Source organism: Populus trichocarpa, chromosome 17 (assembly GCF_000002775.5).
Source record: "Populus trichocarpa isolate Nisqually-1 chromosome 17, P.trichocarpa_v4.1, whole genome shotgun sequence".
NCBI classification, from domain to species: Eukaryota; Viridiplantae; Streptophyta; class Magnoliopsida; order Malpighiales; family Salicaceae; genus Populus; species Populus trichocarpa.
The window spans coordinates 12,585,986-12,830,904 of NC_037301.2; the positions used below are offsets into that span (position 1 = coordinate 12,585,986).

The following is a 244,919-nucleotide window of genomic DNA, read 5'->3' on the forward strand; positions in this document are numbered from 1 at the left end:
CTTAGATAAAGAGGGTAAAATTTAGAAGAAAAACAAAAGGTGAGGGTTGATCTGATCAGACGGTGGTGGCTATTATTTGAGCCACACCAATTTAGAGAAATTTTATGTAGTTTATTGGACCAATACATTTTTAAGTGGTTGACGTGGCGGATTCTACTTAAAAAAAATGATTTTTAATGATTTTGTTTTTAAATTTTGATTATGGATAGTTTGCTTTTAACTATATTAGAAATAATAACTTTAGATTTGATGCATGAAATCTAAATAATTGATCAGGAAAAACATAAGAATCTTTACAAATTGGACGTGGAATGCTTTGAATAAAGGCCAATATTAATAAAATACATATAAACATTTTAATAGAAAAATAAATATAAGCTTTGAACACAAGGTAGTGTGACATTAAGGATGGCTAATTTGCCTCGGTATCATTACACCACTAATAAAATTACTTCAAAAAAATTCACGGTGCTTCATAATGAAGTAACTATTTTTTTTTTCAAACTTTTTTTTTTTTTTTAAACTATCCCTTTTAAATTCTTTTCTTCCAACTTCTTCTATTCAACCTTTTATTAATTTTAAATTAATCATCATAATTTATTTTAATTTATTTTTTATAAAGTTATCATAATCTTAAACAAACATCTCGATATTTAATTAGTGTTAAATTTTTATAAACATCTATTTTTTATCATATTATTAAATAAAAAATAGTATAAAATAACAAAGTTTTTAAATCCAGTAAAGCTCATGATTCAAGTCGTAAAGCCCGAATTAATAAAATATGTTGTCATTTTATTAGCCAATCACTTGAAGATTTTTGTTTTTTTAAGTTTGAACGATGAAATTTTTAAAAAAATTCAAAAACCAAACTAAATTTTGATTTAGTTGATAGGTATGGATAATGTTGTTTGTTTCTAAATTTAAAATACATTTGGTTTGGAAAAATAATAAATTAATAGTGTTTTTCAATGTTTTATAAATACAAATATAAAAAATAAAAAATTTTGAAAAAATTTATATTAATACATTTTCAAGCTAACAATACTTTCAAAAGAATATCTTATACCATAATATTAAATATTATCTAACTTATTAAATCAACTAAATATAACCAAGTCAATTATTATCTAGTTGAATATAAAACCCGATCTAAACTAATTCCATGTTACGAGATTATCAAGTTAACTTGTTGGTGCTGGCAGGTTTTAATAATTGCTCTTACCTCGACAAAGGGGTAAGGAATTTATATATATATATATAAAGCCTTCACCAACTTACCAAAGTAACTCTAGTCGTGATCATGTCACTTAAAAGTTATTTAACCATTTAACATTTTGAATTTAGTCCACGCGTTAATTATTTCCGTTGTTTTTATTTTAAAAGTAGAACGCAAACAAATTAAAATTAAAATAATCGATTGGCTCCCGTGATATATTTTATATTACTAGGATGTAATTAGCTTAACTTTAATGTTTCAAAGTGAAATTCACCTAGTTTTAGAAAGGTTTTAAGCTGGGTTTGTGTTCATGACAAGTCTAATACATGAAACTTAAACTTGTTTAAATTAATTAGACTCGAGCAGGTCTACAATGAGCTGCGTCAAAGTGAGCTTACATGTGTTTTCTATCATTATAATTAATATATTTAATTATATTATAATTATTTGTGACGTATTATGAACATGTTCCAATTAAAATACTAAATAAATAGCAATACAATAACATATATTATGCAAGCACTTCAATTAATGCCTTATCAGATCTCAACTCCTTGCTTCTTCTTCAACTCCTATAGAAACTTCTACTTATTTTTCTAGTTCTAAAATCCCATAAAAAAATATCATATAAAATAAAATTTATAACACACCGTGTATCTCGGAGCTTATAACTCACACATGCATATAATTGCTAAATCTGTTATTAAATTTGATTTTATAAAATTAATATATTTAATTATTATGATGTTTCAAAATCCAATAAACTTAAGAATGAAGTTCTTGAGTGTTTGAACAATGGATAAACACATGTTTACGTCAATATTGTCTTTTCTAAATCTCACAAAGTAGATGGTTGGTGGTAAAAGGCCTAACACTTGCAAAACAATCTTTTTTTGTGGGATTTAGAGACCCTCATATTATAAAGTCAGTGATTTTTAGTAAAAGATTGCAATGAATAAGAGAATGACCTTTAAATTCCAAGAACAAAAATTGTTGTTCTTATTTTTGTATAATTAAATAAACATAGTCTTGCGGCCCAACATGGGGTCTATAACGATCGTCATGCCCATACCTATATATATTTGAGCTTAATACGTAGATGAACTCAAGGATGTTGAGTCTGGTAGCTCGTCAGACTCATATATGTTTGGACTCAGCGCATAGTTGAACTCAAGAACGTGAGATTTGTCAACTTGCCAAAATCATATGTACTTAGGTTTAGTGCGTAGCTGAACCCAAAGATGTTGGGTCTGACAGCTCGTCATGCCTAGATCAACTTGGGCTCAGCGCGTAGCTGAATACAAGGATGTTAGGTTTGACAATTTAATAGACCTATGTTTGTTTGGGTTCAACGCATAGCTAAACCCAAAGATGTTAGGTTTAACAGTTTAACAGACCTATGTTTATTTGGACTTAACACATAACTAAACTCAACGATGTTGGTTATAACAGCTCACTCGATCTATATATACATAGGTACACGACACGCAACTGAACTCAAAGATATTGGGTCTGGAAGCAAGCTAGATCTATATTAATTGGGTCTAACATTCTGCCAATATTGGGTTATTACCCTACCTTTGGCCCTTTTAAATATGAATAGACTAAAAATTAAATTTTAAAAATACATTGATCCATCAAATTATATATTAGATTATTTTAGTTAATGAAATCTTATATAATCTTTTTTTCTTTTTATATAATTACAAGCTCACAGAAGAGCTAACTCACAAATTTACAAATACAAACTTACTAATTAGCCTAATTGACCATACCAATATTATTAAAATTATGAGTTGATTTATAAAATTATATGATTTTATAAGTTAACATATAATGCAAAATCCCTTTAGACATTCAAAAATTGATAAAATCATTTCATATTAAAATGGAATAAAATCATGTAAACTTGGGATTTTACAACCGTTTTTTCGTTTTCATGTAAAATATAAATCTATTTCAATTTGTTACGTGGATACGATGAATCGTGAGTTGAGGAGTGAATTTTTTTTCCCAAAAATCATTATTTTCTTCTTCTTCATTTATTTTCCTAGGACATATAAGACACTAGGAGATAAGGGAAAGCAACAGGTTTGACTATTTTTATCTCCAGCTTTCGAAAAGGCATGTTGTCGAAGCAAGAACTGTTTGTTTATTGAAAACAAATCCTAAAGCATGCTTTAATTTTATTGAATTTAAGGGGATCAAGAAAAAAAAAAATATTGCGCTTTCCGTGGACGGTTAACTATAATCTCTGTGCCGTTAATACCAGGTTGACCCTACGATGTTGGTGATGAGAATGACTCTGATTCCAACTGTCTCCCTTAAATAGATTGGAAACAGAAGTGAAAATTATGTCGGTGAAATCTAGAGTAACAGCGCAGGAATTTCTTATTCATGAAAAATTAAGAAAGTAGTAATTTTACAAATAATTAATTGACTTTTGAGCTACCTCCTTTCTAAAAACAACTGAACTTCGTTTTTTTTTTTTTTAGTTTTAAAAGTATTTTTAAAAAAATTTAAAAATTAATTTTTTATTTTTTTCTTTACTTAGAAATTGTAGAGGCCCTTAGACTTAATTGCCATATTAATTAATATCTCTCGCACTCGCTATCGATCTTGATTCAAAATCTTCATATGGTTAGAAGTTAGAACTCGGATTCAAGAGGGAAAAATAAACGCTATTGAAGCTATAAGTTTGGTCGGTTATATTGTCGGCCTTCAACAAAAGTCAAAACAAACCATATACCTTCAATATGAGGCCAAATGACTGTCGCAAACTTAACTTTATAGTTTTTTTTTTGTTTTAAAAGTTTTTTTTTTAAATAAATTTTTTAAAAAAATTAATGTTTTTTAATGTTTTTAGATATTATTCATATGCTAATAATATCAAAATTAATTTTTTTAAAATAAAAAAAATATTATTTTAATATATTTCTAAACAAAAAATACTATAAAATATAACCATTAATATATTTTCAAACACTCCATTTACCTTAAATGTGCTAACCTACTTTCGTTGACCTCACTATGGCATAAATAACACTGTTTCTTTGCTCGTCAGACGTAATTGACAAACCATTTGCACCGCCATCGAAATATTCCAAGCTCCCCCCTTATATAAATAATACTCTTTCCCCACCGATCCAAAGCATAAAGTAGATCAAAGGTCCCTTCCATCAAGAAAAAAAAGAGAGAGAATCCACAACTTCCCTCTCTTTCTCTCAAAAACTAAAAATGGAACTGGCTCCTCGCTCCTTCTATGGTTCTTGGAAGAGATGCTGGAGAAGAAAGCGATACCAGCGATTCGACGGTGCGATCACAGCCCGGAAGAACATTAAGGTGACGAGATTCGGAGGTAGCCCACGAAGGGTATGGAAGATCAAAGCAGTGCCCAAGCTAAGAATTTTGAAGAGCATTGCTTCACCATTGAAGCTAATGAGCAAGCTCAAGAACGCTTATATTAACATGATGCTTGGTATGGCTGGAAACGTGGACGGAACAAATGTTTTTGGAAACAGAAGGGTTCCAAGAGGCAGGCAAGTTAAAGCTCCTAATTACCCGAGTGAAGCGTTTGAGAAGAGGTTGGTTTATGAGATTTATAAGAACCTGCTAGCAACTCGAGAATTATCCACCGTGAAGATCAGTAATTAATCATAAGTGGATATATACATTTCCTCAAGGTATTTGTATTTCCTAGCTTAATCCCAAGGAAATTAATCGTAAAATTGGGATGTTTATTTGAGATTCTTCTTTGTTTTAATTTTATTTAATCTCAATTAGGATGTGTACATTGAGAAATTAAAGGTTTTATTAATGTCATATCTTTAGTAGACGTGTACAAGCATTATAATTAGCATTTACCAAGAAATTAACCTTGGGATATATGGAGATGTCTCCCATGCCATCCTAATAATTAAGAGACTATAATCAAGTTAATTAAACCCATTATATTTTTTTTCTTTCTTTTATAATCCTGAGCGTCCACGCCCATATTTTACTGTTTATTAAGTTATTAATTTGTTAGAACCAACTTTAAAATTTAAATGGAGATTTCCTCCATTTAATCTAAGCAATTAGAAGAAGAGAGCGTACAAATATTATTCGTATTTCATACTATTTTATTTATTAAACAGTTCATAAATCTTAATATTTTAATATTTATTGGTAGGGATTGCTTTTTAAAATATTTTTTGTTTAAAAATATATTAAAATAATATTTTTTTTTTATTTTTTAACATTAATTACTATATCAAAACAATTTAAAAACAAAAAAATAATTAGAAAACAAATTCAACTAGGAGCCTGTTGGGACAAAAAAACAAACTGCACCTAAATCTTATGTTTTTTAAAGTTGATTTATATATATATATATATATAATTAATTAATTTGCCAACTTGCTTGAGTAGTTTGGTTTATGTACTTTTTAACTCAATTATGCTTATCTGAAAGGTCAGAATTAATGTAAAGAAGCTTCATTGTTTCAACCAGACTTAAAAATTCATATAAAAGTTTTATGCAAAACAAACATTCTCTTTCCGTCCAAATTCCTAACAAGGATAAGACAAACACAACTTAAACAAATAAAAAATTAAAAGGTGATTAGACAACAAATTATTTTAATAAACTAGTAGGTTATCTTGGAAAAAAGAATCTTGCGGCCGGCCCCAATGTCTCTCTCGAAAGCAACCGTGTGCCAAATTCATGGAACCTCGATGAAATATGATCCCGTGAAGACTGAGATGCCCGCAAGGGATTAATTTCTTCTTTGTTGTATTTTTTTTTTTTCCAGTTTTGACGTTAATTGAGATATGTTTGATCAATGCACGAAAAGATAATTAATTTTAAGTGATTAGATATTTTTAATTAAATATGTGAAAAAGACCTTAATTATTATCAAATAATAGGGTACTTAATGAATTGACCTCATAAGAGTCCTCATGAGATACGGTAATGGTATCAATTATCACCACTCAATTATTTTTTTAATATATATATTCTCTTACATCAAATAACAAATAATATTTGGATGATTGATATCTACGCAACAACAATAATAAATAAAATATAAATTTTTAAATTTTTTACTTGATATATAGAGAAATATACATGGCTGTTAACTTCAGGCTTGTAGGATTAGTTGAGGTGTGCACAAACTGGCTGAGACACCTACATTAATAAAAAAATATTTAGGAATTCAAAATAATATTTTTGAATTTTTTTATTAACGTGGATATCCGGATCAGCTTACGTGCACCTCGACTAATTTCATGAGTCCTAAAATTAACGACTATATAAATCTCTAATAGTCCTGAGATTTATAAGACTCGGACTAGACACTCTTTAAAAAACAAACCTAAAATTTTACTAATTAAACTATATCCATAAATTAATATCTCAAATTTCCTGGACATCAATGATCTAGCTATGAGCAGTCCATTTCAAGGCGTACGGGAGATCACTGGTTAGTGTACCAAAAAGTAGAATTCTAAACCAATTTTTCATGTAAGAAAAGAAGGTACTGACGTAATAAATTTTCTGGTATTATAATTTTTTTTATTGAGAAATATTAAAATAACATCTATATTTAAAAAATTAAATTAAAAAATAAATGAACTTATCAATCAAAAAATAGTCGTTGATACTAATTAGAAACTAAAGTGAGGTGCTCATCTTACTTGTAAGAGCAAAAGATATATATATATAAACACACACAAAAAATTTTACTTTGGTTATCCTTTTTAATTTATATAATTTATTTATTTTAGAGGTTAATTTTGATAGCTATTTAAAATATTTTTTATTTATATAAATGCATATACAAATTAAACTTATCTATCTAAAATTTAAGAGGAAAAAAATTAAAGCTAAATTATAATATTTTTTTAAAGTAATGAAATTATAGAAATAATTCAATAGATAAATTGAAAAAGAAAATAGACTAAATGGTTTAAAAGATGAGAGAGGGGGTATTAATTAAATTTTCAATTAAAAATTAATTAATGAAAATTTAAGAAAAAAAAGTTAGGTCCACACACCTATTTATTTTTTTAAAGAGTGGATGATACGTTGTTCACTCTATTTTTTAATAAATAATGTGTCATTTGCTAGGGTATTTTTCAGTAACTTTATTTGGGTCCAAGTGCTGGGATTTAATACAAAAATATCATAGAAATCTCAATAAAGATATTTTCAAGCCTAAAACTACTTTTAATTAGTTTAAAAATCAAAAATTAAACCAAATCAAAACAAAATTAATGGTTGGTCAAACACTTTTTCTCTCTTCTTTTTTTCCGACAATCTTTTCTCCCTTCCCTCAACATTCAAGGACTAAAAATATAAAGTTTTTAGACTGAAATGTAAAAATCTTTAAGAAGTTGTATAATTTGAAATTTAAGAGAGTATATTGAAGTTTTTTTTAAGAAACAACTCTATTTTTTTTTTTATTAATTCTGGAACTTTATTTTTCAATTCTTTGTTTAACAATAACTTAAGATTCCTTTTCATCAAATTAAACTTTAATTCAATGCTAACATATTCTTTGACACATCAAATATGGAAGGACATGTAAATAGAAACAAATCCCAACACATAAAACCATGTCAACAGAACTTGAAAGGAGAAAATTGAAAAGAAATTAAGTTTAGTGATTAAAATGAAAAAAGAAAACATTTAGGAACCTATAAGAAAAAGTGAGGTGGACAAGTTAGTGTGAAAGGACAAACATATATAATAAAACTCCACCTCTCTTTTAGTTTATAGTTAATTAATAATTAATAATAGCGATGGTCTAACCAAACATTGTGAATTGGGCTTCGGTCAGGCCTTAAACGTCCTTTTCTTTTCTTTATAATACATTTTCGTGCCCAGGTTAAAATATTTTCAAGCAGTCGGTTCAAGCATGCTGAAGCTATAATTTACGCATACATGGAAATTAATACAAACTACACCCATATGCACGGTCCACGTTACTAAGGGGAACAATAACTAGCAAAAGTTCACTTTAGTCTTTAAAGTTTTCATTTTTTCTCAATTAAATCCATAAAGTCTTATGATTTTATTTTTCAATCCTCCAACTTTATTTTTATTATGTTTCTGTCCTTGAGTTATGAGAAATGAGAAAAAAGGTTACTAGAAAGTAAAGAGGATAGAGAGAATTTGCCGGCTATATTTCAGCCATAAAAAAAAATTAATTTTGATGTCAATGAATTTGTCCTCAAAGGAGAGTTCAATGATTGTGATTTTACCCATCAACCATGCTAAAAAAAAAACGTCAAATGATGAAAGCTAAAAAGAAAATAAGTAAAAAAAAAGATGTTAACCCATGTAACTTTTCAAATATGTGATCCGAGTCATCAGACCGGAAGCATCATATCTGGAAAAATTATTAAGTTTAATTCATAACTAATCAAATATTAAATGATAAAATTAAAAAAATAGAATTATAAGTGTACAAAAAGAATCTAAAATAAAAAAAATAGTAATTAAAAGAATGAAGATCAAAATAAAAATAAAAAATAAATATGATTTTTTATGGATGGGTGAAAAAAAATAATTGTTATAATTTAACAAAGGGACCTAAAAGAAAAAAAAATAATTAAAATAATGAGGATATATGTTGAAATAAAAAATAAAAACAATTTTTTATTGAAGGGTGAAATTGAAAATTAAGAAAATTCAATTTAACAAAAGAACTCAAAAAAACAATTAAAAGAATGAAAAAAAAATTGGAAAAAAAAAATTAAACATTGCAAATTGAAATTGAAGGATGAATTGAAAACAAATAAACATTTTACAAAGGGTAAGAACAAAAATTAAAAATCAAAAGAATAAGGATCAAAGTTGAAATGTCTATAAATAAAAGGATAACTCTAAAATTTTGATGGCCAACGTGATTTCGAGGCGAGGAAAGAGAAAAGAGAGGGAAAAAACATAAAATATCAACGATAATAAACTGCACAACTACCAACCACATACGCAATCTCAAAAGAAAGAAGATACCGTAACGCTTTTAATGAAATGGTGAAAGCTGATATTTGACCGTTGAAGGCTTCACAGACACTGCTCAAAGGACGGAGGCACCTCCCACATGTTGGAGCATTCATTGCACACACTAGCAACTTTTTATTTTTTTTAATTATATTTTATATTTGTTCAAAGACCAAATTGTCCTTAGCTAATCTAATAATAACATAAAAAACAATGTGAAAAATATGAAATTACCCCTGAATGTTAGTTTTTAAATTGCTCCGAACAATTTTGTAATAACTAATGGGACTTTCGAAAAGAACTTAATGTCTTTAACAGGCAGCTACATTGTATTTCTTTCTGTTTAACTTCCATTGGACAAATTCTCTAAAAGTTTCCATGCCAACCCTTCTAATTTACTGACGGAATACGTCCGTCAGAATAATATTTGTTGGTAATTCAGTATTTTGTCGTTAATTTTGTGGATAAAAAATAAAATTAAAAACCACATCACAGCACCATTCTTACACAAATTTCAGTCCAGCTCGATCTAAAAGAAAATTATTCTTTCATAAAGGTTTTTTACAGCCTCGACAATCTCTATGATAGTTAAAAGTTACCTTTTTATCATTGTTGAACAAAAAAGGTCGTTTTTATGAATCCTCCCATGTGATTCAGCTCAATAATCTAAATGCTTGAACATTAATTTTAAAATCTTAATTAGAATGCAATATTTTATGGACATGTTCATTAAAAGGATATATTTATTCGTTTCTTTTTCATTATTATTTTAAGAAAGAAAGAATAACAATAAGTATCTAATGAAGAAAATACAACTAATCTTCATATTAATTGGAACGACTCTTACAATGAAAATGATAAACTTGCTTTCTTCGTTATCTTTGCAATATTCTTTATAAGTATTAATTCATATGAAATATATTTATTTTTTCTATGTTAAACAAAACTCGTGTTGGTTTTACTCTAAAAAAAATACAGAAACTAACCTTTTTTTTTTCTTTGCAATATTCTTTATAAATAGTAATTCATATGAATATTTATATGACTTTATATGATCTTACAAGTTCTACTTAGACTAGGATTTTTATCATTATCTAACTAAGAGAAAAACTAATCAACTAGTTAATTCCTAACAACAATAAAACTCTAAATCCTAACTCTTAACTAATATTGAACTCTAACACTCCTTTTAATATCAGTTATCATATCATTCTTTCATCTTTTCCTTGTCTTTACAATGTCCTGCCTCAATAATGTTGATGTCGTTTATATTCCATCATTATCTAATATGAATTTCTTCGACAATGATAAAGGTAGTTTAATGATTGTGATTAACATCAATTGTATTTCCAAACCTTCAATTGGATTCATAGCTTTTCCAACTGAGATTTACTTTTGAGCTTGCACGTCTTCAATTTCTTATAGTTTACCTCCAATATTATCAATTAAATCCTTTAGTTCTTCCTCTTCAACATCAATGATACCATAAAGATATGAAATCTTTCTCTTAAAACTTTCACCCTTAATGTTATTAGCCATTAAGTTTTCCTTAAATTTCTCTTGACCTGAAATTTTTTTCTATGCAACAACTTATTCCTTGTTAAGAAATGGAGCATTGGATTCACAAAGTAGAATAAAGTTTCTAATTGCTTAAACTCTTCTTATAGGAGGATAGTTCTGTCGAACAAGATTTTCAACTGGAAACAACATCCATCTTTGTAGATGATTGTTCTAGCTTTGCATTAACCTCTTGTTCTTGTACATTATTTGAACATTTCTCTATAAACATTAAAGAATCAGAATTATCTTTATCTAGATAAGACTTTTTATTACTCTCTTCTATATAACCCGGTCAGACAATTACTTCATTACATACAGATGTCCTAATGATAAATGCTTCAAACACTTCAAGACTATCAAAATCAACAAGCTTTTCTTCATCTTGTTCATCATCTTTTTCTTTGTATGAAATCAAAAGGCCTTTTGAACTTTGAACTTGTAATTGAACCTCCTCTTTCTAATGATCAATAGAATAAATTTTTGATAGTTGATTTGGCTCTTCATTATGATCAAGATTATTGTCATAATCTTGATCATAATCATAATCTTAGCATACTTTAACATCATATGGATCAAATAAGATATAATAGCATGTTGATATTATTGTGCTACAGACACCAAATTTTTCTTCATGTCTGGAACATGATAAACATCTTGAAGATATACCTTATTAAAGTTATAGTGAGATGCGATTGTCGTTTTATCAATATGAGTTGTTATTGGTAATTTCGAGTTATCAATTGTCACCACCACACCATTTTCTTTATACGATGTCTAATGTTATACCTTTTGATTATTATTTTCATAATTAATTTGATTTTTAATTGTCGTTTTCAATGCTAGTTCTTCCTTTTTTATGGCAAATGATATCAACTGCTAAACAACATTCATGTTGGTTTTGCTACGAGAAAAATAAGCAGCTGTTGTTTTCTTTTTATTATTTTCTTATATATAATTCTGCATGTTTTGATGGCTTGTCATATGGCCAAACAAGTCCAACTTAAATTAAGACTTTTATCCTTACATAACTAAGAGGAAAACTAACCAATTAATAACTATAATAAAATTCTAATAGAAATAATCTTATTAATATTGTAGAACTCTTACAAATTCTAAATTCTAACTCATACATAACTCATATTGAATTCTAAGATTCAATGCATCGAAATATGTTTATAAGAATTGTAAAAGCATATGGAAATTTTTATTATTTATTAATTTAAAATATATCAAAGAAGTATTTGATACGTGTTTAGAAGTATTAAGTCAAATATTATATATTAAATGGGAGTGAGATAAAATGGAGAAAGATTGGCCAAAGTTAGAAATAATTCAGTTCCTTAATTTCAATAAAACTAATTAATCGGTTCTTAATTATGTTTCAAAAAAAAAAAATGTTTAATCTTTATCCAATTTATATAAAAATTAAAAAAAAAAAAGTTAAGATGGAAAAACTTGATTAGGAAAGAAGGGATTTTTTTAACAAAAAGGTACTAAATCTTTATAATCCAGTCATTAACACTTTAGTGGTCAATAAGTTATTTTCACACAACTATAAGCACTTTAGAGGTTGAAATAAAATTGTCAGTCATAATATATCTGAACGGCATCGTGTTTACTGATGGATCATTGGTTCATTTACATATCTATATGTTTAAAATAAAAGGAGTTCAATCGTACCAAGTAATTATGAAAGAGCATACCAATTATAGTAAAAAGATGGCGCAACAATCTACACTCAGTTCTCTATAGGCCCTTGCCTCATCTGGAATGGTGAGTCTTTTCTTAGCTATACGTGATTCATTCCTTTTTTTCATATATATATAATTATAGGTATGCGGACCAGTTTATGTGTTTTTTAATTAATTTTTTAAAATTTTAAAGTTAATGATTATATAAATCTTCCGTGATCATGAGATTTGTGGAATTCAAATCTGTAACTTCTAGAAAATAAACTCAAGATATAATTAATTAAGTAATTCATTCTTTCAGAAATTACTTATATATGTTGCTTGCAAATCAATAATATATATATATATAGGTCTATTTTTTTAAAAAATCAAATATCTCTTTTATTATAATAATCAAATAAATGGTTAGAGATTTTATATCCCAAGTTAATTTTAAAATAGTGTTTAATTATTGTTTTAAAATAAAAAAAAAACAAAACAATTAGAACAAATAAAACATGTTTCCTTATTATCTTTTTTATTCTAAAATGATAGAAATTTATTTTAAAAATTTTATAAGGATAAATTTATTTTATATTCTTATCCCAATTTCTTTAATTAAACATCTTTCTATCCTTTTTATATATCTTGTATTCTCTCGGAAATTAACCAAATACAACCAAATATATTTATAAGAAAATTTTTAATTGCAGTTTTTTTTTTATTGGAACTCCAGAACAATAATCTTCTTTCCTGAGTGTATAAATTATTATTTTTTAATAAAAAATACAGTTTTTTTTTTTTTGTTGTTCTGGTAGAATTAGAAAAGCAGGAAGAACTGTTGATAGTCATGAAACGAACAGTACATTCCTTGTCATTCAAAGGAAGAGGAGGGACCATAGGTAGTTAAAGAAGTGATAAAGAAGCAACTATGCTAACAAAAACCCAATTATCAAAAGCTTACTTAAAATAGACACCCAAACCATCCCTTAATCCTCCACCCGTCGATCACCATGATTACACCCAATTAAATCCTAAGCCTTCAAACTTCATTCTTCACCTCCCTCACACCCTTCTTTGCCACTCCACCACTACCCCCAACACCCCCCCTAACAACCCTTCTTTTTCTCCCTCTAACTAATATATATCTCTCGTGTATATATATATATATATAAGAGCGCACACACACACATGCATGCTCTCCCATGTGCATATATCACCTCTACTTCTCTCTCTCTCTCTAAAACCGATTCTCTTTCTGTTGCGGTGTCTCTAACGGTTTTTCAGTTCCCTTGGCGGGAAACTAGATTTTTTTGAAGGATTTAGCTTTTGTGCTCCTTGCACCATTGACTCTCCCTGCTCCCAACCAATCAGGTACATCCACGTGTTTCCAAACAATCAACGAGCTCGCCATTTTGAATCAAACGACCAAGGGTGGTTCTGACGATTCTCATCCATCATGCTCTACTAAGTACCAGACTCACCTAAGTACCAGACTCACTCATCCTGCTGCTATATATATAAATAATATAAGCTACGAAGGAGCTTCGTTTCTCTCCTTTTCTCTTTGTCTCGAGAGAAATGGAGATAACACAACCACCACCGTCCGGTTCAAAACCGGCGACGCAAACAGCTGCACAATCACCACCTTTCGATTACCACCAAGCAAACGATCAAGATCAGTTCGCGTCCAATTTCACCTCTCTCTACCTCTCAATCTTCCCGCCAAAACCCTTGCTGCTCCCGAACTCGCTCTCCTTCACTCCCTCCACCACCGCCTCCCCTACCTCCTCCTCCGCCGCCGATGAGATTGCCACTGAGAACCGCCTCCGCCAAGCTCGACTGATTCTCGAGTACCAGGACCTCTGCGATCACTACAATGTCTCTCTCTCGCGCCTCCAAACCCTAACTAATGAACTTGAGTTGATTCGTCAAGAGAACGCGGATCTCAGAGTCGCAAATAGTGAGCTCCTCAAGCTTATCAATCTCTCTTCTCAGGCCGCGGCGATGCAGCATCAGGGCAGAGCTTTTGGAATCAGCCGTGATGTTGCCATTGAGAGAAGGAACAGTGTTAATAATGTCGAGAGAGAGAGGGTGACGTTGCCGAAGAGCATTTCCGTCAGATCTAGTGGTTACGTGAAGGTGAATCAAGCGGTTTCTGGTAATGTGAGCACCAATGGAGGCGGTCGCGATGGTGCAAGTAGTAACTCGAGTCGGTCTCGTGTGGCGAGTCAGCTCGATCAACTCGTTTCTGGATCGGTGAGTTGAATTTCTTTATGTTTTTTCGAGTTTTGTTAGGCTTTTTTTTTTTTTTTTTGGTGAAAAGTTTTGTTGGCTTTTAAGTTTCCATTGAAATGCAACGTAGCACGCGAACTGTGTGTGTATTGTTTGTGTTAGGTACTGTGTCCAGTTCGTCCGGTTAAGCTGTATAGACGGCTGTTATCAATTTGATGTTAAAATTCCATTCTCTCCAGTTCGTACGGTTCCCTCTCTATTAAAATTACCAATTTATCTGTCTATTTTATTTTCTTAACTACTATATATATATATATATATATATATATATATATATATATATATATATATATATATATATATATGTATTCCGGTAGAGTTATTCCCGTGGTTCTGTATTGGTCCAGATAATATTATTTAATTTTATATAGTTTCTGTGAGGGAAAAAAGAGATTTATTGACAAAAAATAGAGAAAATTACAGGATTTTTTTTACAACAGAATATATAATTAATTAAAAAGGAGGTGAATATATTAATTATTTCACTAGATTATAATGCAGTTGTATTTTATGCAGAATTTGTACGATAGAGTCTATTACCGATATGCAGAAGAATTACAACTAAAATTGGATATATAATTTTTAGATAAACACTGATGATTAAGGGGTCAATCAAAGTCGTCCATTTTATGCTCTTGGACTTTCTATTGGTTAAGGTTGGTTGTGTGCAATATTGTATTCCAATAGTATTAATCTGTTAGGAAAAGAAATTTGAGTATGATCACTCCATTCTTTTAGAATCGAAATTTAATTAAGATCATTGGAAGTGTAGTGCATGGACATTTTTTTCCAATACCACACGCACAATTAATTATATTGGACCATGAAGACAAATTTCTAGCATTTTTTATTTTTTGTAGTGATTAAAAATGGGTTGCATATATATATACTTCAGTGTATGCAGATGCAGCAGAGGGTGTATGTGCCAGGAGGAGGAGGGGGGAAGAGATCAGAGGAGGAAATAGCTGCTGGAATGGAATTGGAGGTGTTTAATCAGGGGATGTGGAAGACAGAGCTGTGCAACAAGTGGCAAGAGACAGGCACGTGTCCTTACGATAACAATTGCCAGTTTGCTCATGGCATTGGCGAGCTACGTCCAGTAATCAGACACCCGAGATATAAGACTCAAGCTTGCCGTATGGTTCTCGCTGGAGGGGTTTGTCCTTATGGACACAGATGCCACTTTCGCCACTCTCTCACTGACCAAGACAGGTTACTACTGGGTCCTCGTTGATCATCTAAAAATGCATGGATTAATTTTGGACTTGATTGATTGATTGATTGAAAAGGGGATGGTGTAAAGCTTAAGCAAATGCCCAGGGTTATGTATATAAACCTAATCAGTAATGTTCATGCATCATATGTCGTAATGATAATAAGGAAAACCAATATAGAATAAAAAAAAGTTGAAAAATATGGCAAATTGTATTTGATAAATTGGGGGCGATCATTGGGTAAGTTGTAAGTAATGAGAAAATTGGATTTTTTTTTTTGGTAGGCAATATTTCAAGTGGGGCTGGGGGGAGAGGGGGGGGGGGGTATGGTTTGTGAACAACCAACCCACCAACCAAAACTAAGACCAAACTCCAAGTTCTGTAATGATGCATTCTTTCAAGTATTCTACGCAACTTCCATTTCAAGTTTGTTAGTTAAATTTTTATTTGCTCTCTCTGTCAAATTAGTTATGTTATATGTACAATAATATATACATGCATCTCGATCGATGCTGATATATATTTAGAGGATAAAATGTCATTGTTCCACGTTTGCCAACTGCCGGACAAACGTTGTTTACTTGGGCCAATCTGGATCCATTGTCATAATCAAGTGAGGTAATTAACTACAGCACCAACCACCATTGTCGGTGGTGTATTGACGTTTGAGTAATAGTCATGACGACTTAATTGGGATGCCTCACTATTGATGATCCATGCTTATATATTAGCCCAAGGTATCATTGATACAAAGGACTGGTTATTTAAGTCCTTGAAAGAGCATTTAATTAGTACTAGTGTGTTGTGACATTGACTACATATATATAGGACGAGGTATACAAGTTTTAACTGAATAAAATAAATATATAGGAGAGGAGAGGAGAGGATCTTGATCAATATTAATGTCTTGTAAGTGAAGAAAAATAAAAACCTAGAGCTAGCTAGCAGACATCACCCTCTCCCTTAGTTTGGTTAATTAATGTGACGTGGGGTACATGGCTGGTTAACGTTCATGAGAGTTGAGACAGAAACTTAAAGAAGACGTGAAAAGCAGTACTAATGCATTAATTTTGCCAACACTATCCGAGTTCATTTTCGTGGTCAAGATTCATTTCAAATACCTATTTTAAAAATCTTCTTATGAATCGGATAGCCCAACAACCCTCATTGCTCTTATGTTTTAGAAATTAATTTAGCTTTTCTATTTATTTTCTCTTCTATTTCAATATATATTAATTTCAGATTTTGTAATATTTTTATTTTATGTTTAGCCCATTTGTTGGTTATTTAAGCTCTTGTTTTCATTTTGAAACAAAGTTATCAATTTTTAAAAATATCCGAACTTGTTAGTTTTATCTATATTTTTTTAAAAAAGTTTTTCTTATTATATGTGTAATAATAAACTTTGTTTTTTCAGTAAACATTGGTTGGATGTTTCAGTCCCCAATCACATTCACATTCCCGCTTCCTTATTTTTTATTGATTTTTATTTCATTCAATTAATAATACTTTTCCAAATTTCTTAGAATAATAAAATTATATCTAATCATCCTTATCCTATTGTTTTTTACATGAATGGAACCTTGCTTCAAAGATGCAAAACATGTTGAGAAAGAACACACGCTCGGTGGGACTCGAACCCACAATCGTCTGATTAGAAGTCAGACGCCTTATCCATTAGGCCACGAGCGCTATTCACAATTTGTCATCTCTGCATTCTAAAACAATTTGTATTCTTCTGTTGTCAGAAAAACTTCGCCATCCTCCTATTCCTAGAGAAGGTTGAGGTCCTTGAGGAGGACACGAATGACGAGGCACGGGAAAGGGAAAGGAGCGCAGTAGCGCACTGATCGCTCAAGAAAACAAAATGGCATGAAAAAGAAACTCCTCAGCTGGAAAAGTTTCTCCTTTTTTTTAATCTTCTTGCACAATCAATACTATTGTTAGGTGATACCCCCCATCACGACCTATAACCCGAGCGGTTGGTTAAATAATTATATCTGGAATTGGCATGAAATTATGACTTTCAAAAGGTGGAAATAAATTATTAGGGATTAACCAGTAATCCCAAAGTTTATTAATATTAAACTAACCAATAAAATTATTCTACATAAACAAAATGTATTTGTAGTCCTAATTTGATAGATTCAAATGGAGAAATCCGAGAAGGGGAACCTTTTTAGGAAGGCATTCACTTTTTTTTTTCTTTCCTTTTTGCAATCAACAACTAAATTAGTTCTTTTTGTGATAATATGAGAGTTTGGCTAATTAATTAAGTTTTATGTGATTGGTACTGTGATCTATATATTTTTGAAAAATTATTTTTTGTTTGAAAATATATTAGTATAATTTTTTTATTTTTTATCTTTTATATTAACATATCATAATCATTAAAAAACATTAAAAATTAATTTATTGTTTTTTCAAGTAAAATATAATTTTAAAATGATCATAATAACATAAAAACAACCACACTTTTAAATTTTTAATTTGATATTTGTTTTTTCTACTGCCGTTAAAGAGATTTCTATGCGGTATTGATTTTTTTTAAAAAAATATTCTTCTAAATTTTACTCATTATATATGACACATAATTTATTTTATAACGTCTTAAAAGTCAGTACTCGAGGACAAACCGTTTTGCCCTACGAAATTAAAAGCTATTTGGCCAACTCTTGGTGGGTTTGGAGCAAAGAATCAGATTCTTTTACGTAAGTCATTATTGACTATCAAACAAATTAAAAAAAAAACATTTAAATTTAGCCAAATGTAATTTTGGAAAGCTTGACTTATTATTAATGGGTTTAAATATTATAAAAGACTACAAATAAATACCTAAAAATGTATTTTGTACACTCCATTAATTTCCCATGATAAGAATGAAATCAATTCACTTTCATATGGAAGAACTTTTCCTTTGATTATTTCATTTGAAATAACTTTAAATTATAAGGTTTTAACTAAAAACATTTATCTGCTATAGAAATTTTTATTCATATATTTGTTTTTAGTTTATATTGTCACATATTATTGAAAAGAAACTAATTTAAAATAAAACAAAAGGTACATAATAATATCATATTAAGTGAAAATGTTGTTTTAATTATTAATTGTAAGAGTTATATATATTTATCCTAACTATTTAAAAATATAATCATGTATGTTTGTTAAACATTCAAATTTATTCATTTATAAATAATTCTAAATAATTTATTAAAAAATTAAAAAATATTATGAATTAGTTAAATAATACAAACGTCATGCACGTGATAAGAAACTACTTCTTATAAATACACGATTCATACTATTAAATAATATTCTAAAAATACATATCAACGACAGCGAAACTTGAACTTTAAGTATAAAATATACTTTTTTATTCTACGACGGTTTCAAAACCAGGGAAAAAGACGTTTCAATATCTATCCTTTTAATTAATAAATTATGAAAAATATACTAAATAAAATATAGTTTATTAATTCCTAAAATTAATGCTCATTGCTCATACCAACTTTAATCTTAATTTTGCTCATTGTCTATCTCACTATTTAAGGGATTGTATCTTCATATATTATCAAGGTGAAGAAGGAAGTGAGGGGAGGGGATACTCATGGATTTGAATCAATCAATAGAACTCGATCTAGCATCAGCGGATCCATCACCACAAGAAATTGAAAATGCCCTGCCCATGAACTCTTCCATGTTGCCTTATCATCAGACAACCAAAGAGCTGGTGAGGGTTTTTTCATGTATTTTTTTTCAATGTTTAGCTTACATTTTTGTGTATATATTTAGATGCTAATCGGTATTCTCTATTTTCCTATCCATTGAAGCAACATAAGCAAAATTTGGATGAATTTTGGAATCAACAATTGTTGGAGATTTACAATACTACTGGTAATTTCTTCGGTGATTCGAGATGCTTATTGTGCATGCATGTTAAATATTTATTTATTTATTTTCGTTTATTAATTTATATATATATGGTGTCTCACCGTTTTCATATTCAGCATCCAAGAGCAATAATATGTTGCCTTTAGCAAGGATCAAAAGAGTAATGAAATCTGACGGAGATGTCAAGGTTTGCATATCTTTTATTTCTTAGTTGATGACTTACCTTCGTTTTTCTTTTGGTTAAAAAAACAATTTGTTGCATGAGTTCTTTTTTATTTTATTTTATTTTTTGATGGCTGGGATCTTATTTCAATCCGAGGAGGGATGATATATATATATATATATATATATATGATCGATTAGAAGGATTTTAAGACAAGAAAATAATTAAGAGATTGCAAGTAGCCTTCAGAATTTATGTAAAATTAACCAAAAGAAGAAACTCACTATTCTTCTAGAAAATAACGAAAAAAGTAAATGTTTTAATTAAAGAGGTTTCAAATTAGAGAGTTTTGAAAACAAATATGTAAAAACATTTTAAAAATCCTTAAAAATGACAAATTTGTATAAAAGTATTGTCGATGATCACTATGTTTCATTATACCATATTTGAAGGTTATTCGATATATATGGTTAAGTTTAGTACAATTATAATCACATCCAATAATTTGTTCAACAAAAATCACCATAATTAAATTAGATTTTCGTACATATTTTCTTAATTTTCTTTGACTTATATATATATATATATATATATATATATATATATATATATATATATATATATATATATATAAGATCTTCACTATCTTGCTTATGTTTTTGCTGTGTCATTACTAGATGATAAGTGCAGAAACTCCTATCTTGTTCTCGAAGGCTTGTGAGCTCTTCATCCTTGAGCTCACTCTTCGTTCATGGCTTCAAACCACTAGTTGTAAGCGTCGAACATTGCAGCGTTGTGACATCTCCAGAGTCATAAGGCAAGAGGACATGCTAAATTTCTTGAATCGTGTCGTTCCTTGTGATCAGAAGAAGGTGACTTTTCTTTTCCCTTGCTCTTGCCAATACACATACATTGATATGAAATTGCACGCGTTCAAAATTAAGTACAAAGGGATTAGGGCAATCATTCTAGCTAACCTTCAAGATGTTGGGTATAAATCAGGAAGATGAAGTGACCAAGTGCACTGAAGAAATGGAATCTCTTCCTAACATGCAAATGCCTGCATTTCCTTTCTTGGACCTTAATGGAGTGAGTGATATAGTTCAATGAATTATTTTTCTATTGTTATTTTGCCCTAAAAGTTATGCAAACAGTACTGTGGTTATGTTCTGCTATATTTGATGCAATTGTGTGTATGGTTTTCTTTGCTAGGAAGTAATGATGGATGAGAACAGCCATGAGGATCCCCAAGAACTCATGATCAAACCACCGATGCCCTCTTCTGATTTCACTTCGGGATCTGCTTCGAAGGTGAATGTTGAACATTTGTCCCATGATTTCATATATATTATCTGTCTTATATTATAAAATAGTAGCAAGCTTTCATACATTATCATGAATAATTGATTAATTTTTTAAATAATTAAAGTACCACTTGGATATTGTTTTCCTTTTAAAGAATAATTAATGCAATCCATTTCAAGATCCTTTTAGTTGTTTAAGATTTTATTTTAATAATATGGAGATTAAATTATGTTTCATCTACACTTTTATTATTTCTTAATTAATTTTTAAAAAATATAAAAATTGAAGCAAGTACTGATATAATTTGTGATACTTATTTTTATTTAAAAGTCAAGTACCTTAAGAGTTTCAAATTAATATATACATTATATAGAGAGGACATCTTATACATACAATTTTTTGAAATATTTTTTCAATTATAATTAATGATGTTGTTTTTTTCATTTAAATTTTATTTGATGAAGAATTTATAAACAGTTAATAAAAATACATTTATTTGAATTGATTAATTGTGATATAAAATGGATTTATTAAAAATAATGAAACAATCCAAACTATTGGGCTTTTAAGTATTATATGAGTGTGAGTGAATGGGTAAGGGAGAGAATTGTTAAATTTATTAGTCAGAAAATACTTCTTGATATCTTATACACACGCTTTTTTTTTTTTTTTTTTTGCAGTGGGCAAATTGATGGAAATCAATGCAGAAATAAAGCTAGCAGCTAGCAGCAGCTTGCAGCAAGTGGCAATCATCTTTATCTATAATTATATGAAATAAATGGATTGGTATCCTTTGTGTGGCTTGTTAAGTACTGTTAAACACCCGACTTTTCTCATCACAACTATGTTTAATGGTCTGCTAGACGCTAGTAGATCTCTTTTATGTTCTTTTATATGCAAGAATTTTGTTCGAAGTTTTCTGGGATTTGCACTCTGCCTCATCCTAGCTATATATCCACTCTGAATCGTGGAAATCACCCACCACAACGAGCCCAATAGTATGCCATAATGTGTATTTATTTTGAGATTTTGAGTTTCTTTCCTTGTGGCTTCAGGTCCCTTAATTATTTGTTTAGGTGAATAATCTGGGATAAATTGTGTAATTAGCACACAAAAAATAATGACAAAGTAACACAAAATAAAAAAGCTCTTGGTGAAATAATACAATTTTAAATATGTTGCGGTTGACATTTGAATAATATGGCGTTTTCAGAGTTGTAACATTTGTCTAAATGTACCAATTGTGAAATGCAATAAAATTATAATAAAATATTGTGATTGATTAAAATATTGTGGTTATCAATCGTGATATTTATTAACAGATAATTTTGAGAAATGGCTAGATATTTTAGAAAAACAGTTGGATAGTAGCTAAAATGGCCCGACCAACACAAAAAAATAGTCTAATCGTTTTGAGAAATGGTCGGATTATTTTAACTATTGTCTAGTTTTGAAAAAAATTTGTGTTTTGAGCCTGAAAAAATTCATAAAATCATAATTTTTATTAATCTGAAATTTAATTTACTTTATGATTTTAGAGAGTTAAAAGTTTTATAATTTTAACAAAGTTTGAACAGAGTTTTTCCTATATATAAACTATACTTAAAATTTTGTCCTGTTTAAAAAGAAGACACGTATAAAACCACAATAATCCTAATTAATAAATTCTAACTAAACCCAACAAATTCTCACATTATATAATTACAAGTAACCCTAGGAATACATAAAAAAAACATATATATTTTTTAAATAAATAAAAAATAATTTATCCTATCTATTGTTCAAGTGATTTCAAAATATAGAAATATAAATTATGTATCTATTAACGTCTACATCGTTTACTACATAATTTGAGCTTATTAATAATACAACTGGATATAATTCTTGCACCTGCTTAAATGATCTTATTTTTTATCACGGCATCATCAAAACTTAACTGCTTTCTAAGTGTGCCAATCATTTAATTGTCGGAACACAATAATGTGAACTTTACATTTACTGTACTAATTTAAAAAAAATAAAAAAAAAACCCAATAATATGTTGCTTGGGCTTGTCTTGCTTCGCATATTTAAGATTACTAGGCACTAGGCTTCTCATATACAATGATCAAGGTACTGAATTAAAAAAAAAACAGGTTATTGAATTGTACAGTCAATTCTGTGTCTATTATTTTTATTTTTTTATTTTTAAATTTTGTGATGTAAACCCAACTAAATTTAGATTAGATTAATTAGATCACGAGTCAACCTAACCAACTTAACATTATTTAATTGAATTAATTCAACTTAAAACCTGATTTGTATCATTTTTTGAAATCATAGATTTTTGGATTAACTCAGCAGATTCAACCAAATACTGTGGTAGGAAGTTAAGGACAATCGAAAGTTTGGGCCCATGGCCCTAAAGCTTATGACCTGTTTAACAAGGTGTGAGTCCAAACTGGATTTACAAGTTTATGAACCTTTGATTTCATCTGAGGCTAAATGTCCTTCAAATCATTGTAATTTATAGCGTCAGCCTCTGTGGAATTTATATACACAGACACGATGGGATGCCTATCAGCGAAGCTCCCTAGACAGAATCCATGTAAGATCAAGGAAATGTGAAAAGCAGCTCGTTCCTTCGGAGATTGTTTGGGCCAGAAGACTGGTCAAGCTTGTTTCCCACGCTATAGACTATTCTTAGAACATTTCAACTCCAGCCCCTCTGCTTCTTTTTCTTTGAGTAAGTTTGTTATTGTGCAGCTTTTATGGTTGAAATTTAAAAAAAAAAAAAATTGAAAAATCACTTTTTATTGTGATCGGTGTGGGTGAAATGCATGTTAGGTTTAAAGTATGGTTCAACTTCATATTCATGAATATAAAAAAGCATATAAAAAATATTTGATTAAAAACTGTGATTCAATTTGATGTTGGTAATAAAATTACCTATCAGAATATAAATAGCTTATATGATTTTAATATCAATTTCTTTTGAATTTCTTATCCTTTATAGTTTATCAGAGTTGAGTGTTAATTATAATTTAGTTTCTATAGCTTAAAAAACTAACTGATTAGTCCTTGTTGTTTTCTAGAAACTATATATTTGGTCCCTTTTTTTAAATCCATTTATAACAGTCTTTTTCTTGTATATCTCATGTTCTTTTCTAATTTATTTTGATTTTTTATTTTAAGAAATAGAAAAGGAAAAGTAGATAGAATGGAAAGATTGGTGGAATTTTCTTTAACAAAATATTACCAAATTAAACACAATTAACTTTGGTAAAAGAGCTATTTAATTATTTTGGATAGCACATAATTAACTGACTAAGTTATAATTAACTCTCAAGATTAATTAATTTACCTTTGTGATTATAAAAATAATAAAACACTCCTTTGCCTAACATTGACCATTCTTAATTTGTATTTTTGTCACCAAAAATGCATTTTCTTTTCTCAACAAATTTTCATGTATTATCTACTCCTCTTCTTCTTGTGATTCTTTTCTCAAAATAAATTGATAAATAATATAAAATTGATAAAAGGACTAAGTTGTAAATAGATTTAAAAACATAGGAATTAAATATATAACTTCAAAAACCACGAACTAATAAAAAAAATTTAAAAGTATAGGGGCTAAGTTATAATTAACTTCCTGTTGTCTTCTCCTTTTTTTTCTTTTGATAACAAGCCCTTGTTTTATGTAAATGGAAGTCAACTGATAAAGTCTTCGTTCATTTATTGCAATACAATACAAAAGAAATAAACATGTTTTCCCATTTAATTTATTTTGTTAAATATGTCTACTTACGAGCCCTTCTATACAAAGTATAGGGTCCAAAAAGCAAATATACAAAGTAAAAAACAGAAAAAAGAATTAAATAATCAAATCAGTGGGACCAATAAGAAAAAAAGTAAGCAAATATACAAAGTATAGGGTCCAAAAAGCAAAACACAAAGTCACAAATGGGCAAATAAATTAGGAGTGGAAAGAGAAGGGTTACTGATAGAAGCAGAAGAGAAGGAACTTGGGAAGAGCCGGAGGGGGAGACTGAGACCTACTGGAAGTTGTGGGCATGAGGTGTTTGGCAAGAAAATGGATCTTTTCCTTATGATGATTTCTTACCAATACCTCTCATGCCAATGATTTCCAGCAGTTCCTCCCTTTCCCTTCTTTCTCCACTTTGTTATCAGATGCCACCTCTTCGCTTTTCATGGAGGTCAATCAAGCTAAGCCTCCTTCTTTCCTTTTATCACCTCTCCATCTATTCTCTAACTTGTGATGATAGCACTTCAGGATTTCCTAGTCTTTTATGATGATACTTTTCTTTCATTTATTTTGTTATCAATGTTATCATTGCTGCTAACTATTGCTTATCTTTGATGCGACTATTAATCTCCAGTGTGAGCCGACTCGAGCTGGCGGGTCAATTCGGTAACCCATTGATTCAGGACTTGATCCGAGCCGATTCGGGACTCGAACTAGCGGGTCCTCCTTCCCCTCTCTTATCCAGCTTCCCCTTCAGCTCTTCATGTTCTCTCCTCTCTTGTTTTGTCGCTTCCTTTTACTCCATGGTTGACGTTTTCCTTGCGACAAGAATGAACAACGTATGAGCATGTCTTACAATCCAGAACAAGTTAGAGATGTAGTTCTTTTCCTACAAATAAAAACTAGATTTTGTTGGCAACCGAGGTGTTCCGTGCTACCATCAAGAAAGGTTGCGTTTCTTGCTTTTGCCAGCCATGAGTAATTGATTGTTGATGCTCAAGACATGACCATTTTGACGATCTCTGATCAAAGAGATAAAAGACTTCCATCAAAACTAAATTTACGAAGATATTGTTTCACGAGAAAGAAAGCAGTATCAAACGAAAACGTAAAATCTGGTCTTGGATTATCATTGAAATCTCTGCCATCCCTCCAGTAAGAACAATCCCATGAAACATGCAATCAAACTATTCTAGCTGTCTCCGATGAGTCCCTTCCCCTCCATGTATAATTCGCCAACCCAGGAGATGGAAGGAAAATGTTTCAAAACAGATGGCTCCAACGCAATTATTTTAAACCAGTCATATGTTTCGGCTAATGACGCTGGCAGTGGGTCTGACTCAAACTTGTAAAATTGAAAACCTTCGGCGAAGGAGCAATAAGGGATAAATTAGCTAGAAGCAGAACAGATGCAGCAAAGTTTATACATGTAAACTGTCAGAACTATTTTTTAGGAAAGATAAATGTTTTTCCTATTATCCCATCATTAATGAACAGCGAGCTTGCGCCTATAAATTTATAAATTATACCAACGGGTATACAAAGGAATCATCTCAAGCAAAACTTGCAAGCCCCCTATGCTTTAGAAGGGATAAATAATAAACATGTATCAAACTCAAATCTACATTGCATCTGCAAAGTAATTATTATCCCTGCTCCATCTCTGGTGAAACCATGCTAACTCGTCCCGACCACCATGGATGAAGAAAATAATATATTAACACAGAAATGTCAAAGATGACATCGATCGCAAATGTGCATGAAGAAATACCACCATCCAACTATAGATCTGCAAAAAAGCTGCTTGTTGCATCATTTGCGTGCTCATTTTTTCTCTTGGCTCCTGCAAAAAATAGGACAATTAATAGCAAATACATCAGATTCTAAAGACACCACACTTGTAAGAGGGATGCATATAGCATACATTTTATCAACAGATTCACTGGTCGCAGTCTAAGAGGGTGTTTAAGAGTGGTGGCGGTTGCTTTTCAAAGTTCTTTTTGCTCGAAAATACATCAAAATAATGTTTTGTTTTTTAAAATTATTTTTGATATCAGCACATCAAAATTATCCAAAAACATAAAAAAAAATATTAACTTCAAGCAAAAAAAAAAATATTGAATTTTTATGAAACGCCGTTTGGAACTGCAATAAAGGCACAAGCAAAGTTGGGATTCAAGGCAAATGAAAACACAGATCATGCAAACAACTTAGTGATATCACCAAAAAAAAGAAGAAGAAGAAAGAAGTTTGAGATAAAATGTCATAACTTAAATCTTCAGGTGTCCATGATTCATGCAACTGTTAAGGATTGAATTCAGTGCTTAAAGGAGGAGGCCTATATTTCACATGTCAACTCTAATTACAGGATAATTAAATAAAGATATATATTGTTCTTAGCACTCTCATAAAGGCCACTAAAATAGGTTCGGTACATTTTTATATCCGCAAAGGAGCAATCAACCAGTAGTCAGGACACTATGTTAACTATCAAAGTTTGCCGATAATAGCACAAATATTAGCTATTCACGTCCAAACCTCTGATGAAAGAAGATATATTCATGATTCTCCTATTAAATCCAGTTTACCTTTTCTAGACTTTGGAGGTTTAGTATCCATATCCATTGCATCACTATCACTGTCTGATACAGGAGCTTGATCATTTTGAGCATTTCCAGAATTTTGCAATAAATCATCCAAATCCCACATCTGAATTAAACAAGTAGTTGAGTCAGGACATTACGATAAAGGCAGCAAGGATGGTACATACAGAAATTGTGCATAGGGGTGCAGATGTGCAATTCCGCATGCATATGTTTAAAGACATGTTTGTTTATATTTGTACGCAGAGAAAGATAGAGAGAGAGAGAGATCCACCTTCAACACTTGATCGTGTGAAATGCTGCCAAGATACTTTCTGTCATGAGAAAAGGCTGCAGATTCCAAACAAAATCATACTCTCAGAAAGCTTGTTTTGGCAATCTAAAAACACAAATCCAGCTCTTTAGACAATTAATACTCAAACTGGAGAAGGTGGCACTAGTGACTCTTAAATGAACCTCAAACTTTAGTGAGACAATATATTCATTAGTTTATCAAGTGAGCCAGACCCCTGACCACCTTAGTTAACCCAAGTGTTGTAAGCAAATCAATTTATGTGGGATCCACTCCTTTTATATTAGAAAATCCTTTATTGAGACCACAAAGCAATAAGCCCTCCACTTTTACACAGTGTGTAACTCTTAAGTCATGAAACAATTCTACCTACGAAGCAAACAGTGTGTGCATAACCAACAATTCACAACAATCACTTTTCTTTGTTTGATCTTAAACAAACTCTCTCAGTACCTTTTCAAAATCCCGGGGTAGTTAAAGGGATTTCAAAACAAAATTCTTGTTGGATTATATGGTACTCTTGAAAGATAAGAATTAGGATTGTTAATTTCACACTTTCAGCAATTTGCTTCATGAGTATAATAATCAACAGCATACGATGTCATTAATGAAAATAAACTTTGATTAGCATGAGAGGCAAAGAGAGGAATTGAAAAAAAGTAGATCTCCATGGATTAGGTTATGTGAAATGGAAGCATAGAAGCTAAGCTGGAAGTTTACTGTTGTATAGCATCAATGCACAGCTTTTTTTAACTCAAAAGAGTGGATCCTATATGTAGTGATTTGTCCATTTAAAAACACTTCAAATAAGGTGCCCACAAGTCAGCCTCACCTAACAAAAACTCTACATTAACATAGAGACCTGTTCACAATTGAACAGCGATGGAGGTGGAACTAGAGCCAGTGTTGAAAAGTCACCATGGCATGTCAATCGAATTTGCAACTTCCATCAATTACAAAGTAAATAAAATGAATATAAAGCTTCTATAGAGGAAGAGATATGAACAGTACCAAGACACTCAATAGGGTACTCTGAATGTTCAGCAAGCGGTTGGATGACTCTGTTGGGTAATATGCCTAGCAGACTGCAAAAAGTAAGGAGGAAAAGAAAAGTTAAAACCAAGAAGTGAGGAATGAAAAAGAAAAGGAATGGTGATCGTGATTCAAAATTTGGATGAGTCCCTTCCTATCTTATACAACTCACCTTATGAGCCCATTCTCAGATCCAGTAATGACTCTGTCTTCATCAAGCTGAAACAAAAGATTTAAATGATCCAATTAAGCAAACTCCTGGATTAAAAAACCATCTGATGCAACAACAATAAAAATAAAAATCCAATCACCTTCAACAAAGTGTCAATCGAGTTTGGGGAAAGAGCAGTAAAGCGGTCACTGAAAATCAAAAGAAATATTCAGGACACTTCACCACACAAGAAATCAATATTGAGTAAAGATAAAATTCAATTGAAACTCTCCATTCATGAAAGGGTACTTGCACTGAATCCTAAAACTTTCAAGTATTCATATGTTTTGAAAAGGATACCTGCAATCCTTGAAAAAACCCCATGAATACAATAGCAGTGTTCCATTCTGTGAACCACATATCACTTTCCGACCATTCTGACAACAAAAAGGTACAAAATAGAACAGGAATTTAGCACAAATATATTGTGAGAAATAGCTTTCAAGTATTTCCTTTTGAAGCTCATTTATTTGTGAAGTCCTGAAAGTTCATTACGCTGCTAAAGAGTAAGATATGGGGTAGGAGATAACAAGAACACAATCTAATTAAGCTTTGTTTCTTAGAATCCCCACCTCCAACAGACAGGTGCTCCATTGGAATAGGGAGGGGTTTAAGCAGTCTATCCCCATTCCAATCTCATGCCGAAAATATGCAATACATCAGCCAAATCAATTTGCTAATATGCTCACAGAAAGACAAGTAGACAACCACAGGCAGCCGCAGCCACAAAAACAATCTAAATACCATGTAATTGTTTACCTTCATAATAACAACAGACAATAGCTCTTCTTCAGAAAATTCAGACTGGGATTGGATCTGACATAAATTTAAAACAAATTAATCAAATTGCATGGTTCTGCAGAATTTCCCCAAGGTACTTTTTTTTTCTCTGAAAGAACCAACTTACTTTATTAGTGCGAAGGTTGCAAACAGAAAGGGTCCCATCTCCACTAAAGAATACATAACACAGAAATAATAAAGCATCAGCAAAGAAAATGCAAACAATGTGAAACTAAAAATTACAAAATCCTGTGAGATGCTCTAGTCTTGTAATAAGAAACCTTATGCCGATGTGAATCAACCAATCTTTTAGATAAAGAACTGGAAGGAAGTGAAAGAGGAACCGGACAATCATAAAGCACAATTTATTTGACTTACAACCCCCAACAACAATACATGGGTCTTGTAAGAGCCTACTCACATCAATATAGTATATATGAAAAGAATCATAAAGCTCCTCACAGCTCCATATGTTATTCATAACAATGCCTCAATCCTCTCAACCTCCTAATGCAAAATAACAATAATGGAGACACATTTACAGTATTCAAAGAGAGATAAAAACAAGTTATAACAGTCTTAAATACCTTGTTGATAGCAGTTTCATGGAATCAGATGCAAAAGTCATATCCGAAACATAGTCATCATGGACATTAAAAGAATTGCAACAAGAGTGTTGCCTGGTATCCCATACCTGCAAAGAAGAACAAGTGACTTGTAAGAATCAAATGAAGGATTTGCAATGTAAGATGTAAAAATGCAGATCATGGAATAAAATGAAGCACATGCTGTGCAAAAGGTTATGCAAAAAATCTGGTCCTATCCAAGCTACATTCTCATCCAGCAAATACTAGAAGGTTCATTGAAGCAAAAGGTAAAAAGCTACAATTATGTTTGGACAAAATCATCAAAATTTAAGAGAATAGAATGAATAGGAAACAGGAAACAGCAAATTGAAAGAGCCGTGTATTGTGTGGGCATGATCCAAATAGCTACAGAGGCCACAATAGGAAAAAAGCCTAAAATGCAAGAGGAAATAAAGCTTTGTACCTAACCTTTACAAATAGACACAAAAAGACATGAAATATAGTCACCTTAACACATCCTTGATCATCCCCAGTTGCTACAGTTGACTCTGTGAGGTTTATCAAACTAAAGATGGCATCCCTGTGCAAGAATATGATTGTCATATGAGAATAGGATCTAAAAAGTTAAAGGTGACTTTTAAGAGAAATGGCCCTAAATCCATTTCATCAACCTTTAGAGGAGGCTGAAAAAATTAAATAGAAACCTACTCATGAGCATTTTCAAGACGAGCAATTGGTGATCCAGTTTCTAAATCTGTTGCCAGAATGGAGCGATCACTAGAACCCGTGATAATTGCTGAACCCGACATAAGACAGTACAGTTAAAAGTACAAAGAAGATAGCAGCAACCAGTACAGTTTGAAAGGCTAGCAAATGAATATTAGCAAATCATAAAGTGAAAATCAAAAAGCAGTACCGTGTCCATCATTGATGAATCTAGCAGCCCTGCAAGACTCGCTATGTGCGTGAATTTCCAACAATCTGATTAGAATTTGAATCACATAAGTTGATTAGAATACAAGGTTACAAAACATTCATAAAAAAAGGAAGACAATTTTTTTCTCTGCGTTGTAGTACCTTTGTGGTGAGGAATCAGCATTGAAACGGTATCTATAACAAGAGAGAATGATTAAACCAAGCATATACAGAAAAAAATTTCTAGAAAGACAAAACTGCTGTGGACAAAACCCAGAGATAAAGAAGAATATACTAACAGGTGGAGGTCGCCAGTGATCAAGCCAGCAGTTACTAGATTATCCGAAGGATGGAAATCCATAGTAAACGGAACTTTCCCCAAGTCTATTTCCATTTCCCCTCTCTTTTTCCAATCCTTTTACAAATACTCAATGCCAGTAACTAAAACCCTCCAAGAACTTCGACAGCAAGCACAGTTATTTTGTACAATCTCTCCACAGTGTAACCTATACACATATTCAACAAGAAAAATAGATAAATTCATGATATTAACAATACATTTTCACATTGTACTACAAAAAGTAAATCGAATTTCAAACAACAGAACCAGCTATACTTATATTTCGTCCAAATTTACCAAGTTCGAGCTCAAAGCTTTCATCTTTTAATGCAAATTACCGAAATAACAAATGGGTTTTCTACTTTTCATGTCAAAATCAAATTGGCACAAGTCCACTTGTACATGCAGCTTATGCAATGAAAATGCGTTGCAAAATGGGGAATATGAAAAACCCATGACCGAAAATAATACTATAAAATGGAAAATTTAAGTACAAGTAATGGTGAGTTAACTGAGACCATAAACTTTTTAAAGACTAGAGAGAACTGAAAAAAGTGCAAACTTTTTTTTAGCAATAAAAAAGATGCAAACTTTAACGGGTAAAGCGCCAAGTAGCAGACCTGCTTTTTAAGGCGGGAGATTGCTTTGATGCAGCGGAGAGCGGGCCGGTGATCGGTGGAGGCTTCGGTGAGAATTAGGAAGCGGGGAAAAGGTGGGGAGAGAGGGGGTTTGCTAGGGTTTATGAGAGGGAGTGGAGGAAGTACGTTCTTTTTTTACGCAATTGTTCCTTTTCTAATGATTTTCCTATATATATATACCATTTCATTAACTCACGATTTACTATGTCGGGTGGATTTTTCTTCCAAAAAAAAAAAATATTTTGATGTTGTTAATAATTTTTTATAAAAAAAAAATGAATCGTTAATTTAATATAATTTAGTTAACTTTATAGGTTCAAAAACAATCATACAACTTATAAAAATATAATTTAACTAAAAAAAATTTTAAGATCACATCTTTTTTTTAATAGATAACAACTTATTGGATTGATTTAGGTCAATTCGGGTTAACATATCAAATCTACGACCTAGATTATAAGATTATGATAACTCAATATAAAGCAAATCAAAATAAATTATGATGCATAATCATCAATCAACTCAATGTTAAAGGAATAAATTAAAAATAAATAATTAAAAAGGGACCTAAAAAAGTTACCCGAGTTAACTTGTCATACTTTTGATCCAGGCCATAAAACTGAGATAACCTCATGAAAAGTAAATTGAAGCAAATTATGAATTTCAACCATCAACCAGCTCAATATTGAAGGATGAGATTAAAAAGAAAATCAATTAAAAAACAACATAAAAATGACTCAATTCAATTCACTAAAGTCATGACCAGAGTCATCAAACTGAGATAATCTCATCGAAAAAAAATAAAAAAAAATGACTTGATTTAACCTGGGTTGACCTGCCAAATCCACGAAATGATCATGAAATTAAGATAACCCTATAAAAAATAAAAAAAAAATTATGAAACTTAATTCTTAATCGCTTTTATCGGATCCAATATTGAACGATGAAACTTGTAAAAGTTTTAATTAAAAAAACAACAAAAAAGATAAGTCAAGTTAATCTACGTTAAGCCATTAAGCACTATTTACAGGTCATGAGGCTGTGATAACATAATAAAAAGCAAACCAAAATAAATTATGAAGCCTAATTCACAACCAAACACAAAATTAAATGATGAAGTTGGGGGAAATGTCAATTAAAAAAAGAAAAAAATTAAGTCAATCGGGTTAACCCATTAAACCTGCGACCTGAGTCATGAGACGGGGACAACCCAATAAAAAGTAAATCAAATGTTAAAGGACTCATGACAGATCATGAGATTGAGGTAACCTTTTATAAAAAAAAATGACCCGATTTAACCAAAGTTAAAACGTCAAAACCCATGACCTTGATCGTGAGATCAAGATATCTTCATAAAAAGCAAATCAAAACAAATTATGAAGCTCAATCCCCAATTGACCCTGAGTTGAATGATGAAATTAGAAAAAAAAATCAATGAAAAAAGGACACAAAAAATGATTCGAGACAACTCGAGTTAATCTGTTAAGCACTATTCTCGGGTCATGAAACTGGAATAACAAAATAGAAAGTAAACAAAACAAATCATGAAGTCTAATTCCTAATGAACCCAATATTTAAACGATGAAATTGAAAAAAAAATTATAAAGAAGAAGAAGAAGAAAAATGAGTCAATCGGGTTAAACTGTCAAATTCGCGACCTGTGTCATGAGAGTGTGATAACTCAATATTCCAATGAATAATGCTTTTGTGAGGAGGGGTTCCGTAAAGCCACAATCAACCCAATATTAAAAGATAAAATTGAAAAAAAAAAGTTAATTGAGAAAAAAAAACTGAGACAGCCGGGTTAACCCGTTAAAACCGTTATCCGTTTCACGAAAGTATAATAACTCAATAAAAAAAATATAATATTAAAGGATAAAAAAAAAAAAAAGTAAAACACTATTCCAATGAATAGTTCTTTGTGGAGAGGGGTACAATAAAACCCCTTCTCTTTTATTTATAATCAATAAAGATAAAATTAAAAAAAAAATTGATTGAAAAAAAATTAAAAAAGAAAAAAAAAAGTAAAGTATTGTTTTAATTAGCAATGTTTTTGTGAGAAAGGGTATAATAAAACCCCCTTCTTTTTTATTTTATAGTTAATAATATACAAACTAGTTTAATGGAGGCGCTACATTATGCTTTGAATAAAACAAAAGTGAACATGCCACGTAAAACTAATTGATATTATTATTAAACCACGATTAATAGGTTAATTTTAAAACATGTTGATCCGGCATTTTTCTAGCTTAGATTTAAAAATACACTATATAAAAATTGTCCCAGCATGACTTAATCAACCTGAGATATTCAAAGATAACTTGAATAATCAATAAAAAATATGTTTTGATTTTAAAAAAAATTCAAGATAACTTTTATTTTTTATATTGAGAATGCAACATATTAGATCGGTCAAGCTTCATGACTTAATTCACTAAATTCGCGACCCAATGATGGATTTTAATGGGTTTAAGAACTTTGTTTTTCTTAAACTATTTTGTACTTAATTATATGATAAAAAAAAATAAACGCTCTTAAAATCGAGTACAAATCATGTACAAATTAAATGTCGAGATGTGTTATTTGAAATTGTGATAACCTCCTAAAAAATAAATCGAAATAATTTATGAAGATAAATTCAAAATTAAGAAAATATTAAATAATAAAATTAAAAAAAATGATGAAAATAAACTTTTAAAAAAGAGGAAATGCAAAAAAAGAAGAAGATAAAAATGAAAAAAAAAAAAAAAAGCAACCTCCTTAACAGAGATGCGCTGCCCCAAGTTTTTTTAGTATGGAAAGTATAATGTAAATCTAATATATATATGATATAAAAACAACAAAAAATTATCTTGACCCTCTAACAGTTTGCATTGGAATTTTAAAAAGTTATACATCTTATCGTTTATACTGTTCATAATATCTTACACACTAATGAGTGAACTTGGTCCAAAAAAAAAATATTACAAGTTTGTTATTATAATTAATTTAATATATATCTAAATTGTTGGAGAAAAAATAATTGATTTACACATCTCTCGCCGTCGATGGCCTCCATTCACCACTGATCACCAATCCCCCTATTCTCTCTCTTACCAACCACACCACCTACGACCTTCCCTTAACTCCTATCAATACCAATAAATGAACAAATTTCAATCATTTTGAAGATGAGCTAGAGAACATATCTAAAAATTGCAGAAATTACTCCAAATTTTTTCTCCTCGTGAACCACAAGGGTAAGGATTTTTATAGCAAATAATAGACCTGTAAATTTTCAAAATCAACAATGGAGCATTGATAGACCCATATATAACCCGCAATTCAATTTCAAAGCTATTCTTGAAAAATCCATGATTGTATAAATGTTCAAAAAATATCATAAAAATTCAATTTTTAATTTCAAAACTATGTAATAATCATTCCAAACTTAGAATTTCCTCATAGCAATCCAGTTGAAGGAGTACATAAAAATAGGGATGTTTATGGGTTGAGTTTTGATCCATAGTTATATCTAACTTAACTTTTGATATTTTATAAAATATAAATTTGATCTTTTTTTTTTATTTTGAATCTGAGTGAGTTGGATGTATCTGGTTGGGATAAAATTTTTATTGATATTACATGTATTCGTAGGTTGGGCATGTTAATTCTTTTATTTTTTGATTATTCTAAGAAAAATGTAGGGTTGCAACTAGATAAAATTCCAAAAATGCATATATTAAGGATAACATAAAAATTATCAAAAATTCAACATAAAAACAAAACAAAACAAAAATTACAGTCAAACATTTTATCAAACATTTAGGGTGTAATATGATACAAAGACATGCTAGTAGAAAGAGACTTTAAAGTGCTTTTGAGTTTGTGATTTAATTAAGAAAATAAAAGTTTAATCTGAATTCTTGAAATTCTCATTTGTTTTCTCATGGTCTCTTCATCATCAAATATAAAATATTGAAATTATAAAATGCATTATCACTTCGTCAAATCAAACTTTAAATAAGAGGTGGTTGCGAGTGTGAAGGCAAGAGGAAAAAAAAGTTAAGAGAGAGATGAAAAATATATTATTTATACCAAGAACTCGAGTTATTTATATTGGGTTATACGGGTAGGGTCAAATTAGTTGAATTTCAAAAATCTAATATTAAATCTTATAATTTAATTAGAAATAATTAATTTGACATCAATGATAATAATTTAATTCCTAATAATTAATTAATGGGCAATATAACACAATTGATACGATTAAAGATACTGTATAAAAAATAAATTTTTGTATAATGCAAATTTGATATATAAAAAATACTTGTAAAACATTGATAATTCTTTTTAACTAATCTTATGTTATTGGCTAAAAGAATCACAAATCTGATAAGCAAAGAGTAGTTAATTTAAGATAAATGGTATATAATGTATTTGTTAAAAAAATCATTTTAATTCAATAGCTTAAGCTGTTAGGTGGAGTCTCAAGATATGATGTATATTATTCTTTAAAACACCTCCTCAAGTCCTCCTCAAGTCAAAACCCTACGAGCTTGAAACTTGTACAGATTCATATTATTTTATGTTTAATTTTTTTTTATCAAATAAATAAAAATAATGAAATTCAAACTCTTAATTATTTAGTCATTAAAATTTTTATACTATATCAAAGAATCAAAGATAATCACAGCCCAGCAGGGTCACCAACATCTTGAGCTATACAGTTGCAAAATGGCTTGGAGGGTTGAAGAAGCACTTGAAGAGGCTTAATGCTCCAAAACATTGGATGCTTGATAAACTTGGTGGTGCTTTTGCCCCCAAGCCCTCATCCGGACCCCACAAGTCTAGGGAATGCTTGCCTCTGATTCTCATTCTGCGAAACAGGCTCAAGTATGCTTTGACATACCGTGAAGTGATTGCTATTTTGATGCAGAGACATGTTCTTGTTGATGGGAAGGTTAGGACAGATAAAACCTACCCATCTGTTTCATGGATGTTGTGTCAATCCCAAAGACAAATGAGAGCTTCCGTCTCCTCTATGACACCAAAGGCCGCTTCCGGCTCCACTCCCTCAGAGATGATGATGATAAATTTAAGTTAGTGGATTGAATTAGTTATTTGATATATTATTAGAATTTTGATAATTAAATGGTGAGTTTTATTGTTTTTATTTATTTGATAAAAATTAAATATAAAAAATATGAGTTTATACAAGTTTCAGTATTAATATTTTTTGTTTTTTCTAATTTTTTTTAAAAAAACAAATAAATAAAGTTTAGGATAATAATTCATTTTCAAATATATGCGAGTTTGACAAACTACTTAAAAATAAACCAAGATAACCTTCACAAGACAGGTTTAATTTTTCTCTATTACGATGATGTATATCTATTTTTAGGATTTTTTTCTAAAAAAATTGATTTTTCTTTCATATGATATTGACTTAATTATTAAAGAGTTTTTAAATTTAAAAAAGAGGATTTTTTTACATATATTGAATATAATTTCATCATGAAAATATTGAATAAATTATTAGAAGATAAATAATCTAATACCACAAGCCTTTACTTAGCCTTCAAGCTCATAAGATAAAATCGAACTTCATCGGTATACAATTTGAAGAGCCCGTTTGGGTGCAGCTGGAAACTTCATCGGCAATTCAAGTCATATTGACAAGTTCAAAAAATCAGCAACAACAGTGGCTTTCAGCTTTTTATCTTGTTTCCGCAATATAGACTATAGAGTAAAGCTGTGAAAGAGATGGGCAATTATTTCAAATGCAATAATTGTGTTGTATTATAAACCATTAATAAGATAATGGCGTAGACTGTAGCTGAGAGCAGCCGATAAGATAATGGCGTAGACTGTAGCTGAGAGCAGCCGGCTACATGGGGTTCAGCTCTTGTTTCCATAATATATAATCTGGAATTGCACTACAGCTATTTAAGCCCCATTCAGCTCTTATGCAACCACCTAGCTCCCCCACCCCAAACCTTTAAGTTAAATATGCATTTGACTGTGGATGGGGAGACTAAATTTCAAAATATTGAAAGCTTTTCTTCAGCTATTTCTTCACAACATATCTTTCCAGTTCTTCTGCCTTCCTGCCATCTCCTAAATAATTAAAGCCCTGTTCTTTACCGTATGATACACAGAACCATTGCCTCAGTATCCAACTCATGACTTTCTTCATCCGGTTTCCTGAAGAAAAAGTAGAAGAACTGCTGCATAACCATCTCCACCCTCTCTCAGCAGGTTTGTCTTCTCCGTTGTGTCTCGCTTTCCTTTTATTTCACTTCTGCATGCTCTGTGTTTCCTCTCCCTTCTCTGTCGACTTGGCCTTAAGAAGAGCTAGCTGAGTGATATTACGTGAAAAAAAGTTAAAAGTTCCTCTCTTATTATGCTGCTTTCTGTGGTTGTTCTCCTCTCTCTCCCCTGTCTTTTTGTGCATTAAATACATATGATTATTGAATATCAATGCATTAAATGCATTATTTAAGGTTCTTCTTCCTTTACATCATTGCATAGACAGAGCATTTTATGCAACCTTGAGGGGTTGGCGTAGCGGATGCCGTCTGGGTTCTGACGGTTTGCTCCCTTCCAGTCTCAAATTCGAGTCTGCTTCCCGCAGCGAGACCATGGACTGCATGCTGTGTACGGTAAAAATTTGTTTTTTAAAATATTTTTAATTTATAATTAAATTAAAATAATAAAATTTTTAGTTTTTAAAATTAATTTTTGATATCTAAAACTAAAAAAAAAAATTGAAGTGAAATTTTTTTTTCAAATTTTAAAAAATATAATTCAACTATAATCTCATATACTTTTTAATTTGTTACATGTAAGTTAGCCCAGAATATCAATAAATGCATAATAAAGAAACCTAATTGAAAAATCCAGAAGAATATGAGACAACTCTCACTAACCAATCAAACAAAACGTAAAAGAACAATTATACAAACCATATAAAACACGTAGCCAAAATACTGTAGAGTTTACTGTGTACACAGAGTCACAGACACAAAAAACTATTCATTATGACAGTAGAATTACGCTTGTCCTTTGAAGAAAATTTCGTTTGCCTTGGTTTTGGGTGGTTTCGTCTTTTCCGATTAGTTATTAAAGATTTGTAAATTGTTATTTTATAATTTTATTTTTTTATAAATAGTAAAAATATATTTATTTACCCCTACAATGAAAAAAAATTTGAATAGCTGGCCAACGGTATTTATGCCTTGATGTTTTTTTACAAAATTACACATTGACTTTTATGCCCTTATAGTTGGGAATAAAGAGAAGCTTATCTTTTCACATATGTTTTTTTTTTGTTTTGAACTTTTTACTCTTAATAATTATTTTTTAATAAAAAAATGCAAGGACGTGGACATCATATGTTAGCGCGTGGGAGGCGCCTGCGCCTTTTAGGGCTCATACAACGCCTCTCGATAGCCAAATCTGTTATTCCGTCGTTTCATTAGAAGCAATGCCTCTTCTTCTTTTTCTTGGTGCAACGCGTGATGATGGTTGGTGAGTAGTTTGTCATCGATAGTGGTTTTGTTTCTTCTTTCTTTTCTCTCTCTTGCAGAAAAAAATCACTCATGTCCTCTTTTCTTTTTATTTTTCAAGTTCGGTCCTTATGTTTCTGATTGCTTATTTTAGTCCTTAGTCTTATGGAAAATTTCTTCATGTTTTCAATTTAGTCCTTAAATTACAATTTGTCATATTTTTTTTTCTAATTCGGTCTTTTTTTTTCTAGTTTGGCTCTTTTTTTAGAGTTTTGTTGTTTTCAATTTCATCATTCAATCAAAGTTTATATTGTATTATTTTTTCAGTTTAGCCCTCATCCTTTTGATTTTTTTTCCTTTTGTTAAAGTTTTTTTCTTTTAAATTTAACCCTCCAATTTAATTTTCTTTATGCCCTCTAATTTTATATTTTCATTTTAACCCTCATTCTTTTAGTTAATTTTTTTTTTGTATGATAGATTTTTTTCTCTAGTTTCATCATTTGGCGTTTAATTTGTTGAGAATTAAGCTTCATAGTTTTTTCTTTTACTGTACTTTTGATCTAATGACACAAGTCATGAGATTTAAGGGTTTATACGATTAGGGATTTTATCATACTGTCTAGCTTACTTTTTTTTTAAATATTGATTTTGTGGTTAATCTTAATTTTTTTTCTATTGATTTATCCCGACCCCATGACCTAAACCATGGGTCTTGCAGCCTTTTTTGGATTGAGTTTTTTTTTTAAATGTTTTGTTTTGTATATATCTTTTGAAGAAATTCTTTTATTTTTGTACAGGTAAGCTTTATTTTATAAAAAATATTTATTTTGAAATAATATTTCTAATATGTTCGGCTTCACGTAGTATTTTTTCCCCTTTTATTTTATTCATTCAGTTTCATATGTATTTCTATTTCTATTATCTTTTATTGATTTTAATAAACAAATTTAGTAGACACTAACGAATCTCAGTCTCATTGTTTAGGTCATGAGTTTCTTAGGCCTTTTTTGAATTGAAGTTTTTTCTTTTAAAATGTTTTGTTTTGTATTTAATTTTTGAAGAAATATTTTTGTTTTTATATAGATACGCTTTATTTTATATAAAATATTTATTATTTTGAAATAATATTTCTAACGTGTCCGACATTGCATAGTATTTGTTTTCATACTCAATTTTTCATGTTTCTCTTTTTGTTATTGTTAACGATTTTTTTTATTAACATTGGTGATTATCAATTTATTTGATTAAATGCATATATAAGATTTTCAATTTATGTAAAGAAAACATATTAAAATAGTCTGTCTACAAGAGTTTGTTTTTAAAAAAATTATGACCCGTGACGGAGTACGAGTCAAATATCTAGTATTATATATTTAAGATGTAGACATGATTATTATTCACAATGCATAATCATCATCTTTTGAACATTATATTAATTATTGTATAATATAAATATAGATTTGTGTAGAAGATTATTAAACATGGTCATTTGAACGATTTTCTTGTTAAAAAATGAATCTTATAATGGGTTTTATCTTTTTGTCACAGATTTGTTCATCACCTAATTGATCAATATAAAATCACAAATTAATTCATATTCACATTATAAAATCAAATTGCTTGAACAATTAACAAAAACTATAAACTCGTGCGAGTTACACTGTAGTAATTAACACAATTTATTGTAGATTGCTACAGTAAAATTACTTTTTTTTTCTTGAGTGAGGAAAAAAAAGGCTTGAGGCTTGGAATTCTTTGGTCTTTTCCATTGGCCCATTGATCATTAAATGATTGTTTGGGGGTGAATGTATTTTTTTCATTTGCTTACATAGTAAAAACACTCTTTTATCCATAGAGTAAAAAAACTTTAGAATTGTAGCTGAAGGATTTTCTTGACTTTTTACAATTATGTTAACAGTTAAAATACTTTTTTTGACCCTAATATCAAAAAATTATTGGGCTACTAGACAAGGGTTTTTAGTTTTTCAATTACCTATGTATAGTAAAAACACGCATTTAACCTTAGAAAAGATATTAAAAAATAAGCTTTGTTTTTGGGGATATTTTTGTACTTTCACACAAATATTTTGTGTAATTAACAAGGTCATGGGGGATACTTTGGTATTTTCACATTTACTTTTGAATTTTTAAATCAGAAAAGCTGCTGACACGTGTTCAACACGCGCTAGTGAGTGGGGTGACGTCCGTGCCATTCAAACGGCGTGGACTTTCTTGACTTTAGAATTGTAGTTGAAGGACTTTCTTAACTTTTTACAATTATGTTAACAGTTAAAATACTTTTTTTGACCCTAATATCAAAAAATTATTGGGCTACTAGACAAGGGTTTTTAGTTTTTCAATTACCTATGTATAGTAAAAACACGCATTTAACCTTATAAAAGATATTAAAAAATAAGCTTTGTCTTTAGGGATATTTTTGTACTTTCACACAAATATTTTGTGTAATTAACAAGGTCATGGGGGATACTTTGGTATTTTCACATTTACTTTTGAATTTTTAAATCAGAAAAGCTGCTGACACGTGTTCAACACGCGCTAGTGAGTGGGGTGACGTCCGTGTCATTCAGGCGGTGTGGGAGATGCCACTAGGTAGCAAAATTCGGCCTTTCATCGTCTCTCTAGATGCACAATCGTGTCATTTTCCATACAAAGTGGCGTGTGAAGACTTATGGTGGTCGGATTGTCACAAATCCTTTGTTATTTTTTCCTTTTTCTCTCTCTCATGACAGATAAAGTATATCATTATCCTCTTTGTTTTTTGTTTGTCAATTTTATTCTTCATTCTTTTAATTTCTTATTTCGTTCTTATTCATTTTATAGAAGATTTTTTTGTTTTTCAATTTAGTCCTTTAATTACAATTGCTCATATTTGTTTTTTTATTTCAGTGCTCGTTCTTTTAATTTCTTATTTTGTTTTTATTCATTTTATATAAGTTTTTTTTGTTTTTCAATTTAGTCCTTTAATTACAATTGCTTTTTTTTTCATTGCTCGTTCTTTCAATTTCTTATTTCATTCTTGTTCCTTTTATAGTTTCAGTCCTTATTCTTTTAATTTCTTATTTCATTCTTATTCCTTTTATAGAATTTTTTTTGTCAATTTAGTCCTTCAATTACAATTTCTCATTTTTTTTAAAATTTCAGTCATCATTCTTTTAATTTTTTATTTCAATCTTATTCCTTTTATACAAGTTTTTTTTTTCAATTTAGTCCTTCAATTACAATTTCTCATATGTTTTTTTTTCATTTTGGTCCTTATTTTTTTTCTTGGCCCTTTTTTTGAAGTTTTTTTGGCTCTCAATTTTATTTTTCAATCAAAGTTTTTTTGGTTTTATTTTTTCCAGTTTAACTCTCATTCTTTTGATTTGTTTTTTCTGTTGTTAAATCTTTTTTTTTTTCAATTCAATTTAAGCCTCCAATTAAAAAATTTAATTTGCTCTCTAATTAATATTTTTTTCACCTGAATTTTTTCTATATCTTTTTGTGTAATTGATTTTTTTTTGTTTCATTTTTCGACATTTGATTTGTCAGGGATTCGATTCTGTGCAATCTTATCGTTCTGCTTTATTTTTTAAAAACAAAATATTAGTTTTGTGATTATCTTCAATTTTTTTTTCTGTGGGTTTATTTAGGTCACGAGTATGGCATGCTAGTTTTTATTATAAGTTTATTTTTAGAATTGTTTTGTTTGTGTTTTATTTTTCAAGATATTATTTTAATTCATATGTATTTTTTTTATACAAATGAACTTTATTTTTTAAAATAAAAAATATTCATTTTTAAATAATATTGTTGATGTGTTGGGCCTTCCATAATATTATTTTTCAGGGCATGAGTTTATTCAATCAATTTCTTTATCTTTTAGGTTATAAGTTTTTTAGGGTGTGAATTTATCTTTAATCGACTTAAATAAACAAGTTTAATAAATAAAATCGGGTGACTGTATAATTTTGTGTGATTGAATATCTTGATTTACATTCATCTTTTATTTTTTTAATTTCTCTTTTGATTATTGTTAATGATTTTTTTTCATTTATTTACATAAATAACTATCTATTTATTTAATTATATACTTACATAGGCTTTTCAATTTATAATTTGAACTTTTTTATATAAAAAAACACATTAAAATAACCTATATACTCTGTATTTTTTTTAAAAAAAATTACAACTCAAGACGGAGCACGAGTTTGGTAGCCAAGTTAATAATAGCTACTTGTTACGTGGAAAAAAATAAAAGTAAATTGATATCTAATAATAAATAAACAAACATGGAGTACTTAAAAATCAAATTATTAAATATAGATGTTGGACTGCTTTAGCAGATCTTGCTCTATTTGTTTTCATGTTTTAAAAGTATTTTTTTAAAAAAATTAATTTTTTCTTATTTCAAATTAATATTTCTTTAGTGTTTTCAAATCATTTTGATGCACTGATGTTAAAAATAATTTTTTATTATTTTAATACATTTCTTAGTGAAAAATATTTTGAAAAGCAACTACAACCACATTTCCAAATATTCATGATAAATAAAAAAAAACATGAAAAATTAGAATGGCACTGGACAGTTGAAGAAACACGTAGATGTTATAGTGTAAAGAAACTTGTGAATTTTTATAATAAGTGTGTGTATATATATATATATATAATTTTTTCAACTATTAAATATGAAATTAACTTATAAAAAACTAGTAAAAAAATACTTTTTTTTTTTAAAAAATTATAATAAGTATATATATGAATTTATCAACTATTAAATATGAAAATAATTTATAAAAAACAAGTAAAAAAATTAAATATATAATTGAAGCACGTGATGAAAAAAAATGCAAATTACATAAAAAAACAAATTAAAAAAATCCAAAAGAAAAAAGGTTGTTGCCCATCATTATCCCAAATTCTTAAACAAGGTCTCGAAAATTTGGTATACTCGAAAACATGAGGATTTCCTCGCTTTGAGCCCACAAGAGAGCTAGGTATTGGTTTTCTAGCCTTATAGCCCATTTTTGAGATAGCCTTCCATTCGGGTATATGAATATCATTTGTTTTTTTTTTTTCAATATTGCAAATTAGTGTTCTTAAGAAAATATATGATCAAATAATGTTTTCTCATCCAGTATTTGAATCCCATTAAATCTTGATATGAGTCACTCAATTGGATGTATTGATTCATACATTAAATTTATAATTTTAGATTTTAAAAATTTATTTTTGCGTTTCAAAAGCGTTTTTGAAAAAAATAATTTGTTTAATTTTTTTTTATTATTTAAAATTAATTTTTTAATGTTTTTTATATCGTTTTAATATGCTGATATAAAAAAAAGTATTATAAAATTAAAAAAAAATTATTTTAATATATTTTCAAATAAAAAATATTTTCAAAATTAAGCTACCAATACAACATAAGCTATAAATCTTATACATTCTAATGGAAACAAATTAATTTTGGGGAAACATGGGCTTCAACGTTTCAAATGAAGCATGTTGATGAGTCCTAAACGCTCAATTTCACCTAAAAAAACTTGTGCTCAGGGTCCCAAATTTATAAGTAGCTAGTTTAATTTTAAAACTAACCTAACAATTTCATAAAAAAAGGGAAATTGGATCAGGTTCAACAATTATTTACTATTATAATGAATTTTTAAATCCTACATTTTAACTCAGCTTGATTGTCACCAACTTAAAAAAAATAAAAAATTAAACCTAATTAATTACTACTAGGAGGGAGTAAAAAAACTAAAAAATCAAGAAAAAAATAACCAAAAAAACCGAAACGTGAAAAAAACATAAAAATCGATTAAAATTTTAAAAAAACCGACCGGTTCGGTTTTATAAATCTAAAACCGAAAAAACCAAACCCAAACAAAAAAAAACAGGAAAAAACCCGAGCAAAATCGGAAAAAAACCGAGCCAAACCGAAAAAACCGAGCCAAACCGGTTTGAACCGTTTTTGTCCTGAAAACCAAACCGAAACCGGTTTCGATTTGAACCAGTTTCAGTTTTGTTTTTTTTAAAAAATTTCGGTTTGATTACTTTTTTTTGATAAAAATCGAAACAAACCGAAAATAACTACCCCTAATTAGTACGTGGAAAAGAGCTCACATTTTTTTTTTTTTCATTTTTAATACTTTTTAATTTAAATATGGATTGGCTCTCATGCATCTTTCTCTTTTCTCGTTAGCTAAACAGCTGAATAAATAGCAAGTCGCACCTTTTTTTCTTCTTCTTTTCCACCCTTCCTTCCATCAAATATATCCTAAACTAACTAATTTGAAATGATTTAATCAATTAATTAAACCTCAGAGTTTGATTTGCTGGTTGTAAATAGGGGCAAATTGAATTCATATTAGAAAATCTTCAGCTAATTCTTTTCTTATTTTTTCATTCAAAGGCCCTTAAAGCTTTATAGACAACCAGAAACAGCGTCCGGTGTCATCTTTGGAGCTCTTATCTACTTAATTTAGTGCTTGCTAGCTTGTAAATAGATATGTAAGGTGTAACTCTCAAATTTAATTTAACTACTTACATACTGTGCGTATCTCTCTAATTAAAATCTTGATTGTAAAATAAAATAAAATAGAACCAGATAATTTTTTTTTCTAAAATTACAATTTTATAACAAACTCTAAAACATGTTGGTAACTCATAGTGGATTTTATGAATCCCCTCACAAAAAACATAGTGAGTTCGAAGTTCACAATGTTTTTTTAATCTCTCATCCCTTTACTTTATTTTTTATTATTATTTTGGTATGATCGAACCAAATTATAGGTCAATTTAAGTTAATTTATTAAAAAAAAATGAAATTAAAAGATAAGGGATTAAAGTAAAAAAAACATTAAAAAATAGGTGGTTTTTTTCCAACTATGAAAGTAATGTTCATTGTAGTCTTTATACTTTCCAACTTATAAATATTGTATCCTTTCAATTTTTAAAATTTCAAAACAAAGTCAATTTTAGATCAAAAATTTATTTTTCTAATTTTAAATCCTTGGCTTTAGCGAGGAGAGAGAGAGAGTTGTCAAATTCTTGTGGTAGAAAGACAACATTGACTTTAATTTTGACTATCAAAATGATTTTTCTTGGTATCAACAAGTTTTATTTGGTAAGAGGAGTTTCGTTTATGTGTTTTTTACCTTTAAATTGTCTAAAAAATCATATCTAAGCTCGAGAAGATTTTTATTTCGGATTAATTTCGAGTTTTTGTGTAGATTTTTAGGTTTTTTAGGCTATTAATGAATTTATTAAGATATCTAAAATATTTTAAATTAAAATAGATTAAAAATTGAATTATAGAATAAAAAATCACCGGACTGAAATTGATGGCTACCATATTAGTCAAAATTTAGAGAAAAACGAACAAAGTGTCATCTGACTATTTTTGTTTCAAAAATATTTGGAGTGAACTATAAAAAAATGCTCATGCCCTCGAGACTACGCGCGGGCCCTCTCGGGATGGAAAAATGGTAACCTAACATCGATACTCGCATGCATTATTTTACATTTTAAAACCACTAACTTTTAGGAGTTTCTAGGGCCTGGCCACAGAATGATGTACAGAGGGATCAGAGAAGGTCCCTCCACTGGAACAGCTTGCCAAGTGCTCATAACATACAAACGTAAAGAAGTCAAAAAAGGAGAGGATGTGCTTATCTTTATTTGTTTGGTCAAAAGAAGCGGAATAAAATAATAAAATCAATACCAAAATAATGCTTTCCGAACTCCCTTGAAAAATTCTCCATTCCTCTTTCGAAGCACACAACCTGCAATAAGGCAATTCTTTAGCTAGAGATGCATGATTTCCTCTAATCCTGCATTTTAATCCCAGTTGTATAAAATCCTTTAGACTTGTTGGTCAAGAATTTGTTTATAACGAAAGGAACATGGCAGATTGTTGCTAATTACTACATATAATTAAAATGGAGATTTATGATTTTATAACGAAATCATGGAGATTTTATGATTTCTGTGACTGACACAAACATATAATTAAAAAGTTCAACTAGTTTTTCCCTTAATGGTCTCTGATGTCAATTAAACAAGTCCTTAATAGAAAATTAAGCCCTTCAAATGATGAGGATGTTGTACTAGATATATCTGCTTCGGCTTTCCTGCCCAAATAGGGAAAACACGTAATCCTGTCTAGACAAGATTAGGGTCCCAAAAAGGATAATTTCAAGAATTTGCTGCCATCTCCACATATTGGAGGAAAATCAAGAGACAACACGTGAGATGATACCAATCATAGCTAGTTGTCTTTATTCTTTCTTTCGATAGAACTGGGCTCCTCTCCCAGTTGATGTTGGAATGGTATTTGGCCTTTTGTAGTCTGTTCTATCCATTAATGCATGCCTTTCAGTTCGTTTGGATCACAGAAAGTTATGCTTAATGTTTTTTTGGCATCGTTGTTTTATCCTCTCATACTATATATATGATTATGAATATCTCGTTTTTTTTTTGGGTGCAAAAAAAGGAAAATAAATAAATTAAAGAGTAGCATTTCTCCATTTTATGCGAGGTAGTTTTAGTTTTTGGATTCAACTATTTTTGTTTTGTTTTGATGGTGAGGATTTATGTGAATCATATATATTTATAAGATCTTAAATAAATCAATTTTTTTTTCTGAGTCTCTTTTCATATTTCTAAATAACAAGTGAAAGAATAAATATTCTGGCGCCTGTGCATGCATGCCAATGCCCCAAAATTAGGATCGAATAACTTCTTTTTCCATGAAAGATAAAATACCTTCAATTATGGGAATTGATGATCAAAACATCTTTGATTGAACTAGTCGATAACAACACGTACGGTGAGGACATTAGAGAGATTTATATGGTGAAGATGAGCTGAAGTCGACTATAGGGAGAAAAGGAAGATGGGGGGGTGACAGGTGGAAAGATTGTAGTCGTCACCGCCCCATGTTCAAGCAGAAAAAGAAAGACCAACGACGACGATGACTGCTGAGGAAAAAGTAGGATAAGATTTTTGTGATGCGGGATTGGCCACCTTTCTGTTTTCTTCTCCATTCCTGTCGTCAACTTGCATGTATGCCCAGTGACTTAATTTTGACTGCAATACTCACATACATGGATCTAACATAGGTACATCAAAGTCAAATGTTGCCAATTTATGCTGATCCTAGCCAGCACCAAGGTTAATCATTCGTACATGCATGGTAGTTTTTTGTTTTGTTTCTGTTGGTAAATTTCAGTTTGCACCCCTCTCTCTTTGGCGGTTTCTTTTGACATTTAAGGTGATTCTATGAATCTATTGACTAATTGTATGTGCGCGGGCGCGCGGTAGTTTCTACATAAATAGCATCACGGCCACTTTTTCAGTGGAGATTTTGATTTGGATATATATATATATATATATATATATATATATCGTGAAATATTTCTTATTATATAGTTTGGAAAACCTTAATTAATATTTACGTTGGCATTCATGCTTATAAGATTAGCCACGATTGATAAAAGTTTGGAATTAAAACTCGAATAAAACTAGGATATATTAAAGGCGCCCAAGTTGCAGCAGAAAAATCAGCAGTCACAAGATGAAAGAGTACACAGCACACACCAGAACAACCGGAAAGAAACTTAGACAGTAACTACATTTCCTTCTATAGCCAAGCAACAAAGTCAGATTCCCTCCCAACCTCTCGCTTAGCTAACACATCAGCAGCAGTGCCATTAGCTTCATGTAAAACATGGACAAACCGAAGATTAATTAGGAAAGAGATTAGAACTAGTGAAAAACTCATCAGCATGTTTTCCATGGCTTAATTTGTAGAAGAACTGTCGAGCCATCCCACAACAATTATTGGAGAATCAGATTCCACAATAAAATTCTGGGCACAAGTTACAGCTTCGTCAGCTGATTTCCGATTGACACCAATTCAGCTTGATTCGAATCCATTTCTCCCAATCCAGCAGAAAATGTTAGAAATGCACATTAACTGGACATGCACAACTCAACTAATTATTCCCTTAACGTCAGACAACATATTCTTTTGACCAAATCAGCTGAGAGTAGTCAGGATAGGGAGAAGAAGAGAACAGAACAACTGTCATGCATCAATGGAGTGAAAATTCATATATATGTCGATCGTGTTAGGTTAGGGATTTCTAGGATGTTAGAGTCACTAAAACGCCCATCAATTGAAGTGGACTGAAGAATAATTAGAAGATGATAGATATGCATATCAAAATCCCACCATGACTTTGTCCTAAAAAGCATTAGCTAGGGTTTTACCATAAAGAGCCAATAACAATTCATGTTATTAATCTAGGATTTCTCCTCTTCGTTGAAAATACACGTAGATTCGTATATCTATGAACAAGATTATCTTTACTGACAAATGACTCCTCAAGCTTACTGAAAAATGAAAATTTTGCTTATAATTAATAAGCTATGAAATTAAAGAGAGGAAAATTAAAAAGTATCATGAATAAGTAACTGTCTTCTAGCATCATTTCTGTTTTCATTTTTTCTTGTTTTAAAAATGTAAAAAACTAACAACCAGTTGTCAAACAGGGAGCTCTCTTGAAAGTTATAATTGTAATTGTTAGTTTATTTTTATAATAAAAAAATCCTAAAAAATATATATTTTTTATTTTCATATCTAAAAAACTGAAAAGCAAAAATAGTAAATATATAGAAACAGTAAACAATACCAAAATGACCTAAATTTCATTGAGGTGAGATTTGTTAGTTCACTAGCTATTTTCGATATCAATTTAGATAGCGATTGTTTATTATGTTGTGATAAAAGCGATAGAGACAATAAAGATAAAAATAATATATCTTCATGTATTTTTTATTTTTAAAGAATAAAAATTAGCTTTAAAATTATCCCAAATTATATATTTTTTTATATCTTTGTTTTTATCTCTTTAATTATATATATATTTTTTTTTTTGGTGTAACATTAATCGAAAGCAACACTAAGTTAGGTTTTCTTTCGTAGAGGTGAGAATCATGTTGTAACTACCCCTCCTTTCCAACATTAATGCACGGTAACTGTAATATTCCTAGACAATGCGAACCGGGATAAATTATCGTAAGTTTCAAGTCGGCACACTTTTCTTTGTAGCTGCACACCAATCTCATGAAAAAGTGTAGGGGTACAGCCAATAGGGCACAGTTTTCTCCTATAAATAGAGGTGTTGGAGATCAATTATGTCATATACAAAAATCCTTGAAGAAAAATAACATACACCAAGGCTCTCTCTCCCCTGTCTCTTCATCCCTTCCACAGTTTTCTCCATAAAAAGATAGGGTTCTCATGAATTCCTTGGAAGCCAAAGCTCTGTTCTCAGGCCCCTAGCTCTATTATGGATACGCATATTTTTTTTTAATGTTTGTGTTTTGAATTATGTGAGGAGGCACTGGTGATGTTGTTGACAGAAGATAGAGAGCACAGATGATGAAATGCATGGAGCTTAATTGCATCTCACTCCTTTGTGCTCTCTAGTCTTCTGTCATCACCTTCAGCCCCTCACTCCGTTTAATTGCTAATAGTCTTACCATATATATATGTTTACTCTTGAGCTTGTTTCTTGAGCATTGAGCAATATTATTACCTTTGCACATGCTCATCTCGAGTTTATGTTTGATTTCTTTACCGAATGCTTGTTGGGAATCTGAATAAAATGTTGTGTTAATTAATTTGATTGTTTCTCCCTCTAATATCTTTTGCAGGTGGCATGGTCCTGATCCTAATGATGCTAGATTTAGTAAAAATTTCCCCTTCCATTCTTCCATGTTGGGAATTAAGGAGCAGTTAATTTTGTAGCTTAAACAGCTAAAGGAGAGGACATTCGTATTAAACACAAATTTGATATCTTCTTCCCTGAGGACACTAAGAATCTCTAGACTGCTTAGTTGTGGTCCTATGGTTCTATGTTTGCTTCTTATAAAAATTATTGCAGGTGAATTTTCTGTGCTGGGAACACCATATGCTGCTCGAGATATAATCAAGTTCCAAGGCACATGACACATGGAGATTTTATAATTCAAGACATGCATCACTAGCATCTTTATCGGTCATTTGCTTAATTTCCAGAAATCAAGAACTAGCATAAGTGGTGGTGTCAATATCGGAAGAGCACGGATTGATAATCTGATACCCCTTTTATCATCTACTCCACCATGATCTGAAGATTTGGATATAGCTTGCAGGTTTCCCTGCAATGCAGATCCGATCTAGAGCTGTAGTAAATTAAAGATGCGGCCGGGTCTACAACACTTCGCTGTTTGATCTCTATAATCTCCATGAGTATTTGACATTTTTTTGTTGTTGTTGTTGATGTTGATCATCATGATCAAGTTGCAAGCTTCTTCATTTGAAACCAGGGTTTGGCTATTTGTCAAGAATAACAGACTCCATTCATGTATTCATGCTCTATGCATACGCAATTCATAGAATGATAGTACTGAGCTGATGATCAATAATCAAGAAAATGTTCATCGAGCTGGTTAATTGTTTTCTAATCGCTTTTGTCCTTTCTCCAGAATGTTGTTCCCAGTGACTTTTCAACCATTCTGGATAATGTTAGCTAGCTACTTCAAATTGGTAGATTTGTCACGTATGCTTGCACTCCTCTATACCTGAAGCTAATAAGAAGTATAATGTTTTAAAATTATTAAATGATTTATAACTTGTAGTGAGTGTTAATTCGTTACCGGCCCAGGGTTGAATTTGTTGAAGTTAAGGAAAGTTAAAGGAAATCTGTAGAAGAAAATATCATTGAAAATGGCTGTCAAAAATAGAATACCATGAACAATTTTGCCTGCAGATATAGCAGGAACTACCTCATGGCAGGAACAATCTAAAACTCTTAGTCTCACAACGGGAGAAAAAAGAAGAGTCTGGATAATCCAGTTTATTATGAAATAGCCCATAAACCGGCTTAAATAACTAGCTAGGGTTAGAAAATTTACCAAAATTGGTAAATACTAATTATTCAATAAGATAAAAATACTATCAAAAACAAAAACAAGTAAGTCGGTAAGATTTAAGCAGAAATCAACATAAAATCGAGTCCCAAAAAGCTACAAATGATTGAAAAAAACACAAAATCAATTAGGGAAATAAAGTTCCAACTGATAGATTTTGCGGCCTGGAGCAACCCTCAACTAGCATAGGCGGTGACCTATGATGGGCGTCATGTAACGAGTTCTTGAAGTTGAGTTGATTCACTCGCAACAAAAAAGTTTATAGCCAAAATATCAAACGGTCTCCAAAATATTCTCAAAATTAGACATGGATTACTATTTTTATGTTATCTTTATGCTAGTTTGCCTTTTCAAAATACTCCAACATCATCAATTACGTTCTCGTATCAATTTTTCACTCTCCATGGTCATCGCCGAACTTCAAGATACCCTTAAATGATCTAACTAGCGTCATACAGCAGCACCAATCATCAGTTTCTGGGAAGGTAAGAAGGCATAACAAGGGGCTAAATTAAGATTTTATATATATATATATATATATAATCTCAAATGTTTCCTTACGAATTCAGTGAAAATTCAGTGTCTTAATTGATCCCATGCTTTTCAAGTTAGGAAAATAATCACAATAGGAGGGGAAGGAATGGGAATAAGAATGGGATGAAAACAAAATCTTACTTGTTAATTTGGACAGAGAATTAGAGCATAGAGAGTAATGGATATTAAATTAATGGCATTATACCCTTTTTATTGAAGAGAGCAGATGGGCTAGCGAATTAGGGTGAAAAAGTTTTAGTTGTTATAATAATAAGATTTAATTTCTAAAAAATATAATAAGATTAAAATATAAGTTCATGTCAAAAAATCAAAAAATTATTCTTCCATGTACCCTTTCCCCAAACAGATCGGTGAAGCAAAGCAATTAAACTACGTACTAATTAATTTAAATAATCATAAAAAAGAGGATGGGGGGCTCTCTCTCTTTTCTTAGACGATTGATGAATTACTTTTTTTTTTTTTAAAAAAAACCTAGAATGACCTTAATATCTAAATTGTAGTATTGAATTTAAATCTCAATAAAATTGTATGATACATATGTATATCGACAAAAATAATCTTAAGGTTAATTATGTGATTTCCCCCCCCCTTGAAAACTCATTTTACATCAAGTTTCATATCTTTTAGATCGTATCATCTTTAGTGATGATTTACTTTCTTCACTGCTTGCTTTTGAATAACAAGAATCTCAAATATATAAAAATAAATTCAAGTAATTTACTCCAATCTCATTTTATTAGTATTTAATTTCAACCCAAATAGTATAGTAATTTATAAATGGCTAAAACAATTAGTTTGATCTTGTTCACACTAGCTAGCTAGTTGTAAAAAAACCATACATGTTTACTAATTATTAAACGCTTCACCAATAATTTAATTAAGAACATTTATATTATCAAAAAAACTATCTCAACATGATTTATATTATTCTTTAACACACCCCCTCAAATGAAAGCTCTTTGGATTTAAAACTTGTACATGTCTATATAATCCTTGTGCTTAATTTTTATCAAATAAACATGAATGGTGAGATTCAAACTCGTGTCCGCTTGATCATTAAGGCTCTGATACCATGTCAAAGAACCATCTCAACCTAATAGTTTAAACTGTTAGGTAATGTCTCAAGATATGACTTATATTATTCTCTAACACATATATATATTAAAAAATTAAAGCGTGCTTAATATTCATGTTAGTTGATTTGGAATACCTTAAAGTGGTTGTATGATCTCCAAAATTATACACACTTAATGAAAGAAGAATCAATTTCCCACCAAATTAATTTAGGTATCTTTGAATGGAATTGAATTTGGCGTCTAATTAAGTGGAGAATTCTGGGGAGTGACCAAATTCATTTGCGAAATGATGATTCCATCCAGAAATATAAGTGGAGATCGAATTCTTGACGTGATGAAGTTCTTCTTGCATCCGAACTCAGATCGATCGATGTATATGTGTAGATATATAATATCCCACTACTTATAGTGACTTCAATTATGTCACTCATGATGGGTATCTCTATTTTCTCCTTCTTATTGGATGTCATGAGTAATTCATTCATTTAGTTATTAAATCATTAATATTCGATTAATTTTGGAAAAAACTACTTATGTTTAATTAAATTCTCGATTCTAGCTTTTAATTTTCCCTTAATTTTATCTTAGCTGGTTTTAAGGCTTCATAACATTTTCTTGTAGTTAATTAGTTTTATGTTTTCTTGTGGGGTTAACAACTAATTAATTAATCTGTCGTTCTATATATAATATTGCAGGATTTTTTAAGAGTTCTCTCATCACCAGCATCAAGAACAATAATAATATTAATAATAATAATAACCAGCCCCATAAATTCTTACATCTTAACTTTAAAAGAGAATAAAAAAAGATTCTCATATCTTATCATATCATCCAATAGGTTTTTTTTTGTCATTTTCTATGTATGATGAAAACGCTTTTTGACAATAAAAATATTAAAATTTTAAAAAATTATCAAATATAAATTCATGCTACGATTCTCAAATAACAAACTATATGAATTACACACACTACCATAAATTATCAAATACAAATAGAATTATCGACAAAAAAAATGTCATCGATAAATAATGGTGACGTTTACTGATAGAACATGACGTTACTATTTTCATTGGTAATTACTGATGAAAGATATTTTATTGGTGAATATAGAGTGAATTACATGTGGAATTCAAGGGATTAAAAAAAAATTATGCAGATATTCCCTCCTTAATCCCATCAACAAATTTGACTTGTCAATATTTCTGATAAAATTACAAATATAAAATTATTGTCGAGGAATCCATCAGTAACATTTAAGTTATAATTTGACACACGACTCCTCTCTCCCTCCCCCATTTCTTCTTCATTTTTTTTTTGTCTTTATGCATGAAACAACACCATTCTCCTCCTTTTATCTTGTTATAAATTAAGCACTTATTATCACAAAATCGACCACTCCAATACTTAGTCTGTCATTATCTCTATTATGGTGCACTTTTTCTCGAAGATTCTCTGCATCAAATAAGCAAATATATCTTTTTTTTTTTTTTGCAATCTATTTTAAAAATAACAATATATATAAATACCAATGAGTATGGGTTATAGTTGAGGTAGGTACGAACCCAACCCATTGCAATTTCTATATACAGTGTCACTGTGTTGGGATTTGCTGGTTTGGATTTTCATGGCATGGGCTTTGGTCGGTCATGTGTAGACAGTTTGATAGGCTTTCTTCACTTGATCCAATGGGTTATTTTCTACCCATTCATATGAAATTGGGCTGAAATTTCCAGTGTGGACTCGAAAGAGTCCATGGACCAAACCAAGGCCCACATCAACTCAAATTATAGTCTTACGTGCCTTAAAAACAATTAATTTTACATTTATATTTGCCTTTACTAGCACACAAAAAAGCGCCAACTTTTTTATTTTTTAATATAAATTTTTCAAGATGCGCAACATTAATGTCACTGCCACAACATTAATTTATTTAAAAGAACTCACTTATAAATTTATATTTAGAGATATTTGTTTTGTGGAAAATACTCTTTAAAAATATTTTTCTTTGTTTTTAGTGTGGAATTAACAAGTTAACAAAAAAATATTTCTTAATCAATTTCTAAATAGTGCCCATTTAGAAAAATAATATTTTAACATATACAAAAAAAAAATTTCCTTCACATCGTAAACTTATGATATTCACCAACATCACCATAGCCACATCACCATCTACCGCCACCTACTCCCATCACAAATGTCATTATATTATTGGATAAACTCTTTCAATCGTTATCCCATCATAACTCTTCACCACCACTATTAATTATCAAAGCCATCATCACAATTATGAACACAAATAATATTATATTTTCTATTTTTTTTATTATAAATTTTAGATGCATTAAAAATTTATTTAATTATTAATTTTAGAATTTAAAAAAATGAGTAGAAATATTTATAAACTGTTATGAATACCCACAATTATTAAAAAAAATATAATATAATTTTTCTTCTCTTACTATTATTAAAAAATCATGAATAAAAAATAATTTATTTTATAGAAAAATATATTTTTTAAATATTTATAAGATGAAAAATAATTCATTTACTAGAAAAAAGAATTTCTTAATTTCTTGCAAAACAAACATCCATTTAGCCTTAACGGATTGGTTTGATAATTAAAGATATTCTAAGTTCATACAAGCTAATAATTATTAGATAATTCTAAAAATATCATGCAAACGTTGAGATAATCTGAAAAGAATATTCTAATAAGAATTGACACATAAACTGATTCTAAAATATCTATTATTGAAGAAGGAAAAGGAAGAAGCAATTGACCTTGTGAGAAGAAGTAATGGATGACGCGTGCATCCTAACACGGACGAGGGAGGTTCAATCTGTGTGTGAGAACTTCGATAAATGGAGGATGCTTCTTGGCTAAGAAAATCTGCACACAGTTTGATTTATCTACCAGTCTTTTTCTAACTACAAGTCCACAGATGAAATCCTTACACCTCCTCCTTCTTGTCTACTCTTATATAAGAAGTTCGGTTCTTCATTTTATGAACACTGCTTGCTTTTGTAACATTACCACAAATAAAATTAAAAACCAGAGTGTTTGCAACTGAAGGTTTAAGAGAAAATGACATTCCGTAGACACCCACCTCCTCCACCACCAGATCCTTTTGCACCTCCTCCACCACCAGATCCTTTTGCACCGCCACCTCCTCCTCCACATCGACCCTTTGACAGCCCACCACGTCATCGTTTTGCACCGCCTCCCCCACCTCGGCCCTTTGACACTCCACCACCAGATCCTTTTGCACCACCACCGCCTCCGCCAAGACCCTTTGGTCATCAACCACCCCATCATCACCACCATCCACCTCCACCTCCTGGACCTCCTGGACCCCCTGGTCCTCCCCCACCACCATTCTTTGATCCCTACAGGCCACCACCTCCTCCTTACTAGCAAGTACTAAAATTCTATACACTTCAGCCTGCATACGTATATTATATAACCTAGTAACCTTCCGTCCTCTTATCTTGCCTATGTGCAAGATAGATGTGTAAAGTATTGGATTTGGATGTGCAAGAGGTTGTCTGCCACACAAGGGAAAAGAACAGAAAGCCATCCATCTGCTATTCATGGATCAAGAAAGAGAGGTGTGTGTATACACACACATATAGAATGGTTTTTCAAGGGTGTACTTGTTAGTATTATTATCTTCTTTTATCACAATGTACTTTTATGATTGATGTGCTTCTATGATCAATAAATCATTTGTATTTTGCTCTATTGACTTTGAAATATATTACAATTTGTTCAATTCTCATGTTCTTAGTCACTAAATTTTATGCTTATAACCATGTTTTAAACAAAAAGGTAATAGAAAAATAAATCTAAACCAAAACCTTATTTTCTTCTACAAATTCGACAATATGTACTTCAATAGAGTTAATCAAAGCTGAACTTAGGATACCCTCACCGCCTTGAGATGTGATGAGTGAAAATGGAATGCTTCAAAGACGTTCTTTTACCAATGTTACTAAGCTCAATCCAGGAAAAAATAATAATTATGAAAACAATTTTGTTACATCCGCAACGATTCCGACATGGTGACACTGGAATTCCCGGCTCTGTTAGAAGCAGAGTACGAACCTTTAAGCTACAAACCCTTCTCGCTCCCGGGAAAATAAATATCGACAGCAGAAAGTTTCTAGCAACATATGTAGTTACTTACCAGGTCAAACTTGTTGCTAAGTAGTCGAATTCGATATGCTATGTAAGCCTTCTATATGTGGCAAGAACGTTATTTTGTGCTTCAATGGAGTTGAATTATCTCCATTTCTGGTATGGAAAGACATGTAGATAATGAATCGGAAAAAAAAGATGATTACAAGAATAGCACTGATTTCTCAAACTCATCATCAAGCACATTGGTTCTGTCATGTTTTTATTTTGATCAAGGCAATTCGTCATTAGTCGAACATGTCCCCTCGAAGATCCTCTTCCTTGCCTCTGATGCCTGCAATGTCCATGTGCAGAAACAAATTTAGTCATAATGCTTGAACAACTCTATTATTTAGTCGCGGTGGGAGCGACCAACTTCCATTTGTTTGCAGCAAAGATAACACAAGCTTCAGAAGACAGCATTATTATACGAAACAGATTTCCAGGATGAGGCAATCGAAGCTGAAATAGGAAGATATGAAGAAGAGGTATTGATGCAAGAACCTGCTTTTTCCAATTGATCAATGCAGTTATGACAACATATGATGTTGCCTGCACAGTAGTCCCAGTTAATATTCCAATCCAAAGGCCTTTCGCTCTGAGATGCGCAACAAAACACAGTAGAACAGCTATTGGAGCTGCAACTAAATCATATGCCCCCAGGTTGACAAAGGCACCTATGTGTTGCCACCCGCATCCTCTAACAATCCCTGCCTCCAACAAGGTACTAGCATTAAGGCTAACCAAAATAGAAGGTAAGGGTATTTTCCTTTTCCTTTCATCTTGAAAACATAACATGTGAATACATATCATTGCGTGGATTGAAACAATGACATGATCTAGTCCAAATTTACTTATGTGATGCTCTCCATATGTAGTAATGGTTAAATTTGAAATGGTGGAAACTGACCAGAAAGTACTATTTGAAAGCTATCCATGATAATTGAGAGACAAATCAGGGGAGCCACTTCAGCAACATAGTCCACAACTCCCTTGTCATTGCTAAAAGCATATCCAAAAATGTGGCGGCAGAAGAAGAGAGCTGTGCTCACTATAACTGCCTCGGTAGTTGAAAGGATCAGTGATACGTAGACAACCCCTCGAGCTATCTCTGGATTTCCTGCTCCTAATTCATTCGAAACCCGAGTGCTGCAGAAAAGATGATGAATTATAGGAATGCCAGTGGATAATACACAGATTTTTTCTTATCTGTGCACATGCCTATGTGCTTAAGAAGATAAGGTATAAATCGAACCTTCCAGCTGCAGAAATTCCATATTGTACATAGTAGTGCAAGGACACGGTTGTCAGGCTGATCATAAAGATTGAAAATCATCAGAAGAATTCCCTGTTGAACATCCTAATCTACCGATATAAAGTTTTGGTCAAGAAGAATACCAAACAGAAAGAACAGATGTTTCCAGCTTGGAATCAGGAAGAAGCCCGGCCAGCAACAAAAGTAGCTCAAACGTCCACCACTCAAGGCTGAGCAAGGGAAAGAACATATATAGCTTGATGAATTAATTAAGAATTCAAAGAAGACAACAGAAACACCAAGTTCTTGTTAATGAGAAATTACCAAATCATTGCAGCAGAAGGGAAGGCAATGTGCAGAAACTCCTTTATGCTTGAGAAAATATCATCCAAGTAAAGACCCCGGGTTTTCTCACAAGACGAAGAGAACGCCATGTAAAGTGCAAGGAAGAACACATTTAACCAATAAGACAAACCAATGGCTAATGCTGCCCCAATGTACCCTAATTCCCATTTATAAACTAGAGCCCAACAAAGAGGGATATGGATACACACAGTTGCACAGTTGCTTAAAAGCATTGGGAGAACCATGCTTTGACACTGGAAGTAGCGAAGCAAAGGAATAAGAATCGCATTGGCAAATAACGCAGGAACTAGACAAATCGCATATTTGCGGGCTACAATTGAGATATCAGAGTCTATTCCTATTGCTATTTGTATCCTGTCCATGAATATCCAAAGAACAGATACGGGAAGACAAATTGGAATGAGTGATATCATTGCGCCATAAGTGTAGCTTCCGAACTTTTTATATTGCCCTGCTCCATAAGCTTGACCACAAAGAGTTTCCAGACCCCCAGCTAATCCAATCTGCTTTTACCGTCAATTAATTGTAATATAGGCAAGTTTGAATAATAATTCAGAAACTTAAGAATAGTGGCCATAATGCAGGGGGATTAGTTCTTTATGGAATGATTAAGGATGATTTAGTGCACATAATGAAAGAGAGACGAGAAGGCTTTACCACGAGGCTGAAGCCAGTGACATTGGTGAAAGAAGTGGCAATCGAGACCCCAGAGAGAGACAGTGCACTAAGGTGCCCTGCCATCATCATTGATACAACCTGCAATAGGTACAGTGTCATCGCCACCAACATCAGCGGAGCTGCCAAGGAGCTCATCTTCTTTAGCTCTTCCACGAAGGCACCCCATGTGAGTAAAGACGCCCTGTCCTCAGTCTTGTGCAGCAGTGCCTGGTCCATCCTCTTCCCTTTATGTTTCCCCAAAGGACCCTGTACGAGTACTAATTGAAATGTCTCTCTACATGGCTTCTACTCCTTATTTAATTATTTCTTCTTTGTTTTTTCTTTCTGATGGATCTCTTCGTCATCTAGCATTGCTTCGGTGTGGAAAGAAGATTAGCTGCGGTTCAACCTCGTCAATAACTTGGTTAATAAACAAATAATGTGGAGTTTTCATAAATTATGGTCAACACCTAGAAACATGGATAACATTTTTTTTTGACACCATGACTTGACCAGGTCCTAAATACCTAATCAAAGCCGATGATCTACTGGATTTAGAATATCTCTGGCAAAATGTTGGTTTTCGTCTTAATAAAACCATGGTCTTATTGACAATAAATCAAAATAGCAGTTTTTTACATGATCAACCCTAAATGTCTCATTGACGTTGCTGAACTACTTGGTCTGAAAATTTCTTTAAATAATGTTTGATTTATTTGAAAACAAATTTGAGTTTTTAATGTGTTTTTTTTTTAAAAAAACTTACATTACATGAGGATGGAGGATTAATTTGATGTGATTTTATCGATTTGGAATATCTAAATATAATCTGGATGACCGATACGAATATAATTTGATTAAAAAAATTAAAATAATAAATTTTTTAAAAATATTAAAACAATAATATATTAAATCAATTTGAATTAACATATTACATCCATTAACTAAATCATTAGACTTTTATAAATCTGTGTCATCTCACCTAAATTTAACTCAAATTTAATCAGGCGAACTTCTAAAAAATATAAAAAGCAAAGGCCTTGGGCCTTGGTAAAACTCTCTATTGGAGTCACATTAAGAACTTGAAATGAAGAGAATTTAGTTTCCAATTGCAACGTTTTTTTCTCTAATTTCGATTAAAATTGTTTGAAAAGTTATTGTGTTACCATGCTTTCAAAACATTATAAAACTGAAATTTCTCACAATTAAAAAATAAAAAATAAAAAGATGCGTAGTGAGCATATTATAAATTTTGATTTTACGTAAATATATTACAGAATTTCTAAATGTATATGTAAATGTCCACTAACTTGGCACTTGATTTTCTCATTCGTCAGAATCTCCACAGAAAACCTTCTCTCCTTGACTGAGTTTCATTTTGTTTTTTTTATTAAAATTTAAATTTTTTTCTTCAAATTAATTTTGTGCTGATATTAAAAATAAATTTAAAAAAATAAAAAAATATATTATTTTAATAATTTTCTAAAAAAAATCACTTTAAAAACTAATTACTACTACACTACCAAACACACTCGTAATTTTTACCTTTTCATTCTAATTTCCTTCATGCGGCTATAATGGAACCTTGTTCTTCAATTTGTTTTATGATCTATGAGCACTAGATAACAAAACTAATTGAGCATGAAAAGGGAAGACAGGATATTTTCCTTTTTGGCAAATTGAAAAGGCAGACAGGATATTAGTTTGGCATCAGGACAATCTTAAAAACTACCATCAAGCTAGAATCTCACAAGTACAAGCAAAAATGGCTATTGAATTGCTTTATCTGGAGAAATGAAAAAAGAGAAAAGAAGTAAATGGTTTTTTCATATTTTATTTTCTGTTGATTGTCTTCGAAATTCAAGCCAGTCCATTATCAGCTAAAAGTGACCTCCCAAGAATCCTCTCCTTCGCCTCGGTTGCCTGCGTTGTTCATATACACGCAGAAGTAGAAATTAGTGACAAACTGACAATGCTTAAAGATCTTCATTTGATACAATGGCCAGTTTCGATTTATTAAAGAGAAATCCAGAACCAGAAATTATTTTTTTTCGAAATCATCAAATACAGGACAACGTAATGCGAACAGAAATTAGAGAATGAAAAAAATCTTATAAGAGGGGAAAGGGCATCATAAGAACCTGTTTTTGCCAATTTGTCAAAGCAGTTATGGAAGCAAAACACAAGGCTTGAACGGTCTTTCCTATTAATAGTCCCATCCAAAGCCCTCTGCTTCCGAGATGCAGCACAAAACAAAGAACAACAGCTAGTGGAGTTGCGACGAGATAATATGCTCCAAGGTTGATAAATGCTCCTATATGCTGCCACCCACATCCCCTGGCAATCCCTGTTTCCAAAATGCGTGCAAAATTGACAAGTATCAACCACAACTATCAGAAACTAAATGTCAGTGGCTCTACTGCTTTCCTTTTTCTTTGTTTTCTTCTATGTTATACGGCGTTAGCACTGAAAAGTGTTGAGTTCAGTCCAAATTACTAGTCTGAACTTCTGTAAGTGAGGAAATAGTTCACTTTGAAATGATGGGAAACTGACCAGAAAGTACGGCCTGTAAGCCTTCCATGATAATTGAGAGACACATCAGCGGAGCAAGTTCAGCTACATAGTCCACAACTCTCTTTTCGCTGCTGAAAGCATATCCAAAAATGTGACGGCAGAAGAAGAGAATCAGGCTCACTGTAACGACCTCCACGAGAGACATGATCAATACTACCTGGACAGCAACTTGTGCTGCCTGAGGATTTCCAGCTCCCAACTCGTTTGAAACCCGAGTGCTGCCAGTGAGATGTATTGTTGTAATGCATGTAGATTATTTACTTACATTTACAAGCCTTAATTAGGAGACAAGTTGAAAATCAAACCTTCCAGCGGCACCAATTCCATATTGTACATAGTAGTGCAATGTCGCGGTTGCGAGGCTGATAACGTAAGATAAAATTTTAATCAGACGCGTTTTTTTTTTAAAAAAATGCTGATAAAATATCAGCAAGAGAACTTACCAAATAGAAAGAACTGAAGTTTGAAGCTTTGGATCCGGGAGAAGCCCAGCAAGTAATATAACTAGCTCATAGGTCCACCATTCAAGACTATGATCGTTGACATGAAATTAACACGTACAAAACTAAATAAGAATTCAGAGCAGAAAAGCCAAAAGCTGATCAGAAATAGAAAGTAGAATTTACCAAATCATTACAGCAGAAGGGAAAGCGAAGCGAAAGAACTTGTTAATGCTTGAGAAAATATCATCCCAGTAGAGTCTCCTAGTTTTCTCACAGGATGAAGAGAACACCATGTAAAGTACAAGCAAGATAACATTTAACCAATAAGACACTCCAATGGCCAATGCTCCTCCAATGTTTCCTAGTTCCCATTTATATACTAGAGCCCAACAGAGAGGGATATGGAAACATAGAGCTGCACAGGTGCTTACAAGTATTGGGTAAATCAAGCTCTGACTCTGGAAGTAGCGAAGTAGTGGTTGAAGAATAGCGAAGGCAAATAATGCAGGAATGAGCCAGATCGCATACTTGCAGGCTACAGTTGAGATTTCAGAGTCTATGCCTACTGCTATTAATAACCTGTCCGTGAATGTCCAAAGAACAGACACAGGGATACTTACTACAATGAGAGATATGATTGCACAGTAAGTATAGCTTCCGAACTTCTTGTATTGCTCTGCTCCATAAGTTTGGCCACAAAGAGTTTCTAATCCTCCGGAGAATCCAGCCTGCTTGGTATTTGAAGGAAAATATTACCAAACAGAACTCTTTGAAATGAAACAAGACATCTTTAGTAAAAGGATTTTTTAGCCTTTTTCGCACCTTATAAATGATATTTTTGTCCATGAGTCTATTTCTGGCCTAGATCATTTTCGATGCAAAACTTCGATATTTATTAACTGATAGAGAGCTCGCAGTTCAAGATTCTCTATGTTTCTGGCCTAGATCAACGTTAACTATATTTCTCTCCCATCAAGAAATGTGAGGTCTCTGGGTTTTACTTAATAAAAAACAACTGGTTCTCTACATACATATCGAAAAGAGAGGCAGGATTCTCTATATATAATATAAATCAGATAAAGAAAAGTTGCAGAATATATAATGAGTAGAAGTAGAGGAGGGATGGCTTGAATTTACCAGGAGACTGAAGCCAGTGACATTGGTGAAAGAGGTAGCCATTGAAACCCCGGACAGCGACAATTCACTCAGGTGCCCTGCCATTATCATTGATACAACCTGGAGTAGGTATAGTGTCACAGACACCACCATCATTGGAGCTGCAAGACAGCTCACCCTTCTTAGCTCTTCCACAAAAGCATCCCATGTTAGTACCCATCTCTTCTCCTCGGTGGTACTCTTGAGAAGAAACGTCTGATCCATCCTTTTTCTCTCTATGCTTCCCTGTGCTGACGCTTGGAAGGAGAACTAATTGAAATGATGGATTCTTTATGAATAAAAGACAAGAAACATAGGAAAGCAGAGATGGGGGAGACGTGAGAACTCAAGATTCTATCTATATTTTTATTTAACAAAGATGAAATAGAATCCAGATTTTCTAATTAGGCTGAGTTCTTTTAATTTTTGGTTGCATTCAACAGTATTATTATTTTTTTGTCTATAAATTATAGTTCAATTGAAATTAGTGTCCATTCTCAAGAAAGGTTTCGATTTCTAACCTTCTTTTTATAACAAATTTTGTTAATTACTAACAGAATTTATCAATTATTAATAATGATATTTTTTAAAGTGATTTTTATTTAAAAATATATTAAAATAATATTTTTTATTTTTTATATCAAATTATCAAAATAATTAAAAAATATATAAAAAATAATTTTAAATTAAAATAACAAACAGGAAATAAATAAATAAAAAACTCGGTAACTCGGTAGTCACCGTTGTTTGGGGGGGGGGCGGCGGGCGTCTGACGTCTTTTTCATATGATCAACGACCACATGTTTGTGATTCCAATGCACATATTTGTCCTTGTGTTCTTAGATCCCATTGCAACGCTCTGACTCTGATCAATGATTAGTTAAATAATTCAAAAAAAAAAATAGTTATTTTTTTAAATATTTTTATTTAGAAAAATATTAAAATAATATTTTAAATAAATAATTTTAAAACATTTAAAAAATATTTTCAAATTTAAACGGAAAACAATTTAAAACTCCCTCAAACACCCCGAAATCATTTGTTACTTGTTGGAAATGAGACTGTGCACTGCACGAGTCATAGTAAACTCTCGGACAATTTATTTGGTACTTGGTAGTGTTTGACGCTGCTGTTAAAAAATATTTTAAAAAAAATTAATTTTTTTTAATTTTTTTTAAATTAATATATTTTTGATATTTTCATATCATTTTGATGTGCTGATATTAAAAATAATTTTAAAAAATAAAAAATACTATTTTAATATATTTTGAAATAAAAAACATTTTAAAAAATAATAATTACTATATTTTCAAACAACTTCTAAAATAACTTGAAAGAACAAGGAGGACATAGTTTTTTAAAGAAGAGCAAATAATTATTTTTTCTTCTAATAGTCTATTATCAAAATAGGGATTATATCCTCTTAAATAGGTTAAATCAACCTTCACAAGATATAAGTTATAGAATTTTAATTCAAATAGAAAAATAACATAAAAAAATCAAGTCAAAATTCTGAAATTAATAATTAATTTTTTTTTTTTGATAAAAACAACATTTTCCGAGACCTTCCCTACCTAGCCTGGTTATTGCTTTTCAATCCACTATACAATTGGACTTTAGAACTCTCATTATATCAAAAGTTATGAGCAAATTTACTGTTCAAATAGTTTAAAACGACAAGATTTTTTTAAAAGATAAAATGTACTCACATGATTCAAATACATATTTATTATACTATTCGCGTGATCCTAATTTAAAAATAAAAAATATATATTTAATTAATAATTATTTTTTAGATAATAATATTATTATTATTATTATCAGTATCACCATTGCCATCATCGTTACACGACAATATTGTATCAACTTTGTCCTAAAGCATCATCATTTTTTTGTCAAACCAGTACCCTCGTCATATGCGTCGTCATCACCTCCACCCTCGGGCTCAACACCATGACCAACCATACTGTCATTATCACCATGACTAACCATACTGTCATGATCACCCTCTCTGTTTCCATATTCATCGACTCCAAGTTCCTTGCAAACAACCTTAGGATTCAGATGAGCAAGCACTTGGTAAATTTTATCACTATGTTCATAATAAATACCAACAATATCACTTACATTAAACATATTTCCTATATGCTCAACACTTCTAGCATCATAAACAATCCTCAGAAAAAATCCCCTCCTCTGTTGAATCACTACAGTAACCTTTCCCAGGGTTTTTTCTACCATAATCTTTGGCAAAACCACTAAATTTTTAAAAAAGACAGACAGTTCATCTGGGCCAGTCATGTGTATTACTACTTCCTACTGGGTTCTTACCCTCACAAGAGACTGTTTGTTAACCCTCTATCCCCCAGCGACCCTTTGCCAACCTCACCGAAATGGAGCCTAAAGTCTCTCTATTTCTCTACAAATTATCTAACTTTTGAGTCTGAGAAACCTAACTTTTTTATAGCTGTGTCACCCATCCTTAACAGAAAGTTAACCCTTTGTCATTTGAAGTTGAAGCTCCTTGTATTCCTTTGGAATTTTAACAGTTATGAATTCTAGATATAATTAAAAGTATAGTTTTTTTCTGAAGGCGCATAAAATTTGGTATTGAGGGAATCTTTAATAATTCCAAAACAAAAGTCCCACATCACAACAAAAATCAGCAACATCATTTACTATTTTTCTCAGATTATTGTTTTCTCAAATTTATTTTTCAATTACAAACCTTCTATGAAGTAGCGTAAAAATTTTCAAATTTACAATGCCATCCAAATTGCAAGAACCTCTACCACATTTTCTTGCATGCACAAGAAGAATGAGGGGGTGCGCATATAAGCATCTAAATGGATCGATCAATTTTCTCCCCAAGCCACTGATACTTCCGTGTAATATTCAAGGTAATCCATTATCAGCCGAAAATGTCCCCTCAAAGATCCTCTCCCTTGCCTTGGTTGCCTGCGATATTGACAGGCATACAAAGTCAAAATTAGCGTTCATGCATGAAGATCTTCATTCCATAAAACAATCAACATATTCTATCCAAAAAAGCAAGTAAGACTAAATCAGTGCTTGCACAATACTCGTATAGTCGTATGTATGAGCAGAACCTGTTTTTCCCAATCTGTAAAACCAGTTATGAGAGCAAGTAATGTTGCTTGCACAATATTCCCAGTTAGTATCCCAATCCAAAGGCCTTTCCCTCCGAGATGGAGAATGAAGCACAGTAGAACAGCTACTGGGATTCCAACAAAATAATATGCTCCAAGGTTAATATAGGCCCCTATGTGCTGCCACCCACATCCTCTAGCAATTCCTGTGCCCAAAACATTTCTAGCTTTAGTACCAGACGTGCCATATGCAAGAAACATCATTCAGTATCATGTCTTGTTTGTAATAATGTTGGTGGATTATGGGGTTGAAACACAAACAATTCAGATATTTCACCATGTACATGCATGATAGGAGAAACTAACCGGAAAGTACTGTTTGCAAGCTATCCGCTACAATTGAGAGACAAAGCAGCGGAGCCAGTTCAGTTACGTAGTCCACAACCACCCTTTCATTGCTAAAAGCATATCCGAAAACATTGCGGTAGCAGAAGAGATTTGTGCTCACAATAACTGCCTCTATGAGGGAAATTTTCAGTACTGCACGAATAACCACTTGAACTGCCTCGTGATTTCCTGCTCCTAAATTATTTGAAACCTGAGCACTGCCAGAACAAGCACAAACAGATTTGTAATTAAGAATTGTTTTTTCATGCACGCAACTTGAAGAGGCAGGATATGAATCTAACCTTCCAGCAGCTGCAATCCCACTTTGTAAATAGAAGTGCAATGATATTGTTGTGAGGCTGAGTACAATGTTAAGAGATAATCAGAAGCGATCCTATCGAAGACCCTAATCAACCATTTTTTAAGTGCAGGAAAAGTAGCATACCAGATAGAAAGAACAGATGTTTCAAGCTGTGAATTTGGCAGAAGCCCAGCCAGCAATATAAGTAGCTCAAAGGTCCACCATTCAAGACTTCAGATGACCATCAGCATGAAAAGAACACGCCGAAGTATTTATTAGACATTCAAAGCACACAATAACAGAAGCTTAAGAAATTACATTCTAGTTAGACTGAACATGATTGAGAAATTACCAAACCATTACAGCAGAAGGGAGCGCAAAGCAAAAGAACTCCTTAATGCTAGAGAAAATATCATTCCAGTTGATGACACGGGTTTTTTTGCAGGATGAAGAAAACCCCATATAAAGTCCAAGGAAGATCACATTCAACCAGTAAGACACATCAATGGCTAAAGCTGCTCCTTTGACTCCTAGTTTCCATTTAAATATTAGAGCCCAGCAAAGGGGTATGTGGAAAAATAACGTCACGCTAGTGCTTAAAAGCATTGGTAGAATCAAGTTCATGGACTGGAAGTAACGAAGTAGTGACTGAAGAATTGCGTCGGCAAATAATGCAGGAATGAGACAAATAGCATATTGGCAGGCTACCGTTGAGATTTCAGGGTCTTGGCCTATTTCTATCAATATCCTGTCCATGAATATCCAAAGGATAGATACAGGAATGCATATTGGAATGAGAGAGATGATTGCACAGTATGTATAGGTTCCAAGCTTTTGGTATTGCTCTGCTCCATATGCTTGCCCGCATAGAGTTTCTAAGCCTCCTGTCAATCCAAACTGCTCGGTATGTAAATTTACTGTCAGTCATCATGTATACAAGCTCAAGCTTGATTCAAGAATTTAATAACAAATTAAGACAAATATATTGATAACTACATCTGCTTAAACTCCAATTAATTTCATTATTCATTTGAATATTGTAAATATTTATACTTCTAATAAATCTTAGCAGATAGAGAAAGCATGAACAAGGAATAAGTTAGAGAAAACAAGACTCACTAGGAGACTAAAGCCAGTGACAGTAGCAAAAGATCCACCGATGGAGACGGCTGACAGAGACAATCCACCAAGGTGACCTACCATCATTAGCGAAACAACCTGCAACAGATATAGTGACACCATCAATACCACCATGGGAGCTGCCATGCAGCTCACCTTCTTCAGCTCTTCCACCACAGTAGTGGAAGCCCATGTCCTCTCTTCAGTCTTTTGCAATCTCTCCCTCTCCCAAGATTGTTCCATCTCTCCCTCTCCAAATGTCTTTCCCTAATCCATTCTTACAATCTTGTCATTTATAGCATTGCAGTGAGAAAAACAAATACGTTGTTTCATTTCGTCAAGAAAACAAATAAATCATGTTACAAAGTTACAAGCACAGAAAGGGGGCACCGTCTTTCAAACTAGAAGTCAATTCTGTCAGAAAAACAAGACTCTTTAAGAAAACAAGCTAGTGTGGTCTTACACGACTGTCAATGTGTTCCGCGGATATTTATCATCAAAATTGAAGAGTTAAGCTTCAGATTTCCATTGGAGGGTGGAACGAGGAGTCTGATATTCACTATCAAATTTCTCATCATGTTGAAAACCGATGTTGTCATTAGATTAAACACTAAACTTAACAGCTATCCTATGTTTTAAGGATTGCCATGTTGACAGATGAATGAACTTATTTGAATTGACATGAAAAGTTTTATGTGGGAGAGGGATCCCTTAATATGTACATCATAATTTCTGTATTTTTTTTTAGTAGGATCAAACGTTAATGAACTGCATGGATAAGATTAAAAAAACTATATAAATATTCATTGCATATATCCGGGGTTAAATTTATGTTTCATGATTTATATAAATGAAAAGATAAATGCTTGGTTCGACTTGTTTTTGTTAAAATAATTCATTTAATATAAAAATAAATATGAACATGCTTGGCTAGAATGCTCCTCAATTGATTTGTATTTAGAATTTTTACTTTAATCTAAATACGAAAAACTTCTATATAGGTTAAGCTAAAAATATTATTTTAGTTTTAATAAATAAACAAGATAAATATATTATTTAACAGTTTTAAACAGTTTAATAAATAAAACAGCTTTAGTAATGTGGAGTTGATGACAATAAGGTGATAGTGGTCGAAATTTAATTTTGAATAATATTATTATTGTAGCATTGTTTATAAAATATTTTTTAATAAATTAAGTAAATTTAATTGTTGGATGTAAAATATTTTATGATAATCAATTTTTATTATGTGAAATGTTTTATAAAACAACCCAAAAAAATAAAAATAAAAAACTTTAAAATATTTTACACAAAACAAACTCTCAAGTAATTAACAGTTATGTTTTCTTTGTGAGCCAAAAAAACATTTCCATGATGATCAGATCTTAAACAGAGCATTCTTAATCTCAACTGCATAACATAAATAAGAGACAAGGGAGAGTTTTTTTATTTTATTTCTTTCGTTTTCTATCTTCTCAACATTGCCTAAATAATAAATAAAAAAACACAGTATACTTTTTTTCTTTCTTTCTTTATATACATTGAATATCTGTTTTATGAGAATAATAAAAATATTTTTATTTTTTAAAAATATATTTTTAATATCACTAAATCAAAACATAAAAAAATAATAAATTAAAACTAAAATAACTTGAAAACTTTCAAAAAACAAAAAAAAGCAGTTGAACCATAACATCAACTACCAGCTCATGTGTCGTAACCTCATTAAGAGAGGAAAAAACGATCACTACAACTTGATAAGTTCTTGCGGCCACATACAAGAAGATGGAACCGTGTAAAGCATTTTAAGAGGATTGAAGCACGTTTTTCATTCATGACTTGTCTACATAATCTTCAACTCTGAAATTATGGCCTTGGATTACAAACACGAGATTCTCAGTTACCGTCCCCCGTTTTTTGCATGCGCGCTGGCCATTTTCCACGTTCCCTATGAGTCTGTCATCACCTCTCTCTACTTCATAGCCTTTGTCTCCTTTCCAGGTGACCTTTCGTCAACAGTTTTGTCCCTGACTGACCTGCAAATCTTGTTTGAGCAAAAACCCTCCAAGCCGACTGTCCTTCTGATAACTAATTTGCCTGATAGTTTAAAGAATGCTCATCACCAACATTCTGAGCTTACATCAAAGTAATCTTCGAGAGCTGTGTTCTTGATTCTGTTGGGTAATTCCAGAACTCAAACACACATCAATTTACGTGGTTCGGCAACTTGCCTGCTCCACGGAGCTACTGGTTTGTATTAATCAAGCTTAGAAACAATACAAACAACAAAACAAGGAGGAGGAGAAAATCTTCTCTACTCAACTCAAGCTCTCTCTCTCACGTTTTTCTCTCTGTGTTTTCACTCTTCTCTGCGTTCTTCACACACAGGCACAACAGCTCTTCACTGAGCATACATATATATTAAGCTAGGAGTGAAGGGCATAAATCATGCCATGATTTATGCCCACCGTTTGCCTCCACTTGTGCTAAGTGGAGATTAGGTATTCCCACTAAGCACATAGTGGAGGTGGGACATTGCTTGTCTCCAAATAGCTAACAATCTCCCACTTGGAGACAAACAATGAAAAAATATCTTTTATCCTTGAAGACCAACTGAAGTTTTGCACAACTTCAGTTTATCAAGTGTAACTCCTTTGGTTAACATGTCAGCTGGATTCTTGCTTCCACAAACCTTTTCTAGCATTAGTTGCTCGTCATCCAGCAGTTGTCGGATGAAGTGATATTTGATCTGAATATGCTTCGTCCTGGAGTGAAATGCTGGATTCTTGGCAAGGAAGATTGCACTCTGACTGTCGCTATACAAAGTACCTTTTCCATTCAACTTGCCCAATTCCTTCAGGAAACTCTGCAACCATACTATCTCTTTTGCAGATTCTGAGACTGCAACATATTCAGCTTCTGTTGTTGAAAGAGCGACAATCTTTTGCAAGGTAGAACTCCAGGAAACAGCAGTACCTCCTAGAGTATACACATATCCTGTAGTGCTCTTTCTGCTATCAACATCTCCTGCTAGATCAGCGTCTACAAAACCTTCAAGTTTCAAACCACCAGCTGTGAAGGTAAGACATGTCTCTGATGAACCTTTTAAGTACCTCATGATCCATTTGACCGCCTCCCAATGCTGCTTTCCAGGATTGCTCATATATCGGCTTACAGCTCCCACTGCATGGGCAATGTCTGGTCTGGTACAGACCATAGCATACATCAAAGAGCCGATAGCTGAGGCGTATGGAATCTTATCCATGTATCCACATTCTTGCTCAGTTTTTGGTGACTGATCTTTGCTGAGCTTGAAATGATTCCCCAGTGGTGTACTTACTGGTTTAGTATTATCCATACTAAACCTGCTGAGAACCTTCTTGACATACTCTGTTTGTGAAAGCTTTAGTACGCCTTTGTCTTTATCTCTGAAGATTCTCATGCCAAGTATTTGTTTAGCAGCTCCCAGGTCCTTCATTTCAAACTGTTTTGACAACTGCTGTTTCAGCTTATCAATCTCCTCAATGCTGGATCCTGCAATCAACATATCATCTACATATAATAGTAGAATGATGTAGGAGTTGTCAAAATGTTTGACATAACAACAATGATCAGCTTGACATCTTGTATATCCCGAACTACACATGAAGTTGTCAAACTTCTTGTACCACTGTCTTGGAGCTTGCTTCAAGCCGTATAAGCTTTTCTTTAGCTTGCAGACTTGTTTCTCCTTTCCTTGTATTTCAAACCCCTCTGGCTGTTGCATGTAAATGTCTTCCTCCAATTCTCCATGAAGAAAGGCTGTTTTTACATCTAATTGTTCAAGATGTAAATTCTCTGCTGCTACTATCCCCAGAACAACTCTGATTGTTGTGAGCTTCACAACTGGAGAAAATATCTCAGAGTAGTCAATCCCTTTCTTTTGTTGAAACCCTTTTACAACAAGTCTTGCCTTGAACCGTTTACTTCCGTCATGCTCAGTCTTCACTCTGTAAACCCACTTGTTTTGTAAAGCCTTCTTTCCTTCAGGCAGTGTGGTTAGCTCCCAAGTCTTGTTCTTCAGCAACGAACTCATCTCATCCTTCATGGCTAACTCCCACTTGCTTGAGTTTCCATCTTGTAAGGATTCTTCATAACTTAGCGGCTCACCACCATCTGTCAGCAAAATATAATTCAGTAGAAGTGTGAACCGTTGTGGGGGCTTTACAGTCCTTGAAGACCTGCGAATATAAACAATTGGTTCACTTGGCTCTGCATCTTCTTGTGTAGTGGTGGGTACAGATGTGCTTGAATCTTCTTGTAAAGACTCTCGAGTTTTGTTCTGCTCGGTAACATCAGGAAGCTCTTCTAATCTGATGAATTCAGATTTTTGTGGACTTGTATCTGAATCAGCCTTATCTGTTTCTGCACTTGATCTGTCTTTGTACAGAACTTTCTCATTGAAGATCACGTTCCTGCTTCTGATAATCTTTCTATTCTGATCATCCCAGAACCGATATCCAAATTCTTCATCTCCATAGCCGATGAAGAAACATTTCTTGGATTTGGCATCCAACTTGTTGCGAGCATCAGAATCTATATGAACATAGGAAACACACCCAAAGACCTTTAAATGAGAGAGTTGTACCTCTTTTCCTCTCCATACTTCCTCGGGCAGTCTGAACTCCAAAGGAACTGATGGTCCACGGTTGATTAAGTAAACTGCGGTATGAACTGCATCAGCCCAGAATGTTTGAGGTAACCCTGAATGCAATCTCATGCTTCTAGCTCGTTCATTGATGGTCCTGTTCATCCGTTCAGCAACGCCATTCTGTTGCGGTGTGCCTGGAACGGTCTTTTCCATTCTGATACCATTGACAGCACAATACTCCTTGAAACCTCCATCAATGTATTCTCCTCCATTATCGGATCTCAAGCATTTCAACTTCAGACCTGATTCAGTCTCAACTATAGCCTTCCATTTCTTGAATGTTTCAAACACATCAGATTTATTTTTCAGAAAGTAGACCCATACCTTTCTGCTGAAATCATCAATGAAAGTCACGTAATACCGAGAACCTCCAAGAGATGCTACTGGAGACGGTCCCCATAAATCTGTGTGTACCAGTTCTAGCTTTCTTGGTCTTAAGGTCCTGCCAACCTTTAAGAAACTGAGCTTCTTCTGTTTTCCAAGAACACAGCTTTCACAAATGTCGAGATCAACATTTTTAAGCTCTGGCAGCTTTCCCTTCGATTGAAGTACCTTCATCCCCTTTTGACTCATATGGCCGAGTCTACAGTGCCATAGATGTGCTTGATTTTCTGCTTCAGTAGAGGCAATAATGTCTGCAAATCTTGTGGTCATATACAGGGTGCCGGTTTTCTTTCCACGAGCCAAAACCATTGCTCCCTTTGAAACCTTCCACATACCTCCAGAAAAAAGGATTGAATGACCACTATCATCAAGTTGTCCGACCGAGATCAGCTTCTTCTTTAGATCAGGAACATGCCTTACATTTTGCAAGTTCCATATAGATCCATTCATTGTCTTGATTTGTACATCTCCTATACCCACAATATCCAATGGTTGTCCATCGGCCAGATAGACTACACCGTGATCTCCAGCAATATAGTTTTGCATCATTTCATGGTGTGGTGTACAGTGAAATGAAGCACCAGAATCAAGAACCCAATCATCAACAGGACTATGCACAGCAAGAATCAAAGCATCTTGTACCTCGTCTGTAGTGGCGTTTGCAGAGTCAACTTCAGGTTTTTTCGGTTTTGTGCAATTCCTCATGAAATGACCAGGTTTGCCACAATTCCAACATTCAACCTGCTTTCTGGGTCCGAACTTGCTTTTACTTCTGTATCTTGATTTGGATCTGCCTCTGGATAAGCCTCTATCCTGTCTCCTCCCTCGAGTGTTAATGTTGAGAGCTGATCCTGAACTTGAACTTTCACCTGAGTCTTTCCTTCGCACTTCTTCAGCTAAAATCAAGTCTCGGATGTCATCATATTTCAGTTTGGATTTTCCAGCTGAATTGCTCACGGCTGTCCTCATACCTTCCCAACTGCTTGGAAGTGAAGCTAGCAAAATGAGTGCACGGATCTCATCATCAAACTCAATCTCAACAGATGACAATTGATTTGTAATGGTATTGAAGTTGTTGAGATGTTGTGTCACAGAGGTGCTTTCTGTCATCTTCAAGTTGAACAACTTCTTCATCAGGTGCACTTTGTTATTTGCTGAGGGCTTCTCATACATCCCAGACAAAGCTTCCATTAGTCTTGCAGTGGATCTTTCTTTTGTAACATTGTGCGCAACTCTTCTCGACAAGGATAGCCGAATAATGCCCAAAACCTGTCTATCAAGAAGTTGTCAATCTTCTTCTGGCATATTTTCTGGTTTGCTCCCCAATAAAGGAAGATGAAGTTTCTTTCCATATAAATAGTCTTCAATTTGCATTTTCCAATATCCAAAATCTGTTCCATCAAATTTTTCAATTCCCGCAGCTTTTATTTCATCTGCCATTTTAATATGTCTCGGATTTAAATCTGTCAAATCTGACCTTACAGATGTGTCCGGAACGGCCAAAACTATTGGAAACGACACTGAGATCACCCCAATCGGACTTCGGATGGCTCAGATCTTAACAGTCAAAGTTTTAGGTCAACAGACGGTGCTGATGAAGCCACGTGTCAGGCGGAAATAGTGTCTGCGAAACACTGAATCAAAACCCACTGTGATGACGTGGATAGATGACGTGTCATCCATGTCAGAAATCCGGGCCCACCTTTGATGACGTGGCAAATGCACGCACTTTTTGGCTGACGTGGCAGGTGATGACGTGGCTGCTGCCTGGTCTGATGACGTGGCGGATGACTGTGCAGAATTGCTGGCGTGGCTGATGACTGGTCGCTTGCGTGGCGGGTCAACCCGGTTCAGTTGCAGACAATCGGGTGAAGACGACGCGTGGAGAGCGTGGCGCGAGTGGTCGCGCGTGGGCAGTGCTGTCGTAGGCGCGTGTTGGAGCGTGCGGTCATGCAGGACGTCGGTTCTTCGCCGGGTTTTCACCAGTGAATGCGTCTCTACTTCCTCTACGCGATGGTAATGTCAAAAACACGTTTTGAGAACTTTGATTTTTGAGTTTGGATCAAACACCCTCTTTTTCAAGAACAAGCTCTGATACCAGTTGTTGGGTAATTCCAGAACTCAAACACACATCAATTTACGTGGTTCGGCAACTTGCCTACTCCACGGAGCTACTGGTTTGTATTAATCAAGCTTAGAAACAATACAAACAACAAAACAAGGAGGAGGAGAAAATCTTCTCTACTCAACTCAAGCTCTCTCTCTCACGTTTTTCTCTCTGTGTTTTCACTCTTCTCTGCGTTCTTCACACACAGGCACAACAGCTCTTCACTGAGCATACATATATATTAAGCTAGGAGTGAAGGGCATAAATCATGCCATGATTTATGCCCACCGTTTGCCTCCACTTGTGCTAAGTGGAGATTAGGTATTCCCACTAAGCACATAGTGGAGGTGGGACATTGCTTGTCTCCAAATAGCTAACAGATTCCTCGTACTAGATCCTCCCTTGTCGTTGCCTTAGCACAGATCCAGAACTGTTTTTGCAAGTTCTCTCCCTTGTGTGTCTTTCTCCACTTGGCAAATTAAGATGTGTCTGCAGGCACATCTTCGATGTTCATAAGTACAATACGGCTTCAGAAATAGGCATTTGTGTTTTATATATATATATATATATATATATATATATATATATATATATATATATATATATAAAAGGAGTCTAGGTTAAAGGCAGATGCGTACGCCTTTTCCTTTTTTTTAAGTTGAGCAATTGACATGTTGTAAACCAAACTTTTTTTTTAATAACTCATCTACATTGATAAATAGTGTATCATCTTCTGCCATTTTATTTGAACCAAAGTTGGATTTTTTAGATCAAAAAACTTTTTTTAATTATTTTTAACTTGAAAACATCTAAAATTATCCTAAAAATCCAAACGAATTTGTTCATGGCCTCAAATTAGCTAAAATCAGTTAAGAAACAAAACATCAAATTAATTTGAAGTAAAGAAATTTAATTTTCTTTTTAAAAAAAACAATGTTTAAATGTAAAAACGAAGGCACTATAATTTATGCGTAATAAAGATAGATTCTTGTAATTGCCCTAGAACGAAAAAGATGGGGAACGCTATAGCTTTGGCTCACATGCACAAATAGAACAAGTCCATGAGCTATGTGTTGGTACCGAAATTTCTAAAATTTATACATTCTTGTGATGTAAAAATATTTTGATTTCGTAATTCAATTTTTCTTATCCTCCATTGAAGCTCTTCTCTTGAATATCCTTTCCCTTGCCTTCGCTGCCTGCAGTTCTAGCACATAAGGTCAAATATTTGTCACTGAACTTGGTGGAAGCCTATGATAGAACAAGAATATACAACTACAAGAGAAAACGTTCATGAAGGAAAGACAGGCAGTAATAATAGAAAGAAGAACTGATTGCACTAAGGAGCTAGCTACAATTCCAATCCAAGAGGCCTTTTCCTCTTAAATGACCTACAAAACCAGGTACAGCAGCTACTGGATATGCTCCAATATGCTGGCATGGTGGCATCCACAACCCTCCGGCAACACCTGATGCAAATAACATAACCTTTTAAATAAGCAATTAATGGGGAGTATTTCACTTTCAATCTCTTAATAATTAAGGTGGCTCCTCCTTGTTAATTTACAGGAAGAAAATTCTCGAAACTTGAGAATTGTGATGAGATATGAAACATTACAAAGCTCAATTCAAATGGGCCTTGACTTTCTTGTGGTTCTGGGAATTTCAATTCGAGAAAAAACTAGCATGTAACTTTCTTATCAATGACTCTGTGGAAATATGAAAAACCCTAGTTGAGATTTGGAAGTTTGAAAGGTCAGATTCCAATCACATTATATCTTGATATGTAACCTTTTAAACTAATATTTTTTTAAAATGTTTTTAATTTTTTTTATCTAAAAAATATTAAATTAATATTTTTTTAGATTTTTTTTATTATTATTATTTTAATCTGTTAATATTAAAAATAAAAAATATTATTTTATTATATTTTTAATAAAAATAAAATATCTCGATTTGTTAAATTGTCTGGTCCAATAACGATATGTTAATCAACTACCGAAACATGCTTCTTCTTCTTCTTTGAGTATTTTGAGCGCCGTAGCGTTGTCAATGTCATGATTTTCCATCTGTGACTACCAAGGTTCATCACCTTGTCACACCACCTACCGTTTTTGTTTTCAGAAAATGGTTTTTCTTTTTCTTTTTTGTCAAAAGGTGGCCAGCTAAATATATATTGCGGTCATGATCTCTAGACAGAATTAATATCATAGTTATAACAGTCAACCAAGAGTTGACTCAGCTCAAATTATGGATTTTTTAAAATATATATAACTAAAATGACACCACTGAGTTAACAAGTTACCTGATAATTTGCCGAGCCAAGCCGGGTCTTGTAACTATTATCATACTGGTGAATGCTGCAGGATCACACAAGGCCAACTTGGGAGCATAATTAACGGACAAACAGAAGAAAAGAGGCACGCGAAGTCTACCTCTGTGTTAATGCTGTAGCTCCCGCCACCTCCATCATCTCAAGGATAACTGTTACAAGATTTCGGCTGGGTTTTCTGCGGAAAAAGATTTGACAAGGACAGAGGTCCATCGGGTCTCGCGATCCCGATGATATTTGCCCACAAAAGCTTCAATCAGAACATTCCACTTGCTATGAAATCATCTTTGCAAAGCCCTGTTATTTCTCCGGGGCTTATCCACTTACCGCCGCATAAACCACCATCATCAAATTTCAGAATAAGAGCACCACATCTGTTAGTATCTCTTTTGTTTTTTCAGCACAATCATATGATGTTTTACAACCGTTATCCATAACATAAGATAGCAACTACAGAGATGGGAAATCTGAAGCAGCATTGCGGAATTGTAAGTTTAAAAGACTAGAGTCTTGAGCTCCAAAGCTTCTATCCTCATAATGTACATGGAATTTAAGAAAACGAGGGAAGTAAAGCTAACAGAATGCAAGATGTTGGGAAGAAGAATGAGGCCCCTCATGCCATCTAATCGAGTTAAGCCTCTCACACCACATGCCACGAGCTCTCCCCCAAACTTGGTAAAAGGGGGGCAGGCATACACACTAAAGAACAACAAATTTGAGGATATGGCGGCAAGAAAGTCTTGAGCCGCCGGTCTGTTTAAATGATAAATTACGCATCATATTGCAGAAACAAAAGGAAATAACCCCCTTTCTTATCTTCGTTTCTGAAGAATACACTAGCCACACCCACTCATGTCAATCGCTCAAGTATCAACAATGCCAAGTTAACACAGCCAAATAGGAAAAAACAAATACATACTGCGTAATAAGTGAAATTGACCATATGCTGTTTTGAAACACCTGGAGCTTAAAAGAAAGAAACCTGTAGTTCCATTTTTTTAATCTGAACTGCGAAGAAAATCAATCATGGATGGGTTACTCAACCATGGATGTGTTGCAACATTTTAAAAGGAAAATCCTTTTGGTACCTTTGCATCTCAACAAAAAAAAATGAGAGCCTTTGAAAGAATCGAGTATTCTTGTCAAACAGAAAGATCCAGTTCATAATGCTTTGCAGGCCAATGCAATCACCAAAATCATTTAGATATAAGATTCGGAGCAACAATAGGTGGATCGGCAAAGCAAGTGCATTGTTTCAAGGAGCTCTGTCAAAGGGCCGTGTATCATTGTAACAGACATCCCATACAGCTTCCATGGCATCCCTTGCAGCTGCTTCTGAGCAATGCGGGTTGGCAATCACTGACTTCATAACTCTCCTTCTCACACATTCCTTCATGTTTACATTGAAAAGTTAATTAATATTGTGACATGTAACAAAAATAACACACAAAAAATAACAAACAAGATGACTAAGAAAGGCATCATAAAAAGTACAAGCTAAACTGAGGGACATAACTAAAGCTCTTGTTTGTTAGACATTTGCCTCCTTAAACTGAGGGATCCAGTGACAAGTTTTAACAGTATATACTAGTCACCAATCATGACCATATAGTAATACATGCCATTGTTGGCATTATGCACTACAAGAGGTCCATGGGAGCATTTGATTGATGCTATGTCATCAAACTTCCATATGAGGAATATTTCAAGCTCCAGGTTTTAATGAATTCTCACTCCCATTATGTCTTGGATGAAACTTAAACTGCATACCTTCAAATCACAAAACATTCATTATTTTTCCTGGCTCCATGGATAAAAGGTCTTTAAAATGGAAACATGCTTATTACAAGCTCAACCAAGTGAATGACATAAGATTTCATTTCTGTTATTTGCATTCAGGAAAGAATGCACTTTGTCATGATTTTTTAAATAAAATAAGCTTGTGATAGTCATCACTCTGATAAAGACATTGATATTGGAAATCGTTAATCAATTCTCCTGCAGCTGATACATATTTGAAGCAAATTTATGATACTAAAATAGCTTGTCTTCTCCTTTAATTTAGGAGAATAGCCCATCCTCATCATTGTTTTCTTTTTTCCGCTAACAATATATTGTTTTCTAGAAAAATAAGTAATATTCAACGATATGGGAACTGAAATATAAACTTGCCTTTTTCTAGGTGGAAACCTAATTCCAAAAACTGCTTGTTTCTTTCCTAAACTGGTGCTAATTTTAGATCTTAATATGAAGGACCTCGCAATAATTAAAGTTATCAACTGCTTAAAAAGGCACTTGAATCGCAAGGATCACAAATTCTCCAAACATAACATTTGGAGTCCTGAAGCACTCAATTCTCACGTGGTACATTTCACTAAGACTCCAACTTCTCTCTGAACAAGGTGATTTCAAAGCCAAAAGAAAACCTCTACTGCATACATGGCATAAACATTTACACTCAATTGACTACCTATGAAAAGATTTGGATTTTCATCTCATACGCTAGCAGATGCATGAATACAGTGGACAGGACCAAATGTTTAAATGTAAAGTTTCAAAATAAATGTAGAACTCACTTGTTCATGACCTCTTAATTTGATATAACCCCGCAGCAACTCCCGTTTATAATGACAATCACCACTTAAATGTCCAGCACGAATCTGAACACACAAACAAGAGAAGAAGAAATTTAGACGTAAGTATCAGGAGGGGAGTAGTATTCCAGTTTGTAAAAAGACTTGGTACATCTTGATATGCTCTCAACTTCCATCTATACATGGTGATTTCAAAGCCTTAAAAAAACCAATACTGAAAACATGCAAAACTCAATTTGTTAGAAAGGCTTGATAGATTTTGCAATGATACAGACCTCACTACAGGCATGATGCGCACAATCAGCCCAGTCCAAGTTTGCAGCCTGACAGTCATCATAAGCATGAATCAACTCATGTGCAATAACTTGGTTTACGTCATCTTGAATGTTCATGTGATTACTACACACCATTATCTGAAAAATAGAATGGAAGTTAGCCAAGACTACTATCTAAACACTTCAGCATGCTAAAGGTGAAAACAAACCCAAAAATGATAAGCTGGCCAGCAAGGAAAACATAATTCACATACCAATAAAAAGAAACAACTCAAAGCATTAATCAAATCGATAGGGGGGGAGGTTGCAAGCAAATTCTTAAGAAGACATTGAAATGCTGTAAATTTAAGCAAACATTCTACCATATTCCCTTCAAATCCCAATGAAAATAAAGATTAAAATCATGAAAAAAAAATCAACAAAAGAATGAGCAAAGCAATGCTACCCCTTTTCCGCGAACATAACCGCCAGCAATACTCTTATCACAATTAACAGCCTTGAAGAAATTTTCACTAACACCACACCCTGCTTTCTCCAAATTCTCCCTAAAAAATCTCACCATTGGAGCTATAAATTACAAAACCAAAACAAAATTAACAGGAAAGTCAGTAGAAAATATTCAAAAGCAGCTGAATTACAGTACCAGAGAAAGTGGCAAATACCCATTCTAAGCTACAAATTGGAAAAACCCTAAACCTGAACCCTGATGAGATTTTTGAAGATGAGGAGAAATTAAAGGGTTTGGAAATTTTACTCCGGAAACTCCGTCGAATCATATCTTCGCATTCCTTCACTGTCCGGCTGCCGGACCCAGGTGCGGTGCCGGGTTCCTCCGCCATTTTCCGTTTGTGGAGATTTTGATGGGACGGGGGTTTTATGGTCCACTTTGGGGTTAATATTCGTTGGCCTCATGCTGGGGCGCGTAATCGGGTACCACTTTCAACAAATTTGGTTCCAAACCCGACCCAAATTAAGCCAGTTTATTTGCTGAAAAATAATTTTATTTTAAAAATTAGTTTTCTTGAAAAGTGAATTATTTTTTTATGTTTGGTAGTGTAATGAAAAATAAATTAAAAAACAATTTCTAGTGTTTGGTTATGTCATTAAAAATATGCTGAAAAATAACTTATTAATATTTTATTTTTTTCAAGTTTATTAAAATAATAAGGAACAAATCTTACAAATTAAAAGGTTGAATTAGAATAAAATTGAAAAAAATATCTAATTTCATAAATTATCTCAAATAAAATAAATAATGATCAAAATAATGAAAATCAAATCTAACAAATACAAAAATTAAAAGATGATGAAATGAAAATAATAATAATTACAATTTCATAAATTATTTCAAATAAAATAAGTAACAATAAAAAAAATAAGGACCAAATTTGATAGATAAAAGTTTTCAATTAAAAAAAATGATAAGAGAAAAGCAAATAATAATCATAAAAATGAGAAACAAAGTTAATATAAAAATCAAATTGAATCAAATTTTAAAGGAAAAAATTAAAAGAAAAAAAAAAGATTCAAACAAAATATATATCAATAAAAAATTTAAGGATCAAATTTGATATAATCAGCAAATAATATGATATTTTTAATTTTTTTCACAACTTTTGGAAAATATTTTCCACCCAAAATAAAAAGAAAACATTTTCCTTGAAATCAAGCCAATTTTTCATTTGATTGGAAAGTGTTTTTTGTTGACTAACTTTTCTAATGACAAACAAACACAAGAAAGTTTGGAAAGTGGTTTCCAGAAAACCACTTTCCTGGCAAACAAACGCCCTCTGAGTTTAGATTTTCATGTTTTTAATTGGCTTTAGGGCCTATTTAGAATTATGGTAGCGGTTGTGGTTCAAATTGTTTTTCGTTTAGAAATATATCAAGATGATTTTTTTATTTTAAAAAAATTATTTTTTATATCAACGCATCAAAACGAGCCAAAAATATTAATTTGAAATAAAAATAATATTTTTTTTGAAAACACTGGTTAGACCGCATTCACAATCATGTTCTTAGAAAAAAAAAAAACCAAATATTTTATTTGGTTTTTGTTAATTTATGAGGCCGTTGAACCGGGCTTATCTATAGTTTGGATGTGAGATCAAAAAGTTTTTGCAGCAAAAAAAAAAAGAAAGGTATTCAGCCAATATGGATCTTGTGCTATAGTGACTTTCTCAAAGTTTTGTTAATTCTATTTTACAGCTCTAATGAAGGTGTAAATGGATCTTGCTGGGACTATTTTGTTGAAATATCACGTCTAATATCAACTTATGAATCAATTACTTAATAATAGTTTTTTTTTTCATTTTATAATTTTATTGAGTGTCGTACTGTTATGATTCTTCATTTGTAATTGTGAATATAAAACCTCATTCATTAATAAAAAAAATATTTTGAATCAGTTTGTAGATTAATTAAAATTAAATTCCTTAAAAAATAAGCATAATCAAGATCTTACTGTTTATAAAGTGAAAAAAAATTGGATTGGATTAGGTTTTTGAAGCGTTGACAGGGTGATTGGGTTGTCACTGGTCTAGTGAAATAATAGAGTCATCTTACCAATTTTTCTTCAAAAACAAGTTTTTTATCAAAAAAAAAAAAACCTTCTAATATTTAAATCAGCTAAACATAGAAGGGAATTAATGTATCAAGAAAGTAAATAATGTGGAAGAATGTATATATGAAGGTTGTGTGTTTTGTTTGACCTCATTGGATTTTTCAAATGGTTGCTTGCGATTTCTAGATATTGTGTGGTTGCTTGCAGTACATGAAGTCATTATACGTAAAGTTTTAAAATCTGGACCGGTTTGATGGGTTAATCTAGAATCCGACTAATTCAGAGCTGGAATCAGGCTGAGTTGAAGAAAAAATAGAAAAAAAAAAACTTGGTGTAACCCGACTAACCCGACAAATTAACCCGGTCAAAAACCCGGTTGTAACCCGTTGACTTTTATATTTGTTTTTACTAAAACGACGTCGTTTTGATTTTTTTATAAAAAAAAAAAAAGAATGACCCGAGCGACCCGGTGACCGGTCAAAACCCAGAACCCGGGCCTTGGACCGGACCGGGTCTAAAAACTGTGATTAGACGATATTTTTTTTAAAAAAAAAAAGAGAAAAAAACTAAATCAATGATTCTTTGATATCCTTCCTTTAAATGGAATGAACAGGGACTAAATTAAACATTTTGTGTCAGTACAGGGACCCATAGGATCGTAAACTCCCGAGTATAAAGGCTTCAGAAATAAGTTAATGAATACTAGTTCCGGGCTACTAATAACAGATTATAAGGTTGAAAAAAGTATATAATCATAAAAAGTATATGATTAAATAAGTATATAATCATATTTTAAGAATTAGATTAATAGAATAAATGATTTAGAAGTCATTAATTAAATAAGAAAAAAAATTCAGAAAAATAAGTAAATATAATCTCAGCTATTGATAAATAGCTCCGTATATATTATCATTCACTCATTTGGATTGGAAAAACGTATCATGTACAGAGCACATACCATGGAAACTAGCTTCTATAAAAATTACAGAAATTGTTCTAACTCTAACTCAAATGTTCCATTTTCCAATTTTCTACTCCATTTACAGCTTTCATTCTAGGCTCTTGAGCCAAGACTTCTTTCTAACAAGAGACATTTTCACAAACATTATTCTCCAATCCGGATCTTTAAACTTTTCAAGAGCTTTGATATAAGAAGTATCAGATACATCATCAAGATTCTCCAGTTCATCCATGCACTCATCGATTGAGTATGGAGCCCTTGTAGCTTGCTCGGGCATTTCTTTATACTTTTTTGCTTTAGCTAAATCTCTTTCAGCTCTAGCACTTAGAGAAGATGCCAGAATTTCCAAACAGAAATCAAAATTTTCAAGCTTGGTTTCCTTGTTAACACAATTGCAGCCAGCTAGATAGTCATCAATTGGACGTTTTCCTCTAGAACTCCCAGCACAAGACTTTTCCCCTTCAATGACATGAACCCCTTGGCTAAAAAATTGTTCCTCATTTTGGTGATTTCCATCAGAATTAAGAGGTAATTGAGTAGATGCATGATGGGTTGAAGAATTATTAAATATTTGACCAAGCATTTCATAATTGCGGCATCCCTTTGACTTAAATGTGATATAGTTCTTATGCTTCTGCAATTTAAATTAGATGCATTGTATGAACAAGTTTGAAATCAAAAAAAGTATTACTATTAAGGTTTTCTACTAAAAAAAATAATCCAGTACCTTCTTGAACATTTTCCAAACTTCTTCTGTGGCATATACTTGATTTGAGCTTGAACTATATGTAACTCCAGTATGACTTATCAAGTCAGAAAATTGCCGATGTTTCAATCTTAGACGGTTGTACTTTCCTTGCAATCTTTCTGCTCCATATTTTTGCCCAATAGCTGAAAATAATTCCTCATCTATCTCATTCCAATCCACTTGCTTAAAACTAGGTGTTCCATTTGGATGCCTTTTGACTCTCTCATATAAATTTGCCAAAAAAGCATCCTCATTTTTTTCAGGCCATCTCATATCTTCTCCGGTAGTAACATTATTATGTCCCCCCATCTAAGCATCAAATAGAAATTTATAACAATGCGAATTATTACATTATCAGTCACACATGTCATCTCTTAAAAAAAAAAAAAAACGCATGCCATGACATGAATATGATCTACGAATGCACACGTCAGTTTAGTCTATAGTTTGCATTTAGAGTGACAAACATGGAGCCAAATATGTTGAATGCTATAATGCTGACATTTTCTCCCTATATAAAATAAGAATTACTCTCGATATTTTGGTTAATTTTCATGTGTGGCCTTTAAGAACCACATTAATTTAGTCATGACTCTCACCTTAGAATTACGTTACAATTTTGTAGGTTTATGGATCCATTAACTTTTGATGAATATCCACGCACAATGAAATCATTTGTTGGCAAACCATTACCCAAATTTTCAAAAGAGTAATCCAAATGTATCCCCGAGCCGAGGTCATTCAAATTTGGACTCACTGTACTGACTACCCTTGCCTCCCTTTCCTTGCACAGATACAGATTGGTAGTTCATAAGAGCAATCTCAACAAAGTTTTCACACAGATGACACTAGAAATCAAGAGTAAGGAGGTACAAGTACTGTATGAGGTTTGACCAAAAGATCCTAAGAGTACTGATGCATATGTGCTCAGGTGTCTACAAAACCCATTTCAATTTGACAAAAACCCAACAGAAAACAAGAGCGAAAGATAGGGATTGTACCTTCAAGAACTTGGACTGATGCAAGTATAGGATGATCCAAATGGTGGAGAATGGTGAAGAACTGAGAAAGCTAGCCAATTTGAAAAGATTCGAGCAGCCAATCCAAGAATCAGATTGAAATTAAGAAAAAAAACACTTTTATTTCTACAAAAAACACGAACAAAGGATGGGAATACCTTCAAGAACGTGGAGTGGTGCAAGATAGGAGGATCCAGACGGTGGAGAATGGAGAAGTGTGTCGGCTAGACATTAAGGAAAGCTGGAGCAGAGAACGGAATACATATGATAGGATATATTTGTCATTAGATAAAATATGTAAGGTCATTTTTGTAAAGCAAAATCATTAGGCTAGAAAAAAGAGTAGAAAAGCGGTAGTGAAAATTTTGGAAAGATGTTTTACATGTTTTTTTATAATGAAATTTAATCATAAAAAACATAATTCATGAAGGTTGATTAGCGGGTTACGAGTTAGTTAAATTAATATAGTTTATTTTAATTTATTAAAATAATTTTTTTTTAATTTTTTTAAAAATTAAAATAATAATATTTACAAAAAATAAAAGTTAAACCATGCTATAAAATTATTAAGTTAATTCTTAAAGTCAGGTCTTAGATCGAATGAGTTTACTTCATCTGTATAACCATGTTAACTTCACCTGTATAACTATGTTAGGTTTAATAATAATATAAAAAGTATAAATTATATATAAAAACTATAAAGAACTCTCTGGTATTATTATTAAATTTGATATATAAAGTTAAATTTGAAAAATTTCAACTTAATTTTTTATCTAATTTAAATTTAAAATTAAATTATATAAAAATTACTCTGACATAACCCAATTGATTTAATAGTTTTTTCTAAAACAATACAGATTACAAGTAAAATATAATTTGAATTTAAAAAAAATCAAAATAATATTTTTTCTACTATGCAGCTAATGAAAGAAAATTGAAGCTGAAGATTCTGCAAACAGTCTTCCAGGAAGAATCGGAATAGAACTTGCATTATCAAATATTGTGGAATTTAATAATGTATATATTTTTAAATAAAAAATATTTTAAAAAATAACTATTACTACATTATCAAATATTATTTTAATTTTGAGTTTAACTTTTTTGGTACTTGAGCATGGCCAGCAAATAATAATAATAATAATATATTTTCATGGCTTTTTTTTTCTCTTTGCAACGGGCTTTTTAAGTTTTCACATTAAACAAAAAAAAAAGGAAAAGTAGAAATAGGAAACCTTTTCCTTTTTAAAATAATTCTTTAAACCAGAAAAAAAATATTATTCCCATCCCACAATTTATTATTCTTACTTCATCATTTATTAAATAATATTGTTTAATACGTGTCTTAGTTAATCTTTAAATTTAATTTTTTCTTAAATCCTTTTAATATTTGGTTTAAAATAATAAGAAGATGAAAAAATACTACAAAAAGGAGAGGAAGAAGTAGAGATTCTATAATATATAATATACATTTTATTAAATAATTCATAATATCTTCAGTAAATGATGTAAATTATCAAACAGATATTAACATATCTTTTAATAGTATTTAAAGAAAAAAATAGAAAGTCTTAGAAAATGGGCTTTGACCAATACTGGGCCGGGTTTCTTACCAGACCCGAACTCTTCTCTCTCTCACTTCCACCTCTTAAACCCAAAACCCTGTCTCTTCGCAAGCAAGCCGTCGCCTGCTTGTCATTAAATTCCATGTAAGTTTACTTCTTTCTCTCTCTCAGATTCTTAATCTACCTTTCTCTGTTTTTACACTCATGTTTTTCTAATCCCATTCGTTTTTATCCAATTTGACTAACCATAACTGCCTGCTATTAGAAAAAAAAAACATGATCAAGAGGAGATTTTTTAAAGCAGAGCACGGAGAGAAAGATGAAGCTTCCTCTGATTCATCCTCTTCTTCGGATTCTGAAGCTGAGGCTTCTGGAAAATCAGAGGATGATGTAGTTACTGAACCAGAGGAAAACAGTGAATCAGAGGATGATGATACACTTGCTGAACCAAAAGAGGACAATGAATCAGAGGCTTCATCATCATCATCAGGTTTTTTTTTTCTTGTTAATTATCCGGTTTACTCAATTTTGGTTAGTGGGTCTGATTTAGATTGTGAATATTAGTTCAAAGGTTTTGGTCTTTATAGAAAAGAATTGATTTTGGGTAGTCACTCTGATAGTTTATTACTAGCAAACTGTGTTTGATTTTTTATTCCATTGTATAATTTAATTTGTATGTTTTGATGTTTTCGTTTCTTGAAAAGATATTCTTTTTGCAAGTTTGCCTTTTGAGCTGTATGTTGCTTGTTGGTGCACTTCCTTTTCTTGTATGATTCATTGATATGTTTCAGGTTATGAGAGTGAGGATAGCTCAGCGAATGCGATTGACGGTGATTCATCAGGTAGAATTTGGTTTCATTGTGTTGAGATTTTAGATTTTTTAATGTAGGAAGGCTATATGCATGCATATTTGGAGGATAATTATCTTCTATGCTTTTTTTAAGTGATCAAATAACTCATATTTGTTATAATTGGATCTGTCATATTATTGACAGCCTTTGTTTACCATCCATGGTAATTGTTTTGGTTTGAATTTTCCATTTTACTATGATTCTATGTGCAACCTTTTTTCTGCTATTTCGAGCCCTTGTTCAAGTTTAAGATGTTTAGTAGTTATGGATGGTTACTGAGCAATTCATCCTGTTCGAATTGTTAGTAACAGACAAATTAACAATTTGCATTCAAAAGGCTTGCTTTTTGTTCATAGTGTAAACTTGGATTATTATTTTGAGATGTCTGACAAGATGATGGCGTGGTGTAAATGAAGATGATGAAACTGGAGATGACAGAAAAACCCTTACTGGCATTAAAATATGCAAGAAGCAATCTAATATCATGGCAAACAAGGAATCAGTACCAGATGATATTCAAGACTGTATATTAAAGTGCAAATCAGTTTACAAGTGCAGAATCTGCCCTCGAATTATCTGTTTGACAGAGGAGACTATGAGGGCTCATCTTAATTCTAAGGTAAGACATTGCATGTTTCTATTTTGTTGTGAAAATGAATTTTATGTTTACAATTCTATATCCAACTACTTAGAATCAAATGCAAGGAAGCAGTACCAGTTGACAAGGCAACTTATATATGATATATCTATTCAATCAAATAAATTATTTTGTTCTTTTCTTTTTATTCTTTCCAATGTCATTGTAGATGTATTAGGCTCCCTTTTCTCCTCCTGCCCTTCACTTTTGTATCCCCTGTTAGATAAATTTTGAATGGCATAATCATATATTTTTCATTCATTTTTCTTTTATATTATCATTTTCAATTTTTTTGAAAATGGGGTATAGAGCATCCATGTCCAATAGTCATTGATATAAATATATATTTGCTACCACTTTCAGTGTGAAACATTGAATCTTGCTGGCTGCGTCAAAGTACTGCTACCATGACATTTTGGCATGAAAATAACTTTCAATAACTGCTTTTACTTTCAAATTGATTGTCATGGAGATCAGAGCTTTCAAAACTGGTATTTAGCTTTAGCCTTTCATTAATTAGTGAAGTTTTGTTTGTGTTTGTAGAGACATTCTCGATCTAAGAAGTTAATGAAGGAAAATAGGCTGAAGGTAATGCTTAACAGTGATGGGGAAATTGAGAACATGGACCAGGAGACACATGCTGAGAGGCATGCTCGAACTTTAGCTCTTGCACAGGTTGCTTCTTCTTGAAACTAAATGAGTGGATTGGCTTATTTAACATCAGATATTCCCGTGGATAAACTAGTTTTAACTCATCTTATAGGGTAAACCAACAAAGAAAAATAAAGGGCGGCAGCGGCAAAGGAAGAGATTAAAAAAGAGGGTACAAGCTGTCTGTTTGTTTACTGTCACGTGTATGTTTTTGTTCGATTGCTGTGTGAGTTGTTTTTTACTCCTTAATTTTAACTGCAGAAAGAGGGTAATGCTGCAAGCATGGAGAAAGCAACATCAAAAACAAAAAGTCCTCCCAAGAAAAGGCGTAAAAATGAGAACTGAAGATTGTTTCATTTCTGTTTGCATGCTTCAAGTTTGAAAAAGGGGGAGGGGTGGGGAAAATTGATCCATAGTTTCTGCATAATCACTAACATGTGGTGTATTTATGTTGGCTTTTTGAATCTTGGCATGATAGGTGCCAGTTAAGTATTTATGTTTCTTTGTCACCTTCAGGTTTATGTTTGTAAGATCTGGAATTGCACCAGGCTCCCTTTTGTTTTGATAGTACCGACTTTTTGCTTAACTGTGTACTTTTCTGGGAAATCAACTGGGTACTATGTACAACAGTGTATTTACGCTGATGCCTTTCTTTCAAACTACTCTTCAAGAATAAAAACCAAGCTGAAAAGCCTGGTCAAAAGTTAGGCTTCATTTTGTAATTGGTGGCTAACCTACTGGATAATGTCTTTGAGCTTTGTATCAGTGACTGGAAGAATCAAACGGAGTTATAATTATAGAATCAAGCGAGTTATATTTGCAGAGACCGTATCTCAATTTTGACGAAGAACATGGATTATCTGCTCGGGAAAAATGGAAGGGAAACAAACCAGGAAATCAAAATCAACGATTCTTTCTGTGCTGTTCCTTTTCTTTCCCTTTTTGTTTTGAAGATTATGTTTGTTCTTTTTCAATAGGTCATCAAGGCATAAATCTAAGAACAAAGGAACCAGTGGAACTTCTTTGAGAAATATTGGTTTAATTACCAGGGTTGTCTCAGTTTTCTCTCGTTTGGTTCGGTAATGATGTCCTCTTCCATTATTATCCAACGTTAATCTTCTCAATCAGACCTCAGAAACATCAAACATCTAAACACTAAATTCAACGATCATGTTTGAATAATTCCTTGTGGCCTTACTTGATAATAAAATAAAACCATGACCAAAATAACGGTGAAAGTATTATCAATTCTCTTTTCATTAATATATCACAACAAGAAAAAAAAATCTAAAGTAAGAAAAAAAGAAAGAAATTTAAGTAAAAGGACACCATGATGAAGCATGAATGAAACAATTGGAGGTTGAATTCAAATTAGTGGTGCCAATGTTTACGCTAACAATACATCAAAACTATAAAGGTTAGGCAAGCGAACAACCTCAAATTTGTTCGAAGATTAAAGAACAAAATTTAAATCCTTTTCTAACAAATGGAGTTTGATTTAGAATTTGACTGAATCAAACTCAGCAGCAAGTTTTTTACTTTGATTCTGGCCGCTACTATGAGTGGCACCGCATCTGCCTCTGGAGAAAAGTGAAAAGGCAGTCCATTAGGGATACAGATCAACCTCAACTACCATCCACATCGAGGCATCATTACGGCAGATCACAATGATCATCTTGCTGCTTCATATCATGCATGCACGAATACCTCCCAATACTGGAGAAACACCATCCATTCCCAAGAAACATGTCAGAGAAAAGAAACATACTTTGGAATTTAATTGTTGAAATAACAAGATCCGAATTGAGAAAATAAAATTTTGATGAACCTGAGATGCATCTATTTATATTATCAGTTCACACAAACTAAGACCATCTTCAGCAAATCAACTGTATTAGTGACAAAAAACAAACAAAACCAAAAAACAGCCAGTTAACCCCAGTCAGTATACAAACCATCACTTCCTCAATTTCTAGCTAAAAAAGTTCAACACGTGCCTCACATCAAAATATATGGCAAAAGGCATCGCCTAAAATGACCCTGATGATGTGAAACCTGAATGAGAAACTTGGGAGGTTAGTAGTTGATGCTGATTGTAAAATTCAAGGTCCCTCTTTATCTAAAGCATGATGTGGAGAAGCAGGCAATTGTTCTTCATTTCCATCAGTTTTAGCAGGTTGATCATTCTCAGGGGGTTCCTCTGCTGCCTCAGTATTTTCAGGATAAAAATTGATAGGGAACTTTGTAACCCTGGGTTTATCAGATAGGATGTTTCTTTGGACCTTATCAATCAACACTTTAGGTGGAGGTTCCTCTCTAAGCTGCTCATCTTCGTAATCATTGTTCACATAGTAGCCAACTCGAACAAATTCCTGACCTAAATAAGAGCATGTCAACAAAAGTACTGTGACACCAATGATATCTTCTTCACGAATCTTTGATGGATCTGGTGGGTTTGCCTGCAAAGCATACACACAGGGCATGGGTCAGAATTTATTCAAGTTACAAACAAAAAAGAGTCCAATTTAAAGAATCTAAATAAAGGTTCAAAGAGAATTGCCTGTAAGACAAAACGATAATTTCCAACATTGACAGGCCCAACAAGTACACTCTCCAATAGTTGATCATATGTTTCATCCTCAGCAGACCCCACGTAGATTAGTTTCCATTCCAAATCTGCATTGCAATGTCAAAATGGAACGTTCTTTTATAAGATGAACCAAAGTTGAAAGTCTGAAACAAAGAGTTCAGCAGAGAAGGAACTATTTCACAGAGAGCAATTTATCCACAAAATTAATTGAAGTCCCTACACCAAGTTGGATATTTAATTTGCAAGATACATAAAACCTTAACTCCTAAAATTATTTACAGCCTTCATACAGCCCTCAGTTCCTCCAAATCAACGAGCATAGATACATGTTTATCTTACAATGCAATGAATTCAGACCCCTAATGAAGTACGTGATCCAGATCTGGTAGAATACCCATTCTGCCAATCCACAATATATTATCATTTTGGAGATCTCTTTATCTTTCCTTTTTCATTAATTTCATCAGCGCCCTAAATACATTTGAAGTTACCCTTGTAGACATCCTTGTACACCATACAATCAGGTCATCCAAGTCAAAACCCATAGAAAACTAATTGCAAGTTCTCTGACCCAAACCTCAATTACAAAAGCAAGTGCTTGCTACAAAAATGCCAGAATAACACAAAGGGCACGCTAAGCAATTAATTGATGGAAGTTGAAGATCATCCCTAACTAGCATCGCAGATGAATGGTATATTTCAGAAAGATGCCCGTATACTAAATATTACTCACAATGACAAACATGGGTCCTAACTTCATGCAATCAAAATACAATACAGAAAGATCATGACAGGTTAAGTACAAACCAGAGGGCTGTTACTCTATCATTCAAAGAGCCAACAAAATGCTTTAAGATTTGGCCAGCCTACATTCTGACCAGGTCACGTCACATTCTACTAACAAGAACTCACCTAACTAGGAACAAATTACATCAGAAGCATCAGATTTACAACTGAAATTCCACCAACTTAGATGATGAGAGAAGTAGTTAATTCCCACCAGCAACTAAAAATTGTAGGTCAGGGGCACACCAAGAATAGACCCACCAGAAACTAAAAATCAGCCGCTCATCGATTCCAAAAAAGAAACATTAGCTAGAACAATAACCCACAACTTCTCCATCTGTTTAACTACACATACACAATCAGTAAAATTACTCAAAGAACAAAATTCTGACACCAGAACCTAAATCCCTAAAAAAACAAATCGAGCTATAAAAATCACTTTGTTTAGGAATTGCATCAAAACCCATATCACAATTTTGGTTCAAAATCCAAGAAGAGCGAGCACACAAACAATTTCGTTTCACTTTCTCATCAACTAACAAACCCTGATTGAAAATTAACTTAATCAATCAAAGAAAAACACTAGACAATCAAAGAAAATAAGAAAACATAGAAAGAAAATGAAAAAGGGAAAACAATAGATAAAGGTACCGTCTTTAAGAGGAGTCAAGCACTCGTATGAGATCTCGAACTGAAAGGGAGACGGAAACGGCGCCGGATTATCTAGTACGGTAACGTTAGTAAGATTCACTGCACTCATTATCTATCGTCTTTCTATCAAATTAAAACAAAACCATACCCTGAGGTTCTAAAACCTTCATCTAAAATCCTAAATACAAAATCGGGGGGAAAGAAGGACAACAATTAAAATCACCACCGCACAAGGAAGGTAAAAGAACAGAGGAGAAGCTTGTTCTAGGTCTTTTTATTCCTTTTTTGCCTTTTGAGGTGTGATTTTAGGGTTAGATGGAATTGAAAGCGAAAAAAAGAGATGATTTTGTTGAAGAAATTGAATATTAGGGGTTCGATTTAGGGTTTTATGAATTGGGAATGGCGGGAGAATGGAAAGGGTGTATTGAAATGAGGGAGCGGGAATTGATTTGGGAAACAGATGCGTTGAGGTGGATTTATATATATATATATTAAGGATAATTATAGTGAGCATAGTTTATTCTCCTTTTTTTTTAATTATTTTTTTAAATTACATTTTGAGACCGTTGGTATTATAATAATAGTTATTTTCTAAAATATTTTTTATTTTAAAATATATTAAAATATATTTTTTAATTTTTAAAATTTATTTTCATTTTAAAAATACCAAAATATAATTTAAAACAAAAACAATATTTTTTAAAAAACACTTTTAAAATATAAACAATAAACAATAAATAAGCTCTTTATCTTGTACATCAATTCAAACTTTCAATCAAACAAAATAACTAAATTATCCTTCTATATATCATATATGAAATTAAACTAAACAATAAATTGGATATTCTCTCTTCAAATCACGATTTATCTCGTTTTCAAATATATTTTTTTTCTCCATTGTCCCAACAATGGTTTCACGGATCCAGTGCATTTTGCTTAACTTGATAATTATTAATTATATTTGTTTTTTTTTTCAAAACCTTAAAAAAACCTTCAAATTGATTTCAAAACTCATTTTTTCCTTCAAAAGCTTGAAGAAAATCCTGAATGATTCATATATTGTGATAATCTATTAATTACTAAACTCGTTGTTGGCTGGATGAAGAAACTCAAAGAAGCTTTTAATACATGTGGATTGGAAGACTTTTGATTTGATTTTTTTTCAGCGACGAATTCTTCCTGAAAGGCGATGAACAAGAAGAACAATATTGGCAGCAACAACGACAAGAGGGAAGCAACATGCTAGGCGTTAATGGCTAAACTGTAGTGGAGATTGCTCGAGCAACCAAAGCTCTGGTTATTGGGCAAGAGAGCTAAGAAGAACAAGGGTAGCTATGAGGTAAGCAAATTCGAATGGTTGATCTTGATCATATGTCTAAATCAATAATTTTAAACATTGATTATTGATTTATTCAATTTATTCAACTCTTCCATTTGTCTTTCGTCATTAGAATATAATGGCTTCAAATATTTTTCTGTGGGCTTGCTGGAGATTTAAAGGGAAAAAAAAAAATAAGTTAGCCATGGGATTTCATATTTAAATAAGGAAGGGGATGCAGAGGAGGCCGCTTTTGTTGTTCAGAAAGATGAGAGCTTTAGAGCATGTTTGACAGTGTGGTTGCGGGTGCTTTTCAAATAATTTTTCGTGTTAAAATGCATGCCAATGATGTTTTTTTATTTTTTAAAAATTATTTTTGACATCAGCACATCAAAACGATCCAAAACATATAAACCATATTAAATTTTAATAAAAAAAAATTTAAATTTTTTGGGAACGCAGCCGCAGCCGCGTTCCCAAACGTTCCCTTAGTCCAGAGAGATTTGTTGGGTTTGGGGTACTGGATTTCAGGTTGTTGATTTTGTTTTGATAGATGTTTTGTTTTTCAATTGAAATGGAATATTTCAGTTTTAGAGTCTTTCGGCGTGCCGTTTCGGGGTTATACTGTACATATATATATTCAACAAACATAATTCAAATTCAAGATAAATTAATTATAAATTATGCAATTCAAATGCAATGCCAAACAAATATAATTTTAAAATTTAAAATATTTCTAAATAGTCAAGATTAAATAGATCTTTAACTTAAAGTAATTCAACTTAAATAAAATATCAAAATATTATGAAAGTAAAATGTTTTAACACAAATATTTTAAATATAAAGTTAGGTCAATGTTATCAAGACTAATGAAATCTAAAACATCCCTTGTTTTGCTCAAATTCCTACAAAGTATAAACATGAAAAAAAACAACATGAATATAAACCATATATATTAGTGATAAATCTAATTTAAAAAAATTAATATCATTGTTAATGAAAATAGTAATAATAATTTTCAATATTATTATTAATATCATTGTTATTGAAAATAGTAATGAAAAAGAGTTTTTTATAATTAGGTGATTTAATTAATTAAATTGAACAAGGTTCAATTTGATTCAATGGCTTTTTAAGAGCAGAACGGAACATGTGGAATGAAACCGGAACGTTCCGGGCGGAATTTAGCCGAAAAATCCGGAACGGATCGAGATTTAAAATGAAATAATATTTGTTTCGTTTTGTTCCGTTTTTTGAATTGATATAGAATGTTTCGACCATCCCAGACGAAACGAAATGAAATTGACAACCTTGAATTCAGGGAGTAGAAAAGATAAGGATGGTGGTTAGGTTTTTTTAAAATTAAACGATAAAGCTTTAATATTTAATACAAAAGCCTTTTAATAATTAAATACAATATAACGACAATCCTATAAATAACCCAACAATTCTTTGTTGATTTTTTTAGCGTGCTAGAGTGAAGATAAAGTGTTGTGAACTTATAAACTTTAGGATATAAAATGTAATTAAAAAAAATAGAGATAAAACAAAAATTACAGGCTAATTGTAAATTAAATGAATAAACCCTTCTTAGTTGGATCCTATCTGTTAAGACAGACTTTTATTTAGGACATATATAGATAACATGGCATTATCATGTGCACCCTTTTATTCTATGTTTTCATTATATTTCCATCGATTCTTACAGAAAATATGAGATGATGAGATACATTGTTATCAAAGACTAGGTTACAGAAAGTCCAATATAATGAGGTGCCAATTTTTTTTCCTAAACCGAACAAAGTTCCTATGGGTTTAAAGTTATTGGTGAGAGTCATCTAGGTGGTGGTCCAGTGGTAAGAGTTTGGGATCAAGAGGTTTTCTTTCTCTGTGGTCTCAGGTTCGAGCCATGTAGTTGCTTGTATGATGGCCACTGGAGGCTTACATGGTCGTTAACTTCAGGGCCCATGGAATTAGTCAAGATACGCGTCAACTAATCCAAACACTCACATTAAACTAAAAAAAAAAAAAACTTGAACAAATAAAAAGCATATATGCTCAACCAAGCTCTTTGCATTTCAATAGTTTATTTATATATTTTTTTTAGCTATGCATATTACGAAACCGGTGAAAATATATATGCTACACTCTTCTGTAAAATTCAAAAACCTTAACCGTCTTAATTTATTGCAACCTGAACATCATGAACGACCATCCTCGTTCAATTCTTTTTATTAACATTTATCGATTTCTTTAAAATTATTTTGAGTTTGTCACTTTTAAATTAATGTGTTGAAAAATTCTTCGAGTTTGTTACTTTATAAAATTATTATTTATAAAAAAATTACTTTAATTTCTGATTATTTATAAAAAATCATTTCAAATTCATTACTTTTTAAAATGATTATTTTGAAAATTATTTCTAGTTCGTCACTTTTTAGAATAATTATTTTAAAAAATACTTTGAGTTCTTTGTTCTATAAAATTATTATTTTAAACAACATTTTGATTTCATACTTTATGCAATGATAAATTAAAAAATACTTGGAGTTTGCTACTATATGAAATGATTATTTTGAAAAACACTTATATATATTTTATCTCTTAAAATGCGAGGTTCAATCTCTATGTGAAATTGAACCATAAAAGACTCCTGCAAATTTATCTCCGAGAAGAATCGCCTATGTAAATCTAAATTCCAAGCCAGAACTTTTATGAAGTGGGTCGCCTTTCATTCATTTAAGTCCACTTCAAGATTTAATGAGGTTGTTCACCTCTCAATTTGATCATTTTTAAAAAATAAAGTTCATCACCTTTTGATTCAATTAATTTAAAAAATTTACAAGGTAGGTTAACTCTCAATTTCATCCATTTAAAAATTCTTTAGCGGAGTCACTTCTTGGTCGTGCCACTTCTTAAAGTTTATATATATATATTAAGCTTACTAAATAAAATATATAAAAAATATTTTGCATGAACTTTATATCATAAGAGATATATTTCATAATCTAAAACCTGTTTTCAAAATATTTTTCAAAGATTAAAAAAATAAAAAATTCAAAAAATATATTTTTGACGTATTTCAATCATTCATATACTGATCATTTCATGATTTTTTTTTTACCATTTTGCTTATAAGATTCATGTTAACAATTTTTTTGAAAGTTTAAAAATTAAAAAGAAAACTTAAAGTGTAGGGTAAAATCTAAATTACATATAGGGAAATTGAGAGTTTCTAAATTTGAGTGGAGCCGGACCTGCAGGACGAAGGAACCACAACTTCCATGGATGAAAATATTAAAATTCAACTCTTAACTATTTTTACTTTTGGTTTTGTTTTGAAGAATAAATAAATTATTCGCTATCCCTTTAAATGCTAAATAAGCTCATCAAATAGCCAAGTTTTGCTCAATATATAAGGTACGTAGTTGATTGTGAAGGGAGTTGACCAGCCTCTAATATTAAAAATTATCCCTTGAATCATGGATGATTAACCAATGAGAGTATGGAAAAAATATATTTAAACTTTAATGTCTCATGGCTGATCTTCGGCTTGAAGGGTTTTTTTTTTTTAATGTAATATTGAAGGTTAAGTTTTATATCATGTCATAAATGTTGTTTTTTAATATATTTTTTATTTAAAAATATATTAAAATAATTTTTTTAATATCAGCATATAAAAAAATAAATATTAAATATTATTAATATAAAACTAAAAAAATTGAACCGGTAGATTTTGAACAAATCCGCATTGCTTGTAATATTGTGCAGGCTAAAATTGATTTCTCATATGATCATTGAAAAGACTATATATATATCAACAAATTACAATCCATAATATAAATTTCTTCTTCTATATTCTTAATTTTAATGAAGATTTGATATATTTTTCCTGCCTATTTTTTTCCCTCCCTAAAACTTTGACAGTACATTTTTTCCAAAGAAACAAACACACCCCTATAATCCTACATATCAACCAAATTTTAAAACCTTTGGCCTCCAACAAGAAATAACCCTCCACCCCCACCCCCACCCCCAAAATCACCTTGAGCGAATCGGTTCTTCCTCTATGGTCTCCAACAATGGCTTCTTCGACCTTGACATTGACATCCTATGGATAAGCTCGTGAGCAGAAACATCTTCTATTCCCTCCAAACTCAGCCTTGGAGCTTCATCGATATCATCTCTTTCCATATCTTGTGGAATCTCTACCTTTGATTTAGGCAAGACCCTCATGTTCCCTTTAGAAGCTCTTTTCATAACCGAGTTGGCAGTGACGAATAAAGCACCCATGTCACCAGCAGTGACCACTGAGTTCTTTTTACGCATTGGAAACATGACATACACGTCGGCCTTTCCAAGTTCATAATCTGCACCGAGAGGACAGAACCTGCTGCCTATTTTGAGGGACTTGGAGTTGACTATAAAGAAGTTTGGCGCCTCCAACATGAGCTCCGCTGCTTTTGTGGGTTGCTGGATCTTCTTGATTTCTCCTGTTGGGAGGATCACTTTTGTTGATTTTGACGAGTTCCTGAGCCCTTGTGGGTTCGACAAGGTGCAGGAAACGTAGTTCCCCATCAAGAACGCTGAGCAGAATCAAGAATTCAAGATATTAATTTAAAGAAGTTTTTTTAGCACTAGCAAGAGACACAAATCAACCCTTTTAAATACAACACTTGAATCAATCAAATGGAAACAAGTTGAGCTTCCTAGTTAAGGGTGAATCTTTCAAGGAGTAGTTAAGTTTGAGGGAGTAAACAAGCGCGGGATCAGTTTTAAGAATTTGAAGAAGTAAAATGGATAGAGGGTTGAAGGGATGAAATTTGGAGAAAGTCTACGGGGGAGAAGAGTGAAAAGGATGGTTGTTTTGCGAGGGGTCGACGCCTTTATAGAGGGCAAAAGAAAAGTCTAAATAATCAAAACAAAGAAAAGAGAGGGAACCGTCGAAGATTCTAAGGACAGTTGTGTGTGTACACAGGTTGACATGGTATTGTATAATTTGCTTACGCGTTGGAGAAAAAGAAGGAAATAGCCTCGAGCTTAAAATATTGACAGGGAGGTGATCCAATAATTTTGCTTTTCTTGATACTTTATATATCTTTGCTGTGTGTTAATGCGTGTTGAATTTGGACCCAGATTATTTTTTATTCTAATAATTCCCTCAGCGGAGGAGAATTTCAGTTACCCTCCCAGAATATTTACCGAGCAATCTTTGGAAACAAATCGGATTAGGAGAAAAGAAATCAAGGGAAGATCGATAAAGCAATAAGATCGAGCTCATGAAGATCAGGGAATCAAAATTAAAGGAGCATAATGTGAAGGGATTTAGCGAGAAAGTGGCGCAATCAAGGAGAAATATTAGGGACAATTAATTTAGGGATATCGTTTTTTTTATAATTAATTAATTGGAATATCATGATTTTGAAACCAATATTGTTGCTTTAAATTGCTCCTAAATCCCTATGTTTCATGATATAGACAAAGAGATAAAAAAAAAAAAATCTACGATTAATTTTCCTCAGTGCACGAATAAAAGGCTTTCTTTTGTAACACACCTTTCTCTTTCTTTAGGGATTTATATATCAAAATTTAAGCGCTATTGTGCAAACAAATTTTTTTATATAAGTTTTTATACAAATATATTTGGTAATTATTTTTCATGAGATATCAATTATTTAAAATTCATAAGATCCACAATTTACCGTCTATGAATTGACAAATTAATTAGTTATATGAAAATTTAACATGAAAAGTTTGTTTGTAGATCATTTTTTTTCTTAAATAAGCTATTGATAAGTGCACAAAATTAAAAACAAAAAAAGTTTGGACAGAACTATGACATTTTGGGAAAGGGAAAGAATTTTTGTCCGAGCTTGGACATAATTTATGTCCATTCTTGGAAAGGAATATTCTTTTTTTTACCTCTACTACTTTTGAGTTGTCGAGAAGTTAAATCAGCGTTGCGCACAGCCCACTGCGCACACTTGCGCATCTCCACCCACACAGATTGTTTGCGCAGTGCAGAAGCTTCAACATCTTCATCACTATAAATTAATGAAAAAAACCAATTACTTTATTAATAATATTTATTTTTTCCCCGTAAAATCACGAGAAGATACCTATAACTCTACGCACCATAAAATATTTGCAATATAACCCTTCATATTTCACGAAATAAACCAAAATAATTAAAATATATAAATATCTCTGAGATAAAATTTTCAAGTTCGTTCTATAGCTTTACACTAATTCATTCAACAAACTAATAATTTGTTATTTTTTCCTTTTGTATTTACTAATTTAAACAGCAAGTAAGTTCAAAGATAGAGAACACATGCTTCAACCTAAGCCTAGGATCGGTATTGCATTCCAAACAGGGATTGGGTAAAATTTAAATTTTTTTTGTTTAAAATTAATTTTTTTATATTTTTAAATCGTTTAAATATGTTAATACTTTTAAAAAATAAAAAAAATATTATTTTGATATTTTTTCAAACAAAACACACTTTGAAAACACAACCGTTATCACATTTCCAAACAGCCTATAAATCACAGCTATAAATATCTCAAAAAAATTGATATGATGGTTACAATGACATGTTTTCTTTTATTTATTGACTTCATAGATTTAAACCTCGAAAGTAGCACACCATGAAATGTATCGAATTCATCTGAACGTATGATAGAGGAGATGCCCTTAAAATCATTTCAGTAGGAGATTTAGTTTTGGTCAATATAATAACTAGTTAAAAAATACCTTTTGTTTTCGAATACAAAATATTAAATGTGTCTAAATCTCAACAATTGTTCCAAACTTTCTACAGCCGAACATTTCTTCGAAATAACTGAAGTCGAACAATGTTGCTATAGCACTCAAGACTAGCATTTACCAAAGAGAAAATGAAATGAAACGAAAATGAGCACCGATTTCATGTGATACACTCGCTTTCCTCGAGTTTTCCTTTTATTTCCTCAAAGTCAGCTTTTTATATCACAAGTCAGCTTTGCTTAATGTTTGCGATTAATTAATTAATTATATATATATATATATATATATATATATATATATATATATTATTTCCACAACAATGAGTTAGTGTACATGTCTCTGTCGGTGGCGGTCACCTTTATAGCCAATCCACCGCAAGAATGTTGCAGCTCATCGTCCTATGCAAATCGGGAGATAGAAGCGAAGCAGTTTAATATGCTTTTTAAAAATATATTTATTTTAAAAAAATATTATTTGTCTATTTGATATATTAATAATAATAAAAAAATTTTTTATTGTCACCACCATAACAAACACGGAATTAAAGTTCTTTGCTACTTTTCAATTAGACTTTCATTATTTTTATATTTCTTGATGGTGAGGCAACCTTTCACATTCCTTGCAACTCTTACACCATTAATTATTGTTTATGTATTTCAATTAATTTATTGCTAGTGAGTTCCATTAACACCCTACTGTCCTTTGTGATGGATTCCTCTAGCGACATAACATTTTAAAATGTGTTTTTTAAATATATTTAAATAATATATTTTTTTTTATTTTTTTTATTATTTTTAATATTGCATATCAAAATAAGTTGAAAACATAAAAATATTAATTTAAAATAAAAAAAATATTTTTTAAATTTTAAAATAAATATTTTTAAAACACAAAAATATTCAATTTCCAATCTCACCATTATAAATAAGAATTTTATAACTTTCTCGGTACGAGGTTCACATAAAATCATTTCGGCAGCCCCATCATATCATATGGTACCATTTACTTGATTTGAGGTAGCAGATCCCATGTTACAAGATGCTTTACAAGATCACCAATGTTATCAAAACCTGGGGATAATGGGTGGGTGGAATTTTTTTTTTAGTTTAATGTGGGTGTTCGGACAGTTTGTGTGTACCTCCACTAATTCTATAGGCCCTGAAGTTAACGACCATGTAAGCCTTCAATGGTCATCATATGAGTAACCACAAAGCTCGAACCTGAAACCACAGAAAAAAAAACTTTTTAATCCCAAATTCTTACTACTGAACCACCATTTAGATGATTAGATGGGTGAAATTTTGTTATTGAATTAAGATGATGTGATAGCTATTAAAAAATTATTTTTAATAGCTTTGTAAAAGTTTCGATACAGACTCTTTTTTCTTTTTTAATAAAATATTGATTTTATCAGTACAATTTAGAGCCTGTTTCGAGCAAATGTAATTGCTGGCATTCAAAGTTTGATGAAGATGTAAAAGGTCCATTTTTTTATATATATAATTAATCAATGTTTATGTTTTTCGACCGCAGGAGCACTAGATGTGCCTGTATCATCCGTCGAAATTTATTGAATACACATGAATTTTACTCATAATCAAAGTAATTAAACACGTCCCATAACATACTTACTGGTTAAATACGTTAATTTAAGTTTATTTGAGTTAATTAAAATGATGTAATTTTAATTTTTTTGTATGAAAATATATTAAAATAATATATATTTTTAATTTTTTAAAATTAACTTTTAATATTACCATATGAAAATGATTTAAACATATAAAAAAAATTAATTTTTTTAAAACATTTGGCTCGTGCTATCTATATAGATGAGAAAGATTTCGTTTGTTCAGTAATCAACAAATCAAAAATAAATTAGATATATAAACAAAACGTAATTGCCCACGGAGTTTGTATCTATGTTTTCCAAATTTTAATTATCTTCAATCTAAAAATAAAAAAATCATTTCACTTTGGATAAAGATTTAGCCCTTGAAGCCCATGATGTTTTTTTGTGGAGCAATATGTTTCTACAGGGACGAATGGGCCTTAGAAGCCTCTTTTTTCTAAGAGGTTGGATACTTGACCAAATAAGCCCACTGAAACCCATTAACAGATTCATTAGAGCCACCAAAGAATAAATAATTCCTTTAAGGTCCACAAAAAGACAGTGAAATGACTGGCAGAAGCAGCCATCATCAATAATTCATAGACGTTTGGTATTGCGTTTGTACTTGCGTTTCGTCGAAATTTGAATTTTTTTTTTGTTAAAATTGAGTGCGGTTTGTACTTTTTGGATCGTTTTGATGTACTGATATTAAAAATGATTTTTAAAAAATAAAAAAAATCATTGGCATACATTTCGGTACGAAAAGCTATTTGAAAAGCACCCGCAACCACACTGCCAAACATGCTCGGACTCCCTTCATGAAACTAGTCTACTTGCCTACGGGTTTTTTCACAAACAAGGATCTCTCCCTCCCTCCCTAGCATACTCTCTCCCCTGTCCTCTCTTCACCACCATTTCTTGCTTTACTTCCATTTCCTACTTGCTTCTTTTTGCTAATTAAGACCCCCAATTTAAATTCCCCGCAAAAAGAAAACAAAAAAAAGCTATGGCTGAGGCAGTTACTTCTGCACTTGTTAGCACCGTCTTGGGGGACTTGAACACACTTGTGCATGAAGAGCTTGGACTTGTTTTTGGCATCCAGACCGAGTTTGAGAAACTCAAGCGCACCTTCATGACGGTTCAAGCTGTCCTCAAGGATGCTGAGGAGAAGCAGTGGAAAGATGAGGCCATCAGGATTTGGCTGACAGACCTCAAAGATGCTGCCTATGATGCTGATGATGTGCTGGATGAGTTCGCTATTGAAGCTCAGAGGCGCAGACAGCGATGGGGTCTTAAAAACCGAGAGGCTGACTTTGGGTCGAATGATGAACTTAGAGGAGTGGGAAACAAATACCATGGGTGGAAGTGAAATTCTCACTTGCCTTGATGAATTAAAGATCAGAAAATGCCCCAAGTTGGTCCAGTTACCAATTATTCCGTCGGTGATATGTTTAACTATTAAGGACTGTACTGTAACTTTGATGAGGTCAGTTGTGAATTTCTATGATCTGCCTTGAAATTGGGGGCCTCGATGAATTGACAGTTCTTCCTGATGGACTGTTGCAAAACCATACATGTCTTCAATCCTTGATAATTACGAAGATGAGAAGCCGAAGGTCGCTGTCAAATCAGCTAAATAACCTATCTTCTCTAAAGCTTTTGTTTTTTATTGTTTGTGATAAACTTGAAAGCTTGCCAGAAGGTGTCCAGAACCTCAATTCCTTGGAGATGTTAATTATTACTGGAATGCCAAAAATCACTACACTGCCTGGTTTACCTTCGTCTCTTGTTAGGTTGCACATTTCAGATTGTCAAGAACTTACCTCTATATCCGAGGGACTGCAACATCTGACAGCACTCAAGGACTTGTATCTTGCTGGACGTGTAAAGTTAAATTCCTTGCCAGAGAGTATCCAACATCTCACATCCCTTTCAAGATTGATTATCAGAGCCCAGAGGATGCTCTAATTTGATGTCTTTGCCAGAAGGCATAAGGAATCTCGAAATGCTCAGAGAGTTCGAAATTGCAGATTGTCCAAATTTGGAGAGAAGGTGCAAGAAAGAAAAAGGAAAGGACTGGCCTAAGATAGCTCACATCCCTACCATCATCATTAATAACCAGCTAATACAGTCCTCGGAGACCTGAAGAAAATATGATTGCTTGGTACGTGTTGGGACTTCATTTGTCTAATATCCTCATGTAAAATCGGGAATATTTATTCACCAAGTACTAATAGCTGTGGTGATCAAATAAAATGTAAATTGTTATAAGATTTTAGGGATGGTAGCAAGTTTTAGATGAATAAGCCGCAGATGAGGAATTCTATTTCTCTTCAGTGTTGTTTTGTGCTTATTTACAATCTATTGCTGAATAAAATTATGAATCTAATTTGAAGATTGGTTTTAGTAAATATACTGCTATATATTATGTAAACAAACCTCTTTTATATCAATTCCTGGCTTTTGTGATTTTCACTTGAGCTTCTAATGGTGTAAGCAGGGCAGGTAGGCAATGTCCACTGAGGAATCTTCAAAATCAAGAGAGCCTGAACTTTGCTGCATATAACACAAATATGTTTGAATTGATTGAAGCATTGCATCGCAGGGGATACTCGCACATGATGTATCAATGTATATTTAGGATCTGCAATCCAGAATATTAATCTTGAACATGTTGAAAGTTGTAGCATGTTGCCACAAGAAATCACTTTTACATAGGAAAATTAGCTATTGATGTAAAGCCAAAAAATCTAAGAAACATCAACAAGATAAATAAGATGTTAATGTATAACTATTATCCAGGATCTCTGAACACTTTTTTTTTAAAAAAAATTCATAGGAAAATTAGCTAGAATATGCCTGCTAGCCTACTGTAGAAGTTGAAAGGGAAGAATCACCTTCCTTGTTTGCTCGCACTACGTCAGCTTGAACTAGAAATGGTATTCTGGGGTTGGCACGAGCTGAGCCAGGCAATTTTTGTCCTAACCAATAGTTATATGAAGATGACCAGTATCTCCAATTTTATATGAAGATGATGAAATATTTATTATAATATAAAGTATGATACAAACAGCCTACAAATATTTATATGTACTATATATATATATATATATTTTTTTTTTTTTCTTGTAGGCGTTGAAAGCTCACCTACTCTGCTTGCTTGCTTGCTTGGGTTAGTCAGTGTCGTTTAGTTCTAGACTTCTTTCCATATATATCCTGCAAGTATGATTCGGAGCCCTTGCAAGTCTTTAGGCATCGCTTTTGCTGCCTCTTTGTAGCCTTCTCTGAATCTTTCTCTCTGTTGTTTCAATCCTCTCGCCTTCCTCGGAAAACCGGAGATAGCATTGGAAACAAATCGCTATAAGTCTACCGTTCTGTTGAATTAGAGGTAGACCTACCAGAGGAAGCAAAGCCTGCATCAGGTTGAAAGACAGAGATGGCAACTGAAGAGATCAAAGAATTGCCAAAATCATGGGCCATGGTTGGTGGAGATGGACTTCAAAGCTATACTCAAAATTCCTCCTATCGGGTTCATATTCTTCCCCTTTGTAATAATAATAATAATAGCAATACTAAAACACTTTGGCTTGTGAGGCAAAACAGCCTCTCTTTTTTACTTCGGTTTTTTTTTTTTTCATTATTTGATGTTGAGTTGATTGAAGTTTCATTTTAATAATTTGTTGTTTATGTAGTCATTACAATTTTTAAAAACCATATTGACATCATGATAATATTCTCCAAATCAATGTTTTCAAAGTTGCGTTCATTGAAAAATAGGGTTGATGATTTGTTTTTTATGTAGTTATTTAGATTTTAAAAGAAAAATCTTGTAATTATTTTGGAGCTCAATTTCACCAAGAATAATCTATTTTATTGTTTGTGAAAAATTAAAAATAAAAGGATCGAAATTATATCACATACAAATTGAGAGGTCCTTTTTGAAAAAACTCTGTCAGTTTCATTTCCACAAATTTTTTCTTTGGGTTTTGACAAAAATCATTTTTGATTCCTTGAGGTAGAAGAATAAAAGTTCGATTCAAAACTTTATTTTTTTTATATTTTAGTTCTTAAATTTTAAACTAGAAAGAAAAAGTCTTTGAATTATGATTAGTAGAGAGAAAAGTTGACAAACATGCACTTTCCAGTAACAAAAATTAATGTTTTTGGCGTTAAAAAGTTCCATTCAAAAAGAAAAGTTCTAATTAAACCTAAACGAGCATATCATGAAATGTATCAAATTCATCTGTATGATGGAGGAGATGCCCTTAAAATCATTTTAGTAGGAGATTTAGTTTTGATCAATATATTAACTAGTTAAAACAAAACACATTTTGTTTTTGAATAAAAAATATTCTCCTGATGGAGGAGATGCACTTTTATTTTATTTATTTAAGTGAATAACACATAATTTTATTTTTATTAGAGTACGCTGGGGGATATAAACTTGGCGGCCCCCATTAGTTTTGCCGTTGGTTAGGTGATTTGAGAGATGTATTTGAAACTGTAGACCATGGCTCGTTACCTCTTTCGGCTTAAAGGAGAGAGAAGCATATGGTGGTTTGATCTGGATTCGGATTAAGCCTGGATTGATGGGTTGATTTGGAGAACTCCCTCAAAGCTTTATATTAATTGGTTTTTCAAAAAAAAATAGTTGAATTAATTATTCATTTTCGTTTGGATAGCTTCACAACTATACATAAAAATTAAATTAAAATTAAAAAGGATAGGGGTTTCGTTTGAGCACCCAGACCCAATTTAATGTGGATTTGCACCTAAATACATTTTAATGTGGATTTTCAATTAATTGTAAATTAAAATTAAAAAGGATAGGGGTTTACTTTTGAGGGTATTTTGATATATTCACATTGATTTTAAATTAAATTAAATTAAAAAGGTTTGAAAAAAATTAAATTTAAGTTAATTTATCAAATTCAAGCATAATTTTAAATCAATTCAATATAATTAAAAGAAAAATAATTAAAAATAAAACCGAAGTCGACTGCCAAACAAGTGTGTCAAAATCTCAACAATTGTTCCAAACTTTCTACATCCGAACATTTCTTCGAAATAACTCAAGTCGAACAATGTTGCTTTAGCACTTAAGACAAGACTAGCATTTACCAAAAAGAAGATGAAATTAAACTAAAATGAGCACCGATTTCATGTGATACTCTCACTTTCCTTGAGTTTTCTATGTATTTCCTCAAAGTGGGGACACCCTTCTCCACCTTTTCATATCACAAGTCAGCTTTGCTTAATGTTTGCGATTGATTATATATATATATATATTCCACAACAATGAGTTAGTGTACAAGTCTTTGTCGGTGTTGGTCACCCTTATAGCCAATCCACCGAAAAAATGTTGCAGCTCATCGTCCTATGCAAACCGGGAGACAGCAGTGCAGTAGTTTTCTATGCTTTTCAAGGATATGTTTATCTTAAAAAAAAATATTGATTTTATCAGTACAGTTTAGAGCCTGTTTCGAGCAAATGTAATTGCTGGTATACAAAGTTTTGATGAAGATGTAAAAGGTCCAATATTGTTCTAAGAGGAGGTTGGATATTTGACCAAATAAGCCTAATGAAACCCATCGACAGATTCATTAGAGCCACCAAAGAATAAATAATTCCTTCAGGTCCACAAAAAGACAGTGAAATGGCTGGCAGAAGCAGCCGCCATCAATAATTCACACCCCGCAGTCTACTTGCCTACGGATTTTTCACAAACAAGGATCTCTCCCTCCCTGCCTCCCTAGCTTAGCTCTCTCCCCTGTACTCTCTACACCACCATCTCTTGCTTTACTTCCATTTCCTACTTGCTTCTTGTTGCCAATTAAGACCCACAATTTAAATTTCCCGCAAATAGAAAACAAAAAAAGCTATGGCTGAGGCAGTTACTTCTGCACTTGTTAGCACCATCTTGGGGAACTTGAACACACTTGTGCATGAAGAGCTTGGACTTGTTTTTGGCATCCAGACCGAGTTTGAGAAACTCAAGCGCACCTTCATGACGGTTCAAGCTGTCCTCAGGGATGCCGAGGAGAAGCAGTGGAAAGATGAGGCCATCAGGACTTGGCTGAAACACCTCAAAGATGCTGCCTATGATGCTGATGATGTGCTGGATGAGTTCGCTATTGAAGCTCAGAGGCGCAGACAGCGAGGGGGTCTTAAAAACCGAGTAAGGTCTTCGTTTTCTCTTGATCAGAATCCACTTGTTTTTCGATTGAAAATGGCTCGTAAGGTAAAGAAAGTAACAGAAAAGCTTGATGCCATTGCCGATGAGAAAAATAAGTTCATACTAACAGAGGGAGTTGGAGAGAACGAAGCTGATAGGTTCGATTGGCGGATAACTAGCTCGCTTGTTAACGAATCAGAAATCTTTGGAAGAGACAAGGAAAAAGAAGAGCTGATCAGTTTGTTGCTCGCCAATTCAGATGACCTCTCTGTCTGTGCAATATGTGGCATGGGGGGACTGGGGAAGACAACACTTGCTCAATTAGTCTACAACGATGCAAGTGTAAAAGGGCATTTTGATTTGAGTATCTGGGTTTGCGTATCTGTTGATTTCGACATAAGGAGGCTATCAAGAGCCATCATAGAGTCCATTGAAGGCAACCCTTGTGCCATTCAAGAGCTGGACACTTTGCAACGACGCCTACAAGAAAAGTTGATTGGAAGGAGGTTTTTGCTTGTGTTGGATGATGTTTGGGATCATTACCATGAAAAATGGAATGCATTGAAAGATGCATTGAGAGTTGGGGCTAGAGGATGTGCTGTTATAATAACAACTCGTCTAAAGCAGGTTGCTGATACAATGGCTACTATTCCTGTTCACCTAATGGGAAGATTGTCGGAAGATGATTCCTGGCTTCTGTTTGAGCGACTTGCATTTGGAATGAGAAGAAGGGAGGAGTATGTGCACTTAGAAAGTATTGGAAAGGCGATAGTCAATAAGTGCAGTGGCGTTCCTTTAGCTCTAAAGGCATTGGGGAGCTTTATGCGCTTCAAGAGAAATGAACGAGAGTGGTTATCTGTCAAAGAAAGTGAGATTTGGAATCTACCAGACGAAGGTGGCACAATTAAAGCTGCCTTGAAGTTAAGTTATAACAATTTGCCGCCCCATTTAAAGCAATGCTTTGGATTTTGTTGTATGTTTCCGAAGGATTATGTCATGGAGAAAGACCAGTTAGTAAAGCTCTGGATGGCCAACGGATTTATTGATCCTGAAGGGCAAATGGATTTGCATGAGACGGGTTACGAGACTTTTGATGACTTGGTTGGGAGATCATTTTTTCAGGAGGTCAAGGAGGGTGGCTTGGGAAACATAACTTGCAAAATGCATGATCTTTTCCATGATCTCGCAAAATCAGTTATGACAGGAGAATGCTATTTGATCGAGAAGAATAGGAGACCTAGAATTCCGCAGACGGTTCGTCATATAACTTTTCTTGATAAAAGTCTTTGTTATTATTATGACAAGGCCCTTGTCAAAGGGAAATCATTGCGGTCGCTGATTACCATTCAGGAAAATTACTCACCGAATGAACAGACTAGTGTTGCTCCTTTACTCAAGGTGTCTGCACAAAAGAAACTACGGACGTTGGATTTAAGCAATTTCGAGTTTGAAAAATTGCCAGAGCCGATTGGTAATTTGCAACATCTAAGGTATCTAGACGTCTCCAACTCTTCGATCCAAAAACTACCTGAATCAATCAGCTCTCTTCAATACTTGCAGACCCTAAATTTGAGTTACTGCTCTCTTCTTTATATGCTACCAAAAAGGATGAAGGACATGAAAAGTCTCATGTATCTTGACCTCACAGGTTGTGATGCGCTTCAATGTATGCCTTCAGGGATGGGACAACTGACTTGTCTGCGAAAGCTTGGCATGTTCATTGTGGGTACAGAGGCTGGTCATCACATAGGGGAGCTGCAAAGACTGAATTACATTGGGGGTGAATTGAGCATCAAGGATCTAGGTAACGTCCAAGGTCTCACAGATGCACAAAATGCTAATTTGATGAGGAAGACAAATCTTCAATCACTGAGTTTGTCTTGGCGAGAAGACGACAGCAGCAAAATCAGTGAGGCAAACAGTGAAGATGTTCTTTGTGCTCTTGAACCCCATTCTAATATGAAGAAGTTAGAGATAAGCGGATATCGAGGATCCAAATTTCCAGATTGGATGATGGAGTTGCGTCTACCAAACCTAGTGGAGATCTCACTAGAATCGTGCATGAATTGTGAACATCTTCCTCCTTTTGGGAAACTGCGGTTTCTTAAGCATCTTCAATTGAAGAGAATGGACACTGTGAAGTGTATTGGCAGTGAGATGCATGGAGATGGAGAGAATCCATTTCCATCATTAGAGAGGCTGACTTTGGGTCCAATGATGAACTTAGAGGAGTGGGAAACAAATAGCATGGGTGGAAGGGAAATTTTCACTTGCCTTGATGAATTACAGATCAGAAAATGCCCCAAGCTGGTCGAGTTACCAATTATTCCGTCGGTGAAATATTTAACGATTGAGGACTGCGCTGTAACTTTGCTGAGGTCAGTTGTGAATTTCACTTCTATTACCTCCCTTCGAATTGAGGGCTTCGATGAATTGGCAGTTCTTCCTGATGGACTGTTGCAAAACCATACGTGTCTTCAATCCTTGACATTTGGGAGTATGGGAAGCCTTAGGTCGCTGTCAAATCAGCTAAATAACCTATCTTCTCTAAAGAGTTTGGGTTTTTTGTTTTGTGATAAACTTGAAAGCTTGCCAGAAGGTGTCCAGAACCTCAATTCCTTGGAGATGTTAGGTATTTGTGCAATGATGCCAAAAATGACTACACTGCCTGGTTTACCTTCGTCTCTTGCTGAGTTGCACATTGTAGGTTGTCTAGAACTCACCTCTATATCCGAGGGGCTGCAACATCTGACAGCACTCAAGGACTTGTATCTTGCTGGATGTGTGAAGTTAAATTCCTTGCCAGAGAATATCCAACATCTCACATCCCTTTCAAGATTGCGTATCCATGGATGCTCTAATTTGATGTCTTTGCCAGAAGGCATAAGGAATCTCGAAATGCTCAGAGAGTTCGAAATTGCAGATTGTCCAAATTTGGAGAGACAGTGCAAGAGAGAAAAAGGAAAAGACTGGCCTAAGATAGCTCACATCCCTACCATCATCATTAATGCCCAGCTAATACAGTCCTCGGAGACCTGAAGAAAATATGATTGCTTGGTACGTGTTGTGACTTCATTTGTCTAATATCCTCATGTAAAATCTGGAATATTTATTCACCAAGTACTAATAGCTGTGGTGATCAAATAAAATGTAAATTGTTTTAATATATATATATTCTTCTTAAAGGCGTTGAAAGCTCACCTACTCTGCTTGCTTGCCTGGGTTAGTCAGTGTTGTTTAGTTCTTCTTCTTTTCCATATATATCCTGCAGGCATGATTCGGAGCCTTTGCAAATCTTTAGGCATCGTTTTTGCTGCCTCTTTTTTGTAGCCTTCTCTGAATCTTGCTCTCTGTTGTTTCAATCCTCTCGCCTTTCTCGGAAAACCGGAGATAGCATTGGAAACAAATCGCTATAAGTCTACCGTTCTGTTGAATTAGAGGTAGACATACCAGAGGAAGCAAAGCCTGCATCAGGTTGAAAGACAGAGATGGCAACTGAAGAGATCAAAGAAAAGCCAAAATCATGGGCCATGGTTGGTGGAGATGGACCTCAAAGCTATACTCAAAATTCCTCCTATCAGGTGCATATTCTTCCCCTTGTAATAATAATAATAATAATAATAGCAATAATAAAACACTTTGGCTTGTGACGCAAAATAGCCTTTTTTTTTTTTTTGTACTTCGGTTTTTTTTTTAGTTTTATTATTTGATGTTGAGTTGATTTGAGTTTCATGTTAATAATTTGTTTTTATTTGTATTTTATATGGTCATTACAATTTTTAAAAACTATATTGACATCATGATAATATTCCATTTCATGAAAAAGGTATAATTTGGTTGTTTGTAAATAATTGAATGCCGTTTAAAAAAAAAATCAATATCAAGTATCAACTCTAGTCTTTCTTTTTAGTTTTTAATCATCAATTTTTTTTCTTTTCAATTGGATCCTTCAAAATTGTGTTGATTGGAAAATAAGATTAATGGTTTGTTTTAGTTTAAAAAGTTCCTCGCAACTTTAATTTTTTTTTTCTGCTCATTTTTTTTTGGTGTAGCTCGCGCCAAAGCGTAAACAACCTATCGAATGCATATAATGCATCTGCTTATTGCAACAGAAAGGAGTGGTAGATGCTTCAAAGGAAAAGGTGACTGAAGGCATCAAAGACAAGCTTGATTTTAAAAGCCTTGGTTTTGACTCCTCGAATGACACATTTCGAATAGCAGATTTTGGTTGTTCTGTTGGACCCAATACATTTTTTGCTGTGGAAAACATCATAGAAGCTGTGGAGCAGAAATAGCAAGCCCAGTTCCAAAAATCCCCACCCTTGGAGTTGGAGTTCCAAGTATTCTTCAACGATGTCACAACCAATGATTTCAACACTCTCTTCAAAACCCTCCATTCCAATAGAAAATACTTTGCTGCTGGATTGCCCGGTACTTTCTACGGCCGCCTCCTCCCCAAGTCCACATTGCATTTCGCGTACTCTTCATATTGCTTACAGTGGCTCTCTAAGGTCCCAAAAGAAGTTGTAGACAACAAGTCTCCTGCATGGAACAATGGCAGCATCCAATGTGATGGTCTCAAAAAAGAAGTCACCAAGGCATATTCAGCTCAGTTCCAGAGTGACATGAACACCTTTTTGAATGCTAGAGCACAAGAAATTGTGGGTGGAGGATTGATGGTGATTATAATGGCCGGTCTTCCTGATGGGATCTTTATGTCTCAGGCAGGAGTTGGAATGTACTATGAACTTCTCGGATCATGCCTCGTCGACATGGCTAAATTGGTAAAATAATTCTCTCTCTAACTGATTAGAAGCAAAATCCTAGTAAGTATACTCTTTGACATATGCAGATCGTTCTTCTTTGTAGGGAGAGATTAGTGAAGAAAAGGTGAACTCGTTCAACTTGCCTCTGTACTATTCTTCTTCTACGGAGATTGAAGAAATCATAAAAGTAAACGAGAATTTTAGTATTGAGATAATGCACTCATTGAGTCATCAGATTTGGCAAACGTCGAAGAAATCCAATATCGAAGTTTCTGTTTCAGGGGGCAGAGCTGTTTTTCAGGGTCTTCTGGAAGAGCACTTTGCAAGTGAAGTTGTAGAAAAAATATTTGAGCATTTTGCTAAGAAGCTTTGTGACAATTTCTCTATCTTCGATGGCGCAGCCCATGAACACATCGACCATTTCATCCTGCTCAAGCGTAACGTTAATTGAAATCACTCACAGTTATGTGCTCGCTATTCCCTTAGTTTGGAATTTGGATTCCATTGTTATCAAATAATGAAGTGTGCATCTCATGCTGGAGATGTTGAACTTCAGATCAAATAATTTGGATTCCATTTCTATGCTATTTCGATCTCATTTATTTGCTTCAATTCCTTCTTTCAGAAGGTTAGAACTAATATCACGGCTTCACTTTTTGGAAAAGCTTATGCACTAAACTTTCTCTCAAGGTTCATGTTCATTATATCAAATTTGAAACTATAGAACTGCGAAGACAACGATAAAATATGTGTGTCTGGATGGAGTGATAAATATTATAAATTAATGAATTTGAAAGCCAAAACCACTCATTAGGAAAGAAGACTAAAACTAATTTAAGAACTTTCAAATTATAAAGGCAAAATGTTTTAGTATGCTTTCAGGGAGTCTCGAACAAGGAAACTATAAGATGCAGCATGTGTAGAAAAAAATCTGATGCTTTTATATATATATATTAAGATCACAAATTATAATGGTGTTTAGATATTTTTAATTAATTCGTTTTTTTTATGATATTAGATATTTTTATTAATATGATTAGCTAAAAGTTGTTCTTATTATAAACTAAAAGAATGTCAGAAGATATTCTTGTCTCTAGAATACAATAAAGGTTCATTTATATATTTAATTAATTTAGTTCATGCGTTTGTATTATACAGTTACTAGTTGTAGGGTGCGTTCCGTTGTGGGCGGCACCTCTAATTGTTTTTTGCACTAAAAAAAATTCAAGTCATGAGAATTTTTTTTAGTGGTCATTGGGTTAGTATCGAAATCTCCTAACCTGTTTTCTTGTTTATATTCAATTAAATAAAATGAAAGTAAAATTTTTATTCTTATATTTAATTTAATTAAAAAATAAAGTATCTATATAAAAAAATAAATTTAATAAAAAACAACAAATTAAAAAAATTCACAATAACCCATATTATTTTCAAAATCAGCAAAAAATCTTATAGGAAACAAATGAAAAAAATTAATCGAGCCCAATTTTCAATAAATAAATTTGAAAGATGAAACTGAAAAAAACATGAGTTAAAAAAAATCATGGAGTAAGTATCTCATATTTATATTAATTAATTAATTTAAATTAATTATAAAATATATCTTTTAAAAAAGTTAAATTTAATAAAGAATGGTAAATAAAAAGATCTAAGATAACATGAGTTATTTTTAAAATTAGTAAAAAATCCTATAAGAAGTAAGTAAAAATATTAATGGAGTTCAATCTATAATTAAATAAATAATTTAAAACTAAATTATCACTAGAATAGGACCACTAAAAGAAAAAAAAATTATTCAACTAAATTATTCTAATTGAATAAATAATCTAAGAATGGGCCATAGAAGCCTCATTGTTCTAAGAGGTTGGATACTTGACCAAATAGGCCCACTAAAACCCATTAACAGATTCATTAGAGCCACCAAAGAATAAATAACTCCTTAAGGTCCACAAAAAGACAGTGAAATGGCTGGCAGCAGCAGCCATCATCAATAATTCACATACGTAGTCTACTTGCCTACGGGTTTTTTCACAAACAAGGATCTCTCCCTCCCTCCCTGGCTTAGCTCTCTCCCCTGTCCTCTCTTCACCACCATTTCTTGCTGTACTTCCATTTCCTACTTGCTTCTTTTTGCTTATTAAGACCCACAATTTAAATTTCCGGCAAAAAGAAAACAAAAAAAAGCTATGGCTGAGGCAACTATTTCTGCACTTGTTAGCACCGTCTTGGGGAACTTGAACACACTTGTACTTGAAGAGCTTGGACTTGTTTTTGGCATCCAGACCGAGTTTGAGAAACTCAAGCGCACCTTCATGACGGTTCAAGCTGTCCTCAAGGATGCTGAGGAGAAGCAGTGGAAAGATGAGGCAATCAGGATTTGGCTGACAGACCTCAAAGATGCTGCCTATGATGCTGATGATGTGCTGGATGAGTTCGCTATTGAAGCTCAGAGGCGCAGACAGCGAGGGGGTCTTAAAAACCGAGTAAGGTCTTTGTTTTCTCTTCATCAGAATCCACTTGTTTTTCGATTGAAAATGGCTCATAAGGTAAAGAATGTAAGAGAAAAGCTTGATTCCATTGCCAATGAGAAAAATAAGTTCAGACTAACAGAGGGAGTTGGAGAGAACGAAGCTGATAGCTTCGATTGGCGGATAACTTGCTCGCTTGTTAACGAATCAGAAATCTATGGAAGAGACAAGGAAAAAGAAGAGCTGATCAGTTTGTTGCTCGCCAATTCAGATGACCTCTCTGTCTGTGCAGTATGTGGCATGGGGGGGCTGGGGAAGACAGCACTTGCTCAATTTGTCTACAACGATGCAAGTGTAAAAGGGCATTTTGATTTGAGTATCTGGGTTTGCGTATCTGTTGATTTCGACATAAGGAGACTATCAAGAGCTATCATAGAGTCCATTGAAGGCAACCCTTGTACCATTCAAGAGATGGACACTTTGCAACGACGCCTCCAAGAAAAGTTGATTGGAAGGAGGTTTTTGCTTGTGTTGGATGATGTTTGGGATCATTACCATGAAAAATGGAATGCATTGAAAGATGCTTTGAGAGTTGGAGCTAGAGGATGTGCTATTCTAATAACAACTCGTCTAAAGCAGGTTGCTGATAAAATGGCTACTATTCCTGTTCACCTAATGGGAAGATTGTCGGAAGATGATTCTTGGCTTCTGTTTGAGCGACTTGCATTTGGGATGAGAAGAAGGGAGGATTATGTGCACTTAGAAAGTATTGGAAAGGCGATAGTCAATAAGTGCAGTGGCGTTCCTTTAGCTCTAAAGGCATTGGGGAGCTTGATGCGCTTCAAGAGAAATGAACGAGAGTGGTTATCTGTCAAAGAAAGTGAGATTTGGAATCTACCAGACGAAGGTGGCACAATTTTACCTGCCTTGAAGTTAAGTTATAACAATTTGCCACCACATTTGAAACAATGCTTTGGATTTTGCTGTATGTTTCCGAAGGATTATGTCATGAAGAAAGACGAGTTAGTAAAGCTATGGATGGCCAATGGATTTATTGATCCTGCAGGGCAAATGGATTTGCATGAGACAGGTTACGAGATTTTTGATGACTTGGTTGGGAGATCATTTTTTCAGGAGTTCAAGGAGGATGGCTTCGGAAACATAACTTGCAAAATGCATGATCTTATCCATGATCTTGCAAAATCAGTTATGATAGAAGAATGCTATTTGATCGAGAAGAATAGGAGACCTAGAATTCCTAAGACAGTTCGTCACATGACTTTTCTTGGTAGAAGTCTTTGTTATTATGACAAGGACCTTGTCAAAGTGCAATCATTGCGGTCTCTGATATCCATTCAGGTCGATTATTACCGGCGTGGTGCTCTTTTATTCAAGGTGTCTTCACAAAAGAAACTACGGACGTTGAGTTTAAGCAATTTCTGGTTTGTGAAATTTCCGGAGCCGATTGGTAATTTGCAACATCTAAGATATCTAGACGTCTCTTGTTCTCTTATCCAAAAACTGCCTGAATCAATCAGCTCTCTTCAAAACTTGCAGACCCTAAATTTGAGTTACTGCCCTCTGCTTTATATGCTTCCAAAAAGGATGAAGGACATGAAAAGTCTCATGTATCTTGACCTCACACGTTGTGATGCGCTTCAATGTATGCCTTCAGGGATGGGACAACTGGCTTGTCTGCGAAAGCTAGGTATGTTCATTGTGGGTAAAGAGGCTGGTCATCACATAGGGGAGCTGCAAAGACTGAATTACATTGGGGGTGATTTGAGCATCAAGGATTTAGGTAACGTCCAAGGTTTTACAGATGCACAAAATGCTAATTTGATGAGGAAGACAAATCTTCAATCACTGAGTTTGTCTTGGCGAGAAGACAAAAACAGCATAATCAGTGAGGCAAACAGTGAAGATGTTCTTTGTGCTCTTGAACCCCATTCTCATATGAAGAAGTTAGAGATAAGCGGATATCGAGGATCCAAATTTCCAGATTGGATGATGGAGTTGCGTCTACCAAACCTAGTGGAGATCTCACTAGAATCGTGCATGAATTGTGAACATCTTCCTCCTTTTGGGAAACTGCGGTTTCTTAAGCATCTTCAATTGAAGAGAATGGACACTGTGAAGTGTATTGGCAGTGAGATGTATGGAGAGGGAGAGAATCCATTTCCATCATTAGAGAGGTTGACTTTGGGTCCAATGATGAACTTAGAGGAGTGGGAAACAAATACCATGGGTGGAAGGGAAATTTTCACTTGCCTTGATGAATTACAGATCAGAAAATGCCCCAAGCTGGTCGAGTTACCAATTATTCCGTCGGTGAAACATTTAACTATTGAGGACTGCACTGTAACTTTGCTGAGGTCAGTTGTGAATTTCACTTCTATTACCTACCTTCGAATTGAGGGCTTCGATGAATTGGCAGTTCTTCCTGATGGACTGTTGCAAAACCATACATGCCTTCAAAAGCTGTCAATTACGAAGATGAGAAGCCTAAGGTCGCTGTCAAATCAGCTAAATAACCTATCTTCTCTTAAGCATTTGGTTATTATGAATTGTGATAAACTTGAAAGCTTCCCAGAAGGTGTCCAGAACCTCAATTCTTTGGAGCTGTTAAGTATACATGGAATGCCAAAAATCACTGCACTGTCTGTTTTACCTTCATCTCTTGCTACCTTGCGGATTCTAAATTGTGAAGAACTTACGTCTCTATCTGAGGGACTGCAATACCTGACAGCACTCAAGGATTTGGAACTTTCTAGATGTGTAAAGTTAGATTCCTTGCCACAGAGAATACGACATCTCACTTCTCTCCAGTCTCTAACAATCTCTTGTTGTACGGAAGTATCTTGTCTTCCGAATCAGATACGGCATCTCACATCCCTTTCAAGACTGCATATCCATGGATGCTCTAATTTGATGTCTTTGCCAGAAGGGATAAGGTATCTCGAAATGCTCAGAGAGTTGGAAATTGCAAGATGTCCAAATGTGGAGAGACGGTGCAAGAAAGAAAAAGGAAAGGACTGGCCTAAGATAGCTCACATCCCTACCATCATCATTAATAACCAAGTAGTACAGTCCTCGGAGACCTGAAGGATATATGATTGCTCGGTACTTGTTGGGATTTCATTTGGCTAATATTATTGTGTATAATCTTTTTTCACCAAGTAATAATGGTTGTGGTGATCAAATAAAATGTAAAATTGTCATAAGATTTTAGGGATGGTAACCAGTTTTAGATGAATAAGCGGTATCTGAGGAATTCTATTTTTCTTCAGTGTTGTTTTGTGCTTATTTACAGTCTATTATTGCTCAATAAAATTATGAATCTGATTTGAAAATTGATTCTAGTAGATATACTGATATAATATAAACAAACTTATTTTGTATCAATCCCTGGTTTTTGTGATTTTCACTTGAGCTTCTAATGGTGCAAGCAGGGCAGGCAGGTAATGTCCACTGAGGAATCTTCAAAATCAAGAGAGCCTGAACTTTGCTGCATATAACACAAATATGTTTGAATTGATTGAAGCATTGCATCGCAGGGGAAACTAGCAGATGATGTATTAAAATGTATATTTAGGATCTGCAATGCAGAATATGAATCTTGAACGTATTGAAAGTTGTAGCATGTTGCCACAAGAAATCAGTTTTACATAGGCACGAATGATCCTTGGTGTGAATTTTTGTTGCTTATACTTCACAATGAAGTTCATCTTGGGGTTTGATAAGGCTCTTTTTTTTTCTTTTTTCTTTTTATAGTGGCCTCAAGCCCAGCAGACAGCAGTATAATTATTGAACAAAAGGGATGCTTAAAAAGATAATCTTGGTCTAGAGCTGATATTTGGTATTATGAGCCACTATTTCAGAAACCAAGTATTATTTTGAGTTGAGATTTTATTGCCATTGGTAAAAAGCAAGTAGTTTGCCAAGTTCCTTTTTGCCATCTACTAGAATGATTCATATGTTTTGTCCTTCAAAGATTTCATGTGTTCCACTTGTTAATTGTGAAATAATGGTAACCTAGAGTGGACTAATTTCGACCAAATTATGGTAATTTATACTTACTTTCTCGGTAACTTGATGTATAATTTCATATAATTCTGTTTCTTCATTTAAGTCTACCAATTGTGAATTTCTTTTAGAGCAGAATTTCTCTTCCTGTTCCAACCCATGCAGACTAGGAATCCTGAAGATTCCTCGAGAACAGTATAGTAAAGGAGTTTCATCAGAGTAATGCAGTTGATGGAATGTACTTTGATGGAGTTGAGATGATGAGTTTGAATTCATAAAACATGTATTGTCGATGATCTTAGGCTTCTCTGTAATGGTAATAACCACTGTGTTTATGGCTGCTTGTAGGCAGAGCAGTAAGGCTATCATGGGTGAATATTATGGCTTGTAGTCTTCTTCCCATTGTAAATCTGCCCATCTACTTGGGGAAGTACAGTATCTGACCATACCTGCTGGTATATATTTGATTATGGTGATGATGATTATTATGGTTATTAAAATTGAATTTTTTTAATGATTTCATAATCATTTACATGCTTGTTAAGGAAATTATGGGATTTAATAAAAAATAAAATTCATAGGAAAATTATCTAGAATATGTCTGCTAGCGTGTTTGGAAGTGTGGTTACGGTTGCTTTTCAAAGTGTTTTTCACTCGAAAAATATCAAAATAATATTTTTTATTTTTTAAAAATCATTTTTAACATCAACGCATCAAAATAATCCAAAAATACTAAAAAAATATTAATTTGAAGCAAATAAAAATATAAAAAAATTTAAATTTTTTCAAAAGCATTTTTAAAACATAAAAACAAACTGGAACGTCAGCTTGAACTAGAAAAGTTTTCCAGGGACAGCACGAACTGAGCCAGGCAATTTTTGTCCTAGCCAATAGTTATACGAAGATGACCAGTATCTCCAATTTTATATGAAGATGATGGAATATTTATTATAATATAAAGTATGATACAAACAGCCTACAAATATTTATATGTACTATATATATATATTCTTTTTTTTTTCTTAAAGGCGTTGAAAGCTCACCAACTCTGCATGCTTGATTGGGTTACTCAGTGTAGTTTAGTTCTAGTCTTCTTTTCCATATATATCCTGCAGCCATGATTCCTGCAGCCATGATTCGGAGCCTTTGCAAGTCTTTAGGCATCGTTTTTGCTGCCTCTTTGTGGCCTTTTCTGAATGTTGCTCTCTGTTGTTTCAATCCTCTCGCCCTTCTCGGAAAACCGGAGATAGCATTGGAAACAAATCGCTATCAGTCTACCGTTCTGTTGAATTAGAGGTAGACCTACCAGAGGAAGCAAAGCCTGCGTCAGTTTGAAAGACAGAGATGGCAACTGAAGAGATCAAAGAATTGCCAAAATCATGGGCCATGGTTGGTGGAGATGGACCTCAAAGCTATACTCAAAATTCCTCCTATCAGGTGCATATTCTTCCCCTTATAATAATAATAGTAGCAATACTAAAACACTTTCACAAAACAGCCTCTCTTTTTTTACTTTGGTTTTTTTTTTCAGTTTTATTATTTGATGTTGAGTTGATTGAAATTTCATGTTAATAATTTGTTTTTATTTGTCTTTTATGTGTTCATTACAATTTTTAAAAACGATATTGACATCATGATAATATTCAATTTCATGAAAAAGTTATAATTTGGTTGTTCGTAAAGAATTGGATGCCATTTTTATTTTTTTTTAAAAAAAAACCAATATCAAGTATCAATTCTAGTCATCTTTCTTTTTAGCTTTTGATCATCAATTTTTTTTCTTTTCAATTGGATCCTCAAAATTGTGTTGATTGGAAAATAAGATTAATGGTTTGTTTTAGTTTGTTTTTTATGTAGTTATCTCGATCTGAAAAAAAAAGTGTTGTCATTGTCTTGGCGCTCAATCTCACAAAGAATAATCTATTTTATTGTTTGTAAAAAATTAAAAATAAAAGGATTGAAATAATATCATATAAAAATTATGAGGTTTTTTTGAAAAAAAACTATGAGTCAGTTTCATTTCCACAAATTTCTTCTTTAGGTTTTGGCAAAAATCATTTTTGTTCCCTTGAGTTTAGAGAATAAAGGGTTCGATCCAGAACTTTATTTTTCTTATATTTTAGTATTTGAATTTTAGATTGAAGAGAAAGAGTCTTCAAATTATGATCAATAGAGAGAGAAATTGACAAACATGCACTTTTCAATAACAAAACTTGATGTTCTTGATGTCAACAAATTCCATTCTAATTAGATCTTTTTTTTCTTGAACTTTGTTAAAATGATTTTATCTTAAATTTTTATTTAAAGCCATATTATATCTATGTTGATTGTTTATATTGTCTTTAAACCTACTAAGTTAAGTTAATTATATCAATATTAAAAAAACTTTTAAATGGTATGATTTGAAATTTAAGTTAGATAAGAATTCGACTAAAAAAATGTTAAGATTGACGAACTCCTTTCAAAAATTTCCTCGCAACTTTAATTTTTTTTCTGCTTATTATTTTTTATTTTAGGTGTAGCTCGCGCCAAAGCGTTAAGAACGTATCTAGTCTACTCTAAACTAATTCTTTGCACGCCTATAATGCATCTGCTTATTGCAACAGAAAGGAGTGGTGGATGCTTCAAAGGAAAAGGTGACTGAAGGCATCAAAGACAAGCTTGATTTTAAAAGCCTTGGTTTTGACTCATCGAATGACACATTTCGAATAGCAGATTTTGGTTGTTCTGTTGGACCCAATACATTTTTTGCTGTGGAAAACATCATAGAAGCTGTGGAGCAGAAATACCAATGCCCAGTTCCAAAAATCCCCACCCTTAGGAGTTGGAGTTCCAAGTATTCTTCAACGATGTCACAACCAATGATTTCAACACTCTCTTCAAAACCCTCCATTCCAATAGAAAATACTTTGCTGCTGGACTGCCCGGTACTTTCTACGGCCGCCTCCTCCCCAAGTCCACACTGCATTTGGCGTACTCTTCATATTGCTTACAGTGGCTCTCTAAGGTCCCAAATGAAGTTGTAGACAGCAAGTCTCCTGCATGGAACAAGGGCAGCATCCAATGTGATGGTCTCAAAAAAGAAGTCACCAAGGCATATTCAGCTCAGTTCCAGAGTGACATGAACACCTTTTTGAATGCTAGAGCACAAGAAATTGTGGGTGGAGGATTGATGGTGATTATAATGGCAGGTCTTCCTGATGGGATCTTTATGTCTCAGGCAGGAGTTGGAATGTACTATGACCTTCTCGGATCATGCCTCGTCGACATGGCTAAATTGGTAAAATAATTCTCTCTCTAACTGATTAGAAGCAAAATCCTAGTAAGTATACTATTTGACATATGCAGATCGTTCTTCTTTGCAGGGAGAGATTAGTGAAGAAAAGTTGGACTCGTTCAACTTGCCTCTGTACTATTCTTCTTCTACGGAGATTGAAGAAATCATAAAAGTAAACGGGAATTTCAGTATTGAGATAATGGACTTATTGAGTCATCAGATTTGGCAAACGTCGAAGAAATCCAATATCGATATTTCTGTTTCAGGGGGCAGAGCTGTTTTTCAGGGTCTCGTGGAAGAGCACTTTGGGAGTGAAGTTGTAGAAAAAACATTTGAGCATTTTGCTAAGAAGCTTGTTGACAATTTCTCTATCTTCGATGGCGCAGCCCATGAACACATCGACCATTTCATCCTCCTCAAGCGTCACTTTAATTGATATCGCTCACAGTTATGTGCTCGCTATTCCCTTAGTTTGGAATTTGGATTCCATTGTTATCAACTAATGAAGTGTGCATCTCATGCTGGAGATGTTGAACTTCAGATCAAATAATTTGGATTCCATTTCTATGCTATTTCGATCTCATTTCTATGCTTCAATTCCTTCTTTCAGAATATTAGAACTAATAGTTTAACTTTTTGGAAAAGCTTATGCACTAAACTTTCTCTCAAGGTTCATGTTCATACTATCAAATTTGAAACTATAGAACTTCGAAGATAAAATATGTTTGTCTGGATGGAGTGATAAATATTTAAACGAGAACACAAATTAATGAATTTGAAAGCCAAATCACTCATTAGGAAAGAAGACTAAAACTCATTCAAGAACTTCAAATTATAAAGGCAAAATGTTTTAGTATGCTTTCAGGGAGTCTCGAACATGGAAACTATAAGATGCAGCACGTATAGAAAAAATCTAATGTTTTTATTAATATGGTATTTAGATATTTTTCATTAATTCATTTTTTTATGATATTAGATTTTATTTTTATTAATATGATTAGCTAAAAGTTGTTTTTATTATAAACTAAAAGAATGTCAGAAGATATTCTTGTCTCTAGAATCCAATAATGGTTCATTTATATATTTAATTAAGTTCATGCATTAGTCACGTAATTACATTGTATTTGATCTGGTGTTTTTATTATTATAGTTTATGTTATTTGTTCTAGCGCTTGTATTATATAGATATTAGTTGTAGGGTGCGGTCCTTTGTGGGTTGCACCTATAAAAAATTTAAATATTCATATTATATACATTATTTATTGAAATGTAACTACACATAGAAAAAAATAATTTATCTAAGTTGATTTACACTTAGTATTTAGGATTAAATTGAATCCTTGAATGCGCAAACCTTTAGCTCACACAGAAAGTCAACATGATGAAATTAAAATTTAGAAAGCAGTGTTAAATAAACGTGATTAGTCTGAATTAATTAATTAAGCAAAAGAAAACAGCATTGACTTTCAATCATTTGTTGGATCGGTCAACATGGAATTTCAATCATGAGGCACTCTTTGCAGTGGTGCCTCATTCCCATTACAGGTCTTCCCTTCATCCTGTGAGTTTTATTGTCAGCCTTAGAGTTATTTCATTACAAAAAAAGGGTAAGAAAATAAAGTAATTTTATTACATTTGTGTGTTTCTTTAATATCATTAAGAAAAAATTAAATTCAGAAAGTAAACTCATTGGGTATTATATCTCCGTTGGAAAATCCTATAAAAATGTTGCAGCTTACCATCATATATATGCAAATCGGGAGACAGGAGTGCAGTGGTTTTCTATGCTTTTGTTTATTTTAAAAAGATATTAAATTAATATATTTTAAAATATTACTTGATTATTTTGATATATTAATATCAAAAATAAAAACATATTTTTTCAAAATATCATAGCAAACACGGAATTAAAGTTCTTTGCTACTTTTCAATTAGACTTTCATTATTTGTAACTCTTAGACACCATTAATTATTGTTTATGTATTTCAATTAATTTATTGTTAGTGAGTTCCATTAACACACTATTGTCCTTTGTGATGGATTACTGTAGCAGCCTGCTTGCTTATCTGTGCGGCTAACTGCGTTTTAAATTGCAGTTGGCCACGTAAAAAGCATAAAAAGTTATGCTTTTTGTGGCAAACTCCAGTTTCAAACACAAAGTATACAAGTTGTTTTTTAAGTAATTTTTTAGTTTTTTAACATTATTAGCAAAATTAACATATTAAATTAAATAATAGAAAAATAGAAAAAATAATTTTTAAATAAAAAATAATTTTTAAAAAAATATTTAAAAAAAATAAAAACAAACTAACTTGTTAAATCCAAAGATCCCTTATTATTTTTTACAATTAATCCATGTTTATGTTTTTGGACCGCAAGAGCACTAGATATGCTTGTATCATCTGTTGAAATTTATTGTATACACATGAATTCTATTCATAATCAAAGTAATTAAGCTTGTCTCATAACCTAGTTATGTTTTAATGGATTAGCTTGGGTTGATTTAAGTTAATTAAAATGATATTATTTTATTATTTTATTTGAAAATATATTAAAATAATATTTTCTTTTAATATTAACATATTAAAACGATTTAAAAATATAAAAAAATAATTTTTTTAAAAAAATACCATTTTTGCCACTAAAACAAACATTTGGCTGATCCAAAAGCATTTGATTCGGGCTATTTATATAAGATATAAGAATGAAAAAGATTTGGTGTGTTGAGTTATCTACAAATCAATAATAAATTGTCTTAAATTAGATATATAAACCAAAACGTAATTGCCCACGGAGTTTGTCTCTATGTTTTCCAAATTTTAATTATCTTCAATCTAAAAATAAAAATAAAAAAATCATTTCACTTTATAAAGGTTTAGCCCTTGAAGCCCATGATGTTTTTTGTGGAGCAATTTGTTTCTACAGGGAATAATGGGCCTTAGAAGCCTCATTGTTCTAAGAGGTTGGATACTTGACCAAATAAGCCCACTGAAACCCATTAACAGATTCATTAGAGCCACCAAAGAATAAATAACTCCTTAAGGTCCACAAAAAGACAGTGAAATGGCTGGCAGAAGCAGCCGTCATCAATAATTCACAAACGTAGTCTACTTGCCTACGGGTTTTTTCACAAACAAGGATCTCTCCCTCCCTCCCTAGCATACTCTCTCCCCTGTCCTCTCTTCACCACCATTTCTTGCTTTACTTCCATTTCCTACTTGCTTCTTTTTGCTAATTAAGATCCCCAATTTAAATTCCCCGCAAAAAGAAAACAAAAAAAAGCTATGGCTGAGGCAGTTACTTCTGCACTTGTTAGCACCGTCTTGGGGGACTTGAACACACTTGTGCATGAAGAGCTTGGACTTGTTTTTGGCATCCAGACCGAGTTTGAGAAACTCAAGCGCACCTTCATGACGGTTCAAGCTGTCCTCAAGGATGCTGAGGAGAAGCAGTGGAAAGATGAGGCCATCAGGATTTGGCTGACAGACCTCAAAGATGCTGCCTATGATGCTGATGATGTGCTGGATGAGTTCGCTATTGAAGCTCAGAGGCGCAGACAGCGAAGGGGTCTTAATAACCGAGCAAGGTCTTTCTTTACTCTTGATCAGAATCCACTTGTTTTTCGATTGAAAATGGCTCATAAGGTAAAGAATGTAAGAGAAAAGCTTGATGACGTAGCCAATGAGAAAAATAAGTTCATACTAACAGAGGGAGTTGGAGAGAACGAAGCTGATAGGTTCGATTGGCGGATAACTAGGCTCGCTTGTTAACGAATCAGAAATCTATTGAAGAGACAAGGAAAAAGAAGAGCTGATCAGTTTGTTGCTCGCCAATTCAGATGACCTCTCTGTCTGTGCAATATTGTGGCATGGGGGGGCTCGGGGAAGACAACACTTGCTCAATTAGTCTACAACGATGCAAGTGTAAAAGGGCATTTTGATATGAGTATCTGGGTTTGCGTATCTGTTGATTTCGACGTAAGGAGGCTATCAAGAGCCATCATAGAGTCCATTGAAGGCAACCCTTGTACCATTCAAGAGCTGGACACTTTGCAACGACGCCTACAAGAAAAGTTGATTGGAAGGAGGTTTTTGCTTGTGTTGGATGATGTTTGGGATCATTACCATGAAAAATGGAATGCATTGAAAGATGCATTGAGAGTTGGGGCTAGAGGATGTGCTATTATAATAACAACTCGTCTCAAGCAGGTTGCTGATAAAATGGCTACTATTCCTGTTCACCTAATGGGAAGATTGTCGGAAGATGATTCTTGGCTTCTGTTTGAGCGACTTGCATTTGGAATGAGAAGGAGGGAGGAGTATGTGCACTTAGAAAGTACTGGAAAGGCGATAGTCGATAAAGTGCAGTGGCGTTCCTTTAGCTCTAAAGTCACTGGGGAGCTTGATGCGCTTCAAGAGAAATGAACAACAGTGGTCATCTGTCGAAAGAAAGTGAGATTTGGAATCTACCAGACGAAGGTGGCACAATTTAACCTGCCTTGAAGTTAAGTTATAACAATTTGCCACCACATTTGAAAGCAATGCTTTGGATTTTGCTGTATGTTTCCGAAAGATTATGTCATGAAGAAAGACCAGTTAGTAAAGCTATGGATGGCCAACGGATTTATTGATCCTGAAGGGCAAATGGATTTGCATGAGACGGGATACGAGATTTTTGATGACTTAGTTGGGAGATCATTTTTTCAGGAGGTCAAGGAGGATAGCTTCGGGAACATAACTTGCAAAATGCATGATCTTGTATATGATCTCGCAAAATCAGTTATGACAGGAGAATGCTATTTGATCGAGAAGAATAGGAGACCTAGAATTCCTAAGACAGTTCGTCACATAACTTTTCTTGATGGAAGTCTTTGTTATTATTATGACAAGGCCCTTGTCAAAGGGAAATCATTGCGGTCGCTGATTACCATTCAGGAAGATTACTTCCCGAATGAACACAATAGTGTTGCTCCTTTACTCAAGGTGTCTGCACAAAAGAAACTACGGACGTTGGATTTAAGCAATTTCGAGTTTGAAAAATTGCCAGAGCCGATTGGTAATTTCCAACATCTAAGGTATCTAGACGTCTCCAACTCTTCGATCCAAAAACTACCTGAATCAATCAGCTCTCTTCAAAACTTGCAGACCCTAAATTTGAGTTACTGCTCTCTTCTTTATATGCTACCAAAAAGGATGAAGGACATGAAAAGTCTCATGTATCTTGACCTCACAGGTTGTGATGCGCTTCAATGTATGCCTTCAGGGATGGGACAACTGACTTGTCTGCGAAAGCTTGGCATGTTCATTGTGGGTACAGAGGCTGGTCATCACATAGGGGAGCTGCAAAGACTGAATTACATTGGGGGTGAATTGAGCATCAAGGATCTAGGTAACGTCCAAGGTGTCACAGATGCACAAAATGCTTATTTGACGAGGAAGACAAATCTTCAATCACTGAGTTTGTCCTGGCGAGAAGACAGCACCAGCAAAATCAGTGAAGATGTTCTTTGTGCTCTTGAACCCCATTCTAATATGAAGAAGTTAGAGATAAGCGGATATCGAGGATCCAAATTTCCATATTGGATGATGGAGTTGCGTCTACCAAACCTAGTGGAGATCTCACTAGAATCGTGCATGAATTGTGAACATCTTCCTCCTTTTGGGAAATTGCAGTTTCTTAAGAGTCTCCAATTGAAGAGAATGGATGCTGTGAAGTGTATTGGCAGTGAGATGTATGGAGACGGAGAAAATCCGTTTCCATCATTAGAGAGGCTGACTTTCGGTCAAATGATGAACTTAGAGGAGTGGGAAACAAATACCATGGGTGGAAGTGAAATTTTCAGATGCCTTCATGAATTACAGATCGGAAAATGCCCCAAGCTAGTTGAATTACCAATTATACCGTCGGTCAAAGAATTAACTATTGGAGGACTGCAGTGTAACTTTGCTGAGGTCAGTTGTGAATTTCAGTTCTATGACCTCCCTTCAAATTGAGGGCTTCGATGAATTGACAGTTCTTCCTGATGGAATGTTGCAAAACCATACGTGTCTTCAATCCTTGTCATTTCAGGGGATGGGAAGCCTCAGGTCGCTGTCAAATCAGCTAAATAACCTATCTTCTCTAAAGCAGGTTGGGTTTTGTGGTTATGTGATAAACTTGAAAGCTTGCCAGAAGGTGTCCAGAACCTCAATTCCTTGGAGATGTTATTTATTTATGGAATGCCAAAAATCACTACACTGCCTGGTTTACCTTCGTCTATTGCTAGCTTGGACATTTTAGATTGTCAAGAACTTACCTCTATATCCGAGGGACTGCAACATCTGACAGCTCTCAAGGACTTGTATCTTGCATGGATGTCTAAAGTTAAATTCCTTGCCAGAGAGTATCCAACATCTCACTTCTCTCCGATATCTAACAATAGCTTGTTGTGATGGATTATCTAGTCTTCCAAATCAGATACGGCATTTCACATCCCTTTCAAGATTGATTATTAGTGGATGCTCTAATTTGATGTCTTTGCTAAAAGGGATAAGGAATCTCGAAATGCTCAGAGAGTTGGAAATTGCAGATTGTCCAAATTTGGAGAGACGGTGCAAGAAAGAAAAAGGAAAGGACTGGCCTAAGATAGCTCACATCCCTACCATCATCATTAATAACCAGCTCATACAGTCCTCGGAGACCTGAAGAAAATATGATTGCTTGGTACGAGCTGGGACCTCATTTGGCTAATATCCTCATGTGAAATCTGGAATATTTATTCACCAAGTACTAATAGCTGTGGTGATCAAATAAAATGTAAATTGTAATAAGATTTCAGGGATGGTAACAAGTTTTAGATGAATAAGCCGGAGATGAGGAATTCTATTTCTCTTTAGTGTTGTTTTGTGCTTCTTTACAATCTATTATTGCTGAATAAAATTACGATTCTAATTTAAAGATTGGTTTTAGTAAATATTAGTTAGGTGCCCCACGCTACCCTGCGGATTCATCTTTTATTTTCTATTTTCATAAAAAATTAGCTCAGGATCCAAGTCTATTTTGGGCCCTGCACAACCAATGACCCAAGACTATTTTGAGTTCTGTAGCATGCGAGGCCCAAGGATAGTTGGGTCTTGGCATGTCCAAGCACCATGTGTGCGCTGGTGTGTGCCCAGCCCCCAGGTAGACAACCCAAGCATCATGTGTGCGCAGGGATGTCCCTAGCACTGGGGCATGAACCCAAGCACCACCTGTGCGCAGTGGGTGTGTCCAGCACTGGGCCAGTAGCGCAACGCCACATGCACGCAGGGGTGTGAACACAACCGAGGCAGGAGCCCAAGCGTCACGTGTGCGTTGGGAAGTGCCCAGCACTGAAGCATAGCCCAAGCACCACGTCTGTGCAGGGGGTGTGACCAGCCCCCGAGCAAGACCTCAAGCGGCATGTGTCTCTACGTGGTTTTTTATCGATAATAATAACAATTTTTTAAAATTTATTAATGATGATGATAATAATAATACTAATAGTAATTTTTAATTTTACCTTTCAAATCAAATCTTTTGTTTTTTTTCAATATTAAGAATAAATATTTTCTAATCTAGTAATTATTTTATTAATAATATTGATTATTATAAAAATAATAATATTTATAACACAAAAAATAATATTTTTAACATTAATACTTTTGATTATAGTAAAAATAATAATATTCATAACACAAATAATACTATTTTTAATTCCAATAATATTTAGAACACAAATGATAATATTTTTTTTATATTAAAACTTTGAATTATTATAAAAATAATAATATTATAACAAAAATAATAAAATCTTTGAGATGAATTCTTTGTATTCTAAGAAAAATAATAATATTGACAATGCAAATTATAATACTTTTTATATTAATACTTAGAATTGTTAAATATTTTTAATAATACTACGCCGCGAGCTCACTTTTTATTTTTATAAAAAATGCCAAAGAAATTTATAATATAAATAATAATATTTTCTTTCAAATTTATTAATTATTTTATTAATAATATTAATGATAATAAAAATAATAACATTTCTAAAACGAATAATAATATTTAGAATCCAAGGACCCATGAACATTGAGTTTTAATGAAGGACCCAATAGAATTGGGTCCTTACGCTAAACCCATTGATCATGGGTCTTGACGCCCGACCCATTCCTCTTGAGTCCGGAGCCATGACCCAAGCGCCACTTGTCTCCAATAGGGGCGCGATCATGGCTCATCCAGGCAGCCCTAGTGTCACGTGTGCGCTGGGGAGTACCCAACCCACAGGTAGGCAGCCCAAGCGCCACGTGTGCGCAGGGATGTGCCCAGCGCTGAGGCAAAGCCGAAGCGCCACGTGTGCACTGGGGTTATGCCCAGCCCCCAGGTAGGAGCTTAAGCGCCGCGTGTTCCCATGTGGTTTTTCTTCTATTGTAATAACAATTTTTAAAAATTTATTAAAGATGATAATAATAATACTAATTGTAATTTTTAATTTTACCTTTCAAATCAAATCTTTGGTTGTTTTTCAATATTAAGAATAAATGTTTTCTAATTTAGTAATTATTTTATTAATAATATTGATTATTATAAAAATAATAATATTGATTATTATAAAATAATAATATTGATTATTATAAAAATAATATTGATTATTATAAAAATAATAATATTTATAACACAAAAAATAATATTTTTAATATTAATACTTTTGATTATAGTAAAAATAATAATATTCATAACACAAATAATACTATTTTAAATTCCAAGAATATTTAGAACATACATAATAATATTTTTTTATATTAAAACTTTAAATTATTTTAAAAATAATAATATTATAACAAAAATAATAATATCTTTGAGATGAATATGTTGAATTCTAAGAAAAATAATAATCTTTTGATAGGAATACTTTGAATAATAAGAAAAATAATAATATGTTTTATAAGAATACTTTGTATTATAAGAAAAATAATAATATTTACAACGTAAATTATAATATTTTTTATATTAATACCTCGAATTGTTGAATATTTTTAATAATACTACGCCACGAGCTCACCTTTTATTTTTATAAAAAATAGCATAAAAATTTATAATATAAATAATAATATGTTTTCAATATTAATACTAATATTTTCTTTGAAATTTATTAATTATTTTATTAATAATATTAAAAATAATTAAAAAAAATAATATTTTTAAAACAAATAATAATATTTAAAATCCTAAGACCCAGGAACCTTGGGTCTTGATGGAGGATCAAATAATAATTGGGTCTTGACGCTAGACCCATTCCCCTTGGGTCCAGCGGCATGACCCAAGCGCTAGGTGTCCCCAAGTTGGGCACAGACAGGGTTCACGCCAAGCGCCACGTGGGTGCTGGGATGTACCTAGCCCCCAGGCAGGCAGCCCAAGCGTCACGTGTGCACAGGGGTGTGCCCAGCGCCCCTCCAGCCTGACGCTTGGGTCCTGCAGGTTGTAGTTTCCCCACATACCCTCACCAACAGTGTAGTTCACAATGAAAGAACTCATAATCTAGAGTACTTGCATTACAGTGCAGAACAGTAAATTTATAATGAATTCACTCACAATTAATATTATTCCGTGTTATAGTAAAATACTGATAAATTTTAGTTATAGTTAGATAATATTGCTATAATGTAAACAAACCTCTTTTATTTCAATTCCTGGCTTTTGTGATTTTCATTTGAGCTTTAATGGTGTAAGCGGGGCAGGCAGGCCATGTCCACCGAGGAATCTTCAAAATCAAGAGAGACTGAAATTTAATGTAAAATATTATTTTGATATATTTTTAAATAAAAATATTTTAAAACATAGTTGATACTACTTCTAAAAACCCTCCAGAAATTGTTTTTTTTGGCCAACTCCAGTTTGAAACATGGTTGTCCATGTAAATAAGTATACAAGTTGTTTTTTGTTTTTCTTTTAGAAATATATTAAAATAATATATTTTTTATTAAAAAATTATTTTTAATACCAACATATTAAAATATATAAAAATAATTTTTAAAAAATAAAAATAATTTTAAATTTTTTTAAAATACTTTTAAAATACAAAAATAATCCGTACACTTAATGAACACAGTAAGAATATAAATGTTTTATGAATTTCGGCACCCCCATCATATGGTATCGTTTACTTGATTTGAGCTAGCAGATCCCATGTTACAACATGATTTACCTGGGAATAATGTGTTGGCAATCATAAATTTTATTACTATTAGAAAATTAATAAATATAATAGATATATTAATAGAAATATTCTGTTAATAAATTGTAATGAATTTTACTAACAGAAATATTTTTATCACTATATACATAGAAAATTACAGTGGAAAAATATATAATTAAAACAAATAAAAAAATAATGATGTGTCATTTATACCAACAGAATTACCGACAAAATTTATTGCATTGGTACAATCCGTCGGTAAAATCACTGGTAAATTATTAACACTGTTCATCATGCCAATTCCAAAGGGAATCACCAACGGAAAATTCCATCTGTATTTTCCAAAGAGCTCTGGAACTGTTCACTTTCCAATTGCACTATTAATTATTGTTCTTTACAGACAAAATCACCAACGGATTGAAAAGTCATCAGTGTTATTTGGCGGGTTTCTGAAAAATTTTGATTAAATTGAAAATTTAAATTAAATATTACAGACGGAATCATTGACGGATTAAAAAATCATTGGTGATATTTGACAGTTTCTGAAAATTTTTGATTAAATTAAGAATTTAAATTAAATATTGCAGACGAAATCACCGATGAAATGAATTAAAAATATTAATATTTAATTATCTATCGGTAAAACCATTAGTAAAATGCTCCAATAAAAAGTCTAGAATCTCTCATTTCACAATAGACGAGCCTCCTTTCTTCTTCTTCTTCTTCTTCTTCTTCCTCCTCCTCCTCCTCCTTCTCCTATGTAAAAAACATCAACATCAACATCCCATTCTTTCTCATCTCCTCCATATATACTCAGTTATGTCTTCTTCTTTTTTTGTATTTTCTCTTCTCAGTTTTTTTTAATTAATATACTTTATAAATTTGTTTATTTTTCTCTTCTCAGCTTCACTCGCAAATACATTAAGGTAAGATTTTTCTTCTTTCTTTTTTTTTGTGTTCTTTTCATTATATTTGTTTTTTATTTTATTTTTAAATTTTTTGTTCTTAATAATTGTATGAATGTTGTTGTAGAATTTTTTTTTTTCATATGAGACAATTTTTGGTTGATATTTTATAGGATTTTTAATTTTTTTAAAATATTTTTAAATAATCACCGACATAATTACATACGGTAAATCTATCAGTAATAATATTTCTTTTCTATCAACGAAAAAAAATTACAGATGGAGCATTTTTATCTGTGATTCCGTCAGTCAATTAATTACCAACGAAATGATAATACAAATACCGATAGAAAATTCTGTCAATAAATATAAAAAATTTGATAGTGTATTTTTTAAAATAAATATTGATTGTATTGATTATATCAGTACAATTTAGAGCATGTTTCGAGCAAATGTAATTGCTGGCATACAAAGTTTTGATGAAGATGTAAAAGGTCCATTATTGTTTTTTTTACAATTAATCCATGTTTATGTTTTCCGACCGCAGGAGCACTAGATGTGCCTGTATCATCCACTGAAATTTATTGTATACCCATGAGTTCCATTCATAATCAAAGTAATTAAACCCCACGCATATCCTAGTTACGGGGGTTGAGTGAATTAACTTTGATGAATCTAATTATAAATTTGGTAAATTAGGTTAATTTAGTTGATTTGGGTTAATTAAAATGATCTCATTCCATATTTTTTTTTTTAAATTAAATTTTATTTTAATTCGATTTAATTAATTAAATATGTATAATATACTTTAAATTGATTTTTTTAAAACTTGATTGGTTCAGGAATTGAGTTAGCAATATCATTAATAGCAATACTCATAATTTTGTATTTGTTGATTAATTCCCCTCCCTACAATAATTAATAATTTTTATATTAACTTACGAGGCATTCAATATATAGTTGATTCGTCCTTTTGAATAATTTAAAAAAATATATTTACAAGATGAGCTTCTAATGGTGGAAGCAGGGCAGGCAGGCAATGTCCACCGAGGAATCTTCAAAATCAAGAGAGCCTGAACTTTGCTGCATAAAACACAAATATGTTTGAATTGATTGAAGCATTGCATCGCCAGGGGAAACTCGCACATGATGTATCAATGTGTATTTAGGATCTGCAACCCAGAATATGAATCTTGAACGTGTTGAAAGCTGCAGCATGTTGCCGCAAGAAACCAGTTTTACATAGGCACGAATGATCCTTGCTGTGAATTTTTGTTGCTTATACTTCACAATGAAGTTCATTAGGCTCTTTTTTTTTCTTAGTGGTCTCAAGCCCAACAGTATAATTGTTGAACAAAAGGGATGCTTAATGATTTCATAATCATTTACATGCTTGTTAAGGAAATTATGAGATTTTTTTTATAAAAAAAAAACTCATAGGAAAATTAGCTAGAATATGCCTGGTAGCTAGAAGTTGAAAGGGAAGAATCACCTTCCTTGTTGGCTCGCGCTACGTCAGCTTGAACTAGAAATGGTATTCTGGGATTGGCACGAACGGAGCCAAGCAATTTTTGTCCAGTATCTCCAATTTTATATGAAGATGAGGGAATATTTATTATAATATAAAGTATGATACAAACAGCCTATATATATATATATATATATATATATATATATATATATATATATATATATTTTCTTTCTTAAAGGCGTTGAAAGCTCACCTGCTCTGCTTGCTTGCTTGGGTTAGTCAGTGTCGTTTAGTTCTTCTTCTTTTCTATTTTTTACATTAACACATGATAATGATTCAAAAATATTAAAAAAATATTAATTTGAAACAAAAAAAATTAAAAAAATTTATTTTTTTAAAAAAATATTTTTAAAATACAGAAACAAATAGGATCTACGTCAGCTTGAACTAGAAAGTTTTCCGAGGATGGCTCGAACTGAGCCAGGCAATTTTTGTCCTAGCCAATAGTTAGATGAAAATGACCAGTATCTCCAATTTTACATGAAGATGAGGGAATATTTATTATAATATACAGATACAAACAACCTATATATATATATATATATATAATTTTTTTTTTTCTTAAAGGCGTTGAAAGCTCACCTACTCTGCTTGCTTGCTTGGGTTAGTCAGTGTAGTTTAGTTCTAGTCTTCTTTTCCATATATATCCTGCAGGCATGATTCGGAGCCCTTGCAAGTCTCTTTAGGCATCGTTTTAATTTGCTGCCTCTTTGTAGCCTTCTCTGAATGTTGCTCTCTGTTGTTTCAATCCTCTCGCCCTTCTCGGAAAACCGGAGATAGCATTGGAAACAAATCGCTATAAGTCTACCGTTCTGTTGAATTAGAGGTAGACATACCAGAGGAAGCAAAGCCTGCATCAGGTTGAAAGACAGAGATGGCAACTGAAGAGATCAAAGAATTGCCAAAATCATGGGCCATGGTTGGTGGAGATGGACCTCAAAGCTATACTCAAAATTCCGCCTATCAGGTGCATATTCTTCCCCTTATAATAATAATAATAGCAATAATAAAACACTTTGGCTTGTGACGCAAAACAGCCTCTCTTTTTTTGTTTTGTACTTCGGTTTTTTTTTTTAGTTTTATTATTTGATGTTCAGTTGATTTGAGTTTCATGTTAATAATTTGTTTTTATTTGTATTTTATATGGTCATTACAATTTTTAAAAACCATATTGACATCATGATAATATTCCATTTCATGAAAAAGGTATAATTTGGTTGTTTGTAAATAATTGAATGCCATTTAAAAAAAAAAATCAATATCAAGTATCAACTCTAGTCATCTTTCTTCTTAGCTTTTGATTACCAATTTTTTTTCTTTTCAATTGGATCTTTCAAAATTGTGTTGATTGGAAAATAAGGTTGATGGTTTGTTTTAGTTTGTTTTTTATGTAGTTATCTCGATCTTAAAAAAAAAAAGTCTTGTCATTGTTTTGGTGCTCAATTTCACAAAGAATAATTTATTTTATTATTTGCAAAAAATTAAAAATAAAAGGATTGAAATAATATCACATAAAAATTAAAAGGTTCTTTTTTAAAAAAACTATGAGTCAGTTTCATTTCCACAAATTTCTTCTTTGGGTTTTAGCAAAAATCATTTTTGTTCCCTTGAGTTTAGAGAATAAAGGGTTAGATCCAAAACTTTATTTTTTTTATATTTTAGTCCTTAAATTTTAGATCAAAGAGAAAGAGTCTTCAAATTATGGTAAATAGAAAGAGAAATGGACAAACATGCACTTTTCAATAACAAAACTTGATGTTCTTAGTTTCAACAAATTCCATTCTAATTAGACTTTTTTTTTCTTGAACTTTGTTAAAATGATTTTATCTTAAAATATTTATTTAAAGCCATATCATATCTATGTTGATTGTTTGTATTGTTTTTAAACCTACTAAGTTAATTGTATCAATATTAAAAAAACTTTCAAATGGTTTGATTTGAAATCTAAGTTAGATAAGAATTCGAGTAAAAAAAATGTTAAGATTGACGAACTCCTTTCAAAAATTTCCTCGCAACTTTAATTTTTTTTTCTGCTTATTTTTTTTATTTTAGTGTAGCTCGCGCCAAAGCGTTAAGAACGTATCTAGTCTACTCTAAACTAATTCTTTGCACGCCTATAATGCATCTGCTTATTGCAACAGAAAGGAGTGGTGGATGCTTCAAAGGAAAAGGTGACTGAAGGCATCAAAGACAAGCTTGATTTTAAAAGCCTTGGTTTTGACTCATCGAATGACACATTTCGAATAGCAGATTTTGGTTGTTCTGTTGGACCCAATACATTTTTTGCTGTGGAAAACATCATAGAAGCTGTGGAGCAGAAATACCAAGCCCAGTTCCAAAAATCCCCACCTTTGGAGTTGGAGTTCCAAGTATTCTTCAACGATGTCACAACCAATGATTTCAACACTCTCTTCAAAACCCTCCATTCCAATAGAAAATACTTTGCTGCTGGACTGCCCGGTACTTTCTACGGCCGCCTCCTCCCCAAGTCTACACTGCATTTCGCGTACTCTTCATATTGCTTACAGTGGCTCTCTAAGGTCCCAAAAGAAGTTGTAGACAGCAAGTCTCCTGCATGGAACAAGGGCAGCATCCAATGTGATGGTCTCAAAAAAGAAGTCACCAAGGCATATTCAGCTCAGTTCCAGAGTGACATGAACACCTTTTTGAATGCTAGAGCACAAGAAATTGTGGGTGGAGGATTGATGGTGATTATAATGGCCGGTCTTCCTGATGGGATCTTTATGTCTCAGGCAGGAGTTGGAATGTACTATGAACTTCTCGGATCATGCCTCGTCGACATGGCTAAATTGGTAAAATAATTCTCTCTCTAACTGATTAGAAGCAAAATCCTAGTAAGTATACTCTTTGACATATGCAGATCGTTCTTCTTTGTAGGGAGAGATTAGTGAAGAAAAGGTGGACTCGTTCAACTTGCCTCTGTACTATTCTTCTTCTACGGAGATTGAAGAAATCATAAAAGAAAACGGGAATTTCAATATTGAGATAATGGACTCATTGAGTCATCAGATCTGGAAAACGTCAAAGAAATCCAATATCGAAGTGTCTGTTTCAGGGGGCAGAGCTGTTTTTCAGGGTCTCGTGGAAGAGCACTTTGGAAGTGAAGTTGTAGAGAAAACCTTTGAGCATTTTGCTAAGAAGCTTGTTGACAATTTCTCTATCTTCGATGGCGCAGCCCATGAACACATCGACCATTTCATCCTCCTCAAGCGTCACTTTAATTGATATCGCTCACAGTTATGTGCTCGCTATTCCCTTAGTTTGGAATTTGGATTCCATTGTTATCAACTAATGAAGTGTGCATCTCATGCTGGAGATGTTGAACTTCAGATCAAATAATTTGGATTCCATTTCTATGCTATTTCGATCTCATTTCTATGCTTCAATTCCTTCTTTCAGAATATTAGAACTAATAGTTTAACTTTTTGGAAAAGCTTATGCACTAAACTTTTTCTCAAGGTTCATGTTCATTATATCAAATTTGAAACTATAGAACTTCGAAGACAACGATAAAATATGTTTGTCTGGATGGAGTGATAAATATTTAAACGAGAACACAAATTAATTAATGAATTTGAAAGCCAAATCACTCATTAGGAAAGAAGACTAAAACACATTTAAGAACTTCAAATTATAAAGGCAAAATGTTCTAGTATGCTTTCAGGGAGTCTCAACAAGGAAACTATAAGATGCAGCACGTATAGAAAAAATCTAATGTTTTTATTAATATGGTATTTAGATATTTTTAATTAATTCGTTTTTTTTATGATATTACATATTTTTATTAATATGATTAGCTAAAAGTTGTTTTTATTATAAACTAAAAGAATGTCAGAAGATATTCTTGTCTCTAGAATCCAATAATGGTTCATTTATATATTTAATTAAGTTCATGCATTAGTCACGTGATTACATTGTATTTGATCTAGTGTTTTTATTATTATAGTTTATGTTATTTGTTCTCGTGCGTGTATTCTATAGTTACTAGTTGCAGGCCCGCATTACAGGTTGCACCCATTATTGGTTTTTGCACTAAAAACAAAGGAGGTTCATGAGAATTTATTTTATTGGCTAATGTGCCACCATCAAAATCTCCAAACCCGTCTTTCTTTTATATTCAATCTAACCAAATAAAATATCATTAAAAAAATCTTATACTTATATTTAATTTAATTAAAAAAATAAATATCTATAAAAAACCTAAATTTCACAAAGAGTGATAAATAAAAAGATTATGGATAACTCATGTCATTTTTAAAATTAGTAAAAAATCTTAAAGGAAGTAAATAAAAAAATTAATCGAGCCCAATCTCCAATAAATAAATTTTAAAAGATGAAACTGAAAAAAACATGAGCTAAAAAAATATCATAAAGTAAGTATCTCATACTTATATTTAATCAATTAATTTAAATTAATTAAAAAATATATCATTTTAAAAATTTAAATTTAATAAAGAATAACAAATAAAAAGACCCAAAACAACATGAGTCATTTTCAAAATTAGTGAAAAATCATATAAGAAGCAAGTAAAAATATTAATGGAGCCCAATCTTCAATTAAATAAATAGTTTGAAACTAAAAAACGTGAGCCTAAAAAAAAAGCAAAATCGGGTGAATAAACCTGAGTTAATTTCTAAAACTCGTAATTCATGAAATACTAGATCCAAACTTAATCAAGAAACTTAATTCACAACCAATTAATGTTGAAGGATTAAATCAAGAAAAAAAATCAATTTTAAAAAATTATCAACGTGGAACGAGGATTAAATAATTTGATAGGAAAAAAATTTAAGGAGGATGAAGTTGTAAAAACAAATCAATTTAAATTATCACAAATAAAACAATAATAATCAAAAGAATAAAAAAACAAATTTGATCGATAAAACTGAAGGGGAATGAAATTGAAAAAGAATTCTAAATTTATAGATTATTTCAAATAAAAAAATAATAATTAAAAAAAACAAGAACCAAATCTAAAGAATAACAAATTGAAGAGCTTTTTTGAAATTCTTAAATGGCAGAAACAGAAATCGATGAGGAGAGAAAAAATAAGAAAAAAAAAATGTTGTCTACATCGAACTGACCATCCATTGGCCACACGCATCGTCTTATCACGGAGAGGATGTCAAGACATCAAACGCCTTTATGAAAAATAATGTTTGGTCATTAGATGGCCTTGTACGTACCGCCTAAAGGGCATGGGGCAGGCTCCATGCTGACGCGTGCACTGCTCACGTCAAATTTGTTTTTTAAATAATATTTATATTTTTAAGATTACAAAACCACCCCTTTATCAATTTGATAATTACAGGAAAAAAAAAAAGCTGAATGAAAAGACAAAAGTACCTTTGCACCTAAGTTAAAAAAATTAAATTATGCTTTTAAGGGCAGTGAGGTGCATCAAACACTGCATGCGTCATCCAAAAGACACGGGCGGTGCCCACTTGCTGGTGTGTGCCTAGCACGCACCAATCACTTTTGAATTAAAATAATAATTTATGTATATATTAAAAGATATAATTATTCTTAAACTCACATGAAAATTACAAAAGAATATAGCAAAATACCTAAAGTGCTATGGCATCCATAGTTAAGGAATATTATTTTTAGGGGCATTTAAGAAATTGAGTTGTACAAAAAAAAATAGATGCAAACCCTGAAAAGCCCCTGGAAATATGGAATTTTTTTCTAAGGTTCATTTAATAATTACTCTGTAGATAAAAATACAAAAACACTGATTACCTTCTTCTTTAATATAATTACTAATATGTCCCATTAAAAAGAGACCATCCTACCCTTAAATCCAAGCTTGCCCATTAAAAATAAAATCAAACATTCACTATGTGAATCTATAATGAATATATGATCTCTTTAGTATAAAAAATAATATGCATGTACCAAGAATCCTATATGTGTGTGTGTAATTGTTTGAGTTGGTGTGAGAAAGTAAGTTAATCAAAGTGTTTAGCTTCAAGATTATTCTTTCCTGGTATCAGCACGTAGGCAAAAATGGTGAGTAATGGTATACTTAAATTTTTTTTAATTTTTGAAATCATCAAAGGACAACTATGATAATTGGTGTACATGTAAGAAGATGATTCTTAAGATAGAGAAAGGCTATGAATCAAGCGCAAAAGATGAAGGAGAGATGTTGATTGTTAGAGTTGCTATATATAGCAAAGAATATAATGTTTTTGCTGCAAATTCGGACTGATGGTGCTAAATGTCTCAAGGCTTTTGCATTTGAGATTTGGTCACTTAACTTTGATGGGCTGAATCTACTAGAAAAGGAGAAGGCGGCAAATGGGCTACCTCTCACTGATCTTCTAGATCCGATTTATGAAGGTTGCATGTACTGTCGCAAGCAATCTAGAATTGTGAAAGGATATGGCCAACAACCTGGTATTGACTATGATGATGAAGTCTTTGCGTATGCGGCTCGTATGGAGATATTTGACTTCTTATAGTTTGGTAGCCCATCACAGATGGAAGATATGCCAAAAGGATGGATGTGAAAGCATTATTGAGGAAGAAATCTACTTCAAACAACCTACGAAGATGGCAATAGAACTCAGGAAATTGGTCTTGAATCACCTCGACATGAAGATGACTTGTACTTAATTTTGCAGAGCTAGAGATCCTGGTATATGTGTGCTTAATTGGAGAGAGGAAGAGAGAGGAAGAAAGAGCAGATGTCCATGGTTGTTCTGTAAGTATCCACGATAGATATTCGTGCTGAGAACAGCATTATACTGATAAATAAAGACTGTGTGTATAATAGCTGCTAGTATATGAAGAGCTCGAATTATTGACTCAAATGCACAAAGAGGGAAACAAGAGAAAGGAAAAGAGCGCCAGCAATAAAAGTGAACCCTATAGTACCACAAACCAAACCTACAAGATCAACGAAGTGATGATGATATTGCAATCCCACTTCTTTTCTTAGCTTATTGTTATATCCAGTTTCATAATTCCAGCCATATTCACACCTGCAACCCCTCTCGAGTCTCTCCCTGATCTTGACTTCCTCTATCCTTTCTCTTAGAACACTCAGATTTGCATCAACATTGTTACTTGACTTTCCTGCTGATAAAATCGTTGTAAATTAGCTCGCGCTTATGAAAGGAAAGAAAAGTAAAGACCTTCTCTGTGATTTGTAACGATAACAAACATAAAATAATTAACATTCACAGTCAAATTACTGGTTCATGATTAAATTACTGACCTTCATCTCCAAATCTTTGAGCTCTAACTTGCATGGCCGCCCCAGTAATACGCTTGTAAGATGGTCTGATATGCAAAGACAGGTGAGAAGGTAGTCTAGATAGAGGAGAAGCCATATCTTATATCTTCAATTCCTAGATGTTGCTCCAACGAACGATTTTTCTCTGTAACACAGCAATGAAACTTGACCTTAAGCCTGCTGTGCTGAATATATATATATATATATATATATATATATATATATATATATATATATATATATATATATATATATATATATGCACGCTTGTTTTATGTCCTTTTATGCGATATAAAATATGGTTTATAGCTAAGACAGTAGAACCTTCATTCAAGAAAAAAAATGTGCTTAATGATGTATAATCAGTCCAAAAAAGGTTAAATCACGGCGGCCATAAACAATTTTTTTTTAATAACCACAGACAAATCTGGCCACAACCACCTGCTTGAATGTTTCAACATAGAGTTTTTAAATAAATGCAAATAAATTAAATTATTAAATAAATTATCAGATGAGCATTCCACCTCTTCGGGTTGACACGCAATTTTATTTATTCTAGCCTGGACATTGACTTTGTCATGAACAAAGTAATCAGTTTTTTTTTTTTTCAATTAATTAATGAGGGTCTCTTGCTGGACAAACCGCATGGTCTATTAAAAATATTTCAAGTACTTTATATATTTTGATATTATATTTTAAAGTATTTTTTATTTGAAAATATATATAAATAATATTTTAAAATTTATTTTTATATGCACATTAAAACAATTTAAAAACATTAAAAAAATAATTATTTTTCAAAAATATTTTTAAAACTTAAAAACAAACAAATTCTTAGAAATTATTTATATTTAAATAATCATTAAGTGATTAGTACAGTACCAAATTTAATAGTAATTTGTAGATATATTATCTTTGACATAATTATGCCATGTAAGATTTGTTTATTATTATTTTCTTACAAAAAAATTTGTTTATTAATTTACTATACGCATAAATTAAAAGGTAAAATTATATTTTTTGGGTATACATATATAGTTTAGAATCTGAATAAATTGACAATTGATAAATATTAGTATAATCACGCGAAAAAAATAATATTTATTCTAACTGTTCATCATCCTGAATAATTTATTTTTTATTTTATTTTTTTGTTGTTTTTAACAATAAGGTGCATTCTCAATTTAAAATACTTTAATCAAGATTAAATCTCCTTCTCATATAATTTAAAATAAAATGATGTATTTTTAACATTAACTTAAAATACTAATTTCAAGTATAAAATATAATGTCCAACTGCTTTTAAGCAGGAAGTATAATCCTCCTTAAAAAGAACAGGATAAATTACATAATTAGAATGTTAATTAGAGAGTGGGTTGGATTTATAATTGTTACCACAATTCTGGGCCGGGTCGCGCAAAGAAAAGCCCTTCCCGAGGCGGTGGCTCTAGTAGAATTCGAACACTGGTTCGCCTCTAGGAGACACAAGCCGACAAAACTTGGTTTGGTCGCTTTGAGAGAGAATTGCTCCAAAATAATGAGGAGAAAAGATTTTCGGTATGGTTATTTTTTTATGATAAAATTTAATATTTATTGGTATTAATAAGTTTTATTTAATTATTAAAATTTGATGATAATAATTATTTTCTCTAAACATTTCTAAAATAGAAGATTATATTTCATTTTTATTTTTTTTCTAATTTATTTTTTTATGTTTTTTTGGGGTGTTTAATATTAGTAGATAGTTTATGAAAGTTTTTATAATGTTTTAAAAGTATTTTTAGATAAAAATAAATTGTAAAATATATTTTTAATTCAAAGACCTCTCACCACTATATTGGCTGAAATTTGAGTTTATTATTTTATTTAAAAATAAAAACAAAAAAGACAAACATTATATTTTATTTTATTTATTTTAAATGGTCCATCATCATAAAAATATCTATAAATAAAATTAAAGGAAAAAAAATAAATTACTTTCTAATCAAAATTTAAAGTTCAATTCAATCCTTAAAATATTATAAGCAATGCTAATAAGTTATATATATATAAAATATCAGTTATTTTATATCCGGTGTTTGATATAATTTTAAATTACACAAAAAATGTTAAAGAATTTAACATTTAAATAAAAAAATGAAGTTAAAGGAATTTTAAATTTAAATAAAAAAATTGAATTAAGGTGTTTTTTTTCTATGATCCTAAAATAATAAATTCAAGACCAATGTGTATAAGATAAATATGCTATAGTAAATTAAACCATGTTAGAAAGTAATTATATCTTTTATGTGACTACTTTAGCAAATTATTTAAGAAAGTTTTTAATCTAAGAACAAATAATTTATTTGTTTATCTTTCTAAAATTGCAAAATTCGAAATCATAAAATCCAACGTTAACTTTATAAAGTTTAGGGTAAAGAAAAAATTAAGAGAAATTTTCGCGGCTCAGTAAATAAATAAAACATTCTAGAGAGAGAGCCTCACTCGTACAACTCTCTATATAAGCAAAATATCAACCCGAAAACCTAACAGCACGCCTCATCCCCCCACTCTCTCTCAAGAAGCCAATCAACTTTCTCTCTCTAGAAGCAAACTTCGATTTCGCTAGCTCCATCGTTTCAAGGTAAGCAGCCGCTAGGGTTTGCTTGATTCTTGAATAGTTTTAAACTCTGTTGTTTTCTCATATATTTTTGTTTTTGGATTTAATCGGCTGGTTGTTTCTGTTTTAATCTGCGATTACGTTTTTTTTCCCTATGTTAGATCTAATAGAATCGCTGAATGATTAATAAAAGAATCGATAATTATTTTCTCTTTGCTTATTGATTTTTGTTGAGTTGGTTTGATGATTATTTTTTGTTGTTTGTTATTAATGTTGGGGAAAATCATGTTTATGACTGCTCATTGTTTATATTTTTGCTAATTATTAATAAATAATTGGTAATTATAGTCAATAATTTGAAAGGTTTGCTAGTTAAATGTTGTGGAGTTGCTAGTTATATGTTGTTGAGTTGGATGAATTGCGATTATTTGCAGTAGAGGGAACTTTGTGTTTTAAGCTTGATATGCGTATTGATGGTGTTCATGCCCTCATGTGTATTAGTTTCTTGATCATTTTTAAGATGGAGTAGCTTATGATTGATTTGGGATCAGTGTTTGCACCATAGGTCAAAGAGTTTTAATGTAGTGATGCTAGATTTATAAAGTTTGTGTATTTTTCTGCTTTTATTCTCTATGTTATTTTAGCTGAAAATGATCCATATAGCCGACCCTGACCGGTTTGGGATTGAGGTTTGGTTGTTTTAATTTTAGTTTTTGCTTAATTATTCTTGACATTGTTAATTAAGTTTATTTTTTTGGTTAAAGCTCTCTTCTTATCATCCTTTTCAGGAACCTGCAGGTGCTGGTGTTTACAGATTTTCAGGGTGAAGTGTGTGTAAGCCGAGGCTTTTATGTCCATACAGGCCATTTCGTTTTTGGGAAAGATTGGATTGCTTGGAGAGTACACTCCTCCCTTAAGGAAAAAGGGAAGGCCCTTGTCAGACAAAGTTAGCTGTATGCATCTCGGGCCTTGTAAAGGATACCCTGAATTTAGTGGTTGCAGTTGGGTGCAACCTTTCCTGACTACAGAAGAACAGCCTAAAGAATCTCTAGACGACATCGTAACTGCTGCCTACCCTAGCATTTGCTTTCAGTGACACCTGCTGAGTTTGCTTTGAGAGTCTGATTTACAGGGATCAAGATGGCATTGCAAAACATTGGTGCTTCAAACAGCGATGATGCCTTCTATAGGTATAAAATGCCCAAGATGGTTACCAAAGTTGAGGGCCGAGGAAATGGCATCAAGACAAATATTGTCAACATGGTTGACATTGCAAAGGCTTTGGCAAGGCCAGCTTCTTACACTACAAAGTATTTTGGTTGTGAGCTTGGTGCGCAATCCAAGTTTGATGAGAAAACTGGGACTTCTCTTGTCAATGGTTCTCATGAAACTATTAAACTTGCTGGGCTTCTTGAGAACTTCATAAAGAAATATGTTCAGTGTTATGGCTGTGGAAATCCTGAGACTGAGATAATCATCACCAAAAACCAGATGCTCCAGCTAAAATGCGCTGCATGTGGTTTTGTGTCTGATGTAGATATGAGGGACAAGCTCACGTCTTTCATTCTGAAGAACCCTCCTGAATCAAAGAAGGGATCAAAGGAGAAGAAGGCATTGAGGAGGGCAGAGAAAGAGCGGCTCAAGGAAGGTGAAGCTGCTGACGAGGAACTGAAGAAGCTGAAGAAAGAAGGTAAGAAGAAGGGATCTTCTTCAAAGGATGTCCCTCCAAAAGCTAGCTCTACAAAGAAGAAAGCACACGGCTCTGATGAGGAACGAATCTCGCCAACTCATAGCCAGGTTGATGAGAAGGAAGATGTTGATGACAACGATGATGACGATGTCCAGTGGCAAACTGATACATCTCTCGAGGCAGCTCGCCAACGCATCCAAGAACAGTTGAGTGCTGCGACAGCAGATATGGTCGTGCTTTCAACAGATGAGACAGAAAAGAAGGCAAAGGCAAAGGCATCCAGCAAAGAAAATGGCAGTCCAAAAAGTGCTTCACCAGCTCGGGAGGAAAAACCAAAACCTGATAATGGGAGCTCAAGTACTCATGAAACTCTTGTCATTGAGATAAAGGAAAACCTGAAGAAAGGAGTTTCTGCAAGCCAGTTGAGGTCCACACTCAGTTCACTCAATGGATCTGCCCAGGAAAAGATTGATGCTCTGTTTGAAGCATTGTTTGAGGGTGTTGTTAAAGGATTTGTGAAGGAGGTTGACAAGAAGAAGAACTATCTGGCTGCTGCTGTTGCTCAGGATGAGAGATCACAGTTGCTTCTACTTCGAGCAATTGAAGCATTCTGTATTAAGTCTAGCTCAAGTGCACTGAGGGAAGTGGGTCTTGTCCTGAAAGCACTCTATGATGCTGATGTCCTGGAGGAAGAGTGCATTGTGCACTGGTATCAAGAGGGGCTAGCGAGAGGCAACAAGGATTCTCAGATTTGGAAGAATGTGGAGCCCTTCATTAAATGGCTCCAGAGCGCTGAATCCGAATCTGAGGAAGAATAATGTGCCTTTGTCTCGAGTATTTGATTGAAATGGCCGAGTCTGAATCTATCCTGATGTTTTCTCTCTGAATGAATGATTTCCTTCGTCCAGTGAAGTTTACTTGAACCTAGTAGTTTGATGGAGTGTTGCTATTTTATGTTTTATTACTTTCAAAGAGAGTGCCAATTCGGTACTTTCAGTGTTTACAAGTGTCTTTGTCCTGCCTGTGTGTTTATTTCACTATAGAACTTTCTATGAACTTGTTATACATACAATCATCGTTCGTCTCTATCATCGTCTCTGTTGTTTTTGCTGTGTTGCTGCAGGGTTCTATATGGGCATCTAATGCCTTGATCGATTCATTCATTGGATAAATTTAGACTCCGATCAACACTGTTGATCGTCCAGTTTTATGCACTACACGGAATTTCTCATGAACATGAGGAAGGAATCAAGAATAAATCTAATGCTCCTTTTCTCGCTTCAAAAGAAAAAAAAAAAAACATTTTTTGATAGCATGATGCTCGCGTATACACTATCTATGTTGGACATCCTTCTCCCTTCTCATTTCTGGCTTCCATTTCTGGCAGGTTGCGCTCGAGCAGCAGCTGTTTAATATCAACGTAACTGTACACAGGTTTCCTAACTCTAAATTCTATCCGTTTGATTGGAGTGTGAATGCACAACAATTGATTGTCTTGATTGTGATGTTAAACCCCTTCAGCACTGACAGAAATTTAGATTCTAAACTTTGACTTCCTGTACACTTGTCATCCTGTTATTTTGAGGTGGCTGCACTGATCACCGGACGTTATACATTTTCTTCGTCTGTTTCAGCGAGGGGGAAAGGAGGATCCTAGTGCATAGAGAGAACGAGACGATTAGTATCGTATCTTTAACAATTCCATTCAAAGGTAAAGCAATGTTTAACGTCCGGTAAATGCTTCTGCCGACTGAACTCACAGCTTAGGCAAAGTCGACAAAATGCGTTAATCTTCACTAACCTGCTGCTGGCGGCGCCGATGTTGGATAGCGGTAAATGCTCTGACCATGACATAAATAGGCAGAAGAATCCCAACTGTTCTCAATATCATTAACTGCATAATAACATAGATTTTAGTTTTTTTTTTTTTTTACCGGGTAAAAGCAAATTGAATTTTTGTAACAAGAAGAGCAGGCAGGAGAACCTAGCCTTACCATGAACAATGTCATTGTGTAATCTCCGGCTCCACTAATTATGATAGGAAGCGTATGGCGTAAAACCAAAAGAACCATAAACTGCAAATTAACATGAAAAGTAGATATCATTCTGGCGAGAACGATAGGATCATATAGACCAAACAAACATGAGGGTCACAAACACATGCACGACGATAATGCACAGGAAAGAATAACCAGATATTTTAAAGAACACGAGTCCCTAATTGATTAATTAACAATTTTTTCACTCTTAACTGGAAAAGAATTCATTAGCTAAGACGGGGTAAAAATTGCGTTGTCTGTTAGATTTGAAACTAACTGAACCACAGGATTTGGAAGTAAACTATGAATCTGTGAGATTAAGTTCTACACATGAAGCAACAAATGATCACATGCACACACAGGGTCCTAGGGGGGGTGGGGGGGAGAGAGAGAGAGTCGTACTATAATAGCAACTATGCGGCAGCACATCACGCTCCTAGGAGAGGGTAAAGGATACTCTTCTTCGAAATCAGAGTCCAAATATTCACGGTCGGTAGTAAACATCGGTATAAATGGAGGAGCATGCAATTCCCTTGTGGGTATCTCCCAATTTCCTCTGGAGATGAAAATCCCAAGCAGATTAGGACTATCACTATCAAAGAAAAGGGAACCAAAACCCCAACAAAAAAATTGAAACCAAGATTGCAGGACACATAGCAAAAATACAGACATGCCTGAAATTCATTGGAATACCACCATAACGAAACAAAGGGCGCGGAGCTGTATAACCAGGCTCGAATTGCTGCAAATGCAATAATGCAAATATTAAAAAGATGATTACAAACCTTATGTCCTTTTTTACCACTTCAAATTTATTAGAAAACATCCCAACACTGAGAGATCGCGAAAATCATTTAATTGTGCACCTGATAGCAGATCTCACAGTTAATGTCACCCTTCTCGTTGCACCACCTCTGGACACATTTCCGATGAGCATACTGCAAAACAAGAAAATAAAGAGAAACTTGTAACCTCGTCTGAAGCATCTAAACCCAGCAGGGGAAGTCTTCCTGGCACAAAATTGAACTTGATGTGATAAGATGATACAAGTAAAATTATCATCAAATTTCGCTTCATGCAACTAGACTCCATTCTCAGGGACCTGCACCCTTTAATAATTAGTGGCATGTCACCTTCATAAGAAATAGCTTACTCGTGTTAAATTTTTGTTGCGAGACGTTCTAGTTTCTACACTACAACACACTTTACTCGAGCTTTAATTATTCTACAATCAATTGAGATTGCTCATGCTAAATTTTTGTTGCAGGACATCTTCGTTCGTACAATTACGATGCTCTTTAGCTTTTGTTATACAACAATCAATTGAATACAAGACTTAAACTGAAAGCAACAGAAGCACTGTGATAAGTCTAGTGTTTGAATTTTTGGCATCATGCAGAGATCAAAATACCTGAGGTAAATGCAGTACCAAAAATTTACAAAAAATCATGAGGTGCATGAGTTTGAGGGAAATTATGCCTGTTTTATATGTGAGCCAAAAATGTTCAAAGTAAGCCCCTAGTAAACATTCAAATTTCAAGACAGTAAGAATTTCAGGCATCTGGAACTTCCTTGATTTATCTGAAGTTCTGAACTGCAACACAAAGGTCCATGAGAAAGACTGGCAATTATTTTGTTCGCTAACAGCATATACTGAGATTTTGAAATAAATGGCTCTACAAATTCAGCTAAAACTGACCTTCAAACTGCCACGGCAAGAACATGGTATCTCCATGTTTTTGTCATCATCCTCGTCATGGCAAATTCTACACTCTTCTAATATTCCTGTTGATGAACTCATATTTGCAGAAGGCACAGCTTGCCACAATCGGTTTTGGCTCTCAATGGCAGCTTCAAGGGTGGATTCAGTTAGCAACCGATCCACCAGGAACACAAAATGATCCCCCATCCTTCAGATTGCACAGAAAAGAAAACAAAGGACTTAGAAAAGTTCCAATCGCAACATGCTTTACAGTACATTTATCTGAACAAAATGACCACAGGTAAGAATTAAAACATCCTTACTATCTCTGCAACATTTAAAACATGCAAAATACTATTTACTTTGCATTTCCCTTGTTTTATGAGCAAGAAAACAAAGAAGACGACCCAAAACAATGATACATTTTAAGGAGGTTAACAGATTGTAAATGGAGGCACCTTTATTCACAAATTTGAAAGACATGATAGATTTGCCTTCAAAGCAGAAATCCAGAAAACCAAACCACAAAAAGATCAATAAAAACAAAAGGATACACAAATACAATAATGCAAATTAAAACCGAAAACAACAGCAACTCGGATAAAAAAATAGAGAACCCAGAAACCAAAATTGATTAAAAATAGCGGGCAGGCAGGCAGGCAGGCAGGACTCGAATAATTAAGGAAGAAAGAAAAAAAACAGTTTCTGAGGTTAAAAAAGCTATCACCTTTGACGATGAATACAACTTTTGAAAGGCACAAAAAATGATTGACAACATGTGAAGCTATTAAACGTGACATTAAAGAAAGAGAAAGAGGCTTACAAGAATGGAAATGGGATTTTTTTCAAGAGAAGAAAGCAACAATCTTTTTCTCCCTTTCTTTTCTTTCCCTTTCCCTCTTTTGTTTGTGTTTCTTGAAATGAAGCAAGAGATGGAGTGCGTTAGTATTAATAGTATTATCACTTGCCCATTATCAAAATCTACATTATATACTTCTCTCTTTATATTTATGTAAGGAAAAGTATAGGAGTGGAGAGGGAAAAGTAGGATAGAGAATGTCAAGGCAAATTCCCATGAAGGCATGACCTCGAGCCTCAAGGCCATGGTAGTATGAGAAATGGGGTGCTTTTTAATTTATCGTGATAACATTGCGATATATTTAAATTTATCATTGAGGTGTCATTATTGCGACTATGATGTGGGGCCGAAGTTGATGCGAGATTGCTGAGACTATGATGATGGTTGAGTGGGGATTGTGGGCCATGCTTTGAGACTCGTCAATGGTGGGAGATCATTGAAACCAAATCCAGGGTATCTAAGCACTTTAAATTTTCTTAAGATTGTATGTAGGTCCATGATCTGTTTTGGGCCACTTGATTGCAAGATGGGGTTGCAAGATGATCAATGGTTGATGTTCAATGACTTCTCATCATGACTGTTCATGGATATAGTACGGCGGTTTTCGATGCAGGAGTATATTTAATTTAATTTTGATATTTTAAAAACTATAAATTTAATTTATTTAAATTTTTGAACTTGAGCGGCTTAAATATATTAGATTGAGCTAAATCTTTTTTTATGATATTATGTATATCTATATATTTGACATATTAATTTTTTTATTATTTAAAGATTCTAAAAAAAATATCAGGTTGCAATTATTGAAATTAGACAAGATTCTTGCAGGAAAATATTATAAAGTGCTTTTTGAGTTTGTGATTTGACTAAAAAAATAAAATTTCAATCAAGATTCTTGAAATAAAAAATATTAAAATTATAAAATGCATCATCACTTCATCAAATTAAATTTTAAAATAAATAATTATAATTTCAATAAAGTGGAAGGATAGAGAGAATGCAAAGATATTAAGTGAACGACAAGTAAATGTGAATATGCAAGTGAGATAAAAAGAAATTGAAAGAGAAGGAAAATATCATGTATATCAAGGATCTAAGTTACTTATATTGGGTTATATAAATTGAATGGATTTTAAAATTCCAATCCACTCGAGCACTTGTAATATTTATTTATTAGATTTTTTAATATATTGTTATTTGTAGTATTCATATTATCTGATTTTTTAACGGTTTGAATCGGATTAGATAATACAAATATTATAAATAAATATTTTTTCTTAACAACCCTACTTTTCATTAATCTCATGAGAAACAAGGATTTTGTTCCCTCCACTAGCTCCAATAGTAATGGAGATACCAAGAATCACAGCTGCTAGATTTGCTGGAGATTTACTTGTAAAATGATCAACAGGAGATCTGACCTGTAAAATGAGTTGATAAGTAGGGTTAACCAAGTTTTTTTTTTAAAATTAAAATCACAATATCGCTTCTTTTTTTTTAAAATAATAATGTTATTTATAAATTGAATTTGATTGGAATGTTTTATTCCATACATAATCTTCCCATTTTACATAGATAGTAAGCTCTCATCTAATTTTTTCTATATAAATCTCAAAATTCAAACTCAAGAAATTTTGATCGACATGCCGACTCTTTGAAATTATTGTTTCATTTTGATATGTTACAATGCAGGAATAGGAGTACTTCCTGAATTTGGATGGGAAAGAAGGAACCATGTAGGCCAATGGTATTATTGCAACCTTAGCTTGAAAGCTTGATATACATGATTTTTTTAAAAAATTTAAGATTATTTATTACGGGTTAGGCTTAGGTCGGGTTTTTGATCGGATTCGAGTCGAGTCGACAAATAATCCACACCAAACCTGACCCTTTGCTTTGAAGTTTTACCCAGGCCTGATCGGGTCTAAAAATCTATTGTCTATTCGAGTCTATTTTTATAAAATTCGAGTGAAATTATCATCTATATTTCATGCCCTAGTGACCTAATTTAAGCTATAAAATGTAAGGAAATGAATGATTAGGCATTGTCTTTGATAGATCATGCCATTTTCTGGTTATTAAGAAAAAAACTTGGGGGCTATAAACAAGGGTTTATAAACAAAATTTCAAAAGATTTAGGATGGCTATGGCCACCTCTAGCAAGTCCCGCCAAACACTTCTTGGAAAAAAATAATTGTATTTGATAGATCATGCCATTTTCTGGTTATTGAAAGATTAATAAATATAAGATTACACAGTAGGAATACATGTTCTTATATAAGATTAATAAATATATATTTTCTGGAAAAAAGTTCAATTCAGTCCCTGTGATTTTCCAATAATCTATTCCAGTCCTTATCTCTTATTACAGAGTTTTTGTCCATGGTATTATAAGCTTATTCCACCCTATATGGTCTAAAGCATTGTAACCTGAAACCTCAAGTTCACGCTCCAAATAAGGATGAAAATAGCACCCATAATTTCATATAATAATATAATCATAATCATATTTAATAACCTTAGCCTAAACATTATTATCGGCATCGTGGGGCTCCCATGATCCTACATTTAAGGAAACAAAACTATACAACAGTGACGGGCCAACCTAATCAAATAAAAATTCAAATATTTAACAATTGTCTCTACCGAATGTTTATAAAATAAAAGGAATTTTAGCATTAAATATACTTTTGCAGGTTATACTCTGTAAACCGTTTGCCGGTTGGTTGCATTCCCAAAATATTAAACCTCATTCTCTCTCTTTTTTTTTCTTTTTAAAAAAATACATATTGTGAATTGATATTTGAATATATTAACTTTAATATTGCTTGTCCAAAAAATTATGTACGTACTAGTGATTTAATTAGAATAATTTTTTAAGCAACTCGTCTCGACTCTCAACGATATAAAACTTCTCAGATCAGGTACCGTAGGCTCCTAGACAACGTGGGAATCCCATATGAACTTCTTGAAATACTAGTCTATCTAAATTTATGATCGTGGGGTATTGTTGTTTTCATGCACAACGTCACTTAGTTTTCATACCGATCGCTCACAATCTTACCCGTAGGCCAGAGCTTGATAGGGGTTTTCCACCAAATTAGTGTCGGCAGCCGATGGAGTCACATGAAATAGGGCAGATACTTAATAAGGCACATGCACCAACAAGGAGGAGGTTGATAAAGGGATTGATTGAATGTAGTCAGAAGTCTGAACTCCACAAGAGAATTGTATACTGAGAAACCACACGAGGGATTAGGTTTTTTATTGCCATGTCGCAAGCAGTTTCAGTACTCTGGCAAGCATGGACGTGCTTTGCTTCGTCACTTGATTAGATTAAGAGAGTAGATCAAATCTCTCTTTCATGTCTTGTCAATATTAAGATTCATTCCCCAGATCTCACTTTCATGTCGTCAACATTTATGCTTGGAATATAGGCAAAGGAAAGTGTTAAATGGAGCAATTTCATGGTGGTCTCCTAGCTCCTACTAGATTTAAAAATGATCTTTCCACAATAAATCCTGATTAACCATTTATAATGTAGAGGATTAATATTTTGCTCCTTGATATTTCTGAAAATTATTGTATTGATCTAAAACAAGTACGTACTTGAGAGATCTTACTAAGAAATTCTAGTTATCTACTGCTCCTATCTTGAATGAAAGGAGGCCTAATTAAAGAGGTAAATCAAAGTAAAAGCATTAACATCATGGCTCTACGGATAGACCAATTTGCGAACATGATTATGTCTTGAACGGGGTCTGGTGTTCGTATTGGGAGGTTCTGTTGCCAAACACTTGTCATGCATGCATGCATTCTCAGGTCCTGGTATTGATCCTAAATAGTTGTTTGGATCCTAATAATTTATCAACATTAATTGTGCCCAAATCGTTATTGACTTATTGGGACCATTATGTGATCCTGCTCATAGAGAATCTCATTCATTAGGCTAGCTGCTGCTGCTTTTAGTACAGATTATATTTCCTTGTGCCATGCCAACAACCGACTGGGAAAATGAGGCTAGCTGCTGCTGTTTTTAGTACAGATTATATTTCCTTATGCCATGCCAACAACCGACTGGGAAAATGAGGCTAGCTGCATGCTGTGGCCTGTAGGTCATTCCCCTTTGTGGTTGTAAGCATTGAACTCGGGCAATTCATCTATAATCCACTTGTATCTTCATAGACATATTGTCATAAGAAACCTTCAATCTCTTACCCAGTAGCTGCACGCAGATACAGAATATATATATAGCAGTATAACTCAGTCACCGGCCTGGAGTGCGATGCTGTATTGAAACAGGCCACATCTCAACTCAAGTCCAAATATGTGAAAACTTGCATCTCAACAACTCCATATGTGGACTCTGTTTTGAAAGTTTACAGCTTTTTTGCATCTGGCCAAGGATCAACTTCAATAATTCAAGCCGGGTTGCCTGGCCTTGATACTATGGCGGCAACACCTCTAAAACCGCTACTGTATTTAGCCATAATTGACTAACTGTATATCTTACGAGGTTAAGGAGCCCTTTCATACCAAAACATGTCTTCAAACTCTAAGGAGTAACTATCCCTTTTCTCAGATAAGATGGTCTAATGCATAATACCCGTATATTATTTACAAAATTAAAAGAAGAGAGCTTTGAAGACTAATCTCCAACCTTTTGATTGGTAGCTACACTTGATCTCTGAATACAAAGAATTTTATTAGCTACACATAATCCCGTTGCTTTCTAATTCAAAGTAGCTAGGGTTCTTTGCTTGGATAAATGGGGTTATAAGTTCTTCTGGTAACAAACTATCTAGGGCTGTTTTTCACCTTCTCGTGTAAATGTTTGCATGTGAGAGCTTATGCATTTATGGACAAAGATATGCTTCTACCATCAAGAACAACATTGTTAAGGTTGTAACTGGTCTTTCATTCTTAATTTTTCACTCCTGTTGATGATAGATTCTTGCAGTAATGGGCTCAAATATTACCGTGGTTTGTAAACGTGACCCAAACAATATTTTATAAAAAATTATTTATTTTTAATTATTTTTTTTATATTTTTAATTATTTTTTTTATATTTTTAATTATTTTTTAAGTTGATGTATAAAATAAATTTTAAAAAAATTATTTTAATATATTTTTAAATAAAATAATACTTTAAAAAATAATTGAAACAATGAATACGTGGGCTTAAAAACATTCATGAACTTTTCTGAGATAGGAAATGCATTAAATTGTTGTGGGCAAGGGCCATCTCTTACCAGCCCGACCCACCGTTAGTGCAAAATTACAATTACCTTACATTATAATTATATTACAATTATGAAATAAACTAAAACAACCATGGATTGAGTAAAAAAACTGAAAAAAATAACTAAAAAAATTAAACTATGAACAAAAATCGATTAAACCGATTAAAATTTTAAAAAAACTGACCGGTTCGGTTCGGTTTCATAAGCCTGAAACCAAAAAAACCGAACCGAACTGAAACAAAAATCAACCAAGCCAAACAAAAAAAATCGAGCCAAACTGGAAAAAACCAAGCCAAAACCGAGTCAAACTGAAAAAACATAACCAAGCCGGTTTGAACTGGTTTTTGTTCTAAAAACCGAACCAAACCGGTCAATTTAAACCGGTTTTGGTTTTTTTTTTTAAATCAGTTTGATTACTTTTTTTTATATATAAAAACTAAACTGAACTAAAAATAATCACATCTAAAAATAACCATAAACTTTATTGTTTCGAAGTTGTCTATCCTCTCATATTCGCCTCCATCTTGCTAACTTTCTTTTTTCTTAATTTTTTTATTAATTTTTTTTCTTTGGTTTTTTGTCTTCAAATGCTATCTTGAAACATTTTTATGTATTGGGATTTGTTTTGATAAAAATTATTTCTACAAAAAATGCTATTGCGGAATGAAATTATTATAAGGTTCAATTTGATAAAAGAAATAAAGAAAAAAGATTGACATTTCCAACATAAAAAAGAGGTTGTTTTTTTATATATATATTTTTACTGTTAAAAAAATGTATTTTTTTACACTTTGATCCTAAAATTTTTCAAGTTGATATTTTAGTTATAAAATTTTATTTATTTTACATTTTAGTCTATAATAATTAAAAATAAAAATAAATTCACCAGGAAAAGAGAGAGAGAGAGATGAAGCTCTTAGCCATCCCGATAAAAAAAATTTAATTTGATGTCAGTAAGTTAAGAAGAATTCAGTGGAAATAATTTGTTTAACAAATCTAAAAAACATAGATTGGAGCATGAAAAGTTTGATTTAATTTGATTTTCTAGTTTTTAGGTTAATTAAAGGGTTTATTGATATGCTATAAATTTTTAAATGAAAAAAATGCTGAGAAATTAATTTTGAAATTCAAAAATTGAATCTTAATTTTCCCATGCAGTAACTAGAATTCATCCATGTAGACTTCCGCTCGCTTTTTGCATTTGGGCATTTTTTCGAAAAAAGAAAAACAAATCTTGGATTTAAAAACAATACAATTAAATGTAGCTTAGCAGTAAATACAACAAACACACCTACCAATAAATTATAACACATTTGACATTAAGTTTTTCGTTCTTCCAAAAAAAATTCTCAAATTTGAACCTATTCGTTTTAACCAATAAAAAAAAGGGAGGAATCCAGAAAACATGACGAGCAGGCACAGCAAATGAAGATCCAAAGACCACCATAGCCACAGGCCCTGTACCTCCAAAACACACAGGAGGAGGACTTCACAAATAAAGCTATAGCATGTGTTGCTGGTATGAGATTTACTTTCTTTAAAAGTGACTCGTTATGGAAGATGAACAGCACAAATTTGTAGTTAAAAACTGAAAGCATCATCAGAAAGCAGCAATAGTAAACTTCAATCTCTCATGTGGGATTTGATTACCCTCAAGTGAAGCATCAAATATTTATTGTTTATTATCAGTGGAAAGCCAACTTACAAGTCTTAATTCTTTATTAATTTACATTAAATTGGCTCAAGGAGTAGCATTTACTCATTCATTGTTAAAACTTCGATCACTCTCACATGGGATTTGATTACCTTGAAGGCCACCATGTTATATAAGCTAGTTTGATGTTCAACTGCCTGATGCATTTTGCCTTGCGCAAGGCAATGTGTGCTGGTAAACATAGCAAAAGGCCCTTGATAAATCTGGTAAGATAAGATTAGCCAAAATCACATTATCAAGCAAGAATTTATTCTCCGGAGGTTGCAGCAGACACTGCAGAAAGCAATTGAATCATCCCGTTGATCAATCCAGTATGATCAAATATTATGACTGAAATCAGCCCTCGAACGTCCATATAATTAAATTAATGACTTGGCCACCCTCAAATGCCTTCCTCGGCTGGAAAAAAATCTGCAGAGTTAAAACTTCTATTCAGGTTTCAAGAAACTCAAATGTGTAAAGATCAATGCACGATCCAGCACACAGGCAGCATTAGGTGTACCAAACCCTTGAAACGGTTTTCCAAACTCATTTGCATATGACCAGACCAGATATTAACTTCTATTTTGATTTTCAGAAGATGATTCATACATGATGAAGATTCCATTGGAATGCGAGATTTCTTAAATGAATTTTAAGATAATTATGGAGCTGTATTTTATAATTATTGTGATTCTATCTTAGATCATACAATAATCTATCTATTTTATATTGAAAACTTCAGATGCTCATGACACATGGAAGGCATCCCACATAATATGCACTAAAAGAACCTTAAAAGGTTGAAAGGTAAAACAATTCAGAATCAATCAGGAATTTTGAGCCAATTATTAGCAAGCATCTCTCATGCCTGCTTAAAACTACCTAGGATACCACCATCTGTCAACTCTGAGCATGGTTCAGACCTTAGACATGTGCAAGGAATCCTAAAGATCTTGTACCTTGCATAAAGAGGACAACCAACAAAAGTTTGGGATCCAATACTGAGCATTCAGACTCTCTCTAGGACTCTACGTAGTTTGGTTTCAAATGTTCTTGTCTTTTCCTCTGTCTACAGGTTTGGAATGACCTCAAACAAGGTGAGTTAACTAGGTGTATCAAGATATATCAGCAAGGAAATAGTGCAGTGAAAGTGCAGTCCAGCGACAGAACACATTCCCGACTTCTGTATGTTATATCCTCTAATAACAAAGCAGATGCAGGACCTGCTAATCAATGACACCATCAAGCAGGGCTGAACACTTGCTCAGAATACCTATATAATTCTTGTGTGTTTAAAACAGGCAATATGTTCAGATGCAATTACTCAATGATTTACGATCCTAATCCTATCGATTTTGTATTTATCATTTGATAGTTCTAGACTTCAGATTCCCATTTACCACTTAAGCTACTACCAACAGACTCTGCAATTATGGCTTTTCCAATCTTCTGAAATCTGCAATTTCTATCATATGCAGTTTAAGTTCCTTTGATTAGTATTGGCCAACCCTTTTAACAATTACACATATCATTCATACTCAGATAAGGCTCTGCATTCATCTTAATCAGAAACTTGCCTAGTGCATAAATGTATTTGGGAAACATCAAACATGGAGGTTTAAGAACCTTAGATATATGAAAGCAGCAGCTTGAAGTAGACAATCATATATATTGAAAGAGAGACGACGGCGCACACATGCTGCCAGAAGATAAGTGCTGAAGCCTCTTTGACTGCATAACCTCTCAAGCTTGCAATAGCTCCCAACAAAATGGCACTAGGTGTTGTGTATTGCAGCAAAAGAACAAACTGGTACAAATGGTTCCCGGGGATTAAAAGATTCCATTTACCAGCCAAATAGATGACCCCAATTCCAATAAATGGAAGCACCAAAAGCCTTGCAACAATAATGCCAATCGTGGTCCGAATCCCAAGTTTCGATTCATTTGGACCCTCACCAATCATTCCCCCAAGAACAAGCATGACTGAGGGGACTGCGGCCTGAGCCATCATATCTAAACTGTCTGTGATAACCTGAAGAGGAGCATCAGCACCGTAAACAATATGTTTGAGAGCAGGAATCACACCAATGACAATAGCTAAGAAAGAAGCAATGGTTGGAGGCTGGAGAATTTGATGAATTGGTGTTTGTTCAGCAACAACTCTAATCTTTCTAACCACCCTAGGCTCTGCCAAGCACCTAATGGACTCGGGATTACGTTCACCTCCCTCCTTTCCTCCCTCTTCTATTGTTTCAATATCTGGAATATTTGTTCGTGAAATGTTAGAGATGCTGTTGAAGAGCCTAGCAATGAAAGGTGTCTTGCTATTTTCTGTTTCCTTTTCTTCTATTCCTGGCCACTCAGCTTCTACAAGGAGTGGATTGCTGAGATCAACAGGCATTTCCTGAATCTCTTCATCAACAATCTCATGCTGCTCCAATGGGGGCTCCATCATGTGGTAAACAAGAGTGTAAACAAGAATAACAGAAACCCATTGAGAAAAAGATACATAAGCAATACCATTTCCGTAACAATCGGGACCAAAAGGAGCATCAGAACTGTGACACACCGATGAAACTATTGCAAGTGGAATATTGCCAGTGTTGCCAAATGCAGTCATGATGATTGTGAACCGAACAAACTCCCTTGGTGGCCGGCATATAATCGCCACCAAGCATCCCAATATGCAACCAATGGCAGTGCTAATGATCACATTTACAGGAATGAACCACCACTGAACAATGTTCTTGAGAGTAATGGATGGACCAAGCTGGGTGAATATTAAGCAAGGCAAGAACAAAGCAAAAACAAGCTTGCTAAGGAGCTTGAAAGTAGCTTTAGGGACAAGTTGAATTTTTGGGTGAGCAAGGATTAAACCAAAGAGAGTAAGGGCTATAAGTTTCAACAGAGGTACAATTGCAGCTTCCACAATCTCTCCTTCAGATTTCATATTTTTCTGAACCGAAGCAAGATAAACTTCCATCTTTATCTTCACTTTCACACACTCCTGCAAATCCAAAAGTAACAAGGGATTGAACCACACAAGTTCCAAAACAGCTTTACAGGACAAGGAAAAGCAAACATAAGAGGTTCATACCAAAGGGTTTCTGTCAATCAGCTGGTCAAATCATGCAAAACTTGGTTTTATCAAACAATGCAATCATAGAAGGAAAATCCCAACAAACTTCACAAAAGTTATAAAAAAAAACCCCTTAAACCCCACTATTATCATGTATAAGGAACTAATGTGGGTCTGATCCCAAAGCTATAATTTAACATCCTAACGAAACGGAGACTGAAAATCTTGATAGGAAAGTTGAAGAAAGATACACAAGTTCGAGGTTGAGCGGTCACGTTCACACAGGCTGGTAAATAAAGAACAGCCTAAAAAGAGAGAGAGTGTACTAGAAGGATTGATGATCGTGATTAATTCTATGGTCGTTAAAGCAATAAACTACGACAGCAATATGGAGTCTGTGTTCATCTTTGATTTGGCTGGGTGTCGATATGTCAACTACTTGTTGATTACGTCAGGTGTTTGAATTAATGGTATGCTTTTCAAAAGTATATTTATTTAAAATAATATTATATTTATATTTTTTAAAAAATGTTTTTTTAATAATTTTGATTAGTTAATATTAAAAATTAAATAAATATTAAAAATTATTTTAATATATTTATAAATAAAAAATATTTTTAAAAAATATCATGTATTAAAATAACAAACACACACTAAAATCCGAATAACGAATTAAAATGGTTAAGATTTATAACAATTAAAATTATATTTTTTTAAGATTAAAAAATTAAAATAATATTATTTTAATTTTTTATTTTAAAAAAATTAAATTAAATTTGAAATTCCCATTAAATTTACCAGCCAAGCAATTCCGCGTTCAGGGGGGCTGAATGTGGAGTGAAATACTTTCAACAAGTCGGTGAAGATTTACTTTAATAATTATGAAAAAAAAAAAAAAAGCTGTTAAGTTTGTTACGGTGGGAAATATGGTGATTTTTTTAAAATATATAATTTTTTAAAAGTATAAATTATACTTTATTAAAATAAATTTATTTTATTTTTAAAAATTTATTTTGATATCAACATAATAAAACAATTTAAAAACAATTTAAAATAAAAAAATATTTAAAAACATTTTTAAAAAACAATCTACACAACCACTAAAAATACAACTTAAAAATGCGGCGATGTTTTGTCTTTACCAAAACCAATCCTCAATACCAACCAGTCGGTCAAGCTCATAGGACAAGAGCTACCCACCAATCAGTCAAGCATCCTACTTTTTAACCTATGTTGCCAAGATTAAGTCTTTAATACAAGGTTTCTTCTAGTAAAATGACCTTCTAATCCTCGCTAATTACTAGAATGACCTTCTAATAAAATGATTTCATGTAACGCTGGCTAATTACTAGAATGACCTTCTAATCCTCAGGCTTTCACCCTTGTAAAAAGAAATATTTTTCAAGCACAAAAACTTTGTAGAAAAAAAGCTCTCGCCCCTGCGAATTCTCTTCATTTATGCTTTTAAGTTAACTCAAGTAACAAGATTATACTGGATTAAAGTAGTGTTTAGTAGCGATTATTTTTTAAATTATTTTTTTATTTTTTAAAACTCATTTTTATATTAATAAATCAAAACAATTTAAAAATATTTTAAAAAAATTAATTTAAAATTAAAAAAAATATTTTAAAAATAATACGGTGACATCACACAAACAAACTCACTACTAGATAATGCAGAATAAGTGGTTGTTTGGTATTGTGACTGCGAGTGAGGTTCACCCGCAGCCACAATTTTTCTCGTTTGGTAACATTCCCACCACAATTTTTCAATGATGGGTCTGTGGTGCAACCACAGGTTACAAGAAGCAGCTCTCGGCTGCTTCTTGTAATTGGAAAATGGATGAACAGTGAAGCATGGCTCCACTGTTCATCCATTTTCTTCTATCTGTATTCCATATAAATAAAAATACCATGAAAAAAATAGGTAAATAGAAGATTCAAGAGGCCTGTAACGATAAACATCAAGAGATAAATGAGCCGACTTGATATTTTGGCATATAACTACAAAGAATAGTTTGCAGATTTTTCTTTTTTCGTATCCGAGAGGATTCTTGAATCATAGGATTAAGAAGTTTCTATTGCACATATCCGTTTCGACTAGTATTTGGGTGTTTCTGTTTGAGCTGTACGAGATGAAATTATCATATACGGTTCTCGGAGGCCCCAGCTATGCTCCACTGTTCACGTGAACAGTGGAGCCATGCTCCACTGTTCATCCATTTTTTTCTATGAATAGTGAAACTGGTCCGATTCAAAGCTAAAAATGTATTGAACTGGGTCCAATCCAACAAAATAATTTTTTTTAATTTTTAATTGTGTTTTATTCAAAAAATTAGCGTTAAACATTATTCAAATGACTACATAAATTAGACAGAGATCGCTTGACGACGCCGCATTTACAGAATTTAATCGCAATCTCAATTTCATACGTGATGGAATTGTAGGTAGTTTAATGGAACAATAAAAAATATTTTAAATAAAATATTATTTATTTCATGATGTAATAGCAATAGTTAAATCTACAATATTAAAATTAAAAATCATCAATATTAATATATATTTTTTTAAATTATTTTATAACCTCAATTTCAAAAGCATTCTTAACCAAACACGTTAAACTAATTTTTGTTTAACCTCAATTTCAACCACAGTTTTAACCAAACATTTATTTTTTCAAATCAACCTTAACTAAAAGTACTTTTTATAAAACAATTTTTTTAAAACTACAACCATAAAAGCTACCACAATACCAGACAGACTGAAATCTTCATCCAAAAAGCACTCTAAGGACAGTCAAAGTTGTTCTCAAGGTAGTCTCCAAATCGATGTTGAACACTACAAAAAGCACCCAAAGTCGGTGTTTTTGGCAAACACCAAATATTGACTTGTCGGCAAAGGATTTAAACCTTCACAACTTTGAAAAATCAGAGGATTATTTATTTATTTATTTATGTAGATATTTATTTTTAAAAAATTATAGTCAAACCTTTCCATATATACAAAATCACTCTTTCATGTTTGTTTTATGTCAAGCACAAAATCTGTTTGTACAGACAAGTTTAAGTGATGATAGTAATTAACTAGAAGTGAAATAGAGATTGATGGTGGATAGAAAATAGTTGTTTTTTAAAATATTTTTTTATTTATAAATATATTAAAATAATATATTTTAAAAATTATTTTTAATATCAATATGATCTAAAAATATAAAAAATAATTTTAAATAAAAAAATATAAACTTTCAAGAAACATCATTCTAAACACGTTCCCTTCGTTGGACTTGAAATTAGAGTTTTTTAACCCGGTCTTGTCTAAGGTTCAGGTTCCTGGTTTTTACCAGGTCACCGAGTTTTGACCAGATCACCCAGGTCAATTCTGATTTTTTTAAATAATCAAAATGACATCGTTTTAGTAAAAAGATAAAAGTCAACGGGTTGCAACCAGGTTTTATCAAATTAACTGGATCGCCAGATCAGCCTGGGTTTTGACTTTTCATATTTTTTCTTAAATCCAATCTCGGGTAGTCAAGTCTCGGACCGGGTCGGGTTTCAAAACTATGCTTGAAATACAACTATGTAATGGATAGAAATCCTATCAAAGTTACTAAAATGGAGATAATTCAGATCAAAATGCACGTTAAAGTAGTTTGGAAAGTTACATTAGATCATATGTTGTTGATATGAGGATGAACACCATTCTTTTTTATTTTTGGGTACTTTTTAACAAGTAAGGTCACAAGTATTCCGTTGAAGATACACATTCATGTGGGTCAGCAAGGATGCACTTAAATCAATATCAATGTATATATTTATCTCTTTTTCTTATTTCCACGTAATCGGCTTCTACGCCAAACTCAATAAATTTTCATGCCTTAAAACTGTGAAAATCAAGTTCTATATAATGTTCTCTGTCCCAAGCAATCTTTTCTCGTATAAATTTTGTAATTTCATGAATTACTTTACCTTCATAATAAATTGAAATATGTTATTTTGGACATAGTTTTTAGATCCGGCCCGGTCCAAGACTCGGGTTCCGGGTTTTGACTGGGTCACCGGGTCACCCAGATCAATTTTTTTTTAAAATCAAAACGACGTCGTTTTAGTAAAAACAAAACAAAAGTCAACGGGTTGCAACCGGGTTTTTAACCGGATCTTGCCGGGTCAACCTGCTAGGTCACATCAGGTTTTTCCTTCCATGTTTTTTTTTTCAACCCAGCCCGGTTCCAATCTCGGGTCCCAAATCAACCCGCCAATTTTAAAACTATAATTTTAAAGCTATATAAATTGTGAAGTGATCTACATTCTCCAACTAACTAAGAGCAGGGTATAATATTTCAGGATTTTAAATTCTAGATTCAACAATCACATATAGCTCTTCTCCATCAATCTTAGCTCATAATCTACAAATTTAATTTGGATAAATGGCATATCAAATCAAAAACCTTATAAAGTATAACAAAAAAGTTTTAACAATTATGACTTGTTTGATATCGCGGTCCAATTGAATTTTTAAAAATTATTTTTTTTGTATTTTTAAATTGTTTTGATGTGATGTTATTAAAAATAAATTTTATAAATATATTATTTTAATGTATTTTGAAGCAAAATTATAGTCCAACTGTGTTGTTGAAAATTTTTAAAAATTATTTTTGAATATTTTATATTTGATAATATCAAAAATAATATTTTAATATAAAAAATAAAAAACATTTTAAAAATAAACTTTCCACCACTGATGCAGCCTACTTCCGCTTACTTTAGCTCATAAACTACAAATCTATTTTGGATAAATGAAAGGCCTCATATCGTATTATAAAAAAAGTACAAATTTCAAACTAGAAGCCAGATTCTGGCTATCTAAGTTGTCTAATCATTCATTTTTCAAAAGCTTAATTTTGTCTTAACTTTCAAAATGTTTATTCAAATCATGCAAGACCACTTTCACTGGCTTCCTAATGATCTAAAGGTTCTATTGATATAGATTTTATTCATTGAAAGTGGCTAAAGATCCCAATTAATAAGCCTGAATCCCTAAGTTTTAATAAAAAAAAAAACCCTATTATGCATGCAATATGCTAATTAAAATCAGGAGTAAAGACTCACCTGAAAACTGATTAGAGGCAAGGCTTGGCGCAAGTTCAATCCTACAGTTTTTCTATTTAGGAACCATGGATGGGCTGGTGAGTGAAGGTTTGAACGAGTTTTATTATCATCAAATTGATTAATCGATGAACATTCACTTGACCGGAAATTGATATGATTTAGAGGAAAATCATTGACGGGGACTTTGCAATTTTTCTTTGGCATTCATCAATGGGAACGCACTTGACTTTCATGATCTTTCTAAGGCGTTTTCACCAATGGGAATGCACTTAAATTCTCTTTATCTTCTGTTAGGGAGCTCCGAGGGCTCTAATACTCCTGGATACAGCTTGATGCAAGATAAGCTTGGACAGTTCCTTATAAACACAACATGCTCTGGTTCAAGACTTGAGAATTTCTAACCCACAGCATTCGGATCGCATTTCCATTTATTCAATTCAAGCCTATTGTATTTAACTCAAGGCAATACAAGTCAGAGGTCCTTATAATCTGCGCACTGTGTACACTACCAGTGTTGTGTGCATATTGGCGCTGGAGCTGTGTTAAAAGTCCTATCCAAGCTGTTGAATGAAAAGATAATGCGTGTGGATTGCCTCAGTATATATTTTCTACAAAGGATGAATGAAACATGCATATGCAGTCAAATTCGTAATAATCGATAATATTCTATATATATCAGCTGCATCGCTTGTAAGAGTGTCTTCTACATCAGTCATCATAGGAGGAATGAGGAGCAGCAGTACATCCTGGATCAAAGGGATCTTCAGACCCACAGCAATGCCAATATTGAAAAACTTGGCCAGAATCAGGAGTACTCATAGTGCCTCCAGTGTATACACTCTCAAACTTCCTCTTTGTTTCCCCTGGGAAAAAGAAAAATAGTTTGGAACAAGTTGACAATAATAGAAAGCATGTTTTCAAGAGGTAAACAAAGCTCTGAGGACATTATATGCTGAAAAACTTCCAACTCGATTCTCTCCATGCCAACAATCTGATGGAAAAAGTTGAAGCATTGTTTGGCAATGATAACAGAAGCAATGGAACTTGTAATTGATTGTAACAGCATGAAGTGTCCATGCATGGAATCTCCCCATGTTATGGCCAAGGAGTAAGGTTTGGCAGGAGAGATTCACAATGCTTACCTTTCTAGTTATTTCTACTCAGGCCCTCATATTCTCCTTCAGATGGGTTAAGGTTATTTTCCTGATTACAATTGTTAGGAAACACTAAGAAAAACATCCCCTAATCATGATCTCTTGTTTAAACCGTTTTCCTTTTGCACCCTCCAAGACATACAAAACCCTTTAAATCTTGTGCTTTCACCACCTCCTTTAATCCCCAACCCTACTTAACAATCTCATCTTTGAAGCAAAAAGTAGCCCAAAGGCAAATCTCAGAATTTACAGGGGAGGACAGAATTAAGAGTTCTGAAATTGGTACAATAAATTTATGCAATAATGAAAAGAAAAGTTCAGTTTGTTTCAAGTTTATGGCTTTTTTACAGTCTAACAACTTTCATGATTCCACACTTGTGAAAGAATAAAGGAAATCATTTCAACAGCCAGCTGGGTTTAATTTTTTTGCATTCAGAAACTTCTAAAGCAGTATTAAATACCAGATAGTTCAGCTGAACATAATCACAGAAAACAAGGAACTCTACTTCCACATTTCAATTCTGATAATCAACACCACAATCATCAGGAGAAGTACTTCAACCCAATATACTGAGCATTAAGTTGAACTCAGTTACCTTCAATCAACTTGGAGATTTCTTCATGCTAAAATGAGTATTATTAGCTCTTAATGTAAAAAAATTTCAAGTTCCCAGCTACCCATTCATTTAACCTACATTACAATACCTCCTTTTCATGTACATTGTACCATGGAAGCATCAAGGAGAAAGAGAATACTGGTAAAACAACCAAAACAGCAGGCTCACAAGTAATCACATTAACAGATGGAAAGGAACCAAAGCCAAATAGGATTGACTTGAAAGAAAAAAAATGATTCACTAAAACCCAATGACCAACAAGTATAGGCACTAGCACTCTCAGATTATATTCAAGCTACTCACCACACCTACAATGGTATCTTTGAATATCAAGAAAGTGACTCTTCACAATCAGTCAAAAAGCTTCGACTTTATCAACACCATCAATGTAAGATCATAATTCAAAAGGTTTACCACCTCAAAGCTCAATACTTTTCAAAAATTACCTTTACATTGAATCGAGATTTTGAACTAATATTGAGCAGATATAGATAAAGCACTAATTAGCAAATCAAACATCATGCTTATTCAAAACAAAAGGTTCAGACAATCAAAATTCTGTCTAGAAACAATAATCTAATCAAAATCAAAACACCTCACAATGAAAAAACCTCATCAAAGAATAAGAGAAATTGAACAAAAGGGTACCTCCAAAATGAGAAGTGTGGAAGCGACAAGCTCGAGGGTGGTTAAGGGAAGGGTCGAACTGGGTTTTACAGTTCTTGCATGTTCTGAGAGTTTTGTTGTTATTCTGGTTTATGGAGCAATGAGTTATCGGCAATCTTTGTGATTCTATGGTGAGCTTCTGGTAAGATTGAAGAGAGAAGTTTGTGTCTTGATGGAGAAAAGGTGAGAAAGGGAGTGTATAGTGGTGAAGAGTAAAAGCCATCTCTTTTCTTTCTTCTGATCTCTCAGTGACTATCGAGAAAGCAAGACAATCCTCTTTTCCAGTGAAAGGAAATTTGCTACAGTGGTTTGCTTGACAGGTCGGTTAGTGGGCTTGGAAATTCTCTTAAAAATATCTCATTTTTTGCATACATTTCTCCCTGGTGGTGTGTGAAATAAAAAGATATTAGAAATGGTTTCAGCTTGTATCGAGGAGAATTCTGATAGAAGACAATTTATTAAGAATCTTTTCTGTAAAAATACGGAATCTTTACAGCAAGCATACAATATTTCTGTAAAAAATGGAATCTTTATAGCAAGCATACAATTTATTAAGAATCTTTTAATTATGTAAAAAAATGGAATATTTATTAGGAAGTATGATATTGAAAGTAACTTTATCAGAACGCAGGGACATTCGAAGTAAGATTTTTTGTAGTTTTTAAATATATATTATATAATCTAGAGAATATTGATTTTTTTCTTAACCTAGAATAATATTGATTATAAGTTGGTTGTACCAGATCCTTGGAAAATAGAAAGCTTATTGGTTGAAGTTGACGTTATTGAATTGAGTTTTGCAATGAAATTATATAATATACTAATTTTTTTTTTTAACGTAGGTATCTGGGTCAGCTTGCGCGTAACTTAACTAATCCAACGGGTTCTAAAATTAACGACCATGTAAGCCTCCAGTTGTCATCATATTAAAAACCACATAGCTCAAACATGAGATTACAGACAAACAAGCCCTTTAGTCCTAATTTCTTACCACCAAATCACCCAAGTAAAACACGTTTCTTGCAGTTGCTTTGTCAATACTTTGAAATAAACATTTCTTATTCCTTAAAAAAAAAGAAATCCTACAAACCAGGCTAGAACATATCGAAGCAAGACCGATCTTAGGTCTACATGAAAGCCCGGACCTAGAATGGTCTGGCCCGGCCCATGAAAATGTCAGACTCCCACTCCACTTTCCCAAGAAACAAACAATCTCGGCTTTCCCTTCCACCACTTCTTCACTTCCTTCTTCCTCCATCCACCAGTGGGAAATATTCGAAAATCAAAGCAAGAGAAGAGAAGAGAAGAGAAGAGAATGGCTTTAAGCTTCGAAGAAACAAACTTGTTATATTCACAACTGAGATCAGAGCAAATACCATTCGATGAAATCGTCACGGAGTTTCTCAACAAAATCAATCGCTCTCGCTCTTCCCCTCTTTCCGCCTCTCTCTTGCTCCTCTTACAGGCAAGCAACGCACTCCCTTTCAATCTCTCTCTCTCTCTCTCGCATTTACTGAATTTGTTGATTTTGCTAGGGTTTAGCTGATTTCGCTTTGAATATAATTATTGTTACGGATTGGGTTTTTTTTTTCTTTTTTGATTATCTTTGGTATTAAAATCATGAACTTTGTATTGGTTGATGATGAATTGGGGGTTTATGTGAAGTGCAGAATAAGAAGATGCTGAAGTCTACGGAACGGTTAATTGCGTTTGCGATTCTTTATCAGACTTATTCATCGCAGCCGACTTCCGCAAATCCGTATGTGGCTTTGTTTATCAATGTAAGCAGTGCAGTTGGTGTGTTCCGGTGTTATGGAAAAGATTATTATCATAAAAATGTGTTTATTTGTAATGCAGATGAATGCTATGATTTGGAAAGAAAATATAAGGTTTATGAGTTTTATTGTTGGGATTTTACAGGCTGCTTGTGATGAGGACGCGGAAAAATATGAGAGGGCGTTTGTTCTTCAGTTGTTAGCCTCTGGTGGCTCCGGCGGTAGCAAAGAGGTTCTAATTTTATTTTTTTTGTCTTGTTGTTGATATTAAGCGATGATCTTTTGAAGTAGTTCAGTTAGCATGTGAAGAAATGTAGCAACCTAGCATGTAAACTTGCTTATTATAAGGTTTTTTGACAGGTGATTTTTTCCAGTGTTATTGTTTTGTAAAATCTATTTGCTAGGAACGCTCTGGGACACTTTAAACCATGTTTCATGGAGTTGGGTTATCTATACGTTGAATATTTATCAAAAGTTCATTGACAATTGGAGAATTGGCAGAATATTTGAAATGGTCGTGGGAATTCTCTTAACTATTTTACATATCAGTCTGAAAACCGTGTGTTGTTGGGGATAGAATAGTAAAATTTATCTTTTAACATCCTAATTGGTGAATAGAATAGTAAATCTTGGATTCAGTTCTTACCATTGTTAGGCGTAGAAGATCAAAGTATCAAGGAGATGGTTTTGTAAGTTTAGTCAGATTACTCACTTCTCTTCATGTGTTGTCATTTTAGTCTCTCCTCCATTTCTCCTATTACAAATGTTTCTCTTCATGATAATGATTTCTGAGAACAGCTTTCCCCTATTTTCCAGTTTCTTAAACAGTCAGCTGCGAATTACATCAAACTTTTTGATCCTTCAGTCCATGTAAGTTCTTTGAATATCTCAAATCATGCTTTTCATGAGTGAATGCATGCTAAACTCATGTATATTATTTATATCACCATATTGGAGATACAGTTCTGCTAAATAAGCCTTTAATTTTTTTCCTTGGAACTTTTATCTTTCCCATCACATTGATAAACTTATCTGCTTATTGTCAGGCTTTCCCATCACGTGAACAATTGCAGCATCAATATTCTGATAAAGTCCATCCTGAAGCACATAATTCCATATTTAAAAACGATTCGCTGAAAAATATAGTGCCAGATCCAGATGTACCCCGTGGTTGTGATGCAAATTCACCAGAGTATGTCCCCTGGAATTGGAGGAACAATTCTAAAGTTGTGACTTTTGGATTTTGTTTATGCACTATTTTCTGCTTTCAGTTCATGCCAGGTTCAATTTTCATTTTCACTCCATTTCGAATTGTTCCACATATAGGCGATAATGGTTGTTTTGTAGGTTTGATTTGCAACCTGGAGCAAAACCTAAACTTGGATCTGGAGATAGAGATGAGGCTCTGCTTGGATTGTTGGCAAACTTGTCAACAGAGGGAATTGGTCATCAATGGATCAGGCCTCGACCACCGAGATTGCCGATACAAGATGGCGAAGTAAGGACATTTTGTGGTCAAATGTTTGATTGCTTAATGGAATTTGCTATTTTTCCTTACACTTTTCAAACTTATTTCCAGCTAGTGTGGCTCAATCCCGATAGCAATCATGAGCTTGTATGGGATCATGGGATGTGTGCTGATACTAGCAAGGGAGCAGCTGTTAGGGACTTGATTGCAAAAGCCCTGAAGGGACCTCTCGCCCCTGCTCAACAGGAGGTTCTTCTACTGCTCTATGTTTCAATATATTATACACAGATACATTTATATAAACAGATTTTTCAAGTAGTTTTGACCACAAATATTGTTAGGATTTCAAAAAGGGCTTTTGGAGTCTTAAGAAATGTGAAATTCTAGTTCAGAAAGGATATGTGGTAAACTGGTACTTTTACAAAGCAATCGTGCAGATGATTGGTGACCATGTCTATTTGACTATACTATATCACCTACTATTTTCAAATGGCTTGCTTATTTTCAGCCTACTTTTTAACTAAGTTAGCTTCCATATCTTAACCTCTTCCCTGCTTTCACACGTCCTAGCTGCCTTTTGCCAAGGTATTTTTTTACCCTATCAAGATTTTTTTGAATTATTTTTTCCTTAATATTATTATATCAAACTGCTTGTGTTTTTGTATGTGTTTGTACTGAAAATGTTGAAAATATTAGCCGAATGCTTGAGCTTAGTTTGGTAAGTTATATGAATTTGTTTCTGTGTTGAGTTGCAATGAGATCCCAAATTATTCATGACTGCTATTCTCTGTGATTGAAATGAATTTAAGGGGTTCTGATTAAAGCTAAGTGCTTCAGATTTAATTATTCCTCATAAGGTTTTGATTAACTCAATAATGACTTTTTTGTAGATAGATTGCCTTGACGGACTTTTCAAGTTCACATCAAATTTTAAAGAGACAATATGCATGCTCAACATCTTTTTTGTATAGTTGTTGCATAAATGGTATTGAAAGGAAGTAATGACTCCAAACTCTCTCTTGTCCAGCAAGTCTTGGTGGAATTGACTAATGACCCAAAGCTTGTATATCACTGTGGACTGGCACCAAGGAAGTTACCTGTATGTCATATGACACTTCATGCTTCATTCTTATTATGAGTTGTATTGCTTGAAATTAAGAGGCCCTTTTCATCATGCCATCAGGAATTGGTGGAGAACAATCCCCTTATTGCAGTTGAAGTTCTTACAAAGTTGATAAATTCTCCTGAAATTGCAGAGTATGTGTTTGGAGCTTGTGATTTTTATTCCTTTTGTTTTTATTTCCTCAAGTGTGTGATACTGGTTTGATGTTTGTTTATATTTGTGGGTTCAGTTACTTCACAGTTCTTGTCAATATGGACATGAGTCTACATTCAATGGAAGTTGTGAACCGGCTTACAACAGCAGTTGAACTTCCAAAGGAGTTTGTTCGGATGTACATAACTAATTGTATTTCATCTTGTGAAAATATCAAGGTACATTCAATGCCATGAATATTTATTGCATTGATTATGTCACAGTACTGGTTGAACAAAATAAAGTTCTGCTTGAGGAACCAGTTGGTCACGAACCATATAATAATAGTGGGAACCATAATGAAAACATTTGATGAAATTCAACCGAGGTGATCATGGAGAAAATGAAAGTCTAGCATTCATTTGCATGTATCCATGTTAGAAAAGATTGTGCTACCTTGGTTATTTTTGTGTGCACACAGATACAAGCATTCAAAATGTAGTAGTTGTGGTTTTGGTATTTCTTAAACTAGTCATATGACAATTTCTCATGCAATTTCAAGACCACGAAATTGCCTCATTTTCTAGGGGATAAATACATGTACGAGATCAGTTAGGTTTTGTTTTTAGTTTTTTTTTTTTTTGAGGTCATAATCCAACCAGATATTAACATAAGATTTTAACTTTTCTCATTTTCTAGGATAAATACATGCAGAACCGACTTGTCAGACTTGTTTGTGTTTTCCTGCAGAGTCTGATCCGAAACAGAATTATTGATGGTCAGTATACATTTCTACTTGTGATTGAACTGTTATAGTGGCCATTTGGCATGAGTGCATGTGCAGATGATATCCTTTGTTCTTTTATAGCCTAAACTCATACATGAGGTTTAATGCAATGAGAAGAAAAATAAAAGAATATAAGAACTCAGATTGCATTATTTTCCTGACATAAATTAGAAAAAAAATATTTTAGAAGTTTGTTTGGAGAAAACTGAATCAAGAGGAACAAATTATTCTAATCATTTCTTGTGATCGAAGAGAATAAGTAATGGGTTAGGGACTTACAGTTGAAGATGGCACGAAAAAAGGAATGTGAAGTTGCTGTCTGGAAAGCTGTGTTCTGCACTTGTCATAAATGTCTTAAGCTTGCAGAACAATTTACTGCTTAACTAATTGTATTGCATGGTGCATTTTTTTTTTTGGCGTGTTCTTTCGGAAACAATTCTGTTGAAATCTTTTGTGGCGTTGCAGTTAAGGATCTCTTCATTGAAGTCCAAGCGTTTTGCATTGAGTTTTCACGGATTAGAGAAGCAGCTGCTTTATTTAGACTCCTTAAGACCTTGGAATGAATGGTCCGTTTGTATTCCTCATGCTACGCACTTCTTTCCCTTTAGTTCGCAGTTAGAATTTTCGTCTTCCTTTTGTAGATAATGAATCCATTCTTCCTTTATATTCTAGTTAGTGCACCCAACTTTTCTTTATGACTTGCTTTACTGTGCGACTTCTGATTTACAAGGAATGGATTGAGATTTTGTTTGGATAAACTTCCACATATCAACAGAAAGCACAAAGAGGAGAAAGAGGAAAGATTTGGAGAAATAAGGAATGGGAAGGAAGGCATTTTATGTAATTTCCCTTGTTGTGTGCCAATTTTTCAGAGTTTGTCATGTTGTTGACTGTTTATGGAAGATTTGGCGGTTCCAGGGAAGGAATTTTGAAGCCCTATGGTTCTTTTTCCTTGAACTATAAGAGAATAAATGATATGGTTCTTCCCCCCTTTCTTTACTGATCGTGCCACGACCTGGAAACTTGAATGAAATCGAGCTTTGCTACATAATGACAAGCTTGGCTACATCACTGTAGCTGGTGGCACTGTGACGAGTGAGGTAGACCTGGATTCCTCTGGCTTCGGTTGGATTTTCATGTGGAGACTCGAGTCGGGTGATTTGTCTGTAGTCAAGCAGCGATCAGGCCTGCTGATTATAATTTGTTCCATCAACCAAACCATGCAGCAGAAAAGAAAAGGGTCAAGTTTACCAAAGCCATGTCTTTGGCCCATCCAAAAATAAAATCTTCTCTTATTATTCTCTTGAGATTTTATCAAATGTCTTCCGAACTCTACATGCACAAGGTGTTATAATGTATATTTTCTTCATTAAAAAAACGGTGCTATAAAAATACATATTAATAGGGAAGTTTTTTAATTTTTTTTTCAAACCTTTTTTTTTTTAAAAAAAATCTTATCTATTATTTTTTTTTTAATTTCATCTTTTAATATTTTATTTATTTTAAATTATAATTTTATCCTTCAATATTATATAAATTTTGAATTAGTTATCATAATTTGTATTTTACAAGGTTATCACTGATTGGTACTCGATTTTAAAAGTATTTTTTATTATGTTATTAAATAAAAAATAATTAAAAAAAGTTTTTAAATCAGTGGAGTATGAGGTCTACCGCTGGTATTGCGACTTAAGCCATGAAATCTATGTCGATATAATATGCTGTTGTTTTAATATATTTTTTAAAAAAAAGATGTTATTTTTTAAAAATCTAAACAATGTTTTTACCTTTCTTCTAGATTGTTTTTGAATCAATCATGTCAACTGGATCATGTAGAATCAATTTTTTTACTGATTAATTTTAAACCCGGGATAGCAAGTAGTCAGGATGAGAGATTTTAAAGTTGACTTATTGGGTTAGGTTTAATATCAATGCCAAATAGTTTTTCTTTTTAAATTTCATCTTTCATTTTTTTTTCCTTTCAATTGAATTCTTTTTGTTTTTTCTAAGCAATTTTATTCTTTAATATCTTGTTGATTCTGAATTAGTATTCATAATTTGTTTTAATTTCCTTTCTATAAGTCATCACAGTCTCAAACAAACGTTCTAATATTTGGTTGATGTTTAATTTTGTAAGCGCCTATTTTTGTTGTAAAAGAAATATTTTTGAAAACAAACTTGTTAAGAAAACCTGTGGAGTCTGTGACCCGAGTTGCAGATTTGGTGAGTTAAGTTGAGAAATCTGTGTCAATCTAATATATTGTCATGTAATATTAAAAAATATATGTCATCATGATTTTTTATTTTAAATAAAGCCATGTTTTTTATTGGTATTTCAAGTTGGTTTTAGATCTATCAAATTAATCTGATTTTATCGATATAATATTTATATAATTAATTCGCTAACTTAAATTGAATAATAATGCCAAATTTTTTTATGAAATCTAGAACTTTTTTAAGTTTAATTTTTTTTTTTTGATCTAGCATAAATTATAACTTGAAATGGTCTACAAATTTGCAAAGTCTTCTATTCAAATTTGCAATATTTGGCTGAAATGTTTAAATTATAACTTGAAATTGGTCTACAAATGTTGTGAAGATTAACCTCTATGGATTTAGACATGCAAATTGGATTTTAAACATGATTGATGTACGGCTAACACTCGAAATTCACATGGTTTAGTAGTCACACAAATAGTAATGTCAATTGATTTTTAAATTAGGTCTTGTAAATGAAATGACTCATAATTCATCACCACATTAGTCATGAACGTCATTTACAGATTAGAAACACTAGTAAGGGCGTTTGGTTTTGCATTCAAAAGTAATTTTGATTTTTTTTTTGCTTTTAATTATTAATTTTTTTTATGATTTAATTTGAATTGATTTTATACGTTGATGTATAAAATAAATTTGAAAAAAATAAAAAAATATTATTTTAATTTATTTACAAGTAAAAATTATCTTCAAAAACAATTACAATGTTGAAAACTACTGGCATGTTTTGCAGAAAAAACAGAGACAAAAGATGGTGATAATATCAGGGCGTCAAGTTGAAGAATGGAAAGGACCTAAGATATCGGGAACTGAAAAGACCACCACACATGTGATGAATTTTTTTTTTGAAAATAACACAGTTTCAAATGAAACTTGTAAAGAATTATTGAGAATTGTAGTTGAAAAATTATTATTCACAATAATAATAATTTAAATAAAAAATTATGATTCAAAATCATGGTTTTAATGCAATATTATAATTCTAAATTGTGTTTACAATGCATATATAAACAACCTATCACTTTAAATTATTAAGTTAATGTCACTTTAAAAATTCTAAGAAACAAAAAGTCCTATGAAATATATATACTAAAAAAAAATCATTTGTTTGATGAATCTGATGCTGCAGAAAAGCTTTTCCTCTCTGTCTTCATCAGTGCTTTTGTAATAGATGTATCATAAATAATCATCTCATAATGTTGACTTTTCCAACCAAACAAGACAATAATTGCCAAAAATATTTTAAAAGCTAAACGAATCCTTTCTGAATATATTTTTGGTGGGTGCCGTGGACGATGATTGGGGAATGGTGCTCGGTACTGTCTCGGAATTTGAATTTGGTTTCAGCTCCCATCCTTGCCATGTTGCATCCCGGTGTGGCAGTATTGGTGCAGAATCCTCGCTGTTTTGTTTATTTTATTTTATTTTATTTTGTTGTCTTGAGAAACTGTCAACGATGCTGTAGAACTTTGCGCTTAACTGTACAGAAGCATCATAGTATTCGTAATAAAGAGTTGTTTTATTCCCTTCTGGGAATTTTATCCCTGTTAACGAGTATTCTTGATGTATCAGGGAAAGAAAATAATAATAATAAAGCATTTCGACCCCTATTGGGAGCCTGTGAAGGGTATTATTCTTTGGAAACGAGCTAATGTTATTCCTTGGAAACTGGGTAGATCGTTGTAAGGATCGGATCCAATGGCCGAATCTCAATGCACGATTTCTCTGCTTTAAAAGATTCAAGTATGGCACTATCCAGTATCCCCTACCACCAGCAAGAACAAGAACAAGAACAGACAGATAGAAGAAAAAAGAAAATAGTAGCAGTGCAAGATACAAACATTATTTGGTATGGTAATAAGAACACAAAACATTGAAATCCAATAACGCATATCTTTCATCAATTAATGTTACGCTTCAGCAGGACAAAATGCTCGACGTGTTGATGGTTTGCCGCATTGAAGACCGAGTCATAATTCTCTGCGAGCTTCTTGGCAAAATATTCGAATATTTTGTCAACATCATCCCTTCCAAAGTGTGCTTCCAATAGACCCTGAAGAACAGCTCTATAAAGCGAAATATGAAATTCGACCTTCATTTTCATCATAGGGTGATTCAGCCTGTTCAATCTCTCAATACAGAAATGTTCATTGTTCTTTATAATCTCTTCCAACTCCTTAGCTGAAGAAAAGTAAAGAGGCAAATTAAAGGTATCCACCTTTTCTTCACTAATCACTCCCTACAAGAAAGATTATATAGTTCAATGAAATTAACATTTGAAAAAAAAAACTCAAATTTATGCTGTACCGTTTTGTTTCTCCGTCTCTTACTATTGCTGGGAGGATGAATTGGATCCCATTGTTGTAAATTAGGAGTATCGAAAAACAGGTAAATAAAGAAATAACTATATGATGACATCTAATATTTGCTAGATTTATTTTTTATTATAGAAGGAACTATGAAGATGGTGTTATAGATTTACAGCTGAGTTGTTTGTTGAATTATAAGGGTCAATCAATTTACATGTTTTACATTAATAAGGTGGTTTAAATTTTTTTAAACCCGTGACCAGAGTCATCACAGTACCAGAAGCACTATACATGTAAAAAACACGAAGCCTAATCCCCAAGAAATGAAACGCTTAAGGACGAAACAAAAAAATAAATTATACAAAAAAAATTCAAAATAAAAATATCAATTAAAAGAATGATGGTGAAAATTCAAATAAAATATAAATTTGAGGGCAACAAAAATTTTTAAATTGAGGGTTAAATTGAAAAGAATAATAACATTAAAAAAATGATAAGAAAAAAATCAAAAGAATGAGAACCAAATTGAAAAACAAATATACCATAAACTTGGATTGAAGAGTGAAATTGAAAACAATAAAACTTTTATATAAGGAATCAAAAGAATAAGGACAAAATTGAAACACGACAAATTGGGATCAAATGACTAAATTGAAAAAGAACAAAATTTTAACAAAAAGGCTAAGAAAAAAAATAAAAATCAAAAGAAAGAGAACCGAAGCTAAAAAATAAAAAACAAAGAGGACTAACTTGCAATTTAAAGGGGAGGGGAGAGAGAGAAAAAAAAGGTTCACTAAAGATAAACCACCTAACTTCCGTTGACACACGCCATACCAAGAGGAAAAGGACGCAGTGACGATTCCACGACATAGACAGTTTTGACAACTAGGAGGAGGAGCACGTGCTGTGCTCGAAGTGCATGAACTCCTTCCACATGTTGACGCGTGCTCGCGCTAGGAGCCTTTTAAATTTTATTATTATTTAATTTTTATGAAAAAAACAATAATGCCCTTAACAAAACAACAAATGGTGAAAGAACTGATATGAAAAGACAAAAAAAACTCGTGACCAAAGGGCTTTTTATTTATTTATTTTATAAGACATTTAAGTAAGTTTATTGTGCATTTATAATTCGAAAGACCATAATTGCCATCAACAAAATAGCAAATAACTAAAAAAAAACAACAACAACATAAAAAGACAAAGAAAACCTTGACCGAATGCTTTTTTATACTTCGAGGATATTAAAGTAATTTTACTCTGCACTCAAAAGCAAAAGAAACAAAACATTTATTCTTAGATTCGAAGAGAATTTTAGTTTTTTTACTGTTCATTAAAAAAATAAAAAGAGCCACACACAAAAAATAAACCAAGCCATATGTTATTGCTTACCAATTTCGCCATGTCGATGAGGCAAGACCCCAAAAGCTCAATGCATATTCCAGCTACAGTTTGAGACATAAGGATGCCGTCAGGAAGACCACAAATTATGATCACCATCAATCCTCCACCAATAATTTCTTGAGCTCTAGCATTCAGAAAGTTATCCATATCCGTTTTGAACTGAGCTGAATACGCCTTCGCTACTTCTTTTGCAGTTCCACTGCACTGTATGCTACCCTTATTCCACGCTGGAGATCTGGTGTCCACAACTTCCTCTGGAACCTTAGAGAGCCATTGCAAGGAATAGGAAGCGTATGCAAGATGGAGCGTTGACTTTGGGAATAGACGACCATAAAAAGTACCAGGCACTCCAGCAGCAAAGTATTTTTGATAGGATGGAAGGGTTTTGAAGAGAGTGTTGAAATCATTGGCCGTGACGTCGTTGAAGAAAACTTGGAACTCTAAGGGTGGGGAGTTTTGGAACTGGGCATGGTATTTCTGCTCCACAGCTTCCATGATTTTCTCCATTGCCAAGAATGTATTCGGCCCAGCAGAACATCCAAAATCTGCGATTCGAAATGTGCACATATTTGAAGAATCAGAACAGGGGCTTTTAAAGTCAAGCGTCTCTTTGATGCCTTCATCCATCAATTCATCCACGATAACCAGCACTCCCCTCTGCATTTGGCAACAAGTAAATTAATTGTATCAGACATAGTGTTCTATTCAAATTAGTCTGTAGAAGATATTAAGAGAAAGAATGTATACCTGATAAGAAGAATTTTGGGCATAGCTACGAGGTCCATCTCCACCAACCATGGCCCATGATTTTGGCAGTGTTTTGGTCTCGCTATTTTCCATCTCTCTATTTCTCAACTTGATGCAGGTTTGCTTCCTGTGGCGGCTCTGCTTCTGATTCAAGTGAGCCGTAGATTTATATATTTTCGCAATTCGCCTCTTACATCTTCCATAGCATGACTACAATATAATGCGCGGGGCATAAAAAAAAGCCTTATATTATTCTAGTTATGCTATGTGAGAAGTAAGAGGCAAATTACTAATATATATATATATATTAGCAATTATTGATTGGGTACTAATAATTTGTTTAATTCATATTATTAATTAATCATATGATAAGATTCTGTTTTATTACATACATTTTTTTAAATTATTATTTTATATGGAAATATTTAACTAACATTGGCTTTTTTTTTGTAGGCTACAGTTCTTGGACACGATCCAAGACCAATAAAGTTTCAGACCTCCGCACGTCTCGAAGGCTATATAAAAAGCTTATATCTAGTACGTGATGTCTGAGCATTTTGTATGTTGGTCGCGGTCCGGTGCAGAAAATCAGAATAAAGAGATTCATGGTTCAATTACCACTTGTAAGTTCATTCTGTTCATTTCACATGCGATTCATATGATAAGTTTATGTAAGCGAACTAAGACCAATAAATTTTTTTTTTTGGCTGAAGCTCACATGAAATAAGGAGACTAGCTCTTTAATATATCATCTCGATCCCTTCCCTAATCCTAAAGAGTGTTGTATTGAATGATCCTTCCATGAAAACGAGGGGATGCTGGTGAAGCTAATTAAAAGGTGTTGCCAAATAAGAAAATCCTTACGTTTTAAATATTTTTCTTGGACTGCAAACGGGCTTTAAGAAAATTACTAAAACCAAATAAAGTTTTTGTTATGATGAACCAAATGCAAATCTCCGATGGACGGAGTTTTGAAAATAGCTGTTGGGGCCATCTCCACCACCACTCATAGGCTAAGATTCTGGCAAACTCTCCTCACTTTGCCATCTCTCTCTTCCCCCCTTCTATCTGATTGAAGCTGCACTTCAGTCCGATATAAATAGAGAAACAAGCAATCTCTAACTAATTATTGAAATATATTTGATAATCATGGTTTGGCAATTAATTATTAAAATATAATTGATAAATATTTAAAATGGAAATTAATTTTAGACATTCATATGAAAACTTCCATGACAAATTAGTCAATTAACTATTAAAATATATATAATTGTAAACTATCATGCTAAACTATGGCAATGAAAGACAACTTGAGGGACGAAAAGCTTGTAATTTCCGATCGAATCTTGGGCCGGAGAATTTGGGTGGTATAATACTAAGGGAATCAATATAACGTAGTTGGACTTCTGATGTGTTTTTTGTCCTTCCCGTTTTGTAGTCTAGCGGTAGTGCCTTTGGGTTAGTTATTGCACCGATATTCTTGTCTATCAATTCGGTGAAATAAATAATTTCATTTTATTTTCATGAATAATTATTTATCTTGTTTGTTTTAAGGAATAGTTAATTCTTTATTAATTATAATTATATTAATTGTTACTTGACAGTTCAAGTTTTTGAATAGAATAGTGTTAGTAGAAAATCTAATTTCATAAAGAAGAAAGATGAAATATCTTTATTAATGGCTTGTCCAATGAATGCAAAAAATCATTAGAATTTATAGTATTTAGACCTTAGATGTAGCAATTATATGAGTCGAGATATATGAGTCTTCTCTAATTTAGATGAATTGTATTAAGATTTTGTGAAGTTTGGTGAAGAAATTAAAGTTTATATTACAAGAAAAAAAAATAGTAACAATCCAAACAAAGAAGAACATTGTCCATATCATCCGATGTTTATTTTGTTCCATAATTAAAATCAAATTTACTTAGTATTTGTCAACTTCGTCAACTTCTAGGCAAGGGGTATGGAGTTTCTATCAAAAACATAGTATGTAGAATTGAAGATGAAAAATTAAGCTTAATTGCTAAAATTAACATGACTGGAATCAATTGTTTCCTCTATAACTTCAAAAAATTACCCATTCAAGTTTTTTTTGATGTGATTAAAGGAGAAAGCATGATTATGACATTTTCTCCATGAACATCTTAATTTTGGTAGATTGAAAATTCTACATCAAAAAAATATGGTGATAGGTATTCCTTGAATTACAACTCCTTATATTTGTGAAAAATGAGTTGTTAGCAAACAACACCAAAATTAATTTCCACGAGAAAAATCATGGAGAGAAATGGAGGCCATTGGAGCTTGTTCTTTCCAATACTTATGGGCCAATATCTCCACTTTCTAGTAGAGATAAAATATATATAATCAGCTTATTAATGATTATAGTCGGAAAATTTAGGTTTATTTTTTTTCTAGAAAAATCTCAAGTTTTTGAAGCCTATATATAAGAGGTACGTATAAAACACTTCTTGAGAATGAAGCTACCGAACCAATAAAAATTCTTTGAATAGATCATGGTGGAGAGTATAACTCATATGAACTTAAAACGTTTTATGAGTCTCATGGAAGCAACAGGCTTGATGTGATAAATCTTTGCAAATGAATAAAATCATAACAAGAAGTAAAGCTTTTGTGAAGAAATGAGTGTCGAAACAACAAGGACTATTTCTGCTATTTAGAGTTGAAATTTACCAAATTAATTACTAGAAATAAAATCAAAATTTTATGGAATTGACCATCTAATTTAAACCAAAGTGTTCGACAAAAGTAAATTAAAAGAGAAAAGAATAAAACTTAACGTTATAGAGATAAAAATAATAAAAAAATCTAGAGCTTTTGATTTCACCTAGTTAATCTCACATAATTTATTATTTTTTATTATAAAATTCCAAATTTTCATGTAGATGATTAAAAAATCCTTTAATTATTCAATGTTTTCTCTCGAACAACATTAAAAATATTCCAATCTAATAATTCAACATATCTCTATGTAAATTTATTTATTTGAAGATTCATTAAATTATTTAAGTTTTTCTTAATCTAAAATCACACTAATCACGGTAAAGTATCTCTGTCTTTCACTCAATTAATTTTGTATAGTCTTGAAAGCTTCTAATCATAAACAGCCTCTTTGTCTCATTATGATTCATTAAATCAAACAATAATTGGCTAGAAAATTATAAGCAATAGAATAAGGATAAACACTCAACATGAAACAATTAGAAATAAAATAACTTGGAATTTAAATTGTGTAATTCAAACTAAACTGCATAAGTCCCTAGAAAAATAAAATTTAGTTCATAATGATTATAAAATAAACCATGTTTTTATTGTAATACATCAAAGAAAAATTAAGAAGAAAAATAAAAATTCTTTTCCTTGCAATTGAGTTAAAAGTAAAACTCTTTTGTTTTTAAATTTTTCTGGGTTAATCCAGATCAACTCGTATAACCCGGACCCGGTCTCTTGGCCGGTTCAACTCCTGAACCGAGTTTGATAACTATGGTTTAGAGTTGACAAAGATCAATCGTAGATCATCTTAAAGTTTTTGGGTGCATTGCCCACATTCCAGATCAAGAGGAAATTAAAGCTTGATGACAATGGATCCCATTGTTGTAAATTGGAAGTATCGAAAAACAGGAAAATAAAGAAATAACTATATGATGACATCTAATATTTGCTAGATTTATATATTATTATAGAATGAACTATGAAAGATGGTGTTTAAACCGTCCGTACTAGTATTAAGGAAATGATATGCTAGATTTATTTATTATTATAGAAGGAACTATGAAGATGGTGTTATAGATTTACAACTGAGTTGTTTGTTGAATTATAAGCGTCAATCAATTTACATGTTTTACATTAATAAGGTGGTTTAAATTTCACCCTTTAATATTTTATTTATTTTAAATTATAATTTTATCTATCAATATTATATTAATTTTGAATTAGTCATTATAATTTGTTTTTTATAAGGTTATCACTAATTGGTACTTGATTTTAACAAGTATTTTTTATCATGTTATTAAATAAAAAATAAATAAAAAAAGTTTTTAAATCAGTGGAGTATGAGGTCTACCTAGTGGATTTCATGATTTAGGTTGCTGGTATTGCGACTTAAGCCATGAAATCCATGTCGATATAATATGTTTTTGTTTTAATATATATATATTTTAAAAATGTTATCTTTTAAAAATCTAAACTATGTTTTTACCATTCTTCCAGGTTGTTTTCGGATCAATTATGTCAACTGGATCATGTAGAATCAACTTTTTTACTGATTAATTTTAAACCTGGACTAGAAAGTAGTCAGGATGAGAGGTTTTAAAGTTTTCTTATTGGGTTAGGTTTAATAACAATGCCAAATAGTTTTTCTTTTTAAATTCCATCTTCCATTTTTTTCTTTCAATTGAATTCTTTTTGTTTTTTCTAAGCAATTTTATTCTTTAATATCTTGTTGATTCTGAATTGGTATTCATAATTTGTTTTAATTTTCTTTCTATAGGTCATCACAGTCTCAAACAAACGTTCTAATATTTGGTTGATGTTTAATTTTGTAAGCGTTTATTTTTGTTGTAAAAGAAATATTTTTAAAAACAAACTTGTTAACAAAACCTGTGGAGTCTATGACCCGAGTGGCAGATTTTGTGAGTTAAGTTAAGAAACCTGTGTCAATTTAATATATTGATATTTAATATTAAAAAAACATGTCATCATGATTTTTTATTTTAAATGAAGCCATGTTTTTTATTGGTATTTCAAGTTGGTCTTGGATCTATCAAATTAATCGGATCTTATCGATATAATATTTACACAATTAACTCGCTAACTTAAGTTGAATTATAATGCCAAATTTTTTTATGATATCTAGAACTTTTTTAAGTTTTAAATTATTTTGATCTAGCATAAATTATAACTTGAAATGGCCTACAAAATTGCAAAGTCTTCTATTCAAATTTGCAATATTTGGTTGAAATGTTTAAATTATAACTTGAAATTGGTCTACAAATGTTGTGAAGATTTGTGTTTTCACATGTCATTTATCAATACCTGGAACCTGGAACCCGAGCCTTAGACTTGGTTAAATCTAAAAGAAAATTGTAAGTTGTACTAATTAGATGTTAATTTTTTTTGTGAGTAAATAAATGTTGGTAATTTACCCGTGATCTAACAAGCATAAATTAATTGTTATTAAACTTGGTAACTCAGCTTAGCTCGAACGGGTCTTTTTAAGACCCACCCAACAAGACATAATATAGATTGGTGTAAAAAAAAATTTAACTTGTAATTCATCTGGTTAACCATAGTTTTGAAACCTGACCCGACTCGACAGGACGAGCCGGGGCTGGAACTAGGCCTGGTTGAAGAAAAAACAGGGGAAAGAAAAACTCAGTGTGACCCGACTGACCCGAACCCAGTAAAAAACCCAGCTGCAACCCGTTGATTTTTGTTTTTTTTACTAAAACGATGTCGTTTTGATTTTTTTTTTAAAAAATTGACCCGGATGTCCCGGTGACCTGGTTAAAACCCAGAACCCTGATCTTAAACCAGACCGGATCTAAAAACTATGCGGTTAACCCAATAATTCACTAATGACATAGTTAGAACCCAATTAATTTTTTCTTAAAAATAACACTGTTTTGACATGACATTTAGTCCAAATCAAAATTAATAATTATGCATAAATTAGCTTCCTTCAATAAAACATGTCCAGAAGTGCATTATTCTGACCCGCTTAATTATTATTATTATTATTATTATTATATAGAAGGTTTTATCAAACATAAATTCGTTAATGAATATTAAAAGTAATTAAAATGACAGAAAAAAACTAATTAAGAAAGAAAAATAAATAAATTTTTCGGGAGGCGGGAAGGCACGATTGGCTCCCCGCCATTTCTATTTACAACCCAGAACAAATAATTAAAACGAAAGCCACCAAGCTAAGGAAGTCTAAAAGAATCAAAATTTTTCACCAGTGTCTGTAGACGAGAGCGAGCGAGCGAGAGAGAGATGGTTAAGTTCCCTGAAGAAAATGAAGATGGACCCAGCAATCCATCTCGCAAGAGACAAAGGGTTTCTTCAACTTCCGGTGGTTTTTCTGCTGCTACTCCAAACCAAGAGACCCAACAGCATCTAGAGAATGAAAATCAAGAAGCAACCCAACAGCACCAAGAGAATGAAAATCGAGAGACAACCCATCAGCATCAATCAAATGAAAATGAAGAGACCCAACAGCATGAATCAAATGAAGAAAATGAAGGGACCCATCAGCATCAAGCAAATGAAAATGAAGAAACCCAACAGCATCAAGAAAATGAAAATCAAGAATCTTCTGAAGAAGAGGACGAGTATCTTAGTGATGGTGGGGCGGAAGCTGAACAAGAGGATGACGTACTCGATAAATTAAGCAGTTTTCTTGGCGATGGTGCCATGTCAATGACCCTCATGGACCTAGATATTCTTGATTGCGCAATCTGCTTATATCCCTTGACTATCCCTGTCTTTCAGGTTATTTTTTTTTCTTCTTTACTTTCTTGATGCTGTTGTTGTTTGGTTTGTTTCTGTTTTCTGTGTTTTTTTTCGGTGCTGGTGTTTATTGTTTTATTTTTTATGGGCTTGATTGGATAGGATCAGTTAATGTGAAGTGCTTGATATTTTCAACAAGGTTATTTACAAACACATGCTTAGAGGCTATTCTGTTATCTTACTATAGCTGCCATTTCTTCATGGTGCCGTGACAGTTTTCTATATAGTGTTGGGGATTGTGGAAGGATGTAGCTCCAAGGTATGAATTCTTGGTTGATATTGTAGTTTAGAGAAAAATGTCATGTTTTCTGGTTGCTGGTTATGTGGGAGATGGGCGGTGGATTCAGTAGAAACTCAAGCTTGCAAGTTCCATCGTGTATATCAATACATGATATCGGCCATGATTTTTTTTTTTGTAGTTCCATATCGAGCAAGACTCGAAACACTGGTAGAAGACTCGTTGGTTTAGTGCTGTTGTAGAACTAAGAAGGTTGAACTAGGATTGTGGTACAATATTCTTCAAATAAAGCTGGAGATATGTTCTCTTGGAAGGAAACGTTTAACATGGTGATATGCCTTAAAAATGTGACATGTTTGTAGTTTAGTTGAGAGATGGCTAAGAAATGTAAAAATACAAGTAGAATGTGGTGGAAGAATGGATTCGATATATATAAATACTGTGCAAATTGAGGTTTGTTTAGTAAGGTTTGCTTAGAGTCGTGTCTTTGTATTTGTTGTTTGGAGTCCAAAATCCCAACTTGTGGGATACTCTGCTGTCCCAAAAGCTTTTAATTCTTGACTTAGCTTACAATTAAATCTGTAATTTGAGTAGATGAAATCAATGAATGGTTTGCGTTATTGGCTATAGCAAGTCGTGTTATTTGTTATTCATCTAGTAAACCTTGTCAACAAGTAGCAACAGTTGATTCTCATTTAATTGGTAAACATTCCCTGTACTTGGTTTGCTTGTCCCTTTTCACATTACTGGTAACAGAGGGTTCCTTTTTGCTTATTGTCTTTCGACTCCTTTTCTTACCACGTGTTTCCTAAGTTAATGGCAAATTAGGTTCTTTCCGGTACTTTGGATTTCGTTTTTCAATCTTTTCATTTGCCTGATTCATTATCACATCTAGCTAATCTCACAGTTTCCTTCTTTTTCTCTCTTTTTTTGGGTGCTTATGGGGGAATTCAGTGTGAGAATGGGCACACAGCTTGCTCTTCCTGCTGCAGTAAACTTGCACATAAATGTCCTGCCTGCTCGTTTCCTATCGGCAATAATCGCTGTCGGGCTATCGAGAAGGTTCTTGAATCAGTAAGGATACCATGCGAAAATATGCGGTATGGGTGTGGAGGGACATTTATTTACAGCGAGAAGTACAATCATGATAAGAGTTGCATCTATGCACCATGCTCCTGCCCAATACAAGGTTGCAACTTCATCAGCTCTTCTAAGAAGTTAGACCCGCATTTGCGTTGCAGGCATGTAGGTGATGTGATACGCTTTTACTATGGTGGGGCATTCCCTCTTCCCTTAACTGTTGGTCAAAATTCTGTGGTTCTCCAAGAAACTGACGATGGTGCTATATTTATTCTTCATCATCATGAAGAAACCTTTGGGAATATTGTCACAATTAGTTGCTTAGGGCCGCCCACATCTGCAGGAGAACACTTCTACGAACTTTCAACAAATGAATACTTCTATGATCTTTCAAAAAAATCTCAGGGAAAGAGTTTCAAATTTCAGTCTTATATGCAGAGTATTCAGAGCAGGGTTGATCACCCTCTCTCGGCGGGGCTCGTTCTACCTCCAGGTCAGTTTTTTGGTACATCTAAGATGATATACCTTGATCTCATCATATGGCGTAAGGGTGACTGCCCTTTAAACATCCAAAGCAGTACAAATGCCAATTAACGGTGTTACGTTTATTGACGTTATCATCTGCTCCAAGCACCGGCTCAGTTTCTCACTTTTTAACATTTTGGGTTGATTTTAATGTTAATTAATGAGACTTTAACGCTTAGAGAACTTTAGTCTTTGTTGAGAGACAGATGAAAGTTGTATGGCGATGCCTATTTTGTGGTGCCTCCTGAAAGCTTTTCTTTCTTTCTTTCCTGTCTTCTTTCGCAGTTGATATTTGCAAATTGCTTTCTGCTATAAGCTTCGGCCGAATTTCTATGGCTGTAAGAGTTCGGTGGGCTGCATACAGTCATCTAATTACACTTAACTCAAAGTCAAGAAACTGATGCTGTATGCTTCCTTGCGTTCCAGGCCTTAATTCACTTATAAACTGTGATTAACCTCTATGGATTTAGACATGCAAATTGGATTTTAAACATGATTTTTTTTGCTCTAAATTATTGATTTTTTTAATAATTTTGAATCGTTTTAATTTGTTAATATCAAAAATAAATTATAAAAAATAAAAAATATTATTTTAATTCATTTACCGGTAAACAATTATAATCCTAAAAATTACATAAAAATACTTGACTTGCTGGCATGTTTTGCAGAAAAAATAGAGACAAAAGATATCGGGAACTAAAAAGACCACCACGCATGTGATGAACTTTTTTGAAAATAACACAGTTTCAAAAGATTATGAAAAATAACACAGTTCTAAAAAGTTTTAGAAAATAATATAACTTGTAACAAACTATTGAGAATTGTAGTTGTTGAAAAATTGTTGGTGATCTAGTGGCAAGAGCTTGGAATTAAGAGGTTTACTTCTCCTGTGGTTTTAAACTTAAGCCATGTAGTTATTAATATAATGGTCACTGAAAGCTTACATGATCATTAATAATATAACTTGTAAAGAACTATTGACAATTGTAGTTGTTGAAAAATTGTTATTCATAATAATAATAATTTAAATAAAAAATTATGATTTAAAATCATGGTTTTAATGCAACGTTATTTCTAATAACGATTACAGTTTCGTAACAAAATCACAATTCAAATATGTATAAACAACCTTTTTTTTCTCTGAAACAAAAAGTCGTAGGAAATATATATATTAAAAAAAACTGACTATTTACATAATAGATATGTTATTATAGTTATATAAACAATATTAAAACAAAAATTGATGTATGGACTGCTTTAAATATTCCTTACTAATTCAAAGAAATACATATGTTATTCTTTGGGAAATGTTAACATCGTTGTAAAGATCGGATCAAATGGCCGACTCTGAAGACACCATCTCTATGCTTTGAAAAATCTCAAGTATGATGCACTTGTAATTATCAAGTGCATCTGAGGCACTCTCCCCAACCACTCGCAATAATAAAAACAGACAGATAGAATAAAAAAGAACAAGTTTCTTAGTAATATAGCTGCCAGCCCAGAAAAGATACAGGCATTATTTGTTATGGTAATGGAAACACAAAAGCTTGATAATTCGTCAACATTGAAATCCAAAAACGCATATCTTTCATCAGTTAATGTTGCGCTTTAGCAGGATAAAATGGTCGACGTGTTGAGGCGTCGCCCCATTGAAGACAGAGTCATAATTCTCTGCAAACTTCTTGGCAAAATATTCGAATATTTTGTCAACATCATCCCTTCCAAAGTGTTCTTCCAATAGTCCCTGAAAAATAGCTCTAAATTGCGAAATAACAAACTGGACATCTAGCTTCCTTTTCATCATGGGATTATTCAGCATGTTCATTCTCTCAATACAGAAATGTCCGTTGTTCTTTATAATCTCTTCCAACTCCTTAGCAGAAGAGTAGTACAGAGGCAAATTAAAGGAATCCACCTTTTCTTCACTAATCACTCCCTGCAAGAAATATTAGTATAGTTCAATGAAATTAATAATTGAAAAAAATAAAAATAAGAGCGTACACCATACCGTTTTGCTTCTCCGTTTCTTACTATTCTTTTATCGAAAAAAACAGGTAAATAGAAAAATAACAAATAGATTATCTTTCTTGAAAAGTTGAAGACAGATCCTTCACATAATAACTACGAGATTTGTAAGGAATTGCCTCCTCTGTCTGACCTCAAGGGTTGGCGTACTTTACTAGCACAACACCAACTCCTTGCAATTGCACCAAATACTCAACGCTTTTTTGTTGAAATTCTTCTAATCAATACAGGAGAGATTTATATGCTTACCAATTTTGCCATGTCGATGAGGCAAGACCCGAAAAGCTCATAGCTTTTTCCAGCTACAGTTTGAGACAAAAGGATTCCGTCAGGAAGACCGAGAATTATGATCACCATCAATCCTCCACCAATAATTTCTTGTGCTCTAGCATTCAGAAAGTTATCCATATCCGTTTTGAACTGAGCTGAATACGCTTTTGCCACTTCTTTTGCAGTTCCACTGCACTGTATGCTACCCTTATTCCATGCCGGAGATTTGGTGTCCACAACTTCCTCTGGAACCTTAGAGAGCCATTGCAAGGAATAGGAAGAGTATGCAAGATGGAGCGTTGACTTCGGGAATAAACGACCATAAAAAGTACCAGGCACTCCAGCAGCGAAGTATTTTTGATACAATGGAAGGGTTTTGAAGAGAGTGTTGAAATCATTGGTTGTGACATCGTTGAAGAAAACTTGGAACTCTAAGGGTACTGGGGAGTTTTGGAACTGGGCATGGTATTTCTGCTCCACAGCTTCTATGATTTTCTCCATTGCCAAGAATGTATTCGGCCCAACAGAACATCCAAAATCTGCGATTCGGAAAGTGCAGATATTTGAAGAATCAGAACAAGGGCTTATAAATTCAAGCTTATCTTTGATGCCTTCATTCATCAATTCATTCACGATAACCAGCCCTCCCCTCTGCACTTGGCAATAAGTAAATACACTTTTGTAATTAAACATCAGTGCGTGTTAATTCAAATCAGTCTGTAGAAGATATTAAGAGAAAGAATGTATACCTGATAGGAAGAATTTTGGGCATAGCTACGAGGTCCATCTCCACCAACCATAGCCCATGATTTTGGCACTGTTTTGGTCTCTTCATTTTCCATCTCTCTATTTCTCAACTTGATGCAGGTTTCCTTCCTATATATGGTAGCTCTACTTCACATTCAAGAGAAGGGTAGATCTCTCTATATCAGTAATTCGCCTCTTACTTCTTCCATCGCATAACTACAATAAAATTATATTATGTGGGGGGCATAAATTAACAAATGCAAGTAACATTTGATTACTTAGTATTTCTTTTTATATAATATATGTTTGAATTCAAGAACTTTTGAAAGGAATATCAATATTAATCTTAGTTGAGTTGTAATTTATTGGCTGATTCCTTAATTTTTAAATCTTGGTGTGGTTTTTATAGATTAGTTGTGATTATATGGAGTTTTTTTTGCAAGTAGAAGGGATCCTGACATAGGTTGCGTAACAAAAATCCTAGCTTAAGAAGTTTGGATAAGTCAAATGATCTTTCTAACAAAAACAAAAACTAGCCATAATTTTTAATTCAATCATCAGATTACGTTGAAAGGTTGCCATAACATTTTAAAGTCCATGTTCCTAGTATATAATAGAAGACAACTTCATCGAAGTTCGAGAACATTCTCATATTTAGCTAAAAAATTACTGCTTGAGATTTCTTTTTATTTTCCTTGTTGATTTTAAATTTTATTTTTTTGTTTAGATTATTATTTTTAATTTAATTAGCATTTTATTAACTAGAATTTCTTTTTCTTGTATTTAAATAGCTTGGTAGGCTATTTTTCAGAAGAGAATATATAATCACAATATATGAGTTTTTTTTTCTATAATTTTCTATATAGATAAGAATTGTAACTTTACGCTTGAAAACCCTAGTTTTTTTCTCTATAATATAAGGCTATAAAATTTTAAGGATCGAAGAACTCTATCCACGGTATACACAGCATCACTTATTGATGAATATTTTCAAAAGTTGAAGAATATACATACATGATTAGAAAGATGGAAAGCGTTAGGGCCTGAGGCTGAGGGGTATGGTGTCAAACAAAACGTGAAACTCAAGAGTTTCATTATACACACACATACATATAATATGCCACCTTCGTTAATTAAAAATAAAATAAAATCATATATTTGATCTGATGCTGCAGAACTTTGCGTTTAATTGTACAGAAGCATCATAGTATTCGTGATAAAGAGTTGTTTTATTCCCTTCTGGGAATTTTATCCCTGTTAACGAACATTCTTGATATATCAGGGGAAAGAAAATAATAATAATAAAGCATTTCCACCCTTTCTGGGAGCCTGTGAAGGGTATTCTTTGGAAACTGGGTAGATCGTTGTAAGGATCGGATCCAATGGCCGAATCTCAATGCACGATTTCTCTGCTTTAAAAGATTCAACTATGGGCACCCTACCACTCGCAAGAACAAGAACAGACGGATAGAAGAAAAAAGAAAAAAGAAAATCGTAGCAGTATAGCTACCAGAGCATAAAAGATACAAACATTATTCGGTATGGTAATAAGAACACAAAACATTGAAATCCAAGGACGCATATCTTTCATCAATTAATGTTACGCTTCAGCAGGATAAAATGCTCGACGTGTTGATGCTTTGCCACATTGAAGACAGAGTCATAATTCTCTGCAAGCTTCTTGGCATGATATTCCAATATTTTGTCAACATCATCCCTTCCAAAGTGTGCTTCCAATAGTCCCTGAAAAATAGATCTAAATTGCGAAATATGAGATTGGACATCGATCTTCCTTTTCATCATGGGATGATTCAGCATGTTCAATCTCTCAATACAGAAATGTCCATGGTTCTTTATAATCTCTTCCAACTCCTTAGCTGAAGAGTAGTACAAAGGCAAATTAAAGGTATCCACCTTTTCTTCACTAATCACTCCCTGCAAGAAATATTGTATAGTTCAATGAAATTAATATTTGAAAAAAAAAACATATATTTATGCTGTACCGTTTTGTTTCTCCGTCTCTTACTATTGCTGGGAGGGTGAATTGGATCCCATTCTTGTAAATTGGAAGTATCGAAAAACAGGTAAATAAAGAAATAACTATATGATGACATCTAATATATATTTGCTAGATTTATTTTTTATTATAGAATGAACTATGAAGATGGTGTTTAAACCGTCCGTACTAGTATTAAGGAAATGATGTGCTAGATTTATTTATTATTATAGAAGGAACTATGAAGATGGTGTTATAGATTTACAACTGAGTTGTTTGTTGAATTATAAAGGTCAATCAATTTACATGTTTTACATTAATAAGTGGTTTGAATTTTTTTAAACCCGTGTTTAGAATCATCACACCGGAAGCACTATATATGAAAAAAGCGCGAAGCCCAATCCCCAAGAAATGAAACGCTTAAGGACGAAACAAAAATATAAATTATACAAAAAGATTCAAAATAAAAATAGCAATTAAAAGAATGATGGTGAAAATTAAAATAAAAAATAAATTTGACGGCAACAAGAAATTTTTAAATTGGGGGTTAAATTGGAAAGAATAATAACATTAACAAAAATGATAAGAAAAAATCAAAAGAATGAGGATCAAATTGAAAAAATAATACACCATAAACTTGGATTGAAGGGTGAAATTGAAAACAATAAAACTTTTATATGAGGAATCAAAACAATAAGGACAAAATTGAAACACGAAAAATTAGGATCAAATGACTAAATTGAAAAGAACAAAATTTTAACAAAATGGCTAAGAAAAAAAAAGAAATCAAAAGAAAGAGAATCGAAGCCAAAAAATAAAATACAAAGAGGGCCAACTTGGAATTTGAGAGGGAGGAGAGAGAGAAAAAGAAATGTCCACCAAAAATAAACCACCTAACTTCTGTTGACACACACCATACCAAGAGGAGGAGGACGCGGTAACAGTTCCAACGACGCGAAAGGACAATTTTGACAATTAGAAGTCGCACGCGCCACGCTCGAAGTTCATGAACTCCTCCCACACGTTCCCTTATCATGTGCTGGTAGTTTTTTAAATTTTAATATTTAATTTTTATAAAAAAACAATAATGCTCTTAACAAAACAGCAACAGGCAAAAAAACCTGAAAAGAAAAAAAAAGACTCATGACTGAAGGCTTTTATTTTTTACTTTAAATGGCATTTAAGTAGGTTTATTGTGTATTTATACGTCAAAAGACCATAATTGCTATCAATAAAATAGTAAATAACAAAAAAACAACATGAAAAGTAAAGAAAAACCCTTGACTGAAGGCTTTTTTAATACTTCGAGGGTATTTAAGGAATTTTACTCTGCACTCAAAAGCAAAAGAAACAAAACATATATTCTTAGATTCCAAGAGAATTTTAGTATTTTTACAGTTCATTAAAAAAATAAAAAAACCCTTTTATTTCTATAAACCAAGCCAAATGTTATTTGATTAAGGGGTAAAATCATAACTTCATTGTTGTAATTCACAGTAAAATGAGTCTCGTACTATAATAATATTTCACACTATTCCCTTATAGTATGTGTGTGTACATGTATTATCATGTGTTTGATGGACTTTCCAGCTTGATTTTACAATTTGAAAGGCAAAGATTAATAATGTACCCTAAAATATATATGTTAACGAGCTAAAACTAAGTTTAGGGTTATACCAATGATATAGTAGCCAAATGTCTAGTGTTATAACAATTATCCCGGGATTCGCCTTTTGTAATCCGTTGATATCTCTTGAAAAGTTAAAGACAAACCATTTATATGCTTACCACTTTCGCCATGTCGATGAGGCAAGATCCAAAGAAGTCATTGAATATTCCAGCTCCAGTTTGAGACATAAGGATTCCGTCAGGAAGACCGAGAGTTATGATCACCATCAATCCTCCACCAATAATTTCTTGTGCTCTAGCATTCAGAAAGTTATCCATATCCGTTTTGAACTGAGCTGAATACGCCTTCGCTACTTCTTTTGCAGTTCCACTGCACTGTATGCTACCCTTATTCCATGCTGGAGATTTGGTGTCCACAACTTCCTCTGGAACCTTAGAGAGCCAGTGCAAGGAATAGGAAGAGTATGCAAGACGGAGCGTTGACTTCGGGAATAAACGACCATAAAAAGTACCAGGCACTCCAGCAGCGAAGTATTTTTGATACAATGGAAGGGTTTTGAAGAGAGTGTTGAAATCATTGGTTGTGACATCGTTGAAGAAAACTTGGAACTCTAAGGGTGGGGAGTTTTTGAACTGGGCATGGTATTTCTGCTCCACAGCTTCTATGATTTTCTCCATTGCCAAGAATGTATTCGGCCCAGCAGAACATCCAAAATCTGCGATTCGAAATGTGCAAACATTTGAAGAATCAAAACAAGGGCTTTTAAAGTCAAGCGTCTCTTTGATGCCTTCATTCATCAATTCATTCACGACGTCCAACACTCCCCTCTGCACTTGGCAATAAGTAAATACACTTTTGTAATTAAACATCAGTGAGTGTTAATTCAAATCAGTCTGTAGAAGATACTGAGAGAAAGAATGGATACCTGATAGGAAGAATTTTGGGCATAGCTACGAGGTCCATCTCCACCAACCATAGCCCATGATTTTGGCACTGTTTTGGTCTCTTCATTTTCCATCTCTCTATTTCCCAACTTGATGCAGGTTTCCTTCCTATATATGGTAGCTCTACTTCACATTCAAGAGAAGGGTAGATTTGTCTATATCAGTAATTTGACTCTTACATCTTCCATAGCATAACTACAATAAAATTATACAATGAGCGGGGCATACGAAAATGCCGTCAGAGGTATATATATAGTAATTCGCCTCTTCCCTCTTCCAAACGCATAACTACAATAAAATTATATTATGTGTGGGGCATAAACAAATGCAAGTAACATTTGATTACTTAGTATATTCTTTTTATATAGTATATGTTTGAATTCAAGAACTTTTGAAAGGAATATCAATATTAATTGTTGATGGAAGTGCCTTTGTTTTATTGGAGTTAGGTTTCCAAAATACTGAATTAAAGCTTATAATTGATGCTTGGTTTGAGAAGTTCAATATTAGTATATACATAAATATTTTATTATTATTTTAATTCGGTCAATTTTTTAATTTAATGAACTAAATATGTTTTAAAATTGAGTGTGCAAGGAAATTTTTTACTAGAAGTAGGCTGACAATATTTTTTCCAAGAGGGTGTGGGAGAATTGCAACACCATCATATAAGATTGAATTTAAAATGTAAATGTTTTATTTTTAAAAAAATATTCAATTTTATTTTTTATTATCTTAATCGATAATTTATTTCTACATGCGAGGTTGCATGATTTCTGGTACGAGGCTCTGAAAAGATCAAAGAAATATGCAAAGAAAAGAGGTTTTCTAGGCTAGGAAGACGTGGTCCTGTAGAGGAATTTCAGACCTCCATATATCTTGAAGGCTATCTGAGAAGCTTATATCCAGCACATGATGTCTGAGCATTTTGTGTGTCGGTCGCAGTCCCGTGCAGAAAATCAAAACAAGGAGATTCATGGTTTAATTACCATAGCATATTCATTTCGTTCATTTCACATGCAAATTAGATGATAAGATTCTGTTTTATTACATATATATTTTTTTAAATTGTTGTTTTATATAAAAATATTTAACCAACACTAGGTTTTTTTTACAAGCTACAGTTCTTGGACACGATCTAAGACCAATAAAGTTTTTTTTTCGCTGAAGCTCACATGAAATAAGGAGACTAGCTCTTTAATATATCATCTTGATCCCTTCCCTAATCCTAAAAAGTGTTGTCTTGAATGATCCTTCCATGAAAACGAGGGGATGCTGGTGAAGCTAATTAAAAGGTGTTGCCAAATAAGAAAATCCTTACGTTTTAAATATTTTTCTTGGACTGCAAACGGGCTTATCAATTAGAAGAATTAAACCTGGAGGTTCTAATGCAGCAATTAACTTATCAATTATGAATATATATATACCCATTTTTACTAATCAAGAAAAATATTACAAATGAAAAATAGAAAAAAAAAAACAGTAATTGATAATTAAACATATAGAATTACATATATTTCAGGAAAGATAAAAATGACAAAAGGAGAATGGAGTAAAGTAAAAAAATAAATATTTTTTTTGACAAAATACAGAAATTAAGTGATTGAATTTGACACATCAAATAAAAAACCAATATTCCACACTGGGTCCAACTGTGTATGAGGGATTCATAGACCCTGTCCAACGAATGTAAACCATGATTTTATATTAAATCTAAACTAATTAAAAAAAAAAGGAGGAAATTATGACACACTTGACTGACATTTCAAAGCTAATGAAAGTCTTTTGCTTGAATTAATTGATTTGAAACAAGAAACAACTTTAATCAGAAAAATTGCGCCTTAGAATGATGAACAGGTCCATGAATTTTTGATTCTTCGTATCTATGATGGAAAACCAATTCTCGGATAGTTTTATGTTGAAAAGTTCGAATACTGCATCGACAATCTCACTTCCAAAGTGTCCTTTGATGAGTTCTTCCGTGATCGCTCGTAACTGTGATGTAAGAAATTGCGCTGTGAGGGTGGTGATGTTCATGTTGCTAGTTATTCTATCAATTTTCTCAACACTAAAGAATCCATTTCTCTGTAACAATGCTTCTAAATCCTTCGCTGGTGAAATGTATATTGGCAAGTTGAAGGCCTCCACCTTTTCTTCACTAATTATTCCCTGCAATTAGATTTCACGACTAATTAAACATGATTAGCAATAATACCATCCTCTCCTGAACTTCACTAAGATGCATCTAATTCAGCTTGTTTTTTTCCCAAGGTCTGTTCCCTCAAATTTATTAGAAAATCCAAACAAGATTGGAAGCTTTGCAAGGAAATTTTCAAACTCACGCCTCTAGAAATGATGCTTCAAAGTTTGAGAAAAAAACTAAAGCGAAGGGATTTGCAGTCTTACAGATTTGGCCATGTTCTGGAGGCAAGATCCCAAGAGATCATAAGTCATGCCGATTGAACTTTGAGACAGAAGCACCCCATCTTGTAGGGCAGGCATTATAATTACCAGCAACCCTCCATTCACAAGTTCTTGTGCCCTAGCATTCAAGAACGTCTCCATGTCATTCTTGAATTGAGATGAATATGCCTCTGCAACTTCTGTATGATATCCTGTGCAGTGAATGCTACCCTTATTCCATGCAGGAGACTTAGTATCCAAGACTTCCGAGGGAGTTTTGGAGAGCCATTGCAGTGCAAAAGAGGAGTGACCGAAGTGGAGAGAGGACTTGGGAAACAACCGGCAATGAAATGTACCTGGTACTCCAGCGGCAAAGAATTTGCGATTGTGATTGTGATGGAGGTTTTTGAAGAGAGTGTTAAAGTCATTGTTGGCGTGATCATTGAAGAACACTTGGAACTCCAAGGATTGATGCTTTTGATGATTGCCGTGGTACTTGAGCTCCACAGCTTCTATAATATTTTTCTGAAATTTAATGATCATGCTGAAAATATAGTTTCATGCTCCATCAAACTATTTCAGGCTGCTGATAACTTTGCAAAACAAGATGTAAGAAGAATATGTGATTTTATGGCTTGAATTTGATTGCCTCGGGAAGTGATGATTTTTGGTATCTGCTATAATTTTATTTTATATATATATATATATTTTGTATTCGTCTTTAATATATGTTGTTATGATTATACATATCAAAAATTAAAAAAAAAAATAAATAAAAAAGGGAAAGAAGGTGAAACATTATTGTTGAAATTTTTTATTTTCTTTTTGATACTCAAAATTTGAAAGTACTTGAGCAAAATAGAGGGTCTTGCAATTAAGAACTTGTGAGTATAAGCTATCATCCGAATGTTAAACCGTCACTTAGAAACAATAATAATAAAAAAGGTGATAATTCCTAACCAGAACAAAGACGCAAAAACACAAAAGTGGTCGTTAAAACCAAATGTTTTTCTCATAGGAATAACAGCCACTGTTCGCACAAAAAAACAAAAGTCTCTTCTCATATATAGCATCTTTATATCTTCCCAATCATTGACAATGCCTCCCTCATTGATTAACGAACCAGCCCAGATTTATCAATTCGGTATTTGATGAACTCACTCTCTCACTGATCCCTCATGAACCCACTTTTATTTTAGTTTATTTAATGGTTTGCAGGGTTTTTAAGAACTCAAGACGATGGATCCGATGCAAGAGGACAACTATTCTGACGAGTTTGACATGCAGCTTATAGGGAATTTCTTGAGCTTTGCATCTAGAGGAGACAGAGTGGGACTGAACCAGATGTTGAGGGATGGTATATCTCCTAATGTACAAGACTATGACAAGAGGACTGCCTTGCATCTTGCAGCTAGTGAAGGCCATGCTCCCATCGTTGAGCTCCTTTTGCACTACAAGGCCAATGTCAATCTCAAAGACCGTTGGCAAAGGACTGTAAGCACCCCATATGCATTTGTCCCTTGTTTCCATATATTTGTTTTTTGGTGAATTGAATTCATAAAAGAAAATTGATTTTCACATTTCTATAATATTGCATGCTATGAATTAGCAATAGATATGGGATTTGTATGGAATTTCAGTCCATCCACAAAATTTAATATTCTCTGCTTTAGCTATCTCATGATCAATCTTAGGCTTCCTGACATAAAAATTCAGTGCATTAAATTTTTTAATTTTTCCTTCATACCATCTTCACTAATAGCACGTTCGTGCTTTGTCTACTAACCAGTACTGTCTCGAAGGAATTTGGTTTAGCAGGATTGATTTGTCCCCTTAACCTTGTCCTGTTGAAGACACTCTCATATTAGCTCCCTTTTTGGATTAGTTTGGTGAATCCAGTTTTATTCTGTATAACAGAAACAGCTAATCTAATTAGGTAGAAAAGTGATCATGATATTGATTCTATCTCTTTACTGTAATGTCAAGCCCTTGACAGATGCAAGACTCTACAGTTATCGAGATATATGTAGGATCCTGGAAGTTAACGGAGGCAAGGATTTCATCAATGACCACCCAATGGTAATTCAATCATCTTCCTTTCTTTCTTTATGTTTTTGGGGGAAACAGTGAGAGTGGGGATGGTGGGGTGTAGGGAGCATCAGGCTGAATGTTCAGTGTAGAAACAACCGATACATCTGTAAGAGATTAAGTAACTAGATCTGAACCTCAAGATCTTTGCAAATGCAGTGTACTACTACTGCTCAAAGTAAAGTAAAAATTAGCATTAAGGAAATTTGCATCATGCAACATATGATCTGTTTCTAACTCGTGCTTTGTCATGCAGACATTTCGACATGAACAAGATTGCATTGAGATGAATTTTGATATTTCAGAATTGAACACAGAACAGTCATCAATAGTTGAGCAGGTGACCGTAAATAATTAACATTAATCCCATCGAGGAATTGCTTCTCTGTTTTGTCTATCAACTTTTTGAATATCGTACTTCAATCTTGGAGAGTCGTGTGCATCAAATTTCTATCTCTTATGATGTTAGTCCTGGAGTACAACAAACGCATGAGTGATCTAGTCTATACTTGAGTAACTCTTCGACTAGCTTGTGGTAGTTAAGCTTGCTAAGACCTCACATATGCAACCTGTCTTCATAGCTTTACTGTCAAGGCACTGCCTATGTCTTTACTTATATTAACTTGTTAGAGAATTCTTCTTCTGATAATTTTCAGGGTGTCTTTGGTGAATCAGTGAAGGTTAAGTGGCGTGGAACATGGGTTGTTAAAACGGTGATTAAGAGTCAGATATACCATCCTGTAAAAATGTATGCTTTGTTGTTCCTTCTTCCGTTCTTGATTCTTTGTTTCATTCACATTTCGTTGTCCATTGAGCTGAAGGAAACAATTGAACTACTCTAGATTCTGAATAAATCCACTTTGAACATGATGCAGGATATTATCTGCCAAGGATAACACTCTCTTACGACAACTTCAGCATCCAAATATTTTGCAGTTTCTTGGTTCAATTGTACATCGGGAGGAGATGATTCTGATTACACAGCATCTGCCTAAAGTATGTCCTTTCAGGCTTCTACATAAGATTTTTAAACTATGGTTTGAGGCTTATGGCAATACTCCACCGTTGTGTGCGTGCAATAAGTAATGGATTTAGCATCATTGATAATTTTGGTGATTAACATATTTTTCTTGGGCATGGTATGTTTCTCTCAATATTTTTTATTTCTTATGTAGGGGAATTTGGATGGTATCTTGACCACAAAAGTTCGGCTTGATATACCTACTGCTCTGCGCTATGCTCTAGATATCGCAAGGTATAGTGCGATTTTCGTCGCTCTGATTTCAAGTTAACAAAACGGAATGCTGGGAATTACGACCTGTTTCATTCATACAACTATTCCATGTGTCAAGCTGCAAATTATTTCATTATATAAATTATATTCTACACAGAAGCTTTCTTGAACGCATGATCTTGCTATTTCTTCATAAATTATGTTAAAGCAATTCGTGATTCTTTCTCATCTACAATGATTACAGGGGAATGAATTATCTCCATGAGCACAAACCCTTACCCATAGTTCACAATCATTTGACTCCCAGGCGAGTGCCATCCTCAACTTCCACCTTACCCTTCAATTTTATTATATGGCATTCTGTGACTCCATGAGTTTCAAAATTAAAGCTCACATTCCTCTTAATTGTTAACTCAATAACGAATTGTGGTGTCACCGTGGATGTCGCGGACATGGTTATGTTGTCCTGACATTATGCAAGAACATGCAGCAAGATGCTCTGGTTGGATGAGTATAGGAGACCATATTAGGATCCTGGATTTCAAGAATGGTAACCGGAATAAATGACTTCATTTTGTGATTATTCTCTCTATGGGGTTTTATTCTTGTATGCAGTGATGACACCATGTGTAGTCATTACCACTCCAATAAGTGTTGTCGGAACTCCACATTCTCTCGCGATCTCTCAATTTCTTTCTTTTAATATATACTAGTGGAGGTCCATTAAGACCAGTGGAATGGGAGTTCCTAAGCTCCTCGTTGGGAATTTCGGCTGGTGATTTTTCAAGAGGACTAGCCCTTTCACCTGTTCTTGAATTATCAGAAGTACTTTTAAGGCCCAGGACTCTCTTAAGCTCTCTATATTTCACTGTCTTTTCTTTTTTGCCTCGTCTTCTATTGTGATATTTGGATTAACCACTTGTATAAATATCATGTAATATAAATCTAAGTTTCCCTTATTCCCTACATAAACCCTGTAACATGTTTTCCTATGCATACTCTCATTCAGTCAGATGATGACCTTATGAGGGTTTTCTTGTTTAATTTCTCATGCAGAAACTTGTTACTAGATGAAGGTGGCCATTTGAAGATTGGTGACTATTGGGTTCAAATGTTGTATGAACAAATCCACCCCAATCAAGACAACAGTATGTTCTCGCCTTCCTTCCATTTTTCTTTCTTGACCATTTTAAAGAACTATTCAGTATACCTAGAATTGTACTCCCATCTCAAGTATAAAGGCGGGACTCGTGTTTATGTAAGAGGGAGGATTACAGCTCCAGTTATACCTACTAGTTTCTCAACATTTCATCTTCTTATCATTAATTTCTCATGTATATATATGTAACATTAATTCTACTTCCTAAGACCCTCTTTTGTTTCGAAGGCCAAAGGAATGATGGTTCCATCATGTCTAGCAACCAATCGAATGACACCAAGAAAGATATTCGCTCTTTTGGATTCATATTTTATCAGGTATCTATCTATATTCGAAGATGCTAGCTGCAGAAAAACATCAATTGGCTTGTTTTACAAACTATTTATTCTATCAAAGAGATGTGAAATGTCCTCTGATGGATGCATCATCTTACACTAATCTTTATGATAGTTTCTGGTTCTTCTTTGCCTGTGTTTCTGTCACGATGCATTTTCCCAGACTCTTTTACTCGCCCCCATCAAGTTGGCTTATGAATTGAGAAATATAAAATAATAATAAAAACATAAAGCAAAGGGAAAGGAAATGTATACATTGTCATTGCATCATCTCTTGAGAATAGGACTACTGTAAGTAAGTTTTACTTGCCTTACAAGCATGGGAACGTGTCTGATCTATTGCAATTTTCTTTTTCCAGTTATGGTAATTAAGAATTTCTTGAGTATAGTATATGGTTCACCATTTAGTTCGAAATTTTATTGTACTACAGATGCTAGAAGGAAGAGTGCTTAGCAACATGAACTTTGATAAGTCTACTGATTTTGAACTAAGGTTTCAGATAAGCCGCTGCCCTAACAGAATTCAACAGTAAGTGAATATCTTTTTTTTTTCTGCCAACTCTTCTTTCATGAATGATCCTGATTTTCTTATACTTTGTGAAAAAGGTAAAGCAAAATTATATAAATAATATACTGGAATCTTACTTAACAGTTTAAATTTTTAAATTAAAATAATTTTTTTAATATAGTATCAGAACCTTATTGACCTCACGATTACAAATTCAAATCTAAAAATATTTATATGTATCACTTGAGAGAGGTGCCGTATTGAAAAATTATATAAATTATATCTTAAAGCTTATCTAAAATTTTAAGCTTTTAGATTGAAATTGTTATTTTAACCGGTCTCATGAATAAGAAATACTGATTTGGAAGAATGGAAGTATGAACAAGAAATACTGGTTTGGAAGAATGGAGGTATTGTTCGTTACCAATTCTGTGAAAAAATTGTTATGTTCAAACCACCTTGACAATTTCAAGATCTTGGGAATTATATGCTCCTAACATTGTAGGTTTAGCACAGTGACATCGTCATCAGCATTTTCTTGGCCTGTGAAAATTGAGATCTCCAAAAGTTTGTCAGAAATAATAAAGATCAAGGAAAAATTTTAGATACATAAGACAGTAACTGCGTCATTTCAAATTAAACTTATCCACTCTTGTTTGGATTTTGCAAGTGTTAAATTAGTTAATGTATGGTTATCATTTGCAGGTTAATCCAGCATTGCACAAGTAAAAATCCTTGTCAAAGGCCCTCATTTTCTTCTGTCATAGAGATCTTAGAAGAAGTTTCTGCATATCTGGGGAGAGCTGGATGTTCTCCTGTTTGTTGAGCCCATCAAGCATGTATAATACGAAGTAGTTGGTTATCATCAGGGCTGCATGAAACAGTCAAAACTGGTTTCTGTTGACCTATGACTGTATGCTTCCATGACCCTTTACTGCTATCTATAACCTGAATCAGATTAGTTATAATTTAATCGCTTATTCAAAGGGAGACAAATTAACATTAAAATTTAAATTAAAACTTCAGTGAGGGCAATGGTATTTAAAAAGAAAAATCAAAAGAAAAGAGAGGAGAGGAGAAGAAGAAATGATGATGAATCACGAAAAATCAAAAGAAAAGAGAGGAGAGGAGAAGAAGAAATGATGATGAATCACGTAGCAGGAGATACATAAGCATTTGGATCATCTTCGAAGGTATGCTTCCCTTAAATGTCCGTGTGCTATGCAAATTAACACTCAATACAATTCTTTTATTTAAAAAACATTAAGAGAAACATTTACCTGCCATATGATTGCTGACTGATCCTTGGACGATGATGACAAATACTTTCCGTTATGTGAAAATTGCAGAATCTTTCAAGTTGGCATAAACTTAAAGGATTCATTCAGGAAATTCAGAGTGATGTGCAGCATATTCATGTTAAGATGTTATGAAATGCAGTAACAATGGTTGCAAAAGCAGAATAAATTAGCATACAACAAATCTTGTATTTGAGACGGTGATGATGTGAAAACTGCAATTTTAGTATGAGAAAGAAATGTAATGGCATTAGAGTATGAAAACAACGACAACGAAGACAAAAAGTAAGGGCATTAGCACTTATTACCTAACCTAAGATTCTTCCACATAATAGAAAATGCTGACAGAAAATTGAAAAATAACTTACGGGATATTTCATCGGCTTATAGTGAAGATTGCATTGGGGTTAAAAAATACCAATGGAATAGGCAATGAAATACTACTGTCGAAAAATATCTCATAGGATTTTTTATTTCATTAGCTAGCAATTCTATCATCATTTATTTTCCTGATGGAATTTTTCGCTGGCTATTCCATCAGTATATTGCTACACATTCTATAAGTTTTACAAAAAATTCCAAATGAAAGTGAAATTTTTGGTGGAATCCCATCAGAAACGCCAACAGAATTGCCTTTCCGTCAGCATTTTCATGAGTGATTTCAATTTTCTTGTTTCGTCTATTATGATCTCAAATTCAACAATTGTTTGCTTACAATAAACCCACAACCACAACAAAAAAGCTTCTCCAAGAATTGATTTATGCCAGTTTAACAATAAATAATGTTAAATAGATATGCTAACCTATGAGTTTTCATAGTTGAAAAATTTAAGTAGAAAATTTATATAAATGAGATCAATAGAATTCCATATATAAATATTTTTAAAACAAAAGTAGATATGAACATCACAAACCATTGAAATACAATCAAATCCACAATGTAAAGTGTATATAATCAGTACATCACACCGGGGGTGTTGAAGAAGGTGGAAATGGAGGGGAGGAAATGGTGGTATGAAGAGGTGATAAGCAACCAACGATGGGATGCTCAATTAAAATTTCATGAAACCATAGGATGAGACAGAGGAATTTCGTAGTTGTAGACAGAATTATTTTCTGGTTCTCTACTCTGATTGCTGCTTTCACAAGGGCCCTCCAAGGTGGAGTCTACATTTGGATGGAGACAATTTTTTTTTTTTTGAATTAATTGAACTTTAAGGGAATCGATCCCTTGGGTTTTGATTTTGCTATTTGGGAATCACAAGTTTTCACCAGAAAGAGTGCGGAGAGCATAAAAAACCAAAAGCAAAAAACCTTGCTTAGCAATTTGAATGGGGAAACAAATATACCTGGCTTCTATGATGATTTTTAACTTTACTGATTTGTTTCTGCAGCCAAATATCTCAAACCTTCAGGTGAGCAATAACGCAGTGTGCGGGAACATTGAAGTGGGTACAGAATCTGCTACAAGTGTATGCCAAAACAAAGAATATGGGTGTAATGGAACACTGGATTGCATAGATAATCATATCCATGAAGAAACATGCATCTTTTCACCCTGTGCATGCCCTCTTCCAGACTGTAACTATGCTGGCTCATCTGAACAATTGTCATTAGCCTTCAGCAGCAAACTTTGGGACTGTGGAAGGCGTTTTAGGTACAACATTTCCTTTTCCTGTCTCATTAGGGGTGAATGAACAGTTCCTTGTTCTTCAAGCAGATGGAAGAGGGTGTTCTTTTTCTCCTCAGCAAGGGTATTGTGAGCATTGGGAATATAGTCATCGTAACCTTTGTTAGACCAAGCTTCTCAAAGGATGGGTTCTTATATGATCTAGTAGCAGGTAGAGGGGTCAGCTCTCTTAGGTTAAAATCATTGACTGAGCCTTTTCCTGGGAGGGTGGAAGGCTTATCTCCTGTAGATTTTCTTGTGATTCCATTCCCTTTCCTCGGTCCTTCTGGTCAGCTTGACTTGGAGGTTTGTATATGGAGTTCAACAGAACTAGGTGCAGATTGTTCTTAATAGCGTTTAGAAACACATTCTAGATCATCATCATATCTGTAATGGTCTTAGAACCATGTATTCGAAGACTTGTAGAGCTCATTTCATAGTTTTTGCTCAAAAGATTATGGAGACAAATGCTCTCTTCCATCAAAGCTGACTGACTACCTAGTATAACACCTTAGGTTTGTTAATCTTGCCGCCAAACTTTCCGGGAGATCACATTCAATCGAACCTAGCCTGTATTAAAAATCGCTGTAATGTCCAGCTGATTTTGTAAAGAAAATGATGAAACTTTAAGAATGGCTTAATTGTGCTTTTGTAATTATGAACTTAATTGTGCTTTCCAGTTGACCAATCATTACTGTCACATAAACTTATAAATTGACTCGATAGTTTAACGAACTAAACTCCTTTTCAAGTCAGTCCAGTGTTTTAGAGAAGGGATTCAAGGATTTGAGCCTGGGACCGGTGTGCGGAAAGGTGGTCGGAGAATAGTTGGTCTATTGAAGAACAGAAAACATAAAGCAGAGAGGCCCAAATCTAACTGGGCTAGGCCTGCTACAGAGGCAATAATCAACTGAAAGAATTTCAACCCATGGTGGCTTGGGCAGTGGATGGATAAGCAGCAACAGAGCAAAAAAAAAGTTTCTAAAACCTCAATAGAGTAGCCGTTGAAGCAGAAGGAGAGACAGCGGAAACGGCATGAATTCTTCATTAATGCTACGCCGTTTCTTCTGTTTCAACTCAACAAGAACTGCAGTAACAGCAGCATCTTCTACTTCTTCAAAGAAGAAACCCCTTGTCTTCTTGGGTTCTCCTCAGGTACTAAAAAACGCATTTATTCCCTTACTTGTGTCTGTTTCATAATGGGAACTGAACTGTGATTTTGGTTGGTTCCTTTTCAGGTGGCTGCTACTGTTCTTGATGCTCTTTTCAATGCATCTAAAGCACCCAATTCTCTCTTTGAGGTACTTGTGTCAAAATCCAATCTTTTTGTTACCTTATAATGTTTTTGTAATTGTTTCTATCTGGGTTTTGGTTAAAAATGAGAAAGATGATATTTTTGTGTGGATTTGTGTTAATGGGATTTGCTTCTTTTGGAAGTTGTAAGGGGATGTGGCGTGCAATTTAGTGAGAGCATGTTTTTGTTTTGTTATTAGGTGGCAGCTATTGTTACACAGCCACCTGCAAGAAGAGACAGGGGTAAAAAGTTAATGCCTTCACCAGTTGCTGAGTTTGCTCTTGATACAGGCTTCCCTTCTGATCTTATTTTCACACCTGAAAGAGCTGGAGAGGTAATTTTAGTGGTTTTTGTTTGGGAATTTGTTTTTTTTTTGCAATTTGCATGCTACCAGCAAGAATTTTCTGTATTAGGTCATTTTCTTACTTTACCTGCTGTTCTCCTTTACAATTCTGCAACTTATGTGGATGAGTCTGCCAATTAGCAGTCTGATAGGTTTTCATCATCCAAGAGCTACAAATACTGTTTTCTGCAATTAAGTGGGGTCGTACTCATTGGAAAATTATAGATTTTTATCATTTGAAACACCATGGAAGTGAGTGCATTGCATTGACAGATGTTTACGATTATAACTAAACAAATTGGGAAGATCTTGACAAGTTTATCTTTTCTATTTAGTAGTTTGTCCTTGTCATTGTCATTGAACTTAACTGATTTTTTGGAACATGGGAATAAGTGAACTGTTATTCGCAGAGAATTCATATACTTTTATTTCTGTGTAGGATACATTTTTGTCCACTCTAAGAGCATTGCAGCCTGAACTTTGCATTACAGCAGCATATGGGAATATCTTACCAACCAAGTTTCTCAATATTCCACCAATGGGTTAGTGAGATATACTTTCTGCTAACAAAATTGAGAAATTTGTTTCTTTGCTACTTCTGGAATCAACATCTCATGTGTGTCAGTTGGACAATAGTTCTTACTTAGCTGCGGTATTTCCATGATGAAAATTCATTTTTTTTTAGTGCATGCGGTATGCTGTTTTTGTAGATTTAATTTCCATTTTATCCATAGAGGAATATAGGTTAGCTGTTTCTTTGACCAAATGAATTTGCATATATATGTTTTTATTATATAAGTTTGGGGTTGTGGGCATTATATGGTTCAATTGTGGGAGCTCAAGTTCTTACTTAGCTGTGGTATTTCCATGATGAAAATTCATATTTTTTTTAGTGCATGCGGTATGCTGTTTTTGTAGATTTAATTTCCATTTTATCCATAGAGGAATATAGGTTAGCTGTTTCTTTGACCAAATGAATTTGCATATATATGTTTTTATTATATAAGTTTGGGGTTGTGGGCATTATATGGTTCAATTGTGGGAGCTCAAGTTCTAGTAGGGATGGCAATGGGTAGTCAGGGGTCGAGTTTCTACTATATCCATGCTCTATCCATTATCAAACAGGTAAGAAATGTAGATATCTGGTATCCATACCCTATCAATCAATTTAAAATAAAATAAAATAGTAATGTGTGTGTTAAAAAATATATATGTTTTACATGTATATATCTATATGATACTAATGTATATATCTCGGGTTAGGTTTGGGTCGGGTTTAATAATATCCATATCTTATCCATTATCCTTCGGGTAGAACCCACCCATTCGAGTCTGTTCGGGTTGGTATCTATCAGGTTCGAATGAAATTGTCATCCCTAAATTCTAGTCTTAAGAGTAGCCATTTGATGCAAAAAAATGTTAAGCTTGAGATTGCTAAGATTTTCATTTTCTCCTCCTGTTTTTATTGATGCCTGTCTTGTTTATTTCCCTCACACTTGGTTGTGCCTCCTTTTGGTATCTTTAATGTTCAAATACTAGAGAACGGAAGGCAGTTGGTAGCTTTAACATATACTACTGCAGAAACAGGGAAATTAATGTTTATCATCAGGTTTTCCACTTTCTTAACTGAACTTGGTTAGTGGTCTAGTGCATTCTGCTTAAGAAAATATGTTTATGATTGGTCTGTTTTTGCCCAAATTAAGCAATAATATGGAAAAGATGAATCCTTAGACTTGAGTCCTCATAAGCTCAAATAATCATAGTCAAATAGATTTGAATTTTGGTCCTTAATCTAATCAGTAGCTTCAAGCTTTTCAGCTAGTGACGAGACTAGAGTTATGCAATCACTAATGAAGGCTATTGGAGTCCACCTTTTGACACAAAGCTAGTGGCCAGATGAATAATGTAATTCAGTATTTGGCAGTGCACATATATGTTGGTCTCAATCTGTTGTTTAAGTTAATCACTAACCTGCCTAATAGCACAGTGCCCAGTTTTTTAAGATAAAAATACCCTCATGTCTGGTTTTTGTAGAGATGTGAATAAAGGGAATGATGAAGTAACCCCTATTTAAGAGCATGATTTAGTTGATGGTGGAAGAGAATATCTCTCTCCCTCTCATGCGAACAAAAATTCATGAAATAAGAAACAAAAGGGAAACCAAAAATAATAAAATATCTAATAGGAAAGCAATTATTTATGCTTGAGGAGAGATGTATGTTTAATATGAAAAAAATAATATATGGCTGGTAAATTCCATAGGTTAAAGGTTCTCACTGGAGAGGAATTGCAACCTCAAGATAGCAAATGCTTTGAACTCACAAATTTATCCTCAATTGAAATATCTTCATGCAGGGGACATGAGGAACATTTTTGTCTTAAAAAATCAGGCACAGTATTAGCCTGCCTAAATATTGGGTAGTTTAGGAATCCTCTTTGCTAATATATCTATTTTGATACAACAGCAATCATTTGTAAAATCTAAACTAGTTGATACTAAGGATCAAGCAATAGCTTTAACATAGAAATCTCAAAGTTTATCTTCGCAGTTACTCACACCTGAACTTTTATTTCTCAGGGACGGTCAATATACACCCAAGTCTTCTGCCACTTTACCGTGGTGCTGCTCCTGTTCAAAGAGCATTGCAGGTTCCTTATTTTATAGGCGATCCATATTAATTTTATTAAGAGAAATGATAATTTAACAAGAATAAACGACAAGAATAAAGTCTCTAGAAGATTGTGACCCGTTGGATAGTTTTTAATATGGGACCAATGGTGTGTCCCATTGATCTAATGGCTCATATGTATTCTTCAAACTTATTCTTGTTAAATTTTCTGAAGAAATAGAATAACTCTTGTATCAAATGCTTATCTACTCCCAGACTATGCAATTGCATTTATGAGTCTCTGCATTAGGATGGTGCTAAGGAAACTGGGGTATCATTAGCTTTCACTGTTCGTGCTCTCGATGCTGGACCTGTAATTGCCTATGAAACTCTGGAAGTTGATGATCAAATTAAGGTATGGATGGTGCTTGTCTGCGTTAAGAGTGGCTGAAGTTAGGATCTGTTATTTCATTTTTTTTCATATCCCAATTAAATAACTTGATGGATTGGCTAGAGCTTTTAGCAAAAATATGCATGTTCCATTAAGAATCTTAGCTAGGTAACTACATGGAGTCCATGTGCACTTCCTGGTGGCACAGCTCAATCAGGATCTATAGATAGATGTTTTGTACGGTCCTAACTTCAGCATTTTTGCATGAAGTAGCTGCAGTTAAACCCATGCACTTGCACTCGGTAGCTCAAGCCTCTATTGTGCAAGACAATGGTCCTTCAGAGTTTTAAACCAGTCTCCTCTGACATTTATCTTTCTCTATTTCATGCACTTGTACTCCAACAAAGTAGGGGTGGCAATGTTGACTCTAGTCTTTGCTGTCAGCTCATCCTTTCAAGAAACAGTTAATGAATTAGAATTATTTTATGTTAATTTTTAACTTGACTTGTAATTCCTTCTTCCAGAGCGTTTTAAGACTATCTTGTTCATGCTTGCAGGCTCCAGATTTACTTGCATTGCTATTTTTGGAAGGTATTTCTGATTTCTACTTTTTATTTTATTTTATCATCATTGTAACTACTTCCTTATTCATGGCCAATCTATCAATCTTAAATTTGTACTTCAATAGTCATTTAAGTTCTTTTCTTTTCTTTTCTCTCTTTATTTTTTCATTCATTCGAGTTCGTAATTATTCCCAACTCTGTATTATTCAACTAAGTTTATGATGTAAAATAAATTATTATACTTTATCCATCATGTATGATGCACTTATAACAGTCATATGATATCAATAGTCAAGTTTTTTTCTTCTTTGTTTATAAGTTATCAAAATTCACTTTGTGAGTGTTAATTTTTTTATGCATGACAAGTTTAGTAATGCATCAAGAGCAAAAGTTAATTGATTCGAGTTGAAGACATGAAAGATAAAGGGAAGACAAAAATGACACAATAAAGGAAACAAAAAAGTCACAAGTGTTATTAACATAAGCACAATATAGTTTTAGGTAGTGGCAGATGGTGAAATAGGATTTATATTGCTTAACCTTGCAGATGAAACAAGGCTTCCTTGAGTTGATTGATAAGAAATCACTTCGTAAATATTTCTAGTTTTTACACGTGATTAGATATGCAATAGCTATTCCTTCTATGTGAGTAGTTTGTATGATCAATGTTTTCTTTGAATCTCTCTTCCATATTTTTCCCAGAATGATTTCTTTATTATGTTGTCTGAGCTGAATTATGGGCTGTGGATCGCAACACCCAATTGAATGCACTTTTGAGTCAGGTAGTTCTGTTGATGAATGATCGCAGGATCTAAACTTTTGATTCATGAGCTCCCTTCTATACTTCACGGATCAGCCAGGTTAAAAGCTCAACCCCAAGATGATTCCAAAGCTACCTTGGCTCCAAAGGTTATCCCCCCACACTTCCTGTTACTTTAGTTTTGAAATCCTTTTACTATGACTAAATACAAACAGCAATGGATCAATTAGAAAGAAGTATGGAATTCCCATCTATACTCTCTTGCAAGAATTTAAAGAGCTGTGATAAGGCTTCCTATAAGCTCTCTACTCTATGCAGATATCTGTTGAGGAGTCATGGTTATCCTTTGATCAAGAAGCTTCAGTCCTCCATAATAAGGTTAGCCCTCCTTTCCTTTTTCCTGTCAAATATGAATGCGTGGTGATTACATGCAACCTTTTTAGGTTCGTGCATTTGCAGGGTGGCCAGGGACACGGGCTAAAGTAGCAATTGTTGATGATGAAAATGATCGCCGCAATATTGTAGAACTTAAGATTATTACTACAAGAGTTTGCGACCGTAGCATTGTTCAGGGTGATGAAGCGGATGACATCACTTATGTGAAGGATTCGTTGGTGTTTCCATGTGGAAGGTCTACAGCGCTTGAGGTCTGTTCAGCCATTACGTGTCATCATATATTTATTTTGTTGTTGATCTGCAATTTTTCTTTAAGACTATACTTTATGTGCTATCCCAGAAAATGTTTTAGAAAATCTGGTTTTCCCCCTCAAAATGTAAAATGGGAAAAAAAATCTCTTTTAACAGTTGAAACATTGTTCAGGTGTGAAGGCATGTTATATTTGTCCAGATAAATGCACATGCCCCAAGCCTTTTTGAGTTGCTGATTTTGATGCTTTTTGTATACCAACCAGGTATTGGAACTCCAGCTTCCTGGGAAAAAGGTTTTTCGTGCAGCTGCCTTTTGGAATGGTTTGCGTGGTCAAAAGCTGAAGAAACTGTAGTAGAGAAAACATTAAATCTGGACGGCTACAAACTACATAAGCTGAGATTTCGGCTAGAGGTAGGGATTTCTTGAATTTTTTCACAGATAGCTTTTTCCTAAACTTTATTTATCCCATGCATTCTGCATTGATGTAAACCAAAAATGATTATTGATGTTTATGCAAAACTTCGACTTTGTTCAAACAAGAGCTGTATTGCATCATAGGTGATTTTTCACTTGGGAGCTCAGATGGCTCAATTGAATATGTTTCCATTGTGCTGTTCAGTGTATTCCAAGTCGAAGGTTAGAAACTGTTATTGTAATCTATAAGATGTGAATTCTTTGGATCACATCATTCATTCTTTTCTTTAGCATATGCTCAATTGAATATATGATACTGTCCCAATTGGGAGCTCAGATGGCTCAGCTTTCTTCTGTTTTTTTAATTCGATAAAAGGTAGTTCAAAATAGAGACACTAACAAAAGAAAGACGGGAGAAAATTGAGGGCCGTTTGACTGTTCCATGATATAATTTATTCTTTCATATTTTATATTGGTACTTGCTGTGTAAGGCAATTATTCTGAATGAAGTCCTCGGAAAGTTTCCTTGTTATATTATTGTTGGGATAGAATCATTCAACAATTTATAAATGTGTCACTATTTCGAACCCTCTTCTTCAGTGTCCCACATGTAATGATGAGTTTCTCCATGAACTTATCTGTGAAATTCAGTGTACCAACTTAACATTGATTGGACAATAGATGCAAGCAGAAACAGATCTCTTTGGGATTTAATCTCAAAGTCCAATGATTTTGTTTATGGCATATGAGCCATACAGCAAAAACTCCAATCTGGTGTCATCTGTTAGCTCAGTGCAAAGAACCTCAGGCTAATTTTAATGTAATCAAATATTCGCATTATGGATGTTTGAATACGAGTGTATTGCCCTTGTCAGTGCTTGCATTATGAATGTTTCAATGCTGTGGATGAGATTGGCAAGTAGATCAACCAGCAGCCATTCAATCCATGTTAGCGGGGACATATTTTCTAACTGATGAACTGCATGTATTTCATTGTGATTAAACAGATATGTCAAGGATACAAATATGTTATTCCAGTTCAGTGGAGAATTGATTGTGTGGTTAGGATGCATTTCTCATCATAGATTAAAAAAACGAGAAAAAAAAAAACAATAAAGATGAACTTGACCTAAGCATTAGAAACTGGAAAATGGTTCTCCTTTCATGTCATGCAAGATTTTTTATTGTTTTTCAAAGTCCTTGCAGAACTTGAGATGCTTTGAGGTGGCGTCCTGAAGCATGAAGAAAGGTCCAATAATGAAGAGCATAGTATCTAGGACATGGGTGTTGGGGCCCTTCCATGTTCAAACAAGAAGTTCCAATATTGGATGGTAATCCATAACGAAATTAGATGCTGTTTTGCCTGTGGAATTGCTGAAAGAGCTTTCACGATCATAAGATATAGATTCGTCTCGCTCGAGTTTTTGATAAAAAAAAAAAATTTGGTTTATTGAGAGCTTCAATGAGCTTTGGACTTTACAATGGAGGCCATCATCCCTCCTTATAATATAAAATCATTCTTAAATTTTACCTAACAATTTAATTTTTTAAAGTAGTATAGTTTTTTAACTTTTTTCTGTCTAATTATATAAAAAGAAATTAATTTGATAGAATGTGTTGAAAAATAAAATAAAATCATTGGTTAGTCTCTACTGTGTAAATCATAAGAAATTTGAAATTCAAATATGTCAATTTCAACGTAAAGTATGGATTTTTTTTCATCATAAATATGGATTTTAATTTTTATTATCATAAATATGGCTTTATTTGCATGTTCATTCCTCACATTTATACAACCATATTAATATCTCTTATTTTTCACACTCCCCTATCTGTATATCCATTAATTAAATTAAATTAAAAAATAAAAATAAAAAATAAAATAAAAAGCATCGGCTTTTTTACCTAATTGAGTTAATGACTTAAATCTTGAATTTTTCTTGCTTTTTTAAAAATGCACTTAATTATATATTTTTAATGTTAGAAAAATTTAACCTAATCTACATTGCAACGCGAACGACCAATCTAGTATTATATTTACAATGTAGTTTGACACATTGTGGACAACAATAGATGATATCAGCATTATTAAATCAGAATTTAAAATAAAAAATTTAACCTGGTAAACTCGTGATCTATTAAATCAAGATTTAATTTGGATTAAGTTTTTAATTAGATTGGGAAAAATTAATCTAATTTAATTTGGATCAAAAACTAATTTGATTTTAAAAAAATATTAAAAACATTATTTTATTTTTTAAAAAGAAATTTTAAAACACCAACGTTTTGAATTGCCTAGATTGACCTGCCCACCCTTTTACCAAAGAATTAGAAATAAAACCCAAAAGGGGGGGGAAATTCCTTCTGATATTTCAAGCTCTGGAGTTTGAATAGAATCAACCGATGTTACAATTATTGGGGGATTATTTAATAAAGATAATTGGGAAAGCAAAGCCACGCTCATTGAAAAAAAAAATGAAAGCTAACAGAAAAGCACTTTACAATTATTTCTCATTCCATTAACCTGCAAGCTAGATTAAACAAATCAATATCAAACCCAAAAGCACTGTTGCCCTTCATGATTTCTAGGCACTTTAGCATGGTTTGTGGGCAAGATTTTTTCCCCTATAGTGTATTGTTTTCTCCTTTTTTTTCAAAAAAAATCTCTGGACACTGCTTTTTCACACAGCTGCTTATACACGAGCAAGCAACTTCCTATATAAACACCCCAATGCTCTCTCTTACTCTATATCATATATCCCTCTCTCTAGCTAGTTTGCTTTCTGATAAAGAGAAACAAGAATGGGAGCTCTTGATTACCTCTCCAACTTTTGCACTGTCACCAGCACAAGAAGCAAACGAAAACCAATGCAGGTACTCTCTAAACCTAGCTAGCTATCAACCCTTTTCACTTCTCTTTGTAAGTGTATATATAGTCTGTAAAAGAGAAGGCAGCCTCTCTCTCTCTCTCTCTCTCTCTCTCTCTATATATATATATATATATATATATATATATATATATCTTTTGCTGTGTTAAATGTTTTATGCTGTGACCATTTCCTTTCTTTAAAAGATGGCTTGTGTTATATTTCTCAGACAGTTGAGATCAAGGTGAAGATGGACTGTGATGGCTGCGAAAGAAGAGTAAAAAATGCTGTCACCTCCATGAAAGGTTTTGCTTTCTAGCTCTCTCCTCTTGTTTCATTCATTGAAGTTGATTCACTTTTTGGTCCGAGTGAATCATGGGTCTGAACAACCTTGTAATCAGAGAAAGCAATCACATAATGAAAAGGGCATATAAGCTTTCCAAGTAAAAACAAAGGCATCTTTTGTTTAGATATCTACAATCATCGAAATCGGAAACAAATGACTCTGTTGTGACCTTGAGAGAATCTATATATCTTTCTTTCTTTGTTTTTTGGCTCAAATTATATTTTCTTTGAATTTTGACAGTGACAGTTCAATCTAACTACACAGCTTATGTTATGACAGGATCAAACCAAAGAATGCATGTACATATGGATAGAGGGTTATTGTCTTAGAAGATTAATTAAAAATCAGATAAAGTCTAAACTGAAAAAAGGGGAGAAAGAGCAAAAAGAAAATGCCATTAAATTTTAAGTTCTTGATATGAGATATATACTGAAAGAAGGAGGGGAAACAAAGGCAACCTAACCCCAGTACAAAACTTAAAGAGCATAGCAAAATTAGTAAATATCCCATCCGATCTCTCCTTGCTTCACCCACCTGCAATAATATTGTAGTTCTCGATTTATTTCACTCCTTTTTTTTTTTAGCAAACACTTGCAAGTATATATAATTTTGCAATACATATACAGGAGTAAAGACGGTGGAAGTGATCAGAAAACAAAGCAGGGTGGTGGTTAGTGGATATGTTGATCCAAACAAAGTCTTAAGAAGAGTGAAGAGCACAGGAAAGGTAGCTGAATTTTGGCCATATATCCCTCAACATCTAGTTTACTATCCTTATGTTTCCGGTGCCTATGACAAGAGGGCACCCGCGGGCTATGTTCGCAATGTTGTGCAAGCTTATCCAGCCTCAAATGCACCTGAAGACAACATTGTATCTCTCTTTAGTGATGATAATGTGAATGCTTGTTCCATCATGTAAGAGATTGCTTTCATGGATTTGTGTAAAGCAAAATGGGTTGCTATCTTTTTTAAAAGCAAGACCTCCTTCATATGTATGTATTTATGTACTATTTTCTATCTAGAAATGAAGCAAACCTAGCTTTAAATTAATGGGTCTGAAAGAGCATTAATCTCTTGATTTGTGATTTTCATTATGGTTAGGATGGTTTTTGCAGAAAGATTGGATTATGTAGATCCGTTTGGCCATGCTATACTTAATTATAAGTTAAGTATTTTTAAATATAATTTTTTAAAAGTATATATAAATGTTTAGCAAAGAACTGCTTCTTCTTAGAAAGAACATCCACACAATCTCAGAAAAACAAGAGAAAGCTAATTATTAGAAAAGCATGTCTATCTTCTCTTAATTCTCTCATAATCAACTAAAGAGTGTTTTATTTTTAAGCATAGTGGGATTAGAAAAACCCTAGTGTATGTTTGATATATATTATTATACTTTTAAACCACACTTTTTTGTTGTTGTTGCTTTTTGTTTATAAATAGTTTTCGATTAAGTGTTTATTTGATATTGTGTTATAGAGTTTTTTTCAATTGAAAACATATTAAAATAATATTATATATATATATATATATATATATATATATATATTTTATTTTAATATTAATATATTAAAACCATCTAAAAAAATCTTTAAAACATATACATTTAATACTTCTTCAAGAAAAAACAATTTAAAAAATAAATTATAATACAAAAATAAACACCATGTAAACTTGTTTCCTTGATAAAACATATGGTGGTAACTATTTTGCTTTTAAATAATAAAAAATACCTCTGTTTCTAAAGTAGTGTTGTTGTTATCGGGGAGTTTATTATTTTTTTAAAAACAATATTATTTAAAAAAAAATATAACAATAAATTATTAAATATTACTTTTATTAATATCTTTCAAGTCATAGCCAATAAATAAAAAAACTAAATATGCTAAATTTAAGTGAAATGGGAAGCTTTGAACTAAAATAAGGACTTGCAAGTTAGCCCATAGAAAATAAAAGAGAATGAGAATCCATTAAAAAGGTGTATAGGGGTTTTATTTAGGTTTTTTTTTTTTTTTTGGATTCGAGGAAATCTCATCCCTAAAAAGTGTATTTTGTGGGCCTAGATGAGCGAGTAAAACCTCGGCTGTCTTAGGCTCTTACAAGAGGTGCACGTCCTGACTCGAACTCGAGACCTGCTGTACAGATCTCAAGTCTTTTGTCATTACGCTACGCCCCTTAGGAACTTTTATTTAGGTATTGCTATGGTTGGATTGTATTTTTAAAAAATATAATTTTAAATTAATATTTTTTATCATTTTAATATATACTAATACTAAAAATAATATGAAATAAATATTATTTTAATATATTTTTAAATAAAATTTATATTATAAAGTAATATCTCCTAGACTTCCAACCAGGTTATAAATCAGGAAAGCAGTGAAATTTTAATTTGTAACCAAGGAGAGCAGAAAGGGAAACGATGAGAAAGGTGTACGGACTCACCAAAACCATTAATTTTCTGACAGGTTTGCAGACAGCAATACATTAATGTGTTGAGGCTTCTTTAACTGCCATGCATTAAGGGAATCTAATTCATCTGGGACTAAAATAATCAATTTGTCGGATTCTATTATGTTGATCATTATATATATGCTCTTGAGCATATGATCCATCTTATATACTTGTAAAACCAGAATTTTTAAATTTAATTAATGGTAGGGATTTGCATCATATACATGGATATTTATTCATAAATATAATTAAAAATTCCATTTGATTTTATGATAAAATCTCATCATTGATTTGGATTTAGTGGCTAAATTTTGTAAAAATAACCCATCATTTTTTTTTTTTTGATGAAAAGGTCCAAATAAAAATAAATTTATTGTGCTAATAGATTAAAACATTGTTTATTTTTGTATTAAAAACCATATATGAATATGTTTTAAAACTTGTTTGATTTGAAAAAATATCAAAATTATATATTTTTTAGTATTTTTATTATTATTCTAAAGTGTTTATATAAAAAAAACAATTATTTTAATATATTTTTAATTAAAAAATATTTTTAAAAAATACATTGTATCGATCACAATACCAAACACGCATGGAATTGATTTACTACACACAAATTAGTTCCAAAAAATTATAAGCTTAAACTTCTACGGCAGTTGAAGATAAAAAAGATCACCTTTTCTTTCTATCTAATCTCTCTGGATAATCTACATTTTGTCACTAGCTAGGTCGTAAGAACCCAACAGCTTGTTTTTATAATTCCGATTCCAAAGGAACAAAATTTATTATTTTAAATCCTTTTTCTACATGAAAAAAACCTCTAAATATAGTAAAAAAACAACAATAATAATAATTAATAAAAAGTAATATTTGACAATTGAATTGGTGGAGAAATATTCAAAGGGCCGGGGGGACATGATCTATGGGATAGGAGACTTGAAGAATAAAGGTTGATGATTAATATACCTACATATATAATGGAATAACGCTATGTAAATGACATCGTTCATCCAAATTAAGTTGGAATCCATTGGAGCTATATATGAGATTGACAGTTGCATTTTCTTTGGGGTCAAAATAAATTAATAAATTCTTCTTTTAGAGAAATATGTGGTTAGCAATTATTGGTCAATTCCTCTTGCATGTTCTTCGTTCTCTTTTTCTTGAGTAAAATCGAGTGAAGAATTCTCCCCAAAATCACCAGCAATATGTTCTCTTTTAGGTGGCTTTTGATGTCAAAGCAAGAGATCATGTATTTGATTTTTTATTAGGAGATTTCGAAATTTCTTTTTTTTTTTTTTGATAACCCGGGGTGTCCGGATCAACTTACGTGCACCTCGATTAATCTATGGACCCACTGAACACCCTACAAGCCCAGTGGGCAAGTAAAACACCGCAGGAATGACAAACATGCACAAAAAGAATCGAACCCGGATACAGAGAAAGAAAACAAGACCTTTCCTCCACTAAACCACAAACTCAAGTGCAATTTCTTGAAACGTAATAAGATTTTATGTTTCGTTTTTAGTTAGAAAGCTCAATCAAATTATAATTAATACTCCATTTGTTTCACATAAAAAGTTTTTTCATAAAATATTATATATTTTTATAGACTTTTAATGTTTGATTCACCTTTTTGAAAAAACTTGATAAATTAATAAAAAAAAATGTTTTACAGCCAAGAAAATAGTTTTTAAATAGTTTTCATCAACCTTATAGTCTAGAAAAGTATATTTCATATAATTTTTTTGCTCGAAATAAATGAATCCAAAGAGTATAAAGTTTTAAAAGGCCAATTTTCCATCAAACAAAGAATTGCTTCCCAAACAAAAGGTCAAGGATTACATTTCTAGAAATCATATTTACAAAAATCGTTGACTAACTTATTTATTGATTTGGTTCTCAGACCAAGCTAAATTTTTTTTAAATCAGGTATATAGAATTAACCTAGTCAAACCCGAGCAATCTAATTGAAATTTAGTTGAGACTTGATTATTTTTTAAAATTTTTTAAAATGATGTTATTCAAAAACTTTTTATAAAAAAAAATCCTCCAACAACATTATTTAAAAAAACAACCATTTACAAACTCAGATCATGACCGAAACCTTGAATTCTCCATGAGCCTGCCGGGCTGGCCTCTGAACTATGCTGGAATTATCAAGAATCCAAATACTGAACAGTTCTCAGGGAACTTTGGCTGAATTCTGTAAGTTCAAATTCTTCAATTTTCAACACAATCCCCCAAGTTATGGCTTTAATCTGAGTGGAATGACGTCGTCACATTATCCTCAGAGAAGATAATGGTAATTATATTCATAAACCCATGAACAGAACACAGACATGAACATGATCTTTTTCTAATTTTGTTCCCTTTCGCTGCTTGTGGTTACTATGTTAAGTAAAAGACAGATGGGAAGAAAACAACCTAATGATTTTATAATAATTACAGCCGTAGATATATATATTTTTCTCTAAATTTATACTATTCAACACCATCGTTAATATAATACGAAGAAGTTAATCCAATTTAACAATATAATCTCTTTGTCTAGCCGCTCAGAGCCGCTAAATATCATAACATAATCTCAATGAGAGGACAGTAATTAGTAGTTAATTCACATTGTGCCTAAAGAAGGAGAATGATTTTGGGAAGCACGTCCACCTCTTGTTAGGCACAACATTTTTTTTAATGGCGAAAGAAGCTTCTGTGTGCAAGGAAGGGGCCTTTCAAGGCATTTTCAACACTGCTTTAGCAATTTAATAAGCTTACTATTGGATCCACTTACCCAACATTCAATATTTAATTTTATTGTGAATTATCATATCAATTAAAGTAATGTTTTTCTTGGGATTCTAACAAAAGGGGTAACGCTAGGGATCATGCAGCTCGATTTTTTCTAAGTTGAAAAGAAAATTAAATATCTTGTGATAAGTCATTAAGAGCAGGACTATATGGTCAAGAAGGGGAGATTTTAGTTTAAATGTCACCTTCTGATTTGTCCACCATGGGAAATTCTGTTGACCAAGGAGTCAAATTAATTGATTCAGAAATTGTTGCCTTTGACTATAATTATTGGTGGATCTCCCCTCGTAGCAGAGATCAAACCCCAACAGGGATTAATTTTTTTTTAAAGTACATATATAAAAAAAAACAATAGGGTTTTTTTATCAGGTTTAGATAAAATTTTACTGGGTTGACTTAAATTTTAACAAAATTAAATCAAGTTATTTTATTTTATTTTAAATTTTAATTTATTCAAATTCCGAGTTCCGGTTTAACTTTTATAACTATGCAGATGTTTGGAAACAACTTTTGAGTGTTTTTTCCTAAATAATGTTGAGCAAAATAAAATTTTATTTTCTAAAATAAGGAAAATTTTAATTTATTTATCAAGATAAGATACTCCACGCTATATAAGCATCATAATGATATATAATATCTAAAAAATATATATGCTTGATTAATTCCATATAAGCACCATGATTATTTATTAGATAAAGAATAAAGAGAAAACTGGATACTTATCACATTGGCTACAAATAACATCACAAAATTTTATTTTCTGATAACCAGCGACGGGCTTGCAATGACAGTTGAAGTTTCAAGTATAATGATAAGATTGTATAATGCTTTTCAGAGGTTGTTCTTGCAGAAACCTCCATGAACGTGTACAAGACTTTAAGAAAAGATATATATATATATATATATATATATATATATAATTAGCTTGCAAGTTTTTAATTCTTGTGAGAGTGTGAAATTATTCTGGATGGGTTAAAATTCAGATCTTCGTACCAATCTTATATCTAAGCATGATAGTTATTCGATGAGATCATGCTATAAAAATGAAAGGAACTAAAAGAAAAACTACTCAGAAAAATTCAAAATCCATTGTGATGAGATCATGCTATAATCGAGATTACTAAAACCCCTTCAAGTGCTCTCTCGTTCTCAAGCATGTCCAAGGCAAAGCACAGTTTACACACAAAGGCACAGATACAGAGTTGAAATGAGCTGCAGGAAATGGGGTGAATCCACTGAGTAAAAGAAGAGATGGGTTAATTTTGTAGCACAAAAAGGGTGTGATTTTGTGTGATGCAATCAGCAATGCAGTACTGTATATATTGCTACAAATCTGGAAATTCTTCCAGGCTCCTTCATAAGCAAACTAGGGTAAAATATCTGTTGTCCATTTTCTTCAACCTGTATCTGAAAATTTGTAAAACGATCTGACAGACTGACACCATCAATTTGCTTAAATGCACAATCTGGAAATTCTTCCAGGCTCCTTCATAAGCAAACTAGGGCCAGAATGTCCTCTCTCATATTTTTTTCCTTTTACCCCCACAGAAACTGCTTCCAAAAATGACACAACTTGTCTCTCTAGGAATATATATATATATATATATATATATATATAAAATTAATTAATTCATAAAAGTAAAGCATAAGTAAAGGAAGTCATAATTGCCGTCCACACCTTAAAATCATGATTGAAGAAAGGAAGACAGTTCCATCCAGCTAAATAGTGGATGGATGTCCCTTTTGAGCATTGAAAAAGAAAAGAAAAAGGCCTCTTTCTTTCAGATAAGCCCACGGAAGGGCCCAATAACCAACCATGCTCCTCATGATCAACCTTCACCTTTTGTTCCTTGATGTGTCCTCACAGGAGACCTCTAGAAGCTTTTAGCTCATGTTCCAAATTTCCAATTTTACCCTAAATTTTCATTGCTCCTGATTTATTTCTCAGTGTGTTTGTTGCTGTGAGGTAGTGTTTTTTTAAGTAATTTTTATTTGAAAATATATTAAAATAATTTTTTTATTTTTTTATATTAATACATTAAAATTATCAAGAACAAAACAAAAAAAATTAATTTAATATTTTTTAAAAATATATATATATTTTTAAAAATCATTTTAAAACAGAAGATACTATGCGACCTTATTAAATAATTAAGTGTAGGACTCCCCAGTTATTTATTTTAATTATTATTGTTATTATTTTTTTAATGGAAGAAGGGTCTCCTAGAAAGTATATGTTTAGATGGCCCATTTAAGGGTCTGGTGGGCTGGATGTCTTCTACGATTTGATGAGCAGCAAGGACTCCAACACCCGTTTGTTTATATTTCGAAAATATTTAAAAAAAAATTAATTTTTTTTTATTTTAAATTAATATGTTTTGGTGTTTTTAAATCATTTTAATATGCTGATATCAAAAATAATTTTTAAAAAATAATAATATATTATTTTAATATATTTCTAAATAAAAAACACTTTAACAAATAATTATAACTATACTTCCAAACAACTTAAAAACTAAAAATAATTTGTGATATAGTAAATTTCAAAAAGTCAAAATATCATATGTGTGTATAACGCATAAGTAGAAGCCGGGGATTGCTATTATGCAGATGTTCAAGTATTGGTGCAGCCGTGATGGCATTACAACCATTAGATTTATTATTTATTCAAATCCAATGAAATGCACCCGCGTTGTACCGAGATTCCAATCCAATTTATTCATGATGCGAGGTTTTACACTACACGAAAAATACAATATAAATTTAAATTATAAAATTATAAATAATTATTTTAATTAATTATATATTGATATTCAAGTTAAAAAATTAAATTACATTTTATTATAATCAATGAGTAATCTAAATAAAATATGAGAGATAAATAATATGAATAAATAAATTAATGATATGGAGAAATAAAAAGTTTCAGAACAAAATTTCTCAATACAGGAAAATCATTGAAAGGTAAAAAACATACATAAACCTAGTAATAACCTGATTGTTCCGATCAGAATAAGTCTTGATAGACCCCTTTTGAGTGGCAAACTAATAAGTTTAAATTAGTAATTAACTAATATAAATTCAATAATGAAATAAACCCCTAAACAATATCTAATGCGTTAGAAAAAATTAAAATTAAAAATAATTATAATAAATTAAAACAATAGAATAATAAAAACAAAATCTTCATGTTAAAATTCCTCCATATAACTTGAATCTTTAATTTTTACATATTTTTGGCAGATTTGAGTTTTAATTTCAAACATGTCATTTTCTATCGTTTGGATGAATTATTGGACCTAAAGTATATATGGTTGAAAAGTTTCAAATGTCTAGTTTCTATTCCAACTTTAATCGAAGCAAAATTTCATCGGTAGCTTCAGATATGTCACAAATAGTACACGAAGGTCTTGTTTGACATATTTGACAATATTAGTTTACTAACTTTGACCCTCTGAAATATTATGTTTCCTAACTCCATTTTACCTGAACATTTACCACAATATATTTTCATGTATCTAATATTTCCCTGTAAAATTTCAACTCTATTCAATATATACAGTTTGAAAGATATATTCAATTTTGCAAAACTAGTCAGTAGACATTTTAAGTTCAAATTTGAACCTGATTTTGTTCATATCACAAATTTAGTAAACTCGTAAAATCGGACCGAGTTTACCGATTTTGCACAAGTTAAATCCGATTTTACTGGTTTCGAGTTTTTAGTTCAATTTAACTCGTTACGATTTTATGAGTTAACTAGTGATTTTAACAACAATGCTAAGCACTATAGACCATATAGTTAATAAACTCGGCCTGGTTTTGTGGATTGATTCTCGACTCGAAATATAGTCTGGGTCGGGTTTTATAGGAATTAAGAATACTAGGCAGGAAAAAAAGTCCAAATTTATCAAAACAGAGTATATGTGAACAGCAAAATATTACCCTAGAATTGATTCTGATACACTGTTTCTCGTCAGATGCCAGGAGGGCCAATCATCATTTCTTCATCTCTGCCAAGAACCCAAGGACTGGATTTCTTCACTGTTGATAACAATTTTAGGGATGTGAGCTATATTCAGCCAGTCCTCTCCTGTTTCCTTCTTGCACCGCCTCTCCAGATTCGGACATTCTTCAATTTCCAACTGCTTGAGCATGTTAAGTCTCTTTACTCCATCCGGCAAAGACATCAAATCAGGGCAATCCGAGATACGCAAGTGTGAAAGTGACATGAGATGTCCAATCTGATTTGGCAGAGAAGAAATTCCCTTGCAATCACAGATTGTCAGAGATCGTAGAGAAGTGAGATGTTGGATACTCTGTGGCAATGAATTCAGCTGTTAGCATCCATGAATATACAAATGCTCGAGGGCGGTCAGGTATTGCACTCCCTTGGATAAAGAGGCCAGTTTATCACAGCCTAAAACATGTAACCGGCGAAGAGAATGTAAGCCACACAATCCATTAATTGGCAGAGATTTTAATCCTCCACAACTATTTATATGCAGTGACTCCAAAGAATTTAGGTTCTGGAGACCTTCTGGCAAGCTTTCAAGTTCATCACATTCTATAAAAAACAAGCGTTTAAGAGCAAATAGATTATCAAGCTGATTTGACAGTGACTTGAGATTTCTCAGCCTAACAATTTCCAAGCGCCCAAGGACTGCGTGGTTTTTCACCATTCCACCAGGAAGATGTGTCAAGTCACAGAAGTCCTCAATACGAAGGGAGGTAAGAGAAGTAAAATTCCTGACCGATAAGAGTGATGCAGTACTGCTGTTCTTGATTTTTAATGTTCTAACAGATGGTATGGCTGGCAAGTCCACCAGCTTAGCACAATTACAAACTGTTATCTCACGAAGGCAAGGAAAACTGTCTCTTCCAGTTCCAGCTGTATTTGTCCATGCCTCTAAGCTCTGCATGGAATCTAAAGTCAGACTCTCCAGTGATGGGAATGGTATTTCCTCATCTCCGTACACATCCCTGCTAATATACTTCAAACCTTTCACACTCTTCAGACGAAGGTTCTTAAGGAATTGTAGTTTCCCGAAAGGTGGAAGACGCTCACACCTGCAACACTCTTCCACTGATATTTGCACTAGATTTGGTAGAAGCAAGTCCATCATCCAATTTGGAAATTTTATGCCTTGATATCCACTTATGCATAGCTGCTTTAGATTTGAATGGGGTTGGAGACCACAAAGAACCTCTTCACTTCTTTCCATGCTGGCGTTGCTGCTTATTTCTCTTTGCCAAGATAAATTCAGTGACTGCAGATTTTTCTTCCCCATCAAATTGGCATCTCTGGCTTCTGTTAAACCTTGAATATTATCAAGATTCTTGATCCTCAATTCACCCCCAAGAAAATTTAATCTATTTAGCTCCCCTATGTTGTGACCATCATGCTTGCCCACAATGAACATGCTGAGCTTTTGCAGGCAAGTCAGTTGTCCCATTCCAGCTGGCATACACCGAAGTTCTTCACAACCTGTGATGTCAAGATACTTGAGATTTTTCATGTCCTTCATATCTTTGGGTAACATATGAAGGACTGTACAATTTCTTAGAATCAGAGTTTGCAAGTTTTGAAGAGAAATGGTTGATTCAGGAAGTTTATGGATGAAGGAGCCAGAGACATCTAAATACCTTAGATGCTTCAAATTACAAATTGATTCAGGCAATTTCGTAACCTTTATAGCCAAGGCCCTTAGATACTTTTGTCTAGAGAAGTAGGGATGAAGATCCTCACTCCAAGGCTTTATGTTGTCATCAACATGAGTCACCAAAAATGAGCGCAGTGACCGAGCTTTGAGGTCCTTGTCATCAGGAGCAGATACCAGTGATCTCCCATAAAAAGCCACATGACGAACTGTTTCTGACATTTGCATCTTTTTATTGCCCGCAATCAAAATGCATTCATGGGACGTAATGGATTGTGCAAGATCATGGATGAGATCGTGCAGTTTACATGTTATGTTTCCCAATCCATCGTCCTTCACATCCTGAAAAAATGACCTCCCAGCTAATTCATTGAAAATATCATGCCCCATGCCATGTAAATCCATTTGCCCTTTGCAAGCAATAAAACCATTTGCCATCCATAGAGTTATGAGCCGGTCCTTTTCCATGACATAATCTTTAGGGAATATGGAACAATATGCAAAGCATTGCTTCAAGTGTGGAGGTAGATTAATGTAACTTAATCTCAAGGCAGGCAAAATGGTGCTTCCTTCTTGTCGTAGATCCCAAATCTCACTTTCTTTGACACATAACCACTCATCTTCATGTTTCTTCAACCGCATCAGGTTTCCTAGTGCTTTTATAGCTAAAGGAACCCCACCACACTTCTTAACTATCGCTCTTCCGATTGTCTCCAAGTGTGCATACTCCTCTCTCCTCCTCATCCCGAACGCAAGTCGCTCAAACAAATGCCAAGAATCATCATCGGATAATCTTTCCATATGCAGACATAAAACTGGTTCCATTTTAAGAGCAACAATCTCAACACGGGTAGTTATTACAACAACACTACCTTTAGCTCCACACCTTAGTAAGTCATTCAAACTGTTCCACTTGTCATGGTAATCATCCCACACATCATCCAGCACAAGCAAAAGCTTCTTTCCACTTAACTTCTCTTGAAGACGTCGCTGCAAGGGATCAAGCTCTTTAATGTCACAAGGGCTATTTTCAACAGACTCTATCATGGCTCTTGTCAACCTTCTAAAGTCCGAATCATTAGAAACACATACCCAAATTCTCAAGTCAAAACGCCTCTTCACCCTATCGTCGTTGTTGATTAACTGAGCAAGAGTTGTCTTTCCAATTCCACCCATCCCACAAATAGCATAAACAGAGAGATCATTTGAAGTGGTGAGCAATGAATGGATTAGATCTTCTTTCTCCTTGTCTCTGTTGGAATATTGCCAATTATGTGGCTGCCATTGTCAAAGAAGATGGCTGCAATGGTGGGTTGTTGGTGGCAGCCAACAACCATTGTCTAATGTCAAAGTTTGGTAAGTTTGGCAGCCACCATTGTTGACAAAAGAGTTGGAGGAGCTGCCATGAATGCTTATAAATAGAGGCCTACATTAGAGAAGCAAAGGGAGAGAAGAAAGGAGAGAAAACGTGAGTGTGAGTTGAGAGAAAGAGAGAGCTGCAATGGCAGCAGCCTTGCTGCCATTGCAGCAGCTGCAACAGCTGTGTGTGAGAGCTGGGAGTAGAGTAGAGTGATGTAATCCTCCTCCTCCATATATATTGTAATCCTTTCTCTATATATCTCAATAATATAGACTCTCCCGTGGATGTAGGCGGTTTTGCCGAACCACGTAAAATATTGTGCCAGTGTGCTATCCCTCCTTTGAGCAATTATCAGTACACCCCCGGTCGGAAATCCCCAACAATTGGTATCAGAGCTGATGGTTTAAGTGGTGTTTGATTTTTGCTCAAAAATGAAAGTTCTCAAAATGGTGTTTTGACCATACCACTGTGTAGAGGAGGCCAAGACGAAGCCACCGGTGAAAACGGCGTCAAAATCGGACGTCGGACATGGCCGCACTCTCCATCACTCTCCGGCAAGGCGTCTGTCCACGCGCGCAGACGCGCCCCACGTGTCTTCTTCACCCGGATGAGTTGACCCGACCCGAATACCAGTTGACCCGACCCATGTGGCTGACCCTGATAAGGATGACATCCGCATGACGTACAAGTGACGTCATCCTGAACAGTAGACATGCCAGGGATGACATTAGCATGATGTAATTGTGACATCATCATGTACAGTAGCATGGCCCATGATGACATCAGCCTGATGTAATGGTGAAGTCATCATGCACAGCAGGCATGCCATGTCAGCAGCCACGTCACCAGACTCAAGCCGAGCCGAGCCGAGTCAAAAAGGAGCCGAGCCGAGCCGCGAGCCAAGGGATAAGATTCTGTGCAGCGGAGTCTACGTGCAACCGGATCTGAGATTGAATCTGGGCCGTTCATCAGGCTAGAATTGTTTTAATCAAATCCTAGCCGTCTGAAATGCGATTTGGACGATTTCAGACTTGTTTCCAGCTAATTTGATCGTTCCGGATGCAATGGTACAGTCCGATCGTTGAGATTTGAGACCAAAAGTGGCGGTGGTGAATTAACAAAAGAGATTGCCCGATCAGGAGGCATCTGAAGGTCATCGTGGTGGTCGATAATGATGAAGAAGAAGAAGGTGCACATGTTTACCCAATTATATGTGCTAAAATGCTAAGTGGGGAGAATTTTAATTGCTTTGAAGGAAGGCAAAATTGGGACACTCTAGACACCCGATCATGTGGACAATTAGAGGTGTAGAGTGAAAATTGAGAAAGACCAATCTTGACGAATCTAAGAACTGGTAGTCTCGCCAGATGTTGAGAAATCATGTATTAAACCAGTATATTCCAGATCACTTGTAAAGGAAAGCCGCAACAAAGCTAGCAAATGGTTGTATATACGGAAAGACAGTACGATGGATAGATATGGCCTAAGAAGTTCTGTCTAGGAGGTTGGGTTTTAAGCGGGACCAGTGTGACCCCTCCAATTTTTCCTGGGAACTTGCTTAGTGGAAGGATTATCCATACGGTACTATTTTCGTATATATAGCAGTTTGTAATTAAACGGTGGAAGACTAGCAGGATGACGGCACAAGGGAACAGTTGGTTCCGAAGGTTCAAGGATCTGATGAAGTGGTGATTTCTCCAAAGAAGTTAGATTCGGTGACTGTGATTTCTCGAGGGGAGAATTGATGAAGACCCTGATAATGGAAGAGAAATACAGCAAGGGGATAAAGATTGGCACCCTATTTTGACTTGGACAGGTGTTGTGACAGGATGAGCTGCTGTCAAACATAAGCAAGGAATAGGGAGAAATCTGGAGAACAGAAATTGCACGAGGGCACACGGAGATTGTGCAGGAGTACCCGTAGGATCCAATGAGGTACTGTAATGAAACAACAGGTGCAAGGAGAAGAAATGTTCCCAGATGAAGCTCAGAGCAGAGACTATTAAAGTTTCTACAACAGGAAGTCTCTTATGCTCTTGATGAAGACAACAGGCGAAGACCTTTCCAATGCATGCAAGGATGGAAAGAGAGCTGTTGCAGAGGCACCTAATTGAGGGGGTGCAAATGCCTGTGATAAAAGGCGACCGCCTATGATGAAAGGCGAAGACACCAAAGAGAGTTGGTGTAGGTGGAGCTGTCAAGCAGAAAGGCGTAGAAGCTCCAAACATAGAAATCGAGGTGGAGGATTGCGAGGAGTATACCGCAAGTTTCTCTTTCTATGTAATCAGTGGCAGTTATCTCTCCCATAGTGCACATGGTGGTAGAGAACTTTTTTGGAGCCACTTTGAAGCATCTCAGCTGAAGGAGGATGCGACCGCCTATGAAAGGCGAAGACACCTTGGAGAAGGTGTGAGGGCCATGAGAGGAGCCCCAGATCAGATCGCCCCATGACAACGGGCGAAGACACCTTAAAGAAGGTGTGTGGGCCACGATATGAGCCCAGTTCAGAACAACCCCAGAGCCAATATAATGGCTAGATATGAGTGGACAGGTGTATAGCCAATGAAGTGGCTATGATGAGTATGGAGACAAATGCAGGATTGACTTTCATGGATATTGCCCCCATGCTAAAGATCAATGAGCTAGAAGACATTTGCCTTGGACAATAAGTGGATGACTTGTGGAGCATTAAGACGCGGCTGCTATGAAGAAGCAGAAGGGCATGCGCAGGTTCCGAGAACGAGTTGACTCTTGTCAAGGTGGTGAGCTCGGTAATGGCATTGTAATACTCAGAGTATGAAGACAAATATGGATCAACCTTTATGGGCTGCCCCCATGGTTAAAGGTGGAGAGCTACCTGGACTCTTACGACTAAGAGCGAGAGACTCACGGAGAAGTAAGGCGTGGTTCCTAGGGTGGAACAGAGGGCAGGCGCAACTCCTGGATGAGTAGACTCTTGGAAGAGTGGTGAGCTTGTGATCACATTGAAATACTCAATGACTGTCGCACTTGGGAATATTCGTTTGAGGGGGTGTTGTAAGCCTTGGTGTGAGGCTTGAAAAATCATTCCGGACCGAGCATGGTTAAGACGCTCGAAGGGGAATGTTATGTCGAAGATGCTCTCAGAATGGTAAGCTTCGAAGAGCTGCAGGATGCAAGCGTGTGCTGAAGAAGCAAGAGGACAATTGCCCACATAAATGGCAAAGGGGGTGATTGTTGGAATATTGCCAATTATGTGGCTGCCATTGTCAAAGAAGATGGCTGCAATGGTGGGTTGTTGGTGGCAGCCAACAACCATTGTCTAATGTCAAAGTTTGGTAAGTTTGGCAGCCACCATTGTTGACAAAAGAGTTGGAGGAGCTGCCATGAATGCTTATAAATAGAGGCCTACATTAGAGAAGCAAAGGGAGAGAAGAAAGGAGAGAAAACGTGAGTGTGAGTTGAGAGAAAGAGAGAGCTGCAATGGCAGCAGCCTTGCTGCCATTGCAGCAGCTGCAACAGCTGTGTGTGAGAGCTGGGAGTAGAGTAGAGTGATGTAATCCTCCTCCTCCATATATATTGTAATCCTTTCTCTATATATCTCAATAATATAGACTCTCCCGTGGATGTAGGCGGTTTTGCCGAACCACGTAAAATATTGTGCCAGTGTGCTATCCCTCCTTTGAGCAATTATCAGTACACCCCCGGTCGGAAATCCCCAACAGTCTCTTCCATAAATTTTAGATTCATTCACGTAGGAGCTAGTCACTCTCCAATCAAAGCTGTCCACCTCTACGTCCCCAACTCCCTCTCTTAGATGGAAGTCATGCCTCTCCTTGGCAATGGCATCTAACTTTTCTCTTACAGTTTTCAATCTACGTGCCATTTTCACTCGAAACAAAAGTGGATTATGGGCAAGAGAAAAGAAGGATCTTACTCGGTTTTTGAGATCACTTTGCTGCAAATGCCTTTGAGCTTCAATGGTGAACTCATCCAGCACATCATCAGCATCATAAGCAGCATCCTTAAGGTTGATCAGCCACTGCTTTATAGCCTCATTCTTCCATTGCTTCTCCTCTGCATCCTGGACCACAGCTTGAATCATTGTGAAGGTGCGCTTGAGATTCTCGTGCTCAGTCTTTAGGCCCCCAACAACTCCCAGTTCTTGAAGCACTGTTGAATTCAAGTTGCTCAAGACTGTAGCCACAAGAGCAGAAACAAGTGCATCAGCCATAGCCTCTTGTGTTCTTCCCTTTCTTGGAAAAACAAAAATATAGAAGTAATGAATATGGATATGGATATATCTAGAATATAGAGATATCTAGAATATGGATAGATATGGATATGGAGAGAGAAGCGCGGTGTGGATGTTACATGTGAGTGCTAGGAAATTCAGAGTAGAACTATTTAATTTTGTCTTCACATGTAATAGAGAATGCCGGTGCTTAAAGGAAAATTAGAACCTTCGTACTGGAAGAACTGGGACTTCTTGAAAGATTCATGCATTGAATTTGTCTCTCTCTATGATGACTCAACCTTCTTACAGAAAAATCAAGGAAAACTAATGATAGCTGTACAGACAAATACAAAATTAAATTATGATAATCGGTAGTTGTTATTTCTTAGAAGTATTTTTTATTTATAAATATATTAAAATTATTTTTTTAAAAAAATAAATTATTTTTAATATCAATATATTAAAATAATATAAAAATATGAAAAGAAATTAAATTTTTTTTCTTGAAAACATGTGCCCGACTGTGTTCCTAAACATATTTTAAGTGACTATTTAAAAGTGTGGTAAATATTATATTTGAAAAAGTTTTTTCTTAAAAATATATTGAAATAATATTTTTTTTTATTTTTTTTAATTTATTTTTGATATTTATACATCAAAACGATCAAAAAATACAATAAAAAAAATAATTTGAAGCAACAAAAAAATTCAAAAAGTTGTGAAACAGCAATCAACTGCAACGCCAAACAGGTCTTTAAAAAATGTTTGTTTTTTATGTGATATTGTGTTTTTGAAAAAAAATAAATTAAAAAAATATCAAAAACTACCTGAAAAAAAATTAAAAAATTACTACTACAGTAACAAAAACTACCTGAAAACGCCCTTTGAAAATTGTGGTTTCTTTTTTTTTGTTTTTTTTTTAGTTTAACATGGGTGTCCGGATCAGCTTGTGCGCACCTCGACTAATCCCACGAGCCCTGAAATTAACGATCATGTAAGCCTCCAGTGGCCATCATATGAGCACTTACAAGGCTCGAACCTAAGACCACCAAAAAAAAAAAACTTCTTGATCCCAAACTTTTACCACTAACAACCACTTTTCTTTTTTTTTTCTTTTTCTTTTTCTTCGTTTTGGTAATACCGAAGTTGTAGTTATACTACAGTGTATAACAGAGGTCAAAGGTGGAGGCTGCAGATGCCACCCAACCACATCTTCGGTTGCTTGAAGATGAAATTAATAATAATAATAATAATAATAATAATAGTCTTCATTTGATCGGACTCTAAGCTAACTAAATTGACCTGAATTAAAATATTATTTTTAAAATAATATCTAAAATAATATTATTTAAAAAAATATCCAAACTTTTTTTTAACTAAACAGTACTAGTCCAAACCTTAGTTCGTCAGGTTATATCTATCAAATCGGTTCAAGTTTCAAAACTAGGAAAATAAGTAATATAATAGCCTATTTGTTTTTGTTTTAAAAGTATTTTGAAAAAAAAATTATTTTTATTTTAAATTAATATTTTTATATTATTAAAAATAAATTTTAAAAAATAAAAAAATATTATTTTAATATATTTTTAAATAAAAAATATTTTAAAAAACAACAACGAACTTAATTTTACAATAAACGAGCATGCAGCTTGCAAGGCAAGTAAGATATTGAAAGGTAATTATCTAGATGGTAACCCAGTGGTAAGAACTTGGGATCAAGAGGTTTGCTCCCTCTGTGATCTCAGGTTCGAGCCATGTGGTTGCTCATATGATAGCCACTGGAGGCTTACATGGTCGTTAATTTTAGGATCCGTGAGATTAGTCGAGGTACGCGCAAGCTGACCCGGACACCCACGTTAAACTAAAAAAAAAAAATTGAAAGGTAATACTGAAAAATCAGAGAGTTTCGAAATGAAAGCAACCGAGGAGCTAAGCAGGAATTTTCTGATATGCTAATAACTTAGTCACCAGGTCTCCCTAAAATAAAATAAAAAACCTTGAGCCATGCATCCTTTACCATGTACCATATAAATCTGATACTGCTTTGCAGATTGAGGAATAAAAAAACACTTCATCTCTAACTCATCTTATCGTTTTCAGTGATGACTGGAGAAGTATGGACTCAACTAAGCTCGGCCATAACTGGCCTAATGCTTGCTTGGGTCATGTTTCGACAATATTTCCCTCATCGACTTCGTGGCTATCTCGAAAAATATATTCAGAAGTTGATGAGTTTGGTGGTATCCTTTCATCCACATTACCTTTCATGAATTCACGAGTGAGCGAGCGTCTCAAGCGCAGCGAGGCCTTTTCTGCCATTCAAAACTATCTCAGCTCCAAATCTACAAAGAATGCTAAGAGACTCAAGGCTGATGTTGTACATAAAAGCCAGTCTATCATCGTGATTGCCTGGAAGCGTGGCTATCTCCTTTATGGCCCTCCGGGAACTGGCTAATCGACGATGGTTGCTGCTATGGCTAATTTCTTGGGTTATGATGTTTATGATCTTGAGTTGACCACAGTCAAGGACAACAGCGATCTTAGGAAGCTATTGATCGAAACCACTGGAAAATCTATCATCGTGATTGAGGATATTGATTGCTCACTTGATCTTACAGGACAGAGGAAGAAAAAGGAGAAAGATGAGAATGATGCCGAAACAGGAAAAGAGAAGGATCCAATTTCTAAGAAGAAAAGGGAGGCTGAAGAAGAGAGCAAACGCACTAGTAAGGTTACTTTATCAGGGCTTGAATTTCATCGATGGAATCTGGTCAGCATGTGGGGGAGAAAGAATTATTGTGTTCACTACCAATTATGTGGACAGACTGGATCCTGCTTTAATAAGGAGGGGGAGGATGGACAAGAGCATAAAATGTCATATTGTCGCTTTGAAGCATTCAAGGTGCTAGCCAAGAATTATTTGGAACTCGAGTCCCACGAATTGTTTGGAAAAATTGAAGAGTTGTTGGGGAAGACAGATATCTCCTGCTGAGAATCTGATGCCAAAGTCAGACTAAGAAGACGAGGATACTTGTTTGAAGTGTTTGATTGAAGCTCTTGAGGCTTCGAAGGAGAAAGCAAGAAAAAAGCCTGAAGAAGAAGCAATGTTAAAGGCTGAGAAAGCAGACAGAGAATGGTGAAGCATCTTCTTCCAAGGAAGAAGTAGCAGTAAAAGAGGATGGTGTCACCTCATCCAAGGAAGTGAAGCAGAATGGTGTCATTGCTCGAGGTTAGAGTGGAGAGACAGTGTCAACACCTTGAATACCATTATTAGACATTTGATTATGCAGGAACTTAGAACACAGCACAGTTGCAATGTAGTTGCTGTCAAATAAGTTTGATCAGCCGTTGTAATTGGATTACTTACTGCATAATTTCCTATTGTTAATTTTCCTGGTAATCTATCACTATTGTTAGTCAATTTTTAAAACTGTGCCACCTGCTTCTTGTAGATTCCAAATCACCCACTGGGTTTCACCTTTCTTTGATTATATAAGATCATAGAGACAAAAGATGCTAAAGAAGACAGTGTTTAGTAAATGGCGCATTTTCTTTTTGCTGTTGATCATCCTTTTTCACCCTTAGATTCCACAACTCCATCAACTGTCCCTTTTTCTTAAATATTCCTAGAGCTGATAGACATCCACTAACGCAAACAAAACAAGAAATTTTCAAGAGTTGGAACCATAATTGAACAGAGTTAACAATACTGCGACTACTGCAGTATTTCATTTCTACTATAGAAACATACAGATCAAGCGTAAACCCTAACCCTAGAGACATACTTGCATACCAGAGAAACAGAAAAAAAAAAAGAGGCCCAATTAACTACATGAACAAAAGAAAGGCACATAGCTAATCAAGAACTAGTGAACTTAGTGACCGCTTTAGTTCCCTCAGAAACAGCATGCTTAGCCAACTCTCCAGGCAAGACCAACCTGACAGCAGTCTGGATCTCCCTCGAGGTAATCGTGGGCTTCTTGTTATACCTAGCAAGTCTTGAGGATTCCTGAGCAAGCTTCTCGAAAATATCATTAATGAACGAATTCATGATACCCATCGCCTTGCTTGAAATCCCAATATCTGGATGAACTTGTTTCAGGACCTTGAAGATGTAGATCTTGTAGGTCTCTGTGCTCTTCTTCACCCTCTTCTTCTTCTTGTCTCCAGCTACTGCTGCTCCGCCTTCTTTTGGGAGCTTCTTGCCTGCCTTTGGCTTCTTCTCTGCAGGGGCTTTCTCTGCCACTGTCTTCTTCTCCTCCGCCGGCTTCTTCTCCGCTGGCTTTTTCTCTGCTCTTGGTGCCATTTTTTCTCGAAGGCGACGAAACCAGAGGAGGAGAGGCTAAGAGAGTTTTTTGTTGGAGATGACTTTTCGTGCTGTGATAGTTTTGTTTCTTCACTTAAATAATAGGAGGCGGGTAGTGTCCTTGTGTGATTGGTCGTTGCTTTTTATATGGATCGATGACGTGGATGGTTTTGATCGTTGGATTAGAAAAGGGTAATTTATCAGTCGGCGGTATAGATTGTTTGATATAGTTCCATAGTAGTCGTTAACACAGATTGCTGACATGGACGAAACAAGCGTCACGGAATTAATTATTTAAAGTTGAGTTTCGTATGAATTTTAATTTTAATTCTTTTAACTTTTAACTAACGAGGATGTTATTTTGTGTTTAGAAAGTGATTAATAAGTGTTTGGCAACAAGTAAAACGCAGGTTTAGAGATGTGGAGTCCATGTTTAAGAGGCTGTTTGTCTACACGGCAATGGCTGCATTTCAAAAAAAATCACAAAAATAAATTGTTTGTTTACTGTGAAACACGAATTATTGTTGGTGGGATCCATGACTATTTTATATTTCAGCCGCAGGGTAGCAAAAGGCACACTCAAGCTGCTGCTTGACAGATGATTGTGAGGAATGACCTGGTTAACCAATGTTGCCTCCTCTTCTCTATTCTTTGTGCTTGCTAGATTCTCTCCTCTGCTTCTCTCTCTGGTCTTGGGGGACACAGTTGAAGACGATGTCCTTCTCTTTCTCCTTCACCTTCAAGCTGCTTCCTTGTCTCCACTGTTCATGTTGTATGTGAACAGTGAAGAGTGACCGGCCTTCCCCTTCACTGCTCACCTGCGCCGTTCTTCCCCTTCCTCTACCCCTTCACTACGCTCTGCTCTTCCCCTTCCTCTAAGCTCCCCTTCCTTTTTCTCTTCACCTTCGTTTGAGCTGCTCTCCAATGTTCTGTAAAGTGAACATTGAAGATTGTCTCCACTGTTTTGCGACCGGGCATGCGTTGGACCGGTCCAACCTAGTAAAATAAAAAATTCCAACAAAATTTCTCATATATTGTATTTTATTAAAAAAAATTAATGTGTAACATTAATTAATGACACTACATAATTTCATTAGACGGAGATCGCTTGATGACGTAGCATTTATAGAATTTGATCGCAATTCCAATTTTGTTCCGATGATATTTTACTTGATGTTGTTGCACGATCAAGAAGCTATGGAAACTGTAGTCTTTATCAAATAGATTTCATATGTGATAGAATTACAGATAGTTTAAAGGAACAATAAAAAATATTTTATATAAAGTATTGTTTATTTCATGATGTAATAGCAATAGTTAAGTTTACAATATTGAAATTAAAAACCATCAATATATATATATATATATATATATATATATATATATATATATATATATATATATATTAGTTATTTTATAATCTCAACTTCAAAAGCATTTTTAACCAAACACATTAAACTACTTTTTATTCAACCTCAATTTCAACAACAATTTTAACCAAACATATATAAATATCAAACCAACCTCAACCAAAAGTACTTTTTATAAAACATTTTTTTTCAAACTACAACCACAATAACTACCACAATACCAAACACATCTTTACACATCTTTATAGTTCAACCACATGCTAGTGAAAAGCATATCTTACTCGTTACTAGAACTCCATTGCAAAAAAAGTAATAAGCCTAGAAGACCATTTAATATTTTTACCAAATGTATCTTTATCCTCTCTTCTTTTGTTTTAGTTTTCTTGTTAAGATGTAGTTTAAGAACTGTTTTTTTAAAAAAAAAATTTAAAATTTTTTTATTTACTTCAAATTAATATTTTTTTGGTGTTTTTAGATTATTTTGATACGCTGATATCAAAAATAATTTTAAAAAATAAAAAAATTAATATTTTAATGTATTTTCGAGTGAAAAATACTTTGAAAAACAACCACAACTACACTCCAAACACATTATCTTTTATTGTCCACGTGATTCAAATTTACACCAACCTCTTCCAATGTTAACCAATATTAATCATCTTCTTCTTTTTTTCCAGTCACAAACCACGACAAAATACACAAATCAAAACCAGATCCACACCAACCATCCTCTGCTCCACGACAAAGATCAACAAAAACCAGCACCAGATCTATTATTATTAACTATAATCCCTTCTTCAAATACAACCACGTGTGTTAGTGTTAGTGTAGATTTTTTTTTTCAAGTAGTTAGTATTATATATATATATATATATATATATATATTAATTATTCAATGTCAAATATGAAAACAATTGATATCCTATTTAATAATTTCATGTTTAACCATAATTTTAACCAAATATTAATCACATGTTTTTAATGAATAAACAATTTCAACCATAATTTTTATCAAATACATAATTTATGTAAAGCAACTACACAAAAAAATATTTTTTCAAAAATTACCTTTATAAAACCACAAATACAAAAACAGCCACAATACTAAACAGACATATATATAGTTAAAAAGAATTTTTCTTCCATCAAGATTTTGTAATAAAATTTGATTAGAATTTTTATTTAATTAAAAATTGAAAATCTAAACTTTTAATTTATAAATTCTAATTTATACTACATCTAATATTGAAAAAAATGATTTTAGCTGTTTTTATTAAACATAATTTTAACTTACTTTTATCCTACGCTATTTATAAAAAAATATTTTGAAATTATAACTTGAAAAAAAAAAAAGAATTATAAGTCAACACCGAATGAATTCTAAGATTATCTTCGCGAAATCCTAAAATGATCAAGAAGTATTTATTTCTCATGTACTTTTTGTGATTTATATATTGAACAATGATTAAGTAACTTAAACTCTTCTCTTAAACTCTTAACTCAACCTGATATGGCCAGTGATAAAAGGTCATATGTTAAAGTTA

General features: G+C 33.1%; 29 protein-coding genes, 2 long non-coding RNA genes, 1 other non-coding gene and 5 pseudogenes across 63 annotated transcripts; 19 read left to right on the forward strand and 18 right to left on the reverse strand.

Moving 5' to 3' along the window:
- Window positions 1-4,335: 4,335 nt before the first annotated feature.
- Window positions 4,336-5,054, forward strand: LOC18099443 (uncharacterized). The gene has a single exon (XM_006383337.3). The coding sequence runs from the start codon at window positions 4,457-4,459 to the stop codon at window positions 4,871-4,873; it is 417 nt and encodes a 138-aa protein (XP_006383399.2). The 5' UTR covers window positions 4,336-4,456; the 3' UTR covers window positions 4,874-5,054.
- An 8,467-nt stretch (window positions 5,055-13,521) lies between these two features.
- Window positions 13,522-16,374, forward strand: LOC18099442 (zinc finger CCCH domain-containing protein 14). 2 transcript variants are annotated; one of them, XM_006383336.3, is made up of 2 exons: window positions 13,522-14,698; window positions 15,630-16,374. In XM_006383336.3, exons 1-2 carry the CDS (start codon window positions 14,021-14,023, stop codon window positions 15,966-15,968), a joined length of 1,017 nt encoding a protein of 338 aa, XP_006383398.3. In that variant the 5' UTR covers window positions 13,522-14,020; the 3' UTR covers window positions 15,969-16,374. The 2 variants fall into 2 exon arrangements, with proteins under 2 accessions (XP_006383398.3, XP_024444316.2); XM_024588548.2 differs by having other exon boundaries at window positions 13,610-14,698; window positions 15,639-16,374.
- Window positions 16,375-17,567: 1,193 nt separating this feature from the next.
- On the reverse strand, window positions 17,568-17,640 carry TRNAR-UCU (transfer RNA arginine (anticodon UCU)). The gene has a single exon. It is a non-coding gene; the product is annotated as a tRNA-Arg (tRNA).
- Window positions 17,641-19,500: 1,860 nt separating this feature from the next.
- LOC18099441 (nuclear transcription factor Y subunit C-2) lies at window positions 19,501-22,235 on the forward strand. The gene is made up of 7 exons (XM_024588338.2): window positions 19,501-19,681; window positions 19,782-19,845; window positions 19,959-20,029; window positions 20,683-20,877; window positions 21,008-21,094; window positions 21,218-21,316; window positions 21,991-22,235. Exons 1-7 carry the CDS (start codon window positions 19,559-19,561, stop codon window positions 22,000-22,002), a joined length of 651 nt encoding a protein of 216 aa, XP_024444106.2. The 5' UTR covers window positions 19,501-19,558; the 3' UTR covers window positions 22,003-22,235.
- A 3,020-nt stretch (window positions 22,236-25,255) lies between these two features.
- LOC112324637 (uncharacterized) lies at window positions 25,256-26,029 on the forward strand. The gene is made up of 2 exons (XR_002978605.2): window positions 25,256-25,509; window positions 25,693-26,029. It is a non-coding gene; the product is annotated as an uncharacterized LOC112324637 (long non-coding RNA).
- Window positions 26,030-26,427: 398 nt separating this feature from the next.
- Window positions 26,428-32,587, reverse strand: LOC18099440 (WD repeat-containing protein 55). The gene is made up of 16 exons (XM_006383333.3): window positions 32,439-32,587; window positions 31,778-31,984; window positions 31,641-31,673; window positions 31,480-31,544; window positions 31,272-31,359; window positions 31,071-31,143; window positions 30,564-30,670; window positions 30,104-30,146; window positions 29,956-30,012; window positions 29,497-29,573; window positions 29,297-29,345; window positions 29,158-29,204; window positions 28,965-29,038; window positions 27,936-27,991; window positions 27,647-27,767; window positions 26,428-26,901 (listed from the first exon to the last, which is right to left on the reverse strand). Exons 2-16 carry the CDS (start codon window positions 31,870-31,872, stop codon window positions 26,840-26,842), a joined length of 1,047 nt encoding a protein of 348 aa, XP_006383395.1. The 5' UTR covers window positions 31,873-31,984; window positions 32,439-32,587; the 3' UTR covers window positions 26,428-26,839.
- A 4,538-nt stretch (window positions 32,588-37,125) lies between these two features.
- On the forward strand, window positions 37,126-37,550 carry LOC127904478 (40S ribosomal protein S4-like; annotated as a pseudogene).
- Window positions 37,551-38,184: 634 nt separating this feature from the next.
- Window positions 38,185-52,459, forward strand: LOC112324666 (uncharacterized). Its single transcript, XR_008057705.1, has 2 exons — window positions 38,185-38,696; window positions 48,756-52,459. It is a non-coding gene; the product is annotated as an uncharacterized LOC112324666 (long non-coding RNA).
- Window positions 52,460-57,311: 4,852 nt separating this feature from the next.
- Window positions 57,312-58,328, forward strand: LOC112324766 (pollen-specific leucine-rich repeat extensin-like protein 4). Its single transcript, XM_024589212.2, has one exon. It carries the CDS (start codon window positions 57,641-57,643, stop codon window positions 57,968-57,970), a length of 330 nt encoding a protein of 109 aa, XP_024444980.1. The 5' UTR covers window positions 57,312-57,640; the 3' UTR covers window positions 57,971-58,328.
- Window positions 58,329-58,731: 403 nt separating this feature from the next.
- LOC18099437 (protein DETOXIFICATION 6) lies at window positions 58,732-61,425 on the reverse strand. 2 transcript variants are annotated; one of them, XM_024589211.2, is made up of 7 exons: window positions 61,011-61,421; window positions 60,312-60,856; window positions 60,131-60,217; window positions 59,988-60,044; window positions 59,643-59,881; window positions 59,237-59,442; window positions 58,732-59,027 (listed from the first exon to the last, which is right to left on the reverse strand). In XM_024589211.2, the coding sequence occupies exons 1-7, from the start codon at window positions 61,245-61,247 to the stop codon at window positions 58,965-58,967; spliced, it is 1,434 nt and encodes a 477-aa protein (XP_024444979.1). In that variant the 5' UTR covers window positions 61,248-61,421; the 3' UTR covers window positions 58,732-58,964. The 2 variants fall into 2 exon arrangements, with proteins under 2 accessions (XP_024444979.1, XP_024444978.1); XM_024589210.2 differs by lacking the exon at window positions 58,732-59,027 and having other exon boundaries at window positions 59,034-59,442; window positions 61,011-61,425.
- A 1,220-nt stretch (window positions 61,426-62,645) lies between these two features.
- LOC18099436 (protein DETOXIFICATION 3) lies at window positions 62,646-65,602 on the reverse strand. Its single transcript, XM_006383320.3, has 7 exons — window positions 65,165-65,602; window positions 64,211-64,755; window positions 64,028-64,114; window positions 63,890-63,946; window positions 63,564-63,802; window positions 63,152-63,357; window positions 62,646-62,933 (listed from the first exon to the last, which is right to left on the reverse strand). The coding sequence occupies exons 1-7, from the start codon at window positions 65,405-65,407 to the stop codon at window positions 62,871-62,873; spliced, it is 1,440 nt and encodes a 479-aa protein (XP_006383382.2). The 5' UTR covers window positions 65,408-65,602; the 3' UTR covers window positions 62,646-62,870.
- A 2,242-nt stretch (window positions 65,603-67,844) lies between these two features.
- Window positions 67,845-70,550, reverse strand: LOC18099435 (protein DETOXIFICATION 3). The gene is made up of 7 exons (XM_024588961.2): window positions 70,100-70,550; window positions 69,333-69,877; window positions 69,125-69,211; window positions 68,982-69,038; window positions 68,659-68,897; window positions 68,293-68,498; window positions 67,845-68,140 (listed from the first exon to the last, which is right to left on the reverse strand). The coding sequence occupies exons 1-7, from the start codon at window positions 70,340-70,342 to the stop codon at window positions 68,078-68,080; spliced, it is 1,440 nt and encodes a 479-aa protein (XP_024444729.1). The 5' UTR covers window positions 70,343-70,550; the 3' UTR covers window positions 67,845-68,077.
- A 10,029-nt stretch (window positions 70,551-80,579) lies between these two features.
- Window positions 80,580-83,392, reverse strand: LOC18099433 (mitochondrial inner membrane protease ATP23). The gene is made up of 5 exons (XM_006383317.3): window positions 83,236-83,392; window positions 82,927-83,048; window positions 82,482-82,619; window positions 82,189-82,272; window positions 80,580-81,002 (listed from the first exon to the last, which is right to left on the reverse strand). The coding sequence occupies exons 1-5, from the start codon at window positions 83,318-83,320 to the stop codon at window positions 80,868-80,870; spliced, it is 564 nt and encodes a 187-aa protein (XP_006383379.1). The 5' UTR covers window positions 83,321-83,392; the 3' UTR covers window positions 80,580-80,867.
- Window positions 83,393-85,928: 2,536 nt separating this feature from the next.
- LOC18099432 (uncharacterized) lies at window positions 85,929-88,052 on the reverse strand. Its single transcript, XM_006383316.3, has 4 exons — window positions 87,931-88,052; window positions 87,755-87,824; window positions 86,733-87,062; window positions 85,929-86,639 (listed from the first exon to the last, which is right to left on the reverse strand). Exons 3-4 carry the CDS (start codon window positions 87,060-87,062, stop codon window positions 86,094-86,096), a joined length of 876 nt encoding a protein of 291 aa, XP_006383378.2. The 5' UTR covers window positions 87,755-87,824; window positions 87,931-88,052; the 3' UTR covers window positions 85,929-86,093.
- Window positions 88,053-89,335: 1,283 nt separating this feature from the next.
- On the forward strand, window positions 89,336-92,115 carry LOC18099431 (uncharacterized). Of its 3 annotated transcripts, none has more exons than XM_006383315.3 (7): window positions 89,336-89,478; window positions 89,601-89,824; window positions 90,126-90,176; window positions 90,602-90,804; window positions 91,366-91,497; window positions 91,586-91,645; window positions 91,735-92,115. In XM_006383315.3, exons 1-7 carry the CDS (start codon window positions 89,348-89,350, stop codon window positions 91,816-91,818), a joined length of 885 nt encoding a protein of 294 aa, XP_006383377.2. In that variant the 5' UTR covers window positions 89,336-89,347; the 3' UTR covers window positions 91,819-92,115. The 3 variants fall into 3 exon arrangements, with proteins under 3 accessions (XP_006383377.2, XP_024444436.1, XP_024444437.1); XM_024588668.2 differs by having other exon boundaries at window positions 89,601-89,823; window positions 90,122-90,176; XM_024588669.2 differs by lacking the exon at window positions 89,336-89,478 and having other exon boundaries at window positions 89,496-89,823; window positions 90,122-90,176.
- Window positions 92,116-92,807: 692 nt separating this feature from the next.
- Window positions 92,808-95,970, reverse strand: LOC18099430 (probable histone chaperone ASF1A). 3 transcript variants are annotated; one of them, XR_008057699.1, is made up of 4 exons: window positions 95,501-95,970; window positions 94,034-94,149; window positions 93,302-93,932; window positions 92,808-93,189 (listed from the first exon to the last, which is right to left on the reverse strand). XR_008057699.1 is itself a non-coding variant. In XM_006383313.3 (3 exons), the coding sequence occupies exons 1-3, from the start codon at window positions 95,607-95,609 to the stop codon at window positions 93,576-93,578; spliced, it is 582 nt and encodes a 193-aa protein (XP_006383375.1). In that variant the 5' UTR covers window positions 95,610-95,970; the 3' UTR covers window positions 93,223-93,575. The 3 variants fall into 3 exon arrangements, 2 of the variants coding, with proteins under 2 accessions (XP_006383375.1, XP_052304214.1); XM_006383313.3 differs by lacking the exon at window positions 92,808-93,189 and having other exon boundaries at window positions 93,223-93,932; XM_052448254.1 differs by lacking the exon at window positions 92,808-93,189 and having other exon boundaries at window positions 93,223-93,926; window positions 94,028-94,149.
- Window positions 95,971-100,552: 4,582 nt separating this feature from the next.
- On the reverse strand, window positions 100,553-101,753 carry LOC18099429 (uncharacterized). The gene has a single exon (XM_006383312.3). The coding sequence runs from the start codon at window positions 101,394-101,396 to the stop codon at window positions 100,860-100,862; it is 537 nt and encodes a 178-aa protein (XP_006383374.1). The 5' UTR covers window positions 101,397-101,753; the 3' UTR covers window positions 100,553-100,859.
- A 9,324-nt stretch (window positions 101,754-111,077) lies between these two features.
- LOC18099425 (putative disease resistance protein RGA3) lies at window positions 111,078-132,775 on the forward strand. Of its 13 annotated transcripts, none has more exons than XR_008057669.1 (3): window positions 111,078-114,428; window positions 114,643-114,811; window positions 123,928-123,967. XR_008057669.1 is itself a non-coding variant. In XM_052448207.1 (3 exons), exons 1-3 carry the CDS (start codon window positions 111,078-111,080, stop codon window positions 131,899-131,901), a joined length of 2,715 nt encoding a protein of 904 aa, XP_052304167.1. In that variant the 3' UTR covers window positions 131,902-132,048. The 13 variants fall into 13 exon arrangements, 12 of the variants coding, with proteins under 12 accessions (XP_052304167.1, XP_052304165.1, XP_052304166.1 ...); XM_052448207.1 differs by lacking the exons at window positions 114,643-114,811; window positions 123,928-123,967 and adding exons at window positions 120,407-120,800; window positions 131,679-132,048 and having other exon boundaries at window positions 111,078-113,175; XM_052448205.1 differs by lacking the exons at window positions 114,643-114,811; window positions 123,928-123,967 and adding an exon at window positions 132,435-132,775 and having other exon boundaries at window positions 111,078-114,252.
- On the forward strand, window positions 114,845-116,749 carry LOC127903955 (loganic acid O-methyltransferase-like; annotated as a pseudogene).
- Window positions 132,776-139,138: 6,363 nt separating the features above from the next.
- Window positions 139,139-141,946, forward strand: LOC18099422 (loganic acid O-methyltransferase). The gene is made up of 3 exons (XM_006383305.3): window positions 139,139-139,506; window positions 140,681-141,352; window positions 141,438-141,946. The coding sequence occupies exons 1-3, from the start codon at window positions 139,414-139,416 to the stop codon at window positions 141,783-141,785; spliced, it is 1,113 nt and encodes a 370-aa protein (XP_006383367.1). The 5' UTR covers window positions 139,139-139,413; the 3' UTR covers window positions 141,786-141,946.
- A 3,317-nt stretch (window positions 141,947-145,263) lies between these two features.
- LOC18099421 (uncharacterized) lies at window positions 145,264-145,966 on the reverse strand. Of its 2 annotated transcripts, none has more exons than XM_006383304.3 (2): window positions 145,787-145,966; window positions 145,264-145,644 (listed from the first exon to the last, which is right to left on the reverse strand). In XM_006383304.3, the coding sequence occupies exons 1-2, from the start codon at window positions 145,899-145,901 to the stop codon at window positions 145,367-145,369; spliced, it is 393 nt and encodes a 130-aa protein (XP_006383366.3). In that variant the 5' UTR covers window positions 145,902-145,966; the 3' UTR covers window positions 145,264-145,366. The 2 variants fall into 2 exon arrangements, with proteins under 2 accessions (XP_006383366.3, XP_024444726.2); XM_024588958.2 differs by having other exon boundaries at window positions 145,264-145,647.
- Window positions 145,967-148,265: 2,299 nt separating this feature from the next.
- LOC18099419 (eukaryotic translation initiation factor 5) lies at window positions 148,266-151,181 on the forward strand. 3 transcript variants are annotated; one of them, XM_006383303.3, is made up of 2 exons: window positions 148,266-148,427; window positions 149,192-151,181. In XM_006383303.3, the coding sequence occupies exon 2, from the start codon at window positions 149,544-149,546 to the stop codon at window positions 150,909-150,911; it is 1,368 nt and encodes a 455-aa protein (XP_006383365.3). In that variant the 5' UTR covers window positions 148,266-148,427; window positions 149,192-149,543; the 3' UTR covers window positions 150,912-151,181. The 3 variants fall into 3 exon arrangements, with proteins under 3 accessions (XP_006383365.3, XP_024444680.2, XP_052304349.1); XM_024588912.2 differs by having other exon boundaries at window positions 148,296-148,427; window positions 149,202-151,181; XM_052448389.1 differs by having other exon boundaries at window positions 148,327-148,427; window positions 149,168-151,181.
- A 158-nt stretch (window positions 151,182-151,339) lies between these two features.
- Window positions 151,340-154,920, reverse strand: LOC18099418 (uncharacterized). 3 transcript variants are annotated; one of them, XM_024588915.2, is made up of 8 exons: window positions 154,658-154,920; window positions 153,832-154,042; window positions 152,999-153,070; window positions 152,807-152,874; window positions 152,535-152,688; window positions 152,088-152,168; window positions 151,854-151,987; window positions 151,340-151,746 (listed from the first exon to the last, which is right to left on the reverse strand). In XM_024588915.2, the coding sequence occupies exons 2-7, from the start codon at window positions 154,039-154,041 to the stop codon at window positions 151,880-151,882; spliced, it is 693 nt and encodes a 230-aa protein (XP_024444683.2). In that variant the 5' UTR covers window position 154,042; window positions 154,658-154,920; the 3' UTR covers window positions 151,340-151,746; window positions 151,854-151,879. The 3 variants fall into 3 exon arrangements, with proteins under 3 accessions (XP_024444683.2, XP_006383364.2, XP_024444682.2); XM_006383302.3 differs by having other exon boundaries at window positions 151,895-151,987; window positions 154,658-154,914; XM_024588914.2 differs by lacking the exon at window positions 154,658-154,920 and adding an exon at window positions 154,293-154,641 and having other exon boundaries at window positions 151,895-151,987.
- A 6,634-nt stretch (window positions 154,921-161,554) lies between these two features.
- LOC18099417 (protein PIN-LIKES 2) lies at window positions 161,555-165,145 on the reverse strand. 5 transcript variants are annotated; one of them, XM_052448721.1, is made up of 3 exons: window positions 164,964-165,145; window positions 163,260-164,640; window positions 161,555-162,062 (listed from the first exon to the last, which is right to left on the reverse strand). In XM_052448721.1, exon 2 carries the CDS (start codon window positions 164,614-164,616, stop codon window positions 163,261-163,263), a length of 1,356 nt encoding a protein of 451 aa, XP_052304681.1. In that variant the 5' UTR covers window positions 164,617-164,640; window positions 164,964-165,145; the 3' UTR covers window positions 161,555-162,062; window position 163,260. The 5 variants fall into 5 exon arrangements, 4 of the variants coding, with proteins under 4 accessions (XP_052304681.1, XP_024445251.2, XP_006383361.3 ...); XM_024589483.2 differs by having other exon boundaries at window positions 164,731-165,145; XR_008057807.1 differs by having other exon boundaries at window positions 163,211-165,145.
- Window positions 165,146-170,211: 5,066 nt separating this feature from the next.
- LOC18099415 (uncharacterized) lies at window positions 170,212-172,616 on the reverse strand. Its single transcript, XM_006383297.3, has 2 exons — window positions 172,237-172,616; window positions 170,212-170,680 (listed from the first exon to the last, which is right to left on the reverse strand). Exons 1-2 carry the CDS (start codon window positions 172,475-172,477, stop codon window positions 170,526-170,528), a joined length of 396 nt encoding a protein of 131 aa, XP_006383359.1. The 5' UTR covers window positions 172,478-172,616; the 3' UTR covers window positions 170,212-170,525.
- An 844-nt stretch (window positions 172,617-173,460) lies between these two features.
- Window positions 173,461-178,297, forward strand: LOC18099414 (uncharacterized). Its single transcript, XM_006383296.3, has 12 exons — window positions 173,461-173,719; window positions 173,925-174,035; window positions 174,175-174,261; window positions 174,846-174,899; window positions 175,076-175,221; window positions 175,377-175,527; window positions 175,609-175,746; window positions 176,525-176,596; window positions 176,681-176,754; window positions 176,850-176,991; window positions 177,452-177,530; window positions 178,005-178,297. Exons 1-12 carry the CDS (start codon window positions 173,570-173,572, stop codon window positions 178,100-178,102), a joined length of 1,302 nt encoding a protein of 433 aa, XP_006383358.1. The 5' UTR covers window positions 173,461-173,569; the 3' UTR covers window positions 178,103-178,297.
- A 3,296-nt stretch (window positions 178,298-181,593) lies between these two features.
- Window positions 181,594-184,438, reverse strand: LOC18099411 (probable S-adenosylmethionine-dependent methyltransferase At5g38780). Its single transcript, XM_024588595.2, has 3 exons — window positions 184,277-184,438; window positions 183,518-184,186; window positions 181,594-182,055 (listed from the first exon to the last, which is right to left on the reverse strand). Exons 1-3 carry the CDS (start codon window positions 184,367-184,369, stop codon window positions 181,717-181,719), a joined length of 1,101 nt encoding a protein of 366 aa, XP_024444363.2. The 5' UTR covers window positions 184,370-184,438; the 3' UTR covers window positions 181,594-181,716.
- A 5,788-nt stretch (window positions 184,439-190,226) lies between these two features.
- LOC18099412 (E3 ubiquitin-protein ligase SINA-like 10) lies at window positions 190,227-192,921 on the forward strand. Its single transcript, XM_024588592.2, has 2 exons — window positions 190,227-190,795; window positions 192,006-192,921. Exons 1-2 carry the CDS (start codon window positions 190,298-190,300, stop codon window positions 192,723-192,725), a joined length of 1,218 nt encoding a protein of 405 aa, XP_024444360.1. The 5' UTR covers window positions 190,227-190,297; the 3' UTR covers window positions 192,726-192,921.
- A 1,198-nt stretch (window positions 192,922-194,119) lies between these two features.
- Window positions 194,120-200,449, reverse strand: LOC18109053 (loganic acid O-methyltransferase). 4 transcript variants are annotated; one of them, XM_052448757.1, is made up of 3 exons: window positions 200,253-200,441; window positions 194,934-195,605; window positions 194,120-194,595 (listed from the first exon to the last, which is right to left on the reverse strand). In XM_052448757.1, the coding sequence occupies exons 1-3, from the start codon at window positions 200,343-200,345 to the stop codon at window positions 194,251-194,253; spliced, it is 1,110 nt and encodes a 369-aa protein (XP_052304717.1). In that variant the 5' UTR covers window positions 200,346-200,441; the 3' UTR covers window positions 194,120-194,250. The 4 variants fall into 4 exon arrangements, with proteins under 4 accessions (XP_052304717.1, XP_052304716.1, XP_024444694.2 ...); XM_052448756.1 differs by lacking the exon at window positions 200,253-200,441 and adding an exon at window positions 195,704-195,940; XM_024588926.2 differs by lacking the exons at window positions 194,120-194,595; window positions 194,934-195,605 and adding exons at window positions 197,184-197,636; window positions 199,486-200,154 and having other exon boundaries at window positions 200,253-200,449.
- Window positions 200,450-202,092: 1,643 nt separating this feature from the next.
- On the reverse strand, window positions 202,093-203,217 carry LOC18099409 (loganic acid O-methyltransferase-like). Its single transcript, XM_052448340.1, has 2 exons — window positions 202,678-203,217; window positions 202,093-202,440 (listed from the first exon to the last, which is right to left on the reverse strand). Exons 1-2 carry the CDS (start codon window positions 203,215-203,217, stop codon window positions 202,093-202,095), a joined length of 888 nt encoding a protein of 295 aa, XP_052304300.1.
- Window positions 203,218-203,913: 696 nt separating this feature from the next.
- On the forward strand, window positions 203,914-208,966 carry LOC18099408 (integrin-linked protein kinase 1). The gene is made up of 11 exons (XM_024588377.2): window positions 203,914-204,168; window positions 204,661-204,753; window positions 205,019-205,102; window positions 205,419-205,510; window positions 205,638-205,758; window positions 205,938-206,017; window positions 206,241-206,303; window positions 207,053-207,144; window positions 207,384-207,472; window positions 207,922-208,019; window positions 208,704-208,966. The coding sequence occupies exons 1-11, from the start codon at window positions 203,914-203,916 to the stop codon at window positions 208,822-208,824; spliced, it is 1,188 nt and encodes a 395-aa protein (XP_024444145.1). The 3' UTR covers window positions 208,825-208,966.
- Window positions 208,967-210,288: 1,322 nt separating this feature from the next.
- On the forward strand, window positions 210,289-211,335 carry LOC127904479 (E3 ubiquitin-protein ligase SINA-like 10; annotated as a pseudogene).
- A 556-nt stretch (window positions 211,336-211,891) lies between these two features.
- Window positions 211,892-218,324, forward strand: LOC18099405 (uncharacterized). 2 transcript variants are annotated; one of them, XM_052448198.1, is made up of 11 exons: window positions 211,892-212,120; window positions 212,204-212,266; window positions 212,459-212,593; window positions 213,042-213,144; window positions 215,181-215,251; window positions 215,522-215,626; window positions 216,127-216,193; window positions 216,974-217,074; window positions 217,244-217,303; window positions 217,369-217,572; window positions 217,837-218,324. In XM_052448198.1, exons 1-11 carry the CDS (start codon window positions 212,001-212,003, stop codon window positions 217,924-217,926), a joined length of 1,119 nt encoding a protein of 372 aa, XP_052304158.1. In that variant the 5' UTR covers window positions 211,892-212,000; the 3' UTR covers window positions 217,927-218,324. The 2 variants fall into 2 exon arrangements, with proteins under 2 accessions (XP_052304158.1, XP_052304159.1); XM_052448199.1 differs by having other exon boundaries at window positions 211,896-212,120; window positions 216,160-216,193.
- A 2,369-nt stretch (window positions 218,325-220,693) lies between these two features.
- On the forward strand, window positions 220,694-222,247 carry LOC18099404 (heavy metal-associated isoprenylated plant protein 21). The gene is made up of 3 exons (XM_006383286.3): window positions 220,694-220,862; window positions 221,085-221,160; window positions 221,828-222,247. The coding sequence occupies exons 1-3, from the start codon at window positions 220,791-220,793 to the stop codon at window positions 222,118-222,120; spliced, it is 441 nt and encodes a 146-aa protein (XP_006383348.1). The 5' UTR covers window positions 220,694-220,790; the 3' UTR covers window positions 222,121-222,247.
- Window positions 222,248-230,296: 8,049 nt separating this feature from the next.
- LOC18099403 (putative disease resistance protein RGA1) lies at window positions 230,297-238,014 on the reverse strand (annotated as a pseudogene).
- A 1,668-nt stretch (window positions 238,015-239,682) lies between these two features.
- LOC18099400 (AAA-ATPase At3g28540-like) lies at window positions 239,683-241,099 on the forward strand (annotated as a pseudogene).
- A 247-nt stretch (window positions 241,100-241,346) lies between these two features.
- LOC18099399 (histone H2B) lies at window positions 241,347-242,092 on the reverse strand. Its single transcript, XM_006383281.3, has one exon. It carries the CDS (start codon window positions 242,003-242,005, stop codon window positions 241,559-241,561), a length of 447 nt encoding a protein of 148 aa, XP_006383343.1. The 5' UTR covers window positions 242,006-242,092; the 3' UTR covers window positions 241,347-241,558.
- Between the last annotated feature and the right edge of the window lie 2,827 nt (window positions 242,093-244,919).

Bases quoted from the DNA above. Each gene is read 5' to 3' on its own strand.
- LOC18099443 (XM_006383337.3), top strand. From the start codon at position 4,457: ATGGAACTGGCTCCTCGCTCCTTCTATGGTTCTTGGAAGAGATGCTGG.
- LOC18099442 (XM_006383336.3), top strand. From the start codon at position 14,021: ATGGAGATAACACAACCACCACCGTCCGGTTCAAAACCGGCGACGCAA. The intron at 14,699-15,629 runs GTGAGTTGAATT...TATATACTTCAG, and splicing joins ATCAACTCGTTTCTGGATCG to TGTATGCAGATGCAGCAGAG.
- LOC18099441 (XM_024588338.2), top strand. From the start codon at position 19,559: ATGGATTTGAATCAATCAATAGAACTCGATCTAGCATCAGCGGATCCA. The intron at 19,846-19,958 runs GTAATTTCTTCG...TTTCATATTCAG, and splicing joins GGAGATTTACAATACTACTG to CATCCAAGAGCAATAATATG. The intron at 20,878-21,007 runs GTGACTTTTCTT...GGTATAAATCAG, and splicing joins TTCCTTGTGATCAGAAGAAG to GAAGATGAAGTGACCAAGTG.
- LOC18099440 (XM_006383333.3), bottom strand. From the start codon at position 31,872: ATGGAAATAGACTTGGGGAAAGTTCCGTTTACTATGGATTTCCATCCT. The intron at 31,545-31,640 runs GTACTACAACGC...AATTCTAATCAG, and splicing joins GCTGATTCCTCACCACAAAG to ATTGTTGGAAATTCACGCAC. The intron at 29,574-29,955 runs GTAAACAATTAC...TTTTGTTGTCAG, and splicing joins TGTCTGTTGTTATTATGAAG to AATGGTCGGAAAGTGATATG.
- LOC112324766 (XM_024589212.2), top strand. From the start codon at position 57,641: ATGACATTCCGTAGACACCCACCTCCTCCACCACCAGATCCTTTTGCA.
- LOC18099437 (XM_024589210.2), bottom strand. From the start codon at position 61,247: ATGGACCAGGCACTGCTGCACAAGACTGAGGACAGGGCGTCTTTACTC. The intron at 60,218-60,311 runs GTAATTTCTCAT...TCCCTTGCTCAG, and splicing joins CCTTCTGCTGCAATGATTTG to CCTTGAGTGGTGGACGTTTG. The intron at 59,882-59,987 runs GTTCGATTTATA...TCTTTTCTGCAG, and splicing joins GGAATTTCTGCAGCTGGAAG to CACTCGGGTTTCGAATGAAT.
- LOC18099436 (XM_006383320.3), bottom strand. From the start codon at position 65,407: ATGGATCAGACGTTTCTTCTCAAGAGTACCACCGAGGAGAAGAGATGG. The intron at 64,115-64,210 runs GTAAATTCTACT...CAACGATCATAG, and splicing joins CCTTCTGCTGTAATGATTTG to TCTTGAATGGTGGACCTATG. The intron at 63,803-63,889 runs GTTTGATTTTCA...TCTCACTGGCAG, and splicing joins GGAATTGGTGCCGCTGGAAG to CACTCGGGTTTCAAACGAGT.
- LOC18099435 (XM_024588961.2), bottom strand. From the start codon at position 70,342: ATGGAACAATCTTGGGAGAGGGAGAGATTGCAAAAGACTGAAGAGAGG. The intron at 69,212-69,332 runs GTAATTTCTCAA...GGTCATCTGAAG, and splicing joins CCTTCTGCTGTAATGGTTTG to TCTTGAATGGTGGACCTTTG. The intron at 68,898-68,981 runs GTTAGATTCATA...TTGTTCTGGCAG, and splicing joins GGGATTGCAGCTGCTGGAAG to TGCTCAGGTTTCAAATAATT.
- LOC18099433 (XM_006383317.3), bottom strand. From the start codon at position 83,320: ATGGCGGAGGAACCCGGCACCGCACCTGGGTCCGGCAGCCGGACAGTG. The intron at 83,049-83,235 runs GTAAAATTTCCA...TGTAATTTATAG, and splicing joins GATTCGACGGAGTTTCCGGA to CTCCAATGGTGAGATTTTTT. The intron at 82,620-82,926 runs GTAGCATTGCTT...TCTATTTTTCAG, and splicing joins GTTATGTTCGCGGAAAAGGG to ATAATGGTGTGTAGTAATCA.
- LOC18099432 (XM_006383316.3), bottom strand. From the start codon at position 87,062: ATGGGGGGACATAATAATGTTACTACCGGAGAAGATATGAGATGGCCT. The intron at 86,640-86,732 runs GTACTGGATTAT...TTTAAATTGCAG, and splicing joins TTTGGAAAATGTTCAAGAAG to AAGCATAAGAACTATATCAC.
- LOC18099431 (XM_024588668.2), top strand. From the start codon at position 89,348: ATGGGCTTTGACCAATACTGGGCCGGGTTTCTTACCAGACCCGAACTC. The intron at 89,824-90,121 runs GGTTTTTTTTTT...CATTGATATGTT, and splicing joins AGGCTTCATCATCATCATCA to TCAGGTTATGAGAGTGAGGA. The intron at 90,177-90,601 runs GTAGAATTTGGT...GTGTAAATGAAG, and splicing joins GATTGACGGTGATTCATCAG to ATGATGAAACTGGAGATGAC.
- LOC18099430 (XM_006383313.3), bottom strand. From the start codon at position 95,609: ATGAGTGCAGTGAATCTTACTAACGTTACCGTACTAGATAATCCGGCG. The intron at 94,150-95,500 runs GTACCTTTATCT...ATTGCAATGCAG, and splicing joins CTTGACTCCTCTTAAAGACG to ATTTGGAATGGAAACTAATC. The intron at 93,933-94,033 runs GCAATTCTCTTT...TATGCTTTGCAG, and splicing joins ATTATCGTTTTGTCTTACAG to GCAAACCCACCAGATCCATC.
- LOC18099429 (XM_006383312.3), bottom strand. From the start codon at position 101,396: ATGGGGAACTACGTTTCCTGCACCTTGTCGAACCCACAAGGGCTCAGG.
- LOC18099425 (XM_052448201.1), top strand. From the start codon at position 111,078: ATGGCTGAGGCAGTTACTTCTGCACTTGTTAGCACCATCTTGGGGAAC. The intron at 113,176-120,406 runs GTAACGTCCAAG...TCAAGGATTTAG, and splicing joins ATTGAGCATCAAGGATCTAG to GTAACGTCCAAGGTTTTACA.
- LOC18099422 (XM_006383305.3), top strand. From the start codon at position 139,414: ATGGCAACTGAAGAGATCAAAGAATTGCCAAAATCATGGGCCATGGTT. The intron at 139,507-140,680 runs GTGCATATTCTT...TTATTGCAACAG, and splicing joins CTCAAAATTCCGCCTATCAG to AAAGGAGTGGTGGATGCTTC. The intron at 141,353-141,437 runs GTAAAATAATTC...TCTTCTTTGTAG, and splicing joins TCGTCGACATGGCTAAATTG to GGAGAGATTAGTGAAGAAAA.
- LOC18099421 (XM_024588958.2), bottom strand. From the start codon at position 145,901: ATGGCTTCTCCTCTATCTAGACTACCTTCTCACCTGTCTTTGCATATC. The intron at 145,648-145,786 runs GTCAGTAATTTA...CGATTTTATCAG, and splicing joins TCAAAGATTTGGAGATGAAG to CAGGAAAGTCAAGTAACAAT.
- LOC18099419 (XM_006383303.3), top strand. From the start codon at position 149,544: ATGGCATTGCAAAACATTGGTGCTTCAAACAGCGATGATGCCTTCTAT.
- LOC18099418 (XM_006383302.3), bottom strand. From the start codon at position 154,041: ATGGGGGATCATTTTGTGTTCCTGGTGGATCGGTTGCTAACTGAATCC. The intron at 152,689-152,806 runs GCATGTCTGTAT...TTTCATCTCCAG, and splicing joins GGTATTCCAATGAATTTCAG to AGGAAATTGGGAGATACCCA. The intron at 151,747-151,894 runs GTTAGTGAAGAT...TCTATGCACTAG, and splicing joins ATCGGCGCCGCCAGCAGCAG to GATCCTCCTTTCCCCCTCGC.
- LOC18099417 (XM_052448721.1), bottom strand. From the start codon at position 164,616: ATGGAAGTTTATCTTGCTTCGGTTCAGAAAAATATGAAATCTGAAGGA.
- LOC18099415 (XM_006383297.3), bottom strand. From the start codon at position 172,477: ATGGCTTTTACTCTTCACCACTATACACTCCCTTTCTCACCTTTTCTC. The intron at 170,681-172,236 runs GTACCCTTTTGT...TCTTTTTCCCAG, and splicing joins CCACACTTCTCATTTTGGAG to GGGAAACAAAGAGGAAGTTT.
- LOC18099414 (XM_006383296.3), top strand. From the start codon at position 173,570: ATGGCTTTAAGCTTCGAAGAAACAAACTTGTTATATTCACAACTGAGA. The intron at 175,222-175,376 runs GTATGTCCCCTG...GTTGTTTTGTAG, and splicing joins TGTGATGCAAATTCACCAGA to GTTTGATTTGCAACCTGGAG. The intron at 176,597-176,680 runs GTATGTCATATG...TCATGCCATCAG, and splicing joins TGGCACCAAGGAAGTTACCT to GAATTGGTGGAGAACAATCC.
- LOC18099411 (XM_024588595.2), bottom strand. From the start codon at position 184,369: ATGGAAAATAGCGAGACCAAAACACTGCCAAAATCATGGGCCATGGTT. The intron at 184,187-184,276 runs GTATACATTCTT...TGCCAAATGCAG, and splicing joins CCCAAAATTCTTCTTATCAG to AGGGGAGTGCTGGTTATCGT. The intron at 182,056-183,517 runs GTAAGCAATAAC...TCTTTCTTGTAG, and splicing joins TCATCGACATGGCGAAATTG to GGAGTGATTAGTGAAGAAAA.
- LOC18099412 (XM_024588592.2), top strand. From the start codon at position 190,298: ATGGTTAAGTTCCCTGAAGAAAATGAAGATGGACCCAGCAATCCATCT. The intron at 190,796-192,005 runs GTTATTTTTTTT...GGGGGAATTCAG, and splicing joins TGACTATCCCTGTCTTTCAG to TGTGAGAATGGGCACACAGC.
- LOC18109053 (XM_052448755.1), bottom strand. From the start codon at position 200,338: ATGAAGAGACCAAAACAGTGCCAAAATCATGGGCTATGGTTGGTGGAG. The intron at 200,180-200,252 runs GTATCCATTCTT...TAATTACAAAAG, and splicing joins CCCAAAATTCTTCCTATCAG to TGTATTTACTTATTGCCAAG. The intron at 197,637-199,485 runs GTAAGCATATAA...TATTTCTTGCAG, and splicing joins TCATCGACATGGCGAAAGTG to GGAGTGATTAGTGAAGAAAA.
- LOC18099409 (XM_052448340.1), bottom strand. From the start codon at position 203,217: ATGATCATTAAATTTCAGAAAAATATTATAGAAGCTGTGGAGCTCAAG. The intron at 202,441-202,677 runs GTAAGACTGCAA...ATCTAATTGCAG, and splicing joins TCCAGAACATGGCCAAATCT to GGAATAATTAGTGAAGAAAA.
- LOC18099408 (XM_024588377.2), top strand. From the start codon at position 203,914: ATGGATCCGATGCAAGAGGACAACTATTCTGACGAGTTTGACATGCAG. The intron at 205,103-205,418 runs GTGACCGTAAAT...GATAATTTTCAG, and splicing joins AGTCATCAATAGTTGAGCAG to GGTGTCTTTGGTGAATCAGT. The intron at 208,020-208,703 runs GTAAGTGAATAT...TATCATTTGCAG, and splicing joins TGCCCTAACAGAATTCAACA to GTTAATCCAGCATTGCACAA.
- LOC18099405 (XM_052448198.1), top strand. From the start codon at position 212,001: ATGAATTCTTCATTAATGCTACGCCGTTTCTTCTGTTTCAACTCAACA. The intron at 213,145-215,180 runs GTTAGTGAGATA...TTTATTTCTCAG, and splicing joins TCTCAATATTCCACCAATGG to GGACGGTCAATATACACCCA. The intron at 217,075-217,243 runs GTTATCCCCCCA...TACTCTATGCAG, and splicing joins AAGCTACCTTGGCTCCAAAG to ATATCTGTTGAGGAGTCATG.
- LOC18099404 (XM_006383286.3), top strand. From the start codon at position 220,791: ATGGGAGCTCTTGATTACCTCTCCAACTTTTGCACTGTCACCAGCACA. The intron at 220,863-221,084 runs GTACTCTCTAAA...TATATTTCTCAG, and splicing joins GCAAACGAAAACCAATGCAG to ACAGTTGAGATCAAGGTGAA. The intron at 221,161-221,827 runs GTTTTGCTTTCT...ATACATATACAG, and splicing joins TGCTGTCACCTCCATGAAAG to GAGTAAAGACGGTGGAAGTG.
- LOC18099399 (XM_006383281.3), bottom strand. From the start codon at position 242,005: ATGGCACCAAGAGCAGAGAAAAAGCCAGCGGAGAAGAAGCCGGCGGAG.